At 44.0% G+C, this 288,358-nt stretch overlaps 4 protein-coding genes and 1 pseudogene across 5 annotated transcripts; 3 read left to right on the top strand and 2 right to left on the bottom strand.

Moving 5' to 3' along the window:
- The first annotated feature begins 72,627 nt into the window (after positions 1-72,627).
- On the top strand, positions 72,628-90,755 carry FAM180A (family with sequence similarity 180 member A). Its single transcript, XM_059711884.1, has 3 exons — positions 72,628-72,936; positions 85,493-85,593; positions 87,067-90,755. The coding sequence occupies exons 1-3, from the start codon at positions 72,861-72,863 to the stop codon at positions 87,409-87,411; spliced, it is 522 nt and encodes a 173-aa protein (XP_059567867.1). The 5' UTR covers positions 72,628-72,860; the 3' UTR covers positions 87,412-90,755.
- A 1,430-nt stretch (positions 90,756-92,185) lies between these two features.
- SLC13A4 (solute carrier family 13 member 4) lies at positions 92,186-131,708 on the top strand. The gene is made up of 16 exons (XM_059711883.1): positions 92,186-92,975; positions 98,028-98,156; positions 108,010-108,146; positions 109,828-110,000; positions 110,373-110,427; positions 112,691-112,730; positions 113,452-113,526; positions 115,241-115,425; positions 119,273-119,392; positions 120,477-120,578; positions 122,492-122,593; positions 123,360-123,457; positions 123,663-123,787; positions 126,926-127,087; positions 128,230-128,367; positions 130,579-131,708. Exons 1-16 carry the CDS (start codon positions 92,877-92,879, stop codon positions 130,714-130,716), a joined length of 1,878 nt encoding a protein of 625 aa, XP_059567866.1. The 5' UTR covers positions 92,186-92,876; the 3' UTR covers positions 130,717-131,708.
- Positions 131,709-135,327: 3,619 nt separating this feature from the next.
- STMP1 (short transmembrane mitochondrial protein 1) lies at positions 135,328-148,843 on the bottom strand. Its single transcript, XM_059656063.1, has 3 exons — positions 148,436-148,843; positions 138,128-138,181; positions 135,328-137,202 (listed from the first exon to the last, which is right to left on the bottom strand). Exons 1-3 carry the CDS (start codon positions 148,841-148,843, stop codon positions 137,128-137,130), a joined length of 537 nt encoding a protein of 178 aa, XP_059512046.1. The 3' UTR covers positions 135,328-137,127.
- An 8,424-nt stretch (positions 148,844-157,267) lies between these two features.
- Positions 157,268-241,768, bottom strand: NUP205 (nucleoporin 205). 2 transcript variants are annotated; one of them, XM_059711868.1, is made up of 43 exons: positions 241,545-241,768; positions 230,090-230,232; positions 228,762-228,933; positions 226,446-226,590; positions 225,657-225,816; positions 224,658-224,886; positions 222,406-222,570; positions 218,950-219,125; positions 215,774-215,890; positions 215,463-215,600; positions 213,836-213,986; positions 212,389-212,594; positions 210,340-210,522; positions 209,125-209,175; positions 208,072-208,281; positions 205,025-205,124; positions 204,533-204,670; positions 202,328-202,517; positions 201,493-201,613; positions 200,028-200,109; positions 198,839-199,003; positions 198,131-198,255; positions 191,033-191,147; positions 186,590-186,739; positions 185,478-185,549; positions 184,971-185,128; positions 184,148-184,228; positions 183,195-183,386; positions 182,028-182,292; positions 181,835-181,933; positions 179,314-179,462; positions 178,271-178,462; positions 177,266-177,387; positions 175,793-175,931; positions 173,200-173,326; positions 169,143-169,219; positions 167,423-167,551; positions 167,084-167,210; positions 162,983-163,149; positions 161,373-161,496; positions 160,802-160,930; positions 160,179-160,252; positions 157,268-157,626 (listed from the first exon to the last, which is right to left on the bottom strand). In XM_059711868.1, the coding sequence occupies exons 1-43, from the start codon at positions 241,570-241,572 to the stop codon at positions 157,474-157,476; spliced, it is 6,036 nt and encodes a 2,011-aa protein (XP_059567851.1). In that variant the 5' UTR covers positions 241,573-241,768; the 3' UTR covers positions 157,268-157,473. The 2 variants fall into 2 exon arrangements, with proteins under 2 accessions (XP_059567851.1, XP_059567852.1); XM_059711869.1 differs by lacking the exon at positions 241,545-241,768 and adding an exon at positions 241,052-241,165.
- LOC132211276 (peptidyl-prolyl cis-trans isomerase D-like) lies at positions 193,950-196,600 on the top strand (annotated as a pseudogene).
- Positions 241,769-288,358: the final 46,590 nt, after the last annotated feature.

The following is a 288,358-nucleotide window of genomic DNA, read 5'->3' as shown; positions in this document are numbered from 1 at the left end:
GGTGTCTTCCCCTGGACTGCCCCCTGACCCCACCTCTTCATGTCCCAGCCTGCTTTGCAGTCATGTCCACAAAGCCATGACATCATCTATAACATTTTAACACTTGTTTCAGTGCATTTAAAGCATCCTGTGTTTTATCTCAGCCCAGCACAACCATAAATTGCACCCTGACTTCCCAGCCCTGGCTCCTACATACATTGGGCATTCAAGAGATTCTATATCTGTGACAAAAGGCTGATTTAAGGGATATACATTATTAAAGAGAAATGTGTGCTGATATTTCAAGCAGAATAAATGTTTCATGACCTGTAGTCCCCACAGAAGTGGACAGATAAACCTAAGAAGGTTAAATAAAATAACTTTCTATTCGTTCCATTTTGTCTACCTTCATCCTTTTTAGGCTGCATCAGGATGCACTTGGATCTGACACCAGAAGGAACTTTCCATCGTGGCTGCATTTCCGAAGGCTGCCTGCACAACCCGCACCCCATCTTGTGGGCAGAGAGGTATTTGCATAGCCACCCTCCCTCCCCTGGAACATGCTGACCGCACCCCGGGGGAGTCAGCCAGCCCTGTGACTGTCCAATCCCATTTACTTTCCTCAGTGGGAGGGGGTCCAGGCCTCCGGTTCACTCCCCTTCCTTCCATCCTCCCCTGCTGTGCTCCCTGTCCAGGTCTGTCATCCTAATGCACAAGACACAGCAGCACGAGACCACATTAGCATAGAGAGCGAAGGCGAGAAGTGCAGGATGTGGGAAAAGCCTTCAGCTCCCTCCTTTCTCTGCAATTATCACTCACCTGCTTCAGTAAACAACAAAATTGCCCCCACACACATCATTACCGTTTACAAGATTAGAATAGTCTGCGGTGGGGACCGTGAACACAGCTTAGTGGGAGCTTGAGAAAGGAATTGCTTTCCCTGGCTCAGCCTCCCCTCACCCCTTGTTTCCTGGGGAAAATCGAGGACAAGAGTCCTGATAGCAGTTAGGGTCGCAGCTCCCTCCTCACACAGGAAAAGCTGAGGGAGACACCAAGTGAGAAGGTGCCACCTGAGTGTGGGTGAGGCAGGCAGCGGCTCTGGGCCTCCAGCCGCAGGACCGGGCACCGCGGGCGCCTTCCGGGCCTCTGCCACTGCGGTGCAGCCTCCTCGGGGCTGAGGCGCCTGCATTCTTGGGCCCACAGCTCCAGGCCAAATAAGGAGCCGCCCAGGCCAGCAGCTCCACGTTCACCTCTTCTTGACTTTGTTGGCCCCACATGAGCGGAAGCTTTGACACCACCAGGCAGAGTGACAGTGGCCCCATGCATCGGGCTGGAGCTGAGAGCATCCTTATGACCCCCAGCCCGGGTCTCCGTGTGCACTGCCCCCTGGAGGTGGGCCACACCACCAAAGCCCTAAGCACCTCCTGACTGACCATGGGCAGCCCTCCAGGTGAAGGGGCATGTGCCCCGATCTTAAAATGTGTCCTGAAAGGGTTCATGAGGATATGAACAAACAGAGTCAGTGGGGCAGACGTGTCCATGCCTGGCATAGAGTTGACAGGACTTTATAAAGCCAGTCGATTGGGGAACAGGAAGGAGGGTGGCTCCCTGGTGCATGCATTTTGAGGTTCACTTGGAGAATCTGTTTGAAAACAGCTGGGAAACAGAAGGCTACAATGAAGGAAGGAAAGGATAGATGACATCCTTTGGTTAATAATTGCTGCCATGAGCCTCCCACACCACACCTCAGGTGCCTGGCTCCCTGGAACCCTGGCTGTGTGCTGTTGAGGCCGCCCTGGCACCCGCCAGCCCACCAGACACCAGACACACAGCCTCCCACCACAACTCCTGTCCCTTCCCCACACGCCCCCACTCCCACCCCCCAGGCCAAACAGGCCCAGACTGCAGGGACTCAGTGCCCATCTGCTCCCCCAGGCGGTGGCTGGCTGGCTGGCTGGCAGCCTGCACTCCCCAAGGGCGCCCTGCCGTGGCCACCATGGGAACTGCAGCCTCTGCATGAAAATTGAAAAGCCCAGGGATCTGTGCATGGGGGGAAATAAAGGCTGAGATGATCACAACTAAGACGAGAAAGAAATGCCAGCAGGCTTATGAAATTCCCATACACACCCGGGGCATGGCCTATTCTGCCCTCAGGTGGCCATCGAATGCAAGTCAGACAAATCGAGTCCCGGGGGGTGACCCTCGCATTTTCTGGATTCTCACTCAGTGCTGAGCACACGATAGAAGCCCCATAAACACATGGATTCAGGCTGACCGGCTTCCTCTCCAGAACACGTGGGCTTACCGGAAATAAATTACTGTTCCAAAGAGAACACCCAGGCGGGAATTCAGGTCTTCCTACAAGGAAACAACACAGGGCCGGGCAGGTACCTGCTCCTCGGAGATGAGAGCGGCCTGAGGGAAGCCACGTGCAGGAGCCCAAGGGCCCAGCCACAGCATCAGGCTTAAGTCAGAACCGGCCTTGAAAAAAATATATTTTTTACATTAGTGAGTTCCTTTAAAGGGTCTGTCTGATATATTATCCAGCCTTGTTCCGTTTAAGCCAACGCGTAGCGGGAGCAGGCCCTGTGCTCTTGACAGGCTGAGTCCCCGAATGGTCCTTGTGGGAGAGGCCGGGCCAGTGCGTGCGCCTGCAGAGTTCGCGTTCATTTGCTCAGCAAATTGTAGGGACAGGCTGTGGCGAGGACGGGTGAGCTGGCCAAGGCATCGGCTAGATTAGTGTTGCTGGTGGAAGCAGGAGTCATGAGCCAGGTGAGTTGTCAAGAGGCAGGAGAGGAAGTGGCACGAGGGGGCACAGAGGGGTTCAGAAGCCTGGAAGCAGACAGAAGATGCCAGAGCCCAGGTGGCAACTCCTCCTTTGAGGGAGTGGAGGGCGGGGAGAAAGGGCTTCCCCCTCTCCTGCAGGGCCCGAGCTCACAGTCCTGTGAGAGCTGTCTCCTAGGATACACTGCACGGCCACTGCTACCTCCCTGATTGCAGCTGCCATTGCGACAGATCCATGGCTCCCAGCCTTGACCGCCTGCTGGAATCACCCGGGGGCTTTCATTACTGAGGCCCAGACTCCAGCCCCAAAGACTCTGATTTAGTGGGGCCAGGTGGGGCCGGGGAACCCGAACTTTTAAAAGCTCCTCCAGGTGATTCTCAATTCTCACATTTAGCGAGGCTGAGAACCACCGGTCCCAGATTACAGCAGGGCATTAGCCAGTCTCCTTTCCTCTGGCCTTGCTCTCACCCTCTCCAGCCTGTTCTCCTTATGCAACTGAAGGCAGCCGATCAGATAACACCAGTCAGCTACCTGCAAACCCGCAGATGGCTTCCCAATGCTCTCAAGATAAAGTTTAGGTTCTATTACGCGGCGCGCACGTAGCTCCACGATCTGGTCCCTGTTCATTGCATAATACGCACCCCCACCCCAATAGGCCTCCATTTATGGCCATTGCCAGCTCCTCAGAGAAACCACACTCGCCCTCACCACCATGCCTTTCCTCTCCCCAGAGCCCTCCTCCAGTCCCCAAACCCAAGCTCTCCTTCACCAGACTGCACTCGGCATGTTATCATTGGTTCACGCAACAAATATTCATGGAGCGCCTATTATGTTCCAGACCCTGTTCGTCACCAGGAATACAAAAGTGAACAAAATTATACATGCTGTCTGCCTTCGGGGAGTTTTCAAATGAGTGGAGAAGACAGACGTTAATCAAAGAATCACAATATATTACATAGAATTATAAATTGTGACGAGCTCTCAGAGCTGTGATCAGAAAAATCTTCACAAAATCTAAAGGATAAATAAAAGCCCACTCGTCAGGGCGATTGGGTGTGGAGACTATTCCAGACCCGGGAACCCCAGTGTGGAAGGTTCTGAGCCGGAAAGGAGCAAGTTACAATCAGAGAGCAAACCGTCCTACGTGTTCCCATTGCCCCCAGAACATCTTTCGTCATAACCTTAGTTTACAGATATTTGTAGTTGATTAAAATTCCTTGAGGGCAGGTTATATGCGTATCCGTTTCAAAAATATATCTCTGGCTTCTACCACAGTGCCTGGCACACAATGGTTCCAAGGTTTCCCTAAGGTTGCACAGCGAGTGAGCCGTGTCGAGGCCTAATTACTAGGTGTGTCTGCATTCACCTCCATAATTGCAGTTATGGTGGCGGAGAAGTCCCACCATGTGCCATCCACAGGCTGGAGACCAGGGAAGCTGGTGGTAAGATTCAGTCTGAGTGTGAAGACCAGAGAACCAGGGGAATCAATAGCGTAAATCCTAGTCCAGGGCAGCAGAGGAGAGGGGATGTCCCAACCCGAGCTATGAGGCCTCAGTTCTACTCAGGCCCTCCTCAGAACACTATCATGGTTGCCAGATGGGAGGGGGGTTGGGGAATGGGTGAAAAGGGGGAAGGGATTAAGATGAGCAAATTGCCGGTTATAAAAACAGGCACAGGGATGTAAGATACAGCACAGGGACTGAAGTCCATAATCTTATAATAACTATGTTTGGGGCCAGGTGGGTACTAGACTTATCAGGGTGATCACTTCGCAAGTTATAGAAATGTCTAATCACTTTGTTGTACACCTGAAGCTAACAATGTCATATGTCAACTGTAGCTGAAAAATCAAATATTATTTTTGAAACAACAGTGACCAATGGGCTGGTCTTTGTGCTTGAGGATGACACTTAATATTGCTTGTCAGTACATGGGGACAACAAAAGGCTCCAGGGGATATCAGATTGTCCTGTTAAACCCTAAGTTCTATGCAAAAGGACCTCAGTAGAGACAGTCCCCTGAAAATGGTAGAATGACTCCTAAACCTGCAAGACTAGACTGAAGCTAGAAGCATCGATGAAGAAACAGCATGCTATCAGAAGTGCAGCTGGCAGCCTCCGCCCAAGCTGTGCTCAAGAGTGATGCCCTGGCCACTTCGAATTCATTCGTGCTAGTCGCTCCATATTCCACTAATGGCTGTGATTGGTCAGGCTCGCACAGCTTAAGGCTAGTAAACAGCAAAACTATCTAACTAGTTCCCTTTGTTTTGATTCCAAGCTCACCAATTAATCTATTGTTGACAATTGGCTTGAAAATTGTTCTATAGGAACAGACAGGTATAGACAATTACAGCTGTGCTTTTCAGTATAAATGAAGAAGATGGAATTCTCATTCGCTCCACAAGCCTAAACATTTGGTTACAGCAAATCTTTCTCAAGCATTAGACCTGTCCTCGTGGTATTGATTGAATCAAGCTTTGAGTCCATAAGGCTAGGGGCAGGCCTTTGACCTTGGGGAGGTCACCCATAAGGCTGGGGCATATCCTCTACTTTGGGGAGGTCATCAATACCAATATCATTTTGTAAGGCCTCTTGGACCTGCCAGCTTCCCTGGATAGGCCTCATTCTAGACCTTCGAATCATATCTGTAACTTCCACCTGAGTTGTTTGTTTTCTGGGAGTGTGTTGGGCTACCCTGAGCCTCATTTCCCTGAATCAAGGACATAATTTGCAGGATGTATGCCTGTGAATGGCTTCCTCTCTTTGATCTCTGTTATCTCTGGGGATTAAACTCACAACCCAGGTTTCTGAGCACCCAACTCTGGTCAACTGAGTGGAAAATTTTTAATGGAGGCACCTTGAACATTCCTGATTCCAAGCATCTTATGGGGTGGGGTCCCCAGAAAGACAGTGATGGCTCTCAAAGTTAACAGAGGGGCTGTCAACAAGGTTCTTACAGGTTCACCTTGATGGCGAGCTTTCCAAGGATGTCAGCCAGTGCTTTCTTTCAGTCTATTGTTCATGTCAATATCCTGGTGCCTAAGAGAATGCCAGGAGCTCAACACAAGTTTTGGAGGTGAATGAGTAAACAAATGGATGAGTGAGTGCAGGCATGCCCGGGTCTCTCCCTCTCCTCTGCCCCATGTCATTCACAAGCACAACATGTCCCTATGAAGAATGTCTCTGGCGGGGAGGGGGATGCGTCAGCTGTGTATCAAACATCAGAGGCCTCGGTTTGCTCATGCCCTTACCACCCCCAGGAGATTCTAAAATGTCCATGCTGGTCCTTTGGAAAGAAGACTAAAGACAGCACTTGCTGATCGCTCCGGCCGGGCATCTGGCCATTTGGACAACGCCAGGCAGAGCCCGGGGGATCAGCGGGAAGAATGCGCTAGCTCTCAAGGCTGCGAGGCTCTGGTGCCCTGCACATCCATCCACATGCCCGAGACTCACTCACAGGCCCGGTGTCTGCCATTCCCTGTGTGGAAAACGGTGAAGGTAATTTTGTTTTCAGAGAAACAGTCTCCCACTCAAATGTGCAATGCCCGAAAAGAAGCCAGAGTGAGCTCATCATCGAGTCTTCTGCGTGAAGCAGCATTGCCTTCTTGCCAAAGGCAGTGCCTGTCTGGCCCTCTGCCGTATGCGGGGGAGCCAGCAACTATCATACTTGGGCAGCTAGGCTGAGCCCCCGGCCACTGCCACCAAGGCCTTAGGAACATGTGGGCCCACTGAGGGCCAGAGACCCACTGTAGTCACCGCCATCTGCGTGCTTCCATGCATCTGACACGTAGGCCCTGGCCTCACTCACCACATAGCCTTGATCAGCCAGTTGTTGCATTGAGAGCAAACACTCAGTAATTACTGTTGAAAAAAAAGTAATTTTTTTGACAGCCTTGTTTCATCCTCCAGTGTCCCAGGGTCTGTAAGCAAACCTCTTATGTATAGTTGATAAGGTGAATAATTATTAAACAACTGTGGCTCTATTCTCTTCTTTTATTCCCAATATATTTTTATTAATTTCAGAGAGGAAAGGAGAGGAAGAGACAGGTAGAAACATCATGATGAGAGAGAATCATCCATCAATTGGCTGCCTCCTGCACACCCCACAATGGGAATCGAGCCTGCAACCCAGGCATATGCCCTGACCAGGAATCCAACTGTGACCTGGTTCATAGGTCAACGCTAAACCACTAAGCCATGCCAGCTGGGTTCTATTCTTATTATGTGCCCTTCCTCACTATCAGGGTCTTGTTAGAAATGCAAGTGCTCACCTCCAACTCCAGCCCCACTGAATCAGAGCCTGGGATGATGGGACAGCCATCTGTGGCTCTGGTGCCAGCCAATTGGCTGACCTCTGCTCTGGAGCAGAGAAACTCTGGTGTCTTCACTGTCGCTGGAGCTGCCACCCAGCTGCAAAGTCCACAACCATATGCTTGTGCCCCTGGCCTGGTGCGAATCATGACTAAGTTGGCACGTGAATTCTGACTTCTCTTGTCATCTCGGAGGTGAACATGTTGTTTCCCAAACACAGACGCTCCAAACATCTTAAAACTCAATTTTCTGGCCAGACTCTGCCTCCTGCTCCCACGCCAGGCAGATGGGGCAGGGCTCCCAAGAGGATCAGGGACAATCACAGTCCAAATGAAACCCATCTTCTTAAAGTGCCTGAGACTCTGGCCCTTCCTAAGAACTCAAAAACATTGGCTCCGGATCCTACTTCTTGCTTCTCCCCAGAACACAGGACACCCTGAGCACGTCTTCAGATATAGACATGACTCACAGACCCTCCATGTGAACCTCATCCAGCCCTGCAGGGACACGGCTCCCCCTGGGAGAAAACATCCCAAACCATCATTTGGTCTAATCGCCTGTCAGCTCTGATGGCTCAGAAACCACATCAGTGCCTCGTTACCAAAATGTGGTTTGACACTGATTTAGCACAAAGATAAAGTCACACTGTGAAAGCACCAATTTGGTGAATCACTTTGTCAATCCAGGCAGCGAATTCCCAGAAATTGCTGCAATGCAGGAGGAGAGCCATGCACCATGGGTGCCTGGCCTGTTTGTTTGTTTTTTTTAAGGGATGAGAAGGAAGTTTTGGCTCAAGGGCCCCATATTTAAATTTATCCCACCATTAGACTAGCCTTCAGTGACAGCCGCAGACAGCCTGAGATCACATTCTTTGGCACAGCTTACGTACAAGTGGTGACCCCGTGACAGCCACCAAGAGGGGCAGAGCCCTTCCAGGGCCAGGGGAGAGTGAAGTGCCCGCCGCGGGGCCTGTGAGCAGCTGCTGGTAACAGAGTTCTATCTGTGGCTGGGGTCCAAGGAGGTCGGTGAGATGGGTTCTGTCCCTGTTTGGTGGAGGAGGGCGTAACTGGAAAGGTAACTGGAAGTGGGAGCCACACAGGTGTGACCTCTGCCAGCCTCACTCCCTCCACAACTCAGACCCACTGGTTTTCCTCTCTGAAGAATGGAGCAGGCTGCTCATCTGTGTCACTCGGGGTCCTCTGCTTTCTCCAGATGTCACTCAGCCTGCCAGGCCTCTCCTTTGCAGGGACAGCCACAGGGCTGGATGCAAATTATCTTTAATGAGCTGGAAGCATCCCCCTGGGCCAGCCTGCTCGCCACATGCCAAACCCTACCTCAGGGAGTTCCCTCCTCCTCTGTCCCAGAACAAGCTCCTTTGGGGGCTCATTTAAAGGGCCTGAAAAAGGGGGTAGGGTGGGGGGAGGTCTAAAAGGCAAACAGCTTCCAGACTCTTCCCCTCAGATTCTAAGCTCATTAACAGAAAGCAAGTGGGATTGAAAAGACATAGGAAGTCTTTTTCTCTCCTGTTTGGTTTAATATTCACTCACACATGGGCACAAGCATTTAGCCTGCTGTGCTAGCCTCCCAACGAAAAGACAGTAGGACCTCACCAAGAACGTGTCCTTATTCAGTAAACACAGTGGACCCTTGAACAATGCACGGGTTAGGGCACCAACCTCCTGCACAGCTGAAGATCCATGTGTAACTTTGACTCCCTGAAAACTTAACTACCAATAGCCTGCTGTTGTATTACCAAAGCTTACCAATACCATCAACAGTCTATTGACACATTTTTGCATGTTAAGTGTAGTATATACTGTAGTCTTAAAATGAAATAAGCTGAAGCCCTGGCCAGTTTTTCTCAGGGATTAGTGTCGGCCTGTGAACTGAAAGAGCCTCGGGTTGAATTCCGGTCAAGGGCACATACCTAGGTTGCAGGTCTGATCCCTAGCCCCAGTTGAGGTGCGTGTGGGAGGCAACCAATCCATGTGTCTCTCCCACATCGATATTTCTCTCTCCTCTCTCTCTCTCCCCCCTTACCCCCTCCTTTCCACTCTCTCTGAAAATCAATGGAAAAAATATCATCCATTGAGAATTTTTTAAATAAACAAATAAAATAAACAAAAGAAAAGAAAATCATAAGGAAAATAAACAAATGGGACCTCATTAAACTAAAAAGCTTCTACATAGCAAAGGAAACCATCAACAAAAGACAACCCACTGAATGGGAGAATATGTTTGAATATGAAATGTCCAATAAGGGATTGATACCCAAAATATATAAGGAACTCATACAACTCAATTATTTAAGAAAATACTCCAATCAAAAATGGGCAGAAGACACAAGCATACATTTCTCCAAAGAAGCCATACAAATGGCCAACAGGTATATGAAAAGATGCTCAACTTCACTAATCATCAGGGAAATGCAAATCAAAACCACAATGAGATACCACCTCACACCAGTCAGAATGACTATTATCAAAAAGTCAACAAATAATATGTGTTGGCAAAGATGTGGAGATAAGGGAACTCTTGTGCACTATTGATGGGACTGCAAATTGGTGCAGCCACTATGGAGATTCCTCAGAAAACTAAAAATAGATTTAGCTTACAAGCCAGCAATTCCACTAAAATGAAAACACAAATTTGAAAAAATATAGGCACCCCATGTTCATTGCAACATTATTTACAATAGCCAAGATAGGGAAACAAGCTAGGTATGTATCAATAGATTAGTGGGTAAAGTGTGGTACATATATATAATGGAATACTGCACAGCAATAAAAAAGAATGCTATCTTGCCATTTGTGACAACATGGACGGACCTAGAAGATACTATGCTAAGTGAAATAAGTCAGACAGAGAAGGACAAATACCATATGGTTTCACTTATATGTGTAATCTAAAACAAAACAAAACAAAAATAGACTCATAGAAAGAGAGACCAAAGAGATGGTTACCAGAGGGAAGGGAGAGATTGGTGAAAAAGGTGAATAATATCGTGATAAGTTTGCATAGCCAATAATATTGTGATAAGTTTGCACACTAACAGAGGATTACTAGAATTAGTAAGATGGTCACATTGTAAGGTATAAAAATGTCAATCACTATTTGCATATTTGCAACTAATATAACCAATATAAGATTGTATACTAACCATATTAAAAAAAATCATAAGAAAGAGAAAATGCATTTACAGTATTTATTGAACAACATCCACATATAAGTGGACCCATGCAGTTCAAACCCATGTTTTTCAAGGGTCAATGGTATTTAAAACACATACTTTAAGCCAGGCATTTTGCTAGGTCCTGGAGATTCGATGCCAAGCAAAACTGCTATAGTTTTCTCACTGGACCTCCATGTAAGAGAGCAGGCAAGCATTCAACAAGTAAGTAAACAAATTTAAATGTGCCTTGGGTGTCAAAATGAGATTTTCCCAGGGATTACTGGGCCAATGGAGTGCTTTGGGTAGGTTTTGGTTGGCGGGTGGGTGGGGGGAAGAGGCTGATGATACATGGCATCATGGGAATTTAAGAGCAGTGCTTTGCAGAAGGCATCTAACCACAGCTGTAACTGGAGTGGGCCCAAAAGACAGTACAGAGCTAGAGTAATCTCAACGATTTCCCTCTTCCCTAGGTACCAGAAACTGCATGGACGTGAGGCACCCTTCCTCTGCTGGAACCTGCTGTTTCCCCTCCTTCCTGGGTCAGGGCCCACTCCACCCTTTGTCTCTTGGCTTCCTGTAGGTCATTTACAGAAGGAGGCTTTTAGATCTTACTCCTACATTCCTCAAGACAATGAGAAAATACCTAAGTACATGCAAACCGGCCCCCAAAATCCCTAGTTAGATTGCCAGGCCATTCATAATGCTGGTGTGAGGCTGCAGACCACGGGGGCGGCGGGGGGAGGGGGGGCAGCCCAGAGCGTACTTCTCAGAGAAGAGGGGAGAGAAGGGCTGGAGCGCCAGCTCTGGGCCTGTGTGAACCCAGCTGGGTGCTCTCATAGTTTCTTCAGCAGACACATTAGCTGTGTGGAGGCACCCCCAGGGCTGCCTGTCTGGCTCGGCCCTGTCTCTGGCCACAGCACTGCTCCTACTCACCCTCTTCTAGACTCATAGGGAGACCCCAATTCCTTGCTTTGCTTAAACCCCCTTCACCAGCCCTTGGGATATCAGAGCAGGAACAATGCATGAACCCATTTGCTCCAATCCCCCTTTTCAGACTTGGCAGTAGTTCAGCCTGACACCACAAAAGCTCTTTGTCACAGCCAGACATTGCTCTCCTGTCAAATCCCTGTTGCCAACAGACAGGGGATGAGGGGGAAGAAACCTCTCCAAGTGGCCTTCTGTCCGGAGAAGGCTGACAGAGAGCCAAAGGTGACATCGCTGATATTAAAACTGAGGCAAGATCATAAATGCCAACCGAACGCTGGGAGCAGCTGTCAGTCACCATCCCCTGCCCCCTCTAAGATCTGACAGGGAGATGTGCCCCCTGGCACTGACTGAAGGATGCTGGAAGACGCACCAGCTCAGCTCCATTTGGCAGTAATTGTAAAGTGAACCTCACAAACAAGGGAATGTCTGAGACCTGTCAGAGGCTGCTTCTTGCTCCTATACACACACACACACACACACACACACACACACACACACACACACACTGATCACCAACCCAGACATACGCATTGATTTTCTGCTTTGCAGGTAACATCAAGGACTCAATATTCAAAGACTGTGTTTTGGGTTGTTGGTTTGTTTTTGTTTTGTTTGTTTGTTTGTTTTTGGGGGGGTTGTTTGGTTGTTTTTCCAGTAGAATCTAGGCAATATCTTGAAGGTACTTTATATGACTAATGCAAACTCCATTACAAGCAGTGGGGGTAGGAGGATAGAGAGAGAAAGAGAGAAAGAACTGCAGACTACCTTGCTCTCCAGCCCACCCAGGAAGTCCCCACGGGCCTCTGACAATGTGAGAAGCTCTCAGTGCTGACATAGGGTAACCAACTGTTCCTATTTGCCAAAGGCTCTGGGTTTCCTGAGATGCAGAACTTACAGCACTGAAACTAGGACAGTTCTGGACAACTGGGACAGCTGGTCACCCTAAGAGCATGATTCCTGTGTTTAGAGATCCTTCTCTTTGGATGAGGCCATATTTAAAATACTGTGAAATTATATAGGCATACGCACTCATTTCTATATACTATCTGCTGAACATTACCTCCTGCATTAACATCCATGCCACATAACTTGGTCCAAGATTTTACACTCATAGAGTTTTATGATAACACCAGAGATTTTTTCAAGGACGGTTTTGAATCTGTGAGACTTTTGCATTATCTGATGATGCTGAAACCCATGTAGATGCAAGCCCCCTGCAGAGGGTCTGGGCCACCAATAGCCTAGGACTCAGAGTGAAATCTCCAGGAAAAGCCCCACTTCTCTGCCCCACCCCAGCACCCACACAACAGTGCTCACCGTCACGAAGGTCTGCTACTTAGGAGGGACAGGGAAAAATCGGGTCTGTCTTCCCTGTTCACCTGGAGATAAGGCCCAAGATGGGTCTGCTCAAGACTCAGAGCTCCTGCCTACCTTGGGAGGGAAAGAGCTCGGCGGGCACCCAGCAAGTCCAAGGTGGAATATTCCGTGGCTCTGAGAAACCCTATGCTGCTGCTTGTGTGTGGAGCAGGTATATCTGAGCTTCATTCTGGAGACCAGGCATGCTTAGCACATGGGACCTGAGAGACGAAGCATATTTGAAACAGAGTGACAGAGTGGCTAAAGGCAGGAACAACAAACATTTATGGAGCGTCCCTCTGAGCAAGGAGACTGTGCCAGGCACTGGGGTAAAAGAAAGGGCATGGAGCTGTGCGGACCTGGGCAGCTAATTGTCCTTGCCCGCAGTGTCCCGGCCTCCTCTGGGTGCCCCTCCGGCCCATCCTGACTGCCAGCATTGCCCTCTGTAACGCAGGCTTCATGCCATCACAACTGCCTGAGACTCTCCACTGACAACCTCTGGCTTTTTTGGACAAAATGTGACCTTGGCACAGCACGGCCCCTGGTCACCTGCTCTCCCCGTCCCCTCGAACAGCACCCACACTCTCACAGGAGCATTTCTCCATTTGGTGGATGAGTGAGAGGCAGAGAAGTGGGGGTGAGGGAAGGAGCAGGGGGACCCTGGGCTCCACGCTTCAGGGGATTGCTTTTAGCAATCAGCTCTGGGGTCCTCGTATCCTCCACAGGGAGGAGGTCAGCCTTCACTGAGCACTGAGTTCAATGCCCTGGACACATTGTTCCCATCCCTTCACTCAATCCTCACGAAATCCTCGTGAGGTGGACGTGTCTGTCTCATTGTGGCCACGAGGGGCTTGACTTACTTGATCTCCAGAGGTCCTTTCAGTCCTAACATCTGTGACTCTGAAAGAGTTTCCTTCTGAGGATGGGTCACAGGGAGATAGCAAGAAGGCATCGTGCATTAGTTATCTGTTGCTGCATAACAAGTCACTCCACCGGTCGGGAGTCTGCGAGCAGCTCGGCTGAGAGGCTCTGGCTCAGGGAGCTGGGGTCCCCTCCAAGCTCCGGACGTGGTTCTCAGCTGGCCTCAGTTTCTCACTGGCTGTGGGATGGAGGCCTCGGGGCTTTGCCACATGGAGTTCTCCAGAGAGCTCCTCACAACCTGGCCACCCGCTTCCCTCAGACTGAGCGAGCGACCCAAGGAAAGAGAGGACGTGAGAATTCCCACTGCCTTTCATGGCCTATCAGAGTCCCGCGTTACCACTCACACCTCGTTCTGTTCATTAGAAGCAAGTCACCAGGCCCAGCTCCAGCCAGAGAAGGGGAACTACGGCCCACCTCACGAAGAGAAAGAAACTGCGGTCAGCTTCTTAAACCATCGTGCTCCCCAGTCCAAGGGGAGGACTATGAGCAAAGGTAAATCCAAGGGACAAAACACCGTTAACTACAGAGGCGGTAGATCCATGACTAAGAACATGGGCCTTGAACTCGGCCTTCGGTTTGAATCCTGGTTCCCAGTCAGTTAACCAATGTACGACCTTGGGCGAGTCCCTTAGCCTCTCTGAGCTTTAATGTCAGTGTTCTCGCCTGTAAAATGATGACAATGACGTCCTCACATGGTTGTTGTGTGTAGAAAGTGAAATGATGGAGCATAATGAGCAGTCATGAAATAGTAGTTGCTGTCATGCTCACCTCATGGCGATCCTTGCCCAACTTTAGCAACAATAGGAAGTCACTGGGTTAGAAGAACATGAGGCACTAGAAGAAATATTGAGAAATTTGGGAGAGAGATGAAGAACCCAGAAAATCGGGAGTTTGATGAGTAAGCACCTTAATTTTTGTTGGTGGTGGCAATTTCAACAGCAATATTGCATATTCTTTGCTTCTGTTGTAAGTGTATTTGTGTTATTTTAAATAGCACAACAAGGTGATTTATTAGTTTTCTATTGCTGCCATAACAAATTACTGCAAATTGTGTGGCTTAAAATAACACAAATTTATTATCTCACAGTTTCTAAAGGTCAGAAACCCAACACAGTTCCAACTTCGCTAAAAGTAAGATGTCAGCAGGACTGTATCCCTTCTGGAGGGAAAAATCAGATCCCAAACCCATTCAGGCTGTTCGATATATAAGCTCAACTCCTCGCAGGTGTAGGACTGGGCTCCCTGCTTCTTGCTGGCTGGGAGCCGGGACAGCGTTTGCCTCCTAAGGCCTTTCTCGGGTCTGTGCATGGACACCTAGGTCCCAGAACAGCAGCTGGGCAACAAACCCTCCTCCAGCTCAGAACCTCTGCCTACCCCTTCCTCTGCAGCTCTCCAGCTGCAGCCAGAGGACATTTTCTGCTTTGAAGAGTGCGTATGATTAGGTTGGGCTCATCTGGGCCCAATTATGCATGATAATCTCCCTATTTTAAAGTCTATAATCTTAATTACATCTGCAAAGTCCCCTTTGCCTTATAATCAATTATTCAGAGATCTCAGGGACTAGGGCATGGCCATCTTTGGGGGACATTATTCAGCCCACCACAGAGACTAAATCCCTGACCTGTGATAGAACAACCTAGATTGTCAACAGGGTATAATAACCAAGAGATCTAGACAGAGGGACAGGATCCCGACCCTGAGAAGGACTGACAAGCGCACCTCAGATCCCCTGAGACAAGACTAACAGGGAAGTGAACCAGGTAGAAATTCTAGACCGAGGCCACTAGACAGAAAACCAGCTCCGGGCATGGTAAATGCATAGTTCCCGGCACAAGGCATGGGGTTACTCCACCCATGAAGTCAGAGGGGCCTGGGGCAAGGTTGGCTAGAGTTTGAGCTGCTGGGCTCCTTAGCATTTCCTGACTGCAACTAAGGTGGCCTGACCCTACAAGTTGCCTTCTAAAGCCTCCAGCTGGAAAATGGGTTTGAAGGCAGAGAGCTCGGCAAATCCTCACAGCCCTTTCCTACGAGTTCACAGCAGGAAACGCAGCAGGGAGCGGAGGTGAAATTCACAGACAGCCTTGTCTGAGCACCGCTCCTCTGCATGTATTCAAATACCAAGAGGTGCAAGAATACCCACTTGCTTTCCTTGTCTTTGATGTATGTGTTTTCCTTAAAGTTCAAAGCTACACCAGTTCCTGTCAGCCCCTAGACTTGAGATGTTTATTAAATTGCTGAACATTATAAAGGGGAGACGTGTAAGTCCGTAATTCAATGGAAATAGAAGCAGCAGCGCCCTCCCGAGACCTCGTCACCTTGGTGTAATTGTTTTGGGTCGCATCACTCACTCAAGACAGCAGCAGGTAGGTGGAGGAGGAAATGAAGAGAACCCGCAGCCGGCACAGGGAGAGATTCAAGAGCAACCCCATCTCTTAGCACCCTCTCCCCTGTCACCAAAGACAGAGGGGAGGCAACTGTTTAGGCTTCCAAAAGCAATGCTGCTTCTTCCTTCCCATGAGCTGCACTCATACTCCCTTCCTCCTCCCTGAGAACGCCTTTCCTTCCAGCTTGCCTCTCCTCCCCCAGCAGTTCCACTGATGCCCTGGGATGGCTCTAGAACCCCAGTGCGAGATGCACTTTGCAGTCATTTCAGGCGGCAAATCTGGCTCTAACTGCCCACGCGCAGCGACTCTTCCTGTGGTTTTTCTCATCTCCGCAGCTACGAGCGGTGGAGGTGGGAAGAAATGAAGCCCCAAAGTTCCAGGGTCCCGTGGATCCACTGAGCAGGGTGGGTGAGGTTTTCAGAGGTGGGTTCTGTGAGAAAGCTCTCTGCTCCCCTCCCTCCCAGAGAGGAAGTCGTTGGTGGCGTGCTGAGCTTGCCTCTCACCTGCCCGTCACCCAATGCTCTGACTCTAGCATGGGCACCAGATCCCTGCCCGCTGTGCCAGGAGCTTGCAGCATGACCTCCGGCAGGTCACAGTCTCTCTGGAATTCAGTGTCTTCGACTACAACTGACGGGGCTTGGGTTAGATAAGGCTCCTTGCAGCTCAGTGAACCTCTGAGCCCAGCAGGATCCTCACTCTCTACGATCCTCAACTAAAATGCTTGATGTAGTAAGACTGAGAAATAAGTGGATTTCATATCTAACCCTGCGAACACTCACCGTGGAAGAACTCACCTCTCTCCTCCCTCCATGTTTCCCAGCGCGGGCTCTCTATTATTCTTACTACTTGGTGGAACATGATGCTTCAGTGTCTGCTAGGCCCACCGCCAGCTCGACTGTGAGCTCCTCGAAGGGAAGAGTGGTATCACGGTGCTTTGTATCCCCACAGCACTTACTGTGGTGTGGGATTGTGGTTCCCAAATGCATCACAATGAAAATGCAGATGCCCGGGCCCCATCCCAGACTGACTGGATCAGAATCCCCAGGGGTAGAAAACTACCTTTCAAAAGCTCCATGGGCGATTCTAAGGAGAAGCCAGCTTCGGAAGCCACTGGCAGGGGGAGCATGCAATAGGTACTCCAGTTGTTGAAAGCACATTGAAATCCAGCCGCCTAGTAGGCCCAGTCAGAAAGAGAAACGTGCAAACCCCTTGTGTCTAAGGGTAAGAAATGACAGCTGTCCGGGCCCACAAGAAAGCCTGGCCTGCTGTCTTCCTGTCCCCTTCGTCACCAGGTTAGCTTTCTCTGGAATGGCTGCATTTGCCCTTCAGGATGATAATTATTATTAACTAGAGGCCTGATGCATGAAATTTGTGCAAGAATAGGCCTTCTTTCCCCCGGCTGCTGGCACAGGCTTCCCTCTGGCACCCAGGACCTGGGCTTCCCTCCGCCACCAGCAGGCACCTGGGACGTCCAGAAGGACAGCCGGTCTTATTAGCACATTACGCTTTTATTATTAGAGATGGGATGGTGATCTCACTAAATTAAGAACATGATAATGTCAAAGTTCTCCAGCTCTAAGGTCCGGGGAAGGGGGCTCAGCTATTAAGCAAGACCAGCCTGAGAAGGGAAGGTAAAGCTATCAGTGCCCTTCGCCAACCCAACTTCCGTCCTGCACTTTCTAGATTCAATTGGGTCCTGAAAGCTGTGATGTGATGGGGGTGAGGGGAGCACTAGAAGGGAGACACAGGCAGGAAGAAGAGAGGACCGAGAATTCCTATGTACCTTTTCCTAATCTCCCTCTCTGCCTGAGTCAGTACCAGAGAAGGGAATCGTAGTTGGCACTTTGCCCTTGACCTGCTAACACGGGTAATAGTTCCCTTGATCTAGACCAGCCTCACAGTTCATAACATGGGCATGAGATAGGCTATCACAGCCATGTTAGTTCTTTTCTCTCCATGACGGGCACGTGATTGCCCCAAAGGAAAGGGAAGCACAGCTGCCCACTGCAGAGGCAGGAGTTGGCCAGGAGGAAAGGGCCTTGGTTGTGATTAGGACATTGTAAAGCGGGAACGTGAGATATAAATGTCAGAGCAGCTCGAATCTTGATGGCCTGAAAGACAGCAGGAGCAGGGGACCAAGGTTGGCTGTGGGGGGAGGGCGGGGGGGAGGGGGGAGAGAAGTCAGTGGGCCAGGGCTCAGTTCCCAGGCCAGTTGAATCTGAGATGGCACTTCCCAGGAAAGGGGAGGACTTGTGAACTTGAGCCAGGCAGGAAGGGCCAACCGCATTGCGGGCCTTAATAAACTCAGCAGTTCTCCGACTGCAGTGTGCATTAGCATCCCCTGCGGATCTGGTTTAAATTCAGATTCCTGGGCCTCGCCCTCAGCGATGTTTGCCCTACCACCCTAGAGTGAACTCCAAACTCTGGGTTCCAGTGGGTGGAGAGAAGCCAGATTCTCCCTTGAAAATAGCACGGAGCCCACTTCTTAGCCCCCACCAGGCATGCCACCAGGCCCTCATGGCCCTCAGCTAACAGTAGTGCCTGGACATCTAGCAGGTGGAGCTGCCAGCTGCCCACGGTTTGGGTAGCTAAGCCCATACTGGCAGGAGCTGTGCTCTTGCTCTGAAATGGGTGGCCCACTGGGCGAGCTCATGGGGAAATTCAGCCCCGGGGATGTATCAGGAAGGTGCTGATACCTGAGAACTCAGAGAAAATGTGACCAGGATTACATTACCCCCTTTGAGCTGGTCAGGTCAGATTTCCAGATGCAGGGAAGGCCTTCTGGGGACAAGGCTTCACACGGCCAACACCATCATAGTGCTCTACTTTGGCCCTCACACTGCACTACACAGAAAGTAAGAGTGTATGTGTGTGCGTGCTATGTATATGTGTGTGCGTGTGTGTGCGTGCATGTGTATATGTGTGTGCGTGCGTGTGTGTGTGTGTGTGTGTGTGTGTGTGTGTGTGTATGCAGCAGCAGTGGATTCCCTGAATGTGAATGTACAGAACTCTAAGGAGATTATTTACTTTTTTCTTCCTTCTGCCAAAGATAAAACCTTTTTACTTTATAAGCATTAACTGAACGCTTCCTCTGCATTAGCACCATGAGAGGTGCAAAGGCCCTTATGTTATCAGAACTTTCAGCCTCACCAAGAAATTTTGCAAGATAGGAATGCATTTCACTCCATCTCTTTCTAAACCATTTCCAATCAATGTCCCTCCACTCACAGAGCCCAGATCACTCCTATTTAGGCAGTATTTGCTGACCAGCTATAACCAGCCCAGTGTTGTGCCAGGTGCTGTGGGGTATACCAAAGAAGCATGATGAATAATTGGGGAACCAAGTTTATCATGCATCAGCTAATTGGAGAAGAATAGGGGACAAATTTATAGTGCCAAGAACATGTACATAACCCAAGGATCTTTCTCCCAATTCACAGTTTTTCTCAAACTAGAGAAAATGAATATCCCCTACAAGAAAAACATTTTTCAAGGAACTTCCATTTTAACTTAAAATTTTTATAACCTTACTTACACATGTATAAACATAAAATTTAGTATAAAGTTTTAAAATGTATAAATACCAAAACAAATTTATAAATTACATACCAAGAAAAATTCCTGAAAAACCAATAAGATTTGCATTAACAAAACCAATTTAGTTTATCCTGTTTTTGCTGAAACCAAATTAGTGGTGTTGACCTTAATAATAGAAAGTGATAGCCTGAGGGCCGGTTTTTTATTTAAAGGCTTGGCTTTGTGGTTTGGCTTTCAGAATACTAATTCAGAGAGGGCCTATTTACACAAGAGTGCTGTTCAAAATTATGTTCATGGTTTCAAGGCTTTGTCTGCTCCTTCAGAATAATCAGACCTCGCACTTGACCCAAACTTGCCAATTGCTATTCTCAAATGACTATTTTAATGATGCATATCATCTGATAACACTGTAAAACTGTCTAATTCCACTGAAGTTAAGATTAACATTGTGACGCTCGAGTCTGCATTACATTTAATCCCATTATTGCCTGTTTTAGGGAAGAAACAGTTTTTTGTTGTTTTGTTTTTGTTTTTAATTTTTCTAGTTTTTCTCAAACTAGAGTAATTAATATTCCCCTAAAATAAAATAAAAAATTTAGGTACCTTCCATTTTGACTTAAAATTTGAGCCAAACGGACAACATATGCCAGGGAGCAAGATCGCAAATGCTCCAGAAAATCAGAAAATAATCTTTATTATAAATTTATCACTATACTTACTTTTAATGAACTGCAAGTTACAAAGTAGTCAACTCAGCTGAGCCACACAATATATCTGCTTATATCTTGTGATGGTTAATTTTCTGTGTCAACTTGACTGAGAGGAGGGGTGCCCAGACAGCTGGTAGAACATCATATCTGAGTGTGTCTATGAGGGTTTCTCCAGAAAAGATTATTAGCATTTGAATCAGTAGATTGAGTAAAAAATCACCCTCACCAGCACAGGGGAGCACCATCCCATCCATTAAGGGCCTGAATAGAAAAAGAAAAGGTAAACGAAGCAGAGCTGGAATGTCCCCCTTCTCCTGCCCTGGGGCGTCGGTGCTCCTGGTCCTGTGCCTGTGGGTTTGGGCAGGAACCACACAAGGCCAGGGGACTCTCAGAGCTCCATGTCCATGTGAGCCCATCCCTCCTAATAAATCCCTTCCTATATGTCTCTATATATCCCATTCGTTCTGTTTCTCTCCAGAACTCTGACTAGTGTATATATGAAACAGCAAGGAAGCTGGTGCAGGCTCTGTGCCCTCAGCAAGTCTGCACACTAGAAGCCAGGAGATGGCTCCATTCGTCCACCTCACTTCCCTATCTGAAGTTGCAAACCTTCCTTCATACAGCCACTGTGATTTTATTTGGCTCTAGCTCAGTGCAAATCGGATTGGACACAGAGTGTCAAGGCAAGCACAAAATATTCTGACAGTCACCGTTAAAGGATGCTCATTTAGACGATCTTTGATGAACATTTTTAGATTTTCACCAAATTAAAATCAGTAAGTTAAAAATGTATTGTAACAGAGTCACAAAGCCCTGAGAATGCTCATTACCCTACCTCTGGCCTTCCTCTCCCCTGTTTCTCCATGTCAGGGTACATTCACAAGAACTGGGTCAGGTAAAAGGATGAACTCAGTGCTGGAGGAGAAGGGATAAAGCCGAGCACCAAATGAAGAGATTTCCCAGACTCCAAAGGTAAAACACCTAAAACACTAATACCTCCACACGGGTGCCCCTTCTGGGCGCACCCTTAGTTCCTAACCTGACTCCCAGACCTGGAATTCCCACATCTCTCCTCAAAGCATCCCCATTCATCAAACCCCCCAGGTTGGAATGTCCAATTACTTTTCGGAAAAACCAAACCCTGTGCATGCCTACCATCATTTCCTCTCCCCCTTAGTCATTTCCCAAGCTGAGTCACTCGGTCTGGAGGAGGGTCCTGAGAATTTTCCCAGATTATCACTGATGGCCAAGTAGTACCCCAGGCCGCACAGAACAGTCCAGGGGGAACGGCTTTGGAATTTCTGATTTCCTAGCGGATTTGGAAGGATTTCTAGTTCAGATTGCCTTTGAGATTCTTCACTTAAGTGGGTTAGAAGCATGGCTGTTTCTTTAACTGCTGGACCTGTTGAAACAGACCCATTTACACACACACACACACACACACACACACACACACACACACACACACACCAAGCATTAATTTTCAAAGACAGAAGCTTTTACTAGAAAGGAAATATTTCCTAACTCATAATCTCCAAAGTGCCATCTTCATTCATGAGGTTAGAGAATCATATTATTGTAAAGAGTAGTGTTTGCTTTTTCTTTAATCCTCTTCGGGCTTACAGAATGAGGAAAAGATCACACATTCCTTAGCAGCTGTTCCCTCGGGGATAAGACAGGCTTTGAATTGACCATCCTCAATGAGGACTTATCTACATTCTCCACCAATGGCTTTGCCCGCTGAAGACTGGCCATTGAGGAAAGGGAAGGCTGTGAGACTTGCTCCCCATTACAAGTATCACCGGGTCTCAAAATAGGCAAACATCAACATTTTCTAGAGTTGCCATGGAGGCTGCATGAACAAGGTGAGGGCTGAGTCAAAACTTGAAGGGGCATTAGCTCAGCATAGGTGTTGCAGAGATGTGGGTGGGGCAGGTGGGAGGGAAATAGGAGTGAGAATAGGCATAAGGAGCCAGGTGTGTGAAAACACTGGAACAGGAGAAACAGTGGGAGATGGGAGTAAATTACTCAGATGGGGCAGATTATAGAGCTACTCAAATACTAGACTGACTTTAGGCTTAGTCCAGAAGGCCGTGGTGAAAGTACTCTATTTCCTTCAGTAGAGAAGAGAGAATTTAGAAGTGACAGATCAGACTGGCAGTGGCGGGCAGGAGGGATTGGTCTGGACATGAGTTAAGAGTTATTGCAATAACCCTGGTGATGAAGCCCTGATTGTTAGACTTTAGATCTATAGAGGCAAATGCTGTCACACTGTGATAAATCCGACGCCGGCCAGTGTGCCCCATAAGCAGGAGTTGCTCGCGTATTCAACTAAACAGGCTAAATAAAGTCTAGTTACCAGGAGGTGTCAAAAACAGAGGCCTGGCGAGGATGACAAAAGTCCCTCTTTATATTCAGATGATGTCACTCCCACACACATCCGGCTCAAAGGGCCATGGTCTCCAGTGTTGTTGTTTTGTATTATTAAAATATGTCACCAGAATCTCTCAGCACTTCTCCAACTTACTCCCATTAGCCTAAAGTGGCAGAGAGAGATGAGGGAAGAGGCAGCCAAATCCCTCCCAGAATCACATGGGTAGTAGATACTGCTGATGACACTCACACTCTATGGCAGTATCAGTTGTCTATTGTCACAAGGCTGTTGCATAATAAACAACCAATAAACCCTAGTGGAGTGCAACAGCAAACATTTTCTTGTTGCTCAGGTTGGCTGAGCTTTCCGGGTGACCTCAGCAGGCTCACCTGTGTTTGGCAGGTCAGCTGGAAGCCAGCTGGGTTTAAATGGCCTCATATTGGATGACTCAGTTCTGCTCCATGTGGTCTCTTTTCTGCAAGGAGGCTAGTCCAGGTTTGTTCACATACGCAGGAGTTAAAGAAAGAAGCAAACAAGTATTTTGCAAGTCTATGCTTTCATCCATTTTGCTCTGGTCCCATTGGCCACAGCAAGTCACATGTCCCAGAGTCAGAGTGAGTGGGAACTGCAACGCTACAAGGGAGAAGGCATTCATGGGGCCATTAAGGACATCAATCTGTCACAGAACCTGAAAGAGAAAAGGCTGGAAGAGATTGGAAACCCAAGAACAGGTCAAGACCTTAGATGGAGGAAGAAAATCTCCATGGCAGTGGTAGGGAGAGAATGGTAGAATTGGTCACCAGTCTTGAGTGTTAGAAAGACTGATGAACCTGAAACTGGCCTCCTGGCTTCCTTCTCCACATTCGTGAGCAGCGCAAGCTTGGGCAAAGGGTGGTGATTTGGGTCTTCACTGCAGGCAATCACAGATACTTTTGCTTTCCTGACCCACTGAACCTTTGCCGTCAACACTCAAATATGATGTGTTCCCCTTAAATAAACTCTCACTTGACTTCATATGCCTCTCCAGCTACTGGCATTCCTGAAATGTAAGCAAGAAGAGGAATCGATGGTTAGCAAGAAACTGGCAACTATACATGGTTGTTCCCTTCAAACTAACTCTGTGAGACTTAACGTGGGAGCAGAAGGACTTGATCATGACCAGCTGGGGACAGGAGAGGTGAGATCTTCACCTCCCCATGTCATTGGCAAAGATTACAGAGGTTAAAATATGAGCTCATTGTGTGTATTTTTAAATTTTGACTCTGAGATGTGGCATAATCCAACATGCACAGGGTGTCTGCAGCCTCCTCAAACCTAACAAAGAGACAAGAGATTCTTTCATGAAATTCCCAAAGATGATTTCCACTGAAAGGGCCATGCTGAGAGCAGAGGAAGGCTGTTTCATGGTGAGATGGAGGAAAGACCCGAGGGGAGCTGACTGAAGCAAAGGGCTTGGGCAACAGCACAAGAAATGCCTGGGAGCTGGGGCCATTAGCATACGAGGAAAGTAGGAGCCAAGAGATGGGAATGGCCCCCAGGGAGGGCTGCCAGAGCAGGGCTGGCTCAGAGAAATGGTAGAAGAGATGAGGGGCCATAATCAGAAGAAAGCTCAGCAAACAATACTGGAGGTGACAGCTGGAGGGGACACTAGCCAGGCCAGAGGGACAAGTGTCCTCAAGAATGCTGTTCCAGCCTGGGTCAGAGAGTGAGAGCTGGTATCAGTGACCAAAACGGCCCAAAGGAAAAAGGTTGGCCTCAGGCTGGGGTGTCTAGGTATGGTGGACTGGCTACAGAAAACAGGGATTCCAGGGCATGCACATTAGCCACGGTGATGAGACTACAGAAAGAAAGAGGAGGTGACAGGGAGGACCTACAGTGGACTGGTCAGTAGCTGCATCTGTGTCAAGCCGGGAGAGTGGTAAGGGTCCGTGTCTGTAATTTATCTGAGCAACATGTGTTCCCTGTAATACCTGTACTAGCAGTGGATGTCATTGTGGAAGGAAATCGGTGATGTGCAGAAGGTAGGAGAATGGACCAGCAGAGATGAGGGGAGCAGGAGGAAACCATGAATTCAGAAGCAGGACCCACGAAGAGATGTCTGACACCTTCTTTGTCCTCTGATTGGAGACTGAGGAACCCTTTGGCGACTAATCAAAAGTAGGGAATCAGTTATAATTTCCTGTCTTTCATCTATGAACATAAAACTCACCAGCAAGAGGGTTTGCCTTAGGGCTGGTGGTTTTCCTACTCCCCTTCCCCCATGAGGGGAATAATGAATGCTGACTCATATGATCACAGAGACACATTTGCAAGGTAACGAGCCAGGGACTTTGACCTTACTGTTGCTCAGCTCCATCCAATTGCCCTAATGCAATAGATTATAGCGTGCAGATGAGTCCAACTGCCTGGCTGCCAGCTCAGAGATTAGCATTTTTCTAATTGTCTCCTTCTCCTGGGAAGAGAGCGCCATCGTGTGTAGAAACACTGAAGTTCAGGCCATGCCAACCTTTCTTTCCCCCACCCACCTGAGTTTACAGGTTTCTGCTAAGTCTGTTTCATTTCAGGACTACAATGAGCATCACATTGTAAGGTGTCCCTGAGCATGTTAAGCTGTTGCCAGTTACAGGAGGTAAGTTGTATCTGGTCCCTGGAGGGCACCTTTCAGCATCGTTTTGAAGACCAGTTACTTGTCTTTGTGAAGCAGAGAACCTGCCCAGCTGAGACTCTCCATGGAAAGCATGTCTGTGAATTACATGTTTCCTACAAGCTCCTCCGTTCAAGTCTGAAACGCCTGGTGAGCTTTTCTCTGCAAGCGTGCGGGCCGGCCTTAACGTCGCCGCTGGTACGCAGTGGGGTGGTGGGAAACCAGCTCCCAGGGAGGCGTGGTCCTGCTTTGTAGCACCTGCAGGTTTTCCTGCTGCAAATACTTCCCTCCTGGCCTGTGTGGCATCACTGCTGCGAGCTGCGGAGAGATGCGCACTATGGGCTCCCGTCGGCTGGTGCAAGTTGGCACCCGCACACGCCAGCTCAGGGACCCACATCTTGGGCTCATCTGTGAAAAATGTCTCCTGTGCATGCTCATAAGTAAATAACTTATTAAGACGGACAGGACTGAAGGAAACAGACTGGATTCGGGGACCCAGAGAGCTACAGAAGAATCAGGTGATTCAGGAAGGGAATTGGGAAGCAAAGAAAAGTCACCTTCTCACCCTTGTACAAAGACACAGAATTCCCGGGACAGCTCTGGGAAGAGTTGATACTTGCCAGAGAAATAATAATACATTGGGGGTGCTTCAATCAGCACCCAACATGCGGCATGTGCTCAGTAAGTTGTGGTTGTAACTTTCTGGGATGCCCAACAGGCCACATATCTTGATAAATTTATTTCTTCAATGAAGGTACAAAAGGGATGACTAATTTTTTTAGGCTCCAGTATATATACCCTCAGAATCTTTGTAAGACCCTGAGTATTTTCACTTGAAAAGGACCAGTAGTGAGATTGGCAAACACTCCTCCAACCAGCACAGCCCTCCTGAGAAATGGCGTTTACTGAGCACCTATACGTGCCAGACAATTAATATAAGATCGTACTTCTTATTCGCAGCAACTCTGTGAGGGACATTCTATCATTTTCCTTTCCTATATGAGGAAACAGGGGTTCTAAGATGTTAAGAGAGGAGTAGTCCCGGCCAATCGGTGAAATAGTGACAGACGAGGGTGATTTCAATTGGGATCTTTGGGGCTCAAAGCATATCACTCTGCATACGCCCATACCATCCTGACTGAGAGAAAGCCGAGCTCTCAGAAGGCATTTCCTCACCCGGCTACCCTCATTTTGCACATCATGGGCATCACTGAGTCTGGGACTAGGACCCTGGATTTGTGCGCTGAAGACACTCACTTGCCCTGAAGTGAAAGACAGAGTTTCTGCTCAGAGGCGGGAGGAAGGGAAGAGCAGGGATCGTGGCCACTGAAGACAGGAGTGGAGGACAGTCTGGACTCCAGCAGGAAGAAAGGAGACCCTTCCATCAGGGGTCCAGGAAGAAGGATGTGCCCCCCACCCGCCAGGGAAAATCCTGCCAACTTCTCCCGTGAACAACGTCCTGGGGATATGTAGTCTGTGGGGCACGAAGGGACAACTGCGTCCCTGACCAAGGGGTGCCTGGCGGATATCAGGGGGCATTTTCCTGTGAGCAGGGACAGCATGGACCCCCAACTACCTCTCATCACTGTAAACCCTGCCAGTGTGGGCGGGATACATGCCGTACGGACAGTAGATGTGGTGTTGGGATAAAGTTATCATCTTAACTAGCTGCCACCAACATTTCTCTTCAAGACGAAGCTCCTGGTCTGGAAGAGTAACTTGGTAAATACGGGGTAAATGGTGAGCCCCTGAGGGGCGTGGACGTGGTGCGCAGGGGGGCTTCCAAGGAGAGGGGAGTGAGGGCTGCTCTGCTGGAGAGGAGGTGCAGCGGGTATGGGGGGAGGGGGGGAGAAGTCAGCAGGGTGATGAGAAGTGTGGAGAGGTGGGAGGCTCCCTCCCTGACAGCACCCAAGTCTAGAATTTCTATTCACCTGGCATGAATGAGACTTTGGGCAACTGAATGAGCAGCTGTGGTCACATCTGGGCAGCTGAGGTGTGGGCCAGAGACACATCCAAAGACTTGGGGGCCTGGAGGCTCCAGGGACCCTGACTGTACCAGTCCCTCTCCACCCTGGGAATTTGAAAAAACTGGAAGTTCAAGCTTATCTAGTGTGACACTGTACAGCCCCAGCCAATGCCGGGCTCAGGTAAGACGATGGAAACAGAAAATACATTCCAGCATAGGTGGATTCTGAAAACACTTCATAGAGCAAGTGTCTGACTTAGCACTTGACTTCCTTGGCCAAAGTGGTGCCCCAGTGCCCGTGCTCGGAGACCCTGCTCCCCAATTAGATATCGCCTCACCTGTGTGGAGGGTCCAGTGCAAGAGGGAGAGAAAGGCAGGTTTCTCCCTGGTTCTGAAAGTGCGGAAGCGCTCAGGGAGAAAGGGAGGAGGGGCGGGGAGAGAGAACCATGACCCCCACCCTTTTAAAAAAGCCTGGCTGAGTATGTTTGCCTTCAGTCAGACGACCTCAACGTATTGCTGAGGGCTGGAGGGTTATTAATTTTGCTGCTTACAAATGATCAGAAAAAAAAATCCTTCTTTAAATTTTGAAGATTCAGGAACTGAAAATTTACTCTTATGCTATTGGAATGACTTAACTATTTGGGCAATTTAAATGTAAATACTTTAAGACACCCCTCTGCCTGAGGCTAGGAAAAGTGTGGTGGTTTACCTATCATTGGAGCCATCAATCTAGAAATGCAACTCCAACCAGTTGACTGACTGCAAGGTTATCACGTGGTTGGCATACACCAAATGTTTGCAGAGGAAGGGAGGGAGTCCCTGTGAGCTGAGATAGAAGCAATCATGAGCTTTGGACCTGTGAGAGAAAAGTAACAGGTTTTTGAAGGCAGGGGGCACTGTGCTATAGGAGAGGGAAGTCGGCGCTTATCCTGACAGCGACTCTGTCCTGCCGAAACTGGAGTGAAGGGCTCGCGTCCAAGCATCCCAGAGGCAACCAAGATCTTCCCAGCCCACACGCAGATAGGTTTCTTTGGTCTGCTTATTTGCTTTCCTTTGATTCTGCTGTTCAAAGGAAATAGAGTGTGTTGATGTTTTGGATAAGGAATGTACTTTCTGGGTGATCCAGTTCATCTGACCGTAGAATAAAGAGGAAAAGGAGGGCAGAAGGAAGCAAGGCACATGGAATGCCTCAACAGAATGAAAACATGCGCGATTTTCATGTAATGTTATATAAACATGGATGTGTCCTCCACCTTCCACTGGGGTGAAGTAGAAGAAATGTTTCGTAGGGAAGGGATGAAGGATAGACATGTGGGGATCAAACACATGCTTGATACAGAAAAGAACTAACCACACACCTTATCTCATTTAATCCCCACAACAGCCCAAAGGTAACTAGTAGATAAGCAAATAAAAGCAAAACCAAACCAAAACAGGGTCACGGGGAAAAGTCACATAGCTAGAAAGCATCAGAGCCCAGACTTGAGTCCCGGTTGGTCTGATGCCAAAGTCCCCTCTCTTTCCATTGCCTCCCAAAGACAACGGGGACTCTGAAAATTGCAAAGCAGCACAACTATGTGCATAAATTCCTTGTCCATTGACCTTGGACCAAATGTACTTACTCCTGGAAATTATCAGCTTAATAGGGGTCTCAGTTTTTAAGAATAGATGCCATATAGAGGAGATATTTTTAGCTAGCCTACTTCTATCAGGCTCTTAGGTTATATTCTTTCCAGTATAATAATGGACAAGGTGAGTAATGGGATTTTGTCCTTAAGAAGGTTAAATGTCCACATCTAAGTAGCTGTGGTATGTTGGGATAAGGGAGTTGTTTTGCCTCCTAAGACTGGCCAGAGCTGGGAAAGCAGGTTATGGAGGCTGTACAAGTCAACACATGCCTCTGAGCCCAGAAGCTGGAAGAAGCAGGCAGAGAGGGGAGCCAGAGAGGTCAGTATTAGACTCCGCCCGTCGTTTTCATTTCATTTGACTTGGACCTATCTTTAATCAGAGTCTGTGCTGATATAAGAAATGCTGAGGCTCTGTCTACACCAGCCTGAAACCGCTTGATGACCAGTCAACCATTCAACTCTTCTCTCTACAAATGCCAATGGTCTCTGTATTTGCTGAGTTTCCCATTCTTCATCCAGATGTTTGGGTGTCTGTGTGTTTAATGTACACAGATGCCAAGGTTCCCTTAGAGCCAAACTCAGGCTCTAAGGGATCCCTTGGATCACAAAACATTCAGAAGATACACATGGTTGACGTTTCATTCAGTACTTGGCATTGTGGAAAGACAGTTAAGTTTTAATAATAAAGTCCAAGAATGGATAGGGCTGGCCTGTGGTAGAAGGGAACAGTGCTTCACCCAGGTCAGTCTGTATTTTTAAAGCTAGTGAACATTTTTATTGGACTAATGTTCTGCTTGCTCTGAGGTCTCCCATCACAAAGAGCCAAAAGAGGCTCACCATGTGGCCAAGATGAGATCACAGCTGCTGGGTTGAGTCAAACTCAAATTTTCCCTGATGCAGCAAGAACAGGAAGACAAAGGGCAAGGGAAACTGTTCCAAGGAGATTATTGAGCCAGGCTGGAGAAATCAAATTCTATTGTCATAAACAACGCAAAAGGGTAAGGAGTTAAGTAATAATCATCCAAAGATCAGAGGACGGAGGGAGGTCCAAGGCCATCTCTGTGACTGAGCCTTGTATTGATCAGATGCAGGCTAAGTGCTGGTTTGAAGACACAGGTTGGGCAAGGACCATGTCATAGGGCCTAGATACCCTGAGTCTGTTCAGGAATGGCTTTCTCGGGAGATTTACCTGGTCACTGAGAATTACCATCCACAGCTCTTCCGAGGCAATGTCTCTTTGTGTCAGTTTCAGCCTGCCAAGGACAGATGGTTTCCTTTGGTTTCATCCAGGCCGATGCACAAAATTCCCTGACCAGGTGGATGGTGAAGATATGAAGAATATGTCGAAGCCAGCACCCAAGAACCTAACCTCCACTAAATGGCCAGCCTTGGAGAGGTAGGGAAGGAAATGTAGGAAACCTACACTGGAAAGAGTATAGTTCATTATTAAAATCATGGACCTCAGATTCAGACAGACCAGCATTCAGACAGAGAACTAAGTTATCTGAAGCCTCAGCTGCCCTGTCTGTGAAGCAAGCATAACAATGGCATCTACTCACTAGAATGTTATGAGGCTTGAAGGGTATGGCAATAGCTGGTGTGTATTCAGTTTTTACAGTGTGCTAAGCATCTTACACGCATTATCACATGCTTGCAAATGGTAAGCATTTTTGTTTGCTATAATAACCATCTGTATTCTAAAATATTCTCAAAGGAAATAAAAAATGTTTTAATCAACGCAAAAGACAAGTTTTTAAACTGAAGTCACTACTCATGACTTATTAACAAAACATTTCTTGAGAGGTTCCTAGTCTAGTGGAGAAGATAAACACAAAAAGAACTGCACATTACCATACAAGAGAATATATGTGTGCTGAAATCGAGATACAAAAAGCCCTTAGGAGCCGGAAGGGAAAAGGGCTCCTTGCGTGTGGGTAAGAGAATGGTGCCTTCTGGAGGAGGGGCAAGGGAGGGTGTGGCTGATGGTGATGGTGGGCACACCAATAGCCATCCCACCTTCCTTCCCTCTTGCTCACTTCCCAACTAAATGCTCGCTATCCCAGCCTCCCTTGCAGCTAGAGTAGGGATGACCATGTGATACAATGTTGGACATAAGACTTTAGAGGAAGATTATGGAGGCTTCTGAAAATGGTCTTATTATTTGATAAAAGGTGAATCCATCACTGGGGACACCCTTGCCTTTCTTCTTACCTTGAACATGGACAAAATACCTGGAGCTGTAAAGACACTTTGCAACCAAAAGAAGGACTCACTGGGACTGGTTCTTTGATGGCGTGGCTGAGCTGCTGCAGCAGCCCTGAACTGCCCGCCTCCAGACTTGTTGTGTGCATGACTGGATGCTTCCTTTGTTTAAGTCACTGTTGGTTAGCATTTATGTTATTCATAGCTAAATGCATGCAGAGGAGCAGAGAGCAAAAGCACGGAGGTGGGGAAACACAGAGCACTATCAAGGAAAGGGGGATGAGCCCCAATTTGGGGGAGCACAAGGAGCAGAAGAGGAAACCGAAAACCAGGCTGGGAATGCAGGCTGGGGCCTTATATAAAATGATAGGAGTTTAGACTTGGTGATGGGAAAGCTAATGAAGTTTTTTGTGGGCGAATGATGTGATAAGAACTGCACATCTGGCCCAGCTGGTGTAGCTCAGTGGTTGTGCACCAACCCATGAACCAAGAGGTCCCTGGTTCAATTCCCTGTCAGGGCACATACCCACATTGCAGGCTGGGTCCCAGTAGGGAGCTTGCAGGAGTCATTGATGTTTCTATCTCTATCCTCCCTTCCTCTCTCTCTCAAATCAATAAAAACATTAAAAAAAAAAAAGAACTGCACTTCTGAAGGATTAAACTGTGGGTAGATGGGTTCGGAAGACAGAGGTCCTGGAAGCTGGGAGAGTTGTTGGTTAGCACGCTGCGGCAGGCGTTCAGGGGAGAGAAAGGTGGGGAGTGCCTGGCTGGGACAGCCTGAGTGAAAAAGTAGACTGACTGACTTCCCATTAACTTTTCCTCAAATCCGGACATGTTCAGCTCTCAAAACAAAACTTCAAAGGACCATTTTTGTGGACTACCTGTATTTCATACCAAAGATACTCTTATAACTTACTATTCCTCTCAATATACAAAAATGCTTTCATTCCGGCTGACAACTGTGTCCCGGGGTAATCGAAGAGACTGGTGAGGACCATCGTCTCAGGGCTGCCTTCATTTGCCACCTGGGAAGGATCTGTGATTCAAATGTATTTGCCGAGGAAAATAAGACATAGAAAGTGCAAGAGATGTGAGGGAACACAACTCCAAGCTGTTAGCATCCACTTTGTGCCAGACACAGTTCTGGAACCGTTTATATACTTTGCCTCATGCTTACCGACTTTCAAGACTGGTATTACTTCCTCTTCCTTTTATAGCTGACAAAACTCAGGGCTAGAAAGGTTACGCCCCTTGTCCCCATCTACACACCTATGAACTGGCAGGGCTGAAGCTGGCTTTCAAACTCAAAACCCTGTGGCAGGCCTCACAGCATCTGCTATGGGCTGGTTTGTGTCTCCCCAAAATTCATATGTTGAAGTCCCAACCCAGCACCTCAGAATATGGCTATATTTGAAAACAGGGCCGTTAGAGAAACATTAAGGTAACATGAGGCCAAATGAATGAGCCCCCATCCAATATGACTGTGCCCTTCTAAGAAGAGATAAGGACACAGACAAGCACAGAAGGAAGACCATCTGGAGACAGAAGGAGAAGATGGCCATCTACAAGCCACGGAGAGGCCTCCGAGCAAAATAGTCCCGCCGACGCCTTGATCTCAGCCTCCGAGTTGTGAGAAAACAAATTCCTGTTGTTTTAGCGACCCGGTCTGTGGTGCTTTGTTATGACAGCCCGAGCCACCTAGCACAGCCTCTTGGCTCTCTTCCCGGCGCAGTCACTTTTCCCACCACCCTGAAGGCAGGGCTGCCAAAGGACTGGCTCTGGATGAGAGAGAAGGCGGGGCTCAGCGCTTTCTGTACCACCAGTGTGTGCCAATCTTAGAGTGAGGAGATAACTACTCCGCTTAGAAGTACCAGAAGGTTCCTCAAAAAGTTAAGCATAAAATTACCATTTGACCCAGCAATCCCATTCCTAGATGTACCCCTGAAAGCACTGAAAACCGTTATTCAAACCAATACTTACACACAAATGTTCACGGCAGCACTATGCACAACAGCCAAAAGAGGAAAGCCACCAATGAGCGCCCACAACAGATGGATAAACAAAGTGTGGCCTCTCCACGCAGTGGGATATGTTCAGCCGTGAAAAAGGAATGGAGTGCAGACAGGTGCTACAGCATGGATGGCCTCCGGAAACATTATGCTGAGTGAAAGAGGCCAGACACAAGAGGCCACGCATCGCATGATTCTACTTATATAAAATGTCCAGATCAGGCAAATCTACAGAGACAGAAAGGTTAGGGCCCGGGAATGGGGGTAGGAAGAGTGGGGGCGGGGGGGGAATGACTGTCTAATAGGTACAAGGCTTCCTTTTCGTTTCCTTCTGGAACCAGATAGAGGTGATGGTTGCCCAACATTGTGAATGTCCTAAATGCCACTGAATTGTACACATTCAAATGTACACATTCAAATGTACACATTATTTTTTATGTGAATTTGGCCTCAGTCTTTCTTTTAAATGCTGGGGGCATGAGTCGGGACCAGAGAATAAAGGAGACCTATGGAGGCCACCGAGAGAGCAGCAGATCGAGAAGATACACTCTGCTACCACCAGCTGCGTGGCCGGGGGTGAGTCACCCCGCCACACACACACACACACACACACACACACACACACTGGGGCCTCCATTTCTCCTCTGTGAGGGGGAAAAGGCTTCCCACGGCAAGCTCTGAGTAAACACGGCCTAGACGTCAGGTACTGCTGTGGGCGTGGTGTTGCTGATTTTATGGATATCTACATTCTTCTCTATCGGCCTTCTCCTCCATGCATCCCGGCTTTTAAATCAGCTGGCCAGTTCAATCGTCACCAACTCCCAAGACAAAACCCAGTGTCAGCGAGGCCAGAGAGCCTGCTGCTCTGATAAATGTTCTGTGTGGAAGAGGGAGGTGAAAACAGAGCAGAGCCTGCGACCAGTGAGCTGGGGAGCAGAGGACACAGAGGCTCCGGGCCAAGGTTGTTAAAGAAATATGCTTGCTTACTTCACCACCCTGCGAAGTAATAAACAACCCTCTGCGCATGATTAACTATGACCTGGAGTGTAAATATGATTTGTAAACTCTGAGACTGCCTACTCCAAGGGAAGAGCTGCTTTGTCACCATGGCAGCATCTAAGAGTTAGGAACTGGCTGAGCACGTGGCTGTGGTAGAGCCTAAGCCCTGCCCCTATCGGGGAGCCCCTAGGAGAGGGCCATGGCGGTGAGGAGTCTCCGGGACGGCTTTCTCCAGGACTGCGGGCCAGACGGAAGGGCTTCAGGCCTTGGGGGGTCCCCCAGGACACAGCCCCAGATTCATCCACAAGGCCGTGGTCTCCAGGGCATCGCAGAGCTGTGATGCCAGAGCCCGTTCCACTTGCCAGAGAACGAAGGACCAGCCTCCCTTCCTGCTTCCCTGGGCCATGCTGCCAGGACTGGCTCCTGTTCCCGAGACAGTAGAAGCAATGGTGGCGGCAGCAACCCCGCAGGGCAGGCTCTGAGCACCGTGGACTCTGCTCCAGGATCCCCCACCCCAGCTGGCCAGCCTGGACTCTGCTCCAGGATCCCCCACCCCAGCTGGCCAGCCTGGACTCTGCTCCAGGATCCCCCACCCCAGCTGGCCAGCCTGGACTCTGCTCCAGGATCCCCCACCCCAGCTGGCCAGCCTGGACTCTGCTCCAGGATCCCCCACCCCAGCTGGCCAGCCTGGACTCTGCTCCAGGATCCCCCACCCCAGCTGGCCAGCCTGGACTCTGCTCCAGGATCCCCCACCCCAGCTGGCCAGCCTGGACTCTGCTCCAGGATCCCGCACCCCAGCTGGCCAGCCTGGGAGCTCCCGCGCACAAGGAAGAGAAATGCACAGACTCGTGGAGGTGCAGTCCTCTGGGCCCCATGCATTCTGATGTTGCCTTGACTAAAAACACTCACGCAAGAAAAAAGCCCAGCCCTCGCTGGTTTGCTCACTGGATAGAGTGTCGGCCTGCAGAACGGTCAAGGGTACACGCCCGGGTAGGGGGCATGTAGGAGGCAGCCGATCAATGATTCTCATCATTGATGTTTCTATCTCTCTCTTCCTCTCTGAAATTAATAAAAATATATTTAAAAAAGAAAAAAAGAAACCCAACCATCATCACCAGGGGTCCACACTGCACCGAGCCTTCTCAATATGCCAACTTCTGTACTGGCCACAATGATGGGCATGTGTCTATTACACGCTCAAACACTTGTTAGTGCTGGCCTTGTTACCAGTACTTCTGCTGGGCACAGTGCGAGGTCCGTAGTAAACAGAAGGCACGTTCTCTGCCGTCAGGACTTAATTTGTTCATTAATTGGTTCATTCCGTTTTTGAGCCATCTGTCATGTGCCAGGCACTGATGCCAGCAGTTGGAAGTCAATACAGTGAACAAAAGTGCTCACATCTAAAACAGCTAGAGAATAATCTCAAAGTAACATTGCATGTAGGCAAATCATGACAATTGCCGACATTCCATGAGTGTTTAGCCATTTGAGTTCATCGGGCAGCTAGAAGGGACTTGAGTCACCACTGCGTCCAGTGGTCTCTACCCCGTGACTGTGCCAAATCTCCTGGGGAGCTCCTTCAAAATACAGGCTTCTCACACGTGTCCAGATGGGTGAGGACCTGGAGCAACTGGACCCCCTGCACTGTTGGTGGGAATGTGGAATGGTGCCGCCACTACGGAAAGCAGCATGGTGGTTCCTCAAAGAACTAAAAGTAGATCTATCATGTGACCCAACAATTCCACTTCTGGGTATACACCTAAAAGAACTGAACGCAGAATCTCACAGAAATATTTGTTTACCCAAGTTCACAGCAACATTATTCACAGTAGCTAAAATATGGAAGTAATCCAGGTATCTTTGGGCAGATGAATGGACGAGCAAAATGTGGTGGCTACATACAATGCAAAATTATTCAGCCTTAAAAGGAAGGAAATTCTGCAATATGTTACAACATGGATGAAGCTTCAGGACTTAGGCCAAGTAAAATAAGACAAATACTTGATGAATCCAGTTATTAGGAGGTACCTAGAGCAGTCAAATTCATCAAGACAGAAAGTAAATGCTGGCTGCCGGGGGCTGGGGGAAGGAGAGAGCAGGGAGTCGCCGTTTAATGGATAGAGTTTCAGTTTTGCAAGTGCAAAAGCTCTGGAGATGGGTTGCACAATGTGACTACACTTAACTGCACATCACATTTGTAGAAGTTATGCCGTGAGTGTTGAGTGTTACGATGGAAAGCGCACAGGCTCCTGGGCCCTGGGCCCAAAGATTCAGACTCGGGGAGTCCGAGGGAGCGGGACTCAGGAATCTATTTCTCCCTGGGAGTTGCTGACTCGCAGCCAGGTGTGGAGACCTCCCGTCCCAGACTTATTTTAGAGATGAGGGAACTGCAGTCCAAGGAAGTGAAGCGATTTGCCAAAGGTCATCAGCTCCCTGGGGATCGGTGGTTTCTAACCCTGGCTACACATCTGAGTCGCTCCCTGGGCCCCCACCCAGCCCCAGTGAATCAAGATTTCTGGAGGAAGAGGCCTAAGCAATGGCGGCTCCGTGAGCTCTCACAATGCTGGTGCGGGGCCAGAACTGCAGACTCCCGACCTAAGTCTCCTGGCTCTTCTCACACTCACACACTGGACCCCAGATTCGGGCTGAAAACCAGGGATCGTGTTCTGCTCTTGGAGGGGGCTGCTACCAGAAAAGCTTCCAGCCAGTTTTGGTGGTTACGCAACGTGGTGCTCACCCTCCTGAGAAATAGAGTTTTGAAAAACCAGAAGACCTCACTACGGCACATGCTGGGGTCTCCCCCACTGCCTGTTTCCTTAACGCCACCGAGAACACATGCGGAGAGATTCGCGTGAAAGAAGGGGCACCATGGAACTTCCGGATCCTCTATGGTCACCAGCCTGGGATGCAGAAGGAAGGCAAAGTTTTCCAAAGTGAAAAAAGGCAACCTCTTTTCATGACATCTGGATTCTGAATTATTTTAGAAAAGCTTTACCCATTCTGAGGTTATAAATGAATTCCTCCTTGTTTTCTGATAGGCTGCATTTGGTCATTATATTTACCATCAGTTATAGATGTGTTTGAAAAATATCCTAGCGTATGACATAAGGCATGGCTTACACATGTTTCCAGATGATCTACCCAGTTGTAATAACACTTTTTATTTACACATTCACGTTTTTTCCACTGATTTCCCAAATTTATCACCTATCAAATTCATTTGTAAATTTTTGAGATAATTTCTGGACTTTCTTTTGCTATATTTTGTCTCCTTTCTTGTACACTAGTACCACACAATTTAAAGTTTGGAGGCTTAGTAATATTTGTGAGTATCACTCATTTGTCTTACTTTTCAGAATTTTCCTACTTTAGTTTTCACGGCGGACTTTAGAATCATTTTGTCTAGCTTCAGACAAAGAAAAAGACCTGTTTGTATTTATGTTGATATAATGTTAAACATTTGAACTCATCTAGAGAATATTGACATGTCACAACATAGTACATTTTTCTATTGGTTCAAATCTTATTTTGTTTCCTTCAGAACTGTTTTCAATTTTTTTCCCTATAGGCCTTGAACTTTGAGAGTTAAGTTTGCCTTTTTTTCTTTCTCTCTCTCAATCTCTCCGTTTCCTATTGTAAATGGGAAATTTTTCCAATTGTATTTTCTGACTGGTTATTGTTTGTTAATTCTGGAGCCTGTTACCTTGCTAAATATTCATAATGGTTGAGGTATTTTTTCTGTAAATTTTCTTGGATTGTCTAGTATATCATAGAATCCATAAACACTAATGTTTTACTTCTCCCTTTTCAACTTTATATCTCTAACTACTTTCTCTTATCTAGGCTAGGGAAGTTCATGGGATGGCTCTTCAGTAACACACATGCAAAGCAAATTCACATCATAGAGTTTGGGCACATTGACATCTGCCACACCGATATCTCCAAGGAGCGAATGGATTTGAGGCTCTAATCCCTTTAGAAATCAGGAGGGAGTGTAAATTGGTACAGGCACTAGGGAAATAATCTGGAGGCTGCTCAAAAATGAAAAAATGGAACTACCATATGACCCAGCAATTCCACTTCTGGGTATATATCCAAAGAAAATATAACCAATGTCGCAAAGAGATATCTGCATCCCCCTGCTCACTATTCACAACAGCCAAAACATGGGAAAAACCTCAGTGTCCACAGATAGACGAGTGGATACAGAAGAAGATGTGTTATAACAAAATGACTTTGAACAAAATGACATTTTCATGTTTTATTTCAGTGATCACTTTTATGTCATATGCTTTTAAGTCCATTGCTTATAAGATCAGAAAAGGGGTAAAGGTTTACTGTAACTTGAGGCTCAGTCTTTCTGAACTCGAAGTGTCATCGAGCTTAACAAACACCAGATGTTCAAGCTCTGAACAGGCTGCCCTCAGGCAGCTCTGCACACCAATTTGCACATGGTCCCCTTGCGAGATTTGATTCTCACATGGGTGTGTGTGTGTGTGTGTGTGTGTGTGTGTGTGTGTGTCTCACTTCACACCACTGATAGGAACTTGGCCTCTTATGAGTTCAGTTTTGAATCAGGTGTTCAAACTTCATAGAAATCGCCTTTTCTTAGTGAATGCTTCAAAACAGAGAAGTGTTTTCAAGTTGCCTTACTCAGAAGTAAAAAGCAGCTCAGGACAGAAATATTATTCTTCCAGAAATACCCTCCCCGTCTCAGAGCGAGTCAACACGAGGAGGAAGTCCCTGGAAAGCACAGGGCCTAGGACGGGTGGAGGTAAGCGGAGGCTATTTTTAGGCCTTGATGTCACCTCCTGACAGCCATGTGCGTCCGTGGGCGAAGAAGGACCTGCCCATTGGACCGTGTTCCCCAGCCCACGGTCCAAGAGCTGCTGGCTGATGCACAGTGATTTTCTGCAAAGAAAAAAGCTCTGTCCGGATGAACGGTGGGTCTGTCTGGGCACCTGCTGGAAAAGATCTTGGCGTATTTCAAAAGGAGTCCTGGCTCGGGGACAGGAGAGCGTCATTGCCAGCCTGCCCAGGTCCCCTCCCCTCAGGCTCCCCCCTGCCTCCCTCCTAACCTGTCCTCCCTGGCTTTCCCTGGTCACCAGACAGCTGCCCCGTCAGGGAGGGATGGTGGGGGAGGACAGATGCTTGAGCCCCTCGACAGGAAGCAGGAGCGGCTGCAGACCACCTGTCACAGGACCTCTGCCCGGACAGGACATCGGACATTGCAGGAACTGTGTCTTTCAGTGGCTACAGACAGGCAGGACCGGCCTGGCTGACATTTACTCTGGTTGTAGCCAAAGATTGCCTGGTACACCTCTCAGATCACACCCTAGTTTTTAAATAAAAACAGTGTCCTATTGTCTGATGGAAATGCCAGAAAAAGAACCCTGGAGCCAGCGTGATTGGCTTGAACAAGGGTAAATTCACATCAAGGCATCATATTTAGAACTTAGGAACCCATACGTTTCCTTTCCCTGACATGGGGCCTGGCTCAACCCCCAAGCCCAGCAGTGAGCTGAGAATAAACATAGATAAATTAAACTAAAATGCAACTGACCAACCTCACCCCCAGAATATCTGATTCAGTGAATCTGAGATGAAGTCCAAAAATTAGCATTTCTACCAGGGAATCCCAATGCTGCCAGCCCAGAGACCACACTTTGAGAACCGCTGTTCTAGAACAAGAAAGAAAAGGAAAGAGGGAGGGAGTCCTCAGCCAGGTCATCTCCGCTCAGCCTGCTGGAGTTTCTGAGGCACAGCTGGTGGACAAAGGGACAGCTGTGTTTGGATCTGAGCAGGTGGGTGAAAGGGCAGGCTGAGAGCAGCCTGGAGTGCCCTCTGTGTCTTATTCAGTCAGAGGTCAGGGCCCCTGACTAAATAGTCGGGTATATTGCCCAGCTGGCTTTCTCAGTGGTTAGAGCATCAGCCCAACCACTGTTAACTGGCCCCCTTGCCAGGATGGGAGAGCCCAGCCAGCCAGGCTGGTCTTCATGGGGTTATGACTGACAACCCCCAAGGATAGCGAGGAACACGGGCAGGCCTGGGGACGCCTGCGGTCCGGACACAGAGTCCCCTTGACTCTCAAAGAAGCAGGTAAAGGTCCTCGAGCCAAAAATGGGAGGCAGCCCGTAGCCTCGCCTGTAGCATGTCTGTTATGAGGCTACCTCAAATATAACTCAGCGTGTAGACAGATCCCTGAACGAAACCTCATTTGTTTTTCTCACGATTGCAAGCGTTATGTCCATGGAGTCATTGGGTATGTGCTTGTTTGTGAATGGTTTGTTTCTCAACGTTGTTGCTGAGATTCTTTTTTTCCCAAATTAATGCCTGAGCTGTCATTCATTTAGTTTTCACTGTATGTATACAATTGACACATTCGTTTTCTCCTGGGTGGACATTTGTGTTGTTCCCAGTTTTTTGTTATTAGCAGCAGTTCTGCTATAAAAAATATTTTCTTGATGAAAATTCTTGTGCATCTCTCCTGATGCTCATATGGAAGAGTTTCTCTGGGGTTACAGAGTGCAATTTCTGGGTCATTGTGGTATTCTGCATCTTTTGCTTTTCTAAATAATGCCAGTTTTTTCCCAAAGTACTAATTAATCTGGCACCAAGAGTGCTTCGCTACACATTCATGGTATTGTCTGAATTATTAATTTTTGCCAGTCTGGTGACATAAGGAGGATCTCCTTCTTGTTTTAATTAGCATGCCTTAATTAATGATGAAGTCGAGCATTTTTCATATGTGCGTGTGTGTCTTCTCTCTTTGTATATTCTGTGCTTTAATGGTTTCCTAATGACTTTTAGGAGTTATTTATACATTCCGGATAATCATCTTTTGTTGTTGATATGTGTTACAAATGTCTTCTCTTTGGTCAAAACTTTTATTCTTCCTCTTTTTCTAGAGCAGTGATTTTAACTTGTTTCATCTCCTGGCACACATAAATTAATTACTAAAATTCTGTGGCACATCACAAAATATATTTTTGGCTGATCTAAAAAAAGATAGGTATAACAACAGCCAGGTGGCTATTGTTGTGTTGGCTGTTGTCGTTTTTTTTATTTGACATCTAAGGGAAAAGAGGTCAGAGCCACTGACTAAATAGTCAGGTACATTGCCCTAGCTGGCTTTCTCAGTGGTTAGAGCATCAGCCCAAGGACTGAAGAGTCACAGGTTTGATTCTAGTCAAGGGCACATACCTCAGTTGCAGGCTTGATCCCTGGTAACAGGTCCAGGCACCTGCGGGAGGGAACCAATCAATGTGTGTCTCTTTTTCTCTGTCTCTCCCCGTCTCTTCCACTCTCTCCAAAAATCAATGGAGAAATATATATATTTCCTCTGGTGAGGATTAACAACAACAAAAAGAGCATGTATTTTGCCCAGCCGGTAAAAAGACAAAGAACCCCTCAAACTCCCCCTTGAGGCGTTCTTTGGTGTGGCTCAGTTGGGCGAGTGTCCTCCATGAGCCAGGAGGTTACAGTCTGATTCCCAGTCAGGGCACATGCCTGGGTTACAGACTTGATCCCCAGTAGGAGACGTGTAGAAGGCAACTGATCAATGTTTCTCTCACATTGATGTTTCTATTTCTCTCTCCTTCTCTCTTCCTCCCTGAAATCAATAAAAACATATTTTTTTAAAAATAGTCAGGTATTGCATGTTTTAAAAATTCTTGTGGCACACTGGTTGAAAATCATTGGTCTTGTAATAGTTCTTAATTAAGGTAGCAGCACTATCAGCCTTGTCCTTGATGATGTGCACTTTTGTGAAATATTTAAGAAATCCTTCCCTATCCTGAGGTCTTAAAGACGGTCTGTTGTGGGCTTTTTTTAAGGCTTAAAGTTTTACCTTTCCCTCTGTCAATCCAGACTTGGGTTTTGTACATGGAACGACATCGGTAGGACTCCAATTTCATTCAGTTGCCATCTGGATAATTACTGAATACTCGAGCACTCCCTCACTTTTCTGTAATTGCTATTTCTGTCATTTTATCCAGTTTCCAAATGTGCTCAGGGCTACATCTGGGCCCTCCGTGTGTTTTTTTCCAGTTGTCTTTTTGTCTATCCCTGTGCGAACACCTCACTGTCTTAATTATTATTGTTTTATCACGAGGCGTGACAGCTACTGGGGCAAATCCCTCCCTCTGTCTTTTTCTTCTAGGCTCTCAGCTACTCTTGGACTTTTACCCTCCACATAACTATTAGAATCAGCTTGCCAACTTCCATAAAAAACCATGTTGGTATTTTTACTGGAAATGCTTTCAATCTCCAGCTTCAATTTGGAAAAATAGACATAATTTCCTTATATTTTATTGCCATTATAAATGATAGCTTTATTTAATTAAATTTTCCAAATGTTATTGGTATATAAAAATGCAACTGAGTTGGGTTTATAACTGGCAACCTTGCTAAGCTCTCTTATTAATTCCAACAACTTGTCTGACATTCTATGCAAACAATCAGTCATCTATGAATAATGACAGTTTTGTTTCTTCTTCCCTAGACCTTATACCTTATAATTCTCTTTATTTTCTGCCTCCTTGTACTGGCTAGGAACTGGAAAAACAGCAGAATCTTCGTCTTGTTCTTATTTGCTAAAGGACCTGCTTTTCTATTTCATCATTAAAGTAGCATTTGCTGTAAGTTACTTTTGATACATATATGTCCTTTATACATTTCAGAAAGTTCCCTTCTATTTCTGGTTTGCTAAGAGTCTTTATCATAAGTTGATATTGGATTTTATCAAGCCATTTTATCAAGATTGCAGGTATTTTCATGTTTTGTGAAGTCTACTTATAAAACTACCTAGGACTGGTATACTCCTAATAGAAATATTTTTATTACTAATTTAATTTGCTTGATTCAATGAGTATAAAACTATTCAATTCCACTTTTAAGTCAGTTTTGCTAAATTCTATTTTCCATTAATTTGTCCATTTCTTTTAAATATATTTTTATTGATTTCAGAGAGAAAGGGAGAGAGAAAAAGGGATAGAAATATCAATGAGAGAGAATCATTGATCAGCTGCCTCCTGCACACTCCACTCTGGGGATCGAGCCCACAACCCGGGCATGTGCCCTTGACTGGGATCAAACCTGGGATCCTTCAGTCCGCAGGCTGATGCTCTATCCACTGCGCCAAACCAGCGAGGGCTAATTTGTTCATTTCTATGTTACTGGTGTAAATTTGTTCATAATCGTCTCTTATCTTTGTAATTTCCACCGTTTCTGCTACATGTTGTTCCCTTTTTTTATTCTTCTTATTGATTATTTCTGTCTTCTCTCTTTATATCTTTATCAATCTTGCTGGAAGTTTGTTAATTTAATTAGTCACATCAATGAATAAACTTTTTGTACTGATCATCATTTTTAGTCTATATTTTATTCTATAGTTGTTTACTACTTCATTAATTTCTTCCCAAATCTTTATAGTTTTCTTCATTCTACTATCCTCAGGCAATTTTAATGTTCTTTTACTAACTTCTTAAATTAGAAGCTAAATTCCCTGATTGTAGCCATTCTTATTTTATAATGCAAGCAATTAAGTCTATAAACCTCCCTCCGAATACAACCTTAGCTGCACCTCACAAATTTAGATATGTAGCATTTTTATTTTAAAAATCAAGGCATTTTGTTTTCCTCAAAGAAGCATACAGCTCCATGATTTATAACAAAATGAACACTCAAGTACCACCAACCAGTTCAGATGTTAGAATATTGCTTGCACCCAGGAGGCCCCTACGTGTCCTTCCCTGACTACACTGGGCCGCCTTCTCTAAGCTGTTATCCTGATTTTTATGGTTATCTCTTCCTTTTCTTATAGTTTTAACTCCTAAATATTTTTCTCTTAAAATTACAGTTTGTTTTTATAAATGTTTTAGTTTGGTTTTCTATTTACAAACGAATTTATGCAGAACACATTTTTAATCTGTTTTCTTTCACTAAACATTATGCTTGTGAAATGCATCCACATTATTGTTTATAGCTACTTTGTTCATTTCAATTGCTTATCGTTCTCTATGGCATGAATATATTTATCGTTCTACTCTTAGTGGACATTGGAGTTGTTTCCAGTCTGTGGCCACTGAGAATAATGCTGTTATGAACATTAGACCATGTGTGCCTCTATTTCTGTTAGTTATGTGCCTATTAGTGTATAATTCATTAGCTTAAAGGGTATGAAAATATCCAACATTAGTAAATAATAACAATTGTTATTATTTGAGTTATATCAAATTACATTCCCCCTAGCAGTATAACTACTGCTCCATAGTCTTATCAATACCTAGAATTGTCTTTCTTTTCCATTTTAGCCATCCTGATGAAGTGTAATAATCTCTATTTGCATTGTCCTGGTTATAATGATATTGAGCACATTTTTATTTGTTTATTGGATAGAAGAGAATATCAACCACTGCTAAGAAAGAATTAATAAACTGGAAGATCAATTTGGAGAAATTACCCAGAATATAACATGCGGGGGGAGGGGAGATGATGAAATAGAAGTTAAGTGACATGAATAATAAAGATTATGTAAGAACCTTCAGTGGTTAACGATGGCTCCAATATGGCTTGGGTATGCTCTTCCCTTTTTGTCTTATTTCCGGATTTGAGATAGTTTTTCTTAACAAAACAAATCCCCAGCTAATGAGATGAAACACAGCAGTAATATTGGTGTCACAAGGACATGGCCACAGCCAAAGTCACAATTGCTCCAAACTAGACTTCTCTACCAGCTATTAGAAATCGGGACGTCCTCAAGACTCCCACTTGCGCTAGGGAGCAAAGTCTGCCATTTTGTGGCACCTGTGTTTGTCCGTGTTCATACTAAAGAAGTAAAAGACGGTCTACAGAGAAAAAGAAGCATGGATCAAACATGGCGAAAGAAGCAGTCCCTGTGACCCCAGTTGGGTTTTACTACTGGAGGTACATCAGTATTCTTCTAATAAAGTCTCTTTTGTGCTTAAAGGGAATTAAATAAGTTTAAAGGAAAAAAGTAATCCATGATTTGAAAAACCCAGAGTATCGAGAAAGAGAGTAATGAGAGGCTTTGTTCAACCAATCAACCAATCAGTGTAGCTCCAAGGCTCTAAGTACAAGCCCCCTAGATATGTCAGAAGATCATTTCTCATGTGTTTCCTGTTAACCTGGGGTAAGGGTACTCAGCTATGCAGTCAAGTGCCACACAGAAAACAGTTAGTTAGGACTCTGAGCCAAGAGCTGCACTGGGCTAAGCCCATGAACTTATTTCCAATCACGTGTGGCAGATCCAGGAAGAGCGTCGCCTCTCTCCTCCTCCAGCTTCGTATCATGCACCCAGTTAGCTCGCGGCTGATGTCTCAGCCTGTGGAATGCCTTCTGTTGTCTATATTGATATAAAGAAAAACTATGCAGCCCTTTAGTTTAATTTATCAGGTAAATTCAAGGGGTGCAATCATGGAATTAAAATACTGACAGTTCAAATGGGCATTTTCGCTTTTATATTGAATATTGAATGTTCAAGCTTGCACACCAATACTAGACACTGGGACATCTCTAGAAAGAACCAAGGAAAAAGGAGAGAGACCCACAGGAAGGAGGGGAGGAAGGGCAGTGATGAAGGAATGGGAAGGTGCTGGGGAAGGATAGGCCCCTGTGAGAGAGACAGGCGGGGTCAAGATGAGATGAATTGAATCTGACCATCTATGGGGAACATGGGAAAACCAGCTATCGCCAACGGTTTGCCCGCATAAATCATTCTAAAATGACCCTGGTGCAGGTGACAGCAAATAAGAGACTGGAGTTGGGCTTTCATGAGAAAGCTTCTCAGAATGTGTGCAAAAACAAAAGGTCGAGTTTTCCATCTCAGCGGTTTTTGCAATCACATCAAATAGAAACTCAGCAGGCCTAGGGCCACTGCTGCTTCTAATTAAGGCCCCAAGGTAAGGCAGCGCGTCAGGGGGTCTCATCCCAGCAAAACACATTCCACCTCTGTCTCTGGCAGCGGAAGGCGGATGGGGCTGGAAGGCTGATGGGGCTGCTCCGTAAGCTGTGTTTGTTCTCAGCGTGCACTAAAAGTGGCAGGTGGCACCTGCCTTCCAGGCACCCTGCAAGCAAGTTTACTCTAACACTGGTTCTCTTGTTCAAACAACTCCAAGCGTGGGGAACAGCTGCTACATAGAGCAGGAATGAGCAGAGCCTTTTCCCCCTTCATGTGGATTTGTGTGTGTGTGGGGGGGGGTGTTGTCCATAAAGAATCACTGTTGCTTTTCTTTGCAAAAATGATACCCCATCCATCACATAGATGTCAACGCTGAAGTTGTGGGTGCTAGTCAAGGGCCTGACTTCAGCCACATGTCTCAAGAGTAGTGGTTCTCACATGTTAGTGATGGTGAGAGTCCCCTGGGAGGGCTTGCTAAGATGCAAGTGACCAACCTCACCCCCAGAATATCTGATTCGGTGGGTCTGAGGTGAAGTCCAAAAATTAGCATTTCTATCAGGGAATCCCGATGCTGCCAGCCCAGAGACCACACTTTGAGAACCACTGTTCTAGAACAAAAAAGAAAAGGAAAGAGGCAGGGAGTTCTCAGCCAGGTCGCCTCCACCCAGCCTGCTGGATTTTTTGAGGCACAGCTGGTGGACAAAGGGACAGCTGCGTTTGGATCTGAGCAGGTGGGTGGAAGGGCAGGCTGACAGCAGGCGGAGGGGAGTTTGAAAATTATTTCCAAGTGAGAAGCCGTGTTATGAGGAGGATCCATGGCCGGAGCTGGGGCGGGTGGTGGGGGGACGACGACACACGCCCAGCTTCCTAGGCCTCTATAAGGGACCCAAAGGAGGACTGAGAGTCACACATTCTGGGCTTTGTTGTCTAAGGAGCTGCAAGGAACTGCCTGCCTCCAGCCCCTCCCAGCCAAGCATCCCTCACACCCAGTGACTCCAGCTTACATGGGCTGCCACCCTAAGCAAACCCAAATCTAAGCCTGTAAATGCTCTAAGGTTGCAAAATGAAAACCCTAAGGACAACCAATCACAAACAGCCAACTGGGCTTTAAGCTACAGCCAATGAAATCGTTTCCTTTCTTTGCCTCTGCGCCTTTTCTGTATAAGTTTCCCCCCAGGGCCTGTGGGCAGAGCGCCCCTAACCACTTCCAGTTTGTGCTGCCCCATTCAAATTGATTTTTGTGCAAATAACAATTTTAATATGCTTCTGTTTCTCTTTAACAAGGGGAACAGAAATACAGCATTCGTTTTTCCATATGGAGTTTCCTTCCTCCCTAACCCACCTCCTCGGTTCTCAGTAAGGTAGTACAGGCTGTACTAATGAAACAGCCATGACTCCTGGCCTCAACCATGGGGACCAGCTCCCTCATCTCCAAGGCCCAGTGTAAGATGAAAACGTAGAGCCCCTTGTGACAGGAGTATTAAGCATTTCAAGAGGCAACAGCAGAGCACTGGAGCAAGCATGGGCTCCTCTATGTATGGGTCCCTGAGCAACCACTCTGGTCCCAGGCCCATGGGTGGGACCTGGTCATGGGATCACCTGCGGGAGCCTGAGCATTCACGTGGGAAGCTCCAAGCTCCCCTAAGCTGGGCTGCTGCCCCCGCTGGGCTGGGGGAGCCTCTCCATTGTAGACCACGTGGAAGGACAAGAAGTGGGGGGGGGGTAGTTCCTGACCTCAGAGACTCTCCAAGGCCCTGGGGAGGCAGACGGAAGCCAACCACTGAAGAACAGATTCTCGGAACAACAGGACATGGGCAAGATGATGTGGCCGACGACCCACACATCTAATTCTGCTTGCTGGCACTTTCCAGCAAGGTTAGCGGGAAAGGTAAGCACAGGAAAGGTGAACTAATCAAGAGGTTCAGGCACCTTCTGCATGATCACTGCACTTTGCAGCCAGTTCCTGGAGGCCTCCGGCAATACTGAGAAGTTGTATGTGCAAATCAAGGAGTGAACTACCTGGTCTCTAGGTCCCTCCAGCCCTACGGACCTGTGTCCACCCTTCTTTACAACAAAGTTCCTGGTATCTATTACATCACAAACTATCCTAAAAGTTGGAAGCTTAAAACGACCACCTTGCAATTGTATCTTACAATTTTGGGGGTTAGGAATTCAAACAGGGTTTGGCCATTCAATTTTTCAGTTCCACGTGGTATCAGTGAAGGTGGAACCAAGATGGCTTCACTCGTAGGTCCTGCACCTTCATGGGGATGACTGGAAGGCTGAGCTCAGCTGGAACTGCCCTCGGGGACAACTACACTGGCCTTTCCAGCCCTGGGAACTTGAGGTAGTGAATCCTTACATAGCAGCTCCCATGGGCCTCACGGAGCTCAGGGCTCCCAGAAGGTGTTCCAAAGAGCCCAGCAGGAGTTTCAAACCATGGAAATCCCAGAATGTCACTTTTGCTGCCTTCAATTGGTCAAGAAACTCCCTAAGGCAGGCCCAGATTGGAGTAGAGCAGTGGTTCTCAACCTTCCTAATGCCGCAACCCTTTAAAACAGTTCCTCATGTTGTGGTGACCCCCAATTTCATTATTACAAATTGAACATAATTAACGCATAGTGATTAATCACAAAAACAATATGTAATTATATATGTGTTTTCTGATGGTCTTAGGCGACCCCTGTGAAAGGGTCGCGACCCACAGGTTGAGAACTGCCCAAGTAGAGGAAATTGGACTCCACCTCCCAATGGGAAGAGCAGCAGAGGATTTGTAGTCATTATTGACCTGTTATGAATGTGGTTCATACGAGAAAGAAAATGGGGAACTTCAATTAGTATACGCATGGTCAAAGAAAAGCCTAGACTCAACATCACAATATTAAGGAACGAATGTACATTCTATGTTTTAAATTAAAATTAAATGCTTAAGGTATACTTGTCCTATTTTTAGACGAGATCGGGCGTGTTCAGGGTGGTATGGCCGTAGACCTTGTCCTATTTTTATATTGATTCCTCAACATTTTTTTTGACCAACTGTATGGGATAAGAATCTCTCTATCATAAATTTTTTTAAAAAACTCAAGAACTTAGACCCATGACAATTCCTTACTTGTTCCTAAGGTTTCAAAGCACAGCATGTGTTTGCTGATTCAGTGCAAACACACAAAAAAAAACCAAAAAAGTGGGTGCCCACTCTTTTTGGCCCCAGGACTTCAGCTCTGTGGTTTGTGCTGCAGTCTTGTCATTCCCCCACTAAAATGCAACCCCTTTGAGACCAGGGACCATGGCTTTTTGCATGCATTGGCGAGGGGTGGGGGGTGTTTTTCTCATACAATGTGGGCGACAGGACTGTGTTTCACAACATATGCTCTAAAGATGCGTATGGAAATTAAATGTCTACAATATGTATATCAATTGTGCCAGGCAGTGCACTAAGTGCTGTATGTTATTTAATTCTCATCCTATGTCACTACTACCTCCTCTCGGTTCGATTTTAACAAAATTTGACCCAAAGGAAAGACTGTGGATGCCCCACATGGTTCATTATAATGGGATTTGGTGTCTGGTACCAGCACAGCTCAGAATACCAAATGAAGGCGTGAGCATCGTCAGGTAGGGTCAGCAGTGATGAGTGCCTGGCAGGGGAGCTTGAGTTGCACGAGGAGGGACATGGCCCTGACTCCAGGCGGAGACTGGAACAGACAAGCCTTAGCCGTGGAAGCCAGCTATGTCTGAGCAACGGGCAAGAAGTAGATTTACTGCCCTGGCCAGTGTGTACAGTGGTTAGAGCGTCGGCCCATGCACTGAAGGGTCACGAGTTCAATTCCTGGTCAAGGGCATGTACCTGGGTTGCAGTTTGATCCCTGGCCTCAGTCGGGGTGCATGCAGGAGGCAACCAATCAATGTGTCTCTCTCACATCGATGTTTTTCTCTCTCCATCTCTCTCTCTTTTTCTCCTTTCCTTCCTTTCTCCCTCCCTCCCTTCCGCTCTCTCTAAAAATGAATGGAAAAAATATCCTCGGGGTGAGGATTAACAAACAAGCCAAAAAAAAGTAGGTTCACTGTCCTAGAAAGGAGGAACCGTGTAGGAGTTGTGGGGAATGAAGTTGTGGAAGTGATGGGTGGGTCCCAAAACCCACACCCTCAAAACAGTCAGACTTTCATTGTTTTAGTCTATATTTGACAAAAATTGGAACCCGGGAGCAAAAGAACAAGCCACAGAAATCCATTCTTGGCTCCTATCAGACAACTGGCCCCAAACCATGATCTCGAGTCTGTTTGCGATTGAACAGGCGGTTCAGAGGCCAAACGGCGCTGGCATGTCCAGTGGGCTCACTGCTCGGTTGCCAAGTCGGAGGTTTGGGAACATTTGCCTGCAGCCGGCTCTGTACACTCTGTCCCTGCCCAGAGCTACTGCAGTAATTAGCTTTGCTCATTAGTTTCAAGTAAATAATCTCCTTGTCACTGCAGGGACCCTCTATCAGAACTGGGGACATTCGGGTTTGCGGAAGCGAATGATTTTCCCCTGGAATCCCCTGGAACACTAAGTCACGACCCAGAGATCTGAGTGAGGCAAGGAAACTTCCAAAGATGCCCAAAATGTCCAAGGACTAGCTCCGCCTCGGAGGTGGAAGAGTTGGAAATTACAAACACCAAAAAAATCCTTTTTGAGTGAATATTGACCTTTTTTCCCACTCAGTTTAATGGTTCAGATAAACAAGCACGTGTATTAGTATCTGCTATGCACCAGGAAGTGCAGGACCTGCCGGAGGAATGTCCGCTCGAGGGGAAACTGACCAGTAAACTGGCAATAAATGCACCTAATAGCAGAATGCACAGAGGGCGGGCACCCTACCCATCATTTCAGATGAGGAGACGCAGCCAGGAGCAGCTCTGCAGGGTGTGTGGGGTGAGGAGGCTGGGGGTTAGTTCTGAGGCTTTTAAAACAATTGGCAACATACATGTTCTCATCCTTCTGTCATTTGGGACCCCATCATTAAGCCCATTTCAAAGAAGGAGGAAGTAAGAAGAAAGACTTCATCCCTGCTCTGCCCCTGGATTGCCTGTAGGGTCGGGGCTGGGGGACAGTGCTGGCAGAACACCCTTCCCTGACCCTTTAAGCTCGGCCCCCACCAAGAACTGTCAGGGGTCCCCGCAGCACCCTTAGCGCGGCGGCATGACTGTGGCCAGAGAGGGTGACAGCCTGCTTGCAGCGGCCAACCCTGCCTGGGCCAGAGCTCCACATTACATCCCCTTCTTTCACCGTGAGCCTCGCTGTGGACCTGAATGCAGGGCTGCCCAATAGAAGAAAGGAGACATGGGCAGTTCAAGGGCAAAAGGAATACATTTTCTCTTAGATTAACCGGAAATCACAAGTTGGGAAGAAAAATGAGGCAAAGAGGTAAACAACTGCATGGTGGTTAAGAGCATGGACTTGGGAATCAGACAGTTCCTGTTTTAAGTCCCAGCCCTGCTACTTCCTAGATGTAGGACACATTTCCTGACCTCTCTGTACCTCAATTTTCTCATCTATAAAATGGGTGCAATTATAGTATTACCCCAGTGTGTTGCTGTGAGAATTAAAGGCAGCAATATGTGTAAATACTTGGTGCCGCATCTGGCACCCAATAGCCAAAACGCACAGGATGCCTAAATCCACCAAGGTTCTTACCTGAATCGGCTAGATGGTTGTCTTTGATCACTTTAGAGATCGCCAATGATTTTTCATATGAATATATTTTTAACCAGAAAATGAGGATACTTTTTAGTAGCAAAGAAGAGTTCCTAGGGAAGGTCAGAGCTACAACACACACGGGTACCCGCTGGGAAGTAGGCTTATTTGAGACTTGGCCTGATGGGTGCCCAGCCCCTGCTCAGGGCGCATTAGTGATGCGCCGCCTCTCAGAAGGCACAATCGCTTCGAACAGCCTGGCTGGAGACAGCACGTGGTCCTGGGTGAGCTGAAGCAGGCATGAAGGACCTTCACCGTGTGCCCATCTGGACTAATTCATGTCGCTTTCACTTCGATTAGCAGCTACTATGTTCAAGGCTCTGCTTTAGAAATCACTGTCTTTGCCAGGGACAACAGGGGCAGGGTTGACGAATGGGCTGCCCCTTGATTATGAAATCAACTCTCTGCATCCACAGTTGTGATCCCAATCGGCACACACATTTACTTACAGCTCAGCGTTTGAAATGGCATCCATACCGATGACCTCCGGTGAGGCAGGCGACCCAGGACTTCCCTCCCTGCGTTAGAAGAGGAAGAGGCCTGGGAGCAGAAGTGCTGGTACAGCGCCACCCAACTAGACGAGGCAGGAAACCAGGGCTGGCCTCCCGGCCTCTCGGTTCCAAAGCCCTTCTTGTCACTAATTCAGGCAACTTCTGTCACCTGGAGAGGACACACTGCACATCCTTTCTCCTTTGTAACCTAGAGAACACACTTCTGGGACAGCTGGCTCGCGTCGGGGTACGATTCCAGGCCCCGGAGCTCCCAGCCTTTATTTACGCCACGATCAAGCCATCCATTCAAAGAGAGAATTTTGCAACTGGCTTTATCACATTCCAAATTCTTGGGTTATGGGAATTAAAAATATTCCGTCAGCGGGCCAAGACTGAGAGGAGGAACCCCCTGGGACCGGCAGGCCGCTAAGGGCCCGGCTCCTTCTCGATGGGAGACTGCACTATCGCACGTATCGCTCAAGGCGGTCCAAGCTGTGCGACCTCCAGGCCGCTCGCTGCATCTTCTCTCGGCCTCGGCCTCGGCCTCCAGGAGGAAAGTCAAACAGCGCCGCGGTGGAAGAACTCTGCGTGGGGAGAGGAAGCGCGGTGGCCACTGCTCTGGGTGAGGTGGGTTGGGGGTGGGGGCTCCGGGGACAGGCCATCCTGTGCCCAGAGAACGTGCTGAGACCCGTGCGCGCAGCTGGACCCCTCCGTGCTCGGGGTGCCCTCTCAAACGGAGGGGAAGCCACAGCTGACACCTCGATGGGGCCAAATATCTGCGGGGGCAGGAAACACTCCACCGCGCACCACGATGGAGGGCACTGGAAACAACGTCCGAATGGTGGGCCTTCTTTCTTCCGGCGGCAAAGGGACAGGCCCGCCCCCCCCCACCCCCCCACCCCCCCCCCACCCCCCCCCCCACCCCCGTGCAGGGCGATTGAATAAGCCCTACTGGTTTGCTTCTGGGGCACTGCAGTGGTTAGCAATGACGCCAAGCCCCTCGGCCTCCTCACTGTAGGACACGTGTTATCTACAGCCGGTGACATGCTCGAGGCCAGGGCAGTCTGCACCGACTACTCCGGACTTGCTGTCACACGAGAAAAAGAAACCCCTTGAGGTTCAAGGCACTGCCTGTGGGTTTGCATTCCCAGCCCCAGCCCCGCAGAGCCATTCCCCCCCCCCCCTCCCTGTGTTCTCATTGGCTCCCAGGGCTTGGGAGGAGGGGGCAAGAGCACGGGGCAGAACCGATGGGCTCTGACTCACATGGGAGAGAGAATAGTTCAGATGCCCTCCCTCCAGCAGTGCCCAACCCAAACCTGGGGACACTTCCGCTCCTGGGAGCCCCACCAGGCGGTGGTGAGCAAGGCAGGCAGCTTCGCCCCACCCACCTCTCCTCTCATGCCTCCCTCTCCCCACTTCCCCCCATTCTGCTGGGCTTCCTGGCCCTTCATTTCTGGCTTTCTTCATATCCACTCCCTGTAGGTCAGCCTCTATCACTCAGTCCCCACAAGAATTTCCTGTCCTAGGACCCAATAACCCCAAGTCCCTGCTCTCAGCCAAATGTGGACTTAGGAAGGTCAAAAGACAACTCATTCCAAAGGGATAATGGCTTAAGATGTCATTGCTCAGGGATGTGTGTTTTTTTCAAGAGAAGGTCATTTCGGCGAAGACTTGCTGGCAGGCCGGGCATATGGCGGGCGGTGGGAGGTGCTTTGCAGTAAGGGCTGCACCACCAAGTGGGCAGTGGCCTGTGTGGGAAAGTTCTCCTCCCCGGTCCCTGCTTTTCCTCTGAAATCAGAATGCCCTCGTCCAGCTGCCGGGAAGAGAGACTAAAGCTGCCAGCTGATTATTATTGAGGAGCAGAGCAGACCATTTAGTTCAGCAGGTTCAGAGCCATTATCTCCCCGGGACACAAGCTGCAGTGCGTGTTGGCTTTATCTAGCCACGTGTCCTCTGTCCTCGGAGCCTTAAAGGGGGTGCTGTCCCTTTTGCGAAGCCAGACAAAAGGGCACCGGAGAGAGAAATGTGTGGTAGCAATGACCCCCGGAAGTTCTCTCTCCCTCCGCGGCTGCCTGGACTCCTCGAAGGCATCAGATTCCCTGCCACTTCTAGCAACCCCAGCGGGTGAGGAAGGGAGGAGAGGAGAGGACGTGGGCAGCCGTCTTCCGTGTGAAACAGGGTTGGTGCGATGCCCTCACATCGCTGCCCTCATCAAAGATCGGGCTTCTCTGCTGCTGAGAATCTCAAGAAAGGGCCGCCAGAGAAAACACAGGAAGCTGAGTTCGATTTGAACTTCAGATGAACAGTGGATACGTTTTTAGTATATTCCGTGCAATATTTGAGACATACTTTTAAAAATCATTCATTCTTCATTTAAAATTTAAATTGAACTGAGCATCCTCAGTTCTAAACCTGGCAATCCCATTACATCATCTCCCCCCCCCCCCGCACCCCCCCCCCCAATCTCCTGGACTTCCCCCACCGCCAACTCTGGCCACCACACAGGCCTGGACTAGTGGCCGGAGGTGCAGTGGGTTCCGTGGCTGCGGATGAGGGTGTATGGGGCCTGCAGCAGACGCATGTAGAAAGATACAGCGTGGGCTCACTTCACTGAAAGATGCTGCCCATCCGGCTGCTTCAGACGCGCTTGCCTAAGGCCATGCCAAACACCTAAAAACCAGTAAACATGTTCTGTGCCCTCAGAGAAAGCAGAGACCCCTTCTCCAGAGGAGACAGTGAAATGTGTAAGGGCAGCCTCTGCTTGCACACATCCATCTCCTGGGCCCATCTGAATGCTGGGAGGTGAGGCTAGCTCCCTAAAGCCTTTTCTGCTCTATGTTCTGTGAGTCTGCGCACCCCTGGCTCATGGGAAAGGCCAGGGTCCCTCCCTGGGTGCTGCCCAGACCTGCCAAGTCCAAAGCCACCCAGGGGCCCAGCTCCGGCCCCAGCTGCTGCTTTCAGTGGAGGTCCCAGGAGCAAACTGTCCCGCAACTCTTCCTGAAACACCGACACTTCACCTGCCTATCCCTTCCCTCCCATCCTGACAATGGGTCCTGTTTGGAGGTCCTCACTGGAGTTCAGACCTGAAGCCTTCTGCTCTCCCACTGGCCTTGTTTTCCTCCTACTTCCCCAAGAGCCACCAGTCAGTCATAAGCAAGTCGTTACCCCTGGGAAATCGTCACCTGTCCAAACTTAGGCTGGAAGGCAGCCCCATGGATTCTAACACACTGAGGGCCAGACATGAGGGCTCTATGGCTGAGTCCGCATTGCACCTTGGCAGCTCGGTAAAATGCACTCTTTACTTTTTTTCATCCTCACCTGGGGATAGTTTTTATTGACTTGAGAGAGAGGAAAGAAGCGGGGGGGGGGAGGATGGGGAGAGGGAAAGAGGGAGTGAGAAAGAGAGAGAGGAAGAGAGAGAAACATCGATTGGTGGCCTCCAGTACAGGGATCAAATCTGCAACTTGGGTATGTGCCCTGACAGGGCTAAAATTCACTCTTTATCTTAATGTTAACCCAATTCCACCCAATCATTTTTCTCACTGCCTTGTCTTTATTTCCTTTTGTGTCCTTACTTCTGTTTCAACTGCATTCTCTGTCACCATTTACATCCAGATCAATTTGTCTGTTTGAATTAATTGACCAGTAAAGTCCTTGGAAAAGTCAGACCATCTTTATTTTTAAAATCAATTCCCCTGTCAGACCTAGTTAACCAATAGCTTATATTTTCAAGATTCACTGGACTTATGTTTTGTGACTCTGTGTATATGGTCTTCTTTTTCTTTTTTGTTACAAAAGAGAACTCTGCCCTCTCAAGCATTTTATTGTTTGGAAAACAGACACAGAGGAGCTTTGTCATTTGCCCAAAGACAACACTGGTGAAAATTTCTGGGATTAAGAAAAAACAATAAGATAGGGTTTTGTGGTGGAGATTTTTCCATCTGTATTCTACTTGTGACTTTCCCAACGCCAACATGTTGTAACTCTATAGCCAATGTCCTCCCATGGCCCACATGGCTGCTAATGACAGTATTTGGGGGCTTTTTCCTTTTCACTATGAGACTCTAAAGGCTCAATATTCTAGAATTCTGCCTTTATCCCCAGTGAGAAAAATCTCTTCGGTGTAGAATCTATTTCTATCGTTTTGTAAGAATGACAAGCATGAGAAAGGAGCTCAAGGAGAAGACACCTCTATGGACCATGACAGTGGATGACAGATTGTGGACCAAAAGGGGTTTCTGTGCAAAGTAACCTCACAGGATGCCCTGATCATAGACTTCTAACTGGGCAGATTATGGTGGGTAGTCATGCTCCAGGCATATAACCTTTTTAGTAAATGGTCTAACTTGGCCTTAAGCGAGCCCTGCTCATTGTTCCTGGACAGCCAGGTTAGCAAACTTTTGAAATGCCCCCTTTCAGACCTTTCTTCTAAAGCGTGACCATCGCCCAGCTGGCGTGGCTCAATGGTTGAACATCGATCTATGAACCAGGAGGTCCTGGTTCAATTCCTGGTCAGGGCACATGCCTGGGTTGCAGGCTCAATCCCCAGTGGAGGGGCATGCAGGAAGCAGCTGATCAATGATTCTATCTCAGTGATAGCGAACCTTTTGAGCTCGGCGTGTCAGCATTTTGAAAAACCCTAACTTAACTCTGGTGCCGTGTCACATATAGAAATTTTTTGATATTTGCAACCATAGTAAAACAAAGACTTATATTTTTGATATTTATTTTATATACTTAAATGCCATTTAACAAAGAAAAATCAACCAAAAAAAATGAGTTCGTGTGTCACCTCTGACACGCGTGTCATAGGTTTGCCATCACTGTTCTATCTCATCAATTGATGTTTCTATCTCTCTATCCCTCTCCCTTCCTCTCTGAAAACAATAATGAAAATACATTTTTTAAATATAAAAAATAAAAAAATCCTGGCCAGTGTAGCTCAGTGATTGAGCATCGACCTAAGAACAAGGAGGTCATGGTTCGATTCCAGGTCAGGGCACATGTCCAGGTTGCAGGCTCAGTCTTCGGTAGGGGGCATGCAGGAGACAGCCGATCAGTGATTCTCATCATTGTTGTTTCTATCTCTCTCTCCCTCTCCCTTCCTCTCTGAAATAAAAACAAAACAAAACATATTTTTAAAAAGAAAAATAGTGACTACCCTCAAGAGAGCCCATAATCTTAACTCTCCTATAACCCAATCTTCACCTTGCTTTCTCCCACCTTCATGTAATCTTCCTTACCTTCCCTCCTTAATTCCAATTGCATAAAAGAAACTGCAAACTTATTCTCCAAAGCATTTTTCTAGTCTGTTGAGATCTTGCTTCCAGGCATATCCTCAAATAAATTTTTATAGAAATTCTCTACAGGTTTGCACATTCTGACATCAACTAGATGAAGGAGGCCCCCACTTCCCTCAGACAGAAGGACATGTAGGTAATTCCTGCCTCTCCTCCAGCCTATAGCAGGCGGATGTTTAGTATAACACTAGATATCCAGCGATGAATGTTTATATTTCAAGGTCACTCAGGGAGTTTGTTCATTCATTCACTCATTCATTCGGCCACTTATTGCATATTGCTCATATGCCAGGTACTAAGCAAGACACAGGAAACATAAAGGTGAATGAGTGCCTATCTGTGACTTCAAAGAACTTACAGACTGATGCATGAGACAGATACACATAACAAGTGCATCACAGTGCATCTTTATGTTGAACTGAAAGAACTGACTCTCTTTGGCAGCAGTTCTCAACCAGGGTGATTTTGTCCCCCAGGGGACATTTGGCAATGTCTGGGGTCATTTTTGGTTGTCACAATTGGGGCGAGGGGAGCTACTAGCATCTACCACTGAACATCCTGCAATGCAGAGGACAGTGCCCCACAACAAATTCTCCAAGATGTGAATGGCACCAAGGCTGGAGAACCTGGTCTAGGGACGAACATGATGTGGTCTGTGCTATGGATCGGCTGAGGAATCTGAGTCCATGCAGCTGCTGGTGTTCTTGATGTCCTTGATTGGCTTTTGTAAGTTACCTCATCCTCTAGGTTTAAGTTTTTTCATCTATAAAATAAAACTGGAGTCTCTGACCTCCAAATACCTTTCTGTTTAAGAAACTATGGTGTTATTGGGCCAATATCTGTGCTTTCGCTGACCCCCGCTCCTGAGAGCAGAGAGCCTTGGGCAAGGACTGTTTACGCCAGATAAGCTGGTCTCCGTGCATCGATCCTGAGTATAAACCAGGGAGGGCAAGGGTGGCCTCTGCCCAAGGACCTCCAGTTAGGTTGCCTCTGCCTCAGAGCCTACATTTTCCCATCAGCAAACAAGAGCCACTTACCGTGTCCGCCTCCTTGTGTCAGAAGGAAAAATCGAGTAAATGAAACACGACAGGGAAATCGCCCAGATGCTGCTCCAGTGACTAGGTCCAAACCGGACACCCCACTTTTCTCCCTTTGGGGGTTCTGAGGCAATGAAGGGGTGTGGAGACCCTGCTCAGGACCAGCTCTGCGGCCTGGGGTGGCGGGCTGGGTTGGGAAGGGGTTAGTGACTCTTTGTATGTCCTTGGATCTGTCTCAGGGAGGTCCTCTGGCAATTGTCTCCCTGAGCGGAAGTTAGACTTGGAATCTTGACCACATATCTTAGGCACTGAGATTGGTGAGTCAAGTACCCTCAAATATTTCTCTCTCTCCCCCATCTCGTTCTCTCTCTCTCTTTCTCTCTGGCTTCTAACTCATTCGCCAAACAGAAGGAGCCTTTCAGGTCAATGGGTTGAGGACAAGAGCAGCTTTGGAGCGCAGGAGACGCAAGGCCCTGCAGGAGGGAGGGAAGCGCCGTCTGGGCCTGAACATAAGGTCTTTTCAACGCTCCCTGGTGCTGGCTGGAACCAGAAAGGCAGGGAAAGGAGTCGGGCAGGGCTGGCATTGGCAGCTACATTTATTTCTGTGTTCCTGGGCTCACGGTGCTGGCAGAATAGCATCAAGGTCTGTAATTGGAGTCTCTGTGTCCTTTCCACTGTGAGGCCAGTGCCATCTGACGTGGCGGAGTCTGTGTGCGATGGACAAATGAGCCCTCTCTTTATTTTTAATAGAAGAAAAACCGAAATTCAGAGACACTGAGTAACTTGCCCACGTTACTAAAACTGCTAGACAAGGGGACTTTTATTTGTGCTGCTCACTGTTAAATTTGCTTCATTAACCACATATTTCCCATTCTATGTGCTTGATGTTGGGTTTTGGTTTGGGTTTACTTTCAGTAAAATGTACAAACGTTAAGTATACATCTCAGTAACACACACACACACACACACACACACACACACACACGATGCACCACAAAAGATAAAACATTTCCATCCTTCTAGAAAGTTCTCTCATGCTCTGTTCCAGTTAATAACCACCTCCCCAAGAATTAACCACTTTTTGAAGGCCTGGGGTGGGGTGGAAGCTAAGTAAAGGGGGGTAAATTGAGGGAGGGGGAATAAGAGATAATAAATAAATTTTTTAAAAGAATTAACCACGTTTTTTGCTTCTACCACCATACTCTAGTATTGCCTATTCTCCAACTTTATATAACTTCATATTATTTTGCTCAATATAATGTTCTTTAGGCTCATCCATGTTGTACCAGTAAATTGTTCTTTTTTACTGTTGGACTAGTGCCCCGGTGCACAGATTTGTGCACATTGAAAGGAAATTAATTAGAAGGTGGCCAGTGGGGCGTGACTGGGCGAGACTGGCTGGACACACCCTGGAGCCAACTTCCCGTGGTCCCTTCCAGGCCGGCCGCACCTGGGGTGGGGCCATGTCTCAAAGGGCATCTGTGGAATGAGTGGGATCCCTCCCGCAGGTGGGATCCCCCAGCCTAGTCTGTGGCGATTGGGCCAAAACCAGCTCTCCGACATCCCTCGAGGGGTCTTGGATTGCGAGAGGGTGGTTCTCAGGTGATGCACCCCGGAATCGGGCTCCCTCCTCTCTGGTTCTGAGGTGCATTACCCGAGAACTGCAGCTGTCAAGTCACTGCAGCTCAGCAGCTCCTGTGTTGAGCATTTGCCCCCTGGTGGTCAGTGCGCATCATAGCTACCTGTCGGAGTGTCTGCCCCCTGGTGGTCATTACATGTCATAGCTACCGGTCAGATGGTCACTTAGCCTTTTACATGTATAGATAATATTCCATTGTATGAACAAAGCACACTTTTGCTTATCCTTCTTCCTATTGGTAGATATTTACATTGCTTTCAGTTTGGGGCTATCCTGTTTATTTGACCTTTTTGTTAGTTTTGTGTGCCTATTTTAATTAGTATTCTGTTAATAAATAAATAAACAAACAAACAAACATACAAAAAGGCCAAAATAGAGTCACTTTTTCTAGGTCACCTCAACAAACCAAACTTAATAACTAACCTAATGGCAATTTTAGCCTCTCCAAGGAATGGAATTTTAAACCAACTAGCCCAGAATTTCCTGATCAGCCCTTGTGAAGCAATCTGCCTGACAGACCCCTGCCTTCCCCTAAGAGAAGGTGCCTTCCACTCTTTTCCCTTCTTAGTCCCACTCTCTGCCTGTAAAACCTTCCATTTTGTACAACCCCTCCGAGCGGACTTCTAATTGCTAGATGGGATACTCTCCAATTCATGAATCACTTAAAAATGCCAATTAGTTCTTCAAATTTACTCAGCTGAATTTTGTCCTTTAACATTCAAACAAACCTTAATGAAAATCACCCTCAGAAGGTCACAGCATGATGAGAGAGGAAGAGGTGCCAGAGGATCTCGAACGTCCTTTCAGCCACAAGATCCTCTAACTCTTCTCTTGAAGAGCTGCTATCAAGCACCTACTTGCACATGGAGTTATGGCAATGTTTACTCTAAACTGCAGAGCAGAGAGTCCTATAAAAAGGGATGCAACTCCTGCACCTGTGAGTTCACCAACGAAGACGAGAGATCTTGCTCAAGTACAAGAAACCCACCCATTTCTCTTTAGCAGATGATGTCTATTCTTTTCTTTTATGTTTTTATATTTTTCAGAGAGAGGAAGGGAGAGGGAGAAAGGGATAGAAATATGAATGAGAGGGAATCATTGATTGGCTGCCTCCTGCAGGCCCCACATTGGGGATCAAGCCAGCAACCTGGGCACGTGCCCTGACCTGGAGTCAAACCATAACCTCCTGGTTCATGGATCAATGCTCAACCACAGAGCCACACTGGCTGGGCAGATGACATCTATCCTTGAAGGAGAGATGCTTTTCTGTTCTACACACTAGAAGCAACTTGAAAGAGGTCAGCAGGAATGGAACATCAATAAATGTATCTACGTCAGCCAATTCTTCTGTCCTCCACAGAAAGCAAAAGTGGTTTCTCCCTTGAAATATGTGGGAAAGAGTAAGGCTCACAGTGGGATTATCAACCAGGTCTCTGACACACTCCCATCAGGTGGAGTTTACAAATCCTTAAATGAACCCCTACACTCATTCTTACTTGTTCTTTTATTTGGTCTAACCCTCGCTCTAATGGAGCCATGTGCCTTGTGAGTCTAGTTGCAATGCACAAACTCCATCATAAAGTCAGGAATTCATTTAACCAGCGAACGGGTCTTTTCTGCTCCTCCTGGGCATGCAAAGAAAACATTGGGGACAGTCGTTTGAATGATACACATTAAAAAAAAAAAAAAAAAAAAAACAAAAAAAAAAAAACCTTTGCCTTAACATTTCTTTAATAAAGAAATTATTGAACCACAAAGACTTGAACCCCTAATGGACTGAATTATTACTATTATGTTACCTAACATGCAGCATGGGTACCAACCAATGAAGTCCTCCACCCTCACCCTCTCCTGGGGCAGGGCCATGTCTCAAAGGGCATCTGTGGAATGAGAGGGATCCCTCCGGCAGGTGGGATCCCCCAGCCTAGTCTGTGGCGATTGGGCCAAAACCAGCTCTCCGACATCCCTCGAGGGGTCTTGGATTGCGAGAGGGTGGGTCTCAGGTGGTGCACCCCGGAATCGGGCTCCCTCCTCTCTGGTTCTGAGGTGCGTTACCTGAGGACTGCAGCTGTCAAGTCACTGCAGCTCAGCAGCTCCTGTGCTGAGCATCTGCCCCCTGGTGGTCAGTGCACATCATAGCTACCAGGACCCTGGTGTGGGGATATGAGATATGGGATATACCTGGGAGCAGGGAGACAACACAAGTTTCACCCCCTTCCCTCTCAGTCTTCATCCCTCCTAGGCAGCCCTTGACCTCTCTTTTTCTCCTCACCTCTCCTATCCTCCTCTTTGTCCTAATTAGTTCTGTCTCCACTGATCACCACTCTTTATAAGTTCCCAAGAAAAGGGAAGAGGAAGACCAGATGTAGATGTTGCAACTACATAGACTTTACTGAAGCCATTCGAATGCCTATTACCGCCCCCTTTAGGCATTGTTTGTCCCTCAAATTACCCCAAGTGTACCCCAGGAATACTTTATCTACACCAGCTGGCCTAATGCACCCCTGTTTTTCCAGCTCCTTCAAATCAAGACACATACCTCCCACCTCCCACCTCCCACCTCCCACCTCCCACCTCCCACCTCCCACCTCCCACCTCCCACCTCCCACCTCCCACCTCCCACCTCCCACACACATAGGGAGTAAAACTGTTCCCTGGGGCCCTAGTTAGCGGGTGGAAGGCTCTGGAGTCACCTCTCTCATCCTCACAACAGGCAGGGCTGGTGCCTGTCTGTTAATTGACTCCTTGTTCCTTGCCCTAAGCCGGTCTCACCCTTTTTTGTAAATGACAACACCCTGTATAATCAGCTCCTGACGGCCCCATCCCACCCGTCAGCCCCATCCCAGCCCCTGGCCGGCACTGGCTCCGGCCGCACCATCCAAACACCAAGGTATTTTTCTAACCTCTCCCCAACTCTCCACCCACCTCTCAGTCTATCAAGAACAGATTCTTTCCCCCAGCATTTCTAAATTAGGAGGAAAAGAAAAAGTTCTCCCATTTTGAAAGCTGTTGAAAAGAAACTGGTTGTCAGTTATTTACCAAAATCTGATTCAGAAGTGAAACCAGCCCTGGACGGGGTTTGGATTTTAAGGACAAGCCTGAAAGAGCTTCTGAGGTATTTTTTGAAAATTCACCAAAAGTGGCCAGGAGGTGAATTCGCTAAGCTGTGGTTATTGGCGTTGGGACTGCAGAGGCAGGAAATTCTCTGCATAACTAGCCTCTGCTACTGACGCCTGCTGGGAGCAGGCCCTCCAACTCCGCCCTGGCTATGGCTCCTGGGTTCCCAGCCCAGCCACCCACTGGCTCTGAGCAGAGCGGACTCGCCACTTACTGTAAGTTACAGCTTCATCCTGAATGTTCACATCTATTCATCAACCCCTTCCAGGCAAGAGTTCAGGGGAGATAATGGGATTTAACTGGCAGAGACACCAACCACTTCCTCCATGAAGTCTCAGCAATGTCTTCTCCTTCTGTGGAATCAAGCCAAAGAGCAGTGAAGATGCCACACCGGAGAACTTTCCATCCTGAGAAATGCCTTCCGGAATCACACCTCCACCTCCACCTCCACCTCCCTGATGCTGACTCCCACCTCCCCGTACCACATTAAACACACACACACACACACACACACCACACACACACATAGTATTTCAGCCAGGGTCAGCCTCACCACGGTAAAAAGCATCCTCAACATTCAGTGGACTGACAAACTGAAGGGTTCTTTGTCTCTCATATTTAATACCTATTGCACTCATTAAATATTGCCTTGATTGTGAGTTTTTCTAAGTTATATGCCTTGGCCTTCTAGGTCATACTTCTTTCAGGAACTGTGACTTACACATTTGTATGCGACTGAGGTGACCCCTTTACAGTTCCCAGTACAAATAGCACACTCCAACTGAGTCCTGGAATTGATAGTAGCTGAAAATTCTTTCCCATTTCCAAGGCCTCAACTCCTTTGCCTTTATATATCCACAGATATATAATATGTAGGCATTAGTGTGTAGGTAGGGAACAGGGGGGAAATGCAAAGAAAATTAGAAGTTTTGGGGAGGGCCCAGGTCTTATCTAGTCCTCTCTGGCGGGCCAGCAGCAGTGGCAGGCTGGTAGCTGGAGGGAAGTTTCCCTGTCCTGTGTAGTCGAGATAGGCAACATGTCTCCTGGAAGCCACAGCTGTGATCCCTCAAGGTGATGCTCAGTCAAGAAAGCTACACCCAAGATCGGAGCTTCTCCCTCCCCCCCCCCCCCACCCCAGGATTCCTTCAGCTACTTCCCAGGGTGAGCCACCCCCAGAAGAACTGGATCAAGATGGGCTCCAGCAAGCACCTCATGGACCAGAACCATTGCCTTCTTCTCTTCTGTATCAGTCAAGTGGATCCATCCGGTAACTCATCTATCTATCTATCTACCTCAAACTTCCTGGTCACTTCACTTTGAGGTTCACCTGCCCACCCCTGCGACTGGTTAGAGCCAGCCTGCTGCCAATCCCAACAGAGCTCTCCAATTCTGAACCCCAGGAGGAAGGTGTAAGTACATGTGTAGATGGCATGAATGTTCACCAAAAACTCCATCTTTCCACCCGAGGGGAGAATTATACAACCCTGCCCTGCTAACCTCAGGGGTTGCCCTAGGACTTGTTTTAGCCATTTATGTGTGGGAGGAATTGAAATGTGGGATGTATACACTTTGGAGCAGAAATTGTAGGAACCAAAGTATAACTTGTATGACTTTTTCCCTCTGCTATGATAACCAAACAGGGCTTCCTATAGAAGCTGCTCCACTAGCCAGGGTCCCAGAATGAAGGGAATAAAGCCATGGTCAACCCATGATGGCTACACTGCCTCAGTGACAAACAAACCTTTGTTGTTGCTGCTGCTATTGTTGTTGTAAGAAACTTTGGGGTTCTTTGTTAAAGCAGCATAACCTTGCAAATCTTGACTAATAAAATGAATACTCAGCCCTTCCCTCCCAGAACACCCTGGGTCTCCTTGTGCAAATCAGACATTTCCTCCCTCGAGTTTTTCATACCAAAGAAGTTCTCAAAGAAATCATTTTGCATCTTCTCTCCAGGTCTCCCGCCTGCCTTATATCTGCTTAGTAAGCAAGGAGTCTCCACATCTGCGCTGAGGTGCCCATCTAGTTCTGCTTCTGAGAAACAGACTGGCGTTCCGTTTGCTAAAGAAAGGAAAAATAGTAACACCTCAGAGGGAGGCGCCACCACTTACGTTTTCGCCACAGTGGCCTGCACAGGGAACACTCCTGTGAATGTATGTTGTCTGAAGACAGCAGAGGTAATTCTGAGACAAATGAGTAGCATCGTTAGTAAAGTTCAAAAGTCTGAGGGATAGATGGGAATAACTACAATGTATTCCATCTAAGTCTCTACATGTGCTATGTCCTGTTGCTGCAACCAAATATAAATTAAAATTTAAAACCCAGCCTCGCTCGGTTATTTCTAATCTGAGAAATACAAAAATTTCAGGCCAGACCAGTCAAGCAACATCGCAGGCTCTTTTCCTCTGGCCTCCCCAAGACAAGGGCCCAGCTTTGGGATGGGAGTAAGCAGCCACTTCGCCTCCACAAAGCCAAGCAGCTGAGCTGATTGCACTGCAGATGTCTCAGTGACATGCAAACCGGCTTCACAGACTTGGCCAGTGCAGCCTGCTCCGGACAGTATTTCCACTAGAGGAGTGATCTGGTCCAATCTGCTCACTTGGCCCATCCGTGGGTGGGCCTAACCCTGAGTCCCCTGAATTACTGCTCTGGCTAGCAGAGCTGGCAATGGCTGGATGTTGAGGCCGCACATCGATTGCCACAGGAGCTGAATTATCTGAATGTTCCTCCCCAGCAGCCCCCGCACCCCACCCCCCGCACAGTGGACCTCCACGTTACAGGAGGATGTGCTGGCCTGGCCCGCGTGTGCATGAGTTACTGAGTCATTTATGTTGGCAACCCTTGGGGGCCGATGGCTTTTCTGCTTTGGAGGCTGGCACTTTATAATTACAGCTGTGTTTCTGTTGTCGGACCAATTACCTCACTTACAGCCTTAAAATAGAATCCGGCCTTAAGGTGCTGGCTACATAAAGCGGGAGGCGTCACAGGACTCAGAACCTGGGTGCTGAGCCAGAAGGCAGGACTTGAAGCTAGACACAAAAGTCCTATTTAAAAACAAAAACCCATGACTCCTCTCTTCTCTTCTCAGGATGGAAACAGAGCAGTGCCATAAAATTGTCTGGTTCCAAACCAGCAACAAGAATTAACTGGGAGTTCTGTCTCCGTCATGCTCCCATTCATCCATCCATTCATTCAGTATTTACTTATCTACCGGTGGGATCGACTGCTTGCCCTTCAGATCTCTCCCCCTTGGCCACTCTACCCTGTACCTAAGAGGCTGACTTCTTCCCCTCCCCCCACCCTTCTCTCTTTTTTTTTTTAAGAGGCTGACTTCTATAGGCCTTATCACCAAACTCCTTTGCCCTGTGGCTATCACAAGATATGGGCTAATGGGAGACAGGAAATGGAAATTAGAAACTGGGAGAGGGAAGAGATCAAGGCATTTATTCCCCTGTTTGCTTCCTGCCATAGTTCCGTAGTTGCATCATCACACCTGGGCCACAGCTCCTGGCAAATGGCCCCTCTGCTACAAACCACTGCGGCCAGGTCACTCCTCCCCTGTCCCTTCAGGCCCAGGAGTGGTGTGTTAGTCTTCTCAGGCTGCTGGAACAAAGTGCTACATATCCAGGTAGCTTAGAACAAAATTCTATTGCCTCACAGATCTGGAGGCCAGAGAGTGAAATGAAGGTGTTGGCATTACCATGCTCCCTCAGAAACACATGGGGGAGAATCCTTCTGTTATGGATTGGCTCAACGAGATAGACCACCGACTCAGAATTTAAATTTAAGAGCCTTTATTAAGCTGGCCAGCTGACCACAGCACCTATCTCCCCCTCTGGGAGATTCGGAGCATGTGGCAGAGATCAAGGGTGCAGTATGATCCTTTATAGCAAAACAGTGTTAGAAAAAAATACAAAGCATTCCATTAGCTGTTCCTTAGAAGTTCACAGAAAGTTCATAAGCACAAAGGGGGGGTAAACAGAGTCACACCTGGCTGGAGCATATCATAACACATTGTTTTTCTAAGACAATTTAGCAATTTTTCTTCTATGGTTCCTAACCCTGACACAATCCTCCATCCATCAGTCCCCCCTCCCAGCACATTCTGTAACATTCTGTAACCCTTCCATGCCGCAGTCCCTCACCCTAGCACACTTCCTTGCCTCTCCTAGCTTCTGGTAGTTGCCAACAAATTTGGTGTCCTTGGCTTATAGGTGCATCTCTCCAATCTCATCTCCAGTATCCCATGGCTTTCTTTCCTGTCTGTGTCTCCTCTTCTTCTTCTTCTTTTTTTTTTAAATTCATTCAGAAAGCAGATTCATCGGTGCTTAGTATGCCAGGCACTAAGTGTGCAAAATTTAAATAAAACAAGAGGCTCCTACTTCTCAAAGTCAAGGACATAAAAGTTGCTGAATAAATACTTATTGGGGGATTAAAACCACGTTTGAGCATCAGATCAAAGTTCTGGAAAAATTAACTCCCCAGAAAAATACACAAACACAGAATTTTGTACAGTTTGGGAAAGGGGGAGCGGCTATGAACTCCTCTGAAGCCCAATCACCACCAATCACCAGATCCACAGACTCCAGGTTAAAAATTCACTACCAACATAACTAAGTTCTCTGGGAACAGGAATACTTGCTTAATAATTCTGATTATGCCTTGCACAGTGCGCTGTATACAAAAGCCACTTTAGAAATATTTGCTGGTCGATTTTCTCTTAAAGTCAACCAGATGACATCGACAAATCGTTCCTTCCCTGGACCTTCAAAAGCCCACCACCACCGCCCTTCACTCATGACACTAATGACTAACACCAACAACTCGCAATCATTCTCCCGCTATTCACATGTGGACTACTCGACCATTCACCAATTTAGTTCTTCCCTCCTCCTTAGAGTCCCTCGACTCCCTCCAAATTCAGGGTTCACTCCGTTGCATCCCGAAAGCTAGGTCTGCTGCCCACAGGGAGACGGAAAATAACTGATGCTCCACATCGCACAAGCCCTCAAGGCAGGAAACGTGGGACCCAGTGCTTGCCACAACTTCCAAACCCTTTCTTCACCACGTCCAAAGGTGAGGAGATTTACCTAACCCCAGGAAAGCGATGGCGACTGCTTTCACAGAGCCGGGACCAGTTACCAAGATGCTTCCCAATCGCCCTGTCACCATGGTGACTTCTAAAGAGCTACTTGCCCTCCCTCGTCTCTCCTCTTCTCTTCTTACAAGGACACCAGTCATATCAGATGGGGGCCCACCCTAATGACCTCATCTCAACTTGATTTCATCTGCAAAGACCCTTTTTCAAAAAAAAAAAAAAAAAAGTCACATTCATGGGAACTGGAGGTTAGGACTTCAAAATATCTTCTTGGGCCAAAACCGGTTTGGCTCAGTGGATAGAGCGTCAGCCTGTGGACTGAAGGGTCCCAGGTTCGATTCTGGTTGGGGGCATGTGCCTGGGTTGCGGGCACATCCCCAGTGGGAGATGTGCAGGAGGCAGCTGATCGATGTTTCTGACTCTCTATCTCTCTCCCTTCCTCTCTGTAAAAAAAAATCAATAAAATATATATTTTTTAAAAATATCTTCTTGGGGGGACAAATTGTAATCTATAACACGTAGTAACCTCCTCCTACCAGGGTTAGTCCAATGCTAGTCCCTTAACCCTTTCACTCCTCGATAGATAGTCCCTTCACTAGAATCCTTCCAATTCCTTCTTAGAATGTGCCACCTGTTTCCTGCTGGGACCTTGATGCAGAGCCCTACTGCCTGACTATCTTGCTGGCAGAGCACTTACCAAGTGCCAGAAGGTACCAGGGATACAATGGTGAGCAAAACTAGCATGATCCCTGCCTTCATGGGGCTTACAGTCTATAGTTCAATAGGCTTAATGACAATATCGCAAAGTGAACTTGCAGCTGGGATGAGATACAAAGCCTAAGTCCACAGTGCTGTGCACATGCTTAACGGGGGAGTCAGCTGGCCAGACGTAACCTCTGTTATAGTATCTCCTGAGCGAAACTGCTGTAAAAATTGAATGAAGAAAAGGTCAGAACTCAGTAAATAGTAGACTAAGCTGGAAAATGGTCGGTGCTGACGAGAGACATGTGTGTAGGCGCAGTGGGGGTGCAGAGGTGAACATGAGCTTGAGAACTGTTGCCTTGAGTAGCACTTCCCCCCTAAAGTATTCTATAAATAATCAATAGGTCTGGAAAGCTCCACCATCGTGGTTTTACTGTGATCTGTTACAAAAGACAGTGCTTTCCATTTGAGTGCATAATTTCAGCAAGAACAAGAAAAACATGGAAAGAGAAAGAAAAAAACAAAAACAAAACGGTGCACCAGACCAGGGTTTCCCAAGACTCCTTGAGAACTGTAGACATTTGCCTCTGGCTGCCAAGCTGCAGTGGTGGGAGAGACAGCCTGGCTTATCATCTTATAAAATTTAATTAGTTACAAACACATTTGTTCCCAGCCCAAATAGGAAGCTAGTCTGCATCCCGGCTTGGTATGTAGTGGGTGGCAGTTTGATGATTTGAGCCTGCAGATGAAAGAGTCCAAGGCTGGGGCCAAGACTGTGATTTCTGGTCCGGGTTTCCCCGGGGACGGGCAAGTCGGGTCCATCTTTCCCTCTCAGCTCCTTCTTCACTCACTGGGGTTCTGGCAAAAGTGCAGGGAACTGGGAGCTTTCTCAGCTTCAGCTCCAATTGACACATGTTCAGTGGGCACCTACAGGGCACCCAGGCACATGCTAGGTCCTCTGGGCAATCCTTGCAGGTTTAAACAAGAAGTACACTGCACAGCAAAGGCAATAAAATGAAAAGGCCAGAACGGGAGAAAAATTTTGCAAATCATACCTGAAAGGAATTAATATCCAAAATACAGGAAGAACTCATATGACCCAATAGCAAAAATACAAACAATCTGGTTTAAAGAATGGGCAGAGAAGCTGAATAGACTTTTTCTGAGGAAGATGTACCCATGGCCAACAGGTACATGAAAAGATGTCCAACATCAATCATCATCAGGGAAATGCAAATCAAAGCCACATGCGGTACCACCTCACATCTGTTGGAATGACTATCATCAAAATGACAAAAGGTAAGTGTTGGTGCGCATGAGGAGAAAGGGAACCCTTGGGCACTGCTGGGTTCTGCATCCACTGTGGAAAAAAGTACGGAGGTCCTTCAAAAACTTAAAAATAGAACTATCATATGATCCAGCAATTCCACTTCTGGGTATACTGTATATTCAAAGGAATCAAAATCACTGTCCTGAAGAGACACCTACACCCCCATGTTTATTGCAGCATTATTTATAATAGCCAATATATGGAAGCAACCTAAGTGTCTAGCAATGGATGAATGGGTAAAGAAAATGTGATAAATATATACACACATATACACACACACACACTGGAATATTATTCAGTCATAAAAAAGAAGGAAATTTTGCATTAATAACAACTGGAAAGAACTTGGAGGACATTATGCTAAGTGAAATAAGTGAGAAGAGAAAGACAAACACTGTATGGCCTCACTTACATGTAGAACCCATAAAACAACAAACTCATAAAAACAGAGAACAGATAGGTGGTTGCAGGGCCAGGAGATGGGGGAAATGGGTAAAGGCGGTCAAAGGATACAAACTTGCAGTTATAAGAGTAATAACTTCTGTGGGTGTAATGCACAGCACGGTGACTATAGGTAATGATACTGCATTGTATATTTGAAAGTTGCTAGGAGAGTAGAACTTAAAGTTCTCATTACAAGAAAGAAATTCGTGCACCGGTGGGGTCCCTTGGCCTGGCCTGCAGGGATCAGGCTGAAACATGCTCTCCAACATCCCCTGAGGGGTCCTGGATTGCAAGAGGGCTCAGGCCAGGCCAAGGGACCCCACCGGTGCATGAATCTGTGCACTGGGCCTCTAGTTATTAATATTACTGAGATCAATGGTTTTCAAATTTTATAGTCACTTTTAAAAAAAATTTTTTTATTGATTTCAGAGAGGGAGAGACAGAAACATCAGTGATGAGAAAGAATCATTGATCGGCTGCCTCCTGCACGCCCCCCAATGGGGATCAAGCCTGCAACCTGGGCATGTGCCCTGACTGGGAATCAAACCGTAACCTCCTGGTTCATAGGTTGACGCTTAACCACTGAGCCACACCGGCCAGGCTAGTCACTTTTTTTTTTCAAGCAACTTCTTGTACCAGATAAAAGAGGAGTGGCCTAGTCATGCTGGGCAGCACCTCTACAGGCCGGAAACCCCCAAGGTTCACCATCTTCAAGCTGTAGCATCCCACATCTGTGATTTCAGACAGGGTGAGGGAGAGGACAAAACCAAGGTGTCTATGGTGGTGCTTTGATAGTGAACATGGATCTTCAGTCTTGCTACCACAAAAAGAAACGACAATCCTGTGATGTGACAGGTGTTAGCTAACACTACACTGACGAGCACATTGCAAATATATACACGTATCAAGAAACACTTTGCACACCTTAAACTTGCACCCTGTTATAGGTCAATTATATCTCAATACAAAATAATTAATTTGTTGATTAATGAAATGCCCAAAAAAATTATCATGGAAAAACACTACCATTTTGCTTGGGAAAATCAAAGTGGTTTGGTCCTAGGTCTAGACACAGCCCAGAAAGCAGGTGTCATGAATGCGAAGGGAGAAGGGGGTCACCCATGGGCCCCTGGACCATTACCTGCACATACAACACCTATGCACGACCGGCACCTCTCCATTCTGCTCCTCACAACCTGCCAACTCCCTTCCCCAGAGACTGTGGGGAGGCTCTAGCTCTGGCTGAAGGCGCCAACATCTCCATGTCTAGCTCCAGGGAAGGACAAGACACTCAGCTCAGTCCAGTGATGGCGAACCTATGACACGCATGTCAGAGGTGACACGTAAACTCATTTTTTTTGGTTGATTTTTCTTTGTTAAATGGCATTTAAATATATCAAATAAATATCAAAAATATAAGTCTTTGTTTCACTATGGTTGCAAATATCAAAAAATTTCTATATGTGACACGGCACCAGAGTTAAGTTAGGTTTTTTCAAAATGCTGACACGCCGAGCTCAAAAGGTTCACCATCACTGGCTCAGACACTACAATGACTTTGCTGTCCTCAGGCAACTCTGGGCTCCGCAGCCCAGCTCAGCCCAGCGTCTGGGAGAAGCCTCCCGGCTCCCACTGCAGCCCTCGCCCGGCTCTGGTATGTGTGTGGACAGGGACAGCAGCCAGCTCTTCGCCGGGCTCTCTAACAAGTTCCACGAGTCTGTTTGTTAAAGAAAAATTCCAGTGGGTGCATCCAACACATGGAACTCAAGTACAGATTTATATTTATCCAGCCCACTGCCAAGGAGATCACATGCCCCGTGAGTCACTCCAGATGTGCTCAAAAACAGAGCCTCTCTGTGGCCGCCCAGTCCCCCAATCCCAGAGAGAGTCGGGTAGACAGGTCCCCGCCCGTGCCCCCAGGAGGCAGCCTCTGCCTCCACCTTCCGAGGCGGGAGAGGGCATCGCTCCTTGGAAAAGGGAAAGGTGGGAAGAGCTGCACCGTCTCCCAGGAGGACCGGGACGGGCACACCTGTAGCTCCCGGGGTCCCGCTGGGGTTGAGGCGACTCCTCACCTGCGTGGAGGAGAAGATGTGTTGGGAGACGCTGCTGCTGCTGCTGCTGTGCTACGATGCGCAGGCCACTGTGGCCCACAGGTGGAGCAGGGGTGAGTTACTTTTCATCATCTGTCTGATGCTCATCATTCGTTTTAAATACAACTAGGAATTGGGGGGGGTGATTAGAAACCCCATTTCCTCCTTTAATCTCATCTCTGGGGATTGCTTTATGCTTCTTGACAAGTTAGCCGGTGTTAGGAGGTGACGGGGGACAGGACACTGGAGGAAATCAAAGCGCTGAGGGGGCTTGGTCAAGGTGGGAACGCAGGAGGCATCCCTCTCAACACGCCAGGGCAAGTCATCTTTGCTGCATGGATTGTGCACGGACCCCCTCGATCTCCTCCCCGCCCTCCCCCAGGCTGCTGCCCTGGGCAGGCGTGCGGAGAGCAGGTGCCCAGGTGTGATGCGCTAACACCTGGGAGTATGGGGGACAGATGCTACCTGGAGAGCCTGGCTGGAAGTGGACACATCTCCGCCGCCAGGCAGAGCAGGCCAGCGGCAGGAGAGGAAGGGAAAGTCTTCAGCATCCTTGCGTCTACCTGCCTGCTGCCCCCGCCGGCCCCCAGCCCTTCTCACATGTAGTCCCTCAGAGCCGCGTGCCATCTTTTCTCTATGCCCAGGACCAGCTCCAGGTAGCAGGCAGCACCCCCAGCCAGTGGGAGTTTATCTCTGTCGGGAAGTGAGGGGCCAAGAGCGTTGACCCCTCATGCCGATCTGAAATCTGCCCGCCCATGCCCTAAAGTCAACCAAGGTCTCTCTCCCGGAAAGAACTGGAAAGAGGCAGGCTCATAGGTGTTTCGAGAGATCCACACGGGGCTGAAGACTGGCATCGGGGGTCAGGATGAGCCTCCGGGCCCCAAGGAGAGTGTCAGGGAGGAAGGCCCGGCCCTGTGGGGACAGAGGGCACACAGCAGATGGACCTGGAACGGAGGGGGGTGGGCACTGCACCTATTTGAGGCTTTATTCCCTCATTTTTACGCCTGAGATTAGGGACTTGCCAGTTCTCTGAACTGAGCTGTGAAATGAATGTTGCCTTGGGGCAAATAACAATGTAACATTTTCCTTTATTTCCGGTGAGACCACTACACACAGACACACAGACACACACACACACACACCACCCTGCTCATCATGTGCACAAACTTTGGAGCAACACTTGGAAGCAGAGAGCAAAGAGACACTGGAGTGATGTCCTGCCACTCACCCTATGTGACACTGGCTTCTTCCTAATGAGCCTATAAAAAAGACGGTAAAATCCACTCTAGGCTGTTGGAAAGCCCGATGAGATGATTTGGTTTGTAACAGGCTTGTGAACACGATAACCACATCATGAGCCACCCCACGAGGAACTCACAGGTTTGGGCTCTGCCTCAAATGGGGCTGTATGATCTCTGGCAAGTCTCTTAACCTCTCTGAGCTTTCGTTCACTAACAGATACCAGATTAACAAAACCAAAACTTACCCTCACTGTGTTGCTGTGAGACTCAGATTAAAATGTAAATAAAATGCTTTGTAAACGATGAAGCACTATATAAAGGTTACCACTTAAAAATGAAATAATTCCATAAAAAAAAAAAAGCTTGAGATTCTCAACAGACAGTTTTATAGCAACATCCTGGGAGCAACTGCTCCGGCCCCACCCAGTCCGCGCTGGGGAAGGGCTGCACCAACAAATCAACCAGGAGGCAGGGGCAGCGACCTAGAGGCAGAGGCGGCCAGGCAGCTGATGCTAAGCACCAGATTAGTGGTCCACGTCAGTGCGCAGTCAACAAACGACACGGAGCCCTCCGGCCCTCATCAAAAGCCTTCCACAGAGTGGGTCTTTCCTCGCTTTTAACATTTTTTTCCTACTTATAAAAGGAAGACACAATTGCCACCAGTTTTAAAAAGACGGAGTGGGAGTCACACCCAAATGTAAACAATTTTTCCATGTGTACTTACTGTTCCTTTCACTTTCACCCTTACCCCATCCCACCCCAAACCCAGGCCTAATTCCCTTTGGAAACAGGCTCAGGGTGACCACCCCTGTAAGATCCTCCTCCTCCAATAACCCCACCCCAACCCCCCCCTCCCCCACTCCTCACCACCGCCCGGCCTGTGCCCTCCCCCCACTCCCCCCCCACCCCGCCCACGGGAAGAAATGTAGCCATAAACCCAAAGGGAACACACCCTGTTGCCAGGACATCCCTTTTCCTACCGGTCTTTCTCCCTAAGAAGCGCTCTCTAGGATTCGGCCCTGGGAGGGAGCTTTCCACGCACCAGGCCGCCGTTCCAGCACCGCCACCTCCATTAAGACCAAGTGACTCACCTGTGCGGAGCGCGGCCAGCCGCGAACTGAACACACCTGGCCCAGACCCAGCAGCCCCAGCTCCTGCCCGAGCAACCTCGGGGGCTGGAGACCACGGGCCAGTCTTTGAAAAAAAGGAATCTATGCCTTAACTACCATGTAAATATCTGTTTTTTATTAAATGCATATAAATTATTTCTTTAAAAAAAACTTTTATTGATTTCAGAGAGGAAGGGAGAGGGAGAGAAACACCAAAGATGAGAGAATCATTGATCGGCTGCCTCCTGCACGGGCTCCCCCCCTCCGCTGGGGATCAAGCCCCAAACCCAGGCCTGTGCCCTGACCTGGAATCCACCCGCGCCCTCCTGGTTCATCGGTGGACGCTCAGCCTCTGAGCCACACGCATCAGGCGAATTATTTCTTTTTAAAGCAGCGTCATAGGGAGGGAAGGGCAGCCCCCGGGTGCGTGGCGGGATCTGTCATTCTCGGTGTCCGTGTTCTTGCATGTGCGTGTGTGTGTGCGTGTGCGTGTGCGTGTGTGTGTTGGGAGCTAGGATTGGCCTGGGAATCAGGATGCTAGGCACTGGGAAGACAGTGAGTTCTCATCGGGAGGGAAGCCAGGGCCCTGAGGTCCGTGCCTTGGAAGTGCTGGCGGCCTAGGGGGCGCATTAGAGGACACCCCGCTTACTGCCCAGGCACCCCCGGAGCAGGCGCTGTGCTGACGACCTCGGGCAGGTGAGGACACTGAGTGAGACGGGACGTGCCCAGATCACTCCGCAGCAAGGACCGCGCTGATCCTGACGCCCCACCCCTCTGGCCTCAGGGTCCGGCTGTCACTCACCCCTCTCCACCCCCTCGGCAGCCCCTAGGCCCCCGGGAGGGGCGGGGGGCGGGGACCGTCTGGCCGCGAGCAGGGGCTCACAGAAGCCCTTGCAGAAGCGCTCCCGCTGCACCCGGCGCCCGGCCCAGCGCCTGGCTCGCTCAGAAGACGGCTGTTTCTAAAGGGCTGGCCGGGAGCAAAAAGTAAATGACATCAGGAGAATCTGGCACAAGATCTTTATAAACCCGAACTTTTCCTTTCCACACCCACCGCCTTTTCCATGCGGCTGCCACTGATTCATTAACAATGTGGCTGTGTTTGGCGGGAAGTGGTCTGCAGTTGGAGTCCCTTCCAACAAGCGCGGCACAAGCTCGGGGTGCGGCTCCGTGGGACCCGCGGGCGCCTGGATGCGGCTCTGGTACCCTGAACCTCTTGGGGTGGGAGGAAGCGGCGGGTTTTAGCCCAGATTATAAAAAGCCAAAGGAAAGGCCGGGCTCCAGGTCAAAACAGGCTCCTTCCTTTAGGGAAGCTTCGCCCATGCGTCTGAGCAAGGGGGCTTGGAGGGCTAAGGCGCCCGCCTTGCCTGGGACCTTGGAAAGCAGCTCCTCCCCGGCCAGAGCAGGGGCTCCTGGGAGACAAAGGCAGGGCACGGGCTTCAGGGGACGACATCTGCTCTCTGATAATTAGCCAGGACCTGGACCGGCGCTAAGTTCTAAAATCACGCTGTTAGGAGGAGAGAGACTTAGTGAAGCACTCGGTTTGAAAAGAAGCGAGTTTAGGGACAAAGATCGCGCATGTGTTTCTATGGGATCGTTTATTCATTCAACAAACAGTCATGGGCAGGATGGTAGGCACTGGGAAGACAGTGACCAAAAGGGGCACACCCCATGCCTTGGCAGAGCTGACATCTAGTGACGGGAAGCAGACACATATAGAAATAAAACATCTGGTTTGTCAGATGGCAATAAGGTAGGGGCAGGTTAGAGGGTATCCAGGATTATAATTTTAAATCAGGTCGTCAGGGAGGGCTCCCTGAGGCGGTGACTGAAGACCTGAAGGAAACGTGGGTGTTCCAGGCAGAAGGGACAGAAGTGCAAAGGCCTGGGGCAGAAGCATGCCTGGGGGCTCAAGGAGCAGTGAGAAGCCTGTGGCTGGGGGCATGAGCCGGGAGAGTAGCAGATGAGCTCAGACGTAGTGAGAAGCCACATCATGTAGCACCAGGTGGCATTTGAAGAACTTTGGGAAGCCAGAGAGGGTTCTGGGCAGAGGAGTGACATCTGACCTGTGCTTGCACAGAACCACTTTAGGTGCTGCGTTAAGAACAGAATGAGGGCGGAGCCAAGGACGGACGGAAGCAGAGGCACCAGAAGGAGAGGTGCTCAAGGCTTGGACCGGGGAGGCAGCAAGGATGTGGCAAGAAGTAGCCAGATTCCAGATCTATTTTGAAGGTAGAGCCAACAAGACTCGCTGATTAGTTAGATTCGAAATGTGAAAGAAAAAGTCAAGGACGGCTCTCAGGTGTTGGGCCCGAGCAATTGAGAGAGATGGAGAGACGGCAGAGAAGTAGGAGATCCGTGTGTGTGTGTGTGTGCGCGCGTGCATGTGTGTGTGCGTGCGTGTGCGTGTGTGTGCATGCACGTGCGTGTGTGTGCGTGCATGTGTGCGTGTGTGTGCGTGTGTATGTGCGTGTGTGTGCGTGTATGCGTGCGTGTGCGTGTGTGTGTGTGTGTGTGTGTGTGTGTGTGTGTGTGTTGGGGGCTAGGATTGGCCTGGGAATCCAAAAGGAGATTCCTGTAGGCAGCTGCATATATAAAAGTCTGGCCTGGAAATAATGAGCTGGGACTCAGTAGGGAAGTGAGGGTGGCTAGACGAGGAGACGCCCCAATGAGGCCAGAACTCTGCAATCTGAGAGGAGGGTGGGGAGGAAGAGCAGACAGCGAGGCAGGATTTTTTTTTAATCGAAGAAGTAACACGTTTTCATGTTGATGTGAAAGACCCAGTGGAGAGGGAAAGGGAACCATGTAGGAGAGGAGGGGGAGAGGTGAGCAACAGATTTCTTGGAGACTTCACGCTCGTGGGAAAGTTGGCTCTAGACAGGAGTGTGCCCACAGTCACAGAAGAGAACTCGGTATCTGGGCAAGAGGCAGGTGACTGGTTTAAGGAGGAAGCAGATGGGGTGAAATCATCGTCTATGTCACAGTGAAACGGAGTGAGAAATGGGAGAAATCGTCGGGAAGCCTATCAGGGCCCGTGCGAGAATAACGATGAATTTCAAGTGAGACCGTGGGTGTGTTTCCTCCCCCCACATTCAGGTGCACCGGTGCTGGTGTGGGAAAGGTGAGGAGGTGGGTTGTGCTTTATGCCAAGTGATTGCAAAGGAGCAAAGAGGGGGCAGAGGAGGTGAGGATATGTGTCAGAGTGTGATCACAGGGCTGTAGGCATTTGACCTTGCATAGTGCATTATAAATCAGAGTCAGAGATTTTTTTTAATATGTGTGCTTCATTTAATATGTTACAGACCATATCCATTCATTCATTCACAATGAACATTATCCTTCCTGTAGTTACTCAGAACTGAGGAAGACCCAGTCTTTGGGCAGACGTGCCTACGAAAAGATAGCGTTGTTCACCTATTGGCGAGAGTGGGTTTTGGAGCCTGTGAGATCTGGGTTTTCACTGCAGACCTAGAGCAAGCAAATCAGATGGCCTAGGACTGTGGTCGGCACACTGCGGCTCGCGAGCCACATGCGGCTCTTTGGCCCCTTCAGTGTGGCTCTTCCACAAAATACCACGTGCGGGTGCGCACGTACAGTGGGATTGAAACTTCGTGGCCCATGCACAGAAGTCGGTATTTTGTGGAAGAGCCACACTCAAGGGGCCAAAGAGCCGAATATGGCTCGCAAGCCGCGGTTTGCCGAGCCGCAGTTTGCCGACCACTGGCCTAGGCCAAGTTTCTTAACCTCCAAGTTTCTTCTCTCTACACAGGATAGGAACACTTACCTCACACGGTGCACGTGGAAAGCACAGAGCACGCTGATGGGCGCCCAGTGGGCTCGTGAGCTGTTGTTAGTCCGAGCGCCACATTTTAACAACTTCGGTCTGAGGTCCAAATGTGTCTTTCCACAGAAGACGTGGACAGAACATGCTGTGACACATGGTTCCTGCCTGTCTGGGTCCAATTTCTGCACTAACTCAGTGCATGTGGCATGACCTTCAGCGAGTGAATCATCTGTTCTGTGCTGGTCTCTCCAACAGAATCATAACCACTCAATTTCTCCCTGAGGCTCAGCTGTGCAGGGCGTGCAGGAGGCAGGGAGAGCTCACAGCCCCCGCCCCAAGGCCAACCATGCGTGAGACGCCATGCGGGGAGACTGGGAGGCCTCATGTCCCTGGTCACACTGCGTGGCCCTCCTGGCACAATCACATCCTGAAGAAATCGCTGGAGACTGGGCTGGGCGGGGAGCACTGAGTGGAGAAGAAAGAAACAAACTGGCCCAGTTTTACACCAAAAAAGTACACGAAGTCAGTGATTGTGACAGAACTGTGCCAGCAGTCTTCTTGCCCGAAGCTCGATGCTCAGTGGTGCAGAGGTGGACACGGTCCTCCTGCCGGTTCCTGGTCTCCCCAGCCTGCCCCCTCTCTCTCCTCCGTCAGAGGAGGCGTCCCTGCCGATGGCAGCTGGGAAGCTCCGGTCTCCTCCTCTCAGCCCTGCAAAGACTGCGCTGCCCCAAAGCTGACAGTGAGGAGGAGTCGAACCTAAAATGACCTCCATAAATTTGGGAGATGGGACGGAAGGGAAAGGAAGCAAACCCAGCAAAGCATGCATGGGGGAGTCTCCAGGGATGTTGTGTTCTGTTGTTGCCCTTTTTTATTTTTAATAGCTGGGTTTTTTAGAAATCATTCCAAAATATAGGCATTGAGCCTGCACTCAGAGCCCAGCTACCGAGTCACGCAGTCACCGAGGTCCAGGGGAGGAAGCGTAGGTTTCCTCCCCCGGGAGCGGGCGGTTGCCGGCAGATGTGCGATGTGTAGGATGGACGCAGGAACCACAAGGACAGAGGAGGAACCGCGCTGTGCGGCCGGGCTCACGGAAAGGCCCTGGGGACAGGGCTGTTTTTCTCGCCAAGCGGGAGCGAGTGTAGTTTAAAGCTTCACACGCACACCTCTGGGAGCCGGCCAGCCTTTGTTTCGGCCACGTACATTCTGGCAGGGTCCAGACTTCCCCTTTATGGGCAAAACCACCTGGAGTGACTGGAGGTTAACATTGTACCTGGATGTTGGGACATGGAGCAGACACAGCCTGCAGCGAGTCCAGTGGAGAGGAAGGTATCCTGTCTCATTCCTGAGGATGGAGGCCCGGGCGGTGCTGAGATGCCCCCCAGCTCACTGCACCTCTGCCTGCCACACACAGTCAGAGCCGCTGCAGCAATGCCAGGGGTGCCTGCAGGAGGAAGGGGCACTGGCTGGGGGTGGGAGGAGGGCGGAGCCCCCCCTTTTCAGATTCCTGTGCTCCCCACACACTTCTGGAAGCAATCGTCCACCCCCTGGCTGGTCGAGAGGCTGAAGTTATTTCTCACAATCTTTCCCAAACTCTGTCATTATTTTTGAAACGATGAGAACGCTTCCATGATGAACCCCCGCTTTGAATCCGGAGGTATTTCCTTCCCACCTGTTTGAGGACGAGGGGGCCCTGGGTGAGCATGTTGGAGTGTTGCTGTCCCAGGGAAACGAATGAGTGAAGAAAGGCAGGTCTAGCCGGTGAATAACCTCCCCAGAGGCAGCCCCCGAGTCTGTGACAGGCAGCAGAAAGGCTCCGTGCCCGGGACACTCGTCCCCTCCTGTCCCCTTCACCTGCCGGGTGAGAATGCCTTTAAGGCAACCAATCCCTTTAATGTCGCAGTAAGAGAAAGTCTGGAAGAAGAATGAAAGAAGTACAGTTGCTCTCAGATCCTATCCCGAGAAGACGGTTCATCACACCTTCGTGGGAGGAGCACCCAGAAACAGGTCACATCTTGGTCTTGGACCAGCTCTGGTCCTGGTGTCGTCTCCCGCCAACGAGAAAGCGGAGTCGGAGCACACGCCCTCTCGTGTCTCTACTTTGCCTCCATCTCTTCAGATGAGCCTGCAAGGCCTCCGATGGGACTGAACTTTGCATTTTGGCGCCGTGTTCTTGGCTGTGGATCCGGAGAGCCCAATGGTCATCCACCCGGCCTGCCCGTTATAATCACCTGGGAGCCATAAACAGTCCTGATGCCTACATCCACCCCAGAGACACCCGTGAAAGGGCCTGAGAGGTGGCCGTGGCGTTTGAGTTTTTAAAAACTCCCAGGTGATTCTAATGTACAGTCAAGGTTGAGAGCCACTGGGCTCACCTCAGAGTGGCCATCCGGCCGAGGCACCACCTTCTATACAGCCTCGGGCAAGCACCTGCTGGTTCTCAGCCTTGGCTGCCATCAGAAGCCTCTAGGAAGCTGCCAAAAATCTACTGTCCCAGTTCCCCCTTCATTTGACTAAATCAGAACCTATGAAGCAGGGACAGGGCACCAGTATTTTGTTATTTTTTAATCCTCACCCCAGGATATTTTTCCATTGATTTTTAGAGAGAGAGGAAGGGAGAGGGAAAGATAGAAAGAAATAGAGATGTGAGAGAAACACATTGATTGGCCGGGCCGGGGAGGAGCCTGCGACCGAGGTACATGCCCTTGATTGGAATTGAACCTGGAACCTTTCAGACCGCAGGCCGATGCTCTAGCCCCTGAGCCAAACCAGTGAGGGCCGGCACCAGTAGTTTTCAAAGCCCTTGCTCGATGCTAATGTGCGGTCAAGGTTTTGGACCCGATGCCTAGGAGCTGCCTCACTCTCCTGAGCTCCACAGGCAGAGGCAGCGAGCGGACAGAGGCGAAGCCCTAAATCTCTGATTCTGTGAGGAAATGGCCAGTTTTCTGGCAGCGAGAACAAATTCCGCTAAAATGCGAGGCTAGGAAATACTGCTCCAGCCATGGCTCCTTCCCACAGGGTCTGAGGGAGCAGAGGTCACTGCCTGTCAAGGCTCCCCCAGTGTGTGGATTTCGTCAGCCAACAGCGGCACCTAGCGCTTGGCCTGGAAGCCTGCCAGGACCTGCTGGGGGCAGAACCCTACAACCATCTTTGTCCTAACCCAAGAGGAACTCCCGGTATAGATAATAAATGAGTACAGAGAAAGCAATCTTACAGCAATACTCCACCAACCAGCTCTTTCCAGGGAGTGGAGATTCCTACCAGTGAGCATCTCAGGAAATGTCTTTATAATAAAGATGTCTCATTTTTATTACTTCAGATCAATTTTTTCCTAAGATACTTATGCAGCCCCCTGCCTTCTTTAACACAGTACCCTGGATGTCCGTGGGCCCGTTCTTGATGGTCCCAGGACACCAGTATCAAGAAGCAGAGCTGGCATACATGGTGATGCAAATTGCTTTGCCCAACTTTAGGGGGCGCTACTTACCTCAGAGCCTCAGGTTCTTTACAGTTAGTTGCCCAGTTTTCTCGGAGATCACAATCCAGTGTCTTGGAGAAGCTGTACCTTTTTCTTTCTTTTTTAAAAATGACATGATTTATTTTAAGTGCTTCCCAGATATAAACTCCTCAAGTGGTACAATGTATCCATTTACTGGTCCTGGATTCAAGGTACCAAGCCATATAGAGAATCTTACTTCCTCATTTATGCATTTGGGAGCATCTTCCGTAATATGAAATTTAACCAAAATCTCTCTATGCAATTATTTATGTTTTGTTTTTAATTGCTGTGTTGGTGGTTCGAGCCCAGTCAGGGCTTGAATAGTTATTTTGGTGGCAGCACACTGCAGCAGAAAGAAGAGTCATCTAAGATTAAGGGGATCTGACTAATCTACACTAATAATAGACAAATATGTAAATTGACCGTGCCTCTACAACACCCCACAGCCAATCAGGAGGGAATATGCAAATTAATGGGACAAAGATGGTGTTTGCCATGGAGCCAGCCAGAGCGGGCAGGAGGCTTGGGTCACGCCCGGCAACAAAGGAAATCAAGCTTCCCACCCGCCTGGGCCGGCCGCAGAAGGAGGGGTCTGTGAGCAGTGGCCACAGAGCGGGCCAGAGCAAGTGAGAGGCTTGGGTTACCCAGGTCAGCTGCCAAGGGAGGGGCCTGCAAACGGCCCTTAGCCCCTCACCCAGGCTGGCCATGCCCCCCCAGCAGGGACCCTCACCGCATGGGGGCATGGCTGGCCTGCAAACTTCCCCAGCCCCTCGCCCATGCCCCCACCCCAATGGGGGCATGGCCGGCCTGCAAAACACCACAGGCCCCTTGCCCAGGCTACCCTACCCCCCAAGGGAACCCCCACCCTGATCTGGGACACCCTTCAGGGCAAACCAGCCGGCCCCCACCCGTGCACCAGGCCTCTATCTATACTAATAAAAGGGTAATATGCTAATTAGACAGGGAGACCTTCCAGGAGACCTTCCGGATATTCTTCTGGACAAAGCCATGGTGGCGGGCCGAGGTAGAGCAGTTAGGGGCCAAGGGGGGGGGGGGGGGCAGTTGTGGGTGATCAGGCCAGGATGGGACAGCAGTTGTGGCTGATCAGGCCTGTGTGTGTTGGGGGGGGGTCATTGGGGGTGATCAGGTCAGTGGGGGGGCAGTTGGAGGTGAGCAGGCTGGCAGGGGGGGCCAGTTGGGGCAAGCAGGCCAGCAGGGGGGGCAGTTGGGGGTGATCAGGCCAGTGGGGGGGGCAGTTGGGGGCGAGTAGTCCAGCAGGGGGGGCAGTTGGGGGTGATCAGGCCAGTGGGGGGGGGGCAGTTGGGGGCAAGCAGGCCAGCAGGCAGAATGGTTAGGGGCAATTAGGCAGGCAGGCAGGCATGTGAGCGGTTAGGAGTCAGCAGTCCCAGATTGCGAGAGGGATGTCTGACTGCCAGTTTAGGCCTGATCCCACAGGCAGTCAGACATCCCCTGAGGGATCCCAGATTGGAGAGGGTGCAGGCCGGGCTGAGGAACACCCCCCCACCCTGCACGAATTTCGTGCACCAGGCCACTAGTGATTTAATATTTGACATATCACCCTGGTCCCAGTTACCTTAGGCACAAGAAGCTGTGCCTTTTTCTATCAGCTGGCAGCAGGCTTGGCAATCACGGGGCTGTGGGGGTAGGCATGGCTGTCTGCTCCTGGCCTGATACGATCCAGAGAGCTTCAATGTATAATGATTATTCCTACACTCTGGAACATTCTGTCTCTTCCTTCACTTGGCCTCATAAGGTCTTAGTTCTCCCTACTCTCTACCCGTAGCAGCCCATCCATCTTCCTCCAGCTACTGTTTCCAAATGCAACCACAAAGAAACAGCATTAGTGAGTCATTGACTTTGTCCCAAATGCATTTCTAAGTCAGCGGATCCTTGGGAGGAAGCCTAAGCCTGGCTCCACACTCCCCTAGAGCCACCTGTCAGGGTCTTGGGCAGCTCTCTTCCTTTCCTTTGTCACCTGTGTCCAGATTCTTGGCAGCTGTACTTCAGACGGCGGGGGAATAGCCAGAAGCCGGATCCTCTGATGAAAAGTGTTCTCAATAATAGAAACCAGCACTTCATACTGATCAGATGCTAAAATGTGCATTACTATTAGAGAACAGTATTATTAGGGGACTCATTTGTTCCATGTGTAGGGGTTTGTTGTTTGCTCATTTCTGTTTGATTTTAACATAAGTTCCCTTGACATATAGGGGTGTGCAAAAGTAGGTTTACAGTTGTGAGTACTTGAAACACAGAGTTAAAAAAGCTATTGCAATAATCAGGACCTGCCCTAGCCGGTTTGGCTCAGTGGATGGAGTGCAGGCCTGTGGACTGAAGTGTCCCAGGTTCGATTCCGGTCAAGGGCACATGTCTGGTTATGGTCTCGATCCCCAGTAGGGGGCGTGCAGGAGGCAGCCAATCAATGATTCTCTCTCATCACTGGTGTTTATCTCTCCCTCTCCCTTCCTATCTGAAGTCAATAAAAATATATTTAAAAATAAATAAAAATAAAATGTTTATTTTAAAATAAACAATAATCATCATGACCTGCATGTCTTTCTCCACACAAACAACCATAAACCTACTTTTGCCCACTCCTGTACACTACATACAGGGTGTCCAAAAAATGGATACATACTTTAACAGCTGATAGCTCAACTTTGAAAATGAAATGTATTTTAATGAACACTGCCTTTGTAATTATTCAGAGTGTGTGTACACATTTTGGGGGACACCTATATTTTTCCAAGCTTTCTGGGATGGTTCTGATAAGCAGCCATGTCGGAAATCACTGGTCTGAAACAGGAACATCTGACATGCCTGGGAGCTTCCGGGACACATCAGAGCTGCCTGTCATCTCTCCCGCTCACTGACCACCACAGCTTCCAGTCCGTCACTTTCAAGGCGGGCTGGCTGACCTCAAGGTTACGGAGGGAGGGCCAAGTGCACAGCTGCTAGAGCTTCTTCTTTTGTTTCTTGCAGCCGTGCTGTTCCCTGCTGCCCATCGGCCAAAGAGATCGTCCTCAATGCCCTTGAACCCCGTCCTGCAGAGCTCCCTGGAGGAAGTAGAACTGCTCTACGAGGTAGGCAGAGGCGCAAGTGGCCACATCACCCCAAAGGCGTTGCAACTTTTCTGTTTGTTGGAGGAATGACCTGAGCCCCTGAGAATGAGTGGCCCTGGCTGCCTTAGGGACTGGCCTGGACTCCTTTGTGGGGCCATCAAATCGTGGCCATCCCGGAGTAAGGTATTCCTCGAATCTCCTCTCCTTTCCCACATGCCAAACAGGGAGAGACGGCATTAGGAGGTCACTGGGGGCAAAATTAGAGATTTAGGTTGGGCCCCAGGTGCCACTCCCAGCACCCTAGCAGCAGAGTCAATAGTCTCGAGCAAATGCCAGGAGGCAGGACTCATCATAGGGTTCAGGCAATGCCAAGCCGCTTGTCTGGTGGAGCTCTGTCTCAGGTAACTGCCTACTGTGACAGCCCAGTTTCTGACCATCTGGGCACCCCAAAGGATCTCTTCCTCTGCCCCCCATCTCCACCACTCAGACCCGCTTCTCCAAACCACAGGTAAATTTCCCAAGGCCCCTTGATCCAATTCAGCGATAAAATTCCAGGCTCAAGGTCTGAGCTTTAGTTCTGGTCCTGCCACTCATCAGCCATGTGACCTTGCAGCAGCCACCGTGTCTCTGGGCCCGGATCTCCTCAAATGTTAAATGAGGGATACAGTGATCTCCAAAACTTCCCTCCTGCCTTGACATCCTCTGGCATCCTCCATGTTCCAGAACTCTCCGGCTAAGAAAGAGACAGCCTGCTGCAGGCAGGTCCTACCACGGGGAACTCACTGGGAAATGCATAGCCTTCACCGAGTCCTGAACGTGGGAGTCATATCACAGGTCCCTTTGAGAAAGACAGGAGCGTGGAGATGGATGGAGCGGGGGAAGCTGGAAGCAGACACAAGTTAGAACCTCAAGTCCAAGAGGTGTTTACTGGGTCCTGATGTGAACCCTGCACTGAGCAAGGGATGCATGCGGCAGACCCCACCCCCACTCGCAAAGAACGGGTGAGAAGTGAGGACAAACCTCTGTGTCCCACTTAAGTCCTAGCACCACTCTCTGCATCCTTCAATCCCCAGCTTCTGATTTAAAATTATCTGAAATAGTTCATGACTTAGAAAATCTTTGGTGGGTGGGAGGAAGAAAGGGAAGAATGGGTTAATCTGGGACACCAAAAATAATAAATAGTCATTAAATAGTGGCTTTGTACCAGGGACAATGTTTGTACCAGGGTGTCCATAATTGTCTTATTTACTTCCCACAACAGCCCTGTAGAGTATTTTTGCTACTAACCATTTCACAGAGGAGGAAAGTGAGGCTCAGGGATGTGCAGTAAGCCACCCAAGTCGGTGGGAATGTCAGAACTGGAACCCAGGTCTCCTGGATTCCAAAGCCCTTTCCACAGCAGCCTCCCCCAAAGAAGGCAGGTGAGGATGAAAACAGTGGTGTCCTCCACAATGCCCAATGCTTCATGTGTTTCCATACCTCATGTCTCACCAGTTCCTGCTAGCTGAGCTGGACATCAGCCCCGACCTGCAGATCTCCATCAAGGACGAGGAGCTCGCCTCCCTACGGAAGGCCTCTGACTTCCGCACCGTCTGCAATGATGTGATCCCCAAGCGCATCCCAGACATCCGACGGCTCAGCGCCAGCCTCGCCAGCCTCCCCGGCATCCTGAAGAAAGAGGACTTTGAAAGGACAGCGCTGACCCTGGCCTATGCGGCCTACCGCACAGCCCTGTCCCAAGGGCATCAGAAGGACATCTGGGCCCAGTCCCTCCTCAGCCTTTTCCAGGCCCTGAGGCATGACCTGATGCGGTCCTCAGGCTCCAGAGTGTCTGCCTGAGAGGCAGGCCCACACCAGGACCTCGGAGCAGGGCCCAGCACACACAGTAATCCAGAAATTCTTCATTCTCTACACCATTTATAGAGGCCAGCAGCAAAACACATGCCACCAGCTCAGAGTAGCAGAGATAAAATAATTCAGCCCCATGCTCTTTCCCCGAGGTAGCTTCCTGACAGGCGCATCTGATTCATGTCATAAGGTGACCTGGGCCGGAAGAAAGGGCTGGAGTGGTCATTCAAGATGCCTCCAGAGGCCGAACGGTTTGCCTGGTGACATGCAGAGTCTAAGAGCGGCTTCCGCACTGAGTGACTGCCACAAACCCCCACGAGGGAGGACAGAGCTGGAGCAGACATCATAGAGGTTTGAGCATGGTGGGAAATGGGGGACAGAGTTCTTTGGTCCTAAGAGATCAGGGTGCTGGGTTAAATGCGCATTTTTCTGAAGGCTCTGTAGTAAGATACAACAAAGCGAGAGCGACAGCCGAATAAGTACTTTGTTAGCCAAGGATAGACTCTTCAATTTTTCTAAAAGTCGCCGAGAAGAATGAGTTAGAAAACTGGTAATTGTCTGACCTGTATGTCTGGACTCTTCTTATGTGAGGGCTGGTCTACTACAAACAGGCAATGCCTTGTCTTCTGAACAGGGAAGCCAAGCTAATGAAGAGAGGTCATGCCAGCAAAGAGGGGGCCCCCGCCGCCTCGCCTTTCTGTCCTCACTCAGATTACTTAGCATCATCAGAGACTCGGTGCTCCAAATACAACTGATTTTCAGATGACAGAATTTTACCCTTTCAAGCCAGTTTTCCATGTTAGCGATATTGACTTGATATCTTTTGAAACTACGCAGATGGAATGCCTTCAGTTTTTATTTAGTAGCTCTGAAACACCCAAAGGAAGGAGTTGGATAACTTAATCTCTAAAGTTCTTCGACTCCTGACATTTCCAGTCATTTATCTAACTGTGAGACAGTGCACCGGGACCCGCGAGGCCTGCTGGACTACTGTGCCAGCCCGGCAGGTCCCAGGCTTGGCTAATTCTGTCTCGGGGTGAGCTCTTCTGCTGCCTTCCTCGCTGTCAGGCGAGAAGAGTGCGCTTTTCTCTGTGACCAGCATCACTTGCTTTTTGCATTTTGTTCTTCCATAGCTTATATCCACTAAAACTCGGATGGCTAGGCTTGTTATACCTCTGCGCTCAGAGTTCCTAGATGAAGGCCTCTGCTGAGCGAAGCCCCTGGGTTCCAGTAAAGAGTCCCCACTCGCTCAGAGATCGTTCTGCGCCCCCCCCCACTCCCCACCCCCCAGGTTTACAGCCTGGTCCTGGAGGCTAACGTCCAAGTAGTCTGATCTTTGAATGAGTGAGGATTCGTTGGGCTAAATTTGATTTTGAAATGGGTATTTAACAATTGTCATTTGATGATCACAAAAGCTGGTCTGGACTTCTTTAAAATCGTTGAACATGTGCGCTTTGCCTAGCAGCCCGAGCTGCGTGATCCTTTTGGAGAAGTACTAGAATGCAGGAAGAAGGTACCAGAGAAAAACATAGCTTTGCATCCTGATGGTCTCAGACGCAGAAGATAATAACTCACGCCCCCTCCTTCTTGTTCTCTGATGGCACTGCTCATTTACCGCCCTCAAATGCACACTGAGGACAAATGCTTTTTTGCTCATTTTTCCTCTTCCTGAAAATATCGGTTCTCTTTCACATGCTCTGCTGGTCTCTTCTTTAAGTTTAGTTTGTGTCTCTGCAGCTCCCGGGCTTGATTCTGATTCTCTTTGCCCCCATTTCTTGAAGCCACTCCAGGTGCCCTGGGGTTGACATTTGCACACTATCTCGGCCGCCCGCATCGTACCCTGAGCACCCTGGCTTTCGGCCTCCTTTGATTATCACTGTCTGATGAAAACAAAGATCAAAGTAGAGACAGGGGTGGGACTGCCCACAGGCAGGTTAGCCTCACAATATACCTTCACTGTACTTCTCCTTGATGTGAGATTTGAAGGGGATTAGCAGAGGCCTCAGCCGCTAGACACTGTACAGTAACTACCCTGACCACCAGTCTTGCATCCTGTGCTGGGACGCCACTCCATCGGAAGGGGGTCTGGGAGCTTTCAGTCACCTACTGGAAAGGCCCACCGGTGGTCCCCTGGTTACCCTGTCATGCTATGCATGGCTGCTCCAAGTCGGAGGGTCCGTGAGTGGGAGGATGACTCCCAGACCAGGGAGAGCAACCAGTGGTGGTTCATTCACCCTGTAACAAAATAGTAAAGGCCCTTCTGTATTCATGAATTCGGGTCCATGTTTGTGTGGCAACACAGGACCGAAAAAAATAGAAAAAGAGAAGTCATGAGCTTTTTTAAAGACAAGTAAATATTTCATTTTCAGTAACTAGATCCTTCAACATTATTTTAGTCTGAATACAAATTAGTTGTTTACCCACAGAAAATTTTATAACCATGACTTCATTTACATCCAAAAGCAAATGTTACACTCGTGACCGCCACCCCAAAACCCGCCTCTCTGCCCAATGCACAAGAAAGTAGAAGACTGGACAGAAACGGAATCTTCCACTTGCCTCATTAATGCCACCCTGTACACACCACAGTCACAACCGAGTCACAATGTGTCACATTTACTCATAAACGGAACAGTTTGGGGTGTGATGTTTGTAGTGGAAACTTGAGGATCTAGAAATTCTGGAAGTTTCCTCCGTAGTTGGCATCCTCACGGCTACCTCTGGTGTCACTCAAGAGACTTTGCAAAATGTCTATGTGCTGTCATTGCTCTCTCGCCTCCCCTTGACTCTAGAAAGAGAATCACGTAAGCGCTCGGTCAGAAGGTATTTCCACAGGTAAACTGATCTAAGATCAAATGCTTGTTAAATGACTTTACATGGCACCCCTTACTTTCCTAACCCTTTTTGATGTCTTACTTTTTTTTATTATAGTAAATAAAGACAAAAAAACCACAACACAAATTAACCATCCGAACCATTTTTAACTGTAGGGAGATGTTAAAAATTAACTATATGCACATTGATCTGTGACAGATCTCTTGAACTTTTTCATCCTGAAAAAATGGTATCTATGGAACAATAACTCCCCTTTTCCTGTCCCCCCAGCCCCTGGCGACTACCATTCCACGTTTTGTTTCTAAGAGTTTGACTACTTTCAATACCTCATATAAGTGGTATTTATCTTACATTTCTTAAGTGTTGTATTCTGGAAAATGCTTTCTGCAACTGAAAAGTGGCTAGAGTTCTGTAGAACTACTGGTCTTACTGTGTCACTCACCTTAACTAATTTTATTTAACAAATATTCACTATGGTGTAATAAATAAGTCATGATGGAGTTATTAGGCTCGGTGGAATCTTTGTTATCTCAGATTATCTCACCCAGAAATTTGAAGTGGTTCAAGGGGGTTAACAGCAATGTTGATTTCCACAGCTATTTATTATTATCCAGTCTCTTTAATATTTGCCACCAAACATCACACGTGTGGCACTGTCCATACTGAGTTTCAAAATCATCACAAAAAAGAAAGTTCAAATGTCGTAAATACCATAGTCTTTAACAGGCATTTAAAGAGATAAGCCATCACAGCCCATCTTGTAACAAAAAGATAATTTCTCTGGGGGCCTAGGCTGTCCAGGGTTGCACCTGCCTTAGAAGTCAAGAAGAACTGGTTTTCTGGAGTCAGTTTTCCAGTCACTTTAACTTTAGCCTGGGGACCATTTCCAACTGGTCGAGCTATAGATCTTGGGACGCCATTCCTTACATTCCATGAATTCATGAGAACGTGGGTTTCAAAGCCCTTGACCCTGCTCAGCGTCTCTCAGATCAAGGCAATGCTGCCGAGAACCACCAGTTACAGAACGTCTGCGTTTTCTTTCTTTCCTTCCTTCCTTGCCCCAAATCCACATGTCATTTCTGAGAAAGGCTAACATCTTCTCCTGATCTGTAAGCAGCGAAAGTCCGGAGTCCGCCTGCTGCAAAGGCCCTGTCCCTGAACTTGACAGCTTCTCCCCTGTCCTCCCCTCTCTGCGCAGCCCGGACAAAGGACGCCTTCTGCTTTTTCTTTGGTAAAAAGCCTCAGAGAAGGGCCTTTGAGCACCTACTCAGGCCAGAAAGACCACTGACGTCTGGGCACCAAGTGCCTCTGAGGTGACACTGGCATCTAGACTTTTCCAGATAGGCAGCTATCCTTCCCATTCTCCCTAAAAAGGTCTGGGCTTTCGTACAGGCTGACACCTCTGCTGACTCGTACACGTTATCAAACGCGCTTTGCCACCAGGGAAGTCTGGAGGGGTTAATACTGTGCACTCTGGGCAAATGTCTCCAGAATTAATCTTTTCTTTTCTCCCGGCCCCTAGACACATCCTCCTCCGAAGGCCTAGTCAGCAGTGGCCCTCCCAGAGCAAGGTCTGTGTCCCAGAGTCCCCTACGACAGAGCAGTGCTTGGGGACGCGGGATTAGGTTTCCAATGATGGTCCTCACTCCAGCCCCTAGGATGTTTGAGAAACAAAAATAAGCTTTGCAAGTTGCCTAAGTTCTGCAGAGTCAGCAGGCCCCTGCTGGGTCCAATCAAGAAGTGCCTTCGGAACAGAGCCTGACTCCTTCTTTCGGCCGCGCTGATTGGCTGTGGGAATGGGCGGGGCTACTGCCTCTGCCCGGCTTTCCATAGGTGAATGGAAGTGAAGGTGGGCCTCCAGCAAGATTTTGTCCCGTGACAACTTGGAATGTCTGGGGACTTTTTTTTTTTTTTTTTTCTTCCTGCTCCAGAGGCCCTGGGCTCAAGGCAAATCATAAGTGGGAAATCAATTGGAAGGAAAGACATTTGAACCCAGTTAAGGTGCCAGGTCCCAGGAAAGAAGTCCAGCCCCCTCTGAAGTCTGCATCTTCTGCTGACAAACTTGGGGGGGCCCTGATTTAAGGAAAGGGGGTACTGGGTGTTTGTTTTTTAAGGGAAGAAGGGGTCCAGTGAAGGAGCACAGGTATGAAGTGAAACTGGCACTGCCCAAAAGAGGCCACAGAGGAAGACAATGATGGAGGGCATGGTGTCCTCTTGGCATCTTTAAGTTTGAAAGCCTTTCAATGACTTCTTCAAGGCCAATCAGCTACCGAGGAGGTGGAATTTTGATTGATTAAGGGGGCCCTTGCTGGCCCTAGAGTGCAGTTACCCTATTACTAACTCAGCAGAGAGGGAGCCACTATGCCGCGGGTTCCCATCCCTTCCCGGTTCCTTTTGGCTGGGCGTGAAGCCATGCTCACCAATCCCACCTAAACAGGAGCGAGGAGCCCAGCCTCGGTGCCAGCAGGGGCTGTGACTGCCTCCTGTTCTGCCCCACGACGACACAGGACTCTGGGAAGCCGAGAGGTGGAAGAAGGCTTCTGGGCCACGCGCACCCGGAGGAGCGAAGGCATTTATCTGGCCGGCCCGGCGGGCTCCGAGGGAGCGAGCACAGGTCCGGGATGGGGCTGCTGAAGGGCCTGCTCGGGGCGAGGAAACTGCTGCTGTCCATCCTGGTGCCGCTGCTGCTGCTGCCCCTGCCCCTGCTCCACCCCAGCAGCGTGAGTACCCGGTCCACGGGGTCGGAGGGGTCAGGCAGGGGAGGGGTGGAGGGAAGGGGGCTTAGGCAGCTCCTCGAGGCGTTTTGTTGATGGTTTGAAGAAATGGGAGTGTTTTCCTGGAGGAGGCTGGAATACTTTCTTCCTAAGAACTGCCATGGCCGGCCCCCTATCTCACTCCCAGTCCCTCTTCCCCGCGCCCCAACCAGGAGGGAGGTTAGAGGAGGGGCAGCTGTGGCTGATGTGTCACAAGTCAGTGGCCTTCCGGACTCGGTCAGGCCCATGTGCTGATAAGGACACCTCGCCCAGTGGCTGTCAGGACTCGCATGGGACCATCTGTAAGGGAGAGCAGCTGGGATGCAGGAAGGCCTCCCCTGGATGACACTGAGGAGGGGGTGGGGAGGGACAGCAGAGCCGGCTGGGGCGGGGGGGGGGGGGGGGGGGTGAGGGGGTGAGGGGGGCTTTTGGTGGCGGGTCTCGGGCTCTGGTAACCAGGACTTGTCATTTCATCTCCAAAGTTCCCTTTGAACTTTGAATTGAAAGCAGAGCTCAGCATCTTGCCCTGGTCCCCTGCCACCCCCTTTCATTGTTTGTAACCTCTGTGTTTTCTTCTCTGTGTTCCTGAAGGAGAAATATCAAATGACATGATAAGAAAGAAACAAGAGCCCCCAACTCTAGACCATGACCTAGTGTTTGACCGTTTGTGGGAGCAGAGGAACCACAGCTTTGGCTCTGCACTTGGCTTGCTTCTCAGACCACTGCTTGACTCCTGTCCCTTCCTTGCCCTCTCCTCCTGCCCCCTCCTCTCCCTCTTCTTCTTCCCCTCCTCCCCTCGGTGGCTTTACCCTCCCCCCGTATACCAGTACCCCTGAGACTTTAGGGAAAATAAGCCAAAAGGTTAATCGTGTCTGTGGGAGGGAAGTGCACCCTCCACGCAGCTTCCTGAGTCACTTGGTAACCAAGATTACGCTATGAAGTTCAATAAAGGGGATTAAGATGTTTCTTCTTAATAACAAACTGGCTTAAATCTTTAGTGGAATAAGGGCCCCAGAGTGTCAGGGAGACGCTGATTGAAACGGGGCTGGGATCAGCACGCGGCGATGACTGCTGACAGCTCTCCTGGCCTGTCCGCCAGTCACTTCTCGGCTCTGTCCAAGGGAGCTGATTGCCCCTTTCTTTTTACATGTTTGTTTACTCAACATCAAATGGGTTTAAGGGGATATTAACCAGAGACTCACTGCCCTCTTCTTCCCCACAGCAGCACCCCCTGAGTCCCCTGAAGTCAGCCCCATCCTTGGGGAACTCACTGTAGGATGCAGTGCTCCCCACATTTCATCCTGACACCCCGTCCTTGAGCTTCTTAGATACCAATGACTAGTAAGAAGTATCCACAAAAAGAAAAATAATAAATTATTGAAGTAGGCAAAATAAGCTATACATTTGAGGGGGAATGGGGTAGTGTGGGGAGAGACAAAAGGACAGATGAGGTCTGCTCTGTGTGGGTCTAGAAATAATTTTTGCAGAGATGTTTTTAAAGCTGGACTTAGACTAACAGACGTGCCCTTTCTTGACTTGGCCCTTTTTTCGGATTGAGTTTCTCCTTTGGTTGGGACAGGGTTCTCAACAGCCACACTAGTGACATTGGGGGGGGGGGGGAGCTGTCCTGTGCATTGTAGGGCGATTAGCAGCACCCAATTAGGTGCCAATCACACACACTGCCCGCCCCCCACTATGACATCCAATAGTGCTTCCAGATACTACCAAATATCCCCTGGGGAGCAACATCGCCCCCAGTTAAGGACCAGTGCCTTAAGAAAATAGAAATGCGCTACCTCTGAGCTTCCCAGCCAGTTCACCTGGTTAGAGGAGGGCAGATGTGTCAACCCCATCGCCCTTGGGACAGCTAGATGGAGCCTGGTGGCTGATGCCCTGACAGCTGGATGCAGCCTGCTGGCCACCACCCCAGCGTGGCCTGCAAAGATGACTTCTCTGTGTGTCACAGTGTCAACAAGGGCCCTGCTCCTCTTCCTCTACGGTGACGGAAAAGCACCTTGAGGTCACCATCCTTCCTCCCTTGCACCCAATTTTTAGATTCTGATATTTAGTCCTTAAGATTCCTAAACGGACTTGTTTGCTCGGGGCTGGGGCCAAGAGAAGCGGCCTGGATAGCAGCCACTCGCCTGTGGTTCTGATGGTTCTTCGAAGTGACAAGCTACATTTTAGGAAGGGTTAGAATGACCTTCTCCCTTTTCCTGTCCAGCTCTCTAAAACCAGAGCCCACACTCAGTTTACCATGTTACAGAAGAGGAGGGTACAAGACAGGGGTTCCATAACTAAACCCCGCTTTGGCGGGGTCGGGTGGGGAGATAAATGTTACACCCAACTCCCAAGGTAGATTTCAAAAAGGCTTCCCCATCACTATGACAGCAAACACATAGACCACAAGCCCCTTCCAGTGAGGTTTGGATGGGATGTCACTGGGGTGGTAGATATCACTGCATGGAAAAGGAGCCAAGACAACCATGAGGCGGGTAGCAGAATCAGGAAACGTCTGATAGGGGGAATGCCACTTTGAACTCTCCCCCTTACTTGTAAACAGGAGCAAAAACCCCCACAAATGACAACACTTTCTCTTAAAGACACATGGCCTGAATACTTGCCATGCCCTACAAGCCTGCTGGCCAGTGGCAGTGATAAGGGGCCTGGAATTCTTAGAACATTTCCTCTGGTAGATAATAGAGAGCTGTCAGCCAACAAAGGGGCCCAATTCAGTTCAGCCAACATTGAGCCACCTACCATTTACGGGCCAGATGTGGGGACACTGGACCTCTGTAATCAAACTTCACAGGGTATTTTGGGGTGACTGAATATAAGCTTACTATTGAATTCTGAGGAGGTTGCGAAGGGGCAAGAGGAAGTCTATGTATTAAATTCCACGGGTGGACTGAGTGAGGAATATATGGATAAGCCCTCTGAAGGTGGTCTCTTGGTTTTTCGTCTGCTCTAAGGAAAGTCCAGGTGACAGTGATGGTACTTTATCCTGTTCTTTTTAAATATTGATTTTAGAGAGAGGAAAGGAGAGAGGTAGAAATATCGATGAGAATCATCGATCGGCTGCCTCCTGCCTCCTGGGGATCAAACCTGCAACCTGGGCATGTGCCCTGACCTGGAATGGAACCACGACCTCCTGGTTCATAGGTCGATGCTCAACCACTGAGCCACACCACCCAGGCTAACCTGTTCTCAATACTGCTGGGTGAAGGTGGCTCGGTGACTCCCTCCAGTAACCTATTCTAATCCTTAACAACAGTTACAATAAAAAAGTTTACCTTGGCTTACTCCAATTCTCCTAATTGAAAGCAAAATTGTGCCTGGTAACAAGGGAAGTTTCTGTCTCTCATTTTCAGTCTGTCTGTCTCCCCTTCTCCCCTCGCTGAACTTGTGGCCCTGAAACGACCAGGACAAGAAAGACTGAAGGTTCTCAGGGAGGAATAAGCATTTCTCAATGAGGGATGGTCTGTCCCCTTTATCTTCAACTGGAGTTAAGAGCTGCCATGTCGTCTCCTTCCCAGGAACAGGTTGGGAATAAGTGGCCTTCAGGGAGCTAAAGGGCTTTGATCTCCCTTGGGTAGTTTTATATCTACAACAAAGGAGGTATTTCTCTAAATTGCATTCTTTTCCAAATGGAGGCTTTTTATTTTTCCACTTGTGATTCTGTTGTCTTATCAGCACTTCCAAAAAATGTTAACTTCTCTGTGATCTTTTGGCCCCGGAGGAGTTCTCAGTGGGAGCTACAGTCAACAGTTGTTGGGGTTAGTTCCCATTTCCCAAGCCCCAACCCCACAATCCTCGAATATTAGGAGGGAGCAAGGGCCCATCCAGCCAAGCGGGGTTAATCACTCCTGGCGACCTTCACTGATCACGCCGACCTTTTGAAACTTTTATGCAAGAGTGTGAAGACACTGGTTCTGAACCCAAAGGAGAAATAAACAGAACAAGATTTGTCAGGTTCCTTGATCACCAGCCAGCTTTAGGGCAGGTCAGACCTGAGCCCAGATGGTTTAGAACGATGTATAATTTGAGGAACCCACGGTCAGCTTGGATCTTTTACACAGCGCCCCCCCACCCCACCTCGAGTCCATTGTTAAGACCCTTGCACAGTGACCTCTCCCAACAGCAAGCCAATGATCATTAACCATTTCAGGAAGCCAGCATTACTGGAGGCCAAAATGAAGGAGAGTAATTTTTTTTACAAGAATGTTGCATTAATTAATTCTTTACAAGCAGCAAAGTGAGTGGGCTGGGGAAACTGGTACATTCCCAGGCCTTCCCTGCCAGGTCCTAGCACTCTTTATTTCCTATATCAAAAGAATGCTTCCTCTGTGTCCAGCAGGTGGAATGGAGTCCCAGAGCAATGAGAACCAGACACTTAAGACACTGATTCCCCTTCTCTCCCCAAGGGACACTTGGCAATGTCTAGAGACTTTTGGGGGGGGTGCTACTGACACCTAGTGGGTGGAGGGCAAGGATCCTGCTAAACATCTTACCATGCACAGGACAGCCCCCATGGCAAGGAATTAGCTGGCCCCAAATGGGACAGTGTCGGAGCTCTCATGTGAACCCATCACACAGATTGATCCCTACTTTCAGCTACCCCAAGAACCTCTAGTGTCCAATCAACTTGACATCAAAATATCCTTCTGGGAGCTCCACCTTTATATACATGACCTCAGCTCTGAACACCGCAGTTGGTTTTGGCCCTGACCCCACAGTTTCAGGAACCAGCAGAGCTACAATGTCCCAACAACCTGATAGCCACCCTGTTGGAGGCCAATGCAAACCGCATGGCAGGTGTCTGTTCACCTGAGGAGCAGCCATTACTTCACACACCAATGTACGGGTCCCACACATTTCCACCACACTCCCCTGCCAGGGCTGTCCCCCAGTACCCACGTCTGAGTCTGGATGCCTGCTGCCTCTGCCCTGGGTCTCCTCTGGATTCTCAGTGCCAGTGGCTGTCCCTGTGACTGACCACCCACTTTCTTCCCCTTCCAGGAGGCTTCATGTGCATATGTGCTGATCGTGACCGCTGTGTACTGGGTGTCTGAGGCCGTGCCTCTCGGAGCTGCAGCCCTGGTGCCTGCCTTCCTCTACCCGTTCTTTGGAGTCCTCCGATCCAGTGAGGTTAGTCCCCTTGCGGCCCAGCCCCCAGCTTGGGTCAATGCCAGGGCGGTGGAAGAGGGTTCAAGGTGAAGGAAGATACACAAAGCACTTAAGGTAATGGTTTTTTCATCCTCTAGAACAGGGGTCCTCAAACTTTTTAAACAGGGGGCCAGTTCACTGTCCCTCAGACCACTGGAGGGCCGGACTATAGTTTAAAAAAAAACTATGAACAAATTCCTATGCACACTGCACATATCTTATTTTGAAATAAAAAAACAAAACAGGAACAAATACAATATTTGTATTTGCATGTGGCCCACGGGCCGTAGTTTGAGGACCCCTGCTCTAGAACAACCCCATAGCACTAAGCCTTTGCACATGCTGTTCTGGACCCTGAGTTCCTCTCCCTCCACCAGTGACCCTCATCAAACTGCCCATGTCAGTAGCTTGGGAGGGAACGTGACTTTGCGAGAAGGAAAGAAGACGGGCAGCGAAGGGTTAGGTGTTGTTATGCTGGGGCTGCAGACGGACAACATTGGCGGAGTCAGAGGCAAGTTTTATTATTTGAGGTGAAAGAGCCTATGCTACTGTACGGCCACGTGGCTGTGGCGACATTTAGAACAGAGAGCGGTGCAGGCCAAATATAGTCTGTCTAATTGGACATCAGACTCAGATTAGGAGACAAATGACAATAAGAGAGAGGAAGTGGGTGAGAGCTCTTTGTGAGTCAGTGAACTCTGAGCCACAGCCTCCGGCACACCCTGCACCTAGCTCATCAGCAGGAGCTCCCTGTTCCAGAAAACTCGTCTGCTCGTCACTCCCCAAACCCACTGTGTGCTTGCCCAGCCCCTTGCCATGACTCAGACCACTCTTCCTCCCTGAAAAGTTCTCTCCGATTCCTTTAACCTTTAAAATCCTACCCAGTTACCCTCTTTGGTGAAGCCTCTCCAAAGACTTTGGCTAAAAGTGTTCTCTTCCCTTGGAGCCTATCTGACGCCTTTAGCCTTTAAATGGTGCGTGAGATACACCAACTTTCTGCAGACTTGTCCTCTCTCCACCAAGATTCCCGCCCTCTAGGATGTATGATGTCTATGGCGTGTGGACCCTCAGTTAATGTTTCTTGATTGCAATGTTTCCTGATGGTGTTTCAATAGTGTACTCTCCATATGAAGGCAGGCATGTGGGTAATAGGATCGGTGTGATGCTGGGACTGTGGCTTTGGCCCTCATGTTACTCACTCAACATTCGGGAAAGTATTTTCTGAGTTTTGTATCTACCATGTGCGAGATAGGATATGGAGGGTACCCTGAGGGTGACAAAAATGAAACGCATAATTTCTGCTCTCTTCAATCTCACAGAATCTTCCCACTCTCAGCTCAATGTGTGCCTGGAAGCGGCTCATTTTAAAAAATATATATTTTATTGATTTTTTTACAGAGAGGAATAGAGAGTTAGAAACATCGATGAGAGAGAAACATCGATCAGCTGCCTCCTGCACACCCCCTAGTGGGGATGTGCCTGCAACCAAGGTACATGCCCTTGACCGGAATCAAACCTGGGACCCTTCAGTCCACAGGCCAAAGCTCTATCCACTGAGCCAAACCAGTCAGGGCTGGAAGTGGCTCATTTTTATGGTGACTTGTTGGTCGGCAGGAATTAAGAGTTTGTTATGTGCAAAGCTTAGACTGCTTTCTGTCTACGGAACTCAAGTGCTGAAAAAAAGATATGAGATTATAGAAGTGACCCCAGACCTTAAGAGGTTTCTATTCTAGCAGAGAGGAAGTATAAACCGCGTGGAAAAACATGGAAGACCCAATGCAATACCGCCTCACTTTCCAACACTGCAGAGGGTTTACGTACTTCCCCATGAAGGAATGTTGTAGATAAATGAAATTTACCCAGTCAAGGGCCCAAAGTTTATGTTGATCATTTTTTGATTGAAGTCTTTCTAAACAGCTTTATAATTGCCCTGGTCTTTTAAGCAAAAGTTGTTGAACATAAATTAACTTTTTCTTTGGAGCCTACACAATTTCCACGGGAAAAAATTTCCCAAGCAGAGGAGCCAATATGGGCTGGACGAGAGTACAGTCGAGTAACTTGAATGCTGGTTGACCAGCAGAGCCTAAAGAATCTTGAGTAATGTATTGGCAGCAGACTGGAGACAGAGCCCAAGAGAAAATATAAAAGGCATGTTATTGGATTTGCAGATGACTCAGAGATGGATGGGCTAGCTACTGTATGGTGACAGAATCAATGTTGACAGACTAAGACAATGAACTAACATGAAGTTTAATAAGGATAAATGTTAACAGTGCGTGTGAAAAAGACCCTTGGCTCTGCGTTGAGTACAAACTCAGCATGAGTCATCTATCAGTGCAATGTGGCTGTCAAAATTTCTAGCGTTTACCATATGCCAGGCACTATGGGAGGTCTTTTACATGCATTCTATCATTTAATCCTCTATAAAATGACTAATATTTTTATCTCCGCTTTACAGAGCAGGAAACTGAAGTTCAGAGAGGTTAAGTAACTTACTGGAGGCTACACAGCTAATAAATAGTAAAGCTTGAACCCAGGATTGAATGATCCCAGAACTTGCGCTCTTAACCATTGGCCAAAATGTACTGAAATCTGCTGAATTGATAGACATATGTATCCAAAGCATCAGGTTCTGGATAGGAGCTCATTCGGGGGTAGCTAGCCAAGATACCAAAAACCTGGACGTGAGTCACATGAGGAACAGAGAAAACTCAAGAGGAGCATGATTTCTGGCTTCTACAGCTCAACACACCAGGCTCACAGGTCAAAGCAGAACCTAAGAATCAAAGCACCATAAGGGAGATGCCGCTGTGTGGGAGGGAAGCCTGAAGGGGGCTGCGAGTGCAGTCCTGGTGTTCCTGTCCCTGGAAGTGTAGCCACATGACCATGCCAGGGATGCGAGAGGTGGACTTGGTGCCTTGGGAGAGGGTTGGACTCTAAGGACGCTTTGACTTTAGGATTCTGTGGTCTTGTGGGCATCTGGCCAACACTTCCCTCTCCTGGTATACAGAGCTCAGACCTGTATTTTAGATTTGCTTTTAGGTTTTGGTTTTGGTTTGTTTTGCCTCCAGCATGTGCCACTGCTGTCATTGTATCTGCTTCTCAAGTTCTCTAAGGCCTTCTAACGGGACAGTACCTTTGTCAATCACGCTAGCTAAGATTTACTGTTTATAGGAGACAGGCATCGAGGAGGGGGCAGAGGGGTCTCTGGGGCATTAAACAGCCTGGTTTGAATGCTGGGCTTGGGATAGCTGCCAGGATGCCCGGGGTCAGGAGTGACTGCTCTCTCTCCACCCCGCCCGAGTGCGCACAGACACACACACCCTCTGCCGCCTCCGTGGCCCTTCAGTGCAGGCCCCCCGCAAGTCTTGTTCAGATTCCAGCTCCTGCCGGGTCAAGAGAAGCAGGTCCGGCTGGGATAACAAAACAGCCGTAACAGCCAAGTGACGCCTGGGTCTGGTGTCATGAATCTGCTTCCCTGTGTGTTCCTGAACGTTCTGACCTGCTGGATTCCTGACCAATGCCTAGACCCCAGCGTTCTCTGTTTGTTTAAACCTGGAGCATTTGCTACACCAATCTCCACTCTGCCTTCTGGCCTCCGCTCACCACGGAGGCTGACCCTCCTGCATACAGGCCTGGGCAGATGTAGGCCGAGCACCTGGGCCCGGCCACCTGCCTGACTCCAGGCTGCCTGTCACCCACAGCCATCCGGACGCAGCCCAGAGCGGAGCTCCACACCCAGGTCTTAGCAGGGACTGGAACCAGGAATATCTCATAGCTTTTGAGGCCACGCTGATGTTTCTGTGGGAAAGAAGGAGCCAGCCCTTCGCCTCTGGGCGCAGAGCCCAGCCCAGTTTCCTCCACGGGGGCAGCTCAGACAGTCCTGGAGGAACTGGGGGCTCTTTATGTCAGCGTGTCCAGCTATGCAGGAGCTGGGCCAATTTCGGGGCCAGGTCAGCACCCATCTGGGCTCTCTGCTTGAGCTTCTCTAGGGTACCGTTTGCCAAAAATGTTTTTTTAAGCAACAAAACATTTTCTTTCATCCAAATCTCAGGAGACTCAATACATACAGGGTTGGAAGAGGAAGTCCCCCTCAAACTGGGGATGAGGACCCAGAGCCCAGGCTGCTAGGGCCCTTCCCGTAGGCAATGAGTGTGATTGGAAAGCCTCTGTCCTCGAATCAGGTGGCGTCGGCGGAGTTCACATACAGGTATCCAGTAGATGCAGCATCCTGCCCCTGGGAAGGGCTGAGAGCCAGACACAGAGGACTTGGCTGCTCAGCTCGGGAACCAGCTGCAATGGCGTGGTGGGGGCTCCCTCTCTCATGGGGAACCGTCCAGGCCTCCCTTCCTGGGGTTTACAGGATTTGACTGCAGAATTGTTCAGATGAACAAAAAAAAAACTCAAATAGGTCCATTGCCAGAGGCCATGCTGGCCTCCTGAGGGGCTGTGACATGCCTGCCATTTGCAGAGGCCCCCTGACAGCTGACTTGCCAAGAGAGCCGGGGCCTGAGGCCGGCAGCAGGGTGCTGAGTGGCTGAGATTCAGAGGGAACCTACCCAAAGCCAACGAATGCCCATGTCAGGTCCACACACCCTGCTGGTCCCTGTCTGCCTCGGCCAGGAGCCGGGAGAATGGCCACGCGGAAGCGGCCTGGACCCACACGGGAAGTAGGGCAGAACGGAGTGGGGATCAGTTTTGGCACTGACTAGGCTGGAGCAAGTTGAGTAACCTCTCTAAACTGCCATGTACCCTTCTGAAAGTTGCCAATGACAGAAAGGCCTACCTCCTGGGGAGTCATGAAGATGGCACACTATTCTGAGTGTGAGTCCGAGGTTAACAGCCAGATCTCCACTCTCCTCAAACTTCTAGCCATAGATCTATAGCTCCCCTCCCCTTTTTATTTTTTAAATCTATCTTTATTGTTGAAAGTATTACAGATGTGCCCCTTTTTTTCCTCATTGACCCCCTCCACCCCGCATCCCCGTACCCCTCCTCCCATGCCTTCTGTGCCCATGGGTTATGCATATATGCTTATAATTTCCCCGGTAAATCTCTCCCCACTCACCCTCCCCCGCCTTCCCTCTGAGATTCATTAGTCTGTTCTATGCTTCTATGTCTCTGGACCTATTTTATTCATCAGTTTATTTTTTTCATTAGATTCCACATATGAGTAAGATCATGTGATACTTGTCATTCTCTGACTGGCTTATTTCACTTAATATAATAGTATCCAGGTCCCTCCATGCTGTTGCAAATGACAAGAGTTCCTTCTTTTTTTATTGCTGCGTAGTATTCCATGGTGTAAATGTACCATAGCATTTTTATCAACTCATCTACTGATGGGCACTTGGGCTGTTTCCGGATCTTAGCTATTGCAAATTGCACTGCTATGAGTGTAGGGGCACATACGTTCTTTCTGATTGGTGTTTTGGGTTTCTTAGGATATAGTCCTAGAAGTGGGATCACTGGGTCAAATGGGAGTTCCATATTTAATTTTTTGAGGAAACTCTATACTCCCCCCTCCCCTTTTTAAAAAATGTTAAAAATATTTTTGAAAACCTATCTAGAGAGCAATACATAATTGTGTCCACAGTGATGTTTTTAAAAGCTTGTGGCTAACAGGTGTCACTGCAGTTCACTAACGATGAACTGCTTAGTTAACAGACTACATTCAGCAGCATTTCTGCTCTTGTGCCTCTGGATCCCGGCTGAGTCAGAAACCTCTGGCGATGCACTTGCCCTTCACTTAAGAAAATCTGGAGGAATTTTTGTCTTTTAGGTCCACCTTGCTCTTTATTTCACTGATTTCTCTCATTCCTTCATTTGATCATGCTGGCATCCCTGCTTCCTAACCCTCAATCTCATCTTGGAGCTTTTTCTTACTTCTTTAATGATCACAATGAACATTTATTGAGCACTTCCTACATGCCAGGCACTGTCCTAAGAGCCCGCCTGTGTGATCTTACTGAAGGCCTATGTCACGATGGAGTAAATGAGCCACGTATCATTAATCACACTGAAAAGGTTGGCGTGACGAGCCACAAGGGTTCAGCAGTTTATCCAAGAGCATATAATTCGTCTAGACAATCAAGCAACCCCTTAAACCAAGCAGCCTGAAGTCCAGAACCCAAGCTCTAAATTGTTGTACTCTGCTCGGCCTTTTCAAAGCAGTTTCCTTGAGCCAATCCCTTCTAAAACTCAGTCCAGAAACACCTCTGCTCTCCAAATCCAGTGTCTTGGCACAGAGAAAAACCACAGAACAGAAAAGGGCAATAAAACCACCACTGAGAATGTCACAAAGCCATGCATTCTACTCATGGGAGGGGCACTCATTTTAAAATCTCTCTTCTCTGTGCAAATAATTCTAACAAGCTTCATCATAGAGTTTCCCAACTCACAGAATATTAATCTTGGAAATTAGATAGTGGGGGGAAAGAATGCTTAGTGAGCACACAACGCATTTTAGGAAATGATTAACATAATCATTAAGAATCCTAGAACTTCAGTGTTTATTGTAAAAGAAATTCAGTGGGCTCGACAGCGAACAAACACCACCATTGGACGGGGTTTTAATTTATAAAAGCGAAAAGGCAGTCCTGTGCCTGGGCCCACTCAACGTGCAATGGCCTCAGGCCCGGTCAGCCCTTGTGTGGCCCACTTACTAACAGGAAGCACCGCCAGGAATCCCGGTTGTCAATGAGGTGGCCATGTGCCATTTAACCTTCACAACAGCTTTACAAAAGGAAGGAACTCACATAATCCTCATTTATTTCTAGATGAAAAAAAATGAAGCCCAGAGAGGTTGAGTAACTTACCCAGGGCCTCACAGCCCAGTCCTGTCGGACTGCAGAGGCCCCACTCTTGACGACTTGACTGCATTACTCCCTGATCACAAACCACACCCAGGCTCATCGCCCAAGCGCTGCGCATGGCTGACTGGGGGGCAGGGAGGGCACTGGGTAGAGCTGAGCCCACCAAACAAAGTCAGAAAGCAGCACAGCGCCAGCATCAGCTTAGGCTGACCTGGGCCAGGTGCGGAGGGCCAGTGCCAGGACTTCCCTCCTTGGCACACAGAGGAAACTGAAACACTGACTCCACCACCAAGTGACCTCTAGGTATCCTGGGAAGGCGAGGGTGCAGTGAGAAAGGTCCTGGGCCCCCAGCTCAGCAGCTGCCCACAGGCATCCCTGCCTGCTTCCACCGCCCACGAGGGGGCAGCATCTCCACCCCGGGCCCAGCCCAGCGGCTTCCCCGCCCTTTGCAGACAGCCACCAGCCCAGCGCGCAGGGGCCTTCTCCGCCCTCTGGGAGCATAGTGACAGGGTTAGTGAAGCCTGGGATTGAGGACAAGAACTAGTTTAACCAGAAACAGAGGCCTCTTCCTCCAGGAAATGGTCACAGAGAGGGCAGGTGCCCAGACTCCTACACAAAACTCATGAACCAGACACAAGGAAACCATGGGGACAAGAGGGAGAAGGGGGAATGGGAGCCGACTGCCTTTATTTTGACTTTTATGTTATCAAAGTGTCCCGTGCCGAGTTTAAAGCTCAAATAATACTGAAACACAATGAAAAACCAGCAGTTTCCTGCCCCACCCCTCCCCACTGCACCTCCCCCTTCCCTGGGTCAATAACTTATATTTTTAATATTTTTAATGTATCTTTATTGTTGAAAGTATTAGAGGTGTCCCCTTGGGTCAGTAACTTAAATTTGCTAACTGCTTCTCCTGGTACAAAGCTCCACATTCCTCTATGTATTATGATTTTAATTATTGAGTTAGCCCCCATGATATGAGTAAGTCTCTTACATCCCTGGATCCCCCTGACATGAGTATATCACAATTGTTGTTACTTCCCTAATCAATGCTTAACAGTGTGATTATGTAAATATTGTTTACTTCAAACACTATATAATGTTTACTCTTCCCACAACTAAAAAACGTTGTTTTCTCACTGTAAGCGGGTTCCTAAGTTAGAAGTTAAACTTTTCTGCATATCTTTCCCCCAAGGCTCTGTCTTGGTTGCATAGCTGGGAGCAATTCTCATGTGGGTGACAAATATTTATTGAGCATCTACCTTTGCATGTTATTCTACCAGACTTAGAGAGATACAGAAAGACTAAAATTGGAAAGACTAAAATTTGATCAGGAGACGAGAGAGGTTCACATAAAAAAATATAAACAGTACGGCACGAAGCAACAATTGGAGCACTGCCCTCAGTGCTCTGTGACAGGTGGAATGAATGGTGCCTGGAGGGAACAGCCCGGAGTCAGAAGCTAGAGCCCCGTCCTGAGGAAGGTTCCGGAGGGTACGGGCCTGACCTGGGCGTGGAAGTCTGAGCAGTGTGTACAGCAGAGATGAGAAGAATGTGCCAAGTGAGGGAGGGAATCAATGAATGGCTGGTCCGTGGACCCCAAACATGTGAAACACCTTTTCAACAGGCCTCGGTCTCAACTTCCTCATCACTAAAAAGTGGGAAGGAGTTGGTAACTGCTACTGTGGTTGTGTAAGACAAAAATTTCTGTTCTTAGGAAATATTCACGGAAGCTTTGGGGGGTAAAAGGCCAAAATTAATGTAACTTACCCTCAAATTGTTCAGAACAACAACAAAAAACTATGCAGAGAGACAGATCTCTGTGGGTATTCCTTTTACTATTATCGTTTTTGGAACTCTTTGGAATTTTTAATTATTTAGAGTAATTTAAACTGAATAAAATTTTAAGGTTTAAGGCTAGTTATAAAGGCACCTTAAGAACTCTATCCTAAGAAAATAATCACATTTATATAAGGTTAACAATTTAAGCATTTGTAGTAGGGAAAAACAACAACAACAAAAATTAAATATTCAACATAAAGAAAATGGCCAAATAAATTTTATGGTACATATGCTGCCATTAACATAAATGTTTTCCAATAGATTTAAATCTCATAAGAAAATGATCAGGGTATGACGTAATAGAAAAAAAGAGCAGGTTATAAAACTGTACATATTGTATAAATCCAATTATGTATCAATATAGACATTACAAAATTGAAGAACATACCAAAGTATTAACAGTGGTAGGCTTCAGGGTAATTTTATCTTTAAATTTCTATGTTTTTATTTTTCTGTTTGCTTTTTAATCCTCACCTGAGGATAGTTTTTCCATTGATTTCTAAAGAATTTCTAGTGGGGGAGAGAGAGAAACATAGACATGTGAAAGACACATCAATAGGTTGCCTTCCACACACACCCCTAATGGGACTGGGGAACTTGCAACCAAGGAATCAAACCTGGGACCATTCGGTCCGCAGGCCCACGCTCTAACCACTGAACCAAACCAGCCAGGGCTACATTTCTATATTTTGAAGTTTTCCATAATGAACATGTATTGATTTTCTAACAAACAAAAAAAAGCTAAAGAAAAAATGAGACTTAGGGACAAACCCAGGGTTATTTAAATGATTTTTAAGCATTAAGATAAAATTATAAGTATGGTTATTCTTTGAAATCATATTTATAATGTTTTTATATCTTTAAAAGGTGAAGAAGAATATTGACCTTATGGGGTTATTGGCAGGCTTAATGAAATAATCTTTGTGAAGTTCTTAACATAGAGCCTGCCAAGGTAGTGTGTATATGTATATATAAATTAAAAACAAAAAGTTTTTAAATATACGTAACAGTGAGCTATTGTAATAACCCTCAACTCCCTGCTTCTTGTTTGCCTGGTTGAGGATAAGACTTGTCTGGCATGGCCAGGCTGGGGAGAGGGTGGGGAGGGCAGGCCATGGGGGGTCGTGGAGGGGGAGTGGGCCCTGGGTGGGGTGGGGGTGACCTGCTGGCCCTTGCAGGTGGCGGCCGAGTACTTCAAGAACACCACGCTGCTGCTGGTGGGCGTCATCTGCGTGGCGGCGGCCGTGGAGAAGTGGAACCTGCACAAGCGCATTGCTCTGCGCATGGTCATGATGGCCGGAGCCAAGCCGGGCATGTAAGTGGCACTGGGGGTGGTGGGCCACCGGGGCATGTCCACTTCTACCGGTGGGGATGGGGCCCTTGGCAGGCCAGGGGCTCCCACCTCCCCCTCCAACGGCAGGGCCTATAACCATGGAATGGAGTGGTGAGTGTGTGACTCTGGGGTCACTTACAGTCACAGTCTAAACAATGTATCTGAGCAACCCAGCCTGCGAGGGCGGTGGGTTACAAAACAGGACAGACTAACCTAAACTGGTTCCCAACCTTTTTCGGGTGCATCAGGAAACAGGCTGGACAGGAAGTGGTGGCTTCTCCTTTGTCATTAAGGAGATGTGACGGTTTCACTGACCAGGCCAGACATGCTGTCCTGTTGCATTTGACCACGTCTGCCACGCAAGGCCTGCCCTAGCAGCCTCGTCTTTTCTCTCTGCTTCAAGAGGCGGGGAGAGATTCGCGCCTTGGAAAATGTGCAGGAACTTCAGGTTGACAGTCAGGATAACCTCACCTCTGCTCCGCTGCACAACTTTCTTGCTACATTTTACATAAACTGCCCTGACTCCTTTGGGCGTCAAACGACCCCCTTAGGGTCTAAACAAATAATTTGGGATTCATTTTCAACATTAGTCATTAGATTTTGCTTAAAAGGATGTTCCTGTCTCCCACTTAACTGCAGCTTCATTCAGCATAACTCGCCTCCTCACTAGTAACAATCGCACGCAGCCTCCTAGGCGCACAGTGGCATTTCCTCCCACCATCCAGGGACTCTGAGGCCCTTGGAGACCTCTGTACTGTCTTCAGGGATTTGTATCCCATCGAGTTCCCACTTGTCTCTATTTACCTCAGTCCCAGCAAGCTGCCACCCCCTGGGGTGCTCTGCACCCGCATATCCAGGGCAGGCGAACAAAACACCATCAGGACCTTGGCCCACCAGACACGAGTCACGTGATACAGGTGCGGTCCCAGGTGTGCAGTCATGGTTCCATCTAGAGTAATAAGCACGGCCATCTTCATGTTGGCCTGTCATATGGAAATAAGAACCATGTCTGCACAAACACAACTGCATGCTTTCAAAGCCGACGAGAAACAACTGGAGAGCTCTCTTTGTGTCTTCCTCCAAGTGCTGACCCTGTAAGACACAAGCTGGGAAGGTGCTTCCAGTGATATGGGCTCGTCTGTGACTCCAGCCGGTTGACAGTGGGACAGAATGGCGGGACTGTAAGCTTTGTTTTGGTCACTAATGGTGGTGACTTGGCTGCAAAGCAAGGCATGTCATGGTACTCATAGAACTGCTGGCTGCAAGGGCAAAAATAGAATTCCTTTCCACACAAAGAACATACATCAGCCCCAAGCTAATATCCACAGAGAGAGGAGCAATCAGTAAGGCCATGCCCTCTGACCCCACAACCAAAGCTATTCTTTAAGTAAGGGCTTTTTTCTGGCTAAAGCTGCTAGTCCATGAAGTGTGATTCATTCATTCATTCATTCAACAAGTGTTTATTTACTGTTTACTCTGTGCCAAGCCCTGGGAGTACAAAGCCAATGGAATACATAAAAACCCAATTTTTTGGATAAATTCTGGCCATGGTACTCTAGGCCAACACCACCGGGTCTGTCGGAGGCCCCCCAGGAGCCCTGGGAGACAGGCAATTGGGGGTTCCCCTGCTGCTGACGCTCTGCCTGCCCTCCCTGCCTTCCAGGCTGCTGCTCTGCTTCATGAGCTGTACCACACTGCTCTCCATGTGGCTCTCCAACACGTCCACCACCGCCATGGTGATGCCCATCGTGGAGGCCGTCCTGCAGGAGCTGGTCAACGCCGAGGAGGACCAGCTCATGGCCAGCAACTCCAACACCGAGGAGGCCGAGCCCACCAGTATAGTTTGCTGGAGTCCCTCTGCCCTCCTCCTGTGATACCCAGCCCGGTGCCCTCACCTGCTGCTTCCCCTTCCCTCCCCTCCATCCCATACCAGTCCTCGCAGCTTGAAGCTTCCCTGAGACCCTCCCCCAACTGCCAAATCTTTATTCTTCCCCCACTGACAGCAGCCACCACTGTTCCTTTCTCCCCACACTCGAGGGTCAGGACAAGCCACGAGTCCCAACTTTGGGGGTGGGGGCCTTACTGCACCAGGCCCCAGCAGAAGACTTTATGCCCTATTTCCTCACTCAGCCCTGAGCCCCTGAGCCCTGCCTGTGGGGGCACGTCCAGCCTCCTCATCTCATTTCCTGCTTTCCTTTGCTACTGTAGGTCTTGGTGTAAACAATAGCCAGCCTTCTCTGGAACTCATCTTTGTCAATGAAGAGTGAGTATGACTGCCCTCCTCCCAGGCACAGCCTCGCCAAGTCCGTTCTGGGGTCAGGAAAGCTGGGCCCTGAGCCCGTACACAGCTCTTTCAGACGAACGGGCCACACTCACTTCTTGCCAGGCCACCACCTCCTCTTGCCCTGATTTCCTCCCCACACCTGGGAGCACCCTGCCAAGATCTTGAAGGCAACTTCCTTAACCACAGGGTATTGCAGTGATTGGGGGAGAGAGAAAAAGATGACACTAAATCTGGGGTATATTGATGGTCTATATAACTACCAAGTTGAACTCCTCTACCTTGACGTTCCTCTTAGGAGAATAATATGTTTAATCTATCAATGGGAAAATATTCACACAATAGATGTCACCAGACATTCTTAGAGAATCACAAAAATGTATAGATACGGTCTCACTGGATTGGGTCTTGTTAGATATGGCAGAGAAAAAGTAGGTAGAAGGTAGGGTACTAGAGGACAGTGGTGAGAGCTGTCAAACTGTGGTCCTCAAGGTATTCTGTGATGAATATCACACTTTAAAAGCTGGATTTGTACTAGAGCTGAGGCTTGGGATTTGCTCTTTTCATAAAAAATGGAGAACTCACATTGAGTGAAACCAGCGTATGGAATGGGGTAGACTCCCCAACATAGCACATTGGGTTCTCCCCACCCCGAGCCTTGACGATATCTCAGGCAAAACCCAGAGCTCCTCTGGTTCCCATCAGATAGGAGAACGACCTGGTTTTCAGATGTTTAGCAGTCTAGTCCAGACTCATCTGAAAACTTCCCCGTCATCCAGCGCCTCTCCCATCTCCTCTCATGCTCACACCGCCCTCTTCAGCCCAGGTCTGCAGAATCAGGGGTAAAACCAAGTGGGGGAGGGAGTTAACTCTCTCTCTCTCTCTCTCTCTCTCCTCCCCCAATTCACTCTGCTCTCTGACTTCTCCAGGGTGCAGGAAAGAAAAGGGGCACGAAGGTCTGGGCTGGAGGCGTCCTAGGAGTGTCCCCTAGGGCTACCTCTGCATAGCCCTGGGCCTGACAGCGGTGAGGTGCTCTCAGACAACCACTCATGCTCCCTTGGTTCTGAGTTCTGGTGGCTCACTTCCCACAGCCCTTTGTTCTGGGGTGGCCTCTGCCTTTTCAGGATGGTTCCAGCCCAGTGACCTTCTGTGTGTGCCCATCCCTGAAAGACTGTTGAGCCCTGAAAGCACGGGCTGGGGTCCTTCTCCTCACTCTGGCCTCTCAGGCAGCGCCCCCTTTGTTCTTTTCTAGACAAAAATATTTTCCCAAGCTCCAAAGCAAAGGCTCGAGTTGTCCCTAGAACTCTGGTGTGAGGATACTTCTAGAACTCTAGTCTGAGGGTCCCTTGCCTGCCCTCACCCAATTTGGGAAGGAAGGAGAGGAAACCTCACCTCACTCCTGGCAGGCTAATGACTCCAAAGAACACTTCCCTCTGAACTCTATCAACTCCTTATCCTTGCCCAGAATAGTCTAGGATGAGTGATGACCACAGGACCCCAAGCCCTGCACGTGGGTTCAGTACCTCTCATTGTCTTCACAGTGGGTGAGGTCACAGCATCCACTGTTCTCAGAACTAAGACAAACCAGAAACCTCCATTTAGTGCTCGTGTACGTCAGTAATGCTGATAGTTTGGTTCCCACCTTCCTCTCAACTCAAGGCGAAGGTTGGGGACCAACAGGTTGTGCAGTTGACCAACCACCACTGAGGAGCAGGTGCCATCAGAAACTCCCCCATCTCCTTGCTCGCACGTGCCTTTCACCATGTGGTGCGGGCCCTCCCTCTTCCCGACACCTCAGATAAGCACTCACAGGCTTCTCTTTCTTGATAGTGACCTCCAGTCAGGCAGAGACAGGCTCCTGCCCTGCACGCCTCTTAGCAACTGCTGCCCTCAGGGAGTTAGAGACCTAGTTTCCTACACTGTAAATGCAGGTACAAGATGAGGACTAACAAAGTCCGCACTTGAGTACTCAGCACCAAGCACTTGAGTACTCAGCACCAACCGGCAGGCCATGTTAGCTATTATTAGGAGTGTCCTTCTCACGTCTAAGAATGCAGACAGCATCTCTGGAAGGTGAGGAAGACTGAGGTGAGATGAGGCCTCCCCGAAGAGGTGGCGATGGGAGTCGGAGACCTGAGCATGAGTGGGAGCAAACTAGATGAAGGGAGATCTGTGTGTGGGAAGAGTTCCCCTCGCAGGAAGGCTGGTCCATGCTGATCTCCCCCCTGCCTTCGCTTTGTTCCAGCACCTCGACTACAGACTTCACTTCCCTGATGCAGAACAAGGTACGGCCTTGGGTTTTTCTGTGCTTTGCGATACTTGAAAGTCCCTCGAGATAACTCAGGGTCAGAGATGCCTCACAGCTTGTTCAGAGCCCCATGGCCTCCAGCATGTGAGAACAGAGGGGTGCTCCCCGAGCCTGCTCCGAGCCCCAGCCCTGAGTGCTGGGCGTGGCCACATACAGCACAGTTAGCCTTGTTTCATGGAAACCCAACAGTCAGCCACCCAGGTTTTCAAGAGCCAACGATTCATCTTTCGGATTTCTTTCAGGGGGGATTCCATTTACAAAAATCTTATTACAAAATGGCCTCCTCCCCTCCCCCAAAGCCGGTTTTACATCTCTTCTCACATCAGTTCCAACTGAGGGACCTTGATCCATGCAAACTGTGGGCTCTGTTGTGGTACAATGTTTTTCATTTTGTGTTAAAGAAACATGAAGGATTCTTCATTAGCTTATGAAGTTCCAGAAAGCCAAGCCCTCCTATAAGGACAGAACCATATTCTGCCAAATTTCAAAAGCCTCTTCAAATGGGGCTTGACACCAGGCTGGACGGAACCTGGGAGGGAGGCAGGCACAGTTGGGTGGCTTTCACTGCGTGCTCTCCCTGGACACTGGTCTCCGGTCTCCATGGTACCGAAGCGGGGGGTGCCCTGGGATGCTAAATGGTACTTCTCGAGGCCCACCACATCCCCCTCCTGACAGTGTCATGGTCTCTGTCCCAACAGAACCTGAATGGTGCACCCACGATCACCAACCCTGTGAAAACAGCCAACCACCCAGACAAGCAGCACCCATCCCAGGTAATTAAATTGCACCTCCTGGCCCTGTCTGCCTTATGAAATGCCTTGAGCTCCCCAGGGGGCACTGGTCTTGAAGTTGTGAGGGTGTCAAGCTAGGGAGCTGTCCCCAGACCATCTTCCTCCACATCCCTGTCTGGCCTGCGTGTGCCATGGAGATAAAACATCTAACTCACTGCTGACTGGGCAGGTCACTGTACTGTCTGAGCCCCAGCTTCTTTAAGTATAAAAGCTGAGGCCTGATCCTGTTCAGAAGGTGTCCAAACTATTCCTCCACTGTGCTTCAGGGACACTGCAAATATCTGAACATCTGGAGATTTTAAGGGAACTGTTTTTCTGTGAGAATGGGATTTTTCGGATACTATACCACTAAACTAAATACAGAAGTAAAATAGATGTTGAAGCTGTATAAAATCACAACTGCCACTTCTAATCTTTGATTCAAATGTGTGTGTTTATCAACATGATCACAATTATCATCCACTATACATCATCATAAATAACTGCCACCATTTATTAAACACTTCTTATGCTAAGCATTTTCTCTGTTGTCTTGGCTCAATGAGGTAGGAATTTTGAATACCCTGCCTCCCTGTTTCAAATGAAGCAGAGAGATGAAATCATGTACCCAAGTCCAAGTCTCCCTGACCACATGTGTATACACTAGGTTATAAAACAGACGTATGCCAATTAAGTGCCACGTTTACATTTTATATATTGGAGGTCCATCTAAAATTTCATTAGAATAAAGGATCGTGGCAAACCACTGGACTGGAGAATCTCTGAGGTCTCTTCCAGCTCTGACAATCAGTGAATCTTTCAGGAAGGTTTGGAAAAATCCAGAAGTACCTGGGCCCTCTTAGGAAGATAGGGAAGTAGTTAAGAGCTTTGAGAAATGTGGCACCGTGGCCTCTTCCTCATGATTGACCTATGAGCTGGCCTGACATTTGCACCAGGCTGTTCCTAATCTCAGGAAGACTCATAAGGGATGGCCAGGCCTGGAGGGGGATGGCGGCACTTGCTTCTATAGTTCACACTTGAGACCAGAGGTCAGCGACCTGTGACCCTGAACAGCCATCATCTGGACCAGCAGGGCCTGAGAGGACCATGGCAAGACTGAGGCTTATATGCAAGGAGGAGGGGGAAAGTGTGGAGTAAAAACCAGTAGGCACGAAGGAGAAATGAGTGAGGGAGGAAAGGAGGAGAGTCACACACTTTGACCCTCTGCCCAATGAGAGCTGGATTCCTTCTGTAATCCAAGGCTTATTGTTCAGTCATCTCCCAATCAGGGTGTCACTCTAACTCCTCACAGATCAACCTTCTTCCATTTGCTATTCAGACACTAAGTGGAGAGCAACCAGTTTTATTGGCGTTCAAGTAACAGATAGGACATATTAATAATAACATTAACAACAACAAAAATAATAATGGCTTATCATCCATTGAGTGCCAGGGAGTGTTCTAAGTGCTTTGTATATATTACTTCATCTATTCTTCACAACGATCTAGCAGAGAAAATAGGATTTTCCCCATTTTATAGAAGAAAGTGCAATTCGGAGGGGCCGCTGAGTTGGAAAATGGTAGAACTGACATTGGGATTTGTCGCTCTGACTCCCAGGTTCGAACCCTATCCACTGCACCACGGTGCCCTGTTTTTCATGCTTTATGTGCCAGACAGCCGAGCTGGGTTGGAGATTCACTGATTTTCCTTCGGTAGGAAAAGCCACTAGTCCCGGCGTCCGGCCCCAGGAACCAGGAACTGAACAGAAAGTACAAGTCCCACCACGACCAAATGATCTGCAAGTGCCTGTCTCTGAGCATATCTTACGCTGCTACCATCGGGGGCCTGACCACCATCATTGGCACCTCCACCAGCCTCATTTTCTTGGAACACTTCAATAAGTAAGTACTTCACTTAGTCAACGAATTTCTACTAACCACCCATGTGTCAGGAATGTGACGAGGTGCTAAGGATACAGCAGAAAATGGGACTAGAACAGTTTCTGTAGCAAGAGGGAAAGAGATGACCAAGTCATTACAGGTGAATGTGACTGGAGAAGGGCAGGGTTGAGCCCCACTGGGGGAGGTCTCCCAGTCCCAGTGCCTCCCCGAAGAGGCGACGACAAAAAGCAGAGACCTGCCGAAACCGGTTTGGCTCAGTGGATAGAGCGTCGGCCTGCGGACTGAAGGGTCCCGGGTTCGATTCCGGTCAAGGGCATGTACCTGGGTTGCGGGCACATCCCCAGTAGGAGGTGTGCAGGAGGCGGCTGATTGATGTTTCTCTCCCATCGATGTTTGTAATTCTCTATCTCTCTCCCTTCCTCTCTGTAAAAAATCAATAAAATATATATTTTTAAAAAAAGCAGAGACCTGAAGCAGGAGTTGGAGTGGACTAGATGAAGGGAGATTTTCCAGCCAAAGCAAACAGCGTGTAGGAGGGCTCAGAGCAAGAGAGCAGAGCACGTAAAAGAAAATGAAAGAGGGCAAAGGAGGCCAGGAAGGTGGGCAGGCGGACCACAGAGGACCTCGCCAGGCCCTCTAAGAGCTTGGACTCCATTCGAAAGGCCATGAGAACCTTGAAGAATTTTAGGCTTGGAGTGAGGTGATGAGGTTTATAGTTTAAAAGCTCATTTTGGATTTTTTGTTTTAAAAAGAAGAGTGGATTGGAAATGAGAAAGGCAGCAGGAAGACATTTGGAACGCGGCTGCAGATGCCCAGGAGAGCTGATGGTGGCCTGGTTGACAGTGCAGCGGGGAGGACAGGTTTGGGAGGTATTCAGAGGTAGGCCTGACAGGCCTTGGTAGGATTAGAAAGAGCCTGAGAGGGAAAGGCCAGGTCTAATTGTCAGGCTCGTGGCTTCAGCAGCTGGGAGAACAGAGTCGCTCTCAACCTAAATGAGGGGAGAGAGGAGGAAATGTTGATATAGAAATGGAGATGTCCGGTTAGGAGACACGGCTCTGAATCTCGGGAGAAATTTTGAGGCTCACGGATAGATTTGGTTCGATTTTGGCACAGACTTGCTGTGGCCTGCGCAACTGTCTCCATGGTGTGCAACCTGTGCAGTCCCAGGGCCACCATTCTCAGAAGGGCCCCACGCTGGGCTTCTTGCTCTGTTGTCACCATCTGAAAATCCTTAATAGTAATTGAATGAGGGGCCCCACATTTGCATTTTGTACCGAGCCCCACAAATTAGATAGCAATCGGTCCTGGTGGTGCGCATGTGGAAATTGAAGCCATAAGAGTGAAGGGGATTTCTCAGGAAGAACACATAGAATAAGAAGAGCGGGGGCATAAATATTAAGCTCAAGCGTTCAAAGGAGACTACGAAAGGGAGAACAAAACAGTATCACACAGGAAAGAGGAAAATCTGGTGTCATTCTACCCGAAGGAAGATGTTTCAAGGAGGAAGGAATGATCAAGCAAAATAAGGACAGAACTGTACCCATCTGATTTGGGGGCATGGAGGCTACTGGCGATCGAGGCAGGAGCCATTTGGTCAAGAGATTGGAAAAGAAGCCCAGTTTCAGTGGGGTGAAGAGTAAGAGGAGGTGAGGAGATGGGGTGTCAGCTGTGAAGAGAGGAGAGCATAATAAAGGAAGAGTGAAGTAGGGCCAAGAAGGGGTTGCTAAGATGGGAGACTTTTAAGTGCTGACAGGAAGATCCAGATGAGAGGAGAACTAAAGGGCTGGGAGTGACGGGGTAAACAGAGTGATGTCACTAGCAAAGCAAGAAGGGATGGGATCCAGAGCAGACAAGAGAAGAAACACATCTTTTTAAAAATATATATATGTATTTTATTGATTCAGAGAGGAAGGGAGAGGAAGAGAGAGACAGAAACATCAATGATGAGAGGGAACCATTGATTGGCTGCCTCCTGCACGTTGGACCGAGCCCACAACCCAGGCATGTGCCCTTGACCCGTAATTGAACCTGGGACCCTTGGGTCGGCAGGCTGACGCTCTATCCACTGAGCCAAATGAGCTAGGGTGAAACACATCTTGCATTTTAGCAGAAACAGGAAGAAAATGAGGATGGAAAAGGGGAGGGATGGAGGGAGTAGGGAGGAGAAAGGACCAATGAAAGTTTAAGACCTAATCCCCCGGATCTGAGCTTCATGAACCCCTCACACCATATTACTCTGTCCAGGCTCTGAGTTTTTGCTCTTTAATTTCTGGTTCACTTTGTGGTTGGGGCAATTAATATTTCCTTAGTCTACTTCTTGAGTGGCAAGTGGTACATTTCTTCATAACTGTGGCTTACCTGGGCAATAGGGATTCTGTGAAAGGAAGGTGGATTCCCTGGGTCCCACTGGTCTGAAAGTGCCACTGCGTTCTCTTTGCATTGGTGAACAGACTACCACCAGAGTTCATTTTGGCTGTTTCAAAAACCTACAAATTAGTTGTTTTATTATCCATGAAATCTACTTAAAATACTGTAAAAGTCCTTTCCTGCCCTATCTGGGTGGTTCTGTTAGTTGGAGTGTTGTCCTGTAGACCAAAAGGTTGAGGGTTCGATTCCTGGTCAGGGAACATGCCTAGGATGCATGTTCAATCCCCAGCCAGGGCGTATATGGGAGGCAACCAATCTATGTTTCTCTCTCTCCCTTCCTCTCTCTCTGAAATCAAACATATCCTTGGCGAGAGTTTAAAAAAACAAAAAAAAGTCCATTCCTTTTTCTGGGCACAGGGGCAGGGCCTCGGCTTCTGTATAGAGAGGAGAGATGATGCAACAGACTTGTGCCACTAGCCCAGGGCAGTGAGTCACTGAATGATTTATGTCCTCGGGTATCGTTCTAGATCCAAAAGCCCTCTTCCCAAAGCCACTGTCAGTGACCCACTCTGGCCTGTAGGGAGGGCACAAGCTGTCATCACTTCATCAAGAGTCACACAGATATTAGTAAAGGTAGGTCCATGACCAGGCCACAGTGCAAAAGAGTAGATGTCCCTGTGATGACAGAGGAGCTTAAATACGCTTACATCCTGTGCTTCTATTGCACTCTGTGGGGAGCCTGCTCTTGGACCCTCTCTTTTCCATGCAGGGCCCAGCATGAAAACAGGGGCACAGTCTGCTCCCTCCTTAGAGGAGCTCTATGCCCAGCCCTAGCAAGAAGGCCCAAGGGTACAGAAACACAGGCATTGCTAGGCTAAAGTCATGGCTCACATGTGGTCCATCCTGGTTTCCCAGGAAACACCATCTGGGCTGGGGGCCTCAGCTCTGCCCCATGATGAATGAGGAGTCCTGAGCCACCTCCCGAGCATCCTAAGACAGCAGCAGATAAAGGATTGATGAAGGATTTGGAGATTCCAAGTCTTGGTTCTCCGTTGCGCACAGTTAACACCTGGAACCTCCATGAGGCTCCGGAGTCCAAAGTTCTCCAGGATTGATGCTCTGCATCCCCCAATCAAAACTCCAAAAGTATACCAGACTGCACTCTCCATTCTCTGTCTTGAAAACCAGATGAGGAAATTTATCGGAATCTTTATGTAAATTAAGAGCAAACAACTCCTGAGTGATTCTCCTGAGTGCAAAGTATATACACTTCAGTGATACCATTTTAGCTGCTTACTTCATAATTCCTGGCTGGGCTCTAAACATTTGCAAGTGCCCAATACGTGAGGTCATGTTTTACCATATTGTTATCATTATCTCTGCTGTCTATCTTCTTAAGGAGCACTTAGCTTATTACCCCCCAAAATGCCACAAGCAAATCCACGGTTTCTAATCGCTGACCTGGTTCTTTCCCCTCCAGCCAGTATCCAGCCGCAGAGGTGGTCAACTTTGGCACCTGGTTCCTCTTCAGCTTCCCCATCTCCCTCATCATGCTGGTGGTCAGCTGGTTCTGGATGCACTGGCTCTTCCTGGGCTGCAAGTGAGTCCCAGGGCCCTGCCAGCGAGGCAGAGGCCCTCCTGTTCACCCAAGGTCACAGCACAGCCCTGGAGGGCCATCAAGAGGGAGCTGCTGAGGAACCACAGAGGATGCCCCTAGGAGAACACAGTGGACCGGACAGCAAGTCGGGCATTGTCTGTCCTAGATGCTCCACCAAGTGATGAGCCCTGCACTTCACTATGAGCTCTACAACAACGTGTTCTTAATTACAACTAACTGGTTAGGGGAAATGTCATTTTAAAGAAAGTCTGAATTGAAGAGTGTTTCATGTCATTTCTTTGCTCTCAAAGCATATAGAGTAATTTCAACTAACTTCTAAAGAAATAGGATAACAAGTAGAAGTTGCCTTAGGCTTAATTTTGTAGACACAAGTGATTTATACTTATGGAATATGCTCGTTTCCCTCAAAATAACAAGTGGGGCATTCCTCTTGCAATGTTATTGCTAACATTAACCTGCTCAGCAAGCCTTCTCTTCACAACCAGTGGTCTGCTCCAAATGTGACCCGCTTCACGCACATAAAGGGAGGATATATGGAGTTTTGCTATTAGCCCATGGGATCCAATGCTCCCATCGGTCAGGGAATGTTCTCTGAGCTGACTTATTTATTTTCTTACTCAGAGAGTGCTGTCAAATCCATGATAACTGTATACTTCTATACCTCCAGCACTGCAAATAGAAAACCAACATTCACTTTCACCCCAGTCTTGTCTCTAGACAGATAAACACACACACATATCTGTGTGTGACACAAGTCTATAAACATCTACACACAAATGCCCCATCACATTCTTAATTATGCAAAAGACAAGTATGTAGAAGCAACCTGCATGAGTCTGGAAGACGTAACTTCACATTGATTAAATACTAGATGCATGACCTAAAGGCTAGGGAGAGGCTGTGTAACTTGGCAAATGAAAATTATGACAGGTGGGTTGAAGGGGCAGAGCGTGTGAGTGGAGAGAAGGGTGATCAGAGCAAGCCAGTCATTTAGTATTTGCTGAATACTTGATGTCCTGTGGGCAGAAGTGTTTCCTTTATTCTTTTGCTTATTTTCCCTTCTCAGTTTTAAAGAGACCTGCTCTCTGAGCAAGAAGAGTAAGACCAAAAGGGAAGAGCTATCAGAGAAGAGGATCCGAGAGGAATATGAAAAGCTGGGAGCCATTAGGTAAGCATCGGCCATTCACCTTCTCTCTTCCGGGAGAGAAAGCATGGCTGGGGAGGCCAGCACAGAAGCAGCCTTGCTTCTGACACTCCTTTGAACTGGGGGAGGCCCCCAAACATAAATCCAGGCATTTAGAGATGCCTCTTGCTGCCAGAGTCTCGCTGGCTCAGATTCCAGGTGGCCACCCTTCCCCTTCACTATATCCCGAGTCTGACGTATGGCCATGGTGAGGGGGTGGAGTGTCATAGGTGGGGCACCCGGAGGACAAAGAACAAGCCAAAGGACAGCCACCCTCTTGGTTTAATTCTCTAAGGTCAGGAAAGACTCCCTGCGTTGCCCAGACCACAGGTTCAGCGGGGCTCCTGGGGAGCTGGGACTTTGTCCTGTATTTACAGAGCACCGGGCAGCATCAAATACAGACTCCAAGACAGAGTCTGAGAACTCACTCACCAACCCTCGGCCATTTCTTTTCTTTATTTTACACTTCAGCTGTTTTAGAGCCATTTCTATCACCTTTCCTACAGTGACCTTTTATGGCAATTGGCATTTATAACTTTGGGTAAAAGGACTCAGGTTTAAACTGTATTTTTTTGTTGTTGTTAATCCTCACCCTGGGGCTGGGGATCAAACCTGCAACCCAGGTATGCGCCCTTGACTGGAAATCGAACCCGTGACCCTTTGGTCTGTGGGCCAACACTCTAACCATTGAGCAACCAGCCAGGGCAAAGCTTTATTTTAAAAAAACTTTATTTCTAAAAGGAATACATGTCCCCTGGCCAGTGTGGCTCAATGGATTGAGCGTCATCCCGTGCACCAAGAGTTGTTGGTTCAATTCAGCCGTGGGCAAACTATGGCCCGCGGGCCGGATCCGGCCCGTTTGAAATGAATAAAACTATTGAAAAAAAAAGACCGTACCCTTTTATGTAATGATGTTTACTTTAAATTTATATTAGTTCACACAAACACTCCATACATGCTTTTGTTTCGGCCCTCTGGTACAGTTTAAGAACCCATTGTGGTCCTTGAGTCAAAAAGTTTGCCCACCCCTGGTTCAATTCCTGGTTAGGGCATATGCCTGAGTTTCGGACCCAATCCCCAGTAGGGGGCGTGTAGGAGGCAGCTGATCAATGTTTCTCTATGCTCGATGTTTCTATCTTCTCTCCCTCTCCTTTCCTCTAAAAAATCAATGATAAAAAAATCGTTTTAAAAAATATTTCATTAAAAAATTAAAGGAATACATGTTCATTGTAGAACACTTAGAAAATACAGGGAAATGTAAAGAAAAAGTTAACACTGACTTGTATTCCCAGCATCCCAATGTTAACTGTTAACAACTGTTAACGTGATAGACTGTTACTTCCTTGCTTTTTTTGTGCAAAATTCTATGTATTTATGGTAAAATTCATTCCATACTGAAGTTTTATATTTAGCATTAGATGGTCATTATATCGCCCAATCATTCTGCTGTTGAAACTTCTTTATTAGATGCATCTCATTTTAAGTTATGTTAAAATGTATTCAAGGTCGTGGAATATCACTGAGTGTTTCCTTTTTTAAGTGTTTTTAAATAGGTAATGCTTTGATGTCCATTTCTGGTTATTTTCTTAGCTAAAAGGAATGACCGAATGTAAAGCTTCTGAGATATATTGGCTCAAAAAAGTTGTGGCAATTCCTGCTCTGACCAACAGAGTCTGCAGGCTAAGTTACCTTAGAAATGTGTGATGTGTTATCTTTGTCTCCCCACCTAACTATCGCTGGTAAACTCGGTTAACATTTCCTGGGCTCATCACCCCAGGGTGCAGAGTGGCTGAGCAGTAACTGTGCTTCGTGCTTCCTGTGTGGAGCCCTGAACACAGGAGCATCGCAAAGCAAGTGGCAGGGCTCGCAGGAACTCCAGTCACTGTTGCATTTCACAGCTACCCTGAAATGGTGACTGGATTCTTCTTCATCCTGATGACCGTGCTGTGGTTCACCCGGGAGCCCGGCTTCGTTCCTGGCTGGGATTCTTTCTTTGAAAAGTAAGTGAAACAGTCCCCTCCTTAAGAATGACCCTCACATAACTCTTCAGGCAGTTTCCTCTGCCCCCTCTCCCGACTCTCAGGGACAGACACAGACGTGAAGCCAGGAAGGCGCTCTGTCCCAGTGAAAGTCCCATTCAGGGCAGCTGCAGCGAGCAGTGAGGAGGAAGAAGGGATGTGATCTGAGTCACGTATCCAGCTGTGTGAACTTGGCCTTGTTACGCAAGCTCTTAAGACCTCAGCTGTCTCATGGGTTTTTCTGAGAGTTAAAGGAAAATGTCCATCAGTAAAATACTTTCAAGACAATGGCCAGGGAGTGGCTGAGGCCTGTGGAGGGAAAGGAAGGCAGAGGCTCCTGTCTCAGCCCTGCGTCTTCCCTGAGGGCCAGGGCCACAGGCCTCAAACTCCCCAACACAGGATCTTACTCGAGAAAAGACACACAAGGAAAGGTGAGCCTTGCAGGAAAGAGGACCCATCCTCATCTATTCTCCTTCATCCAAGCAATTCCTTATCACTCTTGGGACTCGCCCCAACAGCGGGCCCATAAATTCTAAGTCTTCTACCCTCGCCAGGCCCTGCGCCTCCAGGTACTAACCACTGCCATTAAACCCACTGCTGCACAGTCAGCACCCTGGCAAGAAGGAAGGGTACTGTCCCTGTAGACTTTCCTTCAAAGAGGCTTTGGGTTCAGAGAGGCTGTCCTGAGACCTGGGGCTGCCCCAGGGGCTCCTGAGCCTCCCCTCCAGCTTGCTTGTCTCTTTGCCAGGAAAGGCTACCGCACTGATGCCACGGTCTCCATCTTCCTCGGCTTCCTCCTCTTCCTGATTCCAGCGAAGAAGCCTTGCTTTGGGAAAAAGAAGGATGGTGAGAGTCCCAGGGAAGACGTTGGGGCTGGCTCTAGTCAAATAATACCCAAGTCCGAATTTTCTGAAGGAGCTTGACCCAAGCCCTCTGATTCTGCCCAAATATAGCAGAGCAGCCTCCCACACCATCCGATTCCTCAGTTCAGCCCCTTTCTCCACAAATCAAACCCATCGTGGCTCTACCTCCCTGTCTACCTGTGATCCAGGGGAGGACGGGGAGCCCTCGCTGAGGATGGAGCCCATCATCACGTGGAAGGACTTCCAGAAGACCATGCCCTGGGAGATTGTCATCCTGGTGGGAGGAGGCTATGCTCTCGCTTCTGGCAGCAAGGTAGCTCTTCAGTTCTCTTCTTCTTGGGCCAGATTTCTTTCCAGCTATTTTACCAACTGAATCAATACGGTTTGGGGCGGGAAGATTCAAAGGAGCTGAGGGAGAGGTGAATGTCCACCCAAGTCACTGGGAAGGGACGCAGTACAGCCTGGAACTGATATCCTGTCCTCGCTGAGCTTCTAAGCTAGCGCTCCTGGGACCAGTGTTACAGATCAACTGGGCCAGGGAGTCATGGCACACAGCATTCACACCTCATGATGGGCCCACACTGTCACAAGCAAAAGGTGTACTGGATTCTGTAGCCATCACCTTCTGCAGATTTGACAGAGGTGACAGGAGATGTCTGTAAGGGCCCAGAGATGCCCCCAGTGACACCCCTCGGATTGTCCCTCAGTCAGTCCATATGCATATACTGAGCCCCTTTGGAGAATTGATGCTAAAGCTGATGTAAATGCCCCAACTTCCTCATCAAGAGGACTTGGGATGAGATCTTTTAAAGGGGGCTGGTGAGAAAGAAATGAATTTCCTAAAGTGTTGGCCCTTCCTAAAATAGAAAACAACCCTAAGAATGAATCAGGCTAAGGGTCACACCTTTTCTCCCTCCAGCCTCTAACCCATCCTAAACTTGGCTCACTTATCAAGGCCCATTCACTGTGGGCCACTGCTCTCTGCATCGTCAATATGTCACAGTCCTACAATCGGAAGGAACCTTGGAGGACACTGAGCCCCATCTCCCACCCAGTGTGAGGTTTCCTTCCGTGACACCCCTGGCTTGAACATCTCCGGTGACAGGGCAAGTCCTTGAGTAGGGAACAAAGAATAGTTATTCTCTACTTTCAGCTCAGGTTTTCTGTATGCTTTCCGCTGACGATTCTGCCTCTGCTCTCTGGAAACTTCTCCTAGGTGATAATTATTAAATTAATATCAGCTACTAATCCCCCTAGATTTTTTTCCCCCAACTAAAACTCCTTAGTCCCTTTCACTATTCCCACAGAAGTACGGACCCCTTACCATTCTGGTTCTATTCTTGGGACTCATTAGTTTGCAGTTGGCCTTACTCAAACATGCTCCAGAGGTGGTGAGAATAACTCAGTTATAGTACCCAAGCCCCATCTCTCACGGCTGATCCAAGCACCATCCTGTATTTGTACGGAAGCTTTTACAAGGCTTCACTGGCTCTCATGTCAACATGTATATTGGAATTGCAGTAAACTAAAACTCTCCATTCTTTTAATTATTAGCCCCTATTAAGCCTTAAGTCCTCCAACCAACGCTGCATATGTGCTGTTGATATTTATAATTCCAAGTTCAGATGTCATACTTACCTTTAAAGAATTTCAGTTGTTAGTTTTGGCCTCTGAGCCCCGCCTGGCCAGCTCTTTTTCTTTTTAACCAAAATTATGTGTGTATAACAACAGAGAGTAGATATTTCTGTAAACCCTGACTCTACTAGTTTAATAATATCATTCAAGCATAATATATGTGATTCCTAGCGAGTATGAAATAATTTGTCTTGACATTAGTGAGGAAAATACAGTGTAAAATATTTTCATACCGAGGATTTAAATAAGACTTCCTTTGTTGTGTTTTTTTCTAACTTTGCAGTCTAATTTATCTCAAATTATAGTGTAAAGTTCTGGGGAAAAATAACTGCCATTAAATTATTTCCCTGTACTTACAGTGTTATTTGGATAACATGAAAAGTAAAACTATTTCTTTACAAAAATGTACGATTTCCACTTAGCTAACTGCTCTCCCTCCTATCTTTGCCCAGCGATCAGGGCTAAATATGTTATAAGAGATAACAATTACAGAGCTCCTGTGGGCCTCAAGGCTCTGTATCAACATGAAATGATTAGTCCCCACATGTTGGATTTGCAATACTCAGTTGGTTGAGGGGGAAAATAAAGGAAAGTGCTCCAAGGTAAAAAATGGCTACAACAGAGAGAATTCTGAAGGTTCTAGTCATCAGGTGTCTATGAGCTTGCCATGAGGTGGCCAGAGTGCTGTGGAGATCAAATGAGCTTTCGTTGAACTTGGAGAAGAGGAGGCAAAGTAGCCTGCTGACAACAAAGAGAGGCTGTCTTTAACTGTAAAATGTGAATAGGCCCACAGCTCGGGGAATCACAGAACGTCTCACCTTGCTTTCTGCCCTACTCCTCATTGCTTTATTGCATTTGCAGTCTCCAGGGTAAATAGGAAAAATCAGAGCATAGCAACCACAGAAGAGAGAAGAGGGAGGGAGAACGGGAGATTGCACATGGCAACCTGCGGTTTTTAGTACAAAAACTAGATAATGCTCTTCATTTTGGGAGAGAAGCGGGAGAGGCCTCACCATTGCCAAACAAACAGCTGTCATCCCAAAGAATTATTCCAAATGGGAAAATGCATTTCCTGGAGTGGATATGTATAAATGTTGCTAATGGAAAAGGTTCAAGAGTGGCAATATGCTTTCATGTCTGTCATCAAAAAGGCACTGGCATATGGTAGATCCTGATGTCAGCCTTGATGGGATTTGAACCCACAACAGGTTGTGCTGAATGCCTGTGCTTTCAGGCCAGTGAGGTGGCGCCTTCCCCACTAAATGGAGACGGACTTGTAATCCCCTCTTCTTCATCACTCATGTAAAACGTCTAATGCTGAGCTCTGCCCACTCACCCTCAAAACACAGGGAAGGTTACTATCTAAAGATGCCTAGTTTTTTCCCTTGCTCAGGTGATAAGAGAAATCTTTCAAAAGTAGAAGGACTTGAGTGAGAGTGTCAGAGGCGGGAGAAAGAGAAATGAGATTGAAGTTGAGGAGCCGATTGCCCCAAAGATCTTCAACCCCAGCCAAGTCATCTGGCAAAGTCCTAAGGATTATGGCAATTAGGGTGGGTGGCTCTCCATTCCTGTGACAGCAACTACCAGGAAACCCTAAGACTAAATGTTGTACAATCATAAAACAAGGATTTTCTGAGCTACAAAAATGTTCTATTCATAAAAATCAGGAATGCCGCCAGATCCAGTCTGCTGGAAAATAGGAGGTTAGGTGTCTCCTGTGGTCCCTCCAGCCCACACCATCCCTGACCTTCTGGAGTCCAGGAGTTCCACTGGGAATGTGCTCTTCCTCCTTCTAACTGCATCTCTTGGCCTACAGAGCTCTGGCCTCTCCACATGGATTGGGCACCAGATGTTGTCCCTGAGCAGCCTCCCACCGTGGGCCATCACCCTGCTGGCCTGCATCCTGGTGTCCATAGTCACAGAGTTTGTGAGCAACCCAGCCACCATCACCATCTTCCTGCCCATCCTGTGCAGCCTGGTGAGTAAGCAGAGCTCCCACATGTCTGCAGTGGCAGGCCTGAACCAGGGAGCAGCTTCCACGCTGTCCTCTTGCCTCTGGGCCGTTTCACAGCCTTCAATCATTGGTGTTCAAACCACAGTTTGAAAAATTGTTTCAAATAGCAACTGTTAAGTAAACAGATAAATTAATAAGCTGCAGTGAAGGTTCTAGAAACCCTTTCCCAAAAGACTAGATTTGTTTAGGGGCAGCCCTGTATGGAAATGAATCTTACGACCCCTAGGATTCCAATTTCCCACAATCATCATCAACCTTTCTTTCCTGAGATAAGACCTAACTGCAGGTGCAGAGGAGTAACTACAGAAAATGGAGACAAAATGCTCCCAGAAGTACACTCACTCGCAAGGACCAAGACCACAGCTCTGCCATCACCTCCACCCAATTTCAGTGTCCGGAAGGTTCTGAGAATCGGGAGCAAGGCCAGCCTCATTCCACGACCTCAGAACACTTGGTTATTAATAGAACAGGGAGGGGAGCAGCTGCCAGGTCTTAGCCTGGCTAAGCTACCCCAAAGGTAATGCAGCAGACACAATCTGAAATGAAGGCTCCTCCCTGCCCCCAACAAAACAATGTCCTCCTGTTCTTCCTAACCCCAAACTCTTTGCTCATTGTTCAGATGCCTCCCTCCACCTCTGTCTTCCAGCATCCCATTAGTGTGAGCATGGAAATATGCTTAGTTAAAACTTGGCAACACGGAGGGCTAGCCGACAGGTTCAAATCCATATAGAGCAAGAAGTTTAACTAGAAAAAAGGCCCCCTGGTTCTGTACCCAAGGGTGAGGAATTTCTACTTCAATCAAAGCAGCTTATTCATGAGATGTGTGTTTGAAGAAAGAATTTCTCAGCTAAAAAATAAAATTTAAAAACCACTTTCTTGGGCCAGCACCCTCCTAGGAGTAATTCAGAGCCCATGTTTCCATGGTGAGTGTGTAGCATGAGCAGGTTTGGCTTGGTCAGCCCTGCATACCATTGAGAGCAGTGATTTAACCAACCCTAGTACAAGGTGTCCAGCCAAGGTTGGCCAGCACCAAGCCATCATTTAAAGCACAGAAATGCAAGTCAACTGTCACTGCTAATGCTTCTGTGAATTCTCTCTCCCTCTAGTCTGAAACGCTGCACATTAATCCCCTCTACACCCTGATCCCCGTCACCATGTGCATCTCCTTCGCAGTGATGCTGCCTGTGGGCAATCCCCCCAATGCCATCGTCTTTAGCTACGGGCACTGCCAGATCAAAGACATGGTGAGTCACGGGTGCCTCTTCCTGCCAGGCCCAGCTGCCAGGACGGGAATGACTGGCTCCACAGCTTCTCCTGAAGTTTATTATTTTGTAGCAGTTGTCCTTGGACTGTTAACACTTAATCTAGTGTGATAGAGAGAATGGTACTGGTAAAAAAGGTTTAGGGTTGGTCCATAAGCACCAAGAAGAGCTCTAATGTGCTCTAACCAACCCTTATCTGGGAGAAAGTGGGGATGTGGACAGAGAGAGCTGGGCCAGACACATATCCCAGTTCTAGAAGGCATGAGCTTGCAGTCTTTGCTTCAGTTTCTTCATTGGACCAGTGGGATAGTCATTCAAACAGCTGGTTTATTCCTACGAGTGAAGTCTGGGTAACTGTATGAACTGAAGGTAAAAGGTACTTTGAGAACAGGCTCTTTGGTTGAACACTCCCCCAGGCAGGAAACTCCTGAAGCAACATCACCAAATGAAGCATCCACAGCTCATTTCTGAGTTTTCAGCTGGGCTTACAGAAGACAGCTGTGAGGGGACGTCCTGCTGCTGATCTTAGTGTTGGGCATATCCACCTTCCACTCCTCAAACTGGACTCACTACTGTGCTGCTCAATATCCAGGGCTGATGGGGGCTGGGGCAGGATGAAAAAGATTAATATAGATGGCTGGGGCCTGACTGTCTGAAATAGGATTTGTTTAGACCCTTGCTGAGGGTCTCAAAAATTCTCTTCACTAGAGTCCAAACTCATTCTCGGCAGCCCTGTAAGTATCACATGGAGGAAAGAAAGAGTGAGCTTCAAGCTGGTGGCAGATATATGTTCAAACAGCTCACCTAGGTCATCTGTGATACTTCAGGGAAGGGAGGCCATGGCCACCCCTCTCCCTATCTTACTGCACAACTCTCACTCTCATCCTGAGCTCTGCCCCAACTCTGTAACCCTGCATTCTCTGCTGTGTGCCCTCACCGTTCATCACAGCCTGCTATCCTGGAATCAAAGGATCAGAGGCAGTACTTTTCAAAAATACCAGAAGACAAGAAGTGAGCCAGTCTTGGGTTCTATTCCCTACTGGGGCCCTGATTTGAAACTTCAATTTCCTTACTTGCTAAATGAGGAGGTTCAGACTAGATGCTCTATGTGGCCCCCTTCAGCTCTGGATCTTAATTTAGCTCCTTTAGAACCCGCCCCCCACTCACCTGCTAGGAAGCATGGGCAGTTCTCCACCCCAAAGGGCCTAGGGGACCAGAATGACTAATTCATCCAGTGCTTGCCCCAGAAAGCAGAGAGGGGGCACATCCACTCATTTGCTTGGAACAATTTCCTAGCATTCATTTTTCCCTTGCAACTTTCCCAACTCAACGCCAGCTAGTGGGCTTGTTGTGGCTACACCCTGTGTGCTTGGTTACACCCTGGTAGAGTGCCAGCTAGCCTTACTGTACACTTTCCCATCTGGCCCTGGCTGTGCCATCCATCATGCCTCACATCCCCCTCACCTGGGAGTGTCAAGGCTGTGGCAGAAATGGAAGCGGTCAGAGTCACTGGGGTGACATTCCCTCAGAAGAAAGAAGCAAAGCTAGCATGTCTATGTCACCTTCCCATGAAAGGGCTGAGCAGGGGCAGCTGACCCGTTCCCCAGGGTATACCCAAGGTATACAACTTCAGTCACTTGAGAAAAATAAAAAAGGGGAACAGTGGCAAAGGCTCCATGGAACATAGCCCCTCCTACAAGTCCCCCACACCTGTTGGCACTTGAAAGGCTCTGAGAAGTTCCTGCCTTGCAGAGACCTGGGTACTTTTGTTTAACACATTTCCCTATCATGTGGCAGCAGGACCCCTTTAACTGTAACTCTTAATGTTCAAATCTCTGGTGTTGAGTACACACTTTCAGGCCTTCTCCTTGACTGTGAGAATGCTACCAAGTGGAGCAGATTCTAACAGGCCTCGGATTCTAACAGGCCTCTCCCAGTGGCCCCCCACTCCTATCCCCACCCCCACCCCGTCCTCTCTGCTTTCCTGTCCTTTTACAGTCCCATGCCACCTACAAGGCACTTGCAAGGCAACACCAGAGCACCCAGGCAGAGCCGGGAACAAAGCAGGGTTGAGCGAGTGGGCCGTGATCATGGCAGGGCAAGGCTCAGGCGGGGGCACAGATGGGGAGTACTCAGGGTTCTGTGCCACTGCCTACTCAGAGTGACCAGGGTGTGCTGGTTTGTGTCCTATAGGTGAAAGCTGGCCTGGGGGTCAATGTCATTGGCCTGGTGATAGTGACGGTGGCTATCAACACATGGGGAATTAGCCTCTTCGACCTGGACACTTTTCCAGCCTGGGCTATGGCCAGTAACATCACTGATCGGACCTAACACAAGTGGGCACACAGCCCAACCAGAGGCGCTGCCAGCACTTAGCAGAATCTGACCAACAAACAGGCTACGCAGAACGCCAGGAGCACAGCACCCCCACCAGAAGAGTCCGCCATCTTCCACCTCAAGTGCGGTTCAGGACTCGCACAACCAGAGCCCGAGAAAACCTACCCCTTTCTCACTTGTTTGTATCTAGTCTCTGCAATCGATCCCGCGGAAGACAGGAAGAGGCGAAAGCCTGCCCCAGCTGCCCCTCAGAGGCTAAGCCCCACACTGCCCAGCCTCACTAAGTTTGATGATGTTCTTTATCCCTTTTTAGGAGTTGAAGGAGAAATCCAAATCTCCTGCCTATGCACAGCAAAACCAGCGGCATCTCTTTCGTAGGAAAATCTCACCTAGAACTTGAGACCTTACATCAGCTCCTTTCTCTTAAGAGTTTCTGTCCTAAGTTCTCTACAAAAAGGCAATTCTTAGTAAGCCCTCTTTGTGGCAGTCAGAACTCTTATCGCTGCTCTGATTCCATTTTAAGCATCTCTCTTCAACGGCTTCTCTTTACTTTGGCACCAAATTCCTATAAAGTAACTGTTCCCCTTTCCATAAAGACTGGTGCTGTTCTCTCTGTCAACGGAAAAGGAAGCAGAGAAAGAAGACACACTGTGATTAGCATCTCTCTTCACTCATCACGAGCCATCAGTACCACTGTGTTGGTTAAGTGTTGGGAAGGAGGACAATTTTCATACTTGTCTTATTAAGGAGGCCAAAACTATAATTACGTCTACAGCACTATTAATGATATTTGACTGGCTTTCTTCTGGATGTAATTAGTTCATTTCTGAGAAGACAGGTCCAGAAAGGCCCAAACCCATTAGTCACTTTCTACAAGTAGATGAGCCCTTTGAGGGGAGTGATATCCTATGTCTCTGAAAATCCCAGCTACTTATACTACCTAGTAAACTGAAACTGCTTAATAAATGTTTCCCTTGAGAAAATCACTTCGAAATCAAAGCCTCCTTCTTCCTCCTGAAAACCAAGCCATTTTCTCCAGGACAGATGTCCTTACTATCTGACTGGATATAGCTCCCAAACACTCCATTTCCTGGCATTATGTATTTCTAATTTCCACCACCAGTTACTTGCTAAATATATCTTATGGGAAAGGCTCCCCCACAGTTATTGTTTTAATTGATTTTAAGTTCCTATTATCATCATGTGCCATTTTTCCGCAACAATAATTTATCAATAATGAAGGCACTACCTTGGTTTATCAAGTATCTGTGAATTGTCAAATTGCTTTCGTGCCATTCAACACTGTCACACTCTGACCACCGCATATTATTGACCAGGTTTACCAGGAATATTACCACTTCTGCCTTGTCAATGAGGTTAGGCCAAATTATTTGGCTACTTAAAAAAGTGACTGACCTAATGAGCCCAAATAAAATACCAGTATAACGTAACTACAGCTGGTTGGATGGAGCCAGCATCTCTACAGTTATTTTGCGTCAAATGTTCCAAAGAGTCGGTGTTACTCCTACTGTCAGGAGTATCATCAAATGGCTGACCCATTACAGAACTGAGAAAGTAAGACAAAAATGCAGATAATCGAGAAGACTCTGGGATTATAAATAACTACAAAGAGAAAGAAAAGTTGACTTAGATTTACTGACCACTGTTCAACTTTTCAAGAACCTGACTCACTCCTACAGGGAAAAACTGTGAAACTCTCCACTGCAATTTCTGCCAGATGCTCCAAGGAACAGAGGCTCTCAACTAGCCAGTTTAGACAGAGCGTTTATTTCAGTCTGGTCTACTGACTATTCTACAGAACAGCACTGTTCCCTCCCCAAACCAGAGGTTCAGGCCAAACAAGATAGCTCATTACAGTGACAGGAAATGTTGAATATGACTAACAATTCCTTGTCATCTAAAACCACTCCACGTTGGACATTAACTAACAGATCTCCTTAGTCTTGTGTCTCTTGCAATTGTATTTAATTTGATTATCTTCTATCACAATATATCGATGGAAAGCTGTAAATGATCATCTTCTACCAGCTTACTTAACACATGGCGAAACCGAGAAACAAGACACTGAGTATGGTTGCATCTTATTCTCAAGGCAATTACATATCAAATCTGTTTAGTCACAGTTGCCTTTGAAATTCCTTTAAGTCGCCCATGAATACAATCTTTTACATTACAACTACATGGCACAAACACTCATGTGCCCACTTTTTTAAAAAATTGATTTGAGAAAGAAAACATTGATTGGTTGCCTCCTGCACATGCCCCAAATGGGGATCGAACCCACCACCTTTTGGTGCACAGCACGACACACCAACCGAGCCAGCCCAGCCAGGGCTCATGTGCCATCATTTAATAAATAAAAAACAGCTAGTTTTCCCTCCAATATCAGACTAGACCCCGGTTTCTTCAGCTGCATACCAGATAAAGTAGTTGGCTTCCTATTTGGGACCCATGTTTGAAAAAGTGTACCTAAACACTAGAATCCCAATACGGCAAGATGTCCAAACCACTAATACACAAAAGGGATGAAGACCACGGACGTTTACAGGTAGCTCATTCTGGGGATGCCCTCACCAAATGAATGCTGAGCACAAGTGCCTGCACTATTTACATGGCACCTCTCTCTTGTCCCAATCCTGTGCACTGTACGTGTCAGAGTGACACCCACACGGCACCTTTCCTCAGGCCTCACCAGAGGCAATGAGTCAAGCGGGCCCAGGACTTGGGGTTGGCAGTGCCCCACCCTAATGCACTTTACACAAAACCTGTTTGTTCTTTTGTCTCCATGTGCCTTGAAAAACATGCCATCCATGAGGTCTTCAATATATGACTAAATATGTTGCACCCAGATTTAGGATAGGTATACACTGAGCATTTGGACATCTAAATGTCACTAACTCCCCTATTAAGACCAGGCAACGTCTCAAAATATTTTCCCTTCACCGCCCTATTCCTTTCCACAAGTCCCTAATGGTTAGTAGGGAAAAAAGAACTCATTCATCTGCGTAAGGAATGGAAATGCTATGTGCAAAGTCCAAGATGGGAAGTTTAAGAAAAGCCTCATTTGCTCCAGTACAGTATATAGTGTTCCTTCGGGAGGAGTAACAGAAACAGCATTAAAATGTGGGAGACCGCAGCAGAAAAACAAACACTGGCAGTGTCTATGGAGCTGCTTAGTGGAAATGAAAACATCATGCATGTACATATGCTCTATGAACCCATACACACAGACAACCAGAAAAACCACACTTTATAGTCACAAAAATGAGTTAGAAAAAAGAAACCAAATTCTTTCTTTAAACCACAAGCAGCTAACTGCTTAATTGCATAATATACCAAATCAGAAGAAAAGTCTATTAAGATATCAAGTAACTAAAATACATAAAATAACAAACTATAGCCTCTTTTGATGATTTCAAATAAAGTGGTTTTGGTTTTTCTCTCCCTTTGCTTGTTTGGGAGGTTTACAGTTTAAGGATAAGCTTTTCAAGTTCGATCTATTTATTAGGTCCCCAACATCAACCCTGAAGTATTATTTTTCACATGTGAGTAACCTTCAGTAGTATTATGAGTAACCTTCCTTTTATGGTCCAAGGTGGCAATAAATTTTCTTAAATCACATCAACAGAAGTTCTCGAACATTTTTAAAGGGAAAAAAGGGCATGTGTTGCACTGATTCTTCCCATCCCTCCACTGGGGAACATAACTTCCTGTGCCATGATCACAACCACTGCCACCCCATCCACAAATGCACCCTCAAGTCTGTGCTGGTCTGGACCCCTATGTCCCAGGGAAGATGATCTTGCCTGAGAACTCTGAGCCCCTTTCCACTGTGCCAAAAAATTAAAACAAGGAGAGGGGTGTGACCAGTGCCTGCTAAGTTGGCCTGCGTTCGCTGTGCAGCAGCTGGATGGCTCTCAGCAAGAGAAATGATTCCATCAGGGGGTTAGCCCTGATTCCAGATGAGTTTTGTAACAAGGTATAGTATAGAGCAGTGATGGCGAACCTTTTGAGCTCGGCGTGTCAGCATTTTGAAAAACCCTAACTTAACTCTGGTGCCGTGTCACATAGAAATTTTTTGATATTTGCAACCATAGTAAAACAAAGACTTGTATTTTTGATATTTATTTTATATATTTAAATGCCATTTAACAAAGAAAAATCAACCAAAAAAATGAGTCCATGTGTCATCTCTGACACACATGTCATAGGTTCGCCACCACTGGTATAGAGAGACCTTCCCCTAACATCTAAGTGACCTCCCCACCCCAAAGAAACCACTCTGGGAGACACACACAAATAACAATGCTGTCATGACTGATAACAAGGGACTCGTAAGCTTGTAGCACTATGATTACCCTCAGGGATGGTAAACCTTTATTCTTAAGGCTTTAATTCATCCTGCCAACAATTTAGTCATTTAAGATAAAATCTTGGAAGCCAGGTGGTATGATCAAGGTGGATGCTGCAGATTTTCATCAACAACCAAGAGCGTGACCATAGAATAATGACAAATTTTGCATGATTCATAAACTTGTTCCAAAAGTGACTGCGAAGAAACAAAAGTATTCTGAGCAAAAGCAGTATGTTTGGACTAAGGTCTGCTATTTATTGGGCAAATTTGCAAAGCACTGTGCATCACATACATTATTGCAATTGTTTCTCATGGAAGCCCTATGAGGTAGGTATTATGTCCAGATCTTACAGAGAATACAACAGTTTCAGACAAATAAGCTGTTTGCCCATGATCACACTGCAAGGGAGAAGCCAAACCATAAATGATCCTAATCTGTCTCATAAACCAGGATGAACTGATGGATAAAACTTATCTCCATGTATGAGAGATGCACGTTCTCAAAGAGAAGCAGAATCACTTCATTTTATAATCACATGTAGTATCAGTGTCATCGCTGTCTGAAAAAAGGTGTCTCTAAGTAATCTTGCAGTTTACTGATTCTGCTATAATGTCCTCAGACGTGGCATTATCAGTGAAGCTGCCCAACAAGCCCTCTAAAGCAAAACAATGAAGTGGGACTTTACCTATATTTAGTGCAAATCACAGTTTTAGGACGTTAACTTATGGCTACACCCTGCATAAATACGTATGATAACATCAGGTCCCAAGTTATCACTGTAACAGCAAAAGATAGGAAACAGCTATTCATCAATGATAGATTAAATAAATTATGGTATATTCATCCAATAGAATTTTATGCAGCCAAAAAAGGAAACAGATTCCTTATTCCTTACATACTGATATTAAATGGGAGGAAAAAAGGCCAGAGCAAAGCCTATGTATAATTTATCATTTGTGTAAAAAGCCCATGCACACATGGTTAGGCACAGAATCTTGTTCAATAGCATACAGTAAACTGCTGGCAGTGCCTGGCTCCAGGAAGGGGATCTAGGAGCTAGAGGTGGGAGAGGCCCTTCATTCTAAATCACTCTTGTATCTTGACTCATGGGAAAAGTGATGTAGTCAAACATTTTGTTTAATTTTTTCAAATGAACTAATTATACATTTGACAAATTACAATGATAATTTCTGAGTGCAGCAAAAAAAGTTTTCTTGTGAGAATCACTATAAAGTTATAATGTTGATACATTTCTTTTAATGTGAAAAGGCATAAAATTTCCTTTATAGACAACTTATCATTTATCCATCATGTAATGTCAAATGCACCTATAATCCCTTAAAATAAGTATGATTCTTTTGAGGAAAAAGAACCAGATCAAATGCATCATTAAGGAAAAACATGCATACTGAACTATGAAGTCTACCGAGGACAAAGGCCATTATTTTTTAATTCCCCAATTCCTGATGGAGTTCTCAGAATATAGTTTCTCAGTTGATGAGTAGCAAATTGATTTATTGGTTAAATTAGCAACTATGGAGTTATACATGTCAGTTATACTGAGAACAGTATAAAATAAATGGATAATTCACCAGAAACTGGCTTCTAGATTTTAATTTTAGTGACCTTGAAGTAACATAATTTAGTACCAAATGTTTAAACACCCATTATAATTGCTAACCTGTGAAGTCAGCATTATTTATATCTGATCAGCTATACAAAACTCATTGATTTTTCTTTTGAAAAAGGCAGTAAAAAATCCCAAAGAATAAGGGAGAGACTACTAATTAAAGGTCATGTTTACTAATCTAGCACCATAATTCCAGTCTGAGGCCCTCCCAAGCTGCTAGGAGGAAGGGAAGAGGTGAGGATGTTGGGAAAGTAAGCACAGTTCTTAACTTGTGGCCCCATTTGTGCTCGAAGCACAAGGCTGAGACTGGACAGAAGACAGAAGCTTTGGTTCAGGTGTAAAAGAGGCCCTGGAGAAGAGGAGAGTCAGGATTTCCCGGAGCCAGTGCTGGAGTTGGCCTCATGGATTAGGGGGTTTCTTCTTGGCATCCATGTCCTTTTTAATCTCTTCAAGTTTTTTAGCCAGGTTTGGCATCTTTAAAGAAAAAAGACATTATTATAATTTTGCATCTAACTAACCAATATGCTTTGACTTCTCTTCCTCCAAAGGTAAGTGGTTGTTGTACAAGTTTTTATTTTCCTCTGAAAGTGACCTGTTAAATAGTGGTGTCTTTAAACTCTGGACTGCAATAGAAGGATTTCAGAAGTTGTCAGGTAAAGTATGCTTCCTCCCTGGAAGCCAGGCCCTGACTTTGACTTTTATAGACTCACTTAGCCCCTCAATCCAGAGCCAAGTAAAAGTTGTACATACAAAGAATAAATGTGATACAGTTGGATACAGCACCATATGACTTAAATGAAGGTTGACAGAGGGAATTCCCTTTGTCACACTAAAAGCTTCACTACAAAAGTTAGTATCATGTTTCATTTCCTTGTCTCTTTAAAACAATCATTACCTTTCCAGAATCCCCATTCATAGGCAGTTTTGCCACCTATTTTTCCACTTCTCTATCTATAAAGTGAGGCTAATACAATGCCCCATGTCACAAAACTCTGTCCTCCTTGAACGTGCTACATGATATTGACCAACCTCCAAAATTCTGTCATCTCTACTCCTGGGTATGGGGACTGAAAAGATTATCCTATTAATTTTTAAATTCTCACTGATCACATGATATGCCGTACAACTGTTAAGAAGAATCTAACCTACTATGACTCCGGGCTAACAAACACAGCTCAGCATCACCATGAGACCATCTAAAGTGATGGGATTTTGCCCTCTTGTGGTGATATAAAGGACAGATAGGCTTCTGTGACTGGAAAATCTTTCTCCAAAATTCAAGACTTTTCCCTCAGATCTATGGACCCCATCTATGCTGGAAGGTTCACCTTGCTTCAACAAAGACAAGTCACTACAAGCCAGCTACATGGAATCATGGAGAAAGTGAATGGTCACTTACGTCATAATTTTGAGCCAGATACATTCCAACCAGGTTGCCAAAAGTAAATCCAACCTGAAAGAACAGAACAGGAAGAGTTACACTGGATACTGAGCTCAGTACCAGCTGATACCAAGCCAAACTATACAGACAATATTCTCCTAAGGAGCTTAGGATAGTTAGAAGACCCCAGGGTACAGTCTAGGGCTGGACAGTGCAAAGTATGAAATTCACATCTTGCTTCTATAAAATATACATAGAAATAGCCTCCCAAAAGGTTAAAGAGAATACACCAAAAAATGGGAGCACTGAACTAATCTACCCGAAATTCTCCTTATCCCCTCAGCACCTCCATAAACACTTGACTGTAAGTTCTAGAAACCCAAGTTCTGCTTTAAAAAAAAATTTTTTTTTGTTTTATTAATTTCAGAGAGAAGGGAGAGGGAGAGATAGGAACATCAAATATGAGAGAGAATGATTGACCGGCTGCCTCCTACACACTCCCTACTGGGGGATCAAGCCCGCAACCTGGGAATGTGTCCTGAGCAGGAATCAAACCACGACCTCCATAAGTCGATACTCAACCACTGAGCCACACCAGCCAGGCGAAGTTCTGCTTTTTGTTGTTAAAAGCTGCAATTGTTTTTCTGTTTTTGGTTATGAGTATTGTTATTCCTCACTGTTAGGTCCCAGCCAAAAGGAGCCAGGCCAAGAGTTTAAGAAATTTTATTGCATTCACTCACAGCTGGCTGAGACCAGTGTGTCAGTGTCAGCCCTGAGGGGGTGGTTAAGTTGTCTTAAATAGGGTAAAAATATGCAACATAGGGTCAGGATGTGAGTGCAAGAGTCGGTCAAGCAGAAGGGAGGGCAGGAGTTGGTCAAGGGAGGCAAGGAAGGAGAGTGAACAGGTCAGTCAGGCAGAGGGGAGTTGTTCTTATCTTGCTTCTGCAGGCACTGGCTGTCTGCCTCAAGGTACGGGAAAAGGCTTATAACAATATTAGTGGCCTAGTGCACAAAAATTTGTGCACTCGGGTGGGGGTGGGGGTTCCCTCAGCGCGGCCTGCCTCCTCTCACAGTCCAGAAGCCTTCAGGGCATGTCCTACTGCGGGAGGCAACCGGGCCAATCAGGGGAAGGCGCTGCCCCCATCACCCCACCTCTGCTGCCACTGCCAGCTGCTGTAGCTGCCTGCCCTCAGCCCTCCAGCCACTGCAGCTTTGTCCAGAAGGATGCTCGGCTGTCCAATCTAATTAGCATATTATGCTTTTATTATTATAAATATATTTCAGAAAATATATCCAAGCAGGAGAGATTAAGGGTCATTCACCCTAACACTCATGACATCAAATAACAAGTATTCAATTTTTTAAAAGTGTTCAGTTAAATCATAGGATATTAGAAAATGAAGAAACTTTCACAGTTCAATCTCTTCATATTTCAAAAACATGAGGCCCAGCTGAGCCGGCGTGACTCAGTGGTTGAGCATCAACCTATGAACCAGGAGGTCATGGTTCAATTCACAGTCAAGGCATATGCCTGAGTGGTGGGCTCGATCCCCAGTGTGGGGCATACAGGAGGCAGCCAATCAATAATTCTCTCTCATCACTGATGTTTCTATCCCTCTCCCTTCCTCTCTGAAATCAATAAAAATATATTTTTAAAAACTATTTAAAAACAAACAAATAAAAAACAAACAAACATGAGTCTCAGAATAGTGAAGTGACTTGTCAGGGCCATTCACAACAAAGAACACGGAACAACCTAAATTAAATACAGATACACACTCAAAAACTGAAATACATGATGACAGAAAAGAATGGGACATGCCCTCGCTGGTTTGGCTCACTGGATAGGGCGTCGGCCTGGGGACTGAAGGGTCCCGGGTTTGATTCCGGTCAAGGGCATGTACCTTGGTTGCGGGCACATCCCCAGTAGGGGGTGTGCAGGAGGCAGCTGGTCGATGCTTCTTTCTCATCGATGTTTCTAACTCTCTCTCTCTCCCTTCCTCTCTGTAAAAAATCAATAAAATATATTTAAAAAAAAAAAAAAAAAGAACGGGACATACCACCAAGAGAGCATAGGGCTTCACACTCTGCCATGGGTGGCGTCTCATGGGCAGGCCACCTAAGACCTGCAGGGAACACAGGTCCCCTAACCAGCTCTTACTCAGTGACAATACAGAAACGCACACATTTGAGAGAATTATAAATGTTTATCCTGTTGGGTGACTACTCTCCTGAACAAAACTGCTTCATGAAAATTTAAAGCTTTCCCTTCACACCAAAAGAGCCAACACTCATTAAGCTTCAAGTTTTTTTTTTTTGTTTGTTTGTTTTTTAATATATTTTATTGATTTTTTACAGAGAAGAAGGGAGAGGGACAGAGAGTTAGAAACATCGATGAGAGAGAAACATCGACCAGCTGCCTCCTGCACGCCCCCCACTGGGGATGTGCCCGCAACCAAGGTACATGCCCCTGACTGGAATCGAACCCAGGACCCTTGAGTCCGCAGGCTGACGCTCTATCCACTGAGCCAAACCGGTTTGGCAAGCTTCAAGTTTTAATGATGATCTTTAATCACCTGCCTCCCTGCCAATAATTAATCATCTCCAACTGGACACCTAATTTCTAATTTCACAAATCTGAACTGGCATCTGATTTTCCCCCCATCATTTTCTTTAATCAGTGTTGTTCCTATTCAACACACAGCAGAGGTTAACTTAGAAAAACAAAGTGTGACACTTAAGGTCATCAGTGATGCATGCAGTGGTCTAAACTTGAATTCAAGCTGGATATGCATATGGGAACAGAATACAGCGGGGTTCTTACTAAACTTTAAGCTTACCAAGCTTTTAACACCAAAAGCATAATTTAAATTAGTTTGTTAGTAAATTAAGCATAAAAGAGGCTATAGTCTCTAATCATAGACTACTTTTCGATTAATCAGACACATCAAAGGGGCACTAAGAAGCAACCCACTACTATGGGTTGAAACCAGGTAGACAGAGGTTTTCCAAATCCAGAAAGAATATTAACTTTGCTTAAAAGAAGAGGGAGAGGAGTAAGTAACTGAGAATGTTAACTCTGATACCAAACAAAAAGAACACAGGGCTGAAAAAAATTCCATAAAGAAATAAACTAGCCTGGCCTGTGTGGCTCAGTGGTTGAGCGTCAACCCCATGAACAAAGAGGTCACTGGATAAATTCCAGTCAGGGCATATGCCCGGGTTGCAGGCTCGATACCCAGTAGGAGGTGTGCAGGAGGCAGCCAAACAATGTTTCTCTTTCATCGATGTTTCTATCTTTCTAACCCTCTCCCTTCCTCTCTCTCTAAAACCATAAAAACATTTAAAAAAAAAAAAAAGAAAGAAAGAAAGAAACTAGATTTGGTTCTACCATTATCTAAGTGTACCTGTAGGCAAGATACTTAACTTTTTTGGAGTTCTGCTGATCTAAATTTCCTGTTTTATAAAAACATTAAACTAACAATGTTCCTTCCAGGCCCAACATTCTAGGATTTCTGGTTATTACTATGGTATCTCAAGATAAATATATTTAATGTGGCTTCATTTTGGCAACTTCATCAGACATTAAGGTGCATAAACATATAGCAGTTATTTAAAAACACAAAATAAAACAGCCCTGGGCCTCTGCACATGTCATATCCGGTTCCACTTTCAGAGTACTGCCAGTATACCAATGGGATAGTATAAAATTAAATACACAACATAATAAGATAAATGTTGCACATTAAGAGACGTGTTGAGAAACATACAGGAGTCCAAAAAGCATCCACATGTTGTTCATGGGATACTCCATAGGCAAGTTTAGACCACACACACAAAAAATTTTTTTTAATCTCAATAAATAAGAATCTGAAAAAGTAAAATCTAAATTTGAAAAATGATAAATCATTAATCTGAAAAGTTAGCCTGGAGCCAGAGTATAGAAAGTCTTCAATGAGTTGGAAATTCTCTGCAGGGCAAGAATGCTTAACATCTTCCAGGCCAAGACCTGAAGCCTAATCAGTAGTCCATCCAGATGGCTGGATGTCATCCTCATGGTCCCCCTCCACATCATAGGCCATGCCCCTCGTTTTCCCTGCAGAGAAAGTAGCAAGCAAACGTGAATAATTTTTTCTTCTTCTTAAAAATCAGTGAAGATCAACAGAATAGAATGGAGGGTCCAGGAATGAACCTTAACATGTATGATCAATATATTGTCCACAAGGGTGCTAAGACATTCAAGTGGTTTCAAAAAATGATGCTGGGACAACTGGGTATCCATATGCAAAAGAATGAAGTTGAACTCTACTTCACATAATAAATAAAACTTAATTGAAAATGGGTTAAAGAGCTAAATATAAGAGCTAAAGCTATAAATCTCTTGGGATAAAACATAGCAGTAAATTTTCATGACTTTGGGGTAGGCAATGGTTTCCTAGATATGCCACGAAAAGCACAAGTGGCAAAATAAATTAACAAATTGGACTTCATCAAAATTAAATGTTGTGTTTCAAAGAATACCATCAAGAGAAGACAACCAACAGAATGGAATATAATATTTGTAAACCATGTCTCCGATAAGGGATTTGTATACAGAATATATAAGGAATTCTTATGACTGAATGATAAAAAGAAAAATTACCCAATTTAAAAATGGGCAATGGATTTGAATAGACCCTTCTCCAAAGAAGACATACAAATAAATGGCCAACAAAAAAATGAAAAGATGTTCAACGTTATTAGTCATTAAGAAAATGTAAATCAAAACCATAATGAAGTGCCACAACACACCCACTAGATGACTTTCACTGAAAAGATGAAAAGTGTGGGCAAGGATGTGGAGAAAGTGGAACTTCCATACATTGCTGGTGAGAATGTAAAATGGTGCAGCCACTTTGGAAAACGGTCTGGCCATTCACACACAGTCACCAGACGATGCTGTAATTCCACTTTAGAGCATATACCCAAGAGAACTGAAACATACATCCACAGAAAAACTTGTATGCAAATGTTCACAGCAAAATTATTCACAGTAGCCAAAAGGTGGAAATAACCCAAATGTCCACCAACTGGTGAATGGATTAACAAGATGTGGTATATCCATACAATGTAATATTAATCAGCCATAAAACAAAATGAAGTTCTGACTCACACTACATGAATAAACCTTGAAAACATTATGCTAAATGAAAAGCAGTCAGAAAAGACCATGTATTGTATGACAGTCAAATCCATAGACACACAAAATAAATCAGCAGTTGTCCAGGGCTGGGGGTGAGAAGGGGAATGATAAATGAATGCTAATGGGTATGTGGTTTATTTTAGAGGCAATAAAATGTTGGATATAAAATTAGATAGTAGTGATGGTTGCACAACTCTGTGAACATCTTAAAAACCACTGATTCTACACTGTAGATGGGTGAATGGTAAGATGTAAAATACATTTCAAAACTATAAAAAAAAATCAGTAAGATTTGGTAAAATACTATCTGGGATAAAACTGAGGAAATCAAAGACAACTTCAAGGTTTCCAGGTTGGATAAATGTTTTAAAAGACTGGAAATGTTAAACTGAAAAATCGAGGACCACTCAGATAAATGGCTGGCTTTGTATATGAGAGTTCCAAGAATACTGTTGTCAGTTGTTATGTGTGGACACATGAGCAAGTTAGTCACAACACTGTATTTATTAACATAAACACTAAGTCAAAAGGAAGAGAGCCAATTCCAAAGCAATCTGACATCTGATCATTTGCTGCTCAAACCCTTCCCCAATCAAAAAGTTTTTACGTGCTTAGCCGGTGTGGCTCAGTTCAACCACTTCCACCCAGGAACCAAGAGGTTGCTGGTTCGATTCCTGGTCAGGGCACATGCCCAGGTTGCAGTCTTGATCCCCAGTAGGGAGTGTGTAGGAGGCAGGCAATCGATGATGCTCTCTCATCAATGTTTCCTCCTCTCTATCCCTCTTACTTCCTCTCTCTCAAAAAAAAATTTTTTTTCATTAAAAAAAGAAAGTTGCCGAGCCAGCATGGCCCAGTAGTTGAGCGTCCATCTATGAACCAAGAGATCATGGCTCGATTCCCGGTCAGGGCATATGCCCGGGTTGCAGGCTCGATCCCCAGTGTGGGGCATGTAGGAGGCAGCCGATCGATGATTCTCTCTCATCATTTATGTTTCTATCTCTCTCTCCCTCTCCCTTCCTCTCTGGAATCAATAAAAAAACATATTGTTAAAGTTAAGTGTGTAAATCACCAACTAAAGTTACATTTTTTATCTTGGGACAGCTCCTGGCAATAACCCAGAATGAATACTACCTGACAGATCTGAAATATGACTCATCAAATTTTACTTTCAAAAAGTACACACCCAAACCAAGTTAGGACAGAATATGAACCATCTTATATTTACTGACAACAGCTTAAGAAATCTAAAAATAGTCTTTTTATTTAGCAAATGTAGCTACAACTAGCATTTAAAAAGATACCTTTAAAGTTTTATAGTATCCGGTGAGAAAAGCTACACAATGCAAGAAAACCAAAAATAAACATTATCTAACAACAAAGATAAATTGATCATTTTATTTCTCAACTTAGTTTCAGCTACTGCTGTCAGAAAACCTCTCCATTCCAAGGAAGTGGGGGAAACTTCACCCTTTTTTGTGCCTTAGTCTTTAATCACTGAAGATTTTAGTATGAGGAACAATATCAGATGTGTTTAACAACTGCTTCTAGTAATAATAAAACCCACATTTTGTACATTAAATAAAAAGCTGCTACGGATATAACCTATATTCTTTCTACTACCACCAGAGAAGCACGGTTTTAATATGTAAGCTAGGTTTTATATTCAATAATTTTCCTTAGAGAATGGAGGGGGGAGCTGTTAATTATTTACTGAGCCAGTACATTAAATAGGGACATTCATAAAAAAGTTGGACATAACACTCTAGAACAGTGATGGTGAACCTTTTGAGTTCGGCGTGTCAGCATTTTGAAAAACCCTAACTTAACTCTGGTGCCGTGTCACCTATAGAAATTGTTTGATATTTGCAACCATAGTAAAACAAAGACTTATATTTTTGATATTTATTTTATATATTTAAATGCCATTTAACAAAGAAAAATCAACCAAAAAAATGAGTTCACGTGGTATTTTGTGGAAGAGCCACACTCAAGGGGCCAAAGAGCCGCATGTGGCTCACAAGCCACGGTTTGCCGACCACTGACCTAAGGAAAAGACTGATGGTGTGAGTGAGGGATAGTGAAAAGTACCAAGGCAATGCTCTTCAAATATGCAAAGGGTTGTCATGTAGATTAGAATTGCTATTTAACATCCAGGAGTAAAACTAAGTAAGGACACGTTGACCAAAAATGAAAGCAATTCCCTGTGGAAGTAGTGAACCTGCCGTAACTGGAGGAGACCAACTGTAAGCTGGATACCGTCCTTGTAGTGGAGACGGAAGCATCAGCATGGAAGCTGGACTGGAGAACCTAACCTAACTCTCCCAGCTCAAAACCTACATTTCTACGCCAGCGAGGCTAGTGTAGCTAGTCCAAAGGCAGAGTAAAACAGACTCGCTCTACGAACTTGGCAGTGGGAACATGAAGACAGAACTTTTCTTAAGGTGAGTAATGAAGAGTCAATGGCTTCAAACAACAGCTACATCTACTGTGTGATTACTATGTGCAAGGTAGCATTCTAACTCTTTCATGAATTAACTCATGCTCTTCACAACCGTACAAAGCAGGTACAATTATTGTCCAGTTTAAATTGGGGAAACCAAGGCATGGGTCACTTAAGTAACTTGCCCAAGATTATACAGCAGGTAAATATGTGCCAGGCATAGCAGCTAGAGTCTGAGGTGGGGAACCTTTTCTCTGCCAAGAGCTACTTGGATATGTATAACATCATTCATGGGCCATACAAAATTATCAAGTTAAAAATTAGCCTGCCATATTTGGTCAAACATTTAACTAACTTAACTCACTGTTAATGCTTTGGCAGGGCCAGACCAAATGATTTCGAGGACCTTATACAGCCTGCGGGTCGGACATTCCCCACCCCTAAGCTAGATGATATGGAGAATGAAGGAGGGAAATAAATAAAAGATTATGTCAATAATTCAAATTTTAGAAAGCCAGGAGCAGGGAACAAAGAAGAAAGTTGGGTGTGGTTTGCAGGGTGGGGAACAGGTGATGGGTCCAGACGTGTTGAGTCTGATAGAGGATATGACAAGAGACGTTCGGTAGTCGGCTGCGACAGGGAACTGGAATTCACGAGTGAAGGACTCAAGTAGCTTTGGAAGCTCTCAGTACAGAGGTGCACGTGACAAGGATCACACCCCTAAGGGTGGGTCTGAGAGAAGAGCAGTCAGGGATTGAGCCTCAAGAAACACCCAGCACCCAGAAGGGGCCCGCAGCCAGTACAAACAGCCGAGATGAGACGAGGGCCTTCCCCTCTGGTATTCCAAGCACAGACCCCCGCAGGCCTGGAAGGTCCAGCACCAGAGCCAGGCGCCGTCGCTTTGTGCAGACTCATCCATACAAATAAATCCACGTGTGTTATAATGTGAAAGGACGTCGGGAAATACTGAGATGCAGGATCCCAAGGGCAAAGAAGGGAGTAAAGAGGAGATGGCTGAGAGTGCCAAGTGTTCCCACGCCGAGAGGTAAGGAAAGCCAGAGTACAGGCGGCAGTGGACACAAGCCCCCAGCAGCGCCCACCGTGTCAGGCTTCTCTTCAAAGCTTCAAAAGTTTCCGTACAACAACTGTAGCTGAACTGCACTGCAACCCAGGAAGCTACTGGAGTAACAGGGAGGAGAGCCCTGCAGAACCAGGTCTCAGATTGGGATGACGGGCAAGTATTTTCATCCAAGGAGGAGTAAGCAATTTATGAGCAGCACAATCCTTTGTCCAAACAGTGTCCCAGAAGATGACGAACGCAGGAACCATCTTGGAGAGTTCCAAAATGTGCCATGACAGTGCCCACATGCACTTGTGACTGCCCCGTCCCTGCCAAAACTTCTCCCTTCGCCTACACGTCTGGGGGCAAACTGATCTCCATTCCCGAGAAGAAACGAAATCAGAACTAGGCACCTTGTCAAAGAGAAATGGATCGTGTCCGAGTCCTTCCTCAGTGGCACTGCTGTAAGGACCTGAACGTATGAACTCACGTCCAATCCTCACAAAGAAGCCAGAGACAGGTTTCCGCTTTCCGCTGTGGACACTGCAGCATGGAAAACGTCAATGAGCAGCCCACGTTCCCACGGCTGCAGCGAGGGTTCCAACCCACGAGGGCATGGTGGCTGGTCACAGGCTAAAAGCTAGAAGGGATCCCAGGGACCTCCGCCACTGTTTTATAAATGAAATGGCTGAAAGCGGAGAGAAAGACTCGCCCGAGTTGAGGCTTGGGGACTCACGGGAGGGAAGTCGAATCAAGGTGAAAAGTAATTCTACCCACTTCTCTCAACAGATGCCCGTCCAGGGACAGAGGGACACCCTGTCTTAGTGGACCACTTCTGTCCAGGCTCCCCCTCCTTCTGGAGGATTCAAAAACCAACGACCCCACCTCTTTGATAAAGAATGTGACATCGGGGAAGCACCTCACCCCGAGAACCCCCTTTCCGTGACCACCGGGAACGTGCTGCAATGCCTGCCTCTCGCTAGAGGTGGAAAGCAGTGCGTGTTAAAAGCACACGGACTGGGAAGAACGACTCTTGCTTGGAAATGTGACATGTGACGGGCAAACCTCCCTGGGGCCATGGGAAGCCGCCGAGCTTTGCAGGAAACCCGAGTTTGCTCATGCCAACACGCGCGCCCCCCTAAAACGCGCCCGTGGGAGAATCGCCTTAGCCGGAGCCCGCCGCCCTGCCAGGCGCCGACACACCCCGGGCTCCCTGCGCCCCAGCGCGGCCGGCGTCCGCCTCGCGGGGAATTCGGTTCATTCCCGGCCTCCCACCGCCTCGGAAGCGCCAACAGCAGGCCCCAGTCGGGATGGGGTGCGTGTCCTGGTCGGGGCGGGAGAGCAGAAGGGGGGACGGCCCGACACGTCCTGAGGACCCAAGGGCGGGAACAGGAGGAGGGCGCGCGGCAGACAGCACGAGCTCCCAAAGGGCGTCCTGCGACGCCTCGAAGTGTTCAGGGCTTGAACGCACAGAAAAAGACTGGCCAGTAGTCGGAGCGAGGCAGACACAGCCCCGCAGCCCACCCCGGGGCGACGGGAGGCACCGCGGGGCCCACGCCCAGGCCGCCGGGCCCAGGCTGCCGGGAGTCCGGAGCCCCCAGGCCCTGAGCCGAGCCCCCGGCCCGCTTCTCGAGCTCCACTCACCAGGAACTGGAGCATGATGTCAGCGAAGACGGCGCGAAGGGCGGTGGTAGCTCCGTGGGCCGTTCCTCTCCAGCCTCCCCGGTGCGAGGGGCGGAACCCGCCGTCGGCTTCCGGGTCACCCCCCGCCCCGCCCTCCTCGCCTTGCCGCACCCGGAAGCCGCTCGCTGTGCCAGGCGCCCCCTGGCGGAGCTCCTGGGAATTACCGCCTGAATTGGCCGACTGGCGAGAAAGCCAGCCAGAAGGAAGTCCCAAGTCCCAAGTGGGGCTGGACAGTTTGGAACGTTCAGAATCCGAGACCCCAGTCCCGGAATCGCTGGGGTTATTACCAGCACCCCAGGGATTCTGATGCACAGCCAGGTTTAGATCTTTCTTACCTTTATGTGGACCGCGTGAGGCAGAGGTTCCCATCCCCAGGTGCAAAATAAGTTACAGATCAATAACAACTTACAAAACAAAGCAAAACAAAAGAAATATTAAAATTGCTAGGCAGAGAGGGAGAAATTTTTTTATAATCTCCAAATTGGAAGATTTTTGATACAAAATGCAGAACCAAAGAAGAAAAGATAAAATCAATGACAAAAAAATTGTTTTTAATTGTATGGGGGGAAAAATAGATGAAAAATATTGTTTGTAAAACAAGTGATGAAGGACTAATTTCCCTTAAATAAAGAGTGCCTACAAACCAACAGACCAAAAACCCAATATAATGTAGTTAAAGGTCGTGAACAGCTTAGAGAAAAGGAAATAGAAATAGCACAAATATATGGAAAGATACTCAGTGGCATTCATACTCAGAGAAATGTAAATTACTACCAACATAAGGTGCCATTTTCCTCCAATTGCCAAAAATCAAAAAACTTGATAACATAATGCATTGGAAAGAATGCAGAAAAGGGCATAGCCCTATAATATTGATAGGGATACAAATAGTTAAAACTTTCTTTGATTGCAATTTGGCCAAAACTATGATAAGTTTAAATTAGCATACCATTTGTCTCAGCTATTGCGTGAAATTGATAAGGTGAACTTCATTAAAATTAAAAACTTCTGCCCTGCAAGACAATACCAAGAGAGTTAGAAAGCGAATAAGAGAAAATATTTGCAAAAGATACATCTGATAAAGGACTGTTATCTAAAATGTACAGTCCTAGTCGGTTTGGCTCAGTGGATAGAGCGTCAGCCTGCAAAATGAAGGGCCCTAGGTTCAATTACAGTCAAGGGCACATGCCCGGGTTGCGGGCTCAATCCCCAGTAGGGGGCGTTCAGGAGGCAGCCAATCAATAATTCCCTCTCATCATCGATGTTTCTCTCTCTCCCTATTTCTTCCTCTCTGAAATCAATAAAAATATATTTAAAATAAAATAAAATGTACAAAAAACTCTTAACACCCAACAATAAAAATCAGCCTGATAACCAGGGATATGCAAATCAAAATGAGAAACCACTACACACCTATTAGATTGGACAAAGTCCAGAACGCTAACACCAATGCTAGGGAGCATGCAGAGCAACAGGAGCTCCCACACATTGTTGGTGGCAATCAAAAAGGTACAGCCACTTTGGAAGACAGTTTAGTAGTTTCTTACAAAAGTAAACATACTCTTACCATATAATGCAGCAATTTTGCTCCTTGGTATTTACCCAAAGGTGTTGGAAACTTATGTTTGCATAAAAACCTACACAGGGATCTTTATAGCAACTTTGTTCATAATTACCAAAACTTGGAAACAACCAAGAGGTCCTTCAGTAGGTGAGTGGATAATGACTGTAGTACATCCAGACACTGGAATATTATTCAGCACTAAAAAAAAAAAAAAAAAAAAAGCTACCATGCAATGAAAAGTTGAGGAAGCTTATTACTAAGTAAAAGAAGCTAATTTAAAAAGCTTGCATACTGTATGATTTCTACTATATGAAATTATGGAAAAGACAAATCTATGGAAACAACAAAAAGGTCATTTGTTGCCAGGGAGGGGGTGAGGTATGGATACATGAACAGGCAGAGTACATAAGATTTTTAGGGCACTAGTAATACTCTGTATATTTCAGTGATGGATATATCTCATTATACATTTGTCTAAATCTACAGAATGCATCCCCCACCCAAGAGTGAACCCTAAGATAAAAAACCATGGGCTTTGGGTGATTATGATGTGTCAATATAGGGTCTGCAGTAAAAATGTACCACTCTGGTGATGTTAATAATGGGGAAGGCTATGCATGTATGGAGATCGGGAGTATATGGGAAATCTGTATCTTCCTCTCAATTTTATTGTATCTTCCACTGTTTTGAGAATTGAAACTGTTTTTGTTGCCTTGGCTTGTTTGCTCAGTGGATAAAGCATCAGCCTGCAGACTGAAGGGTCCCAGGTTCGATTCTGGTCAAGGGCACATGCCCAGGTTGTGGGCCCAAACCCCAGGGGCATGCAGGAAGCAGCCAATCAATGATTGATTCTCTTTCATCATTGGTGTTTCTCTCTCCCCCTCTCCCTTCCTCTAGGAAATCAATAAAAATATATTTTTAAAAAACTGTTATTGCTGATGTAGACCAACAGGAACTCTCACTCCATGGGCAGGAATAAATGGGTGCAAACACTAAGAAAAATATTGCAATGTCTAGTGAAATTAAAGCTCTGAATCTCCAACCCAGGATTTCCATTTCTAGTTGCAAAATCCAGAGAAGCCCTCTTACATGTCATATGTCTGACCTAAGGAGACACATATGATAATCATCATTGCAGCCAAATATTATAATAGCAAAATATTGGGAACTTTAATGTATATTCGTCTACCCCAGTAGAGTTAATAAGTGTTAGGGTATTTGTTAAATGTGATACTACTATTCAATACTTACAATAAACAAGTATGAGGAATTTTTTAAAAACACAATGTTGAACAAAAAAAGGCAACCTGCAAATTGCCCCATAAGTATGACACATAAAGATTAACAACCAACCTGTAAAATAGTACCTTTTACTGCCTAAAAATACACACATATAAATGACAAACATCAACCATGAATTCTTGACAATGGTCACCTCTGGGAGGGAAGTAAAGGAATAAGATCATGGAATTCACTGATTCCTCAGTTTTATCTACCAAGAGAGACAGAGATAGAGAGAGATGGAGGTAGAGATAGAGAGATACAGAGCAAATATGATTACGATTTGATCAAATCAGGCATATGACAAGATAGAGTGGGCACCTGCATGTTAATTAGGTTATGTTATTTGTATGATTGAAACAGTACACAATATTTTTAAATAGAAAATAACAATAAGTCAAAATGTTTTATTTTGGAAACAAGATATTCAGTCTCAAAGATCAACCCACAGATTTTCATAACAATGGGAAAACCAGCTTTACAATGGAGAGATGTGTCAAACACTACCTAAACTAAGTGATCAAACAATATAAAGGGACAAACTGATATGTCCCCCCTGATATGATATGCAGAGGGCATGATAGCACCTGTAGAATGATAGTATTCTTGCCAATTGAGTATTCTACTGGTTCAACCACTGAGCAATACTGGCTGGGCTAATGTGTGATTCTTGTTGAAATCCCGTAGAAGAAAAAAAAGTTCGAAAAACATTTTGGGGGCAATTGAAGATAATTAAATACGAACTAAGTATTAGAAAATTTTATTGTCAAATGTCTTGTGTGATAATGGTATTGTGATTAGAAAATATATATCCTTGTTCTTATTTGCTGATATATTACAGAAAAAGTCCCATGATGTCTGTAACCGGCTTTCAAATAGTTACGGAAGAAACCCAATATATCTATATATATAAAAGCCTAAGCAACCGTTACGACCGGACAACAGCTATGATGCGCACTGACCACCAGGGGGAAGATGCTCAAAGCAGGAGCTGCCCCCTGGTGGTCAGTACCATCCCACAGCCAACCAACCTCCCGCAGTCCCTCCCCTGGTCGGCCTGCCCAATTGGCCCCTTGGCCCTGATCGCCAGCCAGGCTGAGGGATCCCACCCATGCATGAATTTGTGCACGGGGCCTCTAGTACACATATAAAAGAGCTAAAGCAGAGACTTAGGAAGAAACCAAGATGGTGGCATAGGTAAACACCTAAAATTGCTGCCTGGCACAACCACTTCAAAAATACAAAAGACAAAATGGACATCATCCAGAACAACAGGAAGGCTGACTGAGTGGAAATTCTACAATTAGAAGGAAAGAGAAAAGCACACTAAGACTCAGAGGAAGTGTGAAGTAAAGTGCAGAGGTACAGAGGCACATACGAAAAGGGCTGGAAACTGAGGACGTGGTTCTTTTTCAATCGGGAGGGAGTCACAAGCTCCCGACTGCTCTGAACGCCAGTTCTGGGAGAGTCTCTGGGGACCCAGACTCATATAGGGAGAAACTGGACTGTCTGGCATCAGTCGGAACTCAAGGGCGGCTTTCTCTCAGAGATGCTTGCAGTGATTACCGTGGGACACTGAGACCCGGGGCCTCTTAGGACAGGACTGAGGATCAACGATACCTGTTTGCTCTGCCCTGTTGATTCCCTGAGACCCTGCCCCACCCAAGCTGTGCGCAGAGGCTTTTGCATATGAATGCCCTGGCCCTTTACAATCTAAAATTACCTAACTAACTGCAGCTGGATCAGAGAGACCCAGAACATCCAAAAGAAGGCCCAAGGCCCCACAGCAGCTTGCACTGCTTTACAGCTGGGCCTCATCTGGGAACCTCCAAATCCCAAACAAAGAAGAGGAATCTGCAGATCTCTCCCTAGCTCCTACTGGGTAGCCTCAGGCAGAGGCTAAATTAGCACCTCCTTAGAGATTCAAGAGCCAGTGTACCCAGTGGTCAGAGTGGGACCATCCAGATTACAGCTCCTCAGATCCATAAGGGACACACTCAGGGGGCAGACTCAGTGAGCACCAAAGCCCCACTGAAGCAAGTCTTGCCCCATAAAGGTGTCTCCAGCACAGAAGTTCTCCCACCATAACCACAGCTGATTCTCACAGCCAATTGGCCGGAGGTCAATTCCTCCCAGTGACACCTACAACAATCAAAGCTTAACTACAACAGGACTGTACACAAAGCCCACAAAGGGGTGCACCAAGAGTGTCCACCTCAGGTAATTGGGGAGGCTGAGCCACTGGGCTCTATAGGACACCTAGCACACAAAGCCACTCTACCAACACAGGGAAGCAGCCAAAATGCAGAGACAAAGAAACAGGTCACAAATGACAGAAATGGAGGAAAGCAAACTACTGGATATAGAGTTCAAAACCACGGTTATAAGGTTTTTCAAGAATTTTCTAGAAACCGCCGATAAATTTAGAGAGACCCTCGATAAATCTAGTGAGACCCTCAAGGATATGAGAAAGGGCCAACTAGAAATTAAGCATACACTGACTGAAATAAAGAATAATATACAGAGCCAAAACCGGTTTGGCTCAGTGGATAGAGCGTTGGCCTGCAGACTGAAAGGTCCCAGGTTCGATTCCGGTCAACGGCATGTACCTGGGTTGCGGGCACATCCCCGGTAGGAGATGTGCAGGAGGCAGCTGATCAATGTTTCTCTCTCATCGATTTTTCTAACTCTCTATCTCTCTCCCTTTCTCTCTGTAAAAAATCAATAAAAAATATATTTAAAAAAAGTTATAATCCTAACAGATAATTTTAAAAAAGAAAAAAAAGAATAATATACAGAGATCCAACAGCAGATGAGAGGATCCCAAGAATCAAGTCAAAGATTTGAAATACAAAGAAGCAAAAAACACCCAACCAGAAAAACAAAAAGAAAAAAGAATCCAAAAATATGAAGATAGTGTAAGGAGCCTCTGGGACAACTTTAAGTGTACCAACATCCGAATTATAGGGGTGCCAGCCCCCACCCATGCACCAGGCCTCTATTCTATATAGTAAAAGGGTAATATGCCTCCCAGCACCGGGATCAGCGGAGCTGAGAGGCCTCCCGGCACCGGGATCAGTGTGACAGGGGGCAGCACCCAAACCCCTTGATTGCCCTGCGGCTGTGTGACAGGGGGCGGAGCCACAACCTCCCTATCCGCCCTGCTCTGTTCCTGACAGGGGAAGGCGCCCCAACCCCCTGATCGGCCCTGCTCTGTGCCTGATGGGGGGGAGCTCCCCAACCCCCTGATCGACCCTGCTCTGTGGGTGATAGAGGGCGGCGCCCCAAACCTCCCCCCCCCACAGGCCCTGCTCTGTGTGTGACGGGGTAGAGCCATAACCTCCCCATCGGCCCTGCCCTGAGTGTGACAGTGGCGGCGCCCCAACCCCCTGATCCGCCCTGCTCTGTGGGTGATAGAGGGCGGCGCCCCAACCCCCTGATCCGCCCTGCTCTGTGTGTGACAGGGGGCGGTGCCCCAACTCCCCTATCGGCCCTACTCTGTGAGTGACGGGGGAGCTCCCCAACCCCCTGACTGACCCTGCTCTGTGCGTGACTGGGTGGCGCCGCAACCTCCCCATCGACCCTGCCTTGAGGGTGACAGGGGGTGGTGCCCCAACCCCCCAATCGGCCCTACCCTGAGCGTGACTGAGGGTGGCATCGCAACCTCTCAATCCGCCCTGCTCTGTGCATGACAGGGGGCAGTGCCCCAACTCCCCAATCAGCCCTGCTCTGAGCCCGACCAGGGGCTGCACCTAGGGATTGGGCCTGCCCTCTGCCACCCGGGAGCAGGCCTAAGCCAGCAGATTGTTATCTCCCGAGGGGTCTCAGACTGCGAGAGGGCACAGGCCGGGCTGAGGGACCACCCCCCCCCGCCCGAGTGCACAAATTTTTGTGCACCGGGCCTCTAGTATACATATATACATATATATATATATATATATATATATATATATATATATATATATATACACACACACACACACACACATATATATATATACACACACACATACATATCCTATCTAATAAAAGACAAAAAGGGTAATTAACTGTACCTCCGCTACGCTTCCCATTGGCTAATCAGGGCGATATGCAAATTTACTGCCAACAAAGATGGCAGCCGGCAGCCATGCAGCTGAAGCAAGCAGGAGGCTTGCTTGCTCCAGGGATGGAGGAAGCCAAGGTTCCCTGCCTGCTGTGGCCCAGCTCTGAGCTCTGGAAGCAACAATGTTTCAGTTATAGAAGCTAAACCAGGGGTGGGCAAACTTTTTGACTCGAGGGCCACCATGGGTTCTTAAACTGGACCGGAGGGCCAGAACAAAAGCATGGATGGAGTGTTTGTGTGAACTAATATAAATTCAAAGTAAACATCATTACATAAAAGGGTACGGTCTTTTTTTTCAATAGTTTTATTCATTTCAAACGGGCTGGATCCGGCCCGCGGGCCGTAGTTTGCCCACGGCTAAGCTAAACAAACCCCAGATACCTGCTTTCAGCCGGCCCCAGCCTCAGAGCTGGGAGCGCCAGTGATGGCAACAATGTTTCAATTATAGAAGGTAAATAAATCCCAGAATAAAAAGAAAAAGAAAAAAAGGAGAGGCTGGGAGCTTCAGTCGCCCACCAGCCTGAAAACGGCCCTCAGCCCCTCATCCAGGCTGGCCAGGCACCCCAGTGGAGACCCCCACCCTAACAGGGGTGTGGCCAGCTGCAAACAGCCATCAGCCCCTAACCCAGGCTGGCCAGACACCCAAGCGGGACCCCCACCCTGATCCGGACACCCTTCAAGGCAAACCCGCCGGCCCCCAACCATGCACCAGGCCTCTATCCTATATAGTAAAAGGGTAATATGCAAACTGACCCTAACAGCAGAAAGACTGGGAATGACTGGTCACTATGACACACACTGACCACCAGGGGGTAGACACTCAATGCAGCAGCTGCCCTCTGGTGGTCAGGGCGCTCTCACATGGGGGAGCTCTGCTCAGCCACAAGCCAGGCTGATGGCTGCCAGTACAGCAGTGGTGGTGGGAGCCTCTCCTGCCTCCTCAGCAGTGCTAAGGATGTCTGACTGCAGCATAGGTCTGCTCCCCGCTGGCAAGTGGACATCCCCCGAGGGCTGCAGGGCTGCCAGAGGGATGTCTGATTGCCATCTTAGGCCCAATCCCCCCGGGTAGCAGGCCTAAGCCAGCAAGTGGTCATCCCCAAGGGGTCCCAGATTGTGAGAGGGCACAGGCCGGGCTGAGGGGACCCCCTCCCCCCCGCCGAGTGCACAAAATTTGTGCACCGGGCCTCTAACATATATATATATAAAACTATAGAAATGTCATTATGAGATTAAAAGTAAAAGCAACACTTCGGAATTAAGAATTCATTTTCTGCTAGTACAAGGGAGTCAAGACTCTTTCCCCGCTCAGCAGTCTCTCCTGTATACAAGGCTGAAATAATTTGTGGCCAGAAAGGGAAAAATGGACTTTCAGATGATGTAGTCATTTGAACATATATACAATTGAGCAAGAAATAGAGTTGATTATGCAATTCTTTTGCTATAATTATAATGATATTTTATGAGAAATATAGGCAGATGATTAATTACAGAAATTTCTCAATCATTTCTAAAGAAAAAATGAAAATTATTGTCATTTAACTGCAGAAAAGAAAAATTAATTTTAGGAACGACATGACTTGACTTTTTGAAACATTTCTAAGTACACTATTCTACTAAGGAATGTGGCTATAGTTTATTATCCACTCTGCCCCATGGAGCAATCCTAAATATCATGGAAGTATAATGTAGGTACAAAGAGAGAAATAAACGAGAATTTCCAGACTATGTCTTTAATTTAGCATTGAGCATTCTATCCCTAGGGAAAAACCACCACTGTGCAAAGTTTATACTTTACCAATGATGATCATTTTCTAGCTAAAATTTCAAAAGATTAACCATACACTTGTTTTGTTTGTTTTTTTAAAAAGTGTTTATTTTTTACTAGTAAGGATGAAACCGGGCAAAGAGGTTTACAGAAAAAAAATGTGCATATATAAAGAAAGAAATAGCAAAATATTTTTGGTCATAATTTAGAGAGAAATTAATCTATAAAAAGGAGAGTTTTCCCCAGTTCATCTCTTCCCTAGAAGAGTGTAATAAGAACGGCTCTCAGTTCCGTGATATCCTCAATAGGCCTCGGACACGTCTGACAAGAGCTTGTATGAAACTATAGCGAGATCGAACTTTTGAATATAATCCTTCAATGTCCAGAAGTTTCTTTTGTAGTGATTCTCCAAAAGCACTGATGGCATCAGCCTGAAGCTAGAAGTAACACAGAGGACATTTCATTGTTAAAACCGCATTCTCAAATATTTCTTTTACTCTGTCTTCCAATTTAAAATACCTTTGAATCTTTTAATGTTGTCCTTTCTCATGTACCAAATTTTTTTAAAAATCACATTTTCCACCCTAGAATTTATTCATACTATTTCCACCTTCTTTCTTTTCTTATAAAAATGTGTAAAATTTAAAATCTCCTTTAAATAACAACTGCTGATGCTGCCGTTGACAGGTAGACATATGTGCACAAACACTTCCTGAAGGGCCAAACCAGAAGTTACTGAGTGGATGCCTCGGGAGAAAGAAACAAAGGATACATTGGAAAGAATTTTTACTTTTCCTTCATTATACAATTTAAAAAGACAAAAATGTACATGCTTTTACTTTATAAGAGGGGGAAGGGGATCTGGTATACACTTTAGACCTCAGGTGTATTTTAGAATGCCTATGTAGTTCCAGATGGATCTTTTTGGTATTACACTGAAAAGCTAAAATCAAATACTAAATTAGGTGAATCTACCTGCTTTTGATTTTACATTAAAATTAAAGCACAGAGTGAGGTTATTTATTAATCCTGCATGTCTTCTAACTTTAAAACAGACCAGTCTAATGAAACAGTCATGAAGTCAACATGTAATTATTAGACATCTTCTGGAAGATCTATTCTTTAGCTAATTCTGCACATAGCCTCACTAACATTAGCTTCCCTACACAAACCACACCAAGAAATAAATTAGCTGTAACGTCACTAGGAGGCAAATGCAGTCGGGACTAGGCATGGTATCTATAATGTCTGGCTAAGTGTGGGTCTGAAAAATGCTGTGACTCTGCCCCTTTTTCCTGGATAAGGCCCAACCTTCAGCCACAGGTTTTATCAAATCATGGCCAAGGACACAAATTTTAGCTGCCTAGGAGCAGATCAGGTTATAATTCATTTTCCTTAATATTACACATCCTGATAACTGCTTTGTTCCTAAGACTTTGTATTTGTTTCATATGAGGTTTTCATTTTAATTGTTTTTCAAATGTTCTTCATTCAATTTCAACACTATTGATCAAGGGGTTACTAGGTACATAATGCCCTATACAGTCATGTGCCACATAATGCCTTTCAGTCAATGTCAGACTGCATGTGTGACAGTGGTCCTGTAAGACTGTAATGAAGCTGAAAAATTTCTATCATCTATTGCCTTCATTGACATTGTTAATAGAAAAAGGAATGTTCATAGTACATTATCTGCTAACAATCAAATCTATGATGAAAAAAAGAAACAAACCAAAAACCACCAGGGATGTATTTCTGAAAAGAATGACACCTCCTCAAGAGCCTCAAGCAGGTCCTTCAGGAGGGACTGCAGAAGACACTGTTATCACAGGACATGACAGCTCCATGCGTGTACTGCCCCTGAAGACCTCCAGTGGGACTAGACACGGAGGTGAGATACAGTGATAGTGGTGGTCCTGACCCTGTGTAGGCCTAGGCCCGTGGTCGGCAAACTGCGGCTCGCAGGCCACATGTGGCTCTTTGGCCCCTTGAGTGTGGCTCTTCCTAAGCCTTAGGAGTTAATAACAATGTACCTACCTATATAGTTTAAGTTTAAAAAATTTGGCTCTCAAAAGAAATTTCAATCGTTGTACTGTTGCTATTTGGCTCTGTTGACTAATGAGTTTGCCGACCACTGCTCTAGGCCTCCACATTCTCTCACCTCTCACTCACTAACTCACCCAGACCAACTTCCCATCCTGCAGGCTCCATTCATGGTAAGTGTTCTATGCAGGTGTACCATTTTATCTTTTATAGCGTATTTTTACTGTTGCTTTACTATATTTAGATATGTTTAGATACACAAATACCATTGGGTTAAAATTGCCTTCAGTATCCTGTACAGTAATATGCTGTCTGTACAGGTTTGTAGTCCAGTAGCAACAGGTTCAATGCCATGCCATGTAACAGTGCCATATAGCCTAGGTATCCAGTAGGCTATACCATCTAGGTTTGTGGGAGTGCATGCTATGATGTTCGCACAACCACAAAATTGCCTATCGACACACTTCTGAAAATGTATCCCTGCCGTTAAACGACACATGACTGTACAATATGATAGTCTACTGGAGTTAAATTTTTAATGGCTACTCACAATCTCTCCATTAAATTTTCTGAAAATTAAGTGTTGTTAATTTGTGCCTAAAAATTCTATAAAGTTAATAAAAAAAATTGGGAATTTCTAGATCTTAATGCCTACCAATTACTGAACTCTTACTAGGTTCCAGGCACGATCCTAGGAGTCTCACATACGAAACCTCAGTTAATTCTGAAAAAATTCTCTGAAGTTGCACTATCATCCCCATTTTTCTATGAGAAAATGGAGGCTCAGAAATTAAGTAAGTTGTTCCATGTCAACAGCTGTTAGGTGGCCATGCCAGAATTCAAATCTGGCCTTTGTATACATCCTGAAAATTACAGTCTTACTAACATAATAGACTTCTCCTTTTTCCTTTCAGAAATTAAAAAAGAGCATAGAATTGAACGTTACCTGGTCTATGTCATGTTGGCTCACTACTGTCAGTCCACTTCTAAAATCCATACTGGCTTCTGAAGCAAAAGAATCTAGAGACAAAAGACATACTCAAACCTTCTCTGCAGTTTGTCTACAACACAATGGAAGAACCTGGAGACAGTGAACCACAGTGCCGTGGAAAACATGGGTCAAGATGAGAACCTGATTTCAATTTTCAGTTCATGGAAGCCCCCGGGAAGCATTTCGCTGGTCTGGGCCAGCGCTCTAAAGCTTGTCTTCTGTTTTCCCCCAAGGAACCCAATACACTCTCATCAATGAGAGAGGCTCACTCCAGCAACAAGAACCCACTTCCATTCCTTCGGACAGTCACTCGTGAGCAGGGGACGCTGGAGCTGGCTCACCTCTTAACTGAAAGAAGTTGAGGAGCAGCTGCTAAGATGCTTTTATGCTCTGCACAATTTCCCAAGGCTAGAAGTAAAGTATAAAGTCAAGCTACGCCTAATACCTAAGTAGCTCTCGATTATCCCATCAACTCTTAATAACCTAGACACAGAAAATACATTAAAATGTGACTAGTTTTTCACGGCACTGAAATCCAAAGGCATTTATGGTTCATTAATTTTCAGAATAATGTTTACCTTGTAGCCTTCTGCTTTTTAACAATGTCCTGGAGGCAAACAAAGAATCTTGAGAATCCGTGGGTGTGCAATGTAACAAGTAGTACTCCAGGTGGCGCCAAAGAATAAACAGGCAGGTCTCTATGATAACTACAGAGAGCTCAAGTAAAGGAAAACAATCTCAACAAGTGCTTTTTACAAACCAGTTTCTGAGGAGGAGAAAAAAGGAGACTGCACCACCTAGTGATGTACCCACAGCCTCAGTAAACAGCCAGGGGTATGACTCCCCAGAAGCAGCAAGACGTGCTGAGAAGGAGGTGGGGACCGTGGGGCACTGTGCCAGCAGTCTCCAGGGTCCTTGTCTCCTGTCCAGACAGAAAGGTTCTGTACATTATCAGGGTCATTAGCTACTCTAAAGGAAAAATAATTCTATTTTGAAATATACCAGGCATTTACTGGGGGAAAAATGAACAGTAATTATGGCCCTTTCTATATGGTTCTGATGCCCAAATAACATGAGAATAAGTAAACAGTTCCTACAGTGGCAGGTTCTCTTAAAGGTCAAGTCCCACTGTGATTTTGCTAAGGATACAGGAACAAAGGGAAAGCAGTTTAGCTCGATTGTTGATCAGCTTCACCAAACGCCGTCTTGCTAGAACATATTTCTGGGCAGTGGAGATTTTATCAACACCAGCAGGCATCACAGACTGACACAACTAAGAAAAAGAAACAAATGCAGTATTAAGAATGACACCAACTGTAACGAAAATGTACTATAAGAGGGTTGCTTGTGATAAGCACTGTGAAAAACATTCAAATAAATCTAAACATCCTGGCAGGGAAGAGTCACTTTCTAGTTAGGAAGCTAATAACAAAAAAATGAAGCAGTCGAATTACAAATGAATATTCATCTGTTACTTTTTGAAAAAGTCCTGTCCCTGAAACAGACATTTCTAATCAACCCTGAATTTCCTGTCAAATTAAGACAGAAGACAACAGCAGGTTTTTTCAGCAGCAGGTATAACAATGCCGTGCAGCATTTCTTTAACAGCTGTCACATATCTTCTGAAGAAAATGTAAAGTAGACTTCTAGAGCATAAAAACCATGATCACCAACCGGAACCTCTGCGGTCACCACTCTGTTGGGCAGACCTATAAGCACATGGTTCAATTAAAATTCAGACACTGTCTCTGGCAGAGGGTGTAGTACTGAAGTGGGGACAGTGGAAGGTCATGTACTTTATTATGATGCTACAGTTCCTCTTGCGAGTACTGGCATCGCCCATAAGCTGGCATGAGGGGGAAGGGCTGCCTGACGTAAGCCACTCACTTTCAGGACTACCTGAACCCAGTCAATAACTCCTGACTCAATGTGGACTTGCTAGCTAGGGCTTTGGGTATTCAAACTTCCAGTGCCTCAGTTTCCTCATCAGAGAAATGAGAACAACATTTTCCTCATATATTCATTCATAGAACTTGTAGCTAGGGCCTGGCACATTATAAACACTCAAGAAACATTCCCTGTGATTATCAGAAGAGTGGCAAGAGGGAGTAGGCATTGACTACTCTGAAGAGTGACATAGAGTTTTTTAGGAAAGCTGGTGAAAACCAGGAGTGGTAAAATGGCCCAGGCTGCCATAGAACAGAGTAAGCTGCAGCAATGCCAAGAGATCCCTGTGCCAAATGGGAAAGATGGCAGGCTACTTAGGGAGCAAGCCTGGCAATTCAGCATCTTTAGCTGCAATAAATGCCAGGGAGTGATTCTGGGTACTTGAGAGCAGGCAGTCACATCTGTTACTCCATCTCCTTGTCTGAAAATTTTACTAAACAGGTACTGAAGATACTGAAGGTAGAGACATCTTACCTAAGGATATCACATCTACTGAATAAGCACCTGGAGTAGAAGCCTGTTTCTCAGCACAGACTTTAGAGTATAAATTGTCTTACACAAAGGCCAGCTGCCATTCTGCTGGTGGCAGGTGGTTTTCTTGAACAGGTGTAACTTCACTGTCTTTCATTCAAGAGTCTATGCTTACAAGGCGTGGTGCTAAGGTGAGGGACTCTTCTTTAAGTCACACAGAGGAATAATTTCAATTCCCTTTGTCTCACTGCATGCGTCATCTTTACTCACAAGTCTGACATCAGTACCCTGGTCCTTATTAGTAAAGTCAGTGGCTTCACAGCCCATTATAAGATTCATACCTCTTTTATCTCATCTGGTGGAAGTTGCTCTACATTCTGTAACTTGTTGACACTCCGCCGATGACTGTCATAGTAGCTGAAGAAATCATTAGCACTCTGTTTCAGTAGGTAGACAATAATGCCCAAACCAGGCAGGCGCCAATATGGAACTACTGGAGCTTGGGTATCTAACAGAGTTGATGATAAAAAACAATGTTCCACGTGTAAGCATTTTATATGTATTTCAAATGACCTGTTTTAAAACAAGGGATGCCCAGGAATTTAAGGGCATGTAAACTATTATTAAAACCAACCCAAGACTACTTTTAAATACCACTGACAGTTCAAAGGAGTGGCTAGGAGCTACTCTGAGTCCATAATCAGGGGTGAACATAAGGCTGAAGACCTTGAGAGAATAAGGAAATGTGACAATTGACACAGATAGAGCTTACCCTTTACTGACTAAAGATGTCTTTCAGAATTCTATGTTAGTTATAAATCTTTATTCCCATCTCCCCACCCCAAACCCCAACCCCCAGACCATATACACAAGTTTGGAGTTTCCTGACCCCAGGTGAGTAACTCCTGCCTCACCCTACTGCTCTAGTTACATGGGTTCATTGCCGGCCTGCATCTTTCTGGTTGCTGAATTCCCAGCTCAAAGTCATTCTTCCAAAGAAAGAAGGAAAACACCAACTAAAATATTCAAAAACTAGAGGCCCGGTGCACAATATTCGTGCACTTTGGGGGGGGGGTGGTCCCTCAGCTGTGCCTGAGCCCTCTCACAATCCAGGACCCCTCGGGGGATGTCGGCCTGCTGGCGGGGAGCGGGACTAAGACGGCAGTTGGACATCCCCTAAAGGGTCCTTAGCGCTGCCTCGGAATGCAGTGACCACCAGGGGGCAGCTCCTGCATTGAGTGTTTGCCTCCTGGTGGTCAGTGCACATCATAGCAACCGATTGTTCCATTGTTCGGTTGATTTGTATATTAGGGTTTCATTATTATAGGACAGCATTGGATTTGAATTTTAATGAGTCTTTTACCACAGTAAATCCATTTGGGTAGCAAAACAAGATGATCTGCCTTTGACTTGATCACCTTCTGATGAAGGTACAGGAACGGCGAAATGTCAGAAAAGGTGCCTGCAGAGGGAAGAGCTAGAGAAAATACCACTGCTACTCTACAGACAGCCTGTGAGGGCAAACAGAGCACTTTCCTCTATGACTGAGGAATTTCTTCAGAAACACCTTAGCAACTTCAGGTTCAATTTGGAGACATCTTTGTTGAATGGCCCTAACTGCCATGTACAGTGAAGGAGAGATCAGCATTTGCTTCCTTCACTACCGCCTCCCTTAACTTTGCTCCAAAGTCAGATCTCATGGGTCTTCATGTGGAGGGGAAGAGAGAAAACAGCCCCTTATCAGTGGGTGCTGACAGCAACCAGGATATCCCAGACACATCTGATTTCAGGTTTCCATTCCAGTCTTCAGTGAAGATGATACAGGTCATCACATCTACACAGAGCCTCCTCCTGGTGAACTTACGTACCCTGGTCCCCAGTTAACATTTGTGTGGTATCTCCCCTGGTAGGAAGGTATCTACAAAGAGGAGAGTCTAATGCTAAGAATACTCCATAGCATTTTAGGAGTTCTCACACTGACATGCTCAAGTCTAGAAAAGACCAATGTTCATAGGCTATCAGACATAGACATCAGATGAAGATGGCTCCTAAGAAATTTGACTACAGAAACAGATTCCACAGGAAAGATCATGAGGTCTGGCAATAGAGGTGCTATAGGAAAGGGTCCCTGGATCACAAGTAATAGTAAATATACTAAATGATAACAACAACAATAATAAAAATAATAATAGCTAACATTTAGGTATTGCTAAGGGCCAGGCACTGTTCTCAAACACTTTACATATAGTAACACATTTAATCCTTACAGTCATTCATTGGAGCATTCCTTTATTTGCTATTTCACAAATAAAGAAACTGAGGCACTAAGAGGGTAAGTGAATTTTCTGAAGTCATACAAACAGTCACTTATAGAACTGGGACACAAATCTAGGCAGTTCGTCACCTACTGTGCTCTTAACCAGTAGGTTCAAGTGCCTCTCTATAACTCAGTGTTCTCACACCTACCACATACCTGCCCACTCCCATGTCTAGAACTGGCAGAGGAAAATGTGCTTGTTAACTCTTTAAAAAGCCTGAGGGAAAATAAAGATCAATTTATAAGGCTTCATAAAGTTCATCTTTAAGTATTAAAGATTAAAGAATGATAATTATTTGTGAAAGATTAAAATGAAGTTTTAATAATTACTACTGATACATTATTAGCATATGATTAATGTTTTTGAAGAATAAATGACAAAATTAGGATTTGGTTTGAAGATCTCGTGTTTTTTAAAAATTTAAGATTTAAGGGGGGAAGAGAAGGATTGCCTTCTTGATGTAGTCAGGTCTTCATCAAGACCTACAATCACAAATTGGCAGACAGAGAGGGGATGGATGAGGTTAAATGTCACTGCTGGGGGATATGCAAACCACTGTTCTGAATGAGGGGTTTAGGGTAGGACTGCCTATCATTCCAAGGTGAAGATGATCTTTCACCTCTGCTGAACCACCCAGCGAGCACATGTGAGGATCCGTATCTCCCTAAAGTGGAACTCCTCCCAGGGCAACATCTTCTTATTCCAGTGATCTTCCTGGAAGCAAACTTATTGAATATAGGACAAAGCTAGAACTATGGAGAATTAATTTGCTTAATTATGTCAAAGCCATTGTTTTATATCTCCAATCTAAATGGTTTAATACCCATTTATCCCACAGAATATAACTATGAAGCTTTACAGCTACTTCTTCAATTTCATTAAGACATACTCTTACCTAAGTAAGACTACTCTCCAAATGAATCGCTGAATGAAAGGTATCTTTTAAGTAAAGGTAACTTGTTAGATATTAAGAACTTCTGCTTCCAAGTATGACAACTAAAATCATACCAGACAATAAGTAGAAAACCTAGACACAATACAAAAACAACTACCTGACGGTACCAGAGTGAACAGAAGCAGGAACACTGGTAGGGAATGTAATATACAATTTAAAATTACCCCACATTCGACAACTAAGAAAGTGGAAGACATTCTCAAGAGACAAGAAAACCAATCAAATCTAATCTCAGATGAACCAGATGTTGGAAATTAGTGAATGAGGGTTTCAGAGTAGCTATTCTGACTATCCTGAGAGAAAACAAAATAAGCTCACAATCAATAAAAACCACAGGATATCTCAGTAGAAAAAATATAAATGACATCACAAAACCAAATGGAAATTGTAGAACTGAAAAATACCATTTCTGAAATAAAAAATTCACTGGATATACTTAACAGCTAAATGGAGCTGACTCAGGAAAGAATAAATGAATTTGAAGATAGATCAACTGAAAATATTTAAGGAAATGAATAAAGAGGAAAAAACAATTTTTAAATGAACAGTCTCAGGGACCGATTACATGCTATCAATCAGTCTACTATATGTTTGGAGAGAATGGGACTGTTACATTTCCGTATTTTCACCCAGCTAGCTTATTCCCCAAACCTAGGTCCTTCCTTTGGGATCTCAAGTACTATTGAAAACTATACTTTGGCCACAAGACTCTTCTAGATTTATCCGCAGAAAATCTAGAATTTCTCTATTCTCTCGAGCTCCCAGCCTATTCATAGGTCTGACAATAGTACCTCCTCACCACTCCTTCTTAAAAAGTTGGTTTAAAATTTTCCCATTGTTACACAAAGGAAAAAAATCACATCTTACTAGAGCAGTGGTTCTCAACCTTCTGGCCCTTTAAATACAGTTAGTTCCTCATGTTGTAACCCAACCATAAAATTACTTTTGTTGCTACTTCATAACTGTAATGTTGCTACTGTTATGAATCGTAATGTAAATATCTGATATGCAGGATGGTCTTAGGTGACCGCTGTGAAAGGGTCGTTCGACCGCCAAAGGGGTCGTGACCCACAGGTTAAGAACCGCTATACTAGAGCCAACTAGAGCTTGTCATAATCATAACAACTTACCATAATTCCTCAAATACAGAGAGAAAGAACAAGGCTCACCTTGCCGGGGTCCATCTCTGTTAATGGTTTCGGACAGGCTCGGGGTGAAGAGGCACACAGCATGCTGAAAGGTAGGGGAACTCTGCATCATGAGTGACTGGCAATATTCCATGACATTGGCACAAATCTACAACAAAGAAGAGCAGTAACAAAAACATGAGCTCCCAAATGTCCTAATACCATGGAAATCCAGATATGAAGAACGAAGTTATGATCAAATTGTAAAATGACAAAAAAGTTATAAATCAACTTATAAAATTACTCAAATGTTACTTTTATCAAATATTTCTAAAACATAAAAACCTTAAAGAATAGGTACACAGTTCTCACTCCCCTTACCTGTTGCATAGCGAGTTCGATTTCATCTTTCTTGTTCACTCTGTCTCCTTCCACATTATCATCTTGAAATTTAAACTGACGGAGTCTGTCAGAGCCACCAAAGCGACTTAGTAGTCCCAAGCACTGGCGCTAAGAAAGGAAAGATATTTTGTTAATATTTAGTTAAATGTTTAAAATTAGCAGCCTCCCTTTCTTGAGGGCTATAAAAAAGAAAAACTCAGGGGAGAGTGGAATCACTCTTTAACGCGTCTGATTTCTTATTCTAATGGAGCCAACTAAAGTTAGCACTATTAAATTCACCTTTTTGCAAATGTTAATGCTTGGCAGTCAACTCATTACAAGAATATCAATTTTTTTAGCAGTGAGTGAATCCCAACTAGAATCTAAGTGTTTGCCAAAGAATTCTCTGTATCACACCAAATGATTCCTTGGTACACACTCATTAAAAAAACACAATAAACAATGAGAAGCAAGGTGAAATGGCAAACAGAAGACAATCTTCACAAGCACGGCCATGATAATTGTACACTAAAGCTCAAATTTAAAGGCTGTTACTCCCATGACCACTTCTGGGGACTTCAAAAAGGGGCCACATTTCTAGAGTGATAGTAGCAATTTCTACCTTCCATAATACCTTATTTAAACAGATATTTAAGTAGTAAGTTTGAATAAAGCAAAACAAACTATAATATACATTTATTTTGTCAAAACAGTTATGTCTATTTTTAACATTTATAACTGGCTGTTTGCTATTCTTACAGATGAAACAGATGCACTAAAACATGTCCAAGAGGTCAACTTATGGATAATTCATCAAAGATATGGTTTTTCTCCCTACCAATGAAAAAAGTGAAACGACTGAGGGGGAAAAAAGGAGTATTTGGGTTTTGTCGGTGAGAGTGCACCCCATTTTGACAATAACTCAAAATGCACTATGTGTATATCCTTGGACCTAGTGATACCGGTTATGTTATTTAATCTATAGTTTAAAATTTTGTATGCAAAAATGCTGAAGGCAGCATTTATTTCTGGAAACTTGAAAAACAGTTTATGAAAAGAGGATTGGTTAAAAAAATTACTGTATCAAAAACAATGGAATATAAATTCTAGTACATAAATTATTCTGCAGCCAATAAAAAGTGAAGATGATTAAAGCAGGCCAGGGGGCTCCCAGAAAGACTGTGATATCTAATTGATAAGCTATCTAATATGTTTGAATATATTGATAGGAAATTACACAACTGGAGAAGAGTTTGTGAATAAATTAGAAATAGGTACAGAAAAGTCAAGCAAATAAAAAAAGAAAAGTACTTATTCTAGGGAAAACGATGTTACACAGGAAATATACTGTCCATGACAATTACACAATAATAACAATGTAACACCAAACATTGATCTAATCAAAATTATAGTATAGTTATGCTGAATTTGAGGGGAGGGAGAGGGTAATAAGAAATACACATACATTATGATGGAAGAAAAGGAGTAAAGAGATCTAGATTCTTAACTTCCTCAATGGAAAGTCAATGATGATTCCTAAAATTGGATAATCAATATAGTAGCAATATAAGCATGTTATTTAGAGATCACAAGAATCAATTAAAATAGTTAAAAGGGTTTGCCCAAATCCAGACAGCAGATTGGGGAGGATGAGTGAAGGGACTGTTGTATTTTGCTAAAAGTGTTACAACTCCTCTATAAAGAAATAAGAATCAGTTACCTGGAATCTTCCAATATGTCCCTGTAGCTCCATTAGAGATCCTTCATTTACATCAACATCCAGTTCACTTAATATACCTAGAAAATTTGGAATGCCTTTAAATGTAGTTTTATAATCAAGAAAATAAAAACATTACGAAGCTAAAAGGAGCAGTTCTAGTATTTTATAGTCTTTATTTGCATAAATAGATACAGACTCTACCAAGAGGATTTTGGAGAAATTTAGATATGCAATCTAAATCTAGATCAATTAGTGATTTTAAAAGGCACTTTTTAAAGTTTTTGAGAAAAATCTACTTTTTACCTATAGCCATAAAAGTTAAAAATTTCTAAACTCAGCAATAAATTATTTTTTCATGAAAGAGTTTAGAATATAAAACACTAAGAATAAAATGCACCTCTTTTACCTTTTCTAGGTATTGTATCATTTGGTTTGTTCTTTTCCTTTAGTCAAACTAGTTTTGCACATATGCAAAATTTTCCATTCAACTTCTCAGTTTGGACCCATTTCAAAATTCCTAAATCAAGCTGATCAATTTCTTATAATACCACGGACTCTCTTTATTTCTATTTAGCCCTCCAAGCAAACCCACACACAGGTCATTCTCCCATTGGTTTCTTTCTTTCTTCCATGACTATGGACATGCTAAGGAGAACCCACCTGAACTTGTCTTAGCCACTCTAACTTTCTATGCATTTTCACAACCTCTTTAATTCATATTTCCAAGCATATGCTCCATGGCCTATAATCTCAGCCTTTGCTCCTTATAATGACAGTCCTCTTTGTAGATTTTTTGGCCCATGACCTCAACACAAGCTTACAGGATATACTCATGAGCTGGCACATGCTGGCTTCTTATGCCTCACCTGAGCTTCATGACTCCACTAGATGCCAGCCCTGCCCACCTCCTCCTCTGGGAGTCTGCTCCCAATTCACTTTCTTTTCTAGCATACTAAAACCTCCCTGCCACAGAGGGTTTTTCCTCACTATTTGAAATGTGTCAGGTCTCCCTTACATTCCAAAATAAGACAAAAATCTGGTTCATGTCAAATTTTTGAAATATTTTCTGCTTGTAATTCTTATGCCCTTCTTTCCCATCTTAACCACCCTGAAAGCTGGATTTTGTACCCAACATATCATGGAACTGCGGCTTTTTCCTTTGTCCTCGAAATTTCTGTACTCTGCAACATGTGTTGCTATTCCCCATTCATTCACTTTTTTTGGCTTTGTTTTGTTTTTTACCCCTGCACATCAACTGCTGCTTCTACTTAAAAAGACCATCAATTCTCAGTTTCTATAGGACCCTTTTGTTAAATGTCACCTGACTACTCTGTGTACCGTAAGTATCACTTTCAACTTCAAAATCCTTTTCAGAATATCTGTGGGTCATAGAAAAATTAACCTGCCTATAAGTATTTGAGGAGGTGTGACATAACCAGTACTGGGCTAGGCAATATGGGGTGCACAAAGTTATAAATGGACTTAAAATTTAATGGGAACATCTAAGACAAATTAATGATATTATAAAATACAAAACAGTATGTAATCGAGGACCAAACCGTACAGAGTAGGGTTGCCAGGAGTGAAAATTGTTTTAAAATTTGGAAGGGTATCTGGCATTATCTTTTTTTCAAAAAAAAAAAATATATATATATATATATTTTTTTATATATATATATTTTTTATTTCTGACCAGGCAATGCCAGAAATGTATCAAGCCTACCAGCTCAAATCTGCAAAAATGCATACACACACACACACACACACACACACACACACACAGTATTAAATGCCACACAGTTGAATTTTTAAGACTGGAAACAGTCAACATATCATAGGGGTCTGTTTAATTATGTCACAACTAGAAAACTATGCAGCTAATTAAAAAGAATGAAGTAGGAGCTATATATGCTGATGAGAAAAGATAAAGACACAATGGAAAAAATGTTACAGAACAGTATGTATGGTATAATTTCACTTGTGTAAGGAGGGGAAATTTTTACACATACCTGGAAAGTAATTTCTAGAAAAATAAATTAAATTGACATCTGGTTCCTTTTAGATAGCAGGAATTGCTGGTCAGGATACCTTTACTCTGTTCTTTTATTTTGTTTGAATTTATCAAGAGCATGTTAAAATAAATTGTGCTTTTCTAAATAAAATCTTAATACTGACATAGTCAAATGATGCTATTAGCAAAATAGAGAATTTTTAGATGTTTAAAAAAAGTAATGAAAGGAAACTTCATCAATAAAACCACTTTGCCAGAAGATTTGCTAAAAGTTAAGTCTCTATACCTAACCTAGGACTTCTGGGTAAAGAAGGTAAAATAAAGTAGCATCATAGAAATGCCCCTCCTGTCATCAACTTACAAAATGAACAAAATAAACCAAAAAAGGAAAGGCGCCAACTTATGCCATAAATAGTTAAGAATAGTGGTAGCTAAGAAGAAAAAAGAGAGAGAAAATTCTGGTGGAGTAAGCAGCATGAGTCTGATGATGGCCCTTATCGCCTCCTCACAAGCAGTATGGAGGAAAGCAAATAAACCAAGAAACTCTTACAATTTCTCATGGAACCCTGGTTCCATGATTCCCTCTAAAAATCAATGGAAATATATGCTCAGGTGAGGATTGACAACAACAATAAAAAAATAAAAAGAGAATGAGCTCAGGCTCCAAGTGCCTCTATAGGTACCATACTCTGCCCTGCTAACCACTCCCCGCTCAGGTACAGAGATAGCCCCAGAGAGGAAAAAATATTGAGGGTGGTGGCGTGGAATCAGGGGTTGGTCTCAGACTTCTCCAACATAAAAAGGGGGTAGTAGTGCCTAGTAGGTTAAGTGCACAGGCTCAGAAGCCATACTGTCTGGGAAACTCTTTATTACCAGTATTTTCTATGTCACTTTGGAAAAGTTAAGCTCTCTGTGCCTCAGTTTCCTCATTGTAAAATGTGGACAATAATAGTTATACCTCAAAAGATGGTTGTGAGGATTAAAAAAACAATATTTGGCACATAAATGCTTAATAAATATCAACTATTATCATTAATATTACAAGTTCTGAGGGAAAGAAAATTCTAATCAGCCACACTCTTATTCAAGAATAAAGGCAACCTTTAGCCATTCATAAATATTAGAGAATTAAGGGAAGTTTTTCTTGGTGGAGAGGACTCCAACACAAATTAAAAATACAAAGAGATATGGCAAAAGAGCAAACTCAGGAATGGTGAAACCATGAGAGGAAAATAAAAAATTGGTGTTTTTCAGTAACCCTGTGTAAATATACAAGTAAAACTAAATAGCTGAAGATATTATGGTTTTAGGACTGAATGTAAATGTTATAAAACCTGACAAAGTAAAAATAATATAAACAAACATAATCTGAAAGTGGAAAAGGAATTATAAAAGAACTCATCATTTTATCTTTCACATCAGGAGTTAACTGTCTAAAATTTACATGCAATTAAGAGATTAAGGAGACTCTTGCCCCCTCCCCATGTGGGAGTCTGTACTTGTTCTTCAATAAATATCCACCTCTGATTATATATATTTAAAAAGAGAGAGAGATTACATTTTTAAAAATGACCAAAGTATCTTACTTTTTCATAATCATTTTTAAGAACTAGTATCTCTTGGACTCTTGTGGTAAAAAAACATTTGTCTGGAATTTAGCAATGTCTTCAGTTTCTCTTCAATTAGTTTTTTATCTGTTAAGTTTATGTAAAATTAGTTATTTTCTAAAAACTGCACGTAAAAGGTAATACCATTCTTATAAATTACCTCTGTATATCTCTATTTCTCTCTGTCTCTTATGTGCATTGTTCAAACACAGAACAATGTTTGAAAAGCTTCTTACCAAACGTTAACTTGTGGTAATTTCTGGGTAGTGGGATTTTAAGTGTTGATTATTTTCTTAGATTCTGAATTTTTTATAATAATTTGTATCATTTTTACAAAAATAAACTTAGTACTTCAAGGTAATAAAAACCTCATTCTATTAAGTGCACATGTTAAGTTTGAAAAGAATTATTAAAGATCCGTTCAACACATTCAACTCACCTGGAAGTGCTGCTTTACTTATAATTCCTGTGAGCAGAGCCAGTTCCTGCAAAGACCCGGCACTGACGTCCTGGCAGCGCAGGATTGCTTGTATGGTATCAGAATGCGAAATGAGAAACTGCAACACCTAAGCCGAGAAAGAGGAGGAGAAATGAGGACACAGAAGTGAAAGAATAGCCCTAGCTGGTTTGGCTCAGTGGATAGAGCGTGGACTGAAGGGTCCCAGGTTCGATTCCAGTCAAGGACACATGACCAGGTTGTGGGCTTGATCCCCAGTAGGGGGCGTGCAGGAGGCAGCCAATCAATAATTCTCTCTCATCACTGATGTTTCTATCCCTCTCCCTTCCTCTCTGAAATCAATAAAAATATATTTAAAAAAATAAAAAAGAAGTGATAGAAAATTATAAATGTATAACTCATCTTTCTTGTAAAACTGAAACAAGTAAGTCAATGTAATGAAGAACATTAACCCTCTGAGTGCCAACCAATATCCTAGGAACTATGCTAAAATTGCCAAGGCATTTTTGCTGATTTTACCGCAGTTTAGGAAAAAAATTATGAATCGCAAGTAAATGAAGGAAACCTTTACTACATTTAGCAATATCATCATCACTAATAAAAGCAGACTTAGAACTGGACGCCATTTCTAAGCTTTGATAGCGCTCCCGGCACTTTTGGCGAAAGACAGGAGGAGCGCGATTGCGCTCCCCAACACTCAAGGGGTTAAACAAGCAATTGTCTTTTGCACTTACATAGTTTATTTCTTGAAGAAGCAAACACCTAAAATTCTTAAGAAAGCTAAGGGATTATTTCAAAGTTTAAAAATTAATATATTTAGCCCTGGCCAGGTAGCTCAGCTGGTTAGAGCATCTTTCCGATATGCCAAGGTTGTGGGTTCAAACCTCCCCAGTCAGAGCACATACAAGGAGTCAACCAATGAGTGAATAAATAAGTGGAAAAACAAATCAATGTCTCTCTCTCTCTCTAAAAATCAATCAATAAATTTAAAAAATTTGGAGGCTACTGTAGAAGAATATAACTTAGAAGTAGTGTATGAAAACTATGGTTTGAACCCTATTTTATTTCTTTTATTTTTGTCCAAATGGAATTAGAACATGAGTTTAAAATCAGTGGGTATTAAAACGAGTTACTGAAGGGGCTCTATGAAAGTCTGCCAATGTGACATGGGGAGAGTCACATAAAAGCTTTTGTTTAGTTCTCCTTTGGACAGGGTAAAATGAGATCGAAACCCTGACCTTCAGACTCTGCCTTTCCACCTGGAATTTACAGTGTACCAGCATAAAGAGCTCGATTTTCACATACAAGGTGTCCTCAACTTGATCAGAAATGCTTTCACAGAGATGATGCCCAAATAAGCTGAACATGTGTCACTCAGGAACTGTGTCCCCTTTCATTTTTCCAATTCAGATTCCTGGTCTTAGCCCATAATCACTGGACATGGAGCTCAGTAATCTCTATTTTTTAAAGATGCTCCTTAGGAGATTCTGCTATAGTCAGTAAGACGGGTATCAGAGAACCGATGTCTTATATCACTATGGCCAACTTCTACCAAAAAGTCTTAATCATAATACTGTAGAAGACAAGGGAAGTGTTTGAGTATTAAAGAATTGACTCAAAAGGCCCAGTATGAAAGGGTAGAATGTCACTTAGACTAATTCAGTACAAATGAAGGTGGCACCTTAGAAACAGCGGCATTCTATCTTGATGAGATAAGCCTGAACTGATGGCAGGAAAAGCAGACAAAATTACCGTAAATTATTAGGGACATAGTTCCTGAGGGTATCACAGAAATAGAGCAATACAATAAGACTGTAGATTCATAATGACAAGCTAATTAATCAGTGAAAGGCTAAATTATATATTGTATTATCATTAGTTTAAAGAAATTATATACATATTTTTTGTAGGTTTCACTGAGAAGCAATGAAAATAAAATTAATTTCTGGTATTCAAAAAAATTTTTATGAGTTTGAAAATTCACTTTAAAAAAAAATATTTTCTTTTTATTGATTTCAGGGAGAAAGGAGGGAGAGAGAGCTAGAAACATCAATGATGAGATGTGCCCTTGACCAGAATCGAACCCAGGACCCTTCAGTTTGCAGGCAAACACTCTATCCACTGAGCCAAACCAGGTAGGATGAAAATTCACTTATTTAAATTACTTCATTCTCTAAATATCACAACTAAATGTGGTGTATCATTCTATATTTTGTATTTACTGCAAGGCCTAACATGGTGTATAGCCTCCTCTCAATAAATACCTTGTTAAATTACATTTTAGAAGCCAGCTTACTCCTATCACAATAACAGTTTCCTTTACTGAAGAACAAATTTAAATCTCTTACTTTCCATCTCACCATTCTATTAATTAGCTGTGGTATTTCATTCAAACAAAGTATAAAAACAGGCCAATGATGTTCAGAGTAAGGTACAGGGCCCTGTTTTCAATACCCAGGTGGTCCACAAACAAGATGATTACTGTCAATTCACTCATGCATTCTATCCTAGGGTTTCTGCATTTGTAACATGAGGATTTGGCATGAGACAATTTCTACATTAAGGTTCCCCTTACCTGCCCTGCTGCCTGCAAGTGCTGGGCCATGCTAGACGTGAGGATGACCTGGCACAAGCGGAGAGCTGGAAGGAGAATCTGACGGTACCGGTCCACTGGAGTTGGGATGAACACTGGGGGGTCCCTCATGCCAAACAAGCTTCATTCATTTCCACCGAACAAGGAGAGAGCAACAGTGCAAGGGGTAAGGTACACTCAAACGTCCCTGACCATCTATCTCCATGGCAAACCACCACAAAAGTTATTTGAATTTTGAAAATCCTTAGTAAGAAAAATCTGCATAATTTGAAAAGGCAATGCTTGAAATTTCCTCAATATATTTATTCTACTCAAAATGTTCCCTTGGACCATAGAGACTATGAGTAAGAAACATAAAAACAAGTCTTTCCCCAAATTTCCCTCTCCTGTACCCAAAGCCAAAAATGAATTGCATTTGTAGTCTATTATATTTTTTTTTAAATTTTAAGTTAAAATGAGGTTGTAAAAATCATTTGACTTTTAAAGATTAAGTCTCAGATCATTGTAGTAGTAAAATTATTATCTATCATAAATGTTTACATTTAAAGTTTTAGACTAAAGAAAATCATTCCCTGCTAAAGAGAAGGGAATAGACAGAGAATATGAAAATAAAGGAAATAAAATAAGAGAAAGGCTTTGCATAGACAAGTGTCATGATCTGAGAAACGTAATTAACTCAATCCTTTTTGTGTAAGGTGAAAATAGTAACTTTCATGTTTAAAATTTTAAAAAGCAACATTAACCAATTTTTTTGGAGGTAAAATAGTTCTATCGTTAGTCCTGAAAAATTCAAATATTCAATTTGCCAATGGATCTTTAGAAGAAAAATATTAAAACTGAACTAAGTGTTATTTGCCACTAGGAGGGCAGGCTATTTGCCTAACAATGTTGCAGCCATATAGACAAAAAAAGGAAAAACAAAATCCGTATTCAAACTGAACTGGGATACTTGCTAAGAAGTCTGAAATTTAAAATAACGTGACCTTTTGCTTTCAAATTAGCAAGCAGTTGGTAAATGTTAAAAATGAGAAAAATATAAACTTCTATTCCAGTCTCAGGAATAGGAAATCCACAATGAACTGTAATTTCACGATGATACTGTCAAGGACGACCATCACTGAAAACATGTATTTCAACTACACAAAACAAAGTTGGGAAGAAAAACATTTACTAACAAAATACTCTCCAATTTCCCTCTAATATTCTGCTCTAAAACAGAAAGTTTTAGGTCCTTACCCACTTTTACCCTTATTAGCAATTTCCATTTATTAGTAAGTGGCAGGTATGTATACCCCCCTCAACACCCCGCCCCCCTCGCAAAAAAAAAAATCATTCAGATAAAAAAATACTGCTCAGACAGGATTATGAACCAGGGGCAAAATTATGTTGGAATCTCTTTTTCCCCTTAATAACTCTTCACAGGGAACTTAACAAACAATCTGTATGGACACTTACCCCTGCGAGTCCATTTCTGGGCGCATGTCATAGACTTGGCATTGTGCCAGCCTCACAATCACCCCCGACCTCAGCAGCTCTAAAGCGCCCTGCTGTATCTTAGCCACTCTTGTGAGAAACGCCTAAGAAGTCACCAAAGGAAAACCATCACTGCAGAATAATATCAAGCATAATAAAAATATCAAGCACTTCAGATAAATAGAAGACTCTTCTGGGCTATGAAAGGACACATTACACCACCTTTGTCATAGGATTTTCTGAGGATTGAATGGCATAGCATATCCAAAGTGCCGCATGCCATGTTTTACATGAATTAAGTATCCAACTAAACAGTACTTTCTGTTATCATCATGTGGCTCAGGGAGGGAAGATCGTTTACTCTGCTCACAGCTGTATCCTCACGTAGCTAGTGCCACGCCTGGGATATAATATGTATATTTAATAAATACTTGAATAAATGAACAGAGGAGTGAGAAAAAGTTAATAAAAAACCTAAAACTTCAGTGCTTCTATTATTGTGACCCTGTAAAATTTTTAAGCAGTCAGAAACAGAGAAAACCGATTTGGAGTAAAGGAAATGATGAATTATAGACTGCACAGAGAATCTGCATCTAAAGTAGAACCAGCACATCTACATTGGAATGAATGTTCAGGAGGCAACTGCTGTGCCAGAATCTTGTCCTGGAAGGACAACTTGGCTGCCTGCCCTCCTCTCCTCACAGCACTGAGTGGCACATCTTTCACCACCACCAGCCATGTGAGTAGGCAGCAGTCCCATTATCCAACTAACCCTCTCAGGAACATTTCAAATCAACTTTGGCATGCTTAGGAGATACATTTCTAGCACATGTCACCAAATTTAAAACTCCTTAGAATGATTCTGGATTACATGATAGAAATATTCCAGATACGTAGTATACTATTCTACATTAACGTTCTTGACTACATCTATCCCCCAAGAGGAAACGAATGGCAGTATAACTTCAAACGAATATAAAGCCTCACCATTTTGGATTCATAAGTATAAAGAGCTTTTAAAAGGGGCGGTTGTGGTGTGAGTAAGCTCTGCAGAGTATGGTCATCTTCCACCAAGCTGTCCACAAGCACCTTCAAATAGCCACTGTTGGACAGGTACAGAAGCCACTGCTGCTGCTTGTCCACCGAGACGATCCTATCCAGCAGAGCCAGCGCCAGCATCTGAAGATAAATCGAAATGCAAGACATGGAGGAGGCTACCAAACTTGAAGATAGAAATGGCCTTCATCTGGGAATATTCAGAACCTTTCTTACAAGGAGGATCAGTGCTTGCAATAAAACTTTCTTATTTTTTTTTTTTTTTGAGAAATTGAAAGTTATATATCCAAAATCTCGATTGATTAATAAAAGGAAAATTTTCAGGATAAAGTTTTTTTCTGAAACAAAACCTAATACATTAAAATAATGGCATTTAATATATTTCAGCATAATCTAAACATTACTTGTTACAGCAAAGATTTTCTTTAAATAGCTTTTTCCCCTAACATAAAATTTTACACACTCATTATAGAAAAGTATACAGAAAATACATAGTTTGATAAATACAGTTAATCCATTTTGGTCTATCTCCTCCTTGTCTTTTTCCTATGCATAAGAACACAAGCATTTTTAAAAATATAACTGAGAATTTACTACAATCTATATTTTACGCACTTCTTGAAATCCTGTCTCCCATCGTTTTCAAGATGACTCATATACTACATAATTTTCCACTAGCAGAAAGTTGTCTGCACCATCTCTATTGTTTCTACTCATATCAGGCCAACCTCAAAATCAGCAAAAAGATTAATCTGAGGGAAAATTCTGAACTAATTGAGATTCTAAACAGAATTAAACAGAACATATGACTAAACAAAATAGAAATTCCAAATTATAGCAAGTAAGCAAATTCACTAATACACTGTAGAAAATAATTCTCAATATATAACATACATTTAAAAAGTTGGATCAGTTTATTCATTAACAAGTAAAAATATGTATTCAATTATAATACTAAACAGGAGCTACTATACCCTTCCAATCTCATGACCGTCACAAGCATCTCGACAGACCACTTCCATGAGGGCAGCACCGTAGCTCTCAATGATGGCTATGTTTTCTCTCTGTAATTTACTAAACACGTCTTCAGGGGCTGTCAACCTTTCCCACATGGTTTTTTTGGCTAAAAGAGTTACAATAGAAAAAGTTAAAACACTCCAATTTGATCACTGAATCATTACACTTCATGCACAACATGCTGGTAGGTATTATCTGTTAAACTACAATAAGGAAAAATTAAAAGACAAAAATATGATGGTGTGAGGTGTTAAGGTCAAGAGAAAAAACATTCAAGAGAAACAAATGGAGAAAACTTAAAACTGAATTCTGATTCTCATATCTGCCAGATAAGCAAGTTATTTCGTCTCTGTAAGTCAGATTCCTTTTACACAAAACAAGGTAAATGGCTGCCCAATATATGGTTACATTAAAAGCAGAGTAAAAGTGGTATGGAAAATAAGTATGTAAGCATTAAAATTCAGTTGTTGTCTTAAAACAAAACAGAAAGTAGGTACAGTGTCTGGCATAAAAGTATGTGCTCAATAAATACTTACTAAATTTAATGTTTCTAATTTAAAACTTAAAAACACTACTATCTAGGGGGAAAAGGTACTTTGCTACTTAAAATAAGTCAAAATAACCAGTAATTATGGCTCAGAAAAAACTAAGTGATGAAATTATTCTAAACATTGACCATTTGAAAATTACAAACAAAAAATTTTCTTTCAGGTCACACTTCTGTACTACAACTTGATAATAATTTATCAAAATCATGATGTAGAGCTCCACCTAGCGGTTAAGTGTTGATTTTGCCAATTCAACTAAATACAATGTTAAAAGGATGAAAATGGGGGAGTTATGTTGCGGGGTAGGGGAGTGGGATCCCCATTCCTATCTCTCACTTAAAAAAAGTTCCCGTTTAAAAAGCTTCTCGAACTATTCTTTTATTATTAATGACCTTAAAAATATTTGTGTGCATTATTTAAGTGGGTAGGACATTTCTATAAATACATCATTTGGCTATGATTACCTTCTAAGAAAGATAGTACATAAAAATATATAACCAGTAAAGAATAATATGAGATAATCTGGGTCTTATACACAGAGTGGGGTTTTTTGTTTGTTTTTAAATTTTTATTGATTTCAGAAAGGAAGGGAGAGATAGAAACATCAATGATGAGAGAGAATCATCCGTTGGCTGCCTCCTGCACGCCCCCTACTGGAGATCGAGCCCGCAACCCAGGCATGTGCCCTTGATCGGAATCGAAGCCAGGACTCTTTAGTCTGCAGGCCGATGCTCTATCCACTGAGCCAAACCAGACAGGGCCACAGAGTGGTTTTTAAGAATCTATGTACAGATCCCTGGCCGGTGTGGCTCGGTTGGTTGAATGTTGTTCCATTCACCAAAAGGTCACTGGTTGTATTTCCAGTCAGGGCACATACCCAGGTTGTGGGTTGGATTCCTAGTCAGGGTTGGATCCCCTACAGGAGGCAAGAAATCAGACTGATGTTTCTCACATAAATGTCTCTCTTCCTCTCTCTCTTTCCCCTTTCCTCTCTCTCTAAAAAATCAATGAAAATGTATTTAAAAAAAAAAAAAAAAAAAAAAAGAATGTATGTACAAAATGACAAACACTCCTAAGGATTCTTAGAAGGGCACAAGGAACCCATTATCCAAAGGTGCTTATAATAAGTTCCTAAATAGCAGAATAACTCTGGCATAGAGTAAGTACTATACACTGGCTGGTCTGTTGAACTGTCAAAAATATTTTTCATATCTAGAGACCAAAGAATCAGCTTATTACTATTAATTAAAAACACTACATTTTAGAAAGCAACATTTATCAATATTTTAAATATGCATATCTTCTAAACAAGAAATTCTACTTCTTGCAATTTGTCCAAGAAAAACCTCACATTAGTACAAAAAGACGTATATGCTATAGGTGAGCATGTAAATGGTAGAGGGCTATTCAAGAGAATCTATTAAAAGAAAAATGTGCACACACTTGTCATGAAATTCCACCATGAATTATTCTTCTCGAACAATACATAAGCATTTAAAAGACTATTTGAGGCAACATTTTTTATAGTAAAATTAGAAATAATTCAAATACCTATGAATAAAGCAAATTGTAAAATAATGTTACTTCCATGTTTTGGAAAAACAGAGCCATTTTAAAAGGCTCACGTATATGTGTAGTGGGCTGCACAACAAAAGAGGAATGAGGGTGCACACACCACAGCACACTTTTCAGTGAACCGGGGGCAGGACAGCGAGTTAAAACATAAGCTAGGGTTGTGTTCGAGGCTTTGTTTTCACAGACTACCTTCAGAATTTTAGAAAACTAACCATTCTTCTCTATTTTAGAGTAAGCCTTTAAATGATCACGTACAGACTTATTACAGCTTTGCTTAGACAAAAGATGGAAAAGTGATTTTTAAAAATTTAACAAATCCTAAAACAGAATAGATTGCAGATCTATCTAATTCTACCTGCTTCTAAGGTGTCCGGTTCATCAGGTCTCTGTGCAATCTGTAGGTAATAGAGCAGAGAGCCATACAAGTGTGTCCTCACTCGCTGGAACCCACCACCTAGGGAGACACAGTAAAGTAAAAACGTTTTTTCAAACTCAAATTAAAACAAATACAAAAGCTATAATTTATAGAAAATTTCGATGAAAAAAACCTGTCTTCAAAATGAAGTCTAACAGTTTCTTCAAAATGATGTGAAGTGAAGAATCTCCAACAGAAGTGAAATCCACCACTGGGTTCTGTGCTGGAGGGGAGGCGAAAGAGCTATCAAGCATAAAAGCGTAATGGGCTTCTCCGAGTCCCGAGGCTAATGGCTGCTTCTGCTCCGTGCGCACGGCTTGGCTTAGGTGGGCGGTCAGGGTGAACACAGCACCTGCTACCACTGGCATCAACTCCTGTGCTGCCTCATCATCCAGTATCTTAAAGCAGAAAGACAAATCAGAGTGAGGACCCTGCTTTCAGCTACAGTCATTAATATGTTTTATATATGCTTAGCTTTTCAACTACCATAAGAATATAAGAATAGCATTACACTGTTCCAGGAAAATAAAAGCTACTAAACAGAGAGAAACACATGTTATTAACCAGAAGGGATTCCCTTTAGAATTCCCTGCGAGGTTTTTAACGGCATCATATAAATGGCCTCACCACTAGTGTCCTATTCAGTAGGTCTGGTGTAAAATTTGTCCATATGGATTTTTTAAAAACTCCCTAGATCAGTGGTCGGCAAACTCGTTAGTCAACAGAGCCAAATATCAACAGTACAACGACTGAAATTTCTTTTGAGAGCCAAAGTTTTTAAACTTAAACTATATAGGTAGGTACATTGTCATTAACTTAATTAGGGTACTCCTAAGGCTTAGGAAGAGCCACACTCAAGGGGCCAAAGAGCGCATGTGACTCGCGAGCCGCAGTTTGCCGACTACAGCCCTAGATAATTCTGATACACACTGTGGTTCAGAGCAACTACTATACAGAATTAATACCTTTCTCAAAGAAAATCTTAAGATTGGTTTTGCGCAATTCTACCTAATCCAAATCTAAAACTTAAAAAAAGGAGTTGCCAAACTATCTATAATAATAAAAGCGTAATATGCTAATTAGACCAGACGTCCTTCCGGATGAAGCCAGGCCTGTGAGAGAAGCCCGGGTCCTGGGTGCCTGCTGGCGGCCAGAGGGAAGCAAGCCTGGGTCCTGGGTGCCAGAGGGAAGCCAATGCTGGCAGCCGGGGGAAGGAATAGCACAAATTTCATGCATCGGGCCTCTAGTATGTATATAAACATTTGTTCAGCAGTCTGAAGTAATTTAGGAAGTATGTCACCTTATCATGCACATCTTGTAAAATATCACGAATGATCAGTTGTCGGTCCTCTGTCTGAATGAGGTCCTGGGGACAAGCTGTCAGTATAATTTCAACCAGCTGCCTCCATGACTCTAGCACATGCCGTTTTGCATGAAGACACTGCAACAACTTGTTTCTTGCTACCACGTACTGAAGTATGGTGCTGATTTCCTAAAGCCAGAGAAATTGAATTACAAGGTTAACACGTGGCAAATATAATCTTTTACCAATAGGTTCCTATTTTCTTACAGTCAGGTAATCTGAAAACATTTATAGAATATTTTGCAAATTTTCTACATGTATGCCAGTCAGCAGACAACTTTCTGTTATATTGGTGGTCAGTTCTATGAAAAACAATATATATGGCTGTGTGTGTGTATGCGGTTGTGTGTGTTTAAGTCAGGGAGCAGAGGTGGTAGAGGTGGAAATCAGCTTTTTTATAACCCCATCTTCTTTCTCCTTGTAACTATCTACTTAAACTAAATCTGGAGCACTAGAGTTACCTAAAACCCAAGTTCAGTGGCATGTTTCCTTGTCATGTCTTTTATTTCTTATTTCCTGCTTTTGCCTAGCCAACTGTTTCCATGTATGTGGTTCTTCCCATCTGACCTCTTACCTACAAATCCCCCCTTGTGACAACAAATGACTCTCTCCTCCCTCACTGACAGGGAGCAAGTGGTCTAATATACAACACGAACGAGCTGCAAATCCTTAACTGGCCCACCAGAAAAAATGTTACTTACTCTGGCATCCAGACATTAGCTTCAGTTCAGTTCATAAAAGTTATAAAGTAAAAAAAGGAAAGACTCCATTAAAGTTAAAATTTTAAGTCATTTATTAATTGATGAACTACAAGTCCATTTATTGGGTTGTCTTCTAACTGGCAATTTAAGAAGTTAAAAGTTTAAAGCAAACAGACTCAATAGGCTTACCTCCATTAGCAGAGGTCTCTGTCCTATGGCTGCCATACCCTGAAGGGCATTTACTTCAGCTACGAGAACTCTATGAAGAAGCTATGGAAGGAGGTAAAGAGAGAAAAATAAGACTGTTTCAGACACTGGTAGAACAGTAACCCCTCGCAATTCCTATAAGCTGCCCTAGGGGGGAAACTCGCAGACACCCTTATACAATCTAACTGTGGCACCGTCCGGTCTCCAGTCAGAAACATCAGGTACCCCTCACATTTGAGAGTGGTACCAAAGAGCCCGCCCTGGTTATCCTCCTACTAGTGAGGTCAATACCATTTACCTGACAGAAAGTTAAATAGTTAAAACCACTCCATAGCAGGGGGCAGGGATGAGAAAGATAAACATGATAAAGTTTATAAAATAATAACAATGCATGCTGCCTAACTATTATAAATAAGAATTTAACTGATAAATTAGTTTGTTTAATCCTCTATAGCTACATTGTAGATCTATTCCTCAACTTTAGACCTATATTCACAAAATGCAATTTGTGACAGATGAATATAAATATACTATAAATCCAATAACATTTTAAATAAAGTTTTTAACATACATATTAAAAAACCGCACACTCCATGTTATAACTGGACAGCATGACTACTAAGAGAAAGGTGATGAGGAACTTTTTAAACAGGTAAAGGTAGTGTGCTCTATTCAGTTTGATTTCCCAGCTATTTGAAAACTAAAAACCACAGTCCAATAAAACAGTATCTCTATCAGAAAACAATTGCATGATTGTATTTTTGTCTGATTAGTCAGTTTGCACACACTTGAGAGTCATCCTCACCTTGACATTGCAGACTGTCTGTCCCCGTAAATTCTTGTGTTCACAGTTTGCTATAACTTGTTCAATCTGGACCCGATCAAAGAAATCCAATTGCAAAGGCTCAGGAATCTCCTGACTGAAGTCAATCGAGTCAAGAATACTTAAAATTTTTCGACGCACTGGAAATAATAAAACGTAGTTCAAGTTTACTTGGGACACTGAGGAGAAGAGCAAACCACCATGCTCAAATCAAAGCTAGTGAGTGCTAAGTTCAAAAAGGACATCAGTCTAGAAAATGAAATCTAGAAAGTTAAATAAAACTTAATTTTATTTTTAATACATCCATTTGCAAAAATACTTTTTTCCCATCCTATCATCCTATTTATAACATATTTTGGATGACAATCCTTTATACAGCTTTTCTATACCAGTTAAGAATTTGAGGACATGGGCATAATAATCGTTTCTAGAAATTTTAAGCAATTTAATATATACCTATAAATTTATCATGAATTCAAAAGACTTTACCTTTTGTAGTCGTGTCAAAATGAAGGAACCCAGAGACAGACCTATTTTCATCTTCTAGTCCTCCTTCACCATCTGTTGGAGCGTCAGTAACAACAGATCAGAAAAAGAACAACATACTTGTAAACTTTATTTGAAAATAACAAGCATAAAGTATTTTATTTCTAGGTCATTGTTTCTAGGTCAAAGAGCCCTTTGCAAACAGATAATTAAAATGCAAAGATGATGAGGACTTACCAATAACATTCCTCTAATTCTTTCTGTCCCTCTGGGATCCACTTCACAATTGTAAAGAGGATACTCAGAACTCCACAAGAGGCAGGACCCAATCATGCCCAAGAGATGATTAGAAAAGCTTATGCTTAATTTGCAAATATAATAGTTATTAAGATATGTTGGGTCTCCCAGACAGCATGGCTCAGTGGCTGAGCATTGACCTATGAACCAGGAGGTCACATGCCCAGGTTAGGGGCTCGAACCCCAGCGGGGGGCATGTGGGAAGCAGCTGGTTAGTGATTCTCTCTCATCATTGATGTTTCTGTCTCTCTCTCCCTTTCGTTTCCTCTTTGAAATCAATCTATTTATATAAAAGCCTAAGCAACTGGATGACCAAATGACCAGTGGACCAGTCGCTATGACGCACACTGACCACTAGGGGACAGATGCTCAATGCACAGGATAGGGCTCCCGCCTGTCTGGATCGGGCCTGCGGGGATTGGGCCGAAACCCGCTATGCGACATCCCCCGAGGGGTCCTGGATTGCGAGAGTGCACAGGCCAAGCCGAGGGACCCCACTGGTGCACGGATGGGCCTCTAGTAAAAATATACATTTTTTAAAATATCTTGGATCTTGCTGGCTCTGTGAACAAACTCCACTGAATATTTTTGTATGTGATTAGAGCAAAATTTGGATGCTTCAAACAATAATAAAATGACAATTACGGGATGATTTTCAAATTTTGTGTTTTAAGGGAAAAAATTCTGTGTTTTAAGCAAGGTGGAAAGAACTTGCTTGACCTATAATCACATACTAAGCACAAGATTCAGATCTGTTGTCGCATTCACTCAGACCAGTCAGCAGTACAATAAAGCAATGCCAACATTCACAGGTTCACCTGAGTATGGTTTCACTGGCATGTCATCCAGCAAGAGGTGTAGGAGCCTCTGGGTATGTGACCGCTGACGATTTAGAGACGTTACCCTTAGTTCTATGCAGGCAGTCTTCATCAGCCATGACATTTGGTTCAACATAGATATTTCATATTCTGGAAATGAAATACATAAGTTTAGTTTCCCAGAAAAATAATACAAGATCAGAACAGACCTAAATTCCATAACTTCTCAGATATAGTCCCATGTAACATAGTTAATTTATGAAAGTTGGCAACACAATAATTTATCACTCTGTATCATTAAAAAAGAAAACACAGATGCCACGGGAGAAAAAAATAAGGTTGTACATATTTATAAAAGATGACCAAAAGCAAATGAAGAATAGGAGAATCAAGTTTCTATTACCAGGATAATTTCATACAAATCTACAGAATTCTGAGTCTGTCACATTTGGTATTAACATAGAATGTAATACTTTAAAAAAATTCTCAAACATATACAAATATTTCTTAAATGAAATATATTAAAAAAACTATCATAGTTTGATTTTTATTTCACAAAAATACATTTTAAAACTTAAAACTAAATTGTATAACTTTATGAGATCTCTTAAGATAACCCAGGACATTTGGTTGAACATAAAATTAGACTTGTGCTTTCCACCGCAGTAGCCATTAAAGAACAGCAGCCACGGCTGTGGCTCTGCACTGCCCCATGGCATGGGCCTCAAAAAGGGCCACAAGGGGACCAAGAACATGAGCCAGCCGAGGCACAGCCGCCACTGCGGACGCCTCACCAAGCCACCAAGTTTGTGTGGGACATGATCCGAGAGGTGTGGGTTTCACTCCTTATGAGCAGAGTGCCATGGAGCAGCTCATGGTCTCCAAAAACAAGTGGGTCCTCAAGTTCATCAAAAAAAGTGTGGGGGCCGTAACCGGTTTGGCTCAGTGGATAGAGCGTCGGCCTGCGGACTGAAGGGTCCCAGGTTCGATTCCGGTCAAGGGCATGTACTTTGGTTGCGGGCACATCCCTGGCGGGAGGTGTGCAGGAGGCAGCTGATCGATGTTTCTCTCTCATTGATGTTTCTAACTCTCTATCTCTCTCCCTTCCTCTCTGTAGAAAATCAATAAATTATATTTTTAAAAAAAAAGTGTGGGGACACACATCCGAAAAGCGGATGCCAATAAGGATTGAGCCTCCTCCCTGCTCTGTGCATAGTAAAACTTTTACCAAAAAAACCCATGTAAATAGGGTTGATAATCACTTATATAAGTTTTTGATTCCAGTATTATTTTAATATGCCTGGTTTTGAAGTCCTAAATTGTGGCAATATAAACATAAAACACACCAAACACTATTACTGCTGCTGCTGCTGCTACTACTACTACTACTAATAATAATAATGGGCAACACTAGATCAATTTTTTAAAAACAGATATCATAATAGGCAAGATAAAGTTTTCGTTCTAATTAAGCATAAAAGGTTTTTAAAAAGCTTCTTAAATAAACAAAATCTTAGAACTAAAAATAAGATAGATACACTGGTGAAAATAAAGTGAAAAATATTTTGCCATTGGATAATTCGCAACGGTCTCTCACATCATCACTCTAAAAAGTGGTTTGGTTCAGTGAATAGAGTGCCGACCTGTGGACTAAAGGGTCCTGGGTTCGATTCCAGTCAAGGGCACATGCCCAGTAGGGGGTATGCAAAAGGCAGACGATCAATGATTCTCATCATTGATGTTTCTCTCTCTCTCCCTCTCCCTTCCTCTTTGAAATCAATAAAAATATATTTTAAAGAAAGGAAATTAGAAGCTTATAATTACTAATAATGAAAATCCTATCTAATAAAAGACAAATAGGGTAATTAACAGTACCTCCGATACACTTCCCGTTAGCTAATCAGGGCGATATGCAAATTAACTGCCAACCAAGATGGTGGCCAGCAGCCACACAGCTGAAGTGAACAGGAGGCTTGCTTGCTCCAGTGATGGAGGAAGCCAAGGTTCCCCGCCTGCCGCGGCCCGGCTCTGAACCTGAAAGCAACAGCTCTGAAAGCAACTATGTTTCAATTATAGAAGCTAAACAAACCCCAGATACCTGCTTTCAGCAGCCGAGGCCTCAAGCTGGAGCCGGGCCTCAGAGCTATAGCCGGCTCTCAGCTCTAGTGACAGCCATAGAAGGTAAATAAATCCCAGAATAAAAAAGAAAAAATGAAAAAAAGGAGAGGTTGGGAGCTTCAGTCGCCCACCAGCCTGAAAACGGCCCTCAGCCCCTCACCCAGACTGGCCAGGCACCCCAGTGGGGACCTCCATCCTGAAGGGGGTGTGACCAGATGCAAACAGCCATCAGACCCTCATCCAGGCTGGCCAGGCACCCCAGCGGGACCCCCACCCTGATCCGGGACACCCTTCAGGACAAACCAGCCAGCCCCCACCCGTGCACCAGGCCTCTATCCTATATAGTAAAAGGGTAATATGCAAACTGACCCTAACAGCAGAAGGACTGGGAATGAATGGTCACTATGACACACACTGACCACCAGGGGGTCAATGCAGGAGCTGCCCTCTGGTGGTCAGGGCGCTCTCACATGCGGAGCTCTGCTCAGCAACAAGCCAGGCTGATGGCTGCCAGTACAGCGGTGGTTGTGGGAGCCTCTCCTGCCTCCTCAGCAGCGCTAAGGATGTCCGACAGCAGTTTAGGCCTGCTCCCCGCTGGCAAGTGGACATCCCCCGAGGGCTGCCGGGCTGCCAAAGGGATGTCTGATTGCCATCTTAGGCTCAATCCCCCAGGGAGCCGGCCTAAGCCAGCAAGTGGTCATCCCCTGAGGGGTCCCAGACTGCAAGAGGGCACAGGCCGGGCTGAGGGACAACACCCCCCCCCCACCCAGTGCACAAATTTTTGTGCACTGGGCCTCTAGTTTATTATAAAATCAGTGATTGTGGATTTCCTAAAACACAAAGATGATACCTCATAAACTTTAAAATTAAACAGATCATCGCTGTGTGGCTATAATATAAATTCAAAAAATTGTTAAAAATTAATCAAAAAGAAAATTATGTAATATAGAATTCTATAAAGCATGGGTTAGCCTGGGATAACTGTGTTGGTCAGGTCAATAAACTAAGTTATAAATAGTTTCCATCATAATTAGTTTTCTATTTTTCATTTCAAGACCTAATTAGTTTCAATATATACACATGAAACAAAAACCAGATTTTTATAAAACAATTTTTACTAAAAAAAATCTAAATTTCCAGAATTTTCTCATATAAATATTTTCTTAGCCTTCAAATACAATTTTAAAATTTTATTTATTAGGAAAATGATCTGACAGGTTATTTTTTTCAATATTAAATTTTTTTAAATGTTTTTATTGATTATTTCAGAGAGAGAGGAAAGGAGAGGCATAGAGAGATAGAAACATTGATGAGAGAGGAGCATCATAGATCGGCTGCCTCCTGCAATGCCCCCTACTAGTGACTGAGCCTGCAACCCGGGCATGTGCCCTGACTGGGAATCAAACTGTGACCCCCTGGTTCATAGGTCGATGCTCAACCACTGAACCACTCCAGCTGGGCTGACAGACTATTTTTGGTGCCCGTGGTGATGGACGCTGGTCCGGTGGCGGGCGTGGCCGCACCGGCGCAGGCCAGGGGCACGGAGCCCGCCTCACACTGTTGGACTGAAGGGAAAGACGGTGAGGGTACAGAATGTGGGTTTATCTGTTGCTTTTTTAACACTTTCCATGTATGTGCTTGTCCTCATGTTTATTTTGATGCCTTTCTCTCTGTGGGGTTTATTCCGAGGTCCCTGTGTTTTGTTTCCCGTAGGGATCACGGAGGGAGGTGGCCGCGCAGGCCGCACACCTTCCTGTGACACGCGGGGCCCTGGCGTTGGTCTGACGGGACCTCGTGTTTCCCAGTGTCCGAGCGTCGGAGTCGCAGTAAGCGGGCCCGCCTGTATTTCTCACTCACTAGTATTAACGGTCTCGGCTCGCGGGGGTGTGGGAGCTGCTGGGGTTCGCGGAGCCCCCGGAGCTCAGCCAAGAGCACGTTGCGGGTTAATCAGTGTTGTCTGCTTCCCCCCCGAGGGCCGGCCGCCTGAGCTGGGGCGGGAGCGGCTCTTTTCCTCATTTTATTTATAACTGACATCCAAACCCTATTAGAACTTACACATGTACAAAGGGCTACACTTTAATTTTAAAACAGCTTCCATGACTTTGCTTAAAAAAATAAAATAAAATAAAATAAAATAAAATAAAATAATTTTGTGCTAGCAGTTAAAACATTGATCTTAGCACAAATTACAAAAGCAACCCAAAGTAACAAGCAAGTAGCAAAAAGAACACAGAATTCCACAACTGTAACTACAACCCCAAAACGTTACATAAATAAAACCACTCAACATGGATTTCGCAGATTTAAGGAAAAATAATGTCCTACCTTTGTTAGAAAAAGGTAAATGTTGCAACTGAGAAAATAAGAAATCCTGGCTGGTTCTCAAGTATCTCATAGTAGGACCAGATGTATCAGAGCATGCACATAACTGATATATCACCTTAAAAATGAAAATAAGAGAATCCCCAAGTCAGTGTTTTGTTTTTGTTATACATCCTAAGATAAAATGTAAGCTTAGATCAAGTGGAAACTAAGATCCGTCAACAACTCAAGCAAAATGGATAAACACAAGCATAAAACTTGGAAGCTCAGAGTTATAAGCAGTCTTTAGCACTTTAACTAAAAATGATACATTAAGATACAATTGAGTGATGAAGACATTATACAGGACTAATCTTGAAATCACTCTAAATATATTTAATAATACAGATAGGTAATTAATAATTTTTAGTATTTTAACTATTAATAGTAGCAAATTACTTGGAAGTAACTTCTGAAAACCAGTTATTTTATCCCAACCTCCTAGGAAGATAATAAATTTACCAGAATTGAAGCAATGGAAGAATTACAAAGATCTACAGATTCAACTAAATAGCAAATATAAACTCTAAATAAAAATTTAACAGAAAATAATTGAGTAAGGAATAAATGCTTTTATATCAAATATAAGAAAAAGTGAATAGCTATCTAATCTAATAAAAGAGAAACATGGTAATTGGCGTACGACTGCTACCCTTCCCATTGGCTAATCAGGGCGATATGCAAATTAACTGTCAGCCAAGATGGCGGCCAGCAGCCAGGCAGCTTGAAACTAACATGAGGCTTGCTTGCTTCAGTGACGGAGGATTCCAACGTTCCCCGCCTGCCTTGCCGGCCTCTGAGCCTGCAGTTTCAAACATTTTAACAAATATAGAAGCTAAAAAAAAACCCAGAAACCAGCTTTCAGCGAGCTGGGATCTCAGAGCTGGAGTTATCCATTATTTCGATTACCTACTTTCAGCAGCGGAGGCCTAAGAGCTGGAGCCTCAGAGCTAAAGCTGGCCCAGAATTTAAAAAAAAAGGAAAAAAGGCGCGGTTGGGAGCTTCTGTCACGCGCCAGCCTGAAAACAGCCCTCAGCCCCTCACCCAGGCTGGCCAGGCACCCCAGTGGGGACCCCCACCCTGAAGGGTGTGTGACCAGCTGCAAACAGCCCTCAGCCCCTCACCCAGGCTGGCCAGGCACCCCAGTGGGGACCCCATCCCTGATCCAGAACACCCTTCAGGGCAAACCAGCCAGCCCCACCCATGCACCAGGCCTCTATCCTATATATAGTAAAAGGGTAATATGCCTCCCAGCACCGGGATCAGCGGAGCCGAGAGGCCTCCCGGCACCTGGGTCAGCGTGACAGGGGGCAGCGCCCAAACCCCCTGATCGCCTTGCGGCTCTGTGTGTGACAGGGGGTGGGGCCACAACCTCCCTATCCGCCCTGCTCTGTTCGTGACGGGGAAGGCGCCCCAACCTCCTGATCAGCCCTGCTCTGTGCCTGATACGGGGGAGCTCCCCAACCTCTGATCGCCCTGCGGCTCTGTGTGTGACAGTGTGTGGTGCCCCAACCCCCTGATCGGCCCTGCTCTGTGGGTGATAGAGGGCAGCGCCACAACCCCCAGCCCTCCCACGGGCCCTGCTCTGTGTGTGATGGGGTAGAGCCATAACCTCCCCATCAGCCCTGCCCTGAGTGTGAGAGTGGTGGCATCCCAACCCCCTGATCGGCCCGGCTCTGTGGGTGATAGAGGGCAGCGCCCCAACCCCCTGATCCGCCCTGCTCTGTGTGTGACAGGGGGCGGTGCCCCAACTCCCCTATCGGCCCTACTCTCTGAGTGACAGGGGGGAGCTCCTCAACCCCCTGATGGGCCCTGCTCTGTGCATGACAGGGTCAGTGCCCCAACCCCCAGATTGGCCCTGCTCTGTGAGTGACAGGGGGTGGCGTCGCAACCTCCCCATCGACCCTGCCTTGAGTGTGACGGGGCGGTGCCCCAACCCCCCAATCGGCCCTAACCTGAGCGTGACTGGGGGTGGCATCGCAACCTCCCGATCTGCCCTGCTCTGTGCATGACAGGGGGCGGCGCCCCAACTCCCCAATCGGCCCTGCTCTGAGCCCGACCAGGGTCTGCACCTAGGGATTGGGCCTTCCCTCTGCCAGCCGGCAGCAGGCCTAAGCCAGCAGGTCATTATCTCCCGAGGGGTCCCAGACTGCGAGAGGGCACAGGCCGGGCTGAGGGCCCCCCCCCCCGAGTGCACAAATTTTTGTGCACCGGGCCTCTAGTAATACATATAAAGATCTCCATTAAAAATATGAATATCATCAAGAGATCCAAATAGATAAAATGGCAAAAACATTTTGCATGAGAAAAAAATAAAAATAGCCAGTAACTGAAGAAAAATGTTCACCCTTTTCAGTAATTTGAAAACAGTAAGGCAATAATAAGATAGGCCTCTACTGAAAATCAGCAACATTTTTAAATGCAAAAAGCAAATCACAGTATTTGGCAAAATGGTAGTGAAGACTTTCATTCATGAGTAATTCATTTTATAAATATTTATTAAATGCTTTCCGTATACCAGGCACCATTTAAGAACCCTACTTGTTATGATTACTTCAGAATTAAAATCTGAAGTCATAAAACTATTCATGTCCTTTGACCCAACACAGTCTATCCTCATTATTTGCACAGTCTGCACTTGCAAATTCATCTACATGCAAAAATTTATTTGTAACTCCAAAATCAATACTCGCATGCTTTTGCGGTCATTCATGGAAAGGCACCAAGCAGCAAAAAACTTGAGTCGCCAAGTTTCCATGCTCTCAGCTGAGACTGAACAGAGCAATGCTCTGCCTTCTCATTTCAGTTCTCATGCTATAAAAAAGTGTCCTTCCCCTAGTACTCTGTTTTGTGTGTTTAGTTAGTGATTTTCCTGGTTAGAATGGCCCCTAAGCATAGTGCTGGAGTGCTGTGTGGTGTTCCGAAGGGCAAAAAGGCTGTGCTGTGCCTTACAGAGAAGTTACAGGTGCTGGGTAAGCTTCCTTCAGGCATGAGTTGTAGTGCTGCTGGCCGGGAGTTCAATGTTAATGAGTTAACAGTAAGTGCATATGAAAGTGTACATGTAAACAGAAACACACATAAAACAAAGTTATTCATTGGTTGACAAAAATGTTGAGACCAGGGGCTTGCAAGATTCTGACCCAGTTTTCCCTAGGAGCAACAGTTCAGTATTAGCCAAATCAGTGTTCACTGTAAATACATAAAACAAATTGATAGTTGACTGTAAATCCATATCTAGAAATATATTCTTAATAATACAAAGCAGAGGAAAAAAACTGTAAGCAACCAAACATCGTAGCTGCATAGTAAGTTTATACACAAAGAGGATAACCAAATAAACAGTATGTGTACACAAGGAAAAAGAAAGGAACACAAGGTAAAAAATAATCCTGTTGAACATGTATTCTTGTTTTTCAAACAGCCTTGACATTGTTTTAATGCCCTATAAACAAAGGCAAATTTGATAAGCTAATTTGAACTTCTCACACAAAACAAAACAAAAACCAGTTATTTGTATTAAATGGCCAGTTAAGAAGATATAGGAACAGATCCTTAAAGATGTGGGAGAGGTAATACTGTTACAGGGAGAAGGACACGAAAAGTGAGTCCTCACAGCAAGGCCAGGTAGGAAAAATCTCCATCCTTAAAAAAAACAGAGCAGCCACCTGGTCTTCGTGACAGCTGCTCCTGGGTTTCAGCTGCTCGCATCCCCAAGGTTCTCTGAACCAGCTTCCAAATGCACCAGCAAGTCAAAATGCCGTACCCGCCCCCCAAGCTAAGCCCTCCAACCCCAGTAACCACTAAGTATTCTTTGGGAGGCAAGTGAATTGTTTAAATTATCTTAGAATTGTTTGCAGATATTGCACCCAAAACTGCAGAAAATTTTCAGGCATTGTGCACGGAAGAAAAAGGCATTGGCCTCACCACTGGGAAACCTCTCTGTTTCAAAGGATGCCCATTTCATTGAATTATTAAGAAATTTATGATTCAGGGTGGAAACCTCTCAAATCAGAATGGGACAAGTGGAAAAAGTATTTAGGGTGAAAATTTTATAGATAAAAATTTATATTATAAGCATGACAAATGCAGGCTACAGCACAAATGGTTCTCAGCTCTTTATCACAACAGTTCCAACTCCTCATTTGGACGGGAAGCATGGAATTTAGCCAAGTAATTAAAGGAATGGGTGGGGCAACAATTCTGAAAAATGTAGAAATGAAAAGTGAAAAACCTGCCAAATTGTGCATTATTGCAGAATGCAGAAAACTGAAGGAAGGGGATGACTGGGGAACATTCCCAAAAGATGGCTCTGGTGACAGTCATTCAGATTTCCCCAAGGATGCAGGTATAGATATAAAAGACGTAGATAAAATATCATAATATCATTAATAACAGAAGACTTAAAAAAAACAGTGGGACAATATACAGGTGATGTATTATAAAATTGTACACCTGAAACCTATCTACACTAATAAAAGACAAAGATGCTAATTGACCATACCTTCGCCACACCCACCAGCCAATCAGAAGAGTATGCAAATTAACCCAACAAAGATGGCCCTTAAATTTGCATACTGAAGGTGGGGCAGGCAGCGTGAGACACTGCCCCCGGGATCCAGGCCTCGGATCGTGACCCAGCGAGACGGGGCCGGCGGCACCTGACGCTGCCCGCAGGATCCGGGCCTCGGATCCCTGACCTGGCAAGGCGGGGCCGGCGTCGCCCAACGCTGCCCACGGGATCCAGGCCTTGGATCCTGACCTGGCGAGGCGGAGCAGGCGGCAGAGAAGGGAGAGAGCTGAGGGTGAAGTGGCGAAGGGAGGGAGCGAGGCAGCTCCCTTCTATGCTTCGCTCCGGTCTCAGGAAGCCCTATTCTTGCAGGAATGGACCCGAGGAAGCCCTATTCTTGCAAGAATCTTCCTGCAACGGGCCTCTAGTGTAATTAAATTAACCAATGTCATCCCAATAAAGTCAATAAAGAAAGGAAAACATTAGAAATATTTGTTTCAATCCAGAACTGGGAGATAGCCATTAAAAAATACACAAAAGTTTTAAGATATGTGGAAGGTTCAAAGGCTGTTACTGAGAAAGCAGAGAGATCAAAGCTGCAACCTGTAGCTTTAAGCTGCATGCTGAACACTGGTGCTTGTAAACTGAAGATATCAAATTGGCAGGGAGCAACTGACAATTGTTTGGAGACTCTTGAAATAGACCCATCAAATAACAAAGCTCCTTACTATAGAGCTCAAGGATTAAAAGAATACAATCAAGCATTGGCTGCTCTTAAGAAAACTCAGGAGATAGCACCAAAAGATAAAGCTATGCAGGCAGAATTGCTGCAAGTCCAACAAAAGATAAAAGCACAGAAAGAAGGGGGCGTATGCAAAAATGTTGGCTTAATAAGAAATTCAGTTTTGCTTAAATATTACATATGGATTGTATAAAAGCAGTAAGAAAATGTAAGGGGGTTGTCTAGTATACATATGATCCCTAATGGATTGTCTTTGATAGTTCAGTTCCCCATTGCTTACAGTTTAAAAATACTAATATGGGTTCACTCTTAATAAAAGTATTACAAAGTAAAAAAATAAAAAAATAAGAAGAGAGCATAGTCACAAGGTTCAGTCTCAACTTTTTCACCCAGAAAGCCTTGTATTGTTGGATGATGAAGGTATTGATAAGGCCCAAATATTTCACTTTGCTACAGATTTACTTAAACAAACAAGCTCTCTTTAGATGTTTGACTTTTAAGCATAAACCTACGGGTAAAGGAAGCACCTTTCATTAAAAATGGACCAGTTAACATGCAAATCCTGCCTCAGCAGGTCTGGAGTGGGGCCTGAGCTTCTGCATGAACAAGCTCCCATGTGGTGATGCTGTCGATGCTGGACCACATTTTGAGTAGCAACGTCACAGAACACATGTAATACACTGGCAGGCTGAGGGTATAGACATGTTTTGTTTGGCCAGTACAGTGTTTTAAAATCTGAGGATCTGCAAACCAGGGCCTGCATTCCAACATGAAAAAGACCAGGGGGCTGAGAGCAGGGCAAGTGCTCTCAGCCTATCAGCTTCTCCTCTTCCCTCCCCACCTTTATGTCTGATCTGGCTTCAGTCTCTCACTTCGCCTGCCTAACTCCCTCAGCTTACTCAGAGGACTAAGCTTACCCATTGCTTCTACCTACGTATGCCAAATTCTACAACACTGTGCTAAACAAAATGCACATGAAGTTTATGCCCCTACTAAGGAAGAATTGATTTTGATTCAAAGGAAGACCTAGCTGTAGTACTTACAGTGATAGGTCGTTTGGACAGCCAGAGGATAGAAGAAAATAGTAAAAGAATTACAAAATGAAAAACAAAAATATCTATGTCACTAGAAGTTAATGATGCTTTTTTTAGCATGAAAATGTGAATTGAGATGCCACTTAAATTAAGAAACTAGTTGCATCTTATAAAAACTAGCTCTTAAAATGCTTGTGAAATGAATAAATCAAAAATAAATACAAGTCTAAAATACAAGACAGAAGTTTTCACTATAGTTTAAACTTAACACTAGTTTGACTTTCTACCACCTTACATATAATTATAGGGCTGCATAAGTTACATGGTTCTTAAAAAGTGCTTTCACTTACATTCTTATTTAAGCCCTTTCCAAAGATCAAAAATCTTATAGAGAAGTTTCATGGCATGCCCACGGTGTCTTAGCTATTAGGGGCAGAGATGGGAATCAGAAGTCTTCTGACCCAAATCCACTGCTCTCTTCACCAGAAAGAAGCAAAGGGAAATGCAGCATCATTGGCAGTTTCTACACCACCAGGTCAAAATCCATCTCAAAAATCCAATTTCCCCCATTTTTCAAGTGATCAACATACAGTATTTGTAGATCTATAGGATCTTGGGATTTGTGTGTTATCGATTTTATCCATAAATGAAAGGCTGGTCAAACTACCAAATGAATTCATTTCAACTAAGTCTTACTGTTATACTCTCATTGCTGATATATTCAAACATCTAGTTCAGTTTCTTCTATTAAGTGCTACCAAATGCAGCCTGCTGCTTACCTGGTAGCATAGCTCAGCAAGTTGAGGAGATTCTCTCACTGCCACCGGGCCTGTCCTCCCTTCAGTTCCTTTCTCCAAGATGTTTAAGATGGCATGAAGGCACGTCCGAGGGCAACCTAACACTCCTACGTGAAACCAAGAGAAAATTCAACTTGTCTTAAAATGTCTGCATTAAAGACCTGAAAATACCTCTACAAAAGTTAGGTTCCATAAGCATCTCCTCTACTATAAACAGCCTTACAAATACTGATACAAAAATTTATAAATACAAATTTTCTAAGGGTTATTAGTTTGTCCAGACTTTATAGTCCTAAACATTGATCCATCTCTCTACATTATTATTTCTTTCAGTGAATTATCCCATGAGCCCGGCATTCAATAAATGAGTAACTGCCCTAGCCAGTCTGGCTCAGCCGTTGGACTGCTGGCCCTTGGATTGAAGGGTTGCAGGCTCAGTCATGTTCACACCTCAGTTTCAGGCTCAATCTTCAGCCCCATCTGGTGTGCATGTGGGAGGCAATCAATCAATGTGTCTCTTTCACATCAATGTTTCCCTCTCTCTCTGTCTCGCCCCCTCCCTTCCACTCTCTTTAAAAATCAATGAAAATATCCTCAGGTGAGGATTAACAAAAATATAAAAATAAAAATGACTAACTTAGCTACATAAATATGACAAGCAATAAATGCCTATGTATCTTATAGCTCTACCTGGGTCTTGTAGGTTTGTGGTACTGACAGGTTTCTTCAATTCAAAGCCCAATAGGTAGAGAGCAAGACTGGGTGGATTGCGCTCCAGCGAGGTGATGAGAAGATTCAAGATATGGATTCTTGTTTCATGACGGATTCCAGCTAATTTCTTATCAAATTCTGACCCTTAATGTAAAAATCACAAAACAAAATTATAAAACAATAAAAAGTGAACACATTAAGTCAAATTTAAAACCATAAAACTTTTTTCCAAACCTCTATGTTTTCTTTGGTTGCAGTTTACCTGGTTAGCCATCACACTGAGTTCAGATTTGTTAATAAGTTTCCCAAAAGCCTTATACATTTATGCTAGCAAATTCTCTCAGTTCTCTTATATCATCACTAGGGGCCCGGTGCACGAAATTCGTGCACTGTGTGTGTGTGTGTGTATGTGGGGGGGGGGGGGGTCGTCCCTCAGCCCAGCCTGCTCCCTCTCACATACTGGGAGCCCTCAGGCATTGACCCCCATCACCCTCCAATCGTAGGATCGGCCCCTTGCCCAGGCCTGATGCCTCTGGCCTAGACGTCCGGCCCGAGCAGCGGGAACCTGCAGTGGCAGCGGGGGGCGCCGCGATCGCGCGGGCTCCGCCCCTGCTCCTGCAGGATGCCTCTGACTGAGGTGTCGGCCTGGGCAGCAGGGACCCACAGTTGCAGCGGCCCCGCGATCGTGGGCTCCGCTTTAGGCCCAGACAAGGGGCCCCTAACTCCTGGGACTGCCAGCTTCGACCGTGCCCAGCACCCATCGCTGGCTCCACCCCTACTTCCTGCTATCACTGGCCAGGGCGGAAAAGGCACCTGATTCTCCGATCATGGCTGGGGGACAGGGCAAAGGCGGCTCTTAGCTCCCCGCTGGGTTTCCGATCACTGTCAGTGGCAGGGGGCTTCTTCCTGCTTTCCCTTTCGCCTCCCTGCATTGTGCCTACATATGCAAATTAACCGCCATCTTGTTGGCAGTTAACTGCCAATCTTAGTTGGCAGTTAATTTGCATATAGCCCTGATTAGCCAATGAAAAGGGAATCGCCGTACGCCAATTACCATTTTTCTCTTTTATTAGTGTTGATTAGTGTTGACTAGACAGATAACCAACAGTTTCCTTTATAGGAAGTGTTTATATAAAATAAGAAGTATACATTTTAATCTAGGGCTTACCCTCGTCTAGACGCATAAATTCGTCTGTATCTTCATTATCCAAACATTCCACAAATCCAGCCATCAGCTTCTGACTTATACTCTGAAGTCATATGAAGATAAAAGAAATTATAAAGTTTCTAAATATTAGAGAAACTATAATAAACATGATATATATTTATAAACATTTGTATATAAAGAAAGGCAAATCTGCACCAAGTATTGAGATTTTAGTTACATTTTTTTTTTAATATATTTTATTGATTTTTTACAGAAAGGAAGGGAGAGAGATAGAGAGTTAGAAACATCGATCAGCTGTCTCCTGCACATCTCCTACTGGGGATGTGCCTGCAACCCAGGTACATGCCCTTGACCGGAATCAAACCTGGGACCTTTCAGTCCGCAGGCCGAGGCTCTATCCACTGAGCCAAACCGGTTTCGGCTTTAGTTACATTTTTAATTAATAAAAAACTCAGTTCCTTAAATTGCCATGAGTTAGCTCTCTATAAAAATAATTAAAGAAACAAAAATTTTTAAGTTTACTGGGATTTTAAAAACCTTTATTATTGAAAGTATTACATATGCCCCCCTTTGTCCCCCATTGTTCTCTTCTAGCCCACCCCACCCCAACCCAGACCTTCACCACTCTACTGTCTGTGTCCATGGGTTATGCATATATGCATACAAGTTCATTGGTTGATCTCTTCCCACCCAGTGACTCTCCCCTGCCATCCCTAATTTTCTTTCTCAAAGCATCAAACTAGTTTTTAAAAAATATATCATTAAATTGTTGTTTTATGACCTCTTCATCACATACTAAATTCTACGGAATTTAACTTAAGTATAAAGTAAAATTCTCCGGGTGGCCGGTTAGCTCAGTTGATTAGAGCGTGGTGTTAATAAAATAAAATTCTCATCTTACATCTAAAATTCTCATCTTTAGAAATCTACTACTTTCACTAGCTTTATATTTCTGGGCTGAGAGATTAGATACTACTCAATCTCCACAGGAAATTTAGCAGAATGTTAAAAGTAATATCAAATGAAGTGACACAAATGCGGATCATCAGAAATCCATAGAAGTAGACAACTCACAACAGTGAGACACACTGAGCAGTGCAAAGGCTCACTCGGAATACAGTTGACAGAGGGTGAGACGATAGATGCAAGAAATAAACAGAAGTTGCACTTACAACCTAATTACTGTAAGGAGCTCAGAGTAGCAACAGTCTCATTAGACATTACAATCACATACTATGTATAGATAGTATAATCAATTCTACAGTCTATGTAATATCACTGTGGTATTTGTTAATTTCTTCAAATATAAAGCACAGCTCTTTATACAAGTAGGTTTTCACTCAGCATACATAAGTACACTTATTCCTGGAGAATTTTCTCACAAACAATACAATTCCTCCATAGACACTGTGACTTCCGTATGAACTCAGATGCACCAAAAATTAACAACAACAAAATCCGTTACCTGGTCTTGTGTGAAATCTCCAACCAATTTTATCTGAATATTGGTGTTGCAAGAGATACAGCAGAGGATCTTGGCACTTTCAAAAGCCAATTCCGGATTAGTATTGCCATGATACAGGTATCTTTAAAGCAAGAAAACATTTGAGGAATAATGTAATGAGATTTGCTTCTCATTTGTCTCAATAAAGAACATTTAGAACAAGGGCTTCTCCCACCCATATAGCACTTTTGGTTAAATTAGACAACGGTTTCCCCTTCTAACCACGTTCAGCTTCTTATGGGTTGAATCGTGTTCCTCTAAAAGTCCTATGTTGATATTTAAACCCATAGTGACCTTGGAAAATAGGGTCTTTGGAGAAGTAGTCAATCAAATTAAGATGAAGTCATCAGGAAGGGCCCTAATGACTGGTGTCCTCATAGAAAGGAGACCTTTGAACATTGACACACATAGGAAAAAAGCAATGGAGAGCTGAAGGCTGAGATCAGGTGATGCTTCTACATGTTCAGGAACACCAAATAATGCCAGCAAACAACCAGAAGCTAGAATATATACAGTGAAAAGTTTGCTCCCCAGTCCTATCCTCCAAATATCCACTTCCCTTACAGGAGACATACAACATTAAGATTATATCATTTTATACTAGAATAGAACATAGAATAATTAGAAAGAAGAAAAATTGTAAAGTAATTAAAATCACAGGAGACAGAGAAGGCAAGAACAAAACAAAGTGCAAAAAAAAAAAAAAGTACATTAGGGATCTGTCCAGATTTGGAAATCATAGCTAGAATCCCATCTGATTCATTTCATCATTTTTCTACCTACAACTATAGCTTACCTGGCAATATTCACCACATTATCAGCCTTCTTAGTTCTGGGATTGATTCCCTGCAAAAGCTGTTCTAAAGGAGAGACTATCAGAGCCAGTTGACTCTCTCTTAGAAGGTCCATAAAGAGATTTTCCTTTTGCAAAGTAAGATTGAGAAGTGCAAGGCAATGCTGTACCGATTTCTCTAAGTGTTTCTTCCCTATAAACCAAAAATGGACGTTAGAAAGTTCCACATGAATAGTAGAAACTCATAGTCAGGTCTTAGGAAAACAGATAAGGCCTGGCCAGTGTGTCTCGGTTGGAGCACCGTCCATGCACCAAAGGGTCACTGGTTTAATTCACGGTCAAGGCACATACCCAGGCTGTGGATTCAATTTCTGATCGGGGCACATAGGAGAGGCAATTGAGAGATGTTTCTCTCTCACATAGATGTTTCTCTCTCTCTCCCTTCCTCTCTCTCAAGTCAATAAAAACATATCCTTGGGTGAGGATTAAAATACACACACACACACACACACACACACACACACACACACAAACAAGTTCTAGATTCAAAAAGCTTTCAAGTCCTCAAACTTTCAGCAGCAACTTCACAAAACTGCTCACACATGCAAGTTATGGTAATTTTTGTGACTCAGATTCCTTTTATGCAATGGCTTCTAGGTCATTTTGTTTTGTTTTGTATTTGTTGTTGATCCTCAGTTGAGGATATTTTCCATTGATTTTTGGAGAGAGTAGAAGGGAGAGGGAGACAGAAAGAGAGAAACATTGATGTGAGAAAGACACATTGATTGGTTGCCTCCCACATGTGCCCCGACCAGGGCCGGGGATCGAGCCTGCAACCAAGGTACATACCCTTGATCTGAATGGAATCCGGACCCTTCAGTCCTTGGGATGACGCTCTATCCACTGAGCCAAACCGGCTCGGGCTAGGTCATTTTTCCTGTACATTTTCCCTAACTATTTAGAGCAGTGATTTTCAACTAGTGTACCACAAAAAAATCTTAAACCATGCAATATCTAACTATTTAGTCAGGGGCATCGACCTCTTTTCCCTTAGATTATCAAATAAAATGACAACAGCCAAGGCAACAATAGCCATCCAGTGTGAATGAATCAAAATTACATCTTTTTTTGTCAGATAGGCAAAAAATATATTTTTTGGTGTGACGATGAATTTTAGTCATTATGTGTGCGGTAAGATGAAAAAATTTGAAAATCGATGATTTAGAGCAACGGTTCTCAGGCATCTAGTGCAGCCGTGGGCAAAATCCGGCCCGTTTGAAATGAATAAAACTAAAAAAAAAAAAGACCGTACCCTTTTATGTAATGATGTTTACTTTGAATTTATATTAGTTCATACAAACACTCCATCCATGCTTTTGTTCCGGCCCTCGGGTCCAGTTTAAGAACCCATTGTGGCCCTTGAGTCAAAAAGTTTGCCCACCCCTGATCTAGTGGGTAGAGGCCTACAATCCACAGGACAGCTCCTAAAACAAAGGATTATTCAGCCCAAAATGTCAATGATGCCAAGGCCGAAAAACTAATTTAGAGTAATACATGCTCATTGTGGAAAATCTGGGAAATAAAGAAGCCAGAAACAAAACAAGGATCACTTATAATCCCATCGTTCAAATTGAAAATACACAGGCTCTGAAGCCAAGCTGCTGAGGTTCAAATCACAGTCCTGGCACTTCCTGGGGGAGGATGTGAAACCTCTTTGTGCATCAGTTTCCTTAGTTGTTAACTGGAAATAATAGTATCTACCACACAGGGCTTGCATACAGATTAGATGCATTAATACATGAAATGTGCTTTTAAAAGCACAAAATGCATAATAAGCAATCAATCAATAAAAACAATTACTTATTTAACATTAATGTACCAGGCACTATAGCAAGTGCTTTTACAAATATTATATGGAAAAACAAACAAAAAGTACTTTAGATTTAAATGTAGGTATGTTAAACATGTTAAAGTGAAGGTCACTATAATTACCTCTAAAGAATCTGCAGTGAGACAGTTATAGTGAGTCTCTTGTGCTTTCACTTTTAATATAGTTTCATTGTATGACTCCCTGACAACACTACTGTAGATAGAGAATTTTACTGTGAAAAAGATCTTCAGAGGTCATTGGATTATTTCAAACCCTCAGTTTACAAAAGATAAAAATACCAAAACTGTTTTCGAGACATAAGACACGCAGGCACGTACCAGGGAAAGGGGCATAGGTGTCCAGCTGCTTAACGCCTTCTTCCAGTAAACTAAGCGCAAGCTCCAACATGGGTGACTCATTTAGAAGATGATACATCAGGCTAAATCCTGGGGGCTTGTAAGCTATGATTTCTTCTCCTAAATAGAACACAGTCCAAGAGATGGTGAATTAGTATTTTTCTCACACTCCTGAATGTGAGGAATGTATGAGACATAAATTAAATGGCATTTAAACAGACCAAGGCCAAGTTTCAATTTAGAGACAATGATACAAACTGTACACCGTAGTAAATCCCCAAAATGCTGATCTGCATACAGCAATCAGTCACCTATAATGTTAACTCACTAAAGAATCTGTAAGGCAATGTTCTTTGGCTTTCATTCAGTAAAATTTTACTTTAATGGAAATAATATAAATGACATAAAATGTATAAATTATAAATAGTTTTATAAATAGCTGACATCTTGTTTGAAAGTGATGGAATTAACTACCTTGTATTTCCACAAACTGGTCTACAAAATCTTCAAGTTGAGGCTCATAATCTCTGAGCAATTTGTAGAACACCTCCAAAACAACTTCAGCAACTTCCCACTATAGAAAGATACAAATATTTCAGTAACAATAAAATAGTCCAAGGTGATAGCCAGGCCAGGCTTTTCCTTCTCCAACTTTCCTCCAGAAATGAGTGAAGTCCATGTCTACTTTATTAATTTATACAAAGCAATATAGAAATCCCAATTCATTTTGCTTTATTTTGCTAAATGATAATGAACTGGCTAATTTTTCAAGGTAAACATTTGTAAAAGTATTATTTTAAAAGAAATGTTTCTACACCTGATATTTGGGCTTCATTAGCAAATCTAAAGCACTTAATATCTAGTCACAGTCCATTTATAATTAACATCCAATTTGGACACATATTCTCTAAGAAGCTCATCGGGAAAAGACCTGAGAAATCATCTCCTCTAATCACCCTTATTTCCCGGGTGAAGTGAGTGAGTGGTTTCCATGAGACCATAAAGCTTGGCGGCAAACACGTGGGAGGTCAAGCCCTGAACTTCTAATCCTAGACAGTGTGCTATCCTGTGGCTCTCGCCAAAGATGTTAACAAGACATAACCACTGCTAGGCTTGCCCCAAAAGAACCCATCATCACCTTTTTGTTAAAAATAATTTAAAAACTATGTAACAGAAAGAAAAAATATTTATGCCAAAGGAAAAATACAATAGTACAGACAGTAAAATTAAAACTTTATTTTAAAAATTAATTGCAGAGCCCTAGCCATTTTGGCTCAGTGGATAGAGCGTCAGCCTGTGGACTGAAGGGTCCCAGGTTCGATTCTGGCCAAGGGCACATGCCTGGGTTGCGGGCTCGATCCCCAGTAGGGCGTGCAGGAGGCAGCCAATCAATGATTCTCTTTATCATTAATGTTTCTATCTCTCTCACCCTCTTCCTTCCTCTCTGAAATCAATAAAGCAATATATTTAAAAAAAAATTAATTGCATAGCATTTTTAAAAGGCTGAATTTGGTAATTATACACAGATTTGTTTTACAGATTATTATTTTCACTGCACATAATTTTATCAAGGCTGAGTTTGGGAATTGGGACTATATCATGATTTTTTTAAAACTACTATTTTAAAGTTATTCACTTTTTCTATATTTTCAAAAATTTAAGATCATTTATTTAAATAAAAAAGGTTTATCACCACATAATAATGGATTTCAGGACTGAAAACATATACATTGCCTCTAACACTCTACACATTTATCAAGCTATCTCAATCCAAAGCACTGTTTTTGTGAGAAGCCAGTGTTCTAAAATATAGTGCTGCAGTTAAACCTGAACAAGACATTCAAGTGAAATCAATTCACAAAACTGAGGGAAATTTTCTTGGGGTAAATATGTTGGGGAGGAACTGAAATTAATGATGGCTAGGGAAAGCAGCAGCACCTGAAATGCAGACATGCATGGGTGAAGAGTAGTAAAACTCATAAGGGCATGGCTGACTAAAGCTCTGAACACTTAGGTCATAATGACCTTTTTAAGAAAAGGAAAATAAGATATTTAAAATAAATGCCCCCCAAAATATCAGGACACTTTGTTAAAGAGATTGCAATTATCAGCATCCATTAGCCATCAAAATAACTTTTATGAATGAGTCATAATTACTACTATTGTTTTATCCATTAAGGGAATATATGTTACAAGGTAATTCTAGAGCCTAAATAAAATGTATACCCCTCTTGATGTTTATTTTTGCTACATGAGAAGCAAAAATTATGAAGCCATTGACCAAAAAAACCCCCCCAAACTTCAGTTACCTGGGACTTAATTGGAAACAAACTATATTTAGTGATAAGGCAATGACTAAACTATGCTAGATAAAAGTAATAATTATGCAGTCATTAGAAAGACTGTTTTCAATTATTATTAACACATAAAAAAATCCTCTTATGGTTTAGTGGCCAAAACAATAAAACTAATGTAATTAATTATCTGACTTAAGTACATCTGCATAGGATAAAGACGAAGTAGTTATCTTTCCTTTGGCACCAGGATTACGAATGATGTAATGTCTTATATTTTTCTATATTTTTCCGAACTGTCCCAAATGAGCATAAACTTAAATCTTATAATCATTAATACAAAAAACAAAAAAAACAAAAACCCAGTAGATTCAAAAATAGCAAACTTTAAAAATAAGGTAGAAATATACCTACAAGATACATGTGAGGATATTCTGTGAGGCAATAAACAGTATTATAAACTAAAGTGAATTAATATTCTTGATCTTAGCCAAAAGGCCAAGAAGCAATAAACTAAAGTGAATTACGTCAGAACCTGGAAAGGTCTCTTACATAGCTTACTGGGTAATGCTTAGATCTGGAGGCAGACTCCTAGGTTCAAATCCTGGTTCTGGACCATAGGCAAGTTCCTTAACCTTGCTAAGCCTCCATCTGTAAAATGGGAATATTAGTAGTACCTGCCTCACACTAAAATTGGAGTTACATAAGATGATAAAAACAATAAACTCAGTTGTGATTGTGCTGCAACCAGAGCTAATGTGCATAAATATCAATGCTCCCTCAGCTTCTATCCATGGCAGACACTTAAATGGATCATAGTTCACTTTCCCACTAAGCCAGAAGTGCTACTAATCAAAATAAATTGGTGCAAGCGTAAATTTATTTCGATTCCTAACCTAAATCATTGCTATAAAAAATAGTGTTTTCAACTGACAAAGGTGTAACATTTTTGGTTTCATTTTGGTCAAAGTTTGTTCAATTAAGGACATTAATGACTGTGAATTCATAGCAATTAAATTACTGATCACTACAAGTCAGTGCTTTGGTTTTAATGCCCAAAATTATTTTTAATGCATATACACTAATCAGACCATAGACATTTCAGTATTAAGACTGTGAAGCTTACTAACTTGCAAAAGCTAAAATGAATCTGTAGTATCTTATACCTTTGATAGAAAAAGTAGCAATAAATGAATAAGGAGAAAAAAGTTTTTCTCTGAACGTAACCTTTTCAGCTGCTCTCCGGTAAGCTCTTGTGCGGAATCGGAGAAACACAGAATCTCTAAGGAACTGCAAATAAGGATCAAAGCCAGGGGGCCTCAGTCCAGCACCCAAATTAGAAGGAAATGAGCTCTCCACCAGAGTACTAATAAGCTGGCAAAAGGCCCGTGTCAACGGGTATTCTTCACACCGGGATTCTATTTCATTTAGTTCAACCTTCCAAAGAAAAAGAAAGAAAAATTGATAACATAAAAATACGTTATAAGGTGCTATAAGGTGCCAAGCACTTTGCAGACATTAACTCAACATTGTTAAACTATCACACCAAAACACGCAAAACAGATTATTACCATTATTCATTTAAAGAAAGAAACACAAAAGTATTATATACTTAATTTTAGCCAATAGCCCAGGAAGTGATACAAAGTATTACTAGTACATGAATCTAGTCAGGGGTGGGCAAACTTTTTGACTTGAGGGCCACAATGGGTTCTTAAACTGGACCGGACGGCCGGAACAAAAGCATGGATGGAGTGTTTGTGTGAACTTATATAAATTCAAAGTAAACATCATTACATAAAAGGGTACGATCTTTTTTTTTTTTAGTTTTATTCATTTCAAACAGGCCAGATCCGGCCCGCGGGCCGTAGTTTGCCCAAGGCTGATCTAGATCAATCACATGGAAGGATTTCAAATTCTCACATATTGTTTCCAACTTTGAAGTGAAAGTAGAAATCTTAAGTGTTTCTTTAAGAAAGAGAGAGGGAGCAAAGAGAGAGAAGAAACAAAGTCCCACTTCAGGTTGACTCAAGTAACCTAATTAAATTGAGTTCAAATCAAACTTTCAGTCTGGAAGGCTGCCATGTAACATCCTTTTCCAATGCTGAAACCTAAAGTACTTTAGTTCTTTTTATTAGAAGTTTCAGCACTGACCAGCAAACCCTTCAAATGAAAATACATTAAATTGGAAAACTATGGAAACTTAATAGTGTAAGAATAAGTGCTAGTGAATCATGTGATTGTATAAATATAGCATTCAAACTAAAAGGAAAACTTTACCTCTATACCAACAGCTTGCCTCTGGCTTGGAACCCTTACGGTCTGCAATATCTTAAAATAATAAAAATGAGAAGTTAGGAGCAATCCTCATTCACCAATGAAAAGTAGTGGCTTTGCGATGTAATAGTCATATCCCCACCCACCACATCCACATATCTGACAATGTCAATCAGAACTGACAACTGAGAAGTCTCCATGGACTTCCATTAGCAACTGTGTCGTGGTCGGGCAGAACTTCCAGTTACCTGGGCTTCAGAAAACTGGGCTTCAGAAACGGTCATTTCTAAGTGCACACAAGATACCTTTTCTGCAAATTTCCTCTCAGATATTCGAGGAATGAATTTTAAAAGGATTTACGGGATGAAATCTCACCAGTGTTCTAGAAAACTAAGTACACTTGTTCAGAATAGGTTTCTTATGTTGGCAGAGTTTTGAGTTAAGATGTTCTGTCCTGACCTTGCTAGAGGCAAACATAGCCTATGGTATAAGTAATTATATTTCATGTCAAGCTACTTAACTCTCTTGCAAGTTAAGAATATACTATTAGGTGGAGGCCTTTAAAAAAAGTCTTTCTCTAAGGACAGAACTGTCTCATTAACATCTTCAGGACACATGTTAGAACATAATTAGAATAGTTTACTGCTTCCAAACAGTTGCTTCTACAAATAATGTGTTAGATCCACAGGCCCTCCTTATGTTGTACTACTTCTAAGACAAACACAAAGTCCATCCAACCATTTTCCTAGCAATCACACAAATGTACCTCTGCAGAGTCCATCCTTAATTTCTTTTACCACATATAGAATAACTATGGTATACCTTGACAGAAAAATTCCAATATGGCTTACATCTAAAGAAAAGAAAAATAGGCACTCCCCACATTTAATGAGTTTAGATGACTTCTGAAGGCTTATATCATCCTGGTCTCAAAGACAGGGTTGAGGAATTCTGTCCATTCATTAATCTCTTACACTGAAAAACTAAGTCTTAAGAGAAGAACCAGTCTCCAGTAACCTAGTAAAGTTGTCACAGATCCAAGAGGAAAAACCAAGCCTATTAGTTTCTAATGCTCAGGATGGAAATGGTAACTTTCTACTTGAGAAGTTCATGGTATATTATAAGTTTCAAGTTGGACGTTCTTGCTTCTATAATATTATCAAGCCTCACTTTCCAAACTAAACTAATGTAAATGAATACAGGAGCTCATAACACTACCTGAGTGTATTCCAACGACTGCCAGAGGAAAGCAGCGATCTCGGGCGACTTGCCAAAAGCTGCCAGTGTCCTCAGTAGTTCAGCTTTCAGAACAGGGGGAATACTGCATTGCAGGAGTCCCAGAATCACCACCACAGGGGTCCACTGAGGATGTTCACAGAGTGCCAGACGCGCATTTTCACTCTGAGCATTGGACACAAAAAGAACAAGAGACTTTCCATTTACAAAAGCTAAGAAAAATGACCAGCAATCACGCAAATGTCTAGCATCTGTATCACGGGCTTAATATGTCCTAAAATAAAGGTAAGCCAGTGGCTTAAGCTTGAAGTCTACCAATGGATCAAGTCAGATCACTAGCTCAGTCAGTGTAAAGAATGGAAGAGAAACAGCCTCTGTAGAATTACTTTTACAGCCCTAAGCATGGAAAATAATGCATGCAGAGATAAATGGTCTGCCAGGTCACACAAATCTTACCTAGGCACTCTAAATCCTTTCTGAAACAATGTAATATATTCTACTTGTAATACAATATATAAATGGATAAATACTTGTCCTTTACTGACATATATGGTATCAAATATCACGCCATTTTAATTCAATGAGAAATAATTACCTTTTTTTAAAAAAGTCCTCACCCAAGGATATGTTTTTATTGATTTCAGAAAGAGGAAAGTCAGGGGAAGGGAGAGAGAGAGATAAAGAAAGGGGGGTGGGGGAGAAAAACACTGATATGAGAAAGGAACATTGATAGGTTGCCTCCCACACACACCCCAACCTGGGCCAGGGATGGAACCCAAAACCTAGGTATATGCCCTGACCAGGAACCAAACTCCCCACCTTTTTGGTGTATGGGACAACACTCCAACCAACAGAGCCACCTGGCCAGGGATAACATTATGTTTGATGTCTGATAATATTATGCATTATTGGGGGGCGGGGAGAAAAACTATTCCTATCCTTCAGTCAGAATGTCAGACTGAGCAACTTCTCTTTACTCTGGTGAATCATAGAAACACTAGAAGAGACTTCTGAGCAGAGATATTATGTAATGAAAATAATGTATTTTTACAAAGACTAATTTGGTAGTGGCGGGCAAGATGGCTTGGTGTAAGGAGAGAGAAGAAGAGTAATTCCGTAAATAACTTTTCTTTTTAATTAAAAATATTCTTTTTAAAATATTTTTAAAATATATTTTTATTTCAGAGAAGAAGGGAGAGGGAGAGAGGAATAGAAACATCAATGATGACAGAGAATCACTGATTGGCTGCCTCCTGCATGCCCCCTACTGGGGATCGAGCCTGCAACCCGGGCATGCGCCATGATCAGTGACCGGGAATCGAACTGTGACCTACTGGTTCATTGGTTGACGCTCAACCACTGTGCAACACCGGCTGGGCTAAAAATATTCTTTATGGGGCAAAGGGGGGAATGGAGACATCTGTAATAGTGTCAATAAGAAATTAATTATGGGACAACACTCCATAATTTTAAAAACATTCTTTATGTACACACACATCCACACCTATGCAGGGAAATTCTCTAGAAGGATGAGGACCCAACAATTGACTTTTATTTGCCCTTATGAATATTTCCTTTCAAGTTTAGGCTGTTATTTTCTTATAAGCTTAAGGCAATAAGCAGGACTACCATAACTATATCTTCTAAAGAACTGAAGAACAAAATTCTATAGGAGGCTTCCCATAAAGATGGCACAGTAGGTAAACACAGAGCTCACCTCCTCCAACAACCACATCAAAATTACAACTAAATTACAGAACCACCATCCTTGAGAGCCTGAAGACCAGCTGAACAGAACGCTTATAACTAAGGATAGAAAGAAGCCAAATCAAGACTGGGTTATAAAATGAAATAAGAAACAAAGCTAAATAAAACAAAACAACAGAACATAATTCTATATATGTGCTAAATTGATCACTAATAAATTTAGTGATATACAAGCTTAATACACAAAAATATGGGGGCTCCTTAAAATGCCCAGTACTAGAAAGCAATAAAATTACACTCTCATGCTGTGGATGGGTTACTTACCCAAGTAATGATGGTAGACGTGAGCTGTAAAAAAGCAATCAGTCCATCCTGCTCCTTCTGGGTGATGCCACGCGACGGCAGGTGGCGGTAGTGGACACTGTCTGCACTAGGAAGATCCTTCCGGAGGTGTTCATGGTAAAGCATTAAGGAGTGAAAAAAATGTTCCCAGGAAACAGGACTGCCCCCTGTTCCCTGAATATTTTCAACTGTAAAGAAAGACAACACAGAATTTTCTTTGAAAAATGTCTAAGCACTTGCTTGGAAATGGAGGAAGAAAACAAATTTAAAATAATAAACGTGGTCTTTGTCCTAGATAAGTAGTGTGTTGAAAATGGGTTAGGCCCGACTGGCATGGCTCATTGGTTGAGCATCGAACTATGAACCAGGAGGTCACAGGTTCAATTCCCGTTCAGGGCACATGCCCAGGTTTTGGGCTCAATCGCCAGTAGGGGGCGTGCAAGCAGCAGCCAATCAATGATTCTCTCTCATCATTGATGTTTCTATCTCTCTTTCCCTCTTCCTTCCTCTCTGAAATCAATAAATATATATATATATATTTTTAAATGGGTAAAATCCACTTGTGAGCTAGAACTCTGGATTAATCTGTCCTCAGGTCTAGGAATGGGTGGTGCCCATGTAAATGCAAAGATTAATTACTTTGGATGTCAGTTATCTACTTCATATCTAGGAGCGCTCCTCTGTGTTGTCATGTAACTATACAGGGCTACTTCTCCCACCAAAAATTCCCCAAAGTTGAGTTTAAATTCTCAGAGAAAGAGATAACTAACAGTCTAGACCTGTAATGACACTGCTCATTACATACCAAGCACTGGAAGCAAAAGCACAGCATATAAGACAAGCAAGCCAGGCAGATCACACTTCCAAACATGGTTCCCCAATTACTTGTGACTTTGGGTAAATTACTTCTCTAAACCTCAATTTCCTCACATATAAAACGAAAGTAATATCTACCTAATAAAGCAGATGTTTAATAAATATTTCTTTCTCTTCCCTTTTGCAGTGTTTTTGGCTTAACCAGACTCAAGTCTGAAAATTAAATGAGGAAACTGGGAGAGGGTCGAAAGAAAAACTATTAAGCACAGAAATGTAGAAGGCACACACTCATTAAAGACATCAAAATTAAGTGGCAGGGGGATATAGTTTGCTTTGCGCACCAGATGTGTTCTTTAAAATTGTTATATATTAATTTTTATTTCTTAAACTGAACTGTATTTTATAAAGCAAATGGTAAAATTCCCCAGCCTGTGAGAACATAATCAAGGCATCACTGTGCATAAAGCCACTGTGTATTACTTTCCATTATTATAAAAATAATTTATACACCTGGTAGAACCTATCACAAATAAACAATATTCTTTAATAGAAAGGGGAATACTGAACTCAAGAATTTTAGAACAAATTTAAACAACATCTAGATTTTTCTTACCATGACTACTACCATTGACTTTGAGCAGGCTAAAACAGTAGTGGGCACACTGGGGCCCATTGGCCAATCCCTGGAGCATTTTCAGATAAGGAATATAAATAGTTGGAGGCAACAGGTCACCCATTTGCCTAACAAACTTTGACAAGACAACCTGAAATAGGTAGAAACCATTAGTTTACATAAAGCATATCTTAAATTTAAGGCAACAGGGACTACCTAATAAAGACTATATATTAACTAAAACTAATTAAGTGCTCTGATTTAACCCCCCAAAGCCAAAATAATCTGGTATTCTACTTATGAAAATTTGTTTTTTTTAAGCTTGTCACTAGCAATTTAAATATCTCAATGTCTCAGAACATCAGATTATTCACATTCTAAATATGCAAAGCAACTGAAGAAACTTAGCCATCTAAAATTAACCAGCAAATTCAAAGATATACCTAGAAATCAGAGTTACTAAATTCCAATCAAATTTAGTATAAAGACCTACAACCTGAAAAAATATTTTATGGTAGCATAAACATATTTTGTTTTGTGTTCCAGCCAATACCTACACTCCTGCAAGTTCACTTACTAACTTTTCCTTATTCTTTAAATCTATTATCAACAGCTAAAAATATTATTCAGAATCATTAGTTGGAACTCAGAACTGAAAATGTAGAGATCTCTGGATATTACTGTTAAATCTGTTAGGTGTAACAATGGTTTTCTAAGTACGTACAAAAAACAGGCTGATTTTTAAGAGCTATTAACTTAACCAATGAGAAGTGAAATGTCATGCTGCCTATAATTTACTTTAAAATAATCCAGCAAAATAAAAGTAGGAAAAAAATAACACTAATAAATAAACCAAACATGACAAGATGTTAGTAGCTATTAAATTAAGATGCTGGGTGTTCATTATAATTAATCTCTCTTCCATGTTCAAGAATTTTCACAATAAAGTTTTTTTAAATATCTAAGAATTTTAATAAATCCTTCTCTAAAACATTTTTAAAGGGGAGAAATATGAAACAATAAGTGTAAGAAATCAGTAAAAATAAGTGGTATCTGATGTTAGACTCTAGCATAAATGAAAATTAAACACATGAAAGCTGCTAGAACAGGAAATCCCAAAGACAGATGTGGTAATCTGTCTCATTTGCTACAGCATGTCATACTTTAGTTAATGTAGGGTAAAAAATGAGCTTTTCCTACACTATCACTGACTCATATGCACTTTGTCATCAATTATAACTTCTAAGCTTCTTCCTTTAGTACTTGTACTGCTCCTATCTTCCCCAACTTGTTAAGAATGTGTATTGATTAGTGTCATGCGTATGGAGGACAGACTAATACTAATAAAATTCAAGGAAGTTACACATAAAGAGACTAGATACTTTTCCCATCTCTAAGGATTTGACACCTACCTAGTATGTTCTAAAAGCCTGACTACATAAACTCCAAAATAATGAGAACTTAAATTTAAGAGTTTCAAATTTCCTTTAAAAGGAAAAAGTGTAAATTTCTAAAGATTATACATTAGTGGCCATTTGTGTTAGCAGCAATAATATCAGGCAAAAACATTTTTCATGTTTTCAGGACTCCCAATTACCATCCCAGAGTAGAAAAAGGAAGAGCTCACCTGGCGTTGAGGGGGTCGCTGATGAGCCACCCCAAGGTAAGAACCTAGGATGGTGGTAGTCTGCAGAGGCTCTGAGGGACACCAATATTCCAAAGCAAGCTCCAAATTAAAAGGGTTCTTTCTATATAGTTCACCAATCTGCAAAGAGTAAACATGACTATGGAAAAATGTCTATAACTCAAAAATTACTTTTAAATAAAAATTTACATTTTTAATGAATTTACTTAAGAAATTCGATCTAAAATTTTCCAAAGTTAAAGAAAAAATAATGGCAGAAGGGAGATGACAATCCACCCAATAAAATGGCTTACCAAGAGCATTAAATGTTCCAGATCCCTTCTAAGTGAAATGGGGGGTTCATTACCCATCTGCATACTCATATGAATCATTCGAGCGTCTTCATCTGCCCGATTCCTCAACTGCTTCACCTAACAAATGTATTACATATGGTTTAAAAGTAAATTTATTATACAAGTGAACAATACTGAAAGCAAGAAATCAGGCATTTGAAAGTCATTACATAAAAGAAAAACTGTTTAAATATCAATCCCACTTTAATGACATGAAGAAATATGGAAAACATTTTATTGTAAATAAATCCATAATTTATAGTATCTTAAAATTTCAGTGTATTTTCCACTACAGAAAAGTTGAGTCTATCTACAGTGTTTCTCAATGGAGACATTACTGACATCTTGGGCAGGACATTTCTTCACTGGTTTGGATTATCCTGAACAATGAAGGACGGTTTACTGGACTATCTACTAACTACCAAAAACACTGCGATAGTTAATGTAACAAGCAAAACTGGTCCCACTCATTTCCCAAACAAACTCTGAAGGACAGTACAGCCCCGGTTGAGAACTATTCCCTTACAACATTTGTGTGTACTAAATGCCAACTGAAATTAAGAAACTTTTTCTTCCTTAAAAAAAATATAGTTAGATATATCTAAAATTATAATTGGAGATTCCAACAATCCTCTCTCAATATTCAATAGAACAAGTACACGGACAATCAGTATGGCTATGAAAGACTTGTACAGCACTATCAACCCACTGATCAAAGACGTCTCAAGGAAAAATAGAAAATATATTAAATAGAACAAAAAAGAAAATACAACATATCAAAATTTGTGACACAGCTAAAGCAGTAACTTGAGATAAATATATAACATTAAATGCTTATATTAGAAAAAAAGGTTTCAAATCAATAATCTTAGCTTCTACCTTAAAAAAATGAGGTTATATTAAACCCAAAGCAAAAGGAATAATATAATAAAGTGCAAAATTAAAAGCAGTGAAATAAAGTATAAAAATATCAATGAAGCCAAATCAATAAAATAGATAAACCTCTAGCTAGGTTAAATAAGAAACAAAGGGAGAAGACACAAATTAGTAATATTAAGATTCAAAGAGAAAATATCACTATAGATCCTATACACATGAAAAACGTAATACAAGAATCAAGAATATTAGGGAAAACTTTATACCAATCAATTTGAATGGACAAATTCACAAACCACCAAAGCTCATTTAAGAATAGACAACCTAAATTGTCCTATGTCTTTTTAAAATTATAGTATCCCAGAATTGTGAATAAATTCATTATTTATCCTACCCAAGCCATTTATGATTCTATTTAATCAAATTACTCTCATCCTTCATTTCCAGATACCATTATTATTCCATAACCAAAGTCCCAGCTGTGCTATTAATTAGGGAAAACTTTAAGCCTTAACCTTTCTAAGGTTTCATTTCTGCAAATGTAAACTAAAAGGATTAGCAGGCTTCTTTCTATTCCAAATTCTGTGATTCTACCAAGTCCTTCAAGGTTGATGAAGGGTCAAGCTACCTGTTAAGTATTCCTTGACTATTCTAGTCTGAAATGAACTATACTTAGCTTAAATAAATCCATAGTAATTTAGTGCCTATACTTCTCATTTACTTACTATTAGTACTTGTGTTTTTCTGTGTATATGTTTCTTATCTCTCCAACTAGGTTACAATTCTTTGCTGGCAGGCAAATGAATCCCCTACTTATTTGACTTCACAACGCCTAGCATAGTACCTGGCAACATGAGAAACTCAACAAACATGATTCATTAAATAATTAAGCACTGCTTGCCTTATGGATACTTTTTCAATTTGCCTTATGTTTTTCAAAAGGTATGATATCAGAACACACACGTCATTACAAGTGTAGATTCTTTAAGAGTGCTTTTTTTTAATAGACAAACACAAAAAGTGATTTTATAGAACTTTACTCCCTTTTATTGCCTGCCACCACCTTAATGGCTTTCTGGGAACAAAACGGCACACGGAGCATATGCTATGAAGGACCTGTCTAAGATTGCTCTAAAAATCTTTTTTGGATCTAGCCCTTTATTCAAAAATAGCTTTTGTATTGATTTCTTTAATCCATTAAGTTACCTGTATCCATGCAAAAGCTCATTTATATACTACTAGAGGCCCAATGCACGAAATTCATGCAAAGGGCTCAGCCCTCACAGCCCCGCCTCATCCAGAAGGTTATCCAGACGGTCTTCCGGAAGTTTCTCTGGACTTCGTCCTGCTGTTCGGTCTAATTAGCATATTAGCTCTTTATTATATAGGATAATTGAGAATCTAGCCCTTGCTGGTTTGGCTCAGTGGATAGAGCGTTGACCTATGGACGGAAGGGTCCCAGGTTCAATTAAGGGCACATGCCAGGGTTTCGGGCTCAATCCCAAGTAGGTGGCATGCAGGAGGCCGCCGATCAATAATTCTCTCTCAACATTTATGTTTCTATCTCTCTCTCCCTTCTCCCTTCCTCTCTGAAATCAATAAAAAAATATATTTTTAAAAAAGAGTCTAAATAATTATCTATGAAACGAGATTTTCCTCTATGCCTTCCAAATCATGCATAAAAATATACATAAGACAACTTAGCATCAATCCCTAGGGTAGCAAGGTATTAATAATTTTCTACCCATACAAGCATTTTCATTTAACTATTACTTTCTCATTATAAACCATTCTCAATGTGAAATATTTTTTAGCTTATTCTCAGTTAACAGGTTTTATTATTTCACTGTCATGAATCACAAACTAATTCACAAGCTGTAACACAACTACTACAAATTTTAATCTATATTAAAAGTTTTATTAGTGTCTAATACAGTGATGGCGAACCTTTTGAGCTCGCCGTGTCAGCATTTTGAAAAACCCTAACTTAACTCTGGTGCCGTGTCACATATAGAAATGTTTTGATATTTGCAACCATAGTAAAACAAAGACTTATATTTTTGATATTTATTTTATATATTTAAGTGCCATTTAACAAAGAAAAATTAACCAAAAAAATGAGTTTGCGTGTCACCTCTGACACGTGTGTCATAGGTTCACCATCACTGGTCTAAAACGAAGATTAGTTCATTAATAAGTTTTAAATTATTTTATAAAATTCTTCTACTACTTTTTACTCATCCTAAATTAATTCCACCTACCTTCATTGGCATAAGTGCAAGGAAATCTGTGATGAGATTGTGGATTCTACGAATATAAAATTCATCCTGATAGAAGTTTTCTGACACCACTACGGATTCAGTGAGGAACAGGAAAACATTGTCAGCAATTGCGAGCTCTGCCATTGCTTCATCTGCTTCTGTGAATTCAGCCACAGCTAAAAATGTATTTACACAAACAGCACACAAAATAAAAGTTATTTAAACTAGATTATAATATCTCATAATATTGTTGATGTTCCAAAATTGCTCAACCTCCTGTAACTCTAATTCACAAACCCCAAAGAAGTACTGAAAAAATACATAGAAAACCACATGCTTTCATAGTAACATTATGAGTGATAAAAAATTACATCAGAAATATACGATGTAACACTGATGTAGTCAGGGAGCTATTAATAAAGCATCAACATCTGAAAATGATGCTAAGGTTTTAATCTCAATAAAATTATCTGGATCATTCAGAAAAAGTCTTCACAGCCCACAAGTCAGACCAAAACCTGAATGACCACTTAAGTAGCCCCACTAATTGGTAATCAAGTAGCAAAAATTGAAAAACAAATCTTAACCTAAAGACTTTTTGTTAGCTTTCTATTTGGAAATTTCAAACAGATTATCTAAAAAAAAGACCAAACTTCCACATACCCAGCACCTAGCTTCAGTATTATCCATTATGGTCAATCTCATTTCATCTAGATCTCCAAGCATTCCCCCTCTCTACCAAAATTAGATACAAGCAAATTTCAGACAATTTAACATTTCACTCATATGTATTTCAAAAAGAAAATAAACCACATACACATAATACCATTATCATATCTTAAAAAATAATTCCTCAATATCAAATACCCAGACAGTAGTCAAATTTACAATTTCTCATAAATGTTATGAAAGATTGTTTTCCATTTTGCTTTTATAATTTGTGCAGTTTGCTTGAAGCTAGATTCAAATAAAAACTATACAATGCCATTAACTGATATATCTGTAGGCTCCTCCTACATCTTTTAAATTTTTCCCTTGTCCTCTCTTTGCTGAAAAACTGGAACTTTGATCCTGTAGAGTTTTCCATGTGGCAGGTGGTGTGGCATGCATCCCATCCAATGGTGCAGTTAACATTTTCTGTCCTCTGATTATACTAAAAATTAGCAGTTTTATCTAGAGAGACTTGATCTGACTGACATTCAATTTTTTTTGGTAATAGTATATCTTAGGTAAAGTTGTGTCCTTCCATCAAAAAATACATTGCTGATTACTTCTTTTAAATTTTACACATAAAACTGCTAGTTAACTTTGCTGTAATCTGGCTTTAGAAAAGAAGAGCTACATAGCTTATTCTGCTTGGCTCTCTTAGAGACCAAATACATAGTGTGCTACTGAAAGTATTTCCACTTCTTTGGAAAGGGTCAGGAATAGATATAAAGCAGGACAATCTCAAGCCAAGGGCTTTTGTTTTGCATTCTGAAATAAAGCCTACATATCTACCTATTCCATGCAAACTCCTTGGGAACAAAATAGTTTCCTAATTCTTAGGATTAATGATTACTGAAATTATTAAGTAGATATTAATAACAATAATTTCAAACCTTCACGTGAACTCATAAATGTTGGAATTAAAACTGTATGATGATCAATTCAAGAACTATTTATGGGAGACTATTCAGGTAATAAGTGGCATTAATAGCTTACTGTAAACTGAGTTTTAATGTTAAAATCAATACATACAAATTTTGTATAGTTTGGTAAAATTCCAAACATACCTTTATAAAATAATATAATAAATATGTTTGATAAGATTTTTCAGAAGTCTATGAAGAGAGTAGAAACTAATTTTTCAAAATTGAGATTTTTGTTAAAACTTGTCTGTATAATTTCAAGAAATAACCATTTCTGCAATATAAGATAAACAATGTATTTTCTAGCAATTTTTAAAATTCAAACTTACAAAAATATTTTAATAGTTTAAAAATGTTAATATCCCTAATTATCAAAGCTTATAAAAGGGTATGCGCATGCAAAGTTAAAGAGATTAAGTAGCCAAAGATCTAGGACTTGAAATGGGGGTCTGGATTCCCAGCCTATTTTATCTACTATTCTATAGCCAACTATAGCATATTGTATGGTGCCTCTCCAGATCAGGGAATAGTACAGTAAATTATAGCAAAAGAATCTGATTAACCATCACATAACCACTTAAAAGATTAAAAAAGTACTGAAATAAGACTTGTAAATCAATAAAGGGCTATACTCCAGAAACAGAATTTGTACATACATATAAATGTCTAATTAGCCACCTATCAGCTTTAATATAAAAAAACATTTGTCCCTAGCTGGTTTGGCTCAGTGAATATAGAGCATCGACCTGAACACTGAAGGGTCTGGGTTTGATTCCGGTCAAGGGCACATGCCTAGGTTACGGGCTCAATCCCCAGTAGGGGGCGTGTAGGAGGCAGCTGATCAATGATTCTCTCATCATTGATGTTTCTATCTCTCTCTCCCTCTCTGAAATCAATAAAAATATATTTTTTAAAAAAACAAGAAAAAAACCACTTGGCCAAAGACAGACTCTTAATACAAAAAATGCTTTGTGCAGCCCCCTTGGGAATAGCATGTCAACTGTGAACAAAATGGTCTGGAATCATTTTATTACTAATAGTGCCTTGGATGTACGAATGCCTTTCAACACAATCTCAATAAAAATACTAAATGTAAAAAAAAAAAGTTCTGGAATCATACAAATGATAAGACACTGGAATCTGTTGACACTCCAAAACTAGAAAACATTGACATGAATTATAAATTTTAATAAAAATCTTTCCAGATTTACCATAAAAACAAATGACAACTCTTGGACTTCAAATTACAATGAAAGCATAGTTCTCATCCAGTTAGAGTACACCACTACTTGAGTATGGTAATTACACGAATGTAAACAACACAACAGGATACGCTACAGTGAGTAACAAACTGTTAAGTCAGAATCCCACATCCATTCTTTTTTATTTTAATGTTTTTATTGATTTTAGGAAGAGAGAGAGAAACAGTGATCAGTTGCCTCCCATTCAGGACAGGACCCGAAACCTGAGCATGTACCCTGACTAGGAATCAGAAATAAACCAGCGACCTTTTGGCACACGGTAGGAAGCTCAACCAACTGAGCAACGCTGGCCAGAGCCCACATGCATTCTTGATTGATCCAAAGATCTCTTTTCTAATATACTACTAGTATATATAAGGGAAATAGTATTTCATATCATTTCTTTTGGGAGACAAAGGGGGGAAAAAGTCTGTATTTTACCACCTTAACTAAGTTTCATTTAATACAACTCTGGATATTTTTCTATGCTCCTGCTTATATATGGCAAAAATAGCACCCTTTCCAAAATACCATTAAAATTGTTATGTTCTTTCTCATAAGAAAATTACCTACAATCAATTTACCTGTCACATCAGGTAACTGAGATATTCCCCTCAATGCCAGTGCCCAGGCAAGTCGAACAGTGGCTTGCAGCCCAGGCAGTTTCCAAGGCTGCGAGTCTTGAAGGCGAGAGTGAACTGATGCAATGTACTGTCTCTCAGTCAAGAGTGGAAGTTGCTGAATCATATCTGAAAACACAACAATAGACCACTATGTGAAAAAGTAGAAAAATTTTCACTCTGATATACAGAAATGTCTAAAAATCACAGAATTCTCATCAAATTATGATTAACACTAAGGTTTGACAAACCAAAAATCATACACAAACTAAAAACAAAAGAAATCAACAATAATTCTAAATTTTAATTCTATTATTTCCAGTGGTTTTTATGTGTACTATAAATAAATTTGAAAAATAAAGAGCTACTCATGTTTTCTGTCCATAAATTCTAAAATATAAATCAATGCTACTTAAATATCAAAACAGACTCTTACTAGATAAATAAGCCTGATTTTAAAATATTAAATAAAAGCTGACCAAAACAAAGAATGCAAATTGCAAACAAGTATCTACTCTGATTGTAACATAAATGAAATAGCCAAATGATAATTAAAGAATTTTCAATTTAAGTTCAGTTGTGCTATGGTACCTCAAACAAGCACAGAATTCTGAATAAAATTAATAAATAAATAAATAATGGGACACCACTGACTACCCAAGAATTCATTTATTTTACTTCATTATTTTCTTATATTCATTTTTTAAAATTTATTTTAATTTTATCAAAAGGAAGGGGGCTGAGAGAGAAATACCAATGTGAGAAACATCAATGGTTGCCTCTCGCATGCACCCTGACCAGGGTTTGAACCCACAACCTGGGTATGTGCCCTGGCTGAGAATCAAACCTGTCATCTTTTGGTGTATTGGACGACACTCCAACCGACTGAGCCACATCAGCCTGAGCTCTAACAAGTTCTTTTGATGTCATCTTGTGAATAATTAGTTCAGTGATTCCCAACCATTAAAAACACAGTCTTTAATTTCCTATACTTTCAAAGTTTCTGTCTACTATTGTACATGCACTAATAATTCACTTCTCCCATTTATTAATCAAAGATATACAGAATAGAAATTATGAGTTAATCAACCTAAACACCTGAAATAGATACAATTACAGCCTAATGCCAAAACCTTTGATTATTAGCTTATGAAACTTCCCAGGCGTTTCATTAATCTTTGAAAACTCCCAACTTACAAACTTCCATTAAGACAGCCTACTCCTACTTAATTCTGTGCTTCATTGCATTCACTACAGGAACTCTGACTAATGATAGTTGGCAGCATTCCTATAGTACAGGTGCTGCTTATTCTATGACACACACAGTCTGTGTGACAACTTGATTGGAGGAAAGGGGCTACTGTGTTTTAAATAAGCCTTTCCTAGTGGCTAAGGATAGCCACCAAAGATGAGTGGGAAATGTCCATTCTCCTCACATACCTAATGAGAGGAGATGTGGATGATACAATCAAAAGTGAACAGGGATAATTGTTGGAATAATTATAAATATCTATGACATTAAATGGCAATAATCTTCCTTTGTGGGAATCATTTTTGAGTCCTCAGTTCTAAGGAGTAACTGGTTATGTATTACCAAGTAAAATTTTATCTACTTCAGAGAAAATGTAAGTCAAAGATGATATATTACTAAAAATGAGTTATCCTCCCTTAGAATGTTTTCATAAAAGGTTTGAAATATGAATAAATAGTAAAGAAACAAACAATTAAGTAAATCAGGTATGTGTAACTCATGAACATGTGTTACATAACCTCTAACACAGGGGTCCTCAAACTTTTTAAACAGGGGACCAGTTCACTGTCCCTCAGACCGTTGGAGGGCCGGACTATAGTTTAAAAAAAAACTATGAACAAATTCCTATGCACACTGCACATATCTTATTTTGAAGTAAAAAAACAAAACAGGAACAAATACAATATTTGTATTTGCATGTGGCCCGCGGGCCGTAGTTGGAGGACCCCTGCTCTAACACATTCCCATTCCAAAATCCAAAAGGACAACAGAAACATCTAGTAGGATTATAATTATTTTTTAAATATAATCTTATATCTAAACAAATATGACTGAATTGCACACAAAGGAATAAAAAGTACAATTTTTAACTTTAGTAGCTAAAATATCACCCTTCTTAAATGTTATCACCACAATTTTATTAATAAGTATAAAATAGTGTATTAATAGGTATAAAACCAAATACCATCGCGCTCCTCTGTGCTTTGTTCTATAAAACTGATATCAAAGCAGTACAGAAGTGCCATGAGAAGAGCCAGATTCACCACATCCAACGAGCCATTAGCCTCAACTGTCACTCTTTCCAAATGTCCAATAAGGAGCAGAGTGTCATCTTTGCTTAATGGTGACTGGCAAGCCCAGGAGAAAATGCTTTCTGCCAGAGACTGCCTGCACTCCTTGATGAGGTCAGAAACCTAGGAATAAGAATGTATGATTAAATATGTATATAGTAAACAAGTATCAAATAAAAGTATATAAATAAATCACAATGAAGCCTGGTCCTATTCCAAAATCTTAACTATCTTTTTTTATAAAGGATAACTAAATAAATGTATCTGACTCCAACAATCTCATCTCTGGAATTCTGAACAAACCATATTGTTAATTCCTCATTCTTAAGTTCCAACCTCCTATGTGGGATGACCAATTGCTTGAAAAGTTCATTCCAGAAAGAAACTAAAATGGCACATAAGGAACTGGAACAGTGGTTCTCAACCTTCCTAATGCCGTGACCCTTTAATACAGTTCCTCATGTTGTGGTGACCCCCAACCATAAAATTATTTTCGTTGCTACTTCCTAACTGTAATTTTGCCACTGTTATGAATTGTAATGTAAATATCTGATATGCAGGATGTATTTTCATTGTTACAAATTGAACATAATTAAAGCATAGTGATGATCACAAAAACAATATGTAATTATATGTGTTTTCCGATGGTCTTAGGCGACCCCTGTGAAAGGGTCGTTTGACCCCCAAAGGGGTCGCGACCCACAGGTTGAGAACCGCTGGACTAGAAAGAACCTAAAACAACCACAAGTCTATTTTTGCAGACACAGCTGCCTACACACTTAAATACATATTACTAATTTTCCTATGCCTGCACTAAAAGAATGTTCTAATTGTCATGATTTTTCTGCCTCTGAGATTTGACAACCCATGATCTGATCTTGTTGAAAACTTGCCTCTTTGCGATGCTTTTCACTGCCCAAACCTCTCTCACGCTGTAGTTTCTCAAACTCATTGTTCACATCAATCTGTGACACCAGAGTAAGAACTTTGTAAGTCAACCCTTGCTCCATTAGTTCATCTGTAAAGCGTGTTATCATGGAAACCAGTTCTGGACTGTAATGAAAAGAAATCAATAAACAAAGTTATAATAAATAGTAATGGTTATACTTCCTCATCAGATGGATCCGGCAAACACTTTTTTGACAACAATTGCTGCATTACTGGAAACAACCAGTATGAATTATATCCTAGATCTCTTCATCCTTTTTAGATCACTGGGTTTCAATAAGCTTCTAACCATAAATAACTGAATTATTTTTATTTGTAAAAAACATCAAGTACATTTAACCTGTTGTGTCACTCGTGGCAGAATAAGGGAGTATTTATAACTTATGTTACACACATTACTTAAATTACATATACGAAGGAGAAATTGTTATTGTTTCTATAATTATAATTCTTTTTTAAAAAATATATTTTATTGATTTTTTACAGAGAGGAAGGGAGAGGGATAGAGAGTTAGAAACATCGATGAGAGAGAAGCATCAATCAGCTGCCTCCTGCACACCCCCTACTGGGGATGTGCCCGCAACCAAGGTACATGCCCTTGACTGGAATCGAACCTGGGACCCTTCAGTCCCCAGCCCGACGCTCTATCCAGTGAGCCAAACCAGCTAGGGCTATAATTATAATTCTTCAAGTAATTTCTGATTAACCCCTGAAATCCTAAGAAGCAAACAGACCTGAGTTCAAGGGTCCACGTCTTTCCTCGTCTAGACTGTATCAAGGCTTTCAGAGAGTTCGCAATGCACCGCTTTCCATCCCAATATAGAAGAACAGCTACTAATCCTCTGGTGAGACCAGGAAAATGTGGCTGCTGGTGCTCTCCTAGAAAAGAAAGTTGAGAAATTAATTTAGTAAATAAGCACCTGTATTCAGGATGAAACAAAAATCACTACACCAATGTTCAAAGAAGTCACAGACTCTCAGGGCTTAAGGGGCCTTAAGGGCCCTCTACTTCAAACATCTATCCACTGTGTTATTCTCTTTCACCTGAAATCTTTCAAATATTTGGAAGTTTCTTCCCCTAGAGCCTTTTCCGAAACTTAAACAGCCTTTTCTTGTGTTTCATCTTCTTTACTCACCCTTTTAACTGCTCACCTTTGAGTAAATTCTACTTTGCCTTTTTTGAAGCACCCTGCCTATAATTTGTTTCATTTCCTATGGCTTTTTTCTTCCCTTAGCCCAATCACTCCTCCACTCCATTCCCTTCTGTTCCCCAAATTCATCTCACTGCTTCATACCTGTACAGGCAACTGCTTCTGTCTGGGTGCCCTTGGTCCTCCTAAGTGCACACCTATTCCATTTGATATATGTCTTCTCGCTTTAACACCTACCTTAAGCCTCATGATATTTGTGAAGACTTCTCTGTTCAATCCAAGGTCAATTTAATCCTCTGCCCTCCAGACCATCACTAAATCATGCACAAACCTGCATTAATGCACTTAGTAGTGTCATAAATATTTGTATCTATATTTGTATCCATGTCTTTCTCAATTACTAGATTGTGGGCTCTTTTACACTAGTTGAGGTTTTATTCATCTTTATATCCCTGGAATCTTAACATAGTGTCTGGCATATTGTATGCATAAAATAAATGTTTGTTAAATAAAAGTTCTGAGTAAAGCTCAAGCATGTCCAGTTAACATCTCCATCACAGAATGGGAAAACTACCTTACCTATTCTCAATATCATACTTCTTTTAATGCAGCCTTAGTTCAAAAGGTCAAAAAGGGATTTTGGCAGCCACATGATATCTTTAGACATATTAGACTTTCTTTCAATTAAAATGCCTACATGGCTTCTTCACATGGCTCCTCTGTTATTATTTAAATCAGCGGTTCTAACCTGTGGGTAGCGACCCCTTTGGGGGTCGAACGACCCTTTCACAGGGGTCGCCTAAGACCATCGGAAAACACATATATAATTACATATTGTTTTCGTGATTCATCACTATGGCTTTAATTATGTTCAATTTGTAACAATGAAAATACATCCTGCATATCAGATATTTACATTACGATTCATAACAGTGGCAAAATTACAGTTAGGAAGTAGCAACGAAAATAATTTTATGGTTGGGGGTCACCACAACATGAGGAACTGTACTAAAGGGTCACGGCATTAGGAAGGTTGAGAACCACTGATTTAAATGAACTGCTTATTTTATGGAGATTTCCATCTTTTCTCTCTACAGCAGCCAGAGAAATAATTTCAAGGCTATTCCAGATTATGAAAATTTTCTGCTTAAAGCTCCTGCCTACAACTTCCCATTGCAATTAGAATAAAATCCAAATTAATTTTCATATTTTCATGGCTTGCAAGATTACATTTCTGCTCTAACCTAGTCTTCCTTCACTTTCCCCATCACCTAATGTTCCCACCACAGAGGTCTTTTTGTCCTTTCGCAAGCCTTTGTTCTCACCTCAAGCACTTGCAGTGGCTCTTCCTAGGACACCTTCCCCCACAACTCTGGCATTTGTCATCATGCAGGTCAAGTCAAATGTCCCAATCTCACAGAGGCCTTTTTAAGTACCCTATTTAGAGGTGCCCCATCTTTCTACCTCCTACTGCTTTGTTTTATTTTCTTCCGAGAACTCAGTGTTATTGAAATTATCTTATTTTGTCCTATTATCAGAACCACCCCCTCAAAAAGAAACTCCAAAAAAGCAGTGACCTTATCTTCTTACTTATTATATGACAATAAATGCTTTGTGCTATAAAATTTCTGAGATGTAGCCAATGATTCTTTGCCAGTGAACTACCATGTAAAAGCTTATCTTAAAAGTTAAATTACCTTTAACGCTTCCAGTAGCTAAACTAAAGCTTTCAATTAGCCAAAGAGAAACAAAAGGAAGTTATCTGAATATAGTTTTTCATGTAAATGGCATCCTTAAAAACTATTCTGGAATCTGAATTATATTCTACTTTAAAGTTCGAGTGAATAATTTTATAATATTCTTTCCACCTTACCACGGTTCAGTTAAACGTCAACCTACCAGCTAGGAGAAGCTCAACCGCTGCCAGTTCTCCAATGTCAAAAAGGTCACTGAGGATAAAGGCCTCTTTAATGAGCTGCTCAGGAAGAAGTCGGGTTCCCTGTTGACCCTGGATGGCGACTCCCTCTGTGCTGGCTTTCTGAACCTTCTCATGTTGTTGAACATTTTTTGGCTACAATGGTAAAAATAAATAAGGTCATGTAATAAGAAGAGTACATTGAAGACAAGGTCTTAAACTGTTACCTAAAGAAATTTATTCATAAGGTAGCCTGTAACATGACATAAGAAGTATTTCTTAACAGATAATCTACAATTAGACTTTTATGAGGTAACATTTCATATCACCTTCACTTTTTTATACTATTACTACCTTCTCAATAATGGCTCCTGCTGAACTCTGAACTATAAAAGTTTAAGAAAGCACACAAAATAGCAGACTATTTTTCAAGTTCCTAAGGAACTTTTCCCCCCAAAAGTCTTACAACTTAGTTCAAATATTTAATGAATGACATAACGAATTACGTGATGGATCGTACAATCTTAGAAATTTACACTTTACCAAAAAAGGCCATTTAATCTGACTTCTCTATTAACAGATGGGAAAACTGATGCCCAGAGAAGTCAGATGACTTGCCCTTGGGCATAAACCTTTAGTGGACGAGCCAAGACTGGAACTCAACTCAACTGGCTCCCAGGCTAGGACTCTTTCTAATAAGAATATCTAAAAAAAAACATACAAAGCTAAAAAAAAAAAAAAGGCCATTCCTGGTAAGACAAATTCATAAACAGTTCTTATTTGATCTTGTTAGTCTATAAAAGAAAAGTGCTAAACAGCAAGAAAAGGAGTTTCCAAACACAATCCCCTCCACTTAAGTACTCTATTCCTGGATGAAAAGGATTTCAAGATGCAGTAACTAATGATATGCAAGCACTGATTAGTTCAGCTAACACAACTCATAGAACATTATGAAGAGTTAAAATTTTGAAGTGTACCTGGAAACAAAAAAAATAATCAATCTTACTGAACTTAGATGTATTAACTTTAAGTCAGAAATTCCAAGGAGGCTGATTTTTCTAGAATATACTGAACTAAGTTGTATTCAAATATTATTAAAATATCTCCTAGCTAGAGATACATCAATATTAACTTTATAGAAAATAAAAAGAAGACAACTTCTTCTAGAAAAAATTACATTTTTAGAGACAACTTGAATCAATGGACCAGAACAAGTAACATATTCATTTATATGCATTAAGAGTTTACATGCCCTGTCAATCTTAAAAAAATAAAAAAGCAAATCCAAGAAGCAAAAAAGAAAATTTCCTACTGGGTTTCTGAACAAGGAGATGAAGTCAGGTTTATGTTTCTTCAAAATCATGTCAAGAAGGTGGACAGCTTCAGGTTGTCTTCTCCAAAGGACATTTCCCACCGTTTGCCAAATGTCTTTATAAGGACCCCATAGACTAGCAGCTTAAAGAAAAATAAATAAAACAGCATCAAATAAAACATATATTTGGAAAACAATGTAGGTGTTAGCTATACATTTTAATCATGCTCACAGCTACTTTTAAATATGCTGAGCTATATATACAAACCAAACACTAACATAAAAGCATACTTATTAAAATTCTCAAGCAAAAATTTATCATTTTGTAGAGTAAATCCTGACTTTAAATTGGAATATCCGCTGGACCTGGTTTTGCCACTTTAGTAGCTTTGTGACATGGAGCGTGGAAATAACCTCTTTACACTTCAGTTTCCTTATATATAAACTAGAGGCTCAGTGCACGGATTCGTGCACCGGTGGGGTCCCTCGGCCTGGCCTGTGGGGATCGGGCCGAAACTGGCTCTCCGACATCCCCCAAGGGGTCCTGGATTGCGAGAGGGCAGTTCTCAGGTAACAAACCCCGGAATCGGGCTCCCTCCTCTCTGGTTCCGGGTGCATCACCTGAGAACCATAGCTGCCAAGTCACTGCATCTCCTGTGTTGAGCATCTGCCCCTTGGTGGTCAGTGCGCATCATAGCTACAGTCAGACGGTCAAGCAGCTGGATGGTCACTTAGGCTTCGATATACTAGTATATAGATAGGAGCATCATCCGCTTCATATAAATGAGACACACTAGATAAAACACACGATACAGTGCCTGGCATTCCACAGGCATGCAATCAATGGGACTTTCCATTCAAATGAAAAGCAGGAGTGGGAGGGGGGTTGAAATCAGATTCTGTAAAAATTAGCAGCTGAAAAAAAAAGTAGTTTATAAAGACTCTGAAAGGGAAACTAGTCAAACCCAATCAATCACTGAACAGAGGACACTTAGAAATAACTATACTAACTGTATAACTAGCCTAAACTGTAAAGGATGGTCTGTAAACACGTTCCATTGCTATCTGGGAAAACACAAAACCAAATAAAGTTACCAGGACAGTATGAATGACATGAAAGTGAACTGTAACCTAATTAATGTATTACAATTCTATGAACAATGTTGTCAGACAAACAATGTTGTCAATATGTTAGGGGATTTGTTGTTGTTGTTGTTGTTAGGGACTTTTTTACAAGGGGGGAATGTGCAGGAAGAGGACAGACTAAGTCAGTCAAGCTGGATCATTCATTCACTCGACAATTATTTACGGAGGGCCTGGGACATAGACTGAGCAAGATAGGATCCCTCATGGAACTTCCAGATTGGCAAGTGGGACAGGCATTAAACTATAGCCTTCAAAAACAATTACCAGTATAATAAAAGACGTGATGACGTACAGAGTGCTGAGAATATATAAAAGGGAACACCTACCCTAATCTGAAGGGCAGAGTAGGAAGTGATATATCAGGTCTTTGGCATGGGGATGAGGAGGAATGGGAATCAGAATGTCTAGACCACACATAGAGAGCAATCATCCAACTCCCTGCTTTGCTCTCATACTTGCCAACCGTCTGATAAAAATACAGCTTGTTATATAATTTTTTAGGGTAAAGAATGAGGTGGCGAACCAGCATGAGTACCCATGCAGATATTCTTCCCATTAAAGATCAACAAACTGGCCGACTGGTACAGCATGTCTTTTACTGTGTTTGAATAGAGAAAATGCAATTGCTGTGATCTATTCAATTCTGGATACACTGACAAATAGTTCTGGACCTGCCAAAATGAGGGCCTCACCCTGGATCCTGGTGACCTCCTGTGAGATGCTAGTTGGATGGTGAGTAGCTGACTTCCCTAGAAATCATTTTCTTGTCCCCCTCTAACTGCAAAGAATACAGTAATTTTGAGACTTCAATTCTAGAACAAGATAGCTTTTTTCCTAATAGTAAATGGGAAAGTTTCAAGTACTAGTAGAGACAAAATGAAATTGTAGGACATTGGTGTGATTGATGGACTAACTAGAATAGGAAGTGTCACCAACCAAGGGTGACAAGTAGGTAAGCCACTTATGAGGTGGAGACCTAAACTAGGGGAGTAAATAGACGAGGCCTGTTAGTGGTTAGAACTGGTAACTGTTTGCCGCAGGATATAAAGAAAAGGTATCAAAAATGACTCCTAAGCAAATCTGAAACTTGCCTTACCAGGTATTTAAGAAATCTGACCAGGAATTGACAAAAGAAAGTAAATTATCTGTCTGTAAAAAGTAACTTAAAATATAATAGAACCTGTGAAGAACTAATGCTCAGTGAGTTCTAGAGAAAAATTCAATTTCCCCCCTTTAATGGGGAGGCATCCAATAACAGGTCAAAAATCTATACCAAAAAACCCACGTACACTGGCCTCCTTAGTCCATCATTAACATCAACACATCATAGAAGTAACTGCAAGAAAGATATATCTTCAGTTTGATTTTGGTTTGACTAATTTTAGTAAATATCTTCGTTACTGGTTACAAGTAGAAGGAAGCTATAAATTTTACCAAGTTACTGAGGAGAACCAAGATGGCGGCGATATAGGCAGACGTGTCCCAGGTCGTGTCCTGGAGCAAATGGAAGCTGAAGCTAGTAACACTCACACCGAATTGGCGAAATTGCTCAGCTGGTGAGAGGGTTTGCAGCCGGGAAGAGCAGAACTCCCCTGGAAAGATCCAAGCAACAGCAACCTCCTGAGCACCACATCCTCTGCTGAGGAACAGCAGCTGTACGTGAAACCTCGCCCCACCAGCCAGAAGAGCCACCACAGCTGTGAACAGCACCCACCAGAGGAGCTGCTGACAACTGAAGAGCAGCTGCTACCGCAACCGCCCGAAGAGCAACCACAGACCAAGGAGTCACTGCCACCAAGGGAGCAACCACTGAACAACTCAACGTCTAGATATGTCAGTGAGATCAAACATGGGTAGACAAAGAAACCCCCAAAGGAAAGAGAAGGAGGACTCTCCAGAAAAGCAGCTAAGTAATACAGAGGCATGCAACATGACAGATAAAGAATTCAGAATAAGGATCCTAGAGTGCATAAACCGGATGGAGGAAAAAATCGACAACCTCTTCAAGAAGCAAGAAGAAACAGATGAAAAAATCGATAACATATGGAAGAAGCTAGAAGAAACAGATGAAAAAATCGATAACATATGGAAGAAGCTAGAAGAAACAGATGAAAAAATCAACAACCTAAGTAAGACCCAAGAGGAAATGAAGAGTGATATAGCTGCAATGAAAAACTCCATTGAAAGTATCAACAGTAGACTAGGAGAAGCGGAGGACCGAATAAGTGAATTAGAAGACAAGGAAGCAAAACACACCCAAAATGTACTGCAATTGGAGAAAAAAATTAAAAGACAGGAGGAGAGCCTAAGGGAGCTTTGGGACAACATGAAACGAAACAACATACGAATAATAGGAGTACCAGAACAACAGAAGGATGAACAAGGATTAGAAAACCTACTCGAAGAAATAATATCAGAAAACTTTCCTGAGGTGGGGAAGAAAAAAGTCACACAAGCCCAGAGAGTCCCAAACAAGGTGAACCCGAAAAGACCCACACCAAGACACATCATAATCACCATGGCAAATGTTCAGGACAAAGAGAGAATCTTACAGGCTGCAAGAGAGAGACGGAAAGTTACATACAAGGGATCCCCCATTAGATTGTCAAATGACTTCTCAACAGAAACACATCAGGCAAGAAAAGAATGGACTGAAATTTACAAAGTGATGCAAAGCAAAGGACTGAATCCAAGAATACTCTATCCAGCAAGGCTATCATTCAAACTTGAAGGGGAAATAAGAAGCTTCACAGACAAAAAAAGGCTAAGGGAGTTTGTCACCACCAAGCCAGCATTGCAAGGAATGCTAAAGGGTCTGATATAAAAATAAGAAATAAAAAGCTCAGAAAGAAAACAGCCACACAAAAAAAGAAATGGCTACAAACAAGTACCTTTCAATAATAACTTTAAACGTAAACGGACTAAATGCTCCAACCAAAAGACATCGAGTGGCTGAATGGATAAAAAAACATGACCCATACATCTGCTGTCTACAAGAAACCCACCTCATTAGAAGGGACTCACACAGACTGAAAGTGAAAGGATGGAAAAATATCTTTCAGGCAAATGGAAAGGAAAAGAAAGCTGGGGTAGCAATACTTATATCGGACAAAATAGACCTCAAAGTGAAGGCCTTAACAAGAGATAAGGAAGGCCACTTCATAATACTAAAGGGATCAATACAACAAGAAGATATAACCCTGGTAAACATATATGCACCCAATGTAGGAGCACCCAAATTCATAAAAAAACTCCTGGAAAATATCAAAGGAGAGATCGACAACAATACAATCATAGTAGGGGACTTTAATACACCATTGACAGCACTGGATAAGTCCTATAGACAAACAACCAGCAAAGATATAGCAATCCTAAATGACTCACTAGATCAGATGGACTTAATAGACATCTTCAGAACACTTCACCCCAAAGCCAGAGAATATACGTTCTTCTCAGGTGCTCATGGGACATATTCAAAAATAGACCACATACTGGGTCACAAGCAAAGTATCCCCAAATTCAAGAAGATTGAAATCATAAAAAGCGTCTTCGCAGACCACGATGGCATAATATTAGAAATAAACTACAATAAAAACAACCCAAAATACTCAAACACCTGGAAGCTGAATAGCATGCTATTAAATATTGATTGGGTTACCAATGAGATCAAAGAAGAAATTAAAAACATCCTGGAAACTAATGACAATGAAAACACAACAATCCAAAACCTATGGGACACATTGAAAGCAGTCCTGAGAGGGAAGTTTATAGCTCTACAGGCCTATCTCAAAAAACAAGAAAAAATGGTAGTAAATCATCTAACTCTACAACTCAAAGAATTAGAAAGAGAGCAACAAGAAAACCCCAGAGTGAGCAGAAGGAAGGAGATAATAAAGATTAGAGCAGAAATAAATGACATAGAGACCAAAAAAACAATACAGAAAATCAATGAAACCAAGAGCTGGTTCTTTGAAAGGATAAACAAGATTGATAAACCTCTAGCCAGACTCACCAAGAAGCAGAGAGAGAGGACCCAAATAAATAAAATCAGAAACGATAGAGGCGAAATAACAACAGACCCCACAGAAATACAAATGATTGTTAAAAAATACTATGGATAACTCTACTCCAACAAACTAGACAACCTGGAGGAAATGGACAAATTCCTAGAAAAATACAGCATTCCAAAACTCAATCAGGAAGAATCTAAAAACCTCAACAGGCCAATAACTATGGAAGAAATTGAAGCAGTCATCAAAAAGCTTCCATCAAACAAAAGCCCAGGACCAGACGGCTTCACAGGGGAGTTTTACCAAACATTCAAGGAAGAACTAAAACCTATCCTCCTCAGACTACTACAAAAAATTCAAGAGGAAGGAACACTTCCAAGCTCATTCTATGAAGCCAGCATCACCCTAATACCAAAACCAGGTAAAGACAACACAATGAAAGAGAATTACAGGCCAATATCCCTCATGAACATAGATGCCAAAATCCTCAACAAAATCTTAGCAAATCGGATCCAGCAGTACATCAGAAAGATCATACACCATGACCAAGTAGGATTTATCCCAGGGATGCAAGGAAGGTACAATATCCGCAAATCAATAAACGTGATACATCACATAAATAAATTGAAAGAAAAAAACCACATGGTCATATCAATTGATGCAGAAAAAGCATTTGACAAAATTCAACACCCATTTTTGATAAAAACTCTCAGCAAGGTGGGAGTAGAAGGATCATACCTCAACATAATAAAAGCCATATATGACAGGCCCACAGCCAACATCATACTCAACGGACAAAAACTAACACCATTTCCCCTAAGAACAGGAACAAGACAGGGATGCCCCCTCTCACCACTCCTGTTCAACGTAGTACTGGAAGTGTTAGCCATTGCAATTCGGCAAGAAGAAGAAATAAAAGGCATCCAAATTGGAAAAGAGGAAGTAAAACTGTCCTTATTTGCAGATGACATGATATTATACATACAAAACCCTAGAGATTCCATCAAAAAGCTACTAGACTTAATACATGAATTTGGCAATGTAGCAGGATACAAAATTAACCCCAAGAAATCTGAGGCATTTCTATACACCAATAGTGAACTTTCAGAAAGAGAGATTATAAAAACAATCCCGTTTACCATTGCACCAAAAAAATTAAGCTACCTAGGAATAAACTTAACTAAAGAGGTAAAAGACCTCTACTCAGAAAACTACAGGACGTTGAAAAAAGACATAGAGGAAGACATAAACAGATGGAAGAACATACCGTGTTCATGGATTGGTAGAATCAACATCATTAAAATGTCCATACTACCCAAAGCAATCTATAAATTCAACGCACTTCCCATTAAAATACCAACAGCATACTTCAGAGATCTAGAACGAACTTTCCAAAAATTCATCTGGAATAAAAGAAGACCCCGAATAGCTGCAGCAATCCTGAAAAAGAACAAAGTAGGTGGGATCTCAATACCAGATATCAAGTTGTATTACAAAGCCACTGTTCTCAAAACTGCCTGGTACTGGCACAAGAATAGGCATATAGATCAATGGAATAGAATAGAGAGCCCAGAAATCGGCCCGAACCAATATGCTCAATTAATATTTGACAAAGGAGGCAAGAACATACAATGGAGCCAAGATAGTCTCTTCAATAAATGGTGTTGGGAAAATTGGACAGATATATGCAAGAAAATGAAACTAGACCACCAACTTACACCATATACAAAAAATAAACTCAAAATGGATAAAGGACTTAAATGTACGACAGGATACCATAAAAATTCTAGAAGAATCCAAAGGCAAGAAAATTTCAGACATATGCCGAAGCAATTTCTTCACTGATACAGCTCCTAGGGCACTTGAAACTAAAGAAAAAATGAACAAATGGGACTACATCAAAATAAAAAGCTTCTGCACAGCAAAAGAAACCATCAACAAAACAACGAGAAAACCCACTGTGTGGGAAAACATATTTGCCAATGACATATCTGATAAGGGCCTAATCTCCAAAATTTATAGGGAACTCATACAACTTAACAAAAGGAAGATAAACAATCCAATCAAAAAATGGGCAAAGGACCTAAATAGACACCTTTCAAAAGAGGACATTCAGAAAGCCAAGAGACATATGAAAACATGCTCAAAGTCACTAATCATCCGAGAGATGCAAATCAAAACAGCAATGAGGTACCATCTCACACCTGTCAGACTGGCTATCATCAACAAATCAACAAACGACAAGTGCTGGAGAGGTTGTGGAGAAAAAGGAACACTTGTGCACTGCTGGTGGGAATGCAGACTGGTGCAGCCACTATGGAAGACAGTATGGAGTTTCCTTAAAAAATTGAAAATGGAACTCCCATTTGACCCTGTGATCCCACTTCTAGGAATATATCCCAAGAAACCAGAAACACCAATCAGAAAGGATATATGCACCCCTATGTTCATAGCAGCACAATTCACCATAGCTAAGATCTGGAAACAGCCTAAGTGCCCATCAGTAGATGAATGGATTAGAAAACTGTGGTACATCTACACGATGGAATACTATGCTGCTCTAAAAAGGAAGGAACTCTTACCATTTGCAACTTCATGGATGGAACTGGAGAGCATTATGCTAAGTGAAATAAGCCAGTCAATAAAGGAAAAATACCACATGATCTCACTCATTCATGGACAATAGAGACCATTATAAACTTTTGAACAATAATAGATACAGAGGCAGAGCTGCCTCAAACAGATTGTCAAACTGCAGCGGGAAGGCCGGGGAGGGTTGGGGGGCAGGAGGTAGTGGGGTAAGAGATCAACTAAAGGACTTGTATGCATGCATATAAGCATAACCAATGGACATAAGACACTGGGTGATAGGGGAGGCTAGGGGACTGTCTAGGGCGGGGGGATAAAATGGATACATATGTAATACCCTTTGTAATACTTTAGGCAATAAAAAAAAAAATAATCACAAAAAAAAAAAATTTTTACCAAGTTACTAAATATGTATTTTTAACCTAAGTGATTTGTTCATTTGAGAAATACTATACATTTGTTCTTAAAGTTTAATGCCTCCAGCAAGTCACATTTATTCACTCATTCACCATGTACTCAGTACGGGTGAGCTTACAGTGTAGTGAGGAAACACATTCATCATACAATCATACATAAGTGTAAGATCCAATTTGGTGAGTCCAATGAAGGAAGGTACCCAGGGCAAAGATCAGAGGAATATGACCTAGTCAGGGAGGTTAGGGAAGGGAAGGATTCACTAAGGAAGTGATTTCGGGGCTAAAATTTGAAGGATAAAAGTGGGAGTTAACTTAGAAGTCAGAGGTGAGGACATGCATCCGAGGAAGAAAGGACAGTATATGGGTTCCCAAAGCAACAGGGAACACTACACTTCCAAAGAACTGAGAAGCCCAGGAGAGCTGGAGTACAGAAATCAAGGGCTTGGCAAGGGAGGCAACCGCCACACCCTTCAGGGCTTACCAACCCCTGTTAAGGATTTCGGTCTTTATCCTAAAAGATCAAGCAAGATAAAGACTAAAAAAGTCTGCTGGATTTTTACTGAGCTGTTTAGGAAGACAGGAAGAGAGTAGATGGGGTGGAGGAAGAGGAGATATGGAAATGGAGTCAGTGAAGACTGAGGAACCTGTTGAAAGGTTTGACTCTGAAGAGGGGCAAGAGGACAGTAACTGGAGTGAAGCATGAGATCAAGATAAGGAGGGGAGGCTAGTGGAAAGAAAAGCAGCAAGAAGAGGGGTAAATATATGAGAGATGGGGTAATAGGGGAAAAGGCATAAAGGAGGGGATTTACCTTAGAAAGACACAAGTACATTGATTCAAAGGGTGAAGATATATATGTTTGTAGGTTTGAGAGTGAAAAAAGAGAGTTCACGCCTGTTGGCTTCTATTTGTTCTGTGACTAGAAGACTGAGGGGTCAGTTGGAGTTACAGATGAAGGACTGTCAAGCAGTGTCAAAGGTTGCACTAACAACAAGCCATACCTTTACTCGGCCAGGATGATACAAGTTACAATACTAGTAAATCATACAGCTGTAGACCTTCTAACTTCTCTGTTTTTCTCCCTCTACAACTCTTTGATTTTTTTTGAATTGTGGTTTTAAAAAAACACACACATCTAACAGAATTGGCTACCTTAAACGTTTTTAGGTGAACAGTTCAGTAGTGTGAAATGCATTCATTGTTGCACATCAGATCTCCACAACTTTTTCATCTTGCAAAACTGAAACTTGGTACCCATTCAACAGCTCCTCATTTCCACCTTCCCCCAGCCACTGGCAACCAACATTCTTTGTTTCTAGGGGGTTGACTACTTTAGATACCTCATCTAAGTGGGATCACAGTTTCTTTTTGTGACTAGCTTACTTCACTTCAATGTGAAGGTTCTTCCATATTGTAGCATGTGACAGGACTTCCTTTTGAAGGTTAATAATATTCTACTGTAGGTATAGACCACAGTGTTTATCCATTTATCCACCTATGGACACTTAAGTTGCTTCCCTAAGATTTAATTTCAAATATATATTCTCCTGACTCCTGGCTTTTCAAAATGTTTCCTTTCTATTTTGCCAATTAAGCACTCCTGCCACTAGACCTGATTATACAATGTATATACACTTTGGCTGTTGACAGAATTTACTATCCTTTTTCCTTCAATGATTTAGCTCTAATGGCATGAGTATGTACTAAAGAAATGTATATAGCCTGCAAGCCTTGCTTATAAGTTTACATCAGGGTGGGATGACAGGATAGCAATACCAAGGAAGTAACTTCATTAGTAACATTCAGCTATAAGGAAATTTGATGTAATAAAATCAATTAGGTTGTATTTAAGTAGTAGTATGTATTCATTTGAGTATCAAAGACAGGCTTAGAATCATTAGCTGTATAACCACGCCAGGCCTCCACATCTGGAAAACGGGGTATTTAATAGCAGCTACCCACCGGTGCATGAAGGGAACCAAATGAGATGAAAGCACAACTCAGTCCAGTTCCTGAGAAACAAGAGGTGCTCAATAATCATAATCCTTCATTCTTTTTTTGTTCATCCTCACCTGAGGGTTATTTTCCCCCCATTGATTTTCAGAGTGGGCGGGAGGGGGAGAGACAGAGAGAGAAACAGCCATGTGAGAGAGACACATACCCGGGGCAGGGCATGGAGCCTGCCACCGAGGTCCGTGCCTTTGCCGAGAATCCAACCCTAACCACTGAGCCACTGACACTTTATTATTTTACCTAATGTATCACGGTGTTTCTGAAATGCTTTGATTTGAAAAACGCAGACATAGACAACTTTTTAACAATATCAGTCCAGTGGAAGGCATACCAAACCAGAACCAAAAACACAAAAACAGTAAATATTGACTGCAGAGAGCCAGGAAGCAGAGGCGCCCAAGGAAGAGTCCTCTTGAGTGACATCCCCTGCAAGCATCTACCACACAGGTACACTCTTAACTGTGCCCATGAAGCTAAGTACGTTTCAACCCGGGCACTGACATTCTAAGGTGCAAATTCATTTCCAGGCATCCCTGCCCCGCCCCCTGGGCGCCAACAGTGAACTGTGACCATCAAAAGGCACCCACTCTGTCAAACGCCCCAGAGGGTGAGGGGTGGGCCGCCCCAGGCTGCGAGCTGCCGAGAGAGAACCCACCCCAAATCCTCCAGGTTCCTCCGCCGCCTTCTAGATTCTGTCGCGCCCCGAAGCTCTAGGGCTCCGAAGGTCCGGGCGCATCCAGGACCCGCCACCCCGCAGCCCGGGGAGGCATCTGCGGCGCGCGAGGCGCACCTTCTCGGCCACCTTCCGGGTGGCAGGCTTCACAATCGGGGGCCCGCGCTCCCTGCAGGACCCCCTGGCCTCCATGAGGGGTCCCGGCGCTACCGCGGGGCGCGCGTTTTCGCCGGCGCTCGAGGCTGAACAACCTCAGGTCCGCTGGCCTCTCTGCCGAGACTTCCGGATCCCAGCAACATTCAGGCCGCGGAGCCGCGACGGGATGGGGAGTGGGGAGGACCAGGCTGGGCCCTGGGCGGCGCGAGACCGCACGCCGGGCTGCGGGGGACCACGCTCCTCGCCTCCACCCTCCGCCCCCAGCGCCCAGGCTAGAGCCGCAGGGCCGAGCGCGCCATTCAAACTGGGGAGGGGCGGCACTCGGGCCCAGGGCCAGGGGAGCGCGGGCACCACGCACAAGGGGAGCCTGGACTCCCAGGAGCCTCACGGCCCGGTGCGCCCCCGGAATGCCGATCACCACCCAGCCCGGTTCTCTTCTGCCCACCGCGCTTACCCGAATTTACCGCCAACAGCGTCGCCATCTTGGAGGCGCGCTAACGGCGCCCCGTGCGCACGGAAGCCCCAGAAATGGGGGAGGCTGCCCAGGGCGACACCTGAACAGAAAGGAACCGCGCGGGTCCCCCCCGAACTGCACGCTCAGCCGACCCAGGAGTACAAAGGCTCAAAAAATCTGCTCGGGTCACAGAGGTCAATTTCCCCCGGATTATTCCCATTCAAATAAGGCGAGGGAGACCAATTCCAAGACGCGAGGTCCCTAATTCCACGTCAGTCGTGCAGTGCATCCTGGGACTTGTAGTTTCTTTTTAATGATGACTAAAGTTGTTTAGGTGGAACGGAAAAAGATATTCTGAGACTAGTTATTGAAATGACTCCCATTGATGATATATGTAAGAGCTGTAAATGCAAATCATCATCTTCATTTCAATTTAAATATTCCTTGCATTATTGCCATACTTTAGGGAGTGGAGTGATGTGTAAGATGCCTAAACGCCTCAAGGAGGGGGGGAAAAAAAGGAAACATATGTAATACTGTTTGTAATACTCTAAGTAATAAAACAAAATTAAAAAAATAAATAAAAGAAAAGAAAGGAAAAAAAGAAGGAAAAAGATGCCTAAACCACAAAAAGTCATTTAAGCAGTTACAAACTAACTTTTCATTACATTTCAATATATCAATATATCAACATTTCAATATATCAAGTGTCAACATAGTTGCATAGAGTGAAACAAATCATAACATTTTATTATGAAATTTACAAGTGTATTCAAAAATTAGAATAATGAACGCCCAGCTTCAGTAGCGTGGCCAATTCCTGTACCCGACCCCCATCATCACTAGAGATTATTTTGAAGCAATTTCCAGACATTTCATAAACACCAAATATTTTCCTGCCTAAGCACTCCCGAATAACTGAATGTTCTTTTTTCACTTGCTAAATTTTAGTTTGCTAATTTTCAAACTAAAATACAGTCATTACCATTTGCTATCACATGCCAGATATATATTGAGAATTTCACATTATCCTATAATAATAGTAATAATAACAAATAGTATTATTACATATATTTATGTATTGTTTTATATATTGTTTTATATATTACTAGGGGCCCAGTGCACGAATTCGTGCACCTTGAAAGGAACTGTGGTCCCTGAGGCTGCGGTGGGTACAGGGGTGGGTCTCAGCCCATCCTCCACGCCCCTGCCCAGCCCTTCCTGCCGTGGCTTCCAACACCCCTCACCCCCGCATCCCCTGTCTGCCAGCAGCCCCACTCCTGCCACCGCCACTCCCACACGCTGACAGCACTGGCCCCACTCACACCCGCTGATGGTGCAGAGCGATTGGAGCCAGTGCCAGCAGCTGGTGCGAGCGGCTGCTGCTGCCCCGATCGCCCCTCAGGAGCAGGGGGAGGTGGAGAAGCCCTCAGGGGCAATCAGGGATGGCTGACAGTGCCGAGCAATCAGGGCCAGCGGCAGGTGCTGGCAGCGGGTGCAAGCAGCAGCTCCAGCGCTGGCAGTGGGTGCGAGCAGGGCTGGCACCGGCAGTAGGTGTGAGTGCCAGGCGGGACCGTGGTGTGCAGGAGCAAAGAATTTTCAGTAACCACTGGAGGTTCACCCGGATGATAGCAACCGGTGCCCCACCTTGGTCTGGTGCCCCAGCTCACCTGCTCCACCATCCTGCCACAGCCAACTCCCGCCATGTTCCATGCACACACTCTGGTGGTCAGCGCACATCTTAGCAACCAGTTCGGTTGATCGGTTGTTCCACCGTTCAGTCTATTTGCATATTGGCCTTTTATTATATAGGATATATACTATTATTTCATTATCTCATTTAATCCCTGAAACAATCCTATTAGGCAAATGATATAATTATAGCTACTTAGATGTCCCTGTGCCTTACAACCTCATTACCTCACTTTATCAACGCCTCCAACATTCCACTGAGGCTGGGAGAATTACACTGTAGGAAATCAGAATTAAATAACTTAAACAAATTACAGAATTTGTTGTTAAGAATATCAGGCATATTCATTCTCCTGAACAAATAATAGTAAATGACAGGCACAATGTATATTAGGCGAAACACAAAAGTGACTGGTGATTTTTTAAAGTCATTGTTATACAGAGAAAATTCTCAGACTACAATTTAAGGATTGAAGAGGAAGAGAGAATGCAAAAGCGAAGTTTAGTGTGAAAGTGAGAAAAATTGAACAGCAACTTGGCAGGAAGCAGCATTCAATGATTTGCTTTCTCAGCACTAATATTACAAGCCTTCCCTCCACATACTCTTTAAGCCCACACACACTTCTCAATGAGTAGATCACTTCCGCTTTCTGTGAGGGAACTCTTTAACTTCCTGCAACTCCCCCTCACCCATGATCACACAAGGATTCTGTCCTTGACTTGTGGGATACCACTGTTCCTAGTTTTCCTTCTGTCTTTCTAGTTCTTTTTACGTTTCCTACAGGAACTTCTCTTCCTCTTCTCACCATTAAATATAGCTCTTCCTTTTCTGTCATCCCAGCCTCTCTTCTTTTCATTCTACATGCTTCCGGGAAATCTATGGCTTCTTACCACCACCTATTAGCTGATGGATTCTGTATTTGCCATTCTAGTCCAGTCCTCTCTCCTAGACCTCAGGTTTGTATCTCTAACTTGTCTACCCCACATCTCCATTGATTGTCACACTGGCATCTCAAAATCAACCAGTTAATCCATAACTCAAAGCAGCACTTTTCTCTTAAAAACCTGCCACCCTATCTACTTGGTTGCCAAAGTCAGGCACCTCGGAGTCTTTTTTTGTTATTCCTTCAATTGCCAAACGCCATTGCCCATAAAAACAACAAAGAAGTGTGACTTTGCCTTAAAGTGACTGATGGGAAGAAAGGTCCTACCCACTCTACCTCATAAATTTTTCTGGGTCCCTTTTTCTCTTCTCTGCTCCTTGGGCCATTGTTTTCATCAAGTGTCCAATGAATCACATGTCCCTGAATTCAAGCCACATTGTAATCACCTGCCGCAATGAATCTGAGGCTTATGACTTGCTTGGACGAAAAAAAAAAAATGCAGTGGAAGTGACATTGGGCAAGTTCTGAGCCTAACAGCGGTTCTCAACCTGTGGGTCGCGACCCCTTTGGCGGTCGAACGACCCTTTCACAGGGGTCGCCTAAGACCATCCTGCATATCAGATGTTTACATGACGATTCATAACAGTAGCAACATTACAGTTATGAAGTAGCAACAAAATAATTTTACGGTTGGGTCACAACATGAGGAACTGTATTTAAAGGGCCAGAAGGTTGAGAACCACTGGCCTAGGATCTAAGAGGCCTTGCTTTTTCCACTTTTGCATGTTTGCTACCCTGAGAAACCATGTAAGGAAACAAGATACATAGCGCTATGTATGTTTATTTGTTAACTAAATATAAACTATTTCTAAAGCGAAATAAGTGCTAAATGGAGATACAGTGGTCCACTGCCACCCACGGGGAATATGTTCCAAGACCTCCAGTGGATGCCTGAAACCGCAGATGGTATCAAACCTTATATATACCGTTTTTTCCTATGCATGCATACCTATGACAATGTTTAATTTATGAATTAGGCACAGTAAGGGTTAACTAATTTGTAACTAATAATAAAATAGAACAATTATAACAATATACTGTAATAAAAGTTATGTGAATGTTTTCTCTCTCTCTGATAACTGATCTTGATAATCAAGTTGATTACTAAGTGACTAATGGGGGTGGATATGCTAACAAAGATTATGATTCAAGACCTAGGTGGGATGGAAGGAGATTTCATCATGCTACTCAGAACAGCTATTTTTTAAAAAGATATTTTTGTTAGTTTCAGAGAGGAAGGAGAGCAAGCGAGATAGAAACATCAATGATGAGAGAGAATCACCGATCGGCTGCTTCCTGCATGCCCCACACCAGGGACCAAGCCTGCCACCGGGGCATGTGCCCTGAATGGGAATCGACCTGTGACCTCCTGTTTCATAGGTCGATGCTCAACCACTGAGGCATACTGGCCAGGCAGAAAGGCAGTTTAAAACTTGTAAATAACTTATTTCTGAAATTTTCCATTTAATATTTTCAGACTGAGGTTGTCTAGCCCTGGGTACCTGAAACTGTGGAAAGCAAAACCACAGGTAAGTGGGGACTATTGTACTTAGGTACACATTCAACCCCTCAGCTCCCCGATCCCTTCACTGTTGTAGCCCTTTGGCTGCTGTAATCACGTTGTCCTTCCCTCTGAATCTTCGTTGGCACTATAGTCTCATTCTAGAATATCTTGAGTCCCTTCATCTGGTTGCTTTTCACAGGCATCACCTTTCCTCACCCTGATTTCCCTGCATCAGGCTGAATTAAATGCTACACTCTCCCATAATGTATCATCATTTTCCACAACTCTGTCTGCCCCTCTGGTTTGAAAACTCCACATAGAAGAGCAGAGGTACCCAATAGGTGGCCAATAAATGTTGAATGAATATGGCCAAGGAAAGGTGGAGCTACTGTCTCCTAACCCATTGCCAGACTATATTGTGGGCTCCCTGGCGACGGTTTCATAAAGTACCATCTCTCTTGCAAGTGCCTGAAAACTCTAGAATAAAAAGACTAAGTCCTTCTTTTCCTAATGCTTGGACTACCAATACCAACCTAAAGATGACAGGGTACTCCTTATTTCCTTTTATGAAAAATACCAAGGGTCCAGCTAAGGAATTCATTGGCTGAACCACCTTGAGAGGTTTTCCTGCAGATACAGGTGGAAACTCTAGACTTGGGAGAAGGCTTGTGCCACAGTGGTGCATGAAATAAAACAAGAGAAGTGGGTTGGAGAAGAGTCATGTAAAAGTATCGTTGGCAAAGTCAGTTTATCCAATCAAAAAGAGTCTTGATTGTACCCTGGGAGTCCGCATGAATGCTTGGCTCTGATCTTGGGCTGGGAGTGTGAAGGAGAGTGGGGAATTATGAGGGAATCAAATTCTGTCTGAGTGTGATAAAAAGCAGAGTATTCATCCCATCAGAAGAATACTCAAAGTGAAACTATGTACCAGGAACAAGAAAGCATTAATTGAAATAAACTACGGCACTGTTCAGGACATGATGTAAACTCAGCAACAAAGGACAATACGAAATGTTCCCAAGTGCAAAAAAATGCAAAAATTAATAAATTAGAGATAGACAGTTTTAAGAAGATCGCAGATCAACATGAAGCTGTCCGGTGTGTCATTTCTCTGCTTCAATTTGGCTTACGGTCATTCTTCAGTGATGTGTATTGTGCATCTTCTCATATCATGGAAGAGTTGATATTTTTAGGAAGATTCTGAAAATAAAGCATAGCATGCTGACGGAGTTGAGGAAAGACTTTTATTAAGACAGGTTGCTCTGAATCTAAATGTCTACTTTGCCAGTGATGTACTTTGTGATAGTGAGCAAGTTTTTCAACCTCTCCAAGTCTGAGTTTCCTCATCTATTAATATAGAAATAAGAGCCCTGGCCAGTGTGGTTCAATGATGAGAGGGTCCTCTCCCACCAAAGCGTCTCAGGATCCATTCCCGGTCAAGGCATGTACCTGGGTTGCAGATTCAATCCCCGGCCCTAGTGGGAGCATGTGCGGGAGGCAACCAATCGATGACGTGTCCCTCTCACATTGATGTTCCTCTCTCTGTCTCTCTTCCTTTTCTCCCTTCCTCCCACCCTTTCTAAAAATCAATGGAAATAATATACTTGGGTGAGGATTAACAATAACAAAAAAAAGCCCTGCCTGAGTAGCTCAGTTGGTTAGAGTGCTGTCCCCAGACACCAAGATCGCAGGTTGGTTCGATCCCTGGTTAAGGCACTTACAAGATTAAACTAATGAATGCATAAATAAGTGGAACAACAAATCAATATTTCTCTGTCTTGCCCTCTCTCTCCCTTCCTTTCTATAAAATCAATCAATAAATAAAAAATTTAAAATAAAAACATAAAAATAAGAATACTTCCCTTGGTTTGCTGAAAATATTCAATGCAATAACATCAATTTACCATAAAAAACTTAGAAGGTATTCTGCTGTAATAATAGGATAATCAGACTGAATAACAATGAAGATAAAGTATGGGGATTAAAGAAAGAAAAATAAACAATGAATAAGAGTGTCTGATAAAGATGGATTAATGCAGTGCTAATAATAGTATAGCAACAATGAATTCCATTAATGAGGTTCCCATGGAAGTGTTAACTCAACCATGTTGCACAACCCTACACATTTTAAATTACACTTATGTAGTAATGAGACTAATTTAAATGCTTTTAAAATTAGATAGAAAATGGATGTGGCCAAAGGAACTCAGAATTTACTGCGATTTTAAGATTTCAATCTCCACCCATGATAAGCATGAAAATCCTAAAGCAAGATAATCATTCTTAAAATGCAATTTAAGAAAAAACCCCAACTATTTAGCCTTGAAATACTGTTGCTTCTTGGTTTCTAAAATTACCTCTGCAAAACACCTAGAGCAAGATTGGGTACTCATTTTATTGTGATAAAATATACAAAACCTAAAATTAACCATTTTTAAATATACCCTTCTGAGGTGTGAAGTACATTCATACTGTACTGCAATCATCAGCATCATCCATCTCCAGAACTTTTTCAATTTCCCCAACTAAACCCTGTACCCATGAAACACTAACTCCCTATTCTGCCCTCTCCCCAGCCGGTGGGCAACCACCATTCTTGTTCTCTGAATTTGACTAGTCTGAGCATCTCATATAAGTGCAATCATACAATATGTGCCCTTTGTCATTTGGTGACTGACTTATTTTCACTTAGTATAATGTCCTCAGGTTCATCCACGGTAGCACAGGTCAAAATGTCCTTCCTTTTCCGGGCTGAATAACAGCCCATTGTATGTATACACCACATTTTGTTTATCCATTCACTCATCCGTGGACACTTGGGCTGCTTCCATATTTTTGCCTCCATAATGCTCATGAACATGGGTGTACATAATCTCTTTGAGTCCACACATTCAGTTATTCTGAGAATGTGCCCAGAAGTGAAATTGCTGGATCATATGTGTTTACTTTTTGAGGAATCACCATACTGTTCCACAGCACCTGCACCATTTTACATTCTCACCAGAAGTGTACGAGGGTTCCAATTTCTACAAATCTTCAACAACACTTGAAGGTTTTTATTATACATACAACTAGAGGCCCGGTGCATGAAATTCATGAGGGGGTCCCTCAGCCCAGCTTGCGCCCTCTCACAGCCTGGGTGCCCTCAGGGGATGTCCAACTGATAGCATCACTTTGGCACATGCCTGGGTTGCAGGCTTGATCCCCAGTAGGGGGTGTGCAGTCAAACATCCTTAGGGCTGCTGAGGAGGCGGGAGAGGCTCCTGCACCGCCACTGTGCTTGCCAGCCCTCAGCCCGGCTTCTGGCTGAGCAGCACTCCCGCTGTGGAAGCGCACTGACCACCAGGGGGCAGCTCCTGTGTTGAGTGCCTCCTGGTGGTCAGTGCACATCATAGTGACCGGTCATTCCACCATTCCGGCGATTTGCATATTACCCTTTTATTATATAGGCTAGCCATCCAAATGGGGATAAAGTGGTATTTCATTGTGGTTTTGATTTGCATTCCTTAATGATGAATGATGTTGAGCATCTTTTAATGTGCCCATTGTCCATTTGTATGTCTTCTTTGAAAAAAATATCTATTGAGGTCCTTTGCCCATTTTATATGTGCTGCCGAAGCGAGCACGAGGTCCTTTGCCCATTTTAAAAAATACTATTGTGTTGTGTGTTTTTTGTTGAGGTGTAAGAGATATTTATATATTCTCAATGTTAATCCCTTACCAGGTATTCATTTTTTGTTTCATTTTATATTTATTTGTTTGTTTTAAAATGCATTATTTAAAAAAAAAAATAGGATCACTCTGCAAGTGAGGAAAAGTTTTCATTATGATCAAGCCTTTAGGTCATTTGAAGGGCTCCTTCATCTGTTCATTTTTCAAACAGTAAAAGTATAAAAGAGAAATTAAAATCACCCTAATCCCAGCACTCAGAGAGATAACTTTAGTAATTTTTTTGAATGGCCATGTTAGGGAACCTTGGTGCTGATTGAATCCTAAAACTAGAAGACGATTATAAAAATCCAGTCTGTCTTCCTGCCTTCAGAGAGAAAAAGGCATAAATAAGACAGAGTTGAGAACAATTCCCCCAATAAACACTGTTTCTCTTTTATTTATTTTTTAAGATACATTTTATTAATTTCTTACAGAGAGGAAGGGAGAGGGATAGAGAGTCAGAAACATCAATGAGAGAGAAACATTGATCAGCTGCCTCCTGCACACCCCTCACCGGGGATGTGCCCACAACCCAGGTACATGCCCTTGACTGGAATCGAACTCGGGACCCTTGAGTCCGCAAGCCGACGCTCCATCCACTGAGCCAAACCAGTCAGGGCAGCACTGTTTCTCTTTTAAAAATTATTATAAATTTAGGAAATATATGAAGACAGGTGGTTTGAATCAATTAAGGTATAAATATTAGGTGTTAAGTATTTTTTAAATATGTATTTTTTAAAAAATATATTTTTATTGATTTCAGAGAGGAAGGGAGAGAGAGATAGAAACATCAATGATGAGAGAGAATCATTGATCAGCTGCCTCCTGCACACCCCCTACTGGATATCAAGCCCTTGACCGGAATCCAACCTGGGACCCTTCAGTCCACAGGCTGACACTTTATCCATTGAGCCGGCTGGGGCATAGGTATGAAGTATTTGTAAATATAAAAGTCATTGGTATTATTTCATAGTTGCAAATAAGTACTATAGCACCATAATGGATATATAGGAAGAAAGTAGTATGTCAAGACTTCAAAAGAAAAGGACCCTTTCATTAGGAATAATAAATACAGGCTAAATCATAAAATTGTAACCCACATTAGAATGTATGCTCTGTGTGGGCAGGCACATATGTTTATTAAAGCTGGGGACAGTGAGACAAGGAAGCGCTTAGGACAGGAAAAACAACAGGAACAGGAGAGAGTGGAGGGGAGGGGAGGGGAGGCTGCTTTTGGCTCACTGAGAAGTCAGAGGAGAAGGGACTTTGGGGCCTGTACAGGCTCAGGGGGTTAGCCAGGGATGAAATGCTGCTGCCCATCGCACCACTGGTTGCAAGTCTCCTGGGGTCCCTTAGAGTTTCGGAGATGCACGCCTGGGGGAGGGAAAGGCGCTGACATGCTCCTGGAGGGACAGCACAGTGGACAGGCATATTTATTTTTTTCAACCGTGTCTCTCAGGCACCTAGAACAGTACCTAATACACCAGAATAGGTGATCAATAAATATTTGTTGAATGAATAAATGTGCAGGAAAAAAAAGTTATATACAAGTCAGAGTAAGATGAAGAGAGAAAGCACTACTAAGAAGGGTCCAAGAAGAAAATCACAAGCAAAATTAGAAAACATCTTAAACTGAATGAAAATTAAGCATCATGTAAAAAAAAAAATCAAAGCAAATTAAACGTATGTGGAAGAAGGAAACAATAAATGAAAATCAAGCAAAAAGGAAATGGGGGGGAAATAAAGTCAATATAAACAACTGTTCTTTGGAAAAAATTTTGACAAATCCTTAGCTTGATTGGTCAAGAAAAAAAGAGAGAAAAAACACAAATTGCCAATATTAAGAAAGAAAGAGAAACCACTGTTGCCAAGTTTGCATGTTTGGTGTAGAACTGGGCATTTCATTGAATTTCTTTCTTCATTATGATTTACTGAACAATGTAAATGTATTTATTAAGTCATATTTGTTATATCATCTATTTTTACATGCATGTTGGAAATAAAAATGATATTTCCATTGATGGGAAAAAAAGAAAAAAAAAGAGAAAAACATTGCTTCAGATGCTGCAAACATTTAAAAGAGAGTAGAGGATAAAGTACAGCATAGAACATAGAGTCAATAATATTGAGATGCAAGAGAAAAGTGTCCTTGCCCTTTCTGTCTGTCTGATTGTGGCAGACAAGATTGAATGAGGGAATACAGGGGGGAAAAAGAATACTGTAATAATCATGTATGGTGCCAGGTGGGTACTGGAAATATCAGGGGAACACTTTATAAATTACACTGTCTAACCATTATGCTGTACACCTGAGACTAATACAGAATAATATTAAATGTAAACTGTAATAGAAAAAATTAAAACTTTAAAATAAAATAAAAGAGAATAAGAAAATATTATGAACAACTTAATGCCAATATATTTGACAACTTAGATAAAATGGTCAATTTCGCCCTAGCCGGTTTGTCTCAGTGGATAGAGCGTCGGCCTGCGGACTGAAGGGTCCCGGGTTCGATTCCGGCCGAGGGCACGTGCCTGGGCTGCCGTCTCAGTCCCCAGTAGAGGGCGTGCACGAGGCAGGCGATCAGTGATTCTCTTTCCTCATTGATGTTTCCATCTCTCTCTCCCTTTCCCTTCCTCTCTCTGAAATCAGTAAAAATGTATTTAAAACATAAATTAAAAAAAATAAAATGGTCAATTTCTGTAAAAGACAAAAATTTCCAAAACAGAAAACTCAGATAGCTTTACATCTGTTAATGCAATTGAATTTGTAATGAAGAACTATTCAAAAAGAAAATTCAAGGCCTCAGTGGCTTACTTGGTGAATGTTAACAAATGTTTAAGAAATGATATCAATCCTACACAAACTCTTTCAGAAAACAGAGGAATCAACACTTAATCCCAGTTAATTTTATGAGGCCATTATTAATCTGACAAAGCCAAAGCCAAAGACAGTATAAGGAAAAGAAAACTACAGACCAATATTACTAGTGAAGATAAGCTGTCAAAATCCTTAATGGGAACAACTGCTAAAAATAGCAAAACCACATCACCAATATAGAGAAAGGATATTACGTCATGACCCAATGAACTTCACAAATTCAATTCTAGCAATTTATTTTCAATCATAGAGGGAATGACTTTTATTAATTCTATTTTATAAGGACAGTAAATGGCAAAAGTGAATTCTAGTGTGATTACCCAGAGATATTACTAAGCCAGCTGAAATCTTCGGAGAGGCTGGTCCAGGCCCTCTCTCCACGGGACACAGGCAATCACAGATCTAGGTCTGTTGCTCCACTTTTCCCAAGCAGACAGACCACTCTGTTTCTGTTAACAAATTTTATTTTGTTTTTCTCCCACTATCCCCCCAAATTAATTCAATCAGCAACCTTTTGATGAGATGGGGACACACTCCTCTATCTGGATTGGACTCGGTCTTCCAAACGTATAACACATTTGCAATCTGTCTCTTGGGATTTCTATGGTCTTAATATTTGTATCCCCCTAAATTAGGATATATTGAAATCCTATTCCCTAATGCAATGGTCGGCAAACTGCGGCTCGCGAGCCACATGCGGCTCTTTGGCCCCTTGAGTGTGGCTCTTCCACAAAATACCACGTGCGGTCACGCATGTACAGTGCGATTGAAACTTCGTGGCCCATGCACAGAGGTCGGTATTTTGTGGAAGAGCCACACTCAAGGGGCCAAAGAGCCGCACGTGGCTCTCAAGCCGCAGTTTGCCGACCACTGCGTGATGGCATTAGGAGGTGGTGCCCTCAAGAGGTGATGATTAGGTCAGGGCACATGCCTGGGTTTCGGGTTCAATCCCCAGTAGGGGGCGTGCAGGAGGCAGCCAATTGATGATTCTCTTTCATCGTTGATGTTCTATTTCTCTCTCCCTCTCCCTTCCTCTCTGAAATCAATAAAAACAATATTTTAAAAATAAATAAATAAAAGAGGCTCCAGAGAGCTAGCTCACCTCTTCCACAAAATGAGACTATGAGAAGTGTGCAACCCCAAAGAGGGCCCTCACCTGACCATGCTGGCACCCCGATCTTGGACTTCCAGCTTCCGGACTGTGAGGAATAAATTGCAGCTGTTTATAAGCCACCCAGTCTATGGCATTTGGTTATAGCAGCCTGAATAGACGAAGAGAAGATTTCTTGCAAATGATCATTTCAAGCAGGAAGTATAATCACTACTTTAGCTTACAGTTCGTAAGCATTATTACTTTCACTCTCATATTAATCATTTGGCAAATTAATTGTTTCTTGGCTAAGTCTTTCACTCAGGAGTGTGAGAGCAGAGACGATCTTGCTCTCACAGCTAATCTTCAGCAACTAGCTGAAGTCCTGACTGAATAGACAGACTGTTGAATCCCCGAATCTGTGAATCTCCAAGGATAACCTTTTCCCGACCTCATTCCCCAGTTCTAGGACATTGTATTATCTTGTTACTATTTTTAGAGGCACAATTGAATACAGTGTCTGTTTTTGTAGTGTTTTGAGTACTTTGAGTAGGAATAAGGCTTTCTCAGAGACACGGGGCTGGGAAAAAGTACAAGAATCCTTTCAACAACCAGGATTAGTCCAGACTGGGTCACAGATGTGAGCGGTAGTACTGCTCTCAGTCATGCAGGACAACATTTCTACTCAGGGCTGACTAAAAGAGGTTGCAGTGACATCACCTGAATCTGGGCCTCATGAGGGCCATTCCCCCAGACAGGCTGCCTTGGCTTTCTTAAATTCTAACTCATCTCAGCATCACCTCCTCCCCTGCTCATAGGTGGGTGACCTAATGGAGCTGAGAAGCGTTTGTTTGCTGTTCAGGTAGGAAGCTTGAATCAGAGGCTTTCCAGGATGAAACCTCACTCTGCTGGTCTCTGGCTCCTGGGTATTTTGAATCATGACTCCAATTGCAGGGTCCTCAGTTAGACTCATCTCACCTGCAGCCCAAAGGGTCAGTCAGTCCTGGACTTCTGCGGGAGGTGAAAGCTGTATCCATCTGACCTCAATTTGCTGACTCTGAAATATGGAGCTGAGTAGCCCAGTTCACCTTTGGGGCACTGGCTGGCCAGCTGTGCAGGTGGCTCATTCTCTGCTTCTGTCCCATCCAGAGTGAGCAGGGCCATGCTGCTCAAAAGGGTGAATAAAGGCTAGACCAGGTTGAGAAAGAAGGCAGTTCAAGCAAGGTGCCGATCATCACCTGGGAGCTGGGGAGAGACCCATGTCCCAATTCTGGGCTAACCAAGGGGAGGGCCCAGCAGGTTTTGGAGGTTAATAGGAGACAGAGGCTGGGAAGATGGCTCAAGGTTTGAAACGTGAAAGCCAGGAGGTTGAGGCAGGGGGCAGCCTGCACCCTCAGTCTGAGGGCTACTGTTAGGGCATCATCCCAACCTAGACTATCACTGTGTGATGGCAATTAGCATTAAGAAGAATCAACAGTGATTTTCAAAATGGGAACTGAGCCCATTAGATCTTGAAATAATTCTATTGAGCCTATTCCTCAAAAATTTTTAACTAAAATAAAACACAAAACAAAACAGAAAATATCACTATCTCACATGTAATAAGGATATGCTCTGATTTACAAAAATTTTGTTTTAGCTATATTTTGTGTAGTGTAAACTAGGGCTCCATGAAAAATGTATTTCCAACCAGATTCATGCCAACAAATAGTGTCAGTAGCAGCTCTCACTAATTCTCCTTGCTCTGATTTCTTGCAATGCCATCAAACAACCTATTGATTTTAATTTAGCTACCCATGAAAAGAGATGGCATTAATCAGTAAATAAGAATTCAGTTGCTTGGTAGTTTTATTTCTCATTGTGAACTAACAATTATCAATCTCTTGTGAATGTGTTTAGCATGAGGCAATTCCCTTCTGCCCAAACTCTGCCAGGTAATTAACAAAACAGATTCCCAAGCCAACCTTGAGGAGTCAGTATCAGAACAGGGCATTTCAAGCAACCACATCCTTACCGATCTTTTCCCAGGCCTCCCACCTGCCTCCCATCTATCATCCATTCAGCATCCAGGGCAATCCTTTTATAACATAAATCCAGTCATGATACTGCCTTTAATGATGTTCCATTGTGTTAAGTGAAATCACTGGTCAAAAATGAAAATCAACGATTATATTGATCGGTCTAACACTGAAAATAAAACAGAAACTCCTTGCCTATCAGGACTTGTCTGAGCTAGACCCCATCTCTTCCCACTGTTTTCAGCCATGTTGAAATCTTCACCATGCAGGGGTTTTCAATTTTTTTTAATGGTAACCCACAATAAGAACTACATGTTGCAGCATCATCCAGGACTCACACATATACGCAAATGTAATGTTCTTCCGGTCCTGGTTGGAACATGACTTCCTGAGAGAGGCTTCTTCAGCCAACCTGTGCAAACGGCTCCTATCCCACCATTGATGCTCTGTCATTGCATCCTGTTCATTTTTTTTGCAGGACTTAGCATCATCCGAAGTTCTAGATTTACTTTTCTACTTGTGAGATACCCAGGAGCTGGCCTGATATAGTCACTTAGGCCTGCTGTTGCCATGAGCCGGCCCGGCACTCACAGCTAGGCCTTGATGTATCCCACTGAGCACAGACAAGGTCACACAACATTAACCGGACAAGAGCACTCTGTGACCATGATGAATCTAAAAAAACAAGACCACTTGTAATCATATCTGAACAGAGAGGAAACATTAACATTGCCCAACCTACAAATACCAATATCCTCCCTCCAACTGCCTCTTCTTTCCATTACAGTTTTAGTCTTACTCTTGTGTGCCCTCCCTACAGGTAAGATATATTGATATGCCCAATCATAGATTTACCCCGTTTCTTGAAAACACCCAATGCAGAGCAAACCTCTGTTTCTTTGGACCCTCCCCTAAGCTACCTAACTCAAACCCAAATCCGTTAAGGCCTTTCTGACACCCTTTTACTGAAATGCCCCACCGCTCCCCACAGTGTGCGTTCTCCTTAGCAGCAGTGAGTTCATAAACCCAAGTTGTTCAATTACAAGTATGTTCCTGGTGTATTATTTCTCAATATATTCCCTGGGCCTTTCTTGCACAGTGCCTGATACTTAGGAGGTACTTAATATCTTGGATAAGTAAATAAATGAATGAGAATAATAAATTACTTAATTTCCACCTTCCTGGGCAGAGGTGGGGGACCTGTTTAGGTAGCTGGCTGATTTTTCCAGGAGACAATGTTCTGCCTTGCCATGTCACTGCATAGCTATCACCTTCATTAACACTCTCAACTCTTGGTGCTCTCTTCTCTGACCATCTCCCCTGCTACATAGAGAAGTTTTCAATTATTTAAGGCACATTCAAACGGAATTCTCCCATGATCTTGGCTTACTGAGTTCTCAGCACTTACATATTCTCTGGATTGGAACTGGCAAAGCTGAACGCTCACTCCTGGGTCTACAGAGTGATCCTCTGTGATGTTCTCTCCCAGCACGAATTTCTTTTTTTTTTTTTAATTAAATCTTTATTGTTCAGATTATTACATTTGTTCCTCTTTTTTTTCCCCCCCATAACTCCCCTCCTCCCAGTTCCCGCCCCACCCTCCGCCCTCACTCCCCACCCACTGTCCTCATCCATAGGTGCACGATTTTTGTCCGGTCTCTTCCCACATCTCCCACACCCCTTTCCCCCCCAAGAATAGTCAGTCCATTCCCTTTCTATGTTCCTGATTCTATTATAACCAACAGTTCATTCTGTTCATCAGATTATTTATTCACTTGATTCTTAGATTCACTTGTTGATAGATGCATATTTGTTGTTCATAATTTGTATCTTTACCTTTTTCTTCCTCTTCTTCTTCTTAAAGGATACCTTTCAGCATTTCATATAATCCTGGTTTGGTGGTGATGAACTCCTTTAGCTTTTCCTTATCTGTGAAGCTCTTTATCAGACCTTCAATTCTGAATGATAGCTTTGCTGGATAAAGTAATCTTGGTTGTAGGTTCTTGGTATTCATCACTTTGAATATTTCTTGCCACTCCCTTCTGGCCTGCAAAGTTTCTGTTGAGAAATCAGCTGACAGTCGTATGGGTATTCCCTTGTAGGTAACTGAGTTTCTTTCTCTTGCTGTTTTTAAGATTCTCTCTTTATCTTTTGCTCTTGGCATTTTAATGATGATGTGTCTTGGTGTGGTCCTCTTTGGATTCCTTTTGTTTGGGGTTCTCCGCGCTTCTTGGACCTGTAAGTCCATTTCTTTCACCAGGTGGGGGAAGTTTTCTGTCATTATTTCTTCGAATAGGTTTTCAATATCTTGCTCTCTCTCATCTTCTGGCACCCCTATAATTCTGATGTTGGTACGCTTGAAGCTGTCCCAGAGGCTCCTTACACTATCCTCGCATTTTTGGATTCTTTTTTCACTTTGCTTTTCCGGTTGGATGTTTTTTGCTTCCTCGCATTTCAAATCATTGACTTGATTCTTGCGCTCCTCTGGTCTGCTGTCGGGCGTCTGTATAATATTCGTTATTTCAGTCCGTGTATGCTTAATTTCTAGTTGGTTCCCCAATATAAGATCGAGGGTCTTATTAGTTTTCGTGTAGATCTCATTAAGTTTATCGGCAGCTTCTAAACAGTTCTTGAGAGACCTTAAAAGTGTGGTTCTGAACTCTATATCTTCCATTGACAATTTTGTCCTGTTTCTTTGTCTCCGCATTTTGTTATGCTTCCTTGGTGCACCCCCTAGTGGTCTTTGTTCGCAGTCTTATAGTTAAATCTTGATTGTTGTAGCTAATTCCAGGGAGGGTTTGACCTCCAGGCCAAGTGGCTATGAAAATCAGCTGTGTCAGCAGTGAGAGAACTTCTGTCCTCTAGGGAGGTGCTAATCTAGCCTTTGCCTGAGACTATCCGGCAAAGGCCTCTGTGCAGGGCTTGGGCGGGGCGGGTCGCACAGGATCAACAGGGTGGGCCGGAGAGAGCAGTTATGGTGGCTCTCAGTCCTGTCCCCAGGGGCTCTGCCTCTCTGAGTCCCAGCACCCGCTGCAAAGCTGGGAGAGAAAGCTGCACTCGCTCTGACCGAAGCCAGACAGTCCCGCTTCTCCCGTTTGAGTCTGGGTCCCTAAAGACTCGCCCGGATCTGGAGCTCAGAGTCTGCGACTCCCTCCCGATTGAAAACGCCAACCACGCCCTCCACCGCCAGCCCGCTCCGCGCACTCCGCACCTCAGAATTTGACTTCACCACTGCGCCTCCTCTGAGTGTCCGTGTACTTTTCTCTTTCCTCCTAGTTGTAGGACTTCCACTCAGCCAGCGTTCCTGTGGTTCTGGGTGATGTCCCTTCCGTTTTTTGGTTTCACTTTTGAAGTAGTTGTTCAAAGCAGCAAACTCCGGCGTTAACCTATGCCGCCATCTTGGTTCTTGATTCCGAATTTCTTTCTTTTTTTTTTTCTCGATTGCATAGGTATGTGAGTTTAATCACTTTAAAACTTCTAACATTATCTTGTGTCCATGAAATAGAATCAACAATGCTGGGCCTGTTTAAATTACAAGGAAAAAAACCACACTGTGTACAAACTCAGTATCTTACAAAACCAGCCCGGCTGGCCGCAAGGGGAGGGCGGGGAGAGGGCACCCCTGAGCTGGTGGCTGGGTGCCAGGAGGGGTGAGGGGTGAGAAGGAAGAGGGCTCCCAAACAGAAGAGGACTGTTTGTCCTGGTGGGAGATGTGCAAAAGGCACGTCAGAATAGCGGGACTTGGCGGTGGGGGCAGCAGCACAACTTTCTTTGACAAACTTCTGCTGACTCCCTTATTCACCCACCTAGCTCCCTATATATTTTATCTCTATGTTAAGGTTCACTGATAAGCCTCCAAAATATTTAGTTATTTTTTTCCTGGTTATTACAATATTTTTTCCTGGTCATTACAGAGCATTTAAAAACACAGAATGGTGCAAAGAATAAAAACTGAAATAACCCATGACCCCATAGTCAGAGATCTTAATTCCAGATGGACATACTGATTTTAATATACATTATTAATAATATAGATTATTAATATTATATATTTACTTTGTTTCTTCATAAGAACATTCTGAGCATCATTAATTATTCTTCAAAATTACCTTTTTAACTTTATTTCACTCAGAGAACACTTAATGTTGAAAGAACTCAAAAGCCAGCATATTAAATCCAGTACATAAAAATAAAGCCCTAAATTTATGTAGCTGAACTCCTAATACTTAATATTTAGATTTCTTCTAATTTTTCATTGTTATGAATACTTTGACAAACATCTCTATGTATGACTCTTTGCCCACATCCTTTAGAAAGGTTTCATAGAAGTAACAGTATTAGTTTAATATGCCTGAATTTTTAGTACTCTCAATAGACACTAAAAAATTGTTTTAAAGACTTTACATTCCTATTAGAGGATGTACCTGATTCTCCAACCTTTACCAGTACTACATATTATAATTTAAAAATATGTGTTATTGGGAAATTGTTGTTGTTTTTTTAATGGTATCTAGCCCTGGCTGGGTGGCTCAGTTGGTTGGGCATTGTCCCATGCACCAAAAGGTTGCCAGTTCTATTCCCAGTCAGAATATATGGCTGGGTTGCTGGCTCCATACCCACACATGGGTTTCTATCTCTTTCCCTCTCCCTCCCTCCTTCTCTAAAAATCAATAGAAAGCAAATTAAAAATTCTATATAAAAATGAAATCTAATTTTAACTTGCACCCCCTCCCCCCATTTGGATGTGTCTGGAGTCTTAACCACCCTGTGTTCTCCTACAAATGACCCTTGAGAGCTTATTTGGAGGTTCTAGCAAGGGAGCATAGCTGCTCATATACCCTTGATGGAAGAATGGTCCTCTTCTCTTCTCTATCGGGAAAGTCATCCCCTTCCAAGGAGCACAAACATGCAGTTTTGGGAGGGGCGCACATGGAGCAGGGAGGGAGGAAGGGAGCACCCACCTAGCCAGCTGGATCAGCCGAATCAACCCTGGCAATCAGTGGGGAGACAGATGTCATAGCCAGATGCCCTTCACATCCTAACTTGTATTTTCTATTGCTGGTGAAGTTCGACAATTTGTTCAAATAAATTTCTTTATAGGTCTCAATACTCTCCTACTCTATATTTTTAAACATAAGAAAATAAAGCATACCTTAAAGATGATATTATGTAGATCTTGTCTCACATAGATACACTATTTATTATAGCACCTCCATAAAAAACAAGACAAGTCTGATATTGAAAGACAATATTTTAAATCAAAACTGAGGTAGAGTGGGGGAAACCAAGATGGCGGCATAGGTAAACACAGGAGTTTGCTGTCTCGAACAACCACTTCAAAAATACAACTAAAAGACGGAACCGACATCGCCCAGAACCACAGGAAGGCTGGCTGAGGGGAAATTCTTCAACTAGAAGGAAAGAGAACAGCATACCGAGACTCAGAGGAGGCGCAGTGCGGAAAATACAAAGGTGCGGAGGTGCGCGTGGAGCGGGTTGGTGGCTGAGGGCGCGGTTGTCGTTTTCAATCGGGAGGGAGTCTCAGATTCTGAGTTCCAGTTCTGGGCAAGTCTCTAGGGACCCAGACTAAAACGGGAGAAGCGGGACTGTCTGGCATCGATCGGAACGCGAGGGCAACTTTCTCTCTGAGGTTTGCAGCAGTTGCTGGGACTCTGAGAGGCAGAGCCTCTGGGGATGGGACTGAGAGCAGCCATAACTGCTCCCTCCACCCGCCCTGTTGATCCGGAGTGACCCGCCCAAGCCCTGCACAGAACCATTTGCCAGATAGCCTCAGGCAAAGGCTAGATTAGCACCTCCCTAGAGGACAGAAGTTTTCCCACTGCAGACACAGCTGATTCTCACAGCCAGTTGGCCTGGAGGTCAAATCCCCCTAGTATTAACTACAACAATCAAGGCTTAACTACAAGAAGACTGCGCACAAAGACCACTAGGGGGTGCACCAAGAAAGCATAAAAAATGCGGAGACAAAGAAACAGGACAAAATTGTCAATGGAGGATATTGAGTTCAGAAACACACTTTTAAGGTCTCTCAAGAACTGTCTAGAAGCCGCCGATAAACTTATTGAGATCTACAAGAAATCTAATGAGACCCTCGATGTTGTGATAAAGAACCAACTAGAAATTAAGCATACATGGACTGAAATAAAGAATATTATACAGACTCCCAACAGCAGATCAGATGAGCGCAAGAATCAAGTCAAAGATTTGAAATGCGAAGAAGCAAAAAACACCCAACCGGAAAAGCAAAATGAAAAAAGAATCAGAAAATACGAAGATAGTGTAAGGAGCCTCTGGGACAGCTTCAAGCATACCAACATCAGAATTATAGGGGTGCCAGAAGATGAGAGAGAGCAAGATATTGAAAACCTATTTGAAGAAATAATGACAGAAAACTTCCCCCACCTGGTGAAAGAAATAGACTTATAACTCCAGGAAGCACAGAGAACCCCAAACAAAAGGAACCCAAAGAGGACCACACCAAGACACATCATCATTAAAATGCCAAGAGCAAAAGACAAAGAGAGAATCTTAAAAGCAGCAAGAGAAAGAAACTCAGTTACCTACAAGGGAATACCCATACGACTGTCAGCTGATTTCTCAACAGAAATTTTGCAGGCCAGAAGGGAATGGCAAGAAATATTCAAAGTGATGAATGCCAAGAACCTACAACCGAGATTACTTTATCCAGCAAAGCTATCATTCAGAATTGAAGGTCAGATAAAGAGCTTCACAGATAAGGAAAAGCTACAGGAGTTCATCACCACCAAACCAGTACTATATGAAATGCTGAAAGGTATCATTTAAGAAGAGGAAGAAGAAGAAAAAGGTAAAGATACAAATTATGAACAACAAATACACATCTATCAACAAGTGAATCTAAGAATCAAGTGAATAAATAATCTGATGAACAGAATGAACTGTTGATTGTAATAGAATCAGGGACATAGAAAGGGAATGGACTGACTATTCTTGGGGGGGAAAGGGGTGTGGTAGATACGGGAAGAGACTGGACAAAAATCGTGCACCTATGGATGAGGACAGTGGGGGGGGGGGTAAGGGCAGAGGGTGGGGTGGGAACTGGGAGGAGGGGAGCTATGGGGGGGAAAAAAGAGGAACAAATGTAATAATCTGAACAATAAAGATTTAATAAAATTAAAAAAACTGAGGTAGAGTGGTGAGGGTCAGTGGGGGTGGAGGGACTGGATGGAGGTAAAGGGGGTGAAAATAGGGGACAGCTGCAATAGTGTCTACAATATAAAATTTAAGTTACAAAACTAACTAAAGCAGCCCGGCCCACATGGCTCACTGATTGTCAACCTATGAACCAAGAGGTCACGGTTCCATTCCCGGTCAGGGCACATGTCTGGGTTTCAGGATCAGTCCCCAGTGTGGGGTGTGCAGGAGGCAGCCAATCAATGATTTTCTCTCATCATTGATGTTTCTATATCTCCCTCTCTGAAATAAATTTAAAAAATCGACTTTAAAAAAACTGTGGCAGATATGTGGGATATAAAACTGAAACTCATAGACAGACAACAGTATGGTGGTTACCAGAGGAAATAGGGAAAGAGGGGGTATAAAGGGTAAAGGGGGCTAAATATATGGTGACAGAAGATGATTTGACTTGTGGTGGGCACACAATGCAATATGCATACAAATTATGTATCATAGAAATGTATACTTGAAATCTATATGACCCTATTAACCAATGTCACCCCAATAAATTTAATTTTAAAAAATGAGGCAGAAAAGTCAGGACACGCAGTTGCCTTATTCATACATCATGTTAACTTCAGGATTATGGGTGGGGAAGAAACTGCCAGGTCATAATTTCAAGGGATCAGGATTTAAATTTTGCCTATTTATTATGTGTTACTGGGTTAAGCCGTGACTAAGCTTAGAAGACGTGAGCAAAGGGAAGGAAGTGTATTCCAGACAGAAATACAGCTCTGCCAAAGGTTCAAAAATAACCAGACATTTCCCTGGCAGTGCTGTGCAATTCTTCATATTTGCATTTTTCTCATAACAAAGACCTTAGCCTGCAGCCAGAGCTATTTCACCCCCTCAAAATTCTCTGAACAAAACTGCCAGGACCCAGATCTCTATTTTTAACCCCCTGGAAACTCCTTTTGAATAAATCACTTGATCTGAGTATGTGAAATATGTTCTGAGCTCTGAATAGCTTCAATTTTATAACGTTCTATTCAGGTAAATTCAATCCAACACACATTTATTGATAGCCCACCATGAAAAACAAATTTTTAAAGAGAGGTATGTAGGAGTAACAGATATATCAACACATAACCACAATACACCATAATTCTTTGTGATGCAGGTGACTATAAAGGAGCACAGAACTACAGATAAGGAACAAAAATAACTCCTCTTAGCTCTTCTCCTTTTGTTGATTGGACAAATCAAGGGTTTTTCAGGAAGTAAAGGAGAGGAGAAAGAGAATAAAGAGAGAGAAAAAAAGAAAACGATTGCTAAAACCAGTGTTGCACAATGGTTAGAGTGTCGGCCCATGTACCAAAGGTTTTTGGGTTTGATTCCAGGTCAAGGCCATGTACCTGGGTTGCAGGTTTGATCCTTGGTTCCAGTTGGAGCATGTTGGCAACCAATTGATAACAGCAAGGTTCTTCCCTTTCTCTCCCTCTCCCTTTCACTCTCTCTAAAAGTCAAAGAAAAAAATATGTCCTGGTGAGGATTTACAAAAAAACAGAAGGAAAACAATTTTAGTTTTTTCCCCATTCCCACAAACCTACCCCTCTTGCGATTTAAGCCCTCATTCAGCTTCCTAGACCAGTGATGGCGAACCTACAACACGCGTGTCAGAGGTGACATGTGAACTCATTTTTTTGGTTGATTTTTCTTTGTTACAAGTTCAATGCTTTTTTCAAAGAAGGAAAGCCAAAATACATTATGAGGCTTACTGGTATTATTTGTGCATGCAATGGCTTTAAAATTTTAAAGAGCCCCTAAAACCTGTGCTAAAAGCTGGACTTAAAAGGGGAGAAGGAGGAGGAAGTTTTTAGTTATACTGTTGTTTTAGGCAAAAGATGTGGGAAAAACATGATAATCTAAAATCTTCACCTGCCCCATAAAAGGAGAGGTAAAGCTAAATAGAGCTAGGCAAGATCAATTACAATATCATATTATTATCTTATTTTCATGATATAATAATACTTATTATCCTATATAATAAAAGCCTAATATGCTAAGTGTCTGGTCATCCAGTTGTCCATTTCACCAACGAAAGTGTAACCTATATATATAAAAGCCTAAGTGACCATTACGGCGGAACGACTGGAATGACTGGAACGACGGTCGCTATGATGCACGCTGAGCAGGCAGGTAGGCGAGCGGTTTGGTGTGAGCGGTTCCGGATTGCGAGAGGGATGTCTGATTGTCAGATGTCTGACTGCAGGGATTGGGCCTAAACTGGCAGTTGAACATCCCCTGACGGATCCCGGATTGCAAGAGGGTGTAGGCCAGGCTGAGGGCCCCACGCACGAATTTCGTGCACCGGGCCTCTAATATGCTAATGATATGCTAAGGCTGCTCAACCACTCGCTATGACATGTATTGACCATCAGGGGCAGACAGTTGACCAGTCGCTATGACATGCACTGACCACCACGGGGCAGACGCTCCAACCAGTAGGTTAGCTTGCTGCTGGGGTCTGGCCGATTGGGACTGAGAGAGGTGGGCTGGACACACCCTGGAGCCCTCCCACTGTCCCTCCCTAGCTGGCCAACCTCCCACGACCCTCCCTGGCCCCAACTGTGCACTGGTGGGGTCCCTTGGCCTGGCCTGCACTTTTGCAATCAGGGACCCCTTGGAGAATGTTGGAGAGCCAATTTCAGCCCGATCTCGCAGGCCAGGCCGAGGGACCCCACTGGTGCACGAATACGTGCACCAGGCCTCTAGTTAAGTAATAATACCTCATATTCAAGTAACACTTATTAAGACCCATTTAGCGCTTACCATATTCCAGGTACTGTTTAAGGATGTGTAAACTCATTTAATCATCACTACAACTCTAACAGGCAAGCACAATTATGATTCGCATTTTATAAGTGAGGAATCTGATGTACAGAGAGATTAAGTTGCTTAAGGTCACATAAGTAGTGATGGAGCCTGCTACACTCAGAGAGCTGGGTTTCCGAGGGCCACTTAGCCACTTCTTGTACTGACTTTTCTGGTGCCTGCAAAGATTCTTCCAAGAATAGCCAGACCTGACTTTGACCTGAGCTAGAAACGTCTCTCTACACTGTGCTCCCATAATACCTTTTATGTCCCATCAAAATGTTCTTCACATTTCTGTAACCACTTGTTTGTCTTTATCCATAGTCTCAGAGAATGGAAGCAGATGCTGTGAGTCTCATTCACCATTGTAACCCAAGCACCTGGCTCAATGCCTGGAACATAGTAGTTGCTCAATGCATACTTGTTAAACTGATTAATAAAGTAATCTAACCAGCACTTCTTTAATGTTTACTATGTGTCAAGCCACTGTTCAAAAAGCAAATATTAAACAACCTTATGAGGTCCATACTATTTTACAGATAAGGAAATTGAGGCACACAGAAGTTGAGTAATTCGAACAGGGTAAAATACTAGTAATAAGTAACAAAGTCAAAATTAAAACTCAGGCAGTCTGACTCCAGTCCATGTTCTTAACTTCTAAATGCAACGAATATGTGAATGAAGAATGACATATCTCTGTATACACTATATAGTCTGGGATTGCTGTTTCTTAGGCTTTTGTGGTCAATTTGTTTTCCTAGTGGCTTCTTGATGGCTTCCTTTATGGCTTAGGTTTGTTATTTTTCCAGGCCTCCTCCAGTGGAAAAATGATGAATATTACAATTGCAAGTCAGCTGAGTGAAGCACCAGATATTTCTGTCTCAGTTACCTTGCTTTTAGTCTCTACAGATGTGTTAAAAAAAAAAAAAAAAGGGTGGAAACAGTTGTTTAAATCTTTGGAAAATAACTAAAAAACTGGATTCTCACAGCATTGCTAGATGTCTGTAGGTGCCAAATGGGAAAAAAAGGCTAAAAATTTATTTTATTTCTAAACCTGCAGTATTATTTGCTGAAATCCCTCAGATCCAAAGAAAATTGTGAAAAATACTGAAACAAAATTAAATACACGTATTTAAAATATAAACAGAAACTTCTGCTATGAATTTTCTACAGTTTATTATTTGCTTGATTTGTTCTACTAAAGCTTGTGCCATGAAAACAGAATCTTGGTTTCTTCAAAATTATTTACACCTACTAGGATATTGAAAGAAAAATATGCAGAGCTGGGAAGTAAATGTGTCTGAATATTTACAGGGTTTAAAAAAATTATAAATCTCTTTTACTGTTATTTCAAGGACTTGGAATGAGAAAATCATGCAGAACTGTGCCCTCAATGATGAAGCAAGAGTTATCATTTTATCATGGTCAAGTTTATATTTCTTCCCACTTTATTCTCATCAGAGTATGACACCTGTTTGCAGCACATGGGCCACCTCAATCTGTAGCCCCTGGCCTGGTGGCCCTGCAGGTGCTCAATACTAGTACATTCTTGTTGAAGAGGGGGTAACATAGAAGGAAAGATACAGTTAGATATCTGACTCCTGTGTCTTAGAATTACTCTTCAAAAATGGAGGTCAGTCCCTCCAAATAGATAAAGTGAAATAAAAAAATCCTGTTTTCCCCAAGGTTTTTGTGGCAATCAAACCCAGAGGAGAAATCAGAAATTATTTAAGCCATGAACCAAAAGTCTTTAAATGGAGTCATTTTCCAAGGGCTTCTGGATGAATAACACATTATTACAGCTCTTGCCTCTGTCCCTGTATTTTCCCCCTGTAGAAATAATTTATTTCATTTTGGCACTCTATTGAGTAAACAGTGAAAAGAATGTCTCCCTCCCACCCCTCCGCACTAGCTAAAGATTCTTTCCCCTGAGGGAATCACCATTGCTAATTTCTTGTGTACCCTTCCAGAGATATTCTTTGTATATACAATTTTTCCCCCCACAAATGATAATATACATATACTTCTGTCCCCTGCTTTTTTCATATCATGATATGTTAAATACGGCTCCATATCAATGTAGATACATCAGTATAATTCTTTTAAATGGCTATATGGAATTTCATTATATAAATATACAACAATATTTTAGCCAGTCTATTATCATTAGACTGTCTGACCTTATTTTTCTATTATAAGTGACACTGAAAAAAAAATACCTAAATATACAGACAAGTATTTAAGAGGGGAAAAAACATTAGGTAAATACTGAAAAAGGAGGCTCTTTGAAACCTTTTGGTTTACATAAAAAAAAAAAAAAAAAAAAACACCAAAAAAAAAGTAAAATCTCAAGGAATTTAGGAGAACAATGAAATATAGTAGAAATTAGAGGTTTGTAACGTGCAAAAGAAAACTGGATTTTATGAGTAGGATTGTTCTAGAGCTAAGTGAATTGTTTCGATAGCAGAATGAGGTGGTTGAAGAAAAATAACTTTAGCTAGCCCTGGCTGGGTAGCTCTGTTGGTTAGAGAGTCGTCTCAATACACCAATGCTGCAGATTTGATCTCTGGTCAGCGCACATACAAAAAGCAACCAATGAATGCATAAATAAATAGAACAACAAATAGATGTTTCTCTCTCTCTCTCTCTCTCTCTCTCTCTCTCTCTCTCTCTCTCAAATAAAAAATTATTTAAAGAAATAATTTTAGCTACATGGGCACAGATTTTTCCAGTGTAATGGCCTTAAAGCTGGAAAAGGTATAGAACACAGGTATAGAATACAGTTTGAAAGGACTAAGCCTGGGAGAAGGGTCTTAGTCATGAAAACACTAATGAACAGAATGAACAGGTTCAAATACTGTTGCAGAGAAACATGGCAAAGTAAGAGGTAGAGGACTAGGGCAAGGGAGTTACAACGAAACTAAAGACAACTCTCAATAAAAAGAAATAATAACAAAATCCAAAGGATGGTTATACAACGATGGGCCCAAATGGGGTCAGCATGAAACCCATGGAAGCCTCTTTGCAAATATGATTATGCATCTCAACCCATGACCAACTCTGGTCCTTCCAATTTGGGCGGGGGGGGGGGGGGGGCGGGGAGGGGGAGGGGAGAGAAGTATCAGCCAGGGGAAGCTGGGGAAAACAAAGAGAGTAATCAATTAATATGTCATCAAGTTTTGCTTGAGTTTCTAGACAGCTACAGCTCAGGCATGTAATCTAGGCTCTGCAACCAGGTGCTCACTGTAGGACTCAGTCAGTGATGCAAGCAGGAAGAGCTAGCAACAGATGCCACGGTGCCAGTCGAGCCATTCAGAGCAACGGTGATGAGTGTGATGTCTGCCGTGTTTATCCTCTTAACCAGACTGCTGCAGCTGCCAGCCCCTGATTCCTGCCTGTTTACCAAGACTGGTTCTCCATTTCCCAGCCAATTCTGTGAGTCATCCAATATTCTTCTAATAAATTTATTTTCCACTTATGTTCCATTGCTGCTCTTTGTGTTCAAGAAGCCTGGCTGATAAAGTGCACATGAAGTAAGCAAGCAACTTCAGCTGGAGTCAGCCTCTGACCGAAATAAGGACAGGGACAGAGATCCCCAGGACTGGGTCCTTAATGGGATCATCTTTAACACGGGGCTATTAACATGGTCTCTTCATGAAAGGCCAGAGAAGCAAAAAGCAGGGCAAAGGTACATAAGGGCTGCACTGGTCTCAGGGAATTACAGCTCTCCTTTCTTCTGGCGAGGTTACCAGGGCTGTTAGAGGATAAGGATCTGAATGCTCTTCTCCCAGCAAAGAGGAACTGGTTGGGCGCAGGAGAGGGGAAGGGCAGAGACTCAAGAGGAAATTGATGAGAGTATCCAGGGCAAAGCTGCAGACTTCAAATCCAAGTGTTTCAAGGGAGCTTGGTAGCAGGTAATTAAGGGTGTATAACTTGGAAATACTAAGACACCAGGATACCAGCACAGAGGGAGTTGAGCTTCTGTCTGTACTTCATCCATTAGCGAAAGGAACTCATTTGCTTTGCTCACTGCCATGTCCTCAATGGTGCCTGTTATACTTAGGTCCTCAGTAAGTATTTGTTGAGGGAATGAAATAGTTGTTAACGATTGGACATGCACCATTAGTCAGCATTAGTCACAACAGGGCACCTCATGTAGGCAGGGTGGAATGACATTTGGGGTTTCAATACAGACCTGTCTGACTCTGAGGTCCAAATTATTAATCATTGGGCTATATTGTCTACTTCCTGGACCCCAGTGGCTGTAATTGCTCAGGATTCTGCTGCCTGCCAAACCATGCAAAGATGCCCATCATGGCTGTTGGTGCTCACCAAGCTGTCACCTGCCCTGGTTGCCACCTCCCCCTTCTCTGTGCATCATTGTGGCAGATATACTGGATTTTTCAAGGTGCCAAAGCTCCTTGAGTTCTGGGCAAATGTGCTTTGGGTGTCATGCTTCATGAGCGAGTATTAAAGACATGATGCTTGTATAGCAATGTCACACAGAGATTTTAAGGAAATTGCTTTTTCAGAGTTGACTCATGGCTCACATTTCCTCCCCTCCCCAGTATACACGCTGCACTTGGCTGCCCACATTACTCAACTATGAGTTTACAGAGGGGCCTGAACTGGGACACAGGTCTAAGTAGAAAACATGACTCAGTATCATCCCCTGACCCTCCAATAACTAATCTTGCATACTAGTTTCTTCCCTGGAGGTTCATCTCCCTAGGATCCTTTTTGGACAAAGTTAGCAGTTTCGAGCATCTATATACTAGCATATAAAAGGCTAATATGCTAAGTGTTTGACTGTCTGACAGGTCACTATGATGTGCTCGGACCACCAGGGGCAGATGCTCAATGCAGGAGCTGCGAGCTGCAGTGACTTGGCAGTGGCAGTTCTCAGGTGATGCACCCTGAAACCAGAGAGGAGGGAGCCTGATTTCTCATGGGGCCGCGTGATCCCACCTTCGGCTGTGGGTTGTTGTTGCTGGGGCACTGTCGGCCCCGAATCTGGTTTATTGCACACTTGCATTTGTGTTCCACACCTTGTACGACAGCAACTTTGCAGAGTGCCCTCTCGAACTCTGGGACCCCTCGGGGGATGTTGGAGAGCCGGTTTTGGCCTGATTCCCACAGGCTGAGGGACGCCACCTGCCAGAGGGACTCCGCTCTCTCTGCAGATGCCCTTTAAGCCCTGGCACTGCCCCATGTGCGACCAGCTGAGGAGGGCCGCGGGAGGTTGGCTCCAAGGTGTGTCTGGCCCATCTCACCCAGCCCGCTCCGCTGACCACCTTCTGATTAATTTCCTTTCAATGTGCATGAATCCATGCACTAGTATACAATAAATTCTCTTTGCCCTGGCTGGTTTGGCTCAGTGGATGGAGCGTCGGCCTGGGGACTTGGGGTCCTGGGTTCGATTCCGGTCAGGGGCATGTGCCTTGGTTGCGGGCACGTCCCCAGTGGGGCGTGTGCAGGAGGCAGCTGATAGATGTCTCTCTCGCGTCGATGTTTCTGGCTCTCTATCCCTCTCCCTTCCTCTCTGTAAAAAATCAATAAAAATATATTTAAAAAATAAAATAAATTCTCTTTAACGTCCATGCAATGAAATCAACAAGATGAAAAGAAATTTAAATCAAGGTTTTATCTTATATGAAAACTAGAGGCCCGGTCCATGAATTCATGCATGTGTGGGATCTGGCCAACCTGCCATGATGGAGGCCCATCAGGCTGGGCCGGTGGGGGGAAGGGGATGTGGGCAGGACTGGCCAGGGGAAGAGGCCACAGGCAGTTGACCAGCCAGAGCCACCCCCCATCGGGGTGCTGGGGGCCAATTGGGGGTGGGGCCGGCCGGGTTGGGGTTGGCCTTTTGGGGCCTGGATCAGGCTGTTTGGCTGCCACAGTGTGCATCATAGCCACTGGTCGTTCTGGTCGTTCCGCTGTCCTGGTTGCTGGGCTTTTATATATATAGGTGGGTAAAAAGCAAAATGATCATAATAGAAAGAAGTTCAGTGGTTGCTTGAGGTTGAAGTTAGGAAGAGAGGATTGACTGCAAAGGGGTACGAGAAAACTTGTTAGGGTGTTCTATATCTGGATTGTGGTGGGGTTTATGTGACTGTATACCTGCTGTACAAGGCTAGAGTCCTTCAGAAGCAGAACTAGAGGTAAGAAGTTGGGTGAGAGTAGTTATGTAGGAGTATAGGAAGTGAGAAAGTATGGAAAGTGAGGCAGGGAAGAGAAAGAAAGGGTACATTAATGATCAGTTTACTATGGCAGGCAATGGCATTTAATCCTGTATTGTCTTGACTTGAGGTGTATTCCATAATCTCTCATTGTTTTTTAGACATTTTATTTTAAACATTACTTGTAGGAATAACTTAAAAGTTAGGATAATGTAGGCTTTCTCTTTAGAAGTTATGTTTCCTTCTACCTGGCAGTCAAGGACAAAACTGGGTACTTAGAGAACTCACTGGAAGGTACCTACTCTTACTTTCTAAAGTCAGACTAGACCTTCCAGTATGTTAAATAGTAACTGTAATAGTAGTGAATGAACATCCTTGCCATGTTTTAAAGAAAATGCATTTATAACTTTAATATTAAGTGTAATTTTGCTGTAGGTTTTTAGTTGATTAAGAAATTTCCCTTTTATTCTTGGTTTGTTGAAATATATATTTTATTCACTGAATTGACTTTTTATTGAAAACTTTTTCTTTTTCTGCATCTTTTAGTGCCGGGAGCTGGTCCATCCTTGCTGTTTCAAGGGACCTGGCATATATGGCATACGGTTCTTAATATGTTTGCTCACCTTCTTGGCGCTGTGTTTTAACCAAGGTCACCTCTCCGAGAAAGGTTGAATCCCCAGGTAGGGATTTTCCCCTGAAGTTAGGGAGGGAATAAAACCCCTCAACTAAGTGCCAGGCGGGTAATTAATCCCTTTAACTACGAACAATCATGCTTAAACTACATAATCTTTTCTCCCGGGAATGGAGATAAGAAACGCCCTAACCTTTGTAATAGAGATTGATAGGATTGAATCAACTGGTATAAATACAGTTGTAACAAGACAGAAACTCTCAGAACTCAGAACACAGAACTCAGGAGACAGAATTCAGAAGACAGAACCTACACGGAGCCTGGAGAGAACATGGCAATAGATCCTGGACTGAACCTGACTATAGAACATGGCAAGAGAACCTGACTAGAACCTGGTGACTGAACCTGGCTGGAGATCTGAAGCAGAACCTCTCTGGGATCCTAACCAGAACTTCGCTAGAGATCCTGACCAGACCCTGACCAGAGAACCCGGCTATGATGATCAACTGAACTCAGTCTCCGTGTCATTCCCTCTTCGCCGACTCCGTCCACACCTTTGGGGACCCCTGGACCTGCTGGGGTTGGACCCCGGCATTTTAGAATCATCATATGTATTTCCTTTCTTTTCTTTCTGGAGCATCAAATTTATTACCAAATTTGGAAGAACCAAATACTTGAATAAGAACCCCACAGCCCTAGCCAGTTTTCTCAGTGGTTAGAGCATCAGCCCATGGATTGAAGGGTCCCAGGTTTGATTCTGGTCAAGGGCACATGCCTCAGTTGCAAGCTCGATCCCTGGACCCGGTCAGGGCACATGTGGGAGGTAAACAATCAATGTGTCTCTCTCACATCAATGTTTCTCTCTGTCTCACCCCCTCCCTTCCTCTCTCTCTAAAAATCAATGGAAGTCCCGTCTGGTTTTACGCAGTGGATAGAGCGTTGGCCTGCAGACCGAAGGGTCCTGGGTTTGATTTTGGTCAAGGGCACATGCCTGGGTTGTGGGCTTGGTCCCCAGTCAGGGGTGTGTAGGAGGTAGCCAATCAATGGTTCTCTCTCATCATTGATGTTTCTCTCTCTCCCTCTCCTTCCTCTCTGAAATCAATAAAAGCATATTTTAAAAAATCAGTGGAAAAATATCCTCAGGTGAGGATTAACAAAAAGAAAAAAAAGAAAAGAGCCCCCACAAACACGAGAGAAAAGAAGAGCAGCGTGGACCCGCAGCGAGCGCGGCATCTCCTCTTGACCCCCAGGGGCTCCAGGCTATCCTGTCTTCCCAAGCTCAGCAGGTATTTTGGATAAGATGCTTCTGAAAGCCACAAAGATGCCAGATACCCTCTTGATGTGAACCTCGTGCAGAGAATGCCACAGCAATTTGAACACCTCCATCGTCTGCTGGACCAAGTCCTCTCACCTTGCACACACAGCCTATATTTCTGGCAAGCTCTCATGTGCAGGTGTTTGTGTTTAGCCTCTGGCACATCTCCTGCACCATGTGGCTGGCCTCACAGGAGCTCAGCACCTTCAAGTTGGGCATTGAAAATGCAGGGAGTGTGGCTTCACTTCCCCCAGAGTCCTTGATTGTGGCCCTGCCTTGGTGTTCCACAATTTAAAAATTTAGCCCTAGCCAGTTTGGCTCAGTGGATAGAGCGTTTCCCTACAGACTGAAGGGTCCCGGGTTCAATTCTGGTCCAGGGCACATGCCTGCGTTGCAGGCTCAATCCCCAGTAAGGGGTGTGCAGGAGGCAGCCAATCAATGATTCTCTCTTATCATTGATATTTCTCTCTCTCTCCCTCTCCCTTCCTCTCTGAAATCAATAAAGATGTATATATTTAAAAAAATTATATTGGCTTGACTCTTGTCCTTTTGAGATGCTGCTTCTTGGTAGATGGCCTACAGCACATGAGTCTTAATAGGAAACGAAAGACTCTTCTAGCCACCCTCTGCCGGTCCGGCTGTAGCAAGAGTGAGAGGTTGGGGTGCCACCATCAGGCTGCCCAGTTAGGAGGGAATTTGCCCTGTTGGTTCCCTCTGGGTCTCCACTACTGCTGCTGCTGTGGGTAGGGGAGGAGCTCCCAGGGTCATGCTGGAGACCTGGGCTCGGGTGGTCATCCTTGACTCCAAGCAGGGTTGGGGAGTGGCAGGCTCTTTGGTCTTCTGTCCTGATGGCTGAACCTCGCAGGTTGGGAAGGACTGAAGCTGCTGGGTCAGGGGACGAGCAGGGCCTTTCCCTGATGGTGCAGCCCATTGTCTTGGTTTTCCTGGTACTCAGGGTCAAAGTGCCCGTCACTTTGTTGTACTTTCTTCCTGTTTTTGACTCCTGGATGTCATCTCGCTCAGGTTCTTCATTTTCTGTTACCTGGGGGTCCACGTTGCCACAGGGCAGCTCACTGTAAGACCTGAGTTCCTCCTCCTGGCCCATGTTGAGTCATGGGTCTCATTATATGTTCCAGGATTCTTCTTTTGCTGGGGTTGGGGTCATTTATTTTATGCTTTTGACATTCTATAGATATGACATATGAGACACGGAAGTGCCTCTTAGTATCTGCTGCTTCAGTCCCCAAAAGCCCTCTCCCACAAATGGCAGGGACCCCATCACCATCTTACACAGAACTACCCCCAGGTTCCATACATCAACCCCAGGGCCACCATAGGTTTGGCGCAGGAAGAGCTCTGGGGTGGCACAGAGTGTGCTCAGCTTATGGCCTGTAAATTCACAACTGGGCCAAAGTCTGCAAGTTTTACATTCAGGTCAGCATCTAAACGTATTTTCTCTGGCTTCAGGTCCCTGTGGACGATGCCCCTCTGGTGGTAGTACTGAACGGCTGACACCAGCTGCCAAAATATGACTTGAGTCATGCGGCTGTGTTCCTCCAGAGAGTCAAACAAATCCCCTCTCTCACACGCTCCATAAAGAGGAATGATGTTTCCCTGGTGACAATCACCTCGAATAACTTTATAATATTTAGGAGATTCAAACCATTCCTACAGTGGACTTCTTGAAAACGTCTAGAAAAGCCCCACTGATTAATGATTGACAGCCACTCCTGTCCTGGTCATGATGTGCCAGGCCAGCCTCACCCTGGCCAATGGTGATCAGGAGCTTGTAATGGCCAACTGGGGCAAAATGGCTGCAAGGCCATTAGACATGGTGATTTGCTAACTACACTAACTGACAATACTATCAATACTAACTAAGCTTACTAACTATGCTAACAATCCTAATGAAACTAACTATGGTAACTAATACTAACAATGACAACTAACGATACCAATAGACAATTCTAAGTATGCTAACTATACCAATATTAACTATACTAGCTATGCTAATATATAATACTAATAAACAATTGCTAACTATACTAACTATACCAATACTAACTATATGAACTTTAAAAATTCTAAAGAAAAAATGGGAAAAACAAAAACAGAAAAAGTTTAAAAATGAGAAGAAAACAAGAAAAATTGAGAAAAAGAAAAATGTGAGAAAAATGAAAAATGAGAAAAAAGAATAAATAAAAAAGAAACAAAAGGGGGGTGGGGTGGGGAGGAGAAAAGCTAACTCGTTCAAGTCCAACAGGTCACCACCAATCAGCCTCCTGCACCATAAAGGACAAAATCATCAACCCAGCCAGGGCCTTATATAGGAGTTGTTTGTAATTCCTTATGCGGTCAGAGCAAGAGATGACCAATCACAGCTGAGGATAAACCATAGTGGTTTATTCAGTTTTTGATCTCAAGACCCCTTTCCTCTGAGGGCTGGAGGGGAGGACCCATAAAGAACTTTTTGTTAATATGGGCTATTAAAGATTGATATTTACTTTATTAAAAATAATAATCTGTACGGTTCAAAGTAGAATATCAAATGTCATCTGCTTAGAGAGGGTTTCCCTGATCCCTCCATTCCAAACCTGCCTCACCCAGCTCATCATGTTTGTCATCTTCAGAGCACTAGCCACAGTGTATCTAAGTCTTGTTTACTGTGTGTCTTTCCCAGGCAGAGAGGAGCAGGACTGTAGTGTTCCCTGTGTCTAGCACAGTGAGTGGCAAACAAAATCAGTGTTTAATAAACATTTGTTGACTGGATTAATAAAAGAGCTTGAGGGAACAAAAGAAGATATGGCCAACTACTTATTTAATAAAAGTGATTCATAAAATATCACTGATATGGCTCAGTTGGTTGGAGCATTGCTGAAAGGTTGTGGGTTTGACCCCTGGTCAGGGCATGTAAGGAAGGCAACCAATCGATGTTCTCTTTCACGTAGATGTTTCTCTCTCTCTCTCTCTCTCTCTCTCTCTCTCTCTCTCTCTCTATATATATATATATATATATATATATATATATATATATATATATTGGATTAAAAAGAAATCTTAAAGATCATATGTATTTCCTACTTTAATTTGTTGATGTAGTAAGTTATGGTGCATTTATTTCCATAAGTAAAGAAATTGATTAAGAAGAGTTGAATAAGCCCTAGCTGGCTTTGCTCAGTGGATAGAGTGTCAGCTTGCAGACTGAAGGGTCCTGGGTTCGATTACAGTCAAGGGCACATGCCTGGGTTGCAGGTTTGATCCCCATAATGGGTGTGCAGGAGGCAGCCGATCAATGATTCCCTCTCATCATTGATGTTTTTATCTCTCTCTCCCTCTCCCGTCCTCTCTGAAATGAATAAAAATATTTTTTTTTTTTAAAAAAAGAAGAGTTGAATAAGAGAAGCATTATCTATTTCTTGAATGATTGCCAAAACTGGCCTGCAAAAATATTGACTTAGTGTCTTTCAGCAGGGGAAACCTGACTACTAATCCAATTTTTCATGAGTATGTCCCTGAATAATATAATTGTTTTAATCGTGAAGCATATCACACAAAGGAGAGTACAAAATGTATCTGCATTTCTTAAAAATAACAGTAACATGAACACTCGTGAGTCTACAAGATAAAGAAACAGACCAGCACCAGTTCTTTAGAAGTTCCCTGTGTAACCTTCTGAGATCATGTCCCTTTTTCTCCCCATAGAGATAACCATGTCCTGCATTTTGTATAAAACATTTCATTGTTTTTCTTTGTAATGTTAATCTATGTCTCTCTGGCAATATTATTTAGTTTTGCCTACTTGTGAACTTCATATAAAATGTATCATACTGTTATATATTCATCTGTGACTTTTTTCCTTCTTTTTTTTTAATTCCAATATTTTGTTTTGGAAATTCATTCTTGAAATTGAAATGTGTAGCTATAGTTAATTCATTTTTTTGCTGTGTAATATTACACTGTATTAAATTACTCAATTTATCCATTCTACTATTGATTGACATTTGGGTTGTTTCCAGTGCTTTTGCTATTACTACTAATGCTGCCATTAATTTTCCTGGCATACTTGTGTATGCCAGGAAAGGAACTATTTGGTTGTAGGGTACATATTAATGGGCCATTATTTATTTCCTCTTATATAAACACTTAAAAAACAAACAAATCAGCAAACTACAGCCTTAGAGCCAGCTACCTATTTGGTAAATAAAGTTTTATTAGAACCAGAGCCAGGATTAGGAGGAGGGAAGAAAGGCAGGGATTTGTAAATTCAGGGGCTCATTTTGTCTTTATTTTATATTTTGACACACAAAAATTTTTTTTATTGACTTCAGAGAGGAAGGGAAAGGGAGAGAGAGACTGAAACATCAATGATGAGAGAGAGTTATTGATCAGCTGCCTCCTGCACATCCCACACTGGGGATTGAGCCAGCAACCCAGGCATGTTCCCTGACTGGGAGGGAATCAAACAATGACCTCCTGGTTCATGGGTTGATGCCTACCCACTGGGCAACACTGGCCAGATGACATTTTGTTCATCAGATTTTTTTGGCATTAATTTTGATTTCTAAAAATGTTATCTCAAAATATCATGTACCTTTATACTGCATCTTTTTGTGCTTGCTTACATTTTGTGTCCAAAGCGAATGCCTCCCTCACATCACCCTAGTCCCAGCCTTGTCCCAGTCCCAGCCTTGCCCTAGTCTAAGCCATTTATTTATTCCAGGTTGCACAAAGGCTTCCTAACTTGTCTCTCCACCTTTCTTTGATTAATCTCCACATGGCAGCTACCCTGATCTTTTGAAAAGATAAATTGATTTATGTCACTCTTTTGCTTCAAATCTATTCAATCCTCTCTTAATCTACTTAGAATAAAATCCAAATTCCACATAAAACCCTTCATAATCTGAATTTTGCCTTCTTCCCCAGCCTCCTCTCCTACCACTCTGCCTTTATATGCTCCAACTTCACTGGCTAACTTTCCATTCCTGGAATATGCTAAACTCATTCCTGTGTCAGGGTCTTGGTACAGGCCATTCTTTAAATGGGTGATCCCTTCCAATCCTTTAAATTTCAGATTAAGTTATCTCTTTAGCGAAGCTTTCCAATGGAAAGTAAATCCCACCCCAGATATTTCTATTACTCTGTTCCTTTTCCATCCTATTACTCTGACAACATATAGAGTTTTACTTGCTTAATATTTTGTTTACCTTTTTTCTGTTTTCCCTTTTAAACCTTAAGATCTTTAAGGGAGCTCACTTCCATATTCCCAATATTTAGCACTGAAATACTCATAGAATGATTAAAACTTAAAAAAATTATAATAATGGTAAAACTCAAAGTAAATGTTATTTTTTTGGGGGGGGTGGGGGTGGGGGAAGCTCCACAAATAAAGTCACATTAGTATTCATTAACATTAAATGAATATTAATCTGTCCATAACAAAGATCATAAAACTGATCATTTCCTTCAGCCCAGCAGGTCTACATTTAAGACTATATCTCAAGAATAACTTGAAAATTTTATTTATTAAAAGTATTTTTATATATATAATTTATGGAGATTTGAAAAAATGAGAAACAACCCATACTGTTGGTTGCCCATTAACCTTCCCCTTATCTAGACTATCGAAGAAGGTCTTCTCCTTCTCTAGCCTAGATAAGCCCAAGAATATGTTGCTCCGATAGCAGAACCCAAGAAGTAAGCATTAGAGAAAAATCAGCTGGTGGGCAAAATACTATCTCCATGATTTTTTAGTTCACCAATCTCAAATGGACAATCATTATTTCTCTGATAGCTTGTTTTTATGATGAAGCTGTTTTCCTACTCTCTATAGATCAGTGGTTTGCAACCTTTTTTTTTTTTTGCCATGCCCCACCTAAGCATCTCTAAAATCCTGATGCTCCCCCTGTGACATATAATTCTTATTGAAAAAGTGAACTCCTATTCATGTGGAGGAAGCCTAAAAGGCCATTAACTTTGTCTAAACAACTTCCAAAGAACATGGCATCCATGAAAGAGAAAAATAAAAGAATAAAAGGATAGTTGAACTACCGAGGAAGAAATAACCCGGAAATTGTTTTAAAAAATAATAATATGCAGTGATATGAAAAAATAGCCAATAAAGTTTCAAAATATATAATAGAGAACTGAAATGCATAAATATGTCACTATATGTTTATATATGGTATATGAGGGCCCTAGAACCATAAGAAATGCAAAAAATTCACTGTTAATAACTCATTCTCAAATTGTCCCCCTTAAAAATCAAGTTGTCCCCATGTGGGGCATGTGCCCCACATTGGGAACCACTGCTATAGACATTATTTCAATATTCACCATTCTCCTTTTACCAAAGGAGCCACCGTCTACAAAGTCATTTTTAAGTCAGAAAATCTTAAAGCCATTCATGAGAACATCCCCATTATCCAGTTCATCAACAAGTCCTATTGTTTCAATCTCATAAAATATATCTGAATTTATTACCTCTTTTCTATCTTCACTGCTATCATAATCAGAACCAACATTGGAATAACTGAAATGTTCTCTTAATTGCTCCATTTTCCTTCTTTTTTAAAAAATATATTTTTATTGATTTCAGAGAGGAAAGGAGAGGGAGAGAGATAGAAACATCAATGATGAGAGGATCATTGATCAGCTGCCCTGCACACCCACTACTGGCCAGTCAACACTCAACCACTGATCCAGCCAGACCATTTTTATTCATTTTTTTTCTCCTATCCATTCTCTAAAGAGCAGAGTGATCTATTTTTTAAAATGTATAAAACTAATTTATACACACAATAAATCAATACAGCAATTTATAAAGAAAAAGTTATTTTCTCCCTCCATTGCTTTCCAAGTGCAATCCCCCAAGGTAACCAACCACATACTAAAATTTGATGTGTACATATCTTCCAATTCCTTTTACTGTGCTATGCAGAAATATATACAAATATTTTTATTGACTCTATTTCTAAAAATGGGTTACATTATATATAATGTATCATGTCATTTACATATATATATGTGTGTGTGTATTGAACATTCTTTCAGGTCAATATGTAGTTCTTTGCCTTTCTCTTATTGTTTGATTTTTCTTTTATCCCTATCCTTTTTTAAAAAATATATATTTCTTTATTGATTCCAGAGAGGAAGGGAGAAGGAAAGATAGAAACATCAATGATGAGAGAGAATCATTGATCGGCTGCCTCCCGCATGCCCCCTATTGGGGATTGAGCCTGCAACCCAGGCATGTGCCCTTGACCGGAATTGAACCTGGGACCCTTCAGTCCACAGGCCGATGCTTTAGCCACTGAGCCAAGCCGGGTAGGGCTATCCCTGTCCTATTCTGAGAATGGAAGTAAAATAAATTAATAACTTCCCCAGTGATGGACATTCAGTAGCATAGTCTTTTATTATTTATTTATTTTGTTAATCCTCATCCAAGGATATTTTCCATTGATCTTTTAGGGAGAGTGGAAGAGAAAGGGAAAGATGAGAGAAACATCGATGTGAGAGAAACACATTAATTGGTTGCCTCCTGCATGTGCCTTAACCAGGCCCTGGGTCTGGGAGGAGCCTGCAACTAAGGTATGTGTCCTTGACTGGAATCGAACCTGGGACCCTTTGGTCTGCAGGCTGATGCTCTCTCCACTGAGCCAAACTGGCTAGGGCAAGCATAGTCTTTTAAAATGTAAATTAGATTATGCTTCTCTTAAAATTCATCATATTCCTCTATTAAAATTCAAGACGAGTTGCTCACCATAGTCCACACTAGTCTTAAGTTTTTTTCTACTGCATGGTCCCTGCATATTTTCCATGATTAACCTGTAAAGATCTTCACTGACTATCCTCCTCTTTGCCACCAATCTAAATTAGGTTCCCTTATTAAATGTTCTCATAACATCTTGTAATCGCCTTCATAGTATTCATCACAGTTATAATCTTATATAATAAAAGCCTAACATGCTAAGTGTCTGACCATTTGTTCGACTTTTCGATGAGTCGCTATGATGCACACTGACCACCAGGGGGCAGACGCTCTGGCCGGTAGGTTAGCTTGCTGCTGAGGACCAGCTGATTGGACTGGGTGAGATGGGCCGGACATGCCCTGAAGCCCTCTGCGGTCCCTCCCCGGCCCGATTGTGGACTGGTGGGGTCCCTCAGCCTGGCCTGTGCCCTTTTCCCAAACCAGGACCCCTCGGGGGATGTCGAAGAGTTGGTTTCAGCCCGATCCCCACAGGCCAGGCTGAGGGACCCCACCAGTGTGCGAATCCATGTACCGGGCCTCTAATTACATATAAGCATTTATATTTATACTAGAGGCCTGGTGCACAAAATTCATGCACTCCAGGGGGGTGCTTCCTCAGCCCAGCCTCTGCCTTCTTGTAGTCTGGGAGCCCTCGGGGGATGTCCAACTGACAGCTTATGCCTGCTTCCTGTGGCCTAAGCCAGCAGTTGGACATCTTTAGCACTGTCACGGAGGCAGGAGAGGTTCCCGCCACCGCCACTGCACTTGCCAGCCCTGACCCAGCTTCTGGCTGAGTGGTGCTCTCCCTGTGGGAGCGCACTGACCACTAGCGGGAATCTCCTGTGTTGAGCATCTGCCCCCTGGTAGTCAGTGCACATCATAGCGAGTGGTTGAGCGGCCTTAGCATATCATTAGCATATTACTCTTTGATTGGTTGAAGGGCTGACCAGATGAGCGGACACTTAGCATATTAGGCTTTTATTATATAGGACCAGAGGACTGTTGCACAAAGAAATTCATGCAATAGGCCTTCCTTTCCCCTGGCTGCTGGCACCGGTTCGCCTCTTGCACCCGGGGCCCAGGCCTTCGCTCTGGCCGAGTTCTGGCTGGAGCCGGCCCCAGAAATGTCAGGCCTCGCTGCTCCGCCAGCCCCGGGGCCGTGAGGCCTTGGTGCTCCACTGGCCCCGGGACTGTGAGGCCTCGCTGCTCCGCCGGCCCGGGCCATCAGGCTTCGCTCCACCACTTGGAGCCTACGTATGCAAATTAACTGCCATCTTTGTTGGTGGCTAATTTGCATATCATGCTGATTAGTCAATGGGAGGCATAGTGAAGGTACAGTCAATTACTATGTTTGTCTATTATTAGATAGGATACTTGTATTTATTTATATGTTTGATTATTTCTTTTCTACCTTCTTCACTAGGCACCATGCTTTATGAGGGCAATGTTTGCTGTACCACCAGCACCAAGCACATGCTTACATGTAAAAAGTATTTACTAAGTGAATAGATGTCCTACACTGAGGAATCACTAGGCAGCTAGGCAATAGAATTTAATGTTAATTAACTTTTAAATTATAGAGAATTGTTACATAAAATTAAACATATATACATATACTTACATACAATATATGAAAAATTAGTAATATAGTATAGTAAAAGGAACATTGGCGTGAGAGGGTAGTGACTCTGTCCCTAACTGATTAGTGACCTAGGAAATGTTGATCTCCACCATTGATTTTTCAACTGGTGTGCCACAAGAATTTTTAAAATATGCAATACCTGACTATTCAGTCAGGGGCACTGACCTCTTTTCCCTTAGGTTGTCAAATTAAAAAAATGACAACAGCCAACACAACAATAGCTGCCTGGTGTAAATGAACCAAAATTATACCTTTTTTTTTTTTCAGATCGGCAAAAATAGAATACATTTTTTGGTGTGCCAGAGAATTTCAGTACAGTACTTAGTTTATGTGTGCCATGAGTTGGAAAAGGTTGAAAATCGCTGCTCTCCACCAATGAATGACTCTCAGTAAGCCTGGTATTGCCCCCTAGTGTTGGGTGGTCTGGGAGGTACTACTGGCCTTTAGAGAGCCGGGACCAGTAAGCAGGACTTGCTGCTTGTGTGAGTCTTCCTCACATGAAAAATTATTTTGTGTCCCTAACGAACTTTAAATGCCCCAGCATATGTGAAAAATTTATAATGTTTCTATTTATAATGATCTGTACCTAAAACCTAACCTATTTTATATATGAACCCAAAGCTGTTTTTTAAAAAATTTTTACATAATTCTAACAGTGAATGTTTTAGGAATGCATTTACAGTGGACACTGAATACAGATTAGTGTTGTCCATCAGAGGTGGCCAAAATGCCATGCTTATGTCAGCTGACATTTGCAGCTTTCACATTCATGGGGATTTTATAATTGCCAGCAAATCATGACTTGATTACATTTTATAGCAAAGTCATGCCTGAGTATTTGTACATTGAAATATGAATTATTATATTATAAATTACATTTAAAAAATATATTTTATTGATTTTTTACAGAGAGGAAGGGAGAGGGATAGAGAGTCAGAAATATCGATGAGAAACATCGATTAGCTGCCTTCTGCACACCCCCTACTGGGGACGGGCCCACAACCAAGGTATATGCCCTTAACTGGAATCGAACCCGGGACCCTTCAGTCCCTAGGCCGACGCTCTATCCACTGAGCCAAACCAATCAGGGCTCTTTGTTCTTCTTATATTACAAAATCATATGTGTAGGTAGATAATACTATCTATGAATTTCATTTTAGGGTAATGAAGGAGATGTTATAGAAATATGGGTAATTACAAAAAGGAATGTCGTGCCCCCGGCTGGGTAGCTTAGTTGGGTAAAGAGTCGTCCAGTACGCCAAGGTTGCAGATTTGTTCCCGGTTGGGGTGCATACAAGAATCAACCAATGAATGCATAAATAAGTGGAACAACAAATCAGTGTGTGTGTTTTTCTCTCTCTCTAAAATAAAATTTAAAAAAAGGTGTGTTGGGTAAAATAAGGTTGAGAACTATTAATACTTAGATGATGATTAAAAACTACACTAGTTCTTTTTTTTTTTTTTTAATGCTTTTATTGATTTTAGAGAGAGGAAGGGAGGGAGGGAGAGAGAAACATTGATGTGAGAGAAAATACTGATTGGTTGCCTCCCAGATGCACCCTGGCTGGGGATTGAACCCAAAACCTAGGTATGTGTCTGGATAGGAAATGGAACTGGTAACTCTTTTGTGCATAAGTGGACACTCAACCAACTGAGCTACGCTAACCAGGGCAAGAAAGGGCAAGAACTATCCTAGTTTTTAATGAAATGTTTCTAATCTTTAATAATGGGAAGAGGTCATATTTTATTGTTTTTATTACTTTGTTTATATTCCACCATAAGACTGATAATGTAAAAACCACACATTTTAAAAAAAATACAGGGTTGGGCAAAAGTAGGTTTACAGTTGTTCATATGGAAAAAGACATACGTTATGATTATTACCAATAAATAAAAAATAATGCAAGAATAAACTGTGTTTCCCAGACTCACAAATGTAAACCTACTTTTCCCCACTCCTGTACATCTATGCTGTTTAGATCAGGGGGTCCTCAAACTTTTTAAACAGGGGGCCAGTTCACTGTCCCTCAGACCATTAGAGGGCCGGACTATAGTTTTTTAAAAAGACTATGAACAAATTCCTATGCACACTGAACATATCTTATTTTGAAGTAAAAAAACAAAACGGGAACAAATACAATATTTGTATTTGCATGTGGCCCGCGGGCCGTAGTTTGAGGACCCCTGGTTATCTAAAGGTGAATCCAAATGATTCCCCAAGTTTCCTTGCTAGATAATTTTATAATTCTACAATTAGAACTTTATGGTAAATTGTGAATTTATTACATATTTTAAGTATTCACCACATAACTGTTGTCTTTAGGCTCCATAATGAAGAAACCGAAATACAAAGAACAAATGTATTTAAAAAAGAATGAAGGCTTCTTGCTATGAGATTAGGTGAACAGATTTAAAACTGCAACCTCTTGTAGGGTAGCTCAGTTGGTTAGAGTGTGTCCTGATATGCCAAGGTTACAGGTTTGATCTCTGGTCACAGCACATACAAGAATCAACCAGGAGAACCAAGATGGCGGCATAGGTTAATGCCGGAGATTGCTGCCTCGAACAACCAATTCAAGGATACACCTAAAAGATGGAACGGACATCATCCAGAACCACAGGAAGGCTGGCTGAGTGGAAATTCTACAACTAGGAGGAAAGAGAATATCATACCCAGACTCAGAGGAGGCGCAGTGCTGAAGTGAAATACTCAGGTGCGGAGGTGTGCCCAGAGCGGGCTGGCGGCGGAGGGCGCGGTTGTTGTTTTCAATCGCGAGGGAGTTTTAGACTCTGAGCTCCAGATCCGGGCGAGTCTCTAGGGGCCCAGACTCAAACGGGAGAAGCGGGACTGTCTGGGTTCGGTCGGAACTCGAAGGCAGCTTTCTCTCCGAGGTTTGCAGCGGTTGCTGGGACTCTGTGAGGCAGAGCCCCTAGGGACGGAACTGAGAGCAGCCATAACTGCTCGCTCAGCCTGCCCTGTTTGATCCCGTGCGACCTGCCCCGCCCAAGCCCTGCACAGAGCCATTTGCCAGATAGCCTCAGGCAAAGGCTAGATTAGCACCTCCCCAGAGGACAGAAGTTTTCCCACTGCAGACACAGCTGATTCTCACAGCCAGTTGGCCTGGAGGTCAAATCCCCCCAGTATTAACTACAACAAGACTGCGCACAAAGACCACTAGGGGGTGCACCAAGAAAGCATAAAAAAATGCAGAGACAAAGAAACAGGACAAAATTGTCAATGGAAGATATAGAGTTCAGAACCACACTTTTAAGGTCTCTCAAGAACTGTCTAGAAGCCGCCGATAAATGTAGTGAGATCCTCAAGAAATCTAATGAGACCCTCGATGTTATGATAAAGAACCAACTAGAAATTAAGCATACACTGACTGAAATAAAGAATACTATACAGAATCCCAACAGCAGACCAGAGGAGCGCAAGAATCAAGTCAAAGATTTGAAATGCGAAGAAGCAAAAAACACCCAACCGGAAAAGCAAAATGAAAAAAGAATCCGAAAATACGAAGATAGTGTAAGGAGCCTCTGGGACAGCTTCAAGCGTACCAACATCAGAATTATAGGGGTGCCAGAAGATGAGAGACAGCAAGATATTGAAAACCTATTTGAAGAAATAATGACAGAAAACTTCCCCCACCTGGTGAAAGAAATAGACTTACAGGTCCAGGAAGCGCAGAGAACCCCAAACAAAAGGAATCCAAAGAGGACCACACCAAGACACATTATAATTAAAATGCCAAGAGCAAAAGACAAAGAGAAAATCCTAAAAGCAGCAAGAGAAAGAAACTCAGTTACCTACAAGGGAATACCCATACGACTGTCAGCTGATTTCTCAACAGAAACTTTGCAGGCCAGAAGGGAGTGGCAAGAAATATTCAAAGTGATGAATACCAAGAACCTACAACCAAGATTACTTTATCCAGCAAAGCTATCATTCAGAACTGAAGGTCAGATAAAGAGCTTCACAGATAAGGAAAAGCTACAGGAGTTCATCACCACCAAACCAGTATTATATGAAATGCTGAAAGGTATCCTTTAAGAAGAGGAAGAAGAAGAAAAAGGTAAAGATACAAATTATGAACAACAAATACACATCTATCAACAAGTGAATCTAAGAATCAAGTGAACAAATAATCTGGTGATCATAATAGAATCAGGGACATAGAAAGGGAATGGACTGACTATTCGTGGTGGGGAAAGGGTTGTGGGAGATGCGGGAAGAGACTGTACAAAAATCGTGCACCTATGGATGAGGACAGTGGGTGGGGCGGGAACTGGGAGGAGGGGAGTTATGGGGGGAAAAAAGAGGAACAAATGTAATAATCTGAACAATAAAGATTTAATTGAAAAAAAAAGAATCAACCAATGAATGCATAAGTAAGTGGAACAACAAATCGATGTTTCTCGCTCTCTCCCTTCCTCTGTCCCTAAAATTAATAAATAAAAAAAATTAAAAAAATAAAATTGCAGCAGAAACCGGTTTGGCTCAGTGGATAGAGCGTCGGCCTGCGGACTCAAGGGTCCCGGTCAGGGGCATGTACCTGGATTGCAGGCACATCCCCAGTGGGGGATGTGCAGGAGGCAGCTGATCGATGTTTCTCTCTTATCGATGTTTCTAGCTCTCTATCTCTCTCCCTTCCCGTCTGTAAAAAAATCAATAAAATATATTTAAAAGTAAAATAAAATTGCAACCACTTTACCTATTCCCCTTCCTTGTTTTAAAATGTTCATTAGCTGTGACATACTATCCATTTTAATAATATAACAAAATTGCCTCCTCTCCCTTTTCCCTCACCCCAACACACACTAGGATACAGGCATTCCTAGAAGGGGAAGAGGGAATTTTGTGTGTTGCTCACCAACATCTTCCCATGTATAGAACAGTGCAGGGACATAGGAGGAACTCAGTATTTGTTTTATGAATGGAAGAATACACGTAATAAACAGAAACGACTGCTTGGAGCGCCACTTTCACCAGAACTCTAGGAGGCAATCGGGAGGAACCAGTAAGTTGATTGCTGTGACTTGGCCCTCAAAGGAATTGCGGGTGTATTTATATATTCTTTGGGATGTGTTGATGTGTGAGGACTTTCCAAACTGTGCGCAGGGCTGTGAGGGCTGTGCAGGCTGAAAACCGAACTAACAATAATTTGCACCGAAACTCGCAAAATGTTTTCAAGTTTATTGTAATCAGAAACAAATTTTTGTAAGTGCAAGGATCTCCCATTCTCTTGTACACCTGTATTATCTCTTTACTGGAGATTAATGGTGAGCATGGGATCAAGACTAGTGGCTCCTAAGGATCTCTTCTCGGAAACAGACAATTTAGTATCCAGTTCTCACCCTAGATCAGATCCCGCGCTCCTTACCTTGCCAGTCTGCCTCTATCCCGC

The sequence above is a fragment of the Myotis daubentonii genome, chromosome 10 (genome assembly GCF_963259705.1).
Source record: "Myotis daubentonii chromosome 10, mMyoDau2.1, whole genome shotgun sequence".
In the NCBI taxonomy this organism is placed as follows: domain Eukaryota; kingdom Metazoa; phylum Chordata; class Mammalia; order Chiroptera; family Vespertilionidae; genus Myotis; species Myotis daubentonii.
The sequence above is the reverse complement of the archived record's forward strand: the minus strand, read 5'-3'. Positions and strand labels throughout refer to the sequence as shown.

Coding starts and splice junctions, on each gene's coding strand:
- FAM180A (XM_059711884.1), top strand. CDS start 72,861: ATGTGTTGGGAGACGCTGCTGCTGCTGCTGCTGTGCTACGATGCGCAG. Junction 72,937..85,492: donor GGCCCACAGGTGGAGCAGGG/GTGAGTTACTTT, acceptor TGTTTCTTGCAG/CCGTGCTGTTCCCTGCTGCC. Junction 85,594..87,066: donor AAGTAGAACTGCTCTACGAG/GTAGGCAGAGGC, acceptor ATGTCTCACCAG/TTCCTGCTAGCTGAGCTGGA.
- SLC13A4 (XM_059711883.1), top strand. CDS start 92,877: ATGGGGCTGCTGAAGGGCCTGCTCGGGGCGAGGAAACTGCTGCTGTCC. Junction 110,001..110,372: donor CGAGGAGGCCGAGCCCACCA/GTATAGTTTGCT, acceptor TTGCTACTGTAG/GTCTTGGTGTAAACAATAGC. Junction 120,579..122,491: donor GAAAAGCTGGGAGCCATTAG/GTAAGCATCGGC, acceptor TGCATTTCACAG/CTACCCTGAAATGGTGACTG.
- STMP1 (XM_059656063.1), bottom strand. CDS start 148,843: ATGGGAACCTCTGCCTCACGCGGTCCACATAAAGGTAAGAAAGATCTA. Junction 138,182..148,435: donor ACATCATGCTCCAGTTCCTG/GTGAGTGGAGCT, acceptor CTGTTCTTTCAG/GTTGGATTTACTTTTGGCAA. Junction 137,203..138,127: donor ATCTGGCTCAAAATTATGAC/GTAAGTGACCAT, acceptor TTTTCTTTAAAG/ATGCCAAACCTGGCTAAAAA.
- NUP205 (XM_059711868.1), bottom strand. CDS start 241,572: ATGGCGACGCTGTTGGCGGTAAATTCGG. Junction 215,891..218,949: donor TTGCACTTATGCCAATGAAG/GTAGGTGGAATT, acceptor TACATTTGTTAG/GTGAAGCAGTTGAGGAATCG. Junction 183,387..184,147: donor AGAGACCTCTGCTAATGGAG/GTAAGCCTATTG, acceptor CTCTGGCTTTAG/GAAATCAGCACCATACTTCA.